Genomic DNA, 288358 nt, shown 5'->3' with positions numbered 1-288358 from the left:
AACTCATCTTGCACGTGTTCTTAAACCAAGGAACGTCATTTCCCCGTCATTTCCCCGTTATGTACAGGGAATTACAGCTTTTTGTTTGTTATACTGACTATCATACCATGTCAGAAGTGAACAGGATACCTGGGCATGCTGTATAAATGCAGCTTTCTTGTCGATGTGCAGCACTGCGGCTCTTGAACCTCTCTTTTTCTTTTTCTCTCCTTTACACACCCACCTTTATTGTGTTGCAGTTGCTTTTTTTTGGAATACGCAAGGTCAGTTCGGTTGAATGGTTTCTACATCAGGTGCTAAATTAGGATATAGTAGCTTTAATGTTCGAAGTTTAAGTTAATGCCATTGCATTGGTTGGTTTTCGTAAGCGAAAAAAAAAAAAAAAAACAGTACAGTTACTCTGTAACTATTTTGTTTGCTTTCTTGTAGGTTGACTTCAATGACGCATCTCATCGCCTGTGCAGCGACACGTGTGTGTCGAAATTTCGTTATGCAAAAAAAATAAAGATGGTCGTTTGTGAAAACTGCCACAAGTTGTACGACAATGCAGCCGACAAATGCAGTTCTCTCTACTATGACAACGTCTGCCTGCAGTTCTGCACCAAGGCCTGTGTGAACCTGTTTGTGCTGTCTCACCGGAAAATAGTGCCCTGTGCCTGGTGCAAGGTGTGTTTCAAGGCTTCCAAGGCCTCTGTGATTTCATAGCAAAAGCTGTTACAAGGATGTGATAGCAGCACTGTATTTGTTTGCCACTGCACTTGTGTCTGTAGCCTCTTCACGAGAAATAAGAAAACGTGAAGTGGGGCAAGACATTTGGGATTGGATGGCATTTGAACCGGGGTCCTCTGCATCTCAGTCTAGTATTATATAACAGAGCCACGTCGGTGCTTAAAACCCCTTCACAGAAAGAGACTAGCAGCGTAATGTCGGCCAAAGAATCGCGTTAACATACGGAATTTGGCAAGGTATAAAAGTAAAATAACAATTGGGTTGGATTGTGGACCGACTCAATGCCTCCAACCCACTACAAAGGGCTCTGCCGGAATTCTTCATTGTCATCAGCCACATGCAGCATCAACAATGTGCGCTTAATGCCTTGCAGATGGGTAGCGGGTATTTCGCTTATGTGTGGAAAGACCAAGAATGGCATAGTGGGTGCTTCTCTTGATTGATATGTGGGGTTTAACGTCCCAAAACCACCATATGATTATGAAAGAGACCGGGGTGCTTCTCTTATTTAACAAAAATTACGATTTATAGCGTAGTGGATACCTTGCATATGTACTTGTATTATTTGCTCCAAGACAGCCTCGTATGAGCTTTAGAGAGGCCACTCTTCCAGCTTTCGTTGCGACTGTGCTGCGCGTTCCAATCGGGCCTGGAGTTTTTCTCTGCTGGCGTGCTTACATGAAGGGTGATCATAGGAGTTTGGCCTAGTGACCACCAACACTTCCAGAGTGACTTGGGAAGCTGCCTAGTGCTGATTATTTTGGTGTAATAAAATGAGAGCTAACTACAAGACAGCCTACTGTGCAAGGTGCATCACCATGGAAAGATGTGCTTGAAACAAAAGCTGCACGACCCCAGTCCCACTTGACATTGCATTCACTAACAATGCTAGGAGCACAGTATAAACACACTGTCATTGATGTTTTAGCCAGTGTGCGTTGACGCTGCTGGCTGCAGTTACAATCAGTCGAGGTTGCCAACTTTCCCCAGGCCCATAGGAGGTCACAGAATAAAGATGTTTCCATTTTGATTTCTGATTATGCAGTGTAGTTTTGAAAGGTTTGTCATGTGTGATAGTTCCTGTTACATTGTTAAAGAATTGAATATTCAAAGCAGATGCAGGGATGCAACAGCTGCGCCGATTGCCCCAATTTTATACTATTCCACATTTTTGTGCCGAGCTGGGCCGAAACAATGAAATCTGCCGAAATTGCGTCATGCTGCGCCAAAATGCCCATACACTAAAGGCCACGTTGGCCCTTTGTTGTTTACATCCCCAATCGATCCAGTGATATAGGTGCCCTGACCTTTATCGTAAAATAAACTACGGCAGGACATTCGTGAAATGCGATAGACCAGATAAAGCAACAACGCCGCGTGGCTGTTGGTCCGCTGACCGCAGCAGATTAAAAGTAAAGTTAAAAGCGTATGCTGCTGTTACTACCCGCGAACAAATTTAAAGTGCTGTAAACGCCGGCGTTCCGGCATCTACATTTAATTTCCATAGCAACAGCGCATATAATAGATAAGCAGTGTCGTTGTAGGGCCAATAGGCCCGTGCCAGTGTTACTTTATCTAGTCAAACGTGCCTTGCAGGCGTGTTTGACTGCAAAGTGTTTTAAATTCTGCGCTAAACCTAACTACATCGTGAAACAAAAGGGGGGCGCATAATAAACGCAACCCCTACATTCATCCGCTGCAGTCCCGCTAACCGACATTTGGTGCCTCCTCACCTGCTGGATCTTTTCCCGTTTTTGATTACTTTGCCAACCCCCCTCAACCACCTCGGCTCGCTCCCTCCCCCCTTCGCCCATTGCCACGTGCCGTTCGTGCTGTATTGCTTTTCTTTTTATCTGTAATAAGCGCATTCCTTACATTCATCCCCTGCAGTCCCGCTAACCGACACCTGGTGCCTCTTCACCTGTAGGCCTTCTTCCGTTTTTTTATTACTTTGCCAACCTCCTCAACCACCACTCCCTCCCCCCTTCGGCCATTGCCGCATGCCTATTGCTTTTCTTTCTGTGCGCGGCACCTCCCGGTCTTATCTATGCGCCACCACAGAGGGGTTCAGGAGCAGTGGGTGTAGAGGTATCTGTAGAGAATATAGAGACATTTGTAGAGACATCGCAACTTATAAGCACACAGCCAATGAAGGTCACCAAACTGCCCGCTTCCTGCGAGCCTTCCCCCCCCCCCCTTCTTCTTTTTTAGCCTTCGTTTTTTCTTCACTCTGACTGTCCTTTCATTCCGCCTTCCACCGTGAGTGCACGCTTTTGGGCGTCCCTCGAGATCACAAGCAGATACCACTGTCGCGGTTAAACAATCGATTGGGAGAAAAGATAATGCAAAGCAGTTTTTTAGGGGGTGGGCAGGCAGCCGGCCCAGGAACAGCTATCAGAAGATAGCGCCATCAACCACCGAAGATGAGTAAACTGCTACAAAGAAGCTGTTTCCAAACAGTATACGCGTATAAAGTGCAACAAAGAAGCTGTTTCCAAGCAGCGTAAGCGTATGTAAATTGCGAAAGGCTAAGCGATCTTACTTTTTTTTTTTTGCATTACCGCATTTTTTTCTTCTCCCGAAAAAGTTTTCATAAAATTTACCCCGTGTAATAAATGCACCCCTTAAATTTGCTCCAATTTTCAGAGAAAAAAAATTGCCAGATTTCACGTACAGTGGAAATCAATGATATGCGAAGCATGAATGAGAAATGTTGATATGTCACTTTAAAATCAGCACAACGTTATGAGGTGGAGGTAAATGATGCAGTACATGCCTTCCGCATCATGATTATCATGTTTGGATGTGTCGTTTACCTTCGTCTACTATTTACGTCACGTGATACCAAATTTTGGATATGTGGTGCTAGCGAAACGGCCGCGAGCACGCTATGAGCGCGTTATGTTGTCATGTTCTTACCTGACACGCGTGTCATGTTCTGCTGAACAAATCTGTGTTTTTTAGGCATCTTGGTAAAGGGGGTTCTTGTATGTTGCTACTGAAATCTCTGCTGTGAAGAAAGCATTCACATACATAAAATTGTGTATTTTGAGATTGCTCTTTTCGACACTGGCTTGCTATGTTTTCTGTATAGTGAGTAAAAGTAAAAAAAAAAAAGGTTCATACACTCCCCCAGTCTCTCTTAGGTGTATGTATGCCAGCATCTGTTCTGTTCGCAAAACTGCGAGTCTGTAGATGGCATACAGGGATGCACAATGTCACAACAAACACTTAGTCTTGTGACTTTTCTAAAACACAAATAATCTGATAGCACATGTTGATTTGCCACTACCTGCTTGTGGTGCATTTAAGGTACTGTTTACTACTTAATATATCTCATTTTGAGTCATTTTCTTAGCATATGGCACCTGCTGAATGGGGTCATCATGTTTGCTGTACTGTTTTAAGAGTGTCTTTTTTTCGTCTCACAGGTGAAGAAATATAACTTTGACATGATCGAGCGCGTGGAATCAGCAGCGACCAGTCACCTTTTCTGCTCACTGAACTGTGTGAATCTGTTTCGTGTGAACCAGAATGCATCATCAGCACGGATCATTCGCTGTGACTTTTGCTTCAAGAGTATGCCTGCTCAGTACCACCTCACCATGAGTGATGCTTCCATACGCAACTTTTGCTCCTATAAGTGTGTAATCACATTCCAGAACCAGTTCAAAAACTTGCCTCTACTCACCACTTCATCTCCCACTGTTCCGCCTACAGCTGGTGAGTTGGTGTCTGCAGATGCATCAACCTGTCTGAACACGGTTCTGGGGCTAGTACACAATTGTCATTTGCTTGTATTTTCTCTCTTTAGTTTTTTCAAAGGGCCCCCGGCAGTGAAACTATTGTGTGAGACTTTTTTTTTACTGTAATTTGTAGCCTTGGGAATGTCTGGCAATGCTGAAATTGAATCATAAAGGCTCCAATATGTTGTATCAATGATGCTAACATCGTTAATTATGACCAAGTTTAGCATCGCTTCAAAAGGCCCATCTAAAATCATAAACTATTGCCCCATAGCAGGGTAGCGTCCGAAACCGCGTGTGCTCAAGCTTCGGTGATGCTGATTGCACATCTTTTAGATCAAAGGACCCACGTTATAAAGAATGAAGCTCTGTGGGTGCTATGAGCATGACCCCCTCAGGAAAAAGAAAGGCATTTATGGTGTAAGTAGCCAAAATCAGTTTGAAAGCAGCCCAACAATAAAGTGAGAGGGGCAATGAACAATAGCTCTCGCTGGGTGCCAGTCGCAATTTCGTGTACACCCTGTGGAGGTTTTGTGACATCGATAATACTCGCTTTTCTTTTGAAACTATACACACAGAGTCTCTGTTTACATCATACTAGTGGCAATGTCGGGATGTGCTGAAATTTAAGAATAGATGATCACCCATGCTTGCTTTAAAGCTTAATTAAGTTATCTTAAAGTGTTCAGTGTATCTCCAGTGAAGAGCAGTTTGACTGCATTAGAATAGACTAAAGCTTTTACAAGTGCCACGCAAAACTGAGAAAATCCCTCAATGAAAAAGATGGAGCTGCAGTACTCGGTGCTCCTTTTTTTTCTCTCAATGCTACTCTTCTTTATACCTGGCTGCTGACCAGGTGTTCACAGATCCATTCCCGTTCACAGCAGTTGCATTTCAATGCAGGCAAAATGCTGGAGGTTTCTCTGTTAGCTGCATGTAAACAAAAATCAGGTGGTTGAAATTTCCGCAGTCTATTACAGCATGCTTCGTAATCACATAGCAGTTTTGGGCACGTAGAACCATTGCAATTATAATTACTTTTTCTACAGCTTGTTTCACTTCTTCACCCATTAGTTTAAATTCTTGTCATACTTTTTATTTATTAAGACGGATTATTGAGCACTTTATTCCAAAATATTCTGCACATCTAGGTTTTTTTTGTCATCTGCCTTTTTTTTCAAGTACTATGTACAAAGCTGAAGTTCATTTGGCTTGTGGCAATCGTAGAGATGTACTTCAAAAAGCATGAACTTCACCCTATACAAGAAGTCCCGGAAAGGCTTACCTATATTTCCAACGTAGTTATTAATGTGATAGCATGAAATAGCTTGTTTTGCTGGAATTCTGGTGTAGGCGTGTTTAGTTGTGAGCGAAAAATCATCTTGTCCATGGCCAAAAAATCTAAGGTTCAAATAAAATAAATAATAAAAACTTTCGTATCCAAGTGAGGATCTAAGCCAGGCCATAAGCATATCAAGCAGATGTTTACTAAATTGTCACGCATCTGATTGAAAGACAGTGAAAATAACTTCCTCCGCTGGCAAATACAGCGAGAATAATTTTCATGCTTGACAAACACGCGAGTGCCTGTATGCAGGCTTCACAATACCACATGTAACATGGTAGTAAAATTGCGTGGCACAAACGTACATTTCCATCGGGCATCAGAACATCGGATTATCTTACCAATTTCATGGTTTAAAGCTGGCCACCCATTATAAAAGGCACACACATTACTGTGCTGACTATTGCCTTATGACCACGTAACGGGTGCATAGAAAGTTAGAAAACATTTTACCCGCATAATTGCTCGTGTTTCAGAGCGTGCTACCGAGTACACAGAATGCAGCCATATACGAGAACTTCACTGACGCAAGCCACTATTACCTTTATCAATTACATAGTATTAATTCACAATTTAAACTTCTTGAGTACCATCATGCAGTAAAAAGTATCCACTGAGGGTTCTAAGTAAGCACTGGGGAGAGGATATCGCTATCGCGTTAAACTCATAAGGGTGAAGCTGGAGGGTATTGAATTGAAAGCTTGAGGATATTGTGGTCGAACCCCGGACCAGGATAAATTTTTCAGCAACTAAGATGCTTTTCTGCCTGAGAAATCCTCGCGGATTTTTTTGTACATTCATGCTACAAATGGGTAACTGTCTCTTTCCCTTTCTGAAGCTTGAGGGTCCCTAAATTTTTGTTTTTGTAGCACATTGAAGCTAGCTGCACTGTTGTGGAGCCATTGCTGGTGTGCTGCATGGGATATACCGCCTTTAAAAAGCTTTGATAAAAAGTACCCAATTACCCTCGAGTTCTCGCCTCTGAGGCCCGTTCGAACTTGGTAGAGATATCCATGGCCTTACAATTTGTGTTGCATTTTCGCTGCCATCACGAACATTCGTTGCTGTGCTTTGTGTCTTTATCACATTGGTGGGCAGCAGTGTGAGACAGCTGTGTGTTTTCAGCCAAAGGCCAGGTCGCTGCGGAGGCGAGTGGCACGCCTGTGATCACCAACATACGCTCACTGGCCCCAACAACGGTTGTGCCCACATCCATGCAGTCGGCATCTGAAATGAGCACTTCGTCGCCCAATGTGGTGCGAACACCGCCCACCCTCACGGCCATGCCAAAGGTGGGACGCCTTTTGAGTGCATTCAGCTTGCACAGAGTTACATTGGAACTAATAGCTCCTCGGCAGGCACATGTCAGGTGGTACACTCACTCTTATGTGTCCATAGGAGAGCTTAGTACGTGGCGTTCATGATTTGGATTTGAAACGGAAGATCAAGACTTTGTAAGATAATAATAACTGTTACACACAGTACCTAAAGATGGCCACGTCATATCACATTGGCACTAAAGCTGGTGTTAGCTTGGATGTATGCAAATGTAGAAGCCAATCTTATGCTGACGTAATGCAAACGGTAAATGGTATTGTTATTACTGGTTACTATTACTATTACTAGTTATTACTTGTTATTGTTATTAATGGTAGAACTTCGATTATACATTCCCCAGTTTTACGACGACCCGCATTTTACGCCGAATCGATTTGGTCCCGTCAAAATCCCCAATAGAAGTAATGTGTTAATCATCTTGGTTATACGACGCAGTTTTACGTCGACCCTGCATCTTACGACGGCTTTCAGATTCCATCCGAAAGAAAAATCTACCTTTACCCGAATTGTAAGTTGTTCAAATATACACTAATGCAAAATATGAACTTGTGTTCTCTTAAGTTGACGATTAAAAAAGTAGAAACAAAATCTCTTTTTAGAATGGTAAATTTATTTTCCTGGAAGTTCATGTGCTTCTACATACACCTCGATCGCATGCGTACATATTGGGAATCGTCACCTAGTCAAGCTCTATCCACACAGAGTAGCTTCAGCCAGCTGATATTTTCATGTTTTTAGTTTGTGGAAACTTTTCCTGGTCGACATACAGCTGATCTCCTGCCTTTTGGGCTTTGTGTTTATCGGTAGAAAGATGCAGGTTGGATTCGATTTTCTTTTTTTTTTTTTTCAAGTTTAGAATAAAGGTTTGCTTGCACCTCCGACAATTAAGTAATGCTGTCATTAGCTACTATTGGCACGAACAATTTAATCTAGCTTTCTTGCAGAGGCACAAGGTCGTGCTGTGGGCATATTCAAGCGGCCTGTACCCGTTTTTTGGGCAAGGCTGAGTGTCACTGCTTATAATCTTACTTTTTCGATTATACGACACCTGGATTATACGACGGTATTGGATGGTCTCCTGAAAGTCATATGATCGGTGTTCCACTGTATTCACCATGCGGTGGGTAGTGCCGCCAGTGCTGATGAGCACGTACACTGGAAACTCTGCTCTTGTGTGTGTTTGCACTCCCTAAGAGCTCTGTAGGAGGATGCCAATATTGAAAATGGTTTATCTCTGGCGCCTCAGCAATGAGTCAGTGTAATAGCCAGACATGTCTTTACAAAGTGTTATAAACAAATTAAGGGAGGAGTAATTATTATCACGTGTTATGCCTCCCGTGCATACACAGTTAAGAATTTCTAGAAGCCAATTTTTGTTTGTTTGTTTAGTCCCATATGGTCTACCTCAGCCTCACTAGAGCACTTTAATTAAATAGATAGAAACTAGGCTTGTGCAAAAACTAAATTTCACATTCTAAGAAAATTTGAAGTGAATAGTTATTTGGTCAAATAATTTCAAATGGAATTCGACTAGTGTCTGTCGCATATTATGAAGAAAAGTGAGGATATTTGTCATGACCCAATTAACCTGCAGAATATACTATTTTAATTGAAACAAGGCATATGAAAATGTTTTGTTTGATAAAAAAAATGTGGAAGCAACTTTATTTATTAGCAGGATCTGACTTTTTGTACAATGCGAATGATTATCTGTGAAATGCGTAACATTTGAGAATTTATTATACTTATTATAGTCAGTATATAGAGCTTTTAAAATTAAATGAATCGATGTAAGAGTAATACAGTAAACTCCCATTAAGACAAACTCTGCTAAGATGAATTCTTGCTTAAGATGAGCAACATGGGAATATTTGTTTGGTTTTTCATAGATCCAGTTCAGAAAAAAAATCTGCTTAAGAAGAATCGCATAACAGGCCTCTTCTATTTAAGAAGAATCGCATAACAGGCCTCTTCTATTTGAGTGGCCGATGGCAGCAATCCTGTACTATGAACTTTGTAGACCAGGAATTCAGGTGAACGAAAGCTAGTAAAAATGAAAAAAAGAAATAACTTCCTGGTGCAGTAACGCAAAGCAAATTGCGATGTGGAGGGAGGAAGCGAGATAAGCATAAAAGAAAGGTCGGCACATAAAGCTTGTATTTCTCTCAGCCCTAGCCTGTAGATGGAGAAAGGGCTAGTTTTATCAGCAAAGCGAGCAAGAAAAAGTGCTCAAGAGTTTCGCAGAACATAAAAGCTTGTCGAGAGGGGAAAATTCGAGGGAAGGGAATGAAAGTGAAAACGGGGACAATTGTCTGTAATCGCATACGGAACCAAAACCACTTTTGTGGCTCTAGCAATTCCATCAGAGGGGTCAGATTCATTGTTGCAGCTATCACACAATGGTGTCCAAGCACATGTGGTCAGCTCGCGATGTTTCATATAGGTCCTGTGCGCATCGTATCTGTTCCCAGTGAAGTGCAAATTGTGATGTGCCATTTTGATTATGAAAGTGCACAGCAAAAGAAGTTCATTTTGCACAATAAATATAGCTGCATATCAATCTGAAAAAGTTAGTGCGGTCTCAAAATAAGAAAAAGTCTGAACCTTACACACCTTAGTATGCAACTCATGGAATATTGTATAATAAAGAACTGAGACAGTCAAAACTGTTCTCAGAGACCAGGTAGGAGCGTAGGCCTAGCTAGCGAAATCAGCGACAGTCCGGGCCGAGTGTCTCGTGCTTAGCACTGACAATGTGTTTGCCGAGATTTGCATGACCCACTACATTCATCATTACAATTGGCCTTGTCAAGGTGACAATGCAATGGAGGCATATGTATCCAAAAGTGATACTTTCAAAACTAGTAAAATGGGCTCACAGCAGTTGAACAGCTTGAAAAATCAATGTTCCTTTCTCTGAGGGAAAATTTGACTTGTCTTTGTTTCCAACTACCCCCCCCCCCCCTGTAATTGCCAAAATACTCTTTTGTTGTTAAAATGTGGTAGCAATTTATTCACGGGCACATTTATTATTGAAATTGAGTGCTCAATGGGTTTATGTAAAACTGCTTGAAGCCAAATAAATGTTTTTTCTTGTTTTTTTCCTCCCCGTTGTAAGTACATAGACCATTCACTGTTTTCAAGTGACATATTTGGGTGCACTTGGCATGTTAGCATTCATTTTTTGGAGGCACTTCTGATAAGTCGAACTCTTTAATTCAGAGACAAACAAATGACCATAGCTCCTTCAAGTTTTTTAAAATGGATGGATAGCGCAGATGGGTGTGCAATCACGGCCGCCTAGATCAGGTGCGCGTGGCAGTGTTTCTGAAGTCGTCCCATTCGGCGCGCGCCCCATTGAAAAAATGTAATTGGAGAAGTTTCGCTGCGCGCCACAACGCGCCGCTCTTCTTCCACTCCACGGCAGACGACGCCAATGACGCCGCGCCGTAGACATACTTGGAGAAATGCACATTGGACGTTGTTCACGTGGTTACTGGAATCAAGGAACGCTAACATGTATTCTTAATTGGGCTTGACACAGTGAGTGTTGTTCTCTGCAGCATGCTATGATCGAGACAGCCAAGCAGCATCAGGCAACTTCGTGTGTCGCAGCTTGTTTGCAAGTTTCGCCTCCATGACACATGTATTAAGCTGACTACGTGATCTGCCGCACTTTTTATTCTTTTGTAGCGATCGTTTCTCCCACTGCCGCCTGGATCAATGCGCGTCAATTTAGGCGGCCTTGATCTCTTAAGGGGGCAGACTGCTCTTTGGGACCAAAAAGTGACAAAAAAATCATTTTTTAAAATTGACATATTTGGTATCTGCTAGTATTTTGCTATCTCTGCAAATTTCTACACACCAGGAAATGGTAATTTTTTTGTAATGTCATTCTAACTGTCCAGATTCTTGGTGCTGTTAGCATGAAGAACCTGCAAAAAAATAGGGAACCAACTTCGAGGCCTCTTTATAATTTGCCGGCACCTGTGTTAGAAGGTCTGCTACGAATTTATGAGCACTTTTATGAGAATTGCAAAACATGCACACCATGATTGTTGCTTTTTGAAGAAGCTGTGTGTTTTCAGTTTTTCCCATTTTTCTCAAAAAAGTAAATTTACAACTGTTCAATTTTGAGGGCTCAATATCTCTGCAGCTAGGGCAGGTACTACAATAATTCTTTTTGCAATGGAAACCTGTATGTGTGTAGGATGCAAGTATGGGAGCAGAATTTAGAGAACAAGCCTTTTTAATTAATTACTCATCAAAATTTTAGCACAGCAGTTCCAACTGCTTTTGAAAATGGATAGTTCATTTTGCTGTAAAATAATAAGAAAGGCTTAAAAACAAAAAACTCTTGCATTATTTCAATCTACAGTCATTAGTCTATGTTAGGATATATTAAATATCACTTTTAATTAAGCACTTTTTTTTCTATGGTGGCCTTAAACAATAAGGGGTGAACTTTAGTAATCTCAGGAATAAGATGAGTTACAGAAAAACTAATTAAACATCTGAAATCAGCAGAAAAAAATGCATAATTCTGTGAAGTTTGATCAAGATCACTGAAGAAATAAACAAAAAATGTCTAAGAGCAGTCTGCCCCCTTATCGACCCTACATAGCTATGTTATGCAGTCCAGCTCTGTCTTCACAGCATCACATTGCTGGAAAACTAAACCGCAGTACTTGTAATGCTACAGTCATTTTCACCTGCACGATGATCGGGAAATTTTTTTGTGGGAACGACACTTAGCATTTTTAAGTTCCAGTGATGTGAAGGCGATATTTTCGTCTAAGTGCAGGCTGCATGTAGGCGAATATGAACGTGAAAATGATGGGAGACGCTAGTCGACTGCGAATTGTAGGGTGCCAGGGATTGGTCACCCCATGACCAATATACTTTCTTTCGCTTAGATGAAGCTTGTCATTTTATAGCGCGACATCGTTAAAGAGCTTGTTTCGCAGAAATTATGTCGTAGGCGTCTGTGTGTGAGCGGAAAAGCTGCATTGGCTGTGAGCAAGAATTCGAGGTAGATGCAGTGAACATGGTGTTTGCACTTCGGCCTTTATTACGGTCAAGTGTAGGTCTCCGCTGAGAAGTGAGGGCTTTGTGTTAGCATTTGGGGAGGCGATTGTGTGTATGTTGTGTCTGCGTGCGGGTGTTTGCATATGTGTATGTGTCTGTGTGTGCACCCACACTTTTGTGTGGGGTCTAGTGCGTACAGTTGTGTGTGCATTCCTTTCTGCATGTAATGTGCGTGTGTGGGCATGCACGTGCATTTGTATGCGAGTGTACTCGTCTGTGTGTGTGTGTGTGTGTTCGTTAATGCGTGTTTGTGTGGGTTCGTTGGGGTCACTCCATTTTTCCACTTGCAAAAGAAACCCGCTTTCTACTTGTACCTCAAATGCTAAGCGTCATCTGTGTGTGTATGCAAATTAATGCTGGTTGCGCTCAGTCATCACTTTCTACAAAGTTATGAGACGCATGCCAAACCAGACTACTTCGCCTTGGAGCACGTAGGAAGCTCCGCTCTTGTAGCTTTCCCATCATGGCCGAAAAAAGTTTTCTGCAAGTAAAGCAGGTAAGCTTGCGCTTTGAAGGCCTCAGTACTTCAAGGTATCTCCGCCAACCTCCACTATGCAGCTCAGCTATTCTTCGGATCATTTCTCACTTCTGGAAGCACTCAACAACAACAAACAAATTTAATAAATCTATCGGGTGAGTTCGATCTCCCGTGTACTTTCTGCTCATGTGCTGCACAGGAGGGCGCCAAAATTTTTTTTGAAAACTGGCTCATGGATTTGCTTACTTCGGTCACTATCATCACGACAGCAGCTGGGGCACGAAGAAAAAGAAAGAATATAGTGCCAGCTTCCATCAATGCTATTTGTTTTATTTGAGGTGGTTGGGGGGCGAGGAAAAAATAAGGTGCACAGCTAACCCGCGGTCTGCGGTTTCTGTCAAGTGACATCTTCAAGCTCCGCAAACCATCCTGCATAGACAACAAAGGATGGATATTAGGCGCGCGTCGCCAAGCGGTGAATGCAGCGGTGATGCTCCCTCTTGCAATTAAGCCTCCTCTGTCTAAATGAGACAACCGGAGGAACACTGCCGTGCATGCCCGATCCAGGTGGCCGTGGTGCAACTAATATTGCCCTTAGCTCTGTTAATTTTTTTAAGCGAACTTTACAAAGTTTAGCAAATTACATTACTACATGCTCCGTGATTTTGGCGAGAAAATACAAAACTGTTCTCAAAACAATAAAAATCATTTGACTTTTTATTTTTGAAGGAATATTTGTAAAAAAGATTTTGCATGTAAAAGGGGAAATCTCTACTGGTTATTACATATTTTCAGGGTATCCTACTGAACCAATGCAATAATTGTAGCCATGACCGTTTTTTAGTTAAAAATGTAGATGTTTTATGACTAGAATTTTAGGGCTGTTTTCTTTTTTAAAAAGTTTCATAAAAATACAATTCTGGTGGCAACAACATTCTTTTTCTTCAGAAAGGGCACATGGTATTCAGAAGAAAACATCAGAAAAGTTTGAATTTTATAACTTCAGTGATTACAGAGCAAAATGTTCTTTTTCTGACGAAAAGCAGTGTTTAGAGAAAATGCCGTTCAAAGGTCAAGTTGCTGCGTTGCAGTCACAGGATTAGGCACGTTTCGGGCCATTTTCAAATGCTTTCCACTGCGCAAACTTGCCACTTCCTGGACGCATTTGTCAGTAAGGCTAGAATGTTGTGCCATGAAAATTGAAAAAATCGCATTTTCAGTTGTCTTTGCCCTCCATCCCCGCATAGTTTACTGTGTGTTCATTTAACCTTGAAGTGAGGTTACAAGGCAGCGCTCTGGACATGTGTCCAGAGGAAAGCGCCGTAAAACACCATAGCCGAAAACACCGTAACCGATACGGTGCTTGAGGCAGCCATGCTTCGTTCACACAAAAGCGATGTTCAGGAAGTGACTGCCAGTCTTTCTGAACAAATTACTGTATCACCGAGATAACAGAAAGCGAGGGGTAGGTGTACTGGGGCTCATTCACCGCACGCTTCTATTTTGTTCACAAATATCAGAAGCCTAATTATAATTAGCAAGCGCACAGAAGTGTCGGCGGCTATTATTTTTTCATCTGCAGATATTATAGTCTTAACTTAAACATGGCTCCATAGGAATATACGCGACTGTGAAATCTTGGATTCTCATAACCAGTTCCATTTTTGCCGCTGTGATAGGGAGGCAAGGCAGGGAGGCGGTGTACTCGTGGCTGTGAAAAAACAACTCGAATCGTTTGCTTTCAACATACCGTCTGGCTTAGAAATCGTGTGGATATCTGCAAAGCTGTCACATCGTAGGATAATTTTGGGTGCTTGCTATCGTCCACCTAATTCGTTGGCTACATTCGTTGCTGACCTTCACAACGCGATGAACGCAGTTGTATCCCGATACCCGACATGTGTTATTTTTTTATTGGGGGATTTCAAGTACCCGGACATTGACTGGTCGGCCGCAGTACCTTTTTTTTCCAAGACCGTTTTCATCTAGTACCCAACAATTTATAGACTTTTGCTTAGCCTTTAACCTCACACAAGTAGTATCAGAATCTATAAGAGTTACGCAAACTACCGCAAATATATTAGATTCAGCTCTTACAAACTCCCCAGATCTCTGTTCGGAAATAACATATATGCCCAAATTAAGTGATCATGTCCTTTTGAATTTGATCGTTACAATGCCAGTGCAAAAATGTTCTAAAAAACGAAAAGCCATTCGAAATTATCACAATGCCAACTTCTCAGAAATTAATTGTGAACTGCATTTATTTCTTATTGATTACTTAGACGGATTCGATGAGCGATCACTGGAATGCAATTGGGCATTATTTAAGAACAAGATCATTGAATTGACAGAACGCTATATACCTACTCGGGAAATAACGTGTAATCCGACGGCTCCTTGATATAACTCCAACCTAAAACGACTATCTAACTGAAAAAAACGTCCATACCACCGCGCCAAAATATCTCGCAGTAGTTATAAATGGTCATTGTACCGTTCAGCAGTGAATCAATATGTTACTGCTGTCAAAACTGCAAAACAAAACTTCCTGACCAACACGATGCCTAGTTTTTTGCAAAATAATATGAGGAAATTTTGGCGCGTCGTTAACCCAGCTGACAGCTCTCGCATTACTCTAACTGACACAAACAGTGAACCTATACCTCATCAAGAATGTGCTAGTGTGCTAAACAAAATGTTTTGTGATGCACTCTGCAACAATCCCACTTCTTGTCTACCCAGTTTTAAAAGCCACGACTACATACCGATGTACCCTCTGCAGATTGACCCTAATGGAATAATTAAAATAATTGACTCCCTTAAAATTTCTTCCAGTTCCGGTGTAGATGGTATTAATTCCAAATTCCTGAAAAGTACTAAACAAAACTGTACTATTGTCCTAGCGAAGCTTTTTGAACAATCCTTAGAACAAAGTAAAATCCCTGTTGATTGGGAAGTAGGGAAAGTGGTACCAGTCTTGAAATCTGGAGACAGACAGTCCCCCTTTAATTACAGGCCAATATCTATCACTAGCATATCATGTAAAATTTTGGAACACATCATTTACTCTCATGTTGCCAACTTTCTCGAATCGAATTCATTTTTTGACCCTGCACAGCATGGATTCCGGAAGTCTTTTTCGTGTGAAAACCAGTTAATTTTGTTTACTCACAAACTTCAGTCTATTCTTGACAACCGTTCATTTGCTGATAGCATTTATTTCGATTTCGCTAAAGCATTCGAAAAAGTTCCACACGTGTTACTCCTATTCAAGCTAAGAAATATTGGTCTCGATACTAGCATATTAAAGTGGATTGAGTGTTTCCTAGTACATCGCCAGCAATTTGTCACAGTTAATGACACCAATTCATCTCTAACCCTGGTTATCTCAGGTGTACCCCAAGGCACCGTCCTTGGGTCGTTACTTTTTCTTATCTATATCAATGATCTGCCCAAATGTATCTCATCTTCAATACATTTATTTGCTGACGATTGTGTCATTTTTTGGGAAATTATTAATGATAGTGATATACACGCACTCCAATCTGACATTAATGCGATATCCCATTGGTGCAATACTTGGCAGATGGTTCTCAACACTACAAAATGCAAATCAATACGAGTTTCTCGCATCACTACTAACGCACACTCGTATTACCTTGATGGTAACATTCTTGAAGTGGTTACTTCTTTTAAATACTTGGGCATTCATATCACTACTGACTTATCTTGGAATCTTCACATTGAAAGTATCACCAACAAAGCCAACCGCATGCTTGGCTACATAAGACGAAATTTTCATTCCGCCCCTTCTTCGTCCTTTTCAAATCTCTTGTTCGTTCACAACTCGACTATGCATCACCGATATGAGATCCATGTACTGAAATTCTTAGTCATCAACTCGAAATGATTCAAAACAACCCTGCACGTTTCATTTTTTCTAACTATCAGCGAGCAACCTGCGTATCCGGAATGAAAATTAACTTCGGTCTAACATATCTGACGTCACGTCGCAAAATTGCACGGTTGTGCTTATTCTATAAAGTATTCTCACACAATATGCTTCGCCATGCTTTACTTACTCCACCTTCATACATATCTTCGCGTTTAGATCATATTCATAAAGTTGGCGTTCCCTCTTGCAACACTAAGGCCTTTTTCCATTCCTTCATTCCCCATAGCTCTAGCGACTGGAACCACCTTCCTTCTAACAATGCTACAATTTGCAACCCAGATGTGTTTCGTACCGCTGTGTCTAATATTATATTTTAGGCCATTTGATTCTGTATAACGTTGCATCTATATCTGTGAAATTCGTTTGTCCAATGTATGTATTCTTTTTTTAAATGAATGCTAAAAATTGTCACCTATGCTAACCTCAACCGCATTTTTCTCGTCGCAACAGGAATATTGCGACCTTTCTCAACCGTATTACTTGTTTTGTAGAGGTTATAGCTACTTCTGTTCTGCTGTTTGTACTGCAGTTTCCTGACTTGTTGTAATGTATTCACCCACTCCTCCCTTCAATGCAATTGCCTTAAGGGTGTTCAAAAAAAAATGTTTGTTCATTTGAACTTGAATCTCCCCAAACAGGTGTTGAATGCTACAGTGCTTACCCCATCAAACAGCACCATGGATGCTGCGCCCAAAGTCGTCACACGAGCACCAAGCATTGCTGTTTCAAGCACAGCAACTGCCGTGAGTTTGCCAGTTGGCACGACATCCAACACCCTTGCCTTGGCCGCTCCCTCAGCCAAGGATGCTACCACTGTGGCAGCCGGCAAGTCTGAAAGGGAGGTGATAATCCAGCTGCCCTTTCCCAAACTGCTTCGGAATAAAGCGGTGTTGTGTCGACCTCAGATGGTCACCAAGGCTGCATTCTGCCGACCTGTGCCCTGCCACAAGGAAACACAGTCGGGTAAGCTCACTGGGTCAATTGACGAGTGCTGTAGGCACAATTTATTTCAGAAGACCAACTTTCTTTTAAAAACTTGACAGATGATGAAAATTGGCACAAATATTCAGCATGTCTCCCAAATGCTTTATTTTTAAAAGATTTATAAAGATAGCTCAGGAACTTTTATTACATTAATTTTTTACTTTTTACAATTCTTAGCACTTGGCACATGCCTGGAAAGTTAAAAAAAAAAAAATGCACTGAAGGCTGGATAGAATATTTGCTACAAGGCTCGATGCATGCTGAGTATCATGACATGCCTGCTTTGTTTATTATTATTGTTTTGCTGCATAAAATTCTTGCATTTCATTTCTTCTTGCTATCTTCACATTAGGCTTTCTCCAGGGATAAACTACTAAAGACATCATTGACGTATGAAAGAAAGCTGCGACATACACAGTAGTCTAAGGAACACGACCAAAAAGAAAACACCAGAGTCTCAATATAGGCCAAGCAGTTACACAATAAAAATGGCTGTACAAACTCAGCAGGCGGGCAGAAAGTTCTTTTGTACGTCTAAAATCGCCAAGATCACAGTCCTCTGTGATGTGGTGCCTCTTGGGAATTTTATTCTTATTTTGGTGTGCATTTAGTGTCCTTTTTATTTCCGTATTTCAGTATTCAGAAAACTGCGTGTAAAGTTTAACCTTATATAAAAAACTCCTAAAAACTGTAATCTTAGGTTTTTTTGGTTAAGTTTGATTTCTTGATCGGTTACCAAATAAGCCATATACTGAAATAATTACACATTTTTCTTGCATTCATGCTTTTATTAGCATAATTAAGTCTTGCTTCATGATTACTAATAATTAATAACATTTATATATTGAGAGGTTTACTGTGGCAGAGAATGGCTCACAGTATCACTGCTTATGCCTTTTTTCAATGTGATGAACAGTTGATGGCCAAGACACTGGTGGCACAGGAATTTCTTAACAGTTTATTTATTGATGCAAGTCGGGGATATAAAAATTGGTCCTTCTGCTTCATACACATCCTTTGTTATTATAGCCTGTAAAATGCATAATCATATGGCCAGTCACTGAAACGCTAATTTACGAGGTTTTCATTGCTTCAGAACATTTGTACAGGCTTGCGACAATTTGAAGCACGGCTTCAAGCATGTCTAACTTGCATCACTAGTGCTTACTGACTGCACTCTATTTGACCACAAAGTGCTTGACTGTGGAGTCCTTGAAGCCGGTGCATGATGTGCTTGGCGACAGTGCTTGGTGACGATGCGCGAAAAGCGTAGCTACAATGACAAAAAATCGCCACGCAATATGCTTGGTCTAGCATTTTCAAGGACCAACGCGTGTGCTTGTTAGCTGCTGCTCCGAGCAGTCTGTGGTTGTGGCGTCCGACAAGCTCGACTGTTGTGGTGTGTACTGTTGTTGCGTGAAATACCCATTCGCGGAAACAATGAGCGATGTGCTTCGTTCTTTACAAAGAATCAGATCGTCGCGTGTGCTCTAGCCCTTTTGTTCTTGCCTGCAAAGTTTGACGTTTGTCACGTCGTCAGCGAAGTTTAAGCCAAATAATGACACGAAGCTTCGCACTTGGGTCTGCAAGTGTGGTGCTTCGTGCCTCGTGAAGAGTCCGATACAAGTCCAGCTTCAAAGCGCAGTAATGCTGCAGGGAATGAAGCGCCTAAGCAAATGCCAGTGTCGGTAGTGTTGTGAGTCACCACAGCCGCTCAACGCAACCAGTGTCGTTGCCACGTTGACGTATGCAGTAGAGCTTCCAGGCGTTGATGAAGTTTCTTTATGTGGCGTTGGCTCAACGCGCCAAACTCATAGATATACTCACGCACACGCACTGAGTGGCTCCCGCGCTGCCCGCACTACCCAGAGAACACGCTGCCGGCATGCACTCGTGCACATGAAAAGGCACAGTGGCGCCACGATAAATCATAGTGGCTGTCCGTGTTGTTTTGGGCCGCTGATGCAGAAGTCGTGGCCTGGTGGTCGTGCCACTAGGGTATATTCTAGTTCACTATACTACACACGCTCTATTCACTCGAGAGTTGCTTCAGCTGGCCGAAAATCTCATTCCTGTGATTCTGATATTGTCAGATGTTTGGTCTGTGTCAACTTTACGTGGTTGACGTACAGTGCCTTTGTTTCTGGTACTCGCAGTCACAGGCTTGAATGTGCAAAAAGGCTTGTCGCAGCTGTTTCCACTGTGCAAAGTAAGTGTCACTTGACCCCTTGTTCATTATAACAGCTGGAGGTGTCTAGCTGCACTTCACAATGCAATGAATTGCAACACACAGAGCTCAGTCGCGCTCAATGGTATTCCATGCTAACTCATGGTTCATCGCTATTATGTGATGGCTATGACACTTTGTCTAATTTTTCAGATGGAAGGCTGTTGGTGACGCGGTTTCGGTTTTGTTTCCATTCGCAGGAATTTCTCGGACTCAAGTATGATGGTACGGCATCCGTATTATGCGATGGTTTTATCGAGATAGCGTTAGACAGCTCGTGTCGCAGAAATTCCGCCGTCGGCGTCGGCCGAAAAGTCAAGTTACTGAGATCGCCGCGAGAGGCCGCTACTTGTCCACGCGTGCATGCACGATCACACTGAAAAAGCTGCGCGCTCAAAAAAAAAAGGTGCTCAAGGTCACGAGGCGCGGTAGTTTCTTTGCCCTGCCACCCCTCCCTGCTTAGCTTCCAGCGCTTTCGTCAGGACGAGACAAGAGATAATGCAATTGCAGCATGCGGCAAACCTTTGTAACTCCACTAGCACTGGACGAATTCTTAAAATTTTTATGGCGTTGAATTCGTAAGGCAATAAGCTCTTCTAGTGAATTCATTCTATGGTTACGTGAAAAAGTGTTTCAGGGCCCCTTGAACACATTTTGTTCGACAGGTGTCACGACGAAAATGAGCCCATTCGGCGATCATAGCATGCGCTGGTCCAATCTCGTGTGTGTGTGTGCGTGTTTGTGTGCATGCGTGTGTATATAACAAAACATATTAATAAGTATGCACTTAGCGATTGAAGGGTACACTAGGGGCCGGATTTCGCTATCGCGTTCAATTCTTATAGGCGAAGCTTAAGGGTCCCCCAATTTTCGCATGTCCCCTGAAAGTTGTATAATTGGAGTTTCACAGTCGGTATTTTGAAATGGATATATCGAACTCAAAGGGGATCGTGAATTAGTTGGACATATGAAAAATTCAATATAAAAAAGTCGGTGAATGGTATTCTGAAGGCGCTGCGTTAGAGTGCCTCGAGCGTTTAGCGGAGGCGAACAAGCGCACCTAGGCACGTTAGACACAAGTGCCATCTGGCAGTTATCTTCCAAAACAAAGGCGCGCGTGACCGCGGAGAAAGATGCGCGCTAGTCTCGGAGGTGATAAGGTGTAGAATGCAAAGCGACGGGCAGGTGCCATCACCGTGTCGTCGTAGCAAAGCGTTGGAAACATCTCCTTGAGCATCGCGTTGCACTGTCGGCGCAGCGCCATAACCGCTACAGTCCTTAGAGTTACTTGTGTGTGCCTCTTCTAGTACAAAGGCAGACATACTAAACGTGTTGTTATGGTGCCTCAGATATGCGCAATATATGCTTTTTTAAATTGACAATCGCACAACTATGAATGCTAAACCTTGAGCAATATTGGTGGGCGCTGCGGATGGGGTTGGTCGTTTGGTGCCATTTGAGATATCGTTAGGGTGGACAGACAAATGTACAGGCAGACGGACAGACCAAATTTTTTTCGTCGAAAGTCCCCAAGAAAGACTATCGTCTTGAAAAAATACAGCCCGCGAGAGTCTACCTGTAGGGGACCATCTCCTACAATAGCATACCTTCCAAGTCTCCCTGATTGGCCAGGAGACTCCCGGATTTTGACCATTTCTTTCGTTCCTACGGTGGCCATTAAAATTTCCCGGAAATCGAAATTTTTGTGCGTGATTCTGGCCACATTGACAAAAAAGCAGTTCAATACTTTGAACCTACCCCTTTTTTATTATAAATGAGTTTGAGAGGCATTAATAATTTACAATAGAATCTCAGTGATGCGAAACCGTGGCCATTTTATTATAAATGAGTTTAAGAGGCATTAATAATTTGTAATAGAATCTCAGTGATGCGAAACCGCGGCAGATACGAATTTGTGAAATTTCATAGGCAAATCGCACTATGTCTATCGAGCCTAAATTTGAACGTTCCAAACACATTTGCTAATCGCGACGAGTGATACGAACTTTAGGACGGAAACTGTCAAACGAAGGCCGAGAGCAGTGTACTCGAAGGTTCGGAGTATGCGTGCGACCGGCAAACGCACCGTCTTCTACAGTGCGTGTCAGCAATGTATGTGACAGCAACAATTTAGAATGTCACGCTGAGAACGGCAAGCAGATTGAAACGTGCAGCTTGCTGCTCATGCACAAATGATGCACGAAAACGATACACACATGATGAGAGCTAACTAACGTTTACCGCTCGACACGTAATGCGCTGTTCAAACAAAAACGATGCACGATACATAATCACAGGTACGGATGAGTACAGACCAACAAGTGTCGCAGTTATAACTCGCTGTGTACGAAAAACGGGCTCTTTTCGCAAACAGCGCCTGTGCAGATACCGAAGTGACCTTTGTGGGTCACTTTGTCGGCGCGTTGCGACGAGCTGGGCGTCGAGTGCGGGCGGCTTTTTTTCTTTTCTTAGTGTTCACATATATATAGCTACTTATACATACACGGTGAATGATGGCGGCGACGGCAATAAACCAGATTAGGCTGTCCATATAATTGCTATCGCAATGAAAAGGGGCCAGATGCGTTTTGGCGTTTCTGTCAAAAGAATCTAGTAGTGAGCAAAGCTTTGACTTGTGCATTTGCGGCAGCCAGCTGCACCGTCCCGTCACGTTCACGTGTGTCTCAGGAAGACATACGTGAGTTGTTCTGACGGAAATACTAGATTCTGCTAGTTTTGTCGATCCTTTGAGACTCTCACCTTAGTTGAAAACCCTACCCTCGTGTCGTGTGTTTGGCCAATCCAAGCCACTATAAGACTGCAACGCTGATGGTGGCGCTTGCAATTGAGACCTTACTCCCTGTTGTTTTTTTGCGTATTTTTTGTTTGTTTGTCCTTGGGTTGTTGTTTTTTTTTGTGCCGGAAAAAAAACTAAGAGCGAATAATTCGTGCCCCCCCCCCCCCCCTTCCCATGGCAGAAATATCCCGAATTCAGAATCCTTGAACTTGGCAAGTATGTAATAGACGCATTCAAGAATGATAAGTAATTCCGTACACACCGCAACAGCATGATTTATTTGCGTGAAAAAAATGGCTTATCTTGGCCTGCTTCTTTGTTTTTGAAATGAAGCTGTAAACGCTAGTCTCGATCTTATCAAGGCTGTCCAAGTGCGACAGCCCGATTTCTTTCATGTGGCCGATACAACGGCGAATGATGCCTGCTGCCACATCAGCGGCGAAGTACGCGCGTGTAGCCAGCTCCTGGTCTGGACGATCCTCCTCGTCACACGAGCTGTCGGCCTGGGCATCCTGGGTCCCTGCGACCGCAGCAACTATGTTCTTGTCAGTGAGGCTCGCAACGGCCTGGACATTGCAGTCCGCTTCTACGAAATCGTCCGCAGACACTTCGTGTGGAACTGCTGCTGGAAAGAGTGATGACAACTCGCAAAACCCATCGTCTATGTGCTCGTCATCGCCGTCTTCTCCTGTTTCCACAAGTTCCGCTGTCTCGAAGCCTGCCTTGCAGAAGCATTTGACCACTGTGTCCATCTTCACGTCACGCCCGGCGTTGAAGATCTCTGTGGGAGAAAACTTCGCGGAGATTTCCGGCCACTCCTCCGTCGTCTATTGCTAGATGTCCAGACTGCTTACAGCTTCGCGTTCGCCAAAAATGGTTGTGCCAACAATGTTGTAGTTCTGCTTAAATCAGTGAAGCCACCCGGTGTTGTCGGCAAAGTTGTTTCATCGAGTGCAGCGGCAAACAATTTGGCCTTGCCCATCAGCATTAGGCTATCCACCGGAATGTTCTTCGTGTGCACTTCTAGAAACCAGGCATAGACTGCCTTTTCTACATTCCCGTGGGCAGGAGCACACACACGTCAGGCTCCGGATGTTCGCTGCTCCGCCGCCTTTACCTTGATATCTGCTTTGTTCTTCAAGAAGGCACTCATAGTGCTCCGAGGTATCCCGAATTTGTCCGCAACGGTCGAACATTTCTTGCTCGCCTCAACAAGCTGAATAGCCTTCAACTTCGTCGCAAAGTCAAGGGTCTTGCGCTTCTTGACGCTGGCCATAGCCACACAAGAAGTTGACAATTCAAGGAGTCGGCAGCAGCTTTGCACACCACATATGTAAAAGAAGAATGCTGCACATGCAGGAGTATGTAGGCGACGCAGCAACAGAAGCAACAAAGCGTTCGTGAGGTGATGGTCACTTGTGAGGGCAACAGCAAAAGGCACGAGTTGTGGTTGGCTGATCAAAACTCGCAAAACAGCAACAGAAAATATAAGGTGAAAGGAGAAGGACGTCAGCTCCTTTGTTCCTGCTCTCCGAGCCGACGGGCACGTGGAGAAAGCATGAAGAAGAGAAAGAAAAGCGGAAGCCGTTCCGCAGAGATTGTGCAGTCCGAGCCTTCATGCCCTTATTTTTTTTTTATAGCGTTTCGGATTTTGGCGGAGCCTCACTGCCGCATAGATCCTGGTGTGCAGCGAGTGCTGAAACGCATCTTCCAGCTCGCCTGGCGCTCACTATATCCGAAGTCGGGCGAAAATGCCGTTCGATATAAATGTGCGAATTTATATACATTTACAAAGGAATTTTAAGGGAATAACTTCAAGTTGGATATACCCGAAAATTCGATATATGTGGGTTCCATATATACGTGTTCAACTGTAGAAAAAAAGGTGCAAGAAACTGAAAATTTAATTTTCAATACATCGTTTTTATTTTTCATTACTTGTGATTCAAAAGCCACGTGCCTCCTTAATAATATCTGCTTATAATAAGCTCTACATGGGATTGTCGTGTTCATTAGTCATCGGCTTTCTTCGATGTTTACTACTTGGCTTTTTTCACGCCTGGGGGGACACGGGTCTTTGGAGCCGAAAAATCGCCAAAAAAGCAATTTTTTGTAAACAGCATTTTCAGAAACTACAGGTATTTTTTTACAGGTGTACTGACTTTCATATCTCTCCGATCAATATTTTAGCTGTAATATTAAATTCCTAGCCCGTGCGCGTGCGGAATTCGCGCAGCTCCGGACACCAAAAACCAGCTTTTTATAAATTCGTAACTCCATGTCCACAGCTGCACTCGCGGCCATTTTGGTATCGTTTGAAAGAGCAGTTTTTCGCCTTCAAATTCCCGCCACTGTCGCTTCTGTGCGTTCATTGGTTGCGGAGAAAACAACCATCAAAAAAGAGTAAAAACGCATGCTACGATTGGTTGTTTAGTGCACGTGACCGTTTCTCAGAGCATGATTGGCTGAAGTCGGCTTGTGGCGTCTGCTCTGGCTGCGTTGTGCGCGCTTTGCTGGCCCCCGTCGGCGCCATTCCTGAATTCTGCGATCGACGATGGAGCGGTGTGCGTCGGCGTCTCGAGCGGGAAAGTTCCACTCAGTGCACAGATTCGGAAAGAAAAGAAAAAAAAGCCTCATCGCTAACACCACGAAGCGTCGGGCAGCACCAGCAGCGAGCGTCGAGGACGGCCGGTCATCAGCGCCAAGCATCGCCGCCGCCGAGCCAGCTGGTGTAGGCCTAACGGCTCCACCAGCGTGTGAAAGTGCGAGTGGAAGTGGCCGCGTTCGCATTGATACAAAAATCCTGCAGCCAGCAGAGTTGCACGAAAATGCGAGAAATGCCGAAGCCAAGCTACAAGAGCTGGCGTCAATTTCAGCAACGATGCGAAAACAAGATCGCCTGGCTGCTGCCAGTGACGGTGCCGCGGCCGACTCGGCTGACAACGTGAGCTTCGTCGTCATCAGCTTAGACTGTGTGAATGACTTGTTGAGGTGCGTGAAGTGTAAAACTTGCGGCGGTGATGTGAATATCAGCAAATGCGATCGGGAGTACGGTCTGGCTGTGAAGCTTTTGATTACGTGCGTCAACTGTGGTGACATTTCGTCAGCGTGGAGTTCGCCGCGTGTGGCCGGGGACCAAAACATAAACCCATTCAGCGTCAACATCCTCGCAGCGCGTGCAATGCAAAGCACCGGCAATCGTCAAACGGCGCTCAACGACATTTGTTCTGCCATGAATATATCGCACCGGGGTCTGCTCACGAAGACGTGGCAAAACTATGTGAAAAAAAAACTGACGCCTGCAGTGGCCTCTGCTTCCGAGGAGTTGATGACCGAGTGCGCGAGTTCCGTTCGAGAGCTCTATCGCGAGCTCGGTACAAACATACCTGGCAACATCGCCGTTTCCTACGATGGGTCTTGGATGACTCGCGGACATTCTTCCCACATCGCCGTCGGAACGGTGATTGAGCTTTTTACAGGGTTTGTATTGGACTATGTTGTCTTGAGCAATTTCTGTGCAGCCTGTGAGCAGAAGCCTAAGGAGAACGACCCTTCGTACCAAACGTGGGTGGAAAACCACCAATGTCAAAAAAACACCAGCAAGAAAGCTGGTGAAATGGAAGTTGAGGCCGCACTTATCCTTTTCCGAAGCTCTCTCTCCAAACACAACCTCCGCTACACAACCGTGTTGTCAGACGGAGACAGTCGGGCCTACCTCGCTTTGCAGGAAGAAAAGGTGTACGGCTACATGGACATCCTGAACGAGGACTGCGTTAGCCACGTCCAGAAGCGCATGGGGACAAACCTGCGAAAGCTGCTTTCCCAGCACAAGGGGCATGGCCTTGGGGGCAAGGGCAGACTCACTGGAGATTTGGTCAACAAGTTGACATCATATTATGGGTGGGCCTTGAAGTCCCACAAGGGGGATGTAGATGCAACGCACAGGGCTGTTATGGCAACCTACTTACATGTCACTTCACGTGATGATGCACCCAACCACAGCCTTTGTCCAACAGGCCCTGACTCGTGGTGCCGGCAAAATGCAGCCGAGGCCAAAGGACAGCCGCCGCCAAAGCACCGCTACAGCTTGCCCGCCCATGTGTGTGAAGCGTTGCTGCCTGTCTACGAGCGCTTATCGGATAGGAAGCTGCTGGAGCGGTGCCAGCGTGGCAAGACGCAAAATAACAATGAAAGCTTGCACGCCATGATCTGGGCGCTTGCACCAAAGGAGCGGCACGCTTCACTGTTTACTGTTGAGGCTGCTGTCGGTGAGGCCGTCATGAAGTTCAATGCTGGCTATACAAGAGCTGCAACAGGCATCCTCAAAAAGCTCAGCCTGACCCCTGGCCGGCAAAACTCAAAACGCCTGGCAGAGAAGGACAAGCGGAGGATGACCGCATCTGCTCGAAAGCATGTGTCGGCTGAAAATGTGAAGCAGGCCCTGGGAAAGCGCCACAGAGTTGACAAAGGTCAAAAGGACTATGTTCCTGGTGGATACTAGGCACTTGCTAGTGTAAGCATGTAAATATTTCCTGGTGTTTCCCATTAAATTTGACATTTTGTGTTTTTGCTCATTTTCTCAAAAGCTGAATTTCTGACTTCTTGCAAGCTTGCCGAAGCAATATCTCAGCACTGCGGGTAGATAGAGCTATAATTCTTTTTTTAGGACAAAGCCAATGGGGTGGTGTTTGCAATGTAGCAAACAGATTTTTGAAATTTCTTTCGAGCAAATTTTAAATTTGCTTTATTTCTGGGTGACTGGTGGCACTATTTCAAGTGCTCAAGTTCAGTTAGCTGTAAAATCTCTTACAAGCAATTAATAAAAAAACTGCTTGCTATGTTGCAATCACCAGTGTTTCTAGTATCTGACATATGCAGATTATAGTTTTTTGATAAATACTTTTTTTTTCTATTGTTACGGAAGAACATGGCGGATTACCTCTAATTATCTTGAGAACTAATTGGCTGATGGAAAAAATAATTGCATATTTCAAATCAGCAGAAAAAAAGCAACAAGACTGGCAAGTTTCGTTAAGTTTGCTTAAAAAGTAAGCGAAATTGTTTCAAGACCCATGTCCCCCCTTAAGTACTGTAATTGCACGGGGCTTTCTGCCTGCAGCGTGAGGCCCCGAGTCTGCTGCCACAGCCGCGTCTGTGTACAGCGTGCGAGCAAGCGGCTTTGCGCTGGGGTGCAACACCGAGCGTTGGTTGCGGGCTCTTCATGCGCGGCCTAATATGCTGACCTGCTTTGCATAAATGACAACATTGAAAAGCACACCTTTAACCAAAGATGCACGCTCCCGCAAGGCACTATTGGCATCTCCATTCGAAAAGACCGCGTTTTGACTGCTAATGAGTTGCCGACAGTGCTCTGAAGGAGCAAGCATCTTCGGTTAAGCAGTTGCACCTTTCAACGTTGCCACTCATGCAAAGCAGGTTAGCATGTCCATTTGGCCGTGCATCTTGGGCACACTACACCATGTATCGCACTGTAAAGCAAGGCCGTCTGCTTGCGTGCTATACACAGACGTAGATGCAGCTGTACATGCTTGATGTTTGTGTGTGACCGAGGAGTTGCACAAGTGCCAAAACGCAACATGTGGTGCCTCTTGTTTTTGCAGACATGCAAACAGGCTCGGAGGGCGGTCCAGTACGGCTCATACCAGTTCCTGTGCCAATCTATGTTCCAACACCCATGCACATGTTCTCCCATGCTGTACCGACTCCACTGCCCATTCCCATTCCAGTGCCTGTGCCTATTTTCCTGCCTACAACAAAGGACACCTCAGAACAGATCATGGAAACTCTAAAGGAGCTTAGGGTATGTTGTGCCTCTAGTGTTTACTTGTGCTACTGTCGTTGCACTTATCTTGCAGCTCTGAAAAACATTAGAGATACGTACCATAACATACTGTGGAAGGATCCATTATCATTTCCTCAAAAAATCGCATTAATCTCAATATGAGCATTTCTCTGGGCGAAGCAGTAAAAGCCAAAATGACAGCCAAAGAAGAAAGCCAGGGCTACAATGGTTACATCATTGAAAAAATTGTGTTTATTTTTCAAGTGGTAAATGATGGGGTACGCTAGCACCCATTCATTGTCACTGACCCAGTGAACAATCTTCCGAGTCGGTCCGGTATACAAATACAGTGAAATCTTGGTATGATGAACATCAGGGGGCCGCGGCAATTTGTTCGTTATTTTAAAAGGTTGTTATAGTGAAGGCCCAAAAATTAACCACAAATAATTATTTTCCATTGACCAAAATGATTTACCTTCACAACAGTGGGTCCTCCCTTCACAACAGTGGGTCCTTGAACTCGTTTTTTACGGCAAAAAACAAATGCTTACGGGAACACTAAAAAAATGCACGTTTACTTTTAAAAAGTCTACGAATTTTTTTTAACGCGTGCAGCAGAAACTTTGCAGCACGAAGGTCTACAGCTCATCCACATTCCTGTGGTGCAATTTGGTTCTTTGGTCACAACAGCCTGCTTTTTGACTTCCAGTTGGCAAAGAATATCTATTGTCCTGCTTTGCCAAAACTGCTTCCGTTTCTTCGTCGCAAGCAGAGAGGAACTCATTTGTAGTATCACCACAGCGCGAATGCCGACTTGATTTGCGGACGCAATAAGTAATCACCGAAAAGAGATGTACACGACTGAAAAAACAAGACCTCCAAAGAAAAAACTGAAGCGTCACGGCTGTCATCGCCTCTTTAGAAGAAAAAAAAAAAAGTGCCGAAAAAAAATTCCTCTCGTTTCGTTTTCCGCTCTCCTGCTGTCTCAGGTTTTCCGCACCCATGTTTCCTGCTCCGCAACTCCCACTCTGCCTCGCTGACTTTGCCCTCCCGTGTTGCCCTTGCCTCTGCGCTCGCTTGTAAACCTGCAGTGTCGGCGTTTCAACAAAAAGAAAGAAAAGAAAGTCGCCCTTTTGTTTTTGTTTTTCCTCCACACTGTCGCGCGTCTTCCGAAAAGCAAGACATCCATTCGCTTTGTCGTCTGCTTGCGTACTGCTCCGGTGGTCACGACGGATTTCAGAACATAATTTCGTAGTACTGAAGTGTTATTAATATAACGTGGAACTAAATTAACGCTCGTTTATTTGAAGGGCCTAGTAGTGAAATAATTTTACATTGAAACTATTGGCAGTCGGTACGGGATTTTTAAAAGTTAGTTCATCTGAAAAGTTCATTATTGTGAAATTCGTTCTACCGAGATTTTACTGTAAACCTGCTTATAACGAAACTTAATTTAACGAATTCCTCAATATAACGAAGTTTTTCTATTCCCCACCACTGCTCCATAGAGGCACATGTATTTGCGACCCATATGTAACAAAGTAACAACCTTGTAGGAACTCCGTTGATGCGTTTTTCAGCAGACCGGGTAGGAAAAACATAACAGCGAGAAAACGCAAGAGTGAGGAAAGCTTTGAAAATGAATGAGAGTACAGGCGCTTTGACTACAAACAATTTATTTCGGCAAAGTGAGCCTAGGACCTAAACTATTTGAAGATATTTGACTTCCACTTCTTATGCTCGCTGGTAAGCACCACTTGTTTCTCGATGATCTGGAAAGCCGCATTGCTTTCAGCGTCGCATGGGTGTGCAACGTACCTGCGAAGGTGGTCCAGGGCCGCGACGGCTTCACCACTTCACCAAAGTTGAGATCGGCCGACTCCACTGCCAATTCTTCAGAATCGTGTGACTCGTTCTTATAGCCGTTATCAATATCCTCATCTTCAGTTGCAATCCAGTTTGCAACGATCTCTGCGATTGTCTGGCACTCTGACGTCGCGGCGGCAGCATCCGCAGCGATTGTCGTACGTCATAACCGTGGCACCCAGCGCATTCATTGCCTCATTGAGCTCTTGCTCACTAGAGCCTGCTTCTGATTATTGAGCTTCGATGACAGGCTTCGCTTTGCTGTTCATACGGAACCCACACCTCATGAAGCAGTCCTTTGTAGTTGACGCAGACCACTGCTTTGCGAGGTGTGGGTTCGCCTTTCTATATATTTTTTGCTATCCCGTTTAACTCTTTCGTTACGGGGTAAAACTGGCCGATTTACAGTGCTTTCAGGAAAACATTTTTTTTTTCTCTAAAACAACTAAGCGCATTTAACATTACAATACAGTCGAGCCCACATATAACGGCCCCACTTAAAACGAGTTTTCACTTTGTGGGAATCTGAGGCGCGCCCGCGACCATTTCGCGGGCATTCCGTCACACGGCCACACCCTTTTGCTTTTTCTGCTCTGGCAACGGCGCGTGGCGATAGATGGCGCCACGTGCGGGCGCGGCACGTGCTATGTGCACGCCGAGGGAGCTCTCTCTCCTCCGTGGTCGGCGCCGGGTAAGCACGTGTTTCATTTGTCTGCGTCCCCTTTGGGAATCGCCAGACTGTAGCCTGCCAGGGGTGGCCTTTGGCACCTCGGCAGGCGTGTTTACTTGAGTGCTAGCTTCGGTGCCGTACGCTAAGCCCACAGTGGTGCCTAGTGCTTGAAGTGGTCGTACCACACCGAGCTGCACTTGCCGTAGGCCTACGGGTACAAGGTTTGCCCTAACACTCGCGACCAGGCCCAGTGGCCATCGTGAGAGTGCGCAGCGTAGCCGCAAGGGACCTTTTCCCGACCGGCGTGTCAAAGCTTGACATTGCCTGCTGCGACGTGCTCGCGGTTGCCCCTTATCGTGAACGTCCGCGTGCGGGAGCCTTTGCTCTCCACGTTCCGAGAGCAGACGTTGTACTGTTGTTTGGGGTGCTGCCAAAGGCAATAAAGTGTTGTGTATTTTTGTAACACTGTCTGTTTTGCCGCGCCGCGCTAATTGCCTTATTAGGTGAGCGCGCACGGAGCGGTACGCTACACGCGAGTAGGTGGCGGAGTCGCTGCCCTGTGGCTCGCTAAACGTGAACCCGCGGTGATCATCCGCTACAGTGAGTAGCGGGGTCACCATACTGGCGCCCAACGCGGTATCAAAGGCTCATTAAGCCTTTGATTAGTCTTAGCCGAGTCAGCCCGCCTTTGCGAATCAGGCTCCCCGTAATTACCTGCGTTATGTCTGCTCCGCGTGAGTTTTGTTCGCTGACGCTTTTAGCAGATATCGCATTGCTCGAGAACAGGGCCAGTTCCCCCCTTGAGCATCACAATCGCGCACTCTCAATTGTCACAAGCCCCAGTCGGGATGACACGAGGCGCTACGTAACAGCTCCCACCGGAGAGGTAGGCTGTTATGAGTCTGGGGCCATAGTCCAACCCGAACAGTGCACACGGGCGAATTGGACTACTACTGCTCCCTTTGGAATGCATGGCAGGCAGTTCCATGTCACAGCGCTCCGAAACGGCTCTCAGTGGAGCTTCTGGAGTGCAGATCGGCATTGCGGCCTCAGCCGTTGCCAAATTTTGCCTGTTGGCTACTACGCAATCTAGCAGCCAGGCTCATTTCGAGCATGCGCCTGTACTGCTAGCCGCAAGTGGCCTAGCCATTTCACGTGAAGCTGCCCCAAGAGGCAGCTGTGAACAACAGGCGCTTCCCAATGTCGCGACGGCTGGTATCCATTTTGAAACCGCGCCGCTTATCGAGCTCGGAGACACTTCCCCATCGCTCGCCCGCGCCGCTAATGCACCGACAGCTTCCTTTGAAGCGGGCGCACAGATGCTGCTGCGAAATGTCGTCCAAATGATGCAGGCACTCACAGGGGTAGTCCCCTGTGAGTAACTCTACAAACAAACTCTATACACAGCATAGACTCGCTCATGCCAAAGGTAATCTCACAACCTTGGCAACACCTTGAGATCGAGACAAGCCAATTTAGTAGCCATTCTCGCTTGTGGCTGTGGGAGCGAAGTTAGAGTGTACTAGAAGGGAAAGTGTGCAGTGCGCGGCGCGTTCCGATGGAGGCGAGGGGGCCCTTGCAGCGATGAAGCAGGCTGAGTACAGCCTGGGGGCGCTAGAGGACGCTGCGAGCCAGAGGAGCGCGTGTGTCAACAGATGTTGCACTGTCAGTTTGGCTAAGGTGGCATATTCTAGGGAATAGTTTGGCTGTCAACGCGTGACCAGTTCTTCGTTGCGGGTATTTTTCGCATTGAATAACTCTGCTCCCCACCAGATTGCTCTGTACATGAGTGAACAAATTACGGGGGTGTTTGCGCTTGTCTACTGGAATGAGAGAAAATGGCTGGGAGACAGCTGGACAAGTGAGACGGCTTTTGCTTTGCGCCAAATTGTAACAGCGGCTGCCGCTCGTGTAAAGCGGTGCACTCCTTATTTAGGGTGCTGTTGAAGCTGACCGCCGGGAATCATGGTCGCGGAACATCAAGAGAGGTGGTCGAGTCCTCGACAAGAGCAGCGCTGTTTGTGAGCGACACATCGAAGCAAGGTTCATACAGCGAGCTTTCAAGACGACTATTGACGCTAAGGTTATTGAGATCTCCAGACACTTACTACTCTTATTAAATGATGCCATTCCTGCAATTTTCCCTGATGCTTCCAAGTACCTTTCAAAATCGCAGCCGAAAAAACGGAAGGATCGCAACCTTAATTAGCGCTCAGATTTTCCTCAAACCGCAGCGAAGACGTTAGAGAGAGCAACGTTGTCAGAAGTTGAGTTCAACGATGGTGATCAAGGCAGTTCAGTCGATAATATTCCTGAACAGGAATGCCAAAGAATGTTGAATGATGTTGGCCGAGACGGTGCCACTGATAAAGCTCCTGACGAAGAATTTCAAGGGCTGTCTTTTTCAAGGCTCACCATTCTAAATGAGTGCACGGTCGGAAATTTTCCTGCCATGTTTTGGGGGCTCATTGCTTTATGCTGAGTTGGAAGCCGATGCTTTTGAACATAACAAGGTAGCATTTAAAAATCTCATTCAGATTAAGAAGCAAGCTGCTGAAAGTGCTGCACCCACCGATGTTCTTCTAAGAGTAAAGAAGTGGCGCCAAGAGGAACTCGTAGCACGAAAGAGGCAGAGTTGCTGATAAACAATGTGAGCAAATTGACTTTGTGTCCTGGCGTCGGAATGGAGCCTTTAGCTTGTAAATGCCCATCGTTTAATGAGGTGTTTTCCTTGAAAAACTGCACGCTTGTGGTAAATGACCTCAGTGCTTGTGTTCACTGCAAATATCAGAGAAAGCTGATACTCAACTAGCTTTTCAAGTGACAATGTCAGAAGATGTTTACGAAACAAAGTCCTCGCAATATATGACGTAGCCTTCGGAGAACGAAAGCCAAGCTTAGCAGCGCAAAATTCAGCTTGAGCCGAATGAAAGCAAAATATGAGCAGTTATCTGAAGAAGCAGTAGCTGAGAGAAATAGAAGCCTTCGATTGATGCTTCTCGACCGTTTAGTATGCGAAGCAATATAAAAGATATAGAACACACGGGACCCAAGACAGACACTTGTATGCAAAAAAAAAAATAAATGGATATTTAGGCGTTACTAGGTAATACGGTGAAATTCACCCTGTGGGAATTGAGGCTGGCCCGCTGCCTTTGCGCGGGCTTTCCCGCCTTTTCTGCCATTCTCATGTCCCGACATGTCTGCCCTCCTTTGCTGTCAGCCGCGCTGGGAAGGGCGGAGTGACGTTTAACTCCCTCACCCGGTAGCGGATGTTGACTGTGGCGCCGCACGCGGGGACCCCCGTGAGGTTTTCGCGCGCTGCGTCGTGAGCGGTAAGTACAGTCCGGGACTTCAAACGGTGAGCCACGCATTCTTTTCCGTCCGTCGAGTCCCGTCGCTCGGGGCTCGTCGGCGCCCGATGCGAACGCTCACCTTTTGTTGCCCCGCTGCGTACTCACGGCCGAAGGGCAGTACGGTGTCCTAGTGCGTGGCCTAGCTACGCCGACCCGTCTCCCTTCGAAGCCAACGCGAGCGCCTTTGCCCTCGCTCGAGCAACCGGGCCCTTTGTCCCGGTGTCTCCGTGGATCACCTTTACCGCGGAGACGTGCTCGTGGCACCCTGTGTAGTACTTTGTGCCCGTGGCGTGGATAAGCCTACTTGCTTTCCCGCCGCGCCTTTTTTGCAACGGGCTGTACTGCGTTTGGTGTTGCCACAATAAAGTGTTGCGACTTGAGCAGTATCGTGTTTCCCGCCACGGCGACGGTTAACGCGTGCCCTGCGGCTCGCTAAGACCGGACCCACGCTGGTGGCCGTACTCCTTCGGGATACGTGTACACCACACTGGCGCCCAACGTGGGGCTGAGCGGGATGTGGGAATTGAGGCTGGCCCGCTGCCTTTGCGCGGGCTTTCCCGCCTTTTTGCCATTCTCATGTCCCGACATGTCTGCCCTCCTTTGCTGTCTGCCGCGCTGGGAAGGGCGGAGTGACGTTTAACTCCCTCACCCGGTAGCGGATGTTGACTGTGGCGCCGCGCGCGGGGACTCGCAAGAGGTTTTCGCGCGCTGCGTCGGGAGCGGTGAGTACAGTCCGGGACTTCAAACGGTGAGCCACGCATTCTTTTCCGTCCGTCGAGTCCCGTCGCTCGGGGCTCGTCGGCGCCCGATGCGAACGCTCACCTTTTGTTGCCCCGCTGCGTACTCACGGCCGAAGGGCAGTACGGTGTCCTAGTGCGTGGCCTAGCTACGCCGACCCGTCTCCCTTCGAAGCCAACGCGAGCGCCTTTGCCCTCGCTCGAGCAACCGGGCCCTTTGTCCCGGTGTCTCCGTGGATCACCTTTACCGCGGAGACGTGCTCGTGGCACCCTGTGTAGTACTTTGTGCCCGTGGCGTGGATAAGCCTACTTGCTTTCCCGCCGCGCCTTTTTTGCAACGGGCTGTACTGCGTTTGGTGTTGCCACAATAAAGTGTTGCGACTTGAGCAGTATCGTGTTTCCCGCCACGGCGACGGTTAACGCGTGCCCTGCGGCTCGCTAAGACCGGACCCACGCTGGTGGCCGTACTCCTTCGGGATACGTGTACACCACACTGGCGCCCAACGCGGTATCAAAAGCTCTAGCTTTTGATTGCTCTTAGCGAGTCAGTTCGCCTGCGCGATTCGGGCTCGTCGCAACATGGCTGCTTCGCGGGACTTTTGTCCGCTGTCCCTTTTAGCGGATGCCGCGTTGCACACGGAGGCCATTGCCTCTGTTGACGGGAACCCTTCTGCACCCGTCCGTGTCGGCACCTCCTATTGCGGTGACGACACGAAGCGCCTAGCCGCTCCCTTTGGAGATGGCGCGTCGCTTTGCACAAAGAGGCAACCGCCTCTATCGACGGGCGCCCTTCGGCGCTCGCCCGTGTCGTCACCCCCTTTTTGTGGTGAATACACTCCTACGTGGTAGCTGACGCGCTATCTCGTGCCCCCTGTTGTCTGCCGAGAACCTGGATTTCGGTGCGACGGCCGCTCGCGGTGCCTTAGCACATGCAAGCGTCGGGGGCGAAACAGCGGCGGAAAGGGGGAGTCCCCATGAGGACGACCTTGGCTGCTATCCAGGTAAGCGGCGCACTGCGTAGCGGCCGAGCGGGGGAACTTTCCGAAGGCCACCATGCCGAGAGCGAACCCGCGACGCCGTGCACGCGGCGGTTGCTGCGGTCCTGAGTGGGCGCGATACCAGACTCCCCCATTTTGGGAGAATGGGAATGGCTTTCAGCAGCGAAGAGCTACTGAAGGCTCAGCAAAGTGATCCGTTTCGAGTCTCGAAGGGACGGAGCGCCGTATACGCTGCTTGCTTTGCGGCGGGCGCCGTTAAACCGTCTTGAGAGGCGCGCCGTTACGCTGCTTGTTCTGCGGCGGGCGCGATTAGGGGGCTGATACAGCGTGTGTCGCTGAGTCCCCGGCGGATTCATTTTTGCTGGACCATGACGGGCTCCTGCTGAACTATATAGCCACTGACGACGAGTCCAGCGACCCGTTTAAGGTGGTTATGCCCAAAAGTCTGAGAGCCGCACTGTTGCGATCCTCTCACGACGAATCCATGGCCGGTCACCTGAGTGGCTCGAAAGTTTTTGCAAACTGAGCAATGTTGTGACCTGGCCCGGCACGAAGCGTGGCTTTTATCGCTATTTCGTGCCTGCCACGTCTGACAAACGGTTGAGCCAAGGGTTGGAAAGCCGCCCGGTCTTATGAACCGATTGTCAGTGAGCGTCCGTGGCGCGTACTAGCTAAAAGATCCCCTTTGGGAAAACTCAGCCGTGCCCACATCGCAGACCTGAAGCCCTTTGTCACGGTCTGACGAGCTCGCGCCAGTGCCCTGCGGCACTTCGCGCAAGCAACGGGCACACCCGGAGCGACGGACCGCATTCGGACCCCGCGCCGGTATAATCTGAGGAAGCGGTCACCTTTGTGATTTCGCGCCGGACGGCGGACTTCTCCGCAACCGAAGGCCCTCAGTTTACTGTCTAGCCTCAGTATAGGTTAGCTTCTTTACGGCCTTTTCTCGTAAAGGAGTTGACCCCGCCCTGTCTGCTGCCAGTGTTTCTTTTTTTTTTGAAGTGTTCATGTGTATTTTATGTTTCTTTTGTCTAATATTAAGTGTTATTTGTGTTTTATGTTTTCTTTTGCCAGATCTTGAGTGTGATTTCGCTCTGTTTTTACTTTTTTTTCCCGTGTTCGTTTCGTCTACCGCGAAGGGAGCTGTGTGTGACCTTCAGTGTCGGTGCTTGCCGGGAGAGAAACGAAGGGCGCTTTGCGCCTACGCTCGCGCAGCTGTCGGCGGTGTGTGTGTGCGTGGGTGCGTGACGCTTCGGTGCGAGCCCGCGAAGAGTGCGTCGGCTTCCCCCCCATCGATGTGGACACTGGAGGTGCTGGGGGGGCATTGACCCATCGAAATCAGACCGTGTGGCTGTGCTCTGCTCTCGGCCGCCGTCGAAGAAGCCCTGCTGCCGTTCCCACCATGGCTCCTGCGCGAGGCCAGCTGAAAGCAGCTATATGCCGCCGGCCAACGCCAGGGCGCCTCGCAGCCAGTTGTGGTTCGGCCTCCCTGACCACTGGAGAGGCCCGGCTTCGCGCAACGTCCCAGCTGCATCATCGAGCCAGATATGCGGGGCCTCCGAACAACCGAAGCGGCTTTCATCGGACTCGCGGCTTATCAAGAGCAGCAACAAGCCATCAGTGAGCCGCCCCCCGTATCTTTGACCTCGCACTCGGGCATCGCACCCAGCGGACACTCACGCCCTTTTCCGCCCCTCCGCGCAGTGGACGCTATCCCACTTCGGCACCAACACGAACACTAGTGCCACGTTGCTGTGCTCCCTTCTGCAGTATCTTTATAGTGTCGTGTGTTTATTTTGTTATTTATGTTTTTGTTTCTCCTTTGTAATCATATTTTTTTTTAAAGTAGCAGGGCTGGACTGAGGTTAGCTACCGCTCATAGCAGTGTCATTTTAACTGCATGGGTGACGTCCGGCTGCCTTTTGCAGACCGGTAAAGGACAAGTTTAGGAGAGGGGGATGTGGGAATTGAGGCTGGCCCGCTGCCTTTGCGCGGGCTTTCCCGCCTTTTTGCCATTCTCATGTCCCGACATGTCTGCCCTCCTTTGCTGTCTGCCGCGCTGGGAAGGGCGGAGTGACGTTTAACTCCCTCACCCGGTAGCGGATGTTGACTGTGGCGCCGCGCGCGGGGACTCGCAAGAGGTTTTCGCGCGCTGCGTCGGGAGCGGTGAGTACAGTCCGGGACTTCAAACGGTGAGCCACGCATTCTTTTCCGTCCGTCGAGTCCCGTCGCTCGGGGCTCGTCGGCGCCCGATGCGAACGCTCACCTTTTGTTGCCCCGCTGCGTACTCACGGCCGAAGGGCAGTACGGTGTCCTAGTGCATGGCCTAGCTACGCCGACCCGTCTCCCTTCGAAGCCAACGCGAGCGCCTTTGCCCTCGCTCGAGCAACCGGGCCCTTTGTCCCGGTGTCTCCGTGGATCACCTTTACCGCGGAGACGTGCTCGTGGCACCCTGTGTAGTACTTTGTGCCCGTGGCGTGGATAAGCCTACTTGCTTTCCCGCCGCGCCTTTTTTGCAACGGGCTGTACTGCGTTTGGTGTTGCCACAATAAAGTGTTGCGACTTGAGCAGTATCGTGTTTCCCGCCACGGCGACGGTTAACGCGTGCCCTGCGGCTCGCTAAGACCGGACCCACGCTGGTGGCCGTACTCCTTCGGGATACGTGTACACCACACTGGCGCCCAACGTGGGGCTGAGCGGGATGTGGGAATTGAGGCTGGCCCGTTGCCTTTGCGCGGGCTTTCCCGCCTTTTTGCCATTCTCATGTCCCGACATGTCTGCCCTCCTTTGCTGTCTGCCGCGCTGGGAAGGGCGGAGTGACGTTTAACTCCCTCACCCGGTAGCGAATGTTGACTGTGGCGCCGCGCGCGGGGACTCGCAAGAGGTTTTCGCGCGCTGCGTCGGGAGCGGTGAGTACAGTCCGGGACTTCAAACGGTGAGCCACGCATTCTTTTCCGTCCGTCGAGTCCCGTCGCTCGGGGCTCGTCGGCGCCCGATGCGAACGCTCACCTTTTGTTGCCCCGCTGCGTACTCACGGCCAAAGGGCAGTACGGTGTCCTAGTGCGTGGCCTAGCTACGCCGACCCGTCTCCCTTCGAAGCCAACGCGAGTGCCTTTTCCCTCGCTCGAGCAACCGGGCCCTTTGTCCCGGTGTCTCCGTGGATCACCTTTATCGCGGAGACGTGCTCGTGGCACCCTGTGTAGTACTTTGTGCCCGTGGCGTGGATAAGCCTACTTGCTTTCCCGCCGCGCCTTTTTTGCAACGGGCTGTACTGCGTTTGGTGTTGCCACAATAAAGTGTTGCGACTTGAGCAGTATCGTGTTTCCCGCCACGGCGACGGTTAACGCGTGCCCTGCGGCTCGCTAAGACCGGACCCACGCTGGTGGCCGTACTCCTTCGGGATACGTGTACACCACAACTCATAGCATAAAACTGCTATTTATACATACTACCACTATACGTACATACATATCTACAATATAAATTTTAGTAACTTCAAAAAGAAACAAGTTCGGCTGGTGTGAACGACCTCCTCGAATCGTAGTAGAGTGTTTTTGTGTATGCTCAATATAGCGAGAGGACGGCTAGTGGCTATGCGGAAGGGCTGAATTTCACCATTAAGTGGCATTTATCGCATAAAAAGCCTCGACGACAACTCGGAACAATACACAAATCGGCCACGCAGCCCGCTCATAGAGCCATCACGGCAGCGAGCGTAGCGCTCCTTTAGCCAGCAGCGCCCTCTAGTGGCGCGTTGAGCGGTCATCGCTAGAAGGACCCTCTTTTCGGTGCTGCACGGCACACTTCCCTTCTAGTACACTGTAGCGAAGTCGACGAGTCAATTGTGAGTTAGGCCTATTTGTGCGGCGAGGTGCAGTGGACCACGGTGTTGCTTCAGCCTGATGGAAAAGAAGCGGCCGCACCATATACTCTCACTCGAAAAAAAACTGCAAATTCTTCCGGAGCTCGATCGAAGCGGCCTGCCCAAGATGGAGGTGGCAAAAAAATACATTCCGAAATTGACGCTGTCGTGGATCTGGCACTGTTAAGAACAGGACCTTTACATCTAAATGGATGCGGATGCGGATGATGCCTGTGATGTGTGGTGCACGTTCAAAGTGCGCGCCTTCGAAAAGTGCGCGTCACGGAAAAAAAAAAACAAAAGGAGAAATACCAGAGTGCACGTGCGGTGCTGCTTAAACAAGAATGACGACGTTAAAGAGCGTCAAGCACGAGGATGCGTGGCAGGACGTGAAGTAAACAAAAGGTAAAACATCCAATGGGCAGCGAACACGGAGATTTCAAGGCCCAATGGCTTGACACCACGAAACAGTAGTATCTCCAATGAGAACGAGACAAGTGGGCCAGAGCTGAAGCAGGAGCCTGGGGAGACCAGAGCAAGGGGAATTCGAGGCAGGCAGTGCAAGCGGAAGGTCGTCACCGGACCGGGCGCTGAAGATGGGCCGTTGGGTTCCGGACCCGAGCCTACAGGACTTCCACCGGCCGGGGCCTCCTGCTGTCGGGTTCCCGCTCCAAAGGACCGTGGCCATCCGGTCCTGAACTCCTTTCCAGGGCCTGCGGACTTTGGTTCCGGCAGGCGAGCTACAGCCGTCGGGCTCCGGGCCCGAGCTGTGCGCCCAGCTGCTTGACTAGGTCGACCCTAGTTCCCGGACGCGTCGCCACCAGCCTGCGTTCTCCCGTCTCCGACGTGTCCACGCTCCTCAAGCCGAAACCATCACGATTTGGTAGGGCTTTTCGACGTGTCGCCAGCAGCCAGCGTTCCCTCGTCCTCGTCCAGCCCACGCATTGACGCAGGAGTCACGGCGTTCCGGTTTCTCATCACCGCCGAAAACCAACTTGTGGGTGAGACTGCACCGATACTCTTGCGCTACTCCCATCACTCAGCCCCTTTCGAACGTTAGGTTTAGTTACTGACTTTGAACGTTCTTGTTGGGTGTTTACAGATGTGTTTCGTCATGTCCAGTCAACTGTTTATTAAGTGTTTTGTTTTGTGAGGAATCTTTGCCTTTTTTCTTTTCAATTAAACTTTTTGTGTGTTTCTTGGAAACCGAACGGCTTTGTCCTTATTAACAAAACTCTCTGAGGCTCAGCCCGGGAGAAAAACAAATCAGCAACAAGAACCCGCATCACAAATTGGCGTCCGCGACAGGACAAAGTCGTTTGTTTTTCCAGTAGATTTTTTTGACGCGGTTAACACGATGACGAACACGTGGGAGTTAATTGAGTTGGCGGATAAAATGGGACTGACGGGAGCGGAGTTTAGAGTATGGTACGAGGAGCGGATGGAGAGGGAGCGTGAGCAACGGGCTGCAGAACGAAAGGCGGCGAAGGAAAAGCTTGAATTGGTGCTTAGAGCTAAGAAGGAGGAGCTAGAGCGCGTAACGCGTGAAAATAAAGTGTTGCTAGAGCGTCAGACACGCATACTGAAGCAGCAGCTCCAATTAGAGAGGGTGGACTTCGAGCGGCGACTCGAGCTTGCGATGGCGAAAAGGGGGCAGCTGGCGATGCAGAAGGTCGAGCAAGCGGTGAATGTTTGCTCCGATAGCAGCGTTTGCTGGAGGGAAGTCGATTCCTGCAAGGTTGGCCTCGAACCTCGCGACAGCCTTACTTCGGAGCGAGAAGCTCAGATAGAGGAAGGCAGAGAGGTGGACAGCCAAGAAGGCAGGAGTCATGAGGAGTTTGTTGAAGCGACGGAAAGCTTCTCTGGCTGGGAACATATTACTTCCGTTAGCTGCTTGGGGACCTCTGAGAGGCCAAGCACCTATGAAGAAGAGCGCCTGGATATGGGCGACCTAGAAGCTGTGGAAAATGTTGTGGAGCAAAGCTTCGATAGCAGGGAACAAAGAAGTTCCATTCAGAATGAGGTGTGTATCAGAACGTCTCAAAGGCCGAGCACATTTCGGGAAGAGGTAGGGCTACCTCTCAATAGCTCCATGGAAGGAGCGCTAGAACGTCATTGGGAAGATGGCAGCGAATGCCATGAAGGCTCTGATATAGTGGCCACTGATTGTTTTGTACCGACAGAGGTAGCAGCAGGCACCACGTCAATGGTCCTAGACCATACGTATATCTCACTCAGAGAGAGAGGGGATTCTAGTTCACAGGATAGCGTAACTGCTATTTGTCCGAGAAAACACGATGGGAGGGCTGAAGCACTCTTCAAAATAAACAGTATCGAATCGGAGGTGGGCTCGATAGTAGGTATGGAGAATGCCAGACAGGGTCTTGAACCTGAGAACGTGATTGGTTTTGAACCTATAATTAAGTCCACTCAAGATGAGCTGTATAATGACCGAGCACAACGGCATCCCTTCTCAAGAATCCAGGAACCTCACACGCTTGTCGGAGCGTTTGGGCTTGCTGAGGGCACCCCGAGCTTGTGTTCATTAGATGGTGAATTAAAAGAAAGCATTTGTGTGAGAGATTGTGGCATTTGGACATTCGTGTCTCAGTGCGTTTCGTGTCGACGCCGACGGCTCGAGACCGCGCCCTGTTCCTCTGTGACCGGTAAGCGTTCATGTGGCCGGCGGGGGCGCAGACACGCGTTTCAGCGAAAGTGCATAAAAGCATGTTTGCCACAGTTACTTTCGAAACGTGCGAGAAGGGCAGTGCGTCTGGTTTGGGACGCGATAACCTGAGTGTAGGGTTAGAAAACCGGTAGCTCTTTCTGGACTTCGACTTTTAGATGCGGACGCAAGTAGCTTTGTCCATAGTCGATTTTGTAGTAAAAAGGTTTATTCCGGGTTTCAGAACTTTTAAATGCAATTGGGTGAATCTAAAGTTTAAGTGTGGACATTTGGACGATGTAGCGAACTGTAGCCCGGTGATGTGTTGAACTGCGTGGTGCAAATATGTGGTTTAATTGTGACGTAGTGCAGAACGCGCACTCATCGGCAGTTTTTTTTTCTAAAAAAAAAACTTGAATAAAAGGGGGGCGTATGTGATGTGTGGTGCACGTTCAAAGTGCGCGCCTTCGAAAAGTGCGCGTCACGGAAAAAAAAAAACAAAAGGAGAAATACCAGAGTGCACGTGCGGTGCTGCTTAAACAAGAATGACGACGTTAAAGAGCGTCAAGCACGAGGATGCGTGGCAGGACGTGAAGTAAACAAAAGGTAAAACATCCAATGGGCAGCGAACACGGAGATTTCAAGGCCCAATGGCTTGACACCACGAAACAGTAGTATCTCCAATGAGAACGAGACAAGTGGGCCAGAGCTGAAGCAGGAGCCTGGGGAGACCAGAGCAAGGGGAATTCGAGGCAGGCAGTGCAAGCGGAAGGTCGTCACCGGACCGGGCGCTGAAGATGGGCCGTTGGGTTCCGGACCCGAGCCTACAGGACTTCCACCGGCCGGGGCCTCCTGCTGTCGGGTTCCCGCTCCAAAGGACCGTGGCCATCCGGTCCTGAACTCCTTTCCAGGGCCTGCGGACTTTGGTTCCGGCAGGCGAGCTACAGCCGTCGGGCTCCGGGCCCGAGCTGTGCGCCCAGCTGCTTGACTAGGTCGACCCTAGTTCCCGGACGCGTCGCCACCAGCCTGCGTTCTCCCGTCTCCGACGTGTCCACGCTCCTCAAGCCGAAACCATCACGATTTGGTAGGGCTTTTCGACGTGTCGCCAGCAGCCAGCGTTCCCTCGTCCTCGTCCAGCCCACGCATTGACGCAGGAGTCACGGCGTTCCGGTTTCTCATCACCGCCGAAAACCAACTTGTGGGTGAGACTGCACCGATACTCTTGCGCTACTCCCATCACTCAGCCCCTTTCGAACGTTAGGTTTAGTTACTGACTTTGAACGTTCTTGTTGGGTGTTTACAGATGTGTTTCGTCATGTCCAGTCAACTGTTTATTAAGTGTTTTGTTTTGTGAGGAATCTTTGCCTTTTTTCTTTTCAATTAAACTTTTTGTGTGTTTCTTGGAAACCGAACGGCTTTGTCCTTATTAACAAAACTCTCTGAGGCTCAGCCCGGGAGAAAAACAAATCAGCAACAAGAACCCGCATCACAATGCCTTATGAACAACTAGAAAAGTTCTTTTTCTGTGGTTCAAGCGTGCACAGAGTTCCAATTTGCCCATAAGTGAACCAATTTTCGAGCAGAAAGCTCGAGAGATCGCCATGCAAATGGGTGTTAAGAACTTTGTCTTAAGAACTTTGTCTTAAGAGACGGATGGCTCAGCTGCTTGAAAACACACCATGGCCTAGTCTTCAAAGCAAACTCAGGTGAGAGTGGTGCAGTCAACAGGGAAATTTGCACCGACTGGCAATAGGGGCGGTTTAAGGAAGTTTTGATGAGCTTTGAGCCACGAGACGTCTTCGCCGTCGACGAGATGGGTCTTTTTTATAAGACGCTTCCATCAAGGACTCTCACCTTCAAAGGCGAAGCCTGTAGTGGAGGAAAATGCAGTAAAGATCGCATCACTGTGCTGGTGGGTGCAAACATAGAAGAAGATGAGAAATTGAAGCTGTTGGTAACAGGAAAATCAAGGCACCCACGTTGTTTCAAAAACGTTCGACACCTTCCCGTTGCATACCATGGGAACAGAAAGGCGTGAATGTCTATGGCCGTTTTCGAAAACTGGCTTCAGGAAGAAGACGCAAGATTTACAAGGCAAGGTAGGAAGGTTGTCTTCGTCGTGGATAATTGCCCAGCCCTTGGTCAGGTTCAAGTACTCCAAGCCATCACTCTAGAGTTCTTGCCAGATAATGCAATGGCAGTGATCTAGCCAATGGATCAAGGGGTTATTCAGAACATTAACGTTCATTACCGCAGACAATTGCTCCATCAAATGCTGCGTAGAGCAGGCAGCGGGAAATGCTACAGCATAGATGTATTGGCAGCCATCGACATTTTGGCTTGTGCCTGGGAGCAAGTGAAGGCAACAATACACAGATGCTTTCGCCATGCTGGCTTTCAAGAGCAAGAAAGCAGTACCTGATGTAGAAGAAAGCCCTGCTGATGCCGACATTGAGACAGTATTCAGTCAGGTCATACCCTCTGCCCCTTTTGCGCTGCAGGACTACAAATCAATTGATGAAAATGTTCGTACCTGTCGTGAAGAGACTGTCGAGGAAATCATTGCCAAAGGATCATTGCACGATGAGGATCAACCCTTCAGTGATGAATGTGATGACAATACTGAAGACTTGCATTTATTCGCAACTTGCAGGACATCCGTCATTGATTGAAGTAATCGGTGATGTGCGTCTGCACACCTTTGCCTTGCAGCGAGTCAATCAATTTCGCACGCAGCTTGCAGAGCATGTCTACTTCGGCTTCAGCATTCTCCTGGCAAGAGAAGTTGCATGCGGCAATGTTTAGCGCCGACACTCTCGAACGACGACAATAACTGCATCTCCCCTACTACCCCCTGTGCCAAAGCCGCAGCGACGCCAACACGTGTCGAGAAAGGAGGAGCGTCTCCACGTGGAGAGAAGCAGATCGGCATTAGAGAGAAAACCAACACTCCACGGCAGCTTTTTTCTTTTTTGCTCTCTTTGCATTTGCACGCATTGTTGAAAGGAGAAGGGTTACGTTGCAGGGACGGGAAAGGAGAAGCATGGCATCGGCGCGTGAGAGAGAGCCACTCTCCCCGACAGCTTTTTTTTTTCCTCTCTCTCTCTCTCGGCACCCGGCATTGGAAGTAGAAGGGTGTTTACGTAGCAGGGGTGAAAAAGGGAGAAGCGTGGCACAGGCACGTCGCTGATCGGCATTTGAGAGAGAACAAACATTTCACCACAGTCTTTTATTTCCTTTTCTTTTCTTTCGCACGCAGCGTTGAGATGTCGGAGGTACCGTCACGGCATTGGGTGGGGTGCTGAGAGCATTTTCGGAACGTAGTATGTTCGAATTAACCATCGCAAGGGCTTGTGCGTTCGAATTACCGGGCGTTTTCGCCCATTGGAATACACATAGCTTTGATTAGACCTCATCGTAAGTTCGAATTAATTGAAAGTTCGAATTAAGCGTGTTTATGAAATAATGAGATTCCACTGTAGCGATTTTGTGTTCTGAAAGCCAGTCGCTACATGGTTCAAGACTAACTCGTTATAGCCTAAGATGTCGCTTCGGTTGTCAACACAATATATTCTACACATACAAATCGGTTTGATGGGCATTTTTAACTGGATGTTTGTCTTGTTGCTCGTCCGTGATCCCAATTTTTGAGTCTGAAATGTAAAAAAGTGGGTATAAAGAGGCCCCTGTGAATAGCTGCCAGACTGGGTTGCCAACAGCCTGTTTTCGATGTATGGGGAGCTAAGTCAAGCTTTTGAAAAATATCCCGGCTAGTACCAGGGGCGGGCTCCGCCCATCATGAAGCGATCCAGAAGGGGGCTCAAGCCCCCCCTCCCCCCCCCCCCCCCTTTCAGTCTCTTCCTAAGATAGGAGGGTTTTGTGTGGTCCCCTTAAAGTCGTATAATCGAGACCCCACTGCACAAAACATAGCTGCACAGAATTACACAAATGACATGTGGATAAATAGCAGAAAGCACAAGACTTGGAACAGTGGAAAACAATTTTGTGATGGGTAATCATTTATTTTATCGTATTAAATTTCATTGTTTTGAACATGGCTGTGCAGTGGTCTTAAAAAAGACAAACCACGAAAGGCAGGGTGTACAAGAATGAGAATACTGTCTCATTGGGCAAGTGAAGATCGCTTTCTGTGGAGGGCTGCTGGCAGCTTGTTTGGTCGTGGCCCAACGTGTGGAACCATGTATGCACTTGTGGGCTGAGCCACTTTATCTCGTGATGTGCAGAGAGCCGAGTCGAAAAAATTTAATTAAAGAGGAATTTAGGACCTCCCTGGCCCCCTGGGTCCCTGTGCGGCCCCTGCAGAGAGCATGTTGTAGGAACTGCTTAAGGAACAGCCCTGTTACCATTGAAGTCAAATTGATGGAATCCACTAGTACTTCATGTAATTCTTGCGATGTCAGTGATGCCTTTACATTTCCAGGAGAACATGAAGAATGACAAGTTTGACGAAGTCCTGCTTGCTATTGCGCAGTCCATGGCAGAATCGTCAAGGAAAGCACCTCCTGAAACCAAAGGTAACTGTGCTTTTTGTGGCTTAGCGGTGTAGTGCAACCCATCAGCATGTATTCGATATATCCAGCCGTGCAGTATGTAGTTCCTTGAACCAACTACTCGCTTGCATTCTGACATGGCCAATAGTTTTCATACTGACTGCATTTTTGTCTATGTTGATAAGGCTGTCAACTGCATTGCCTGTTGCCAATTGTTTTCGAAGCTAAAGGCTTTTGTATTAGAGAGTGCGATGCTTCTAAATTTGCTTGTAGGACACGATTGGCCAAATAAAGTAGCTGCACGTGTCTATAGTTCCAGTGACAGCAGCGAATGTTTATTGACAGGACAACGCACCTTCAAGATAGAAAAAGTTTTATATTTCGCTGATGCAATAAAGAGATTTCTTTCTGGAACCGAACATTGTGACTCGTTTTAGATGACAGGTGAACATATTTTGTGCTAGAGGTTGCGGAGTAGCCGTGCTCTGACGGCACACAACGCTCATGTTTGTACTAGTTGTACTTTTATTTTATAGGGTATCGCGAGGCTGCCAATAGAGGTTGCACGGCATTATTAGCTCTAAAGTATCTCTTGAGAGATACAGTTAGTGAAGCATTGTTTAAAAATAAGAATTGCATATTGAAATTACCTCAAAATGGAGAGGGTGCTCTTTCTTTGTTGTCATAATTCGCGCTTTTGGTTTTGCTGACGCAAAGTAATTAGGTGATACTTCTGTGTTCCGCTTTTGCTAGATACAGGCACTATGTGTGATTTTTCAAGCAAAAGCTTTTGATTATACGCATGCAGATTTCAAAACACTGCTGAGTTGTAATATAGGCATCTCTTTTTTTTTTCTATTTTTTTTATCCGTTCCAATATACTGTCGCAATGAACACGAGGTTCAAGTTTACATTTTGGTTAGCCACTCAATTTCTTCTGTGTAAACACCAGCACAAATAAAAATCAACCTGTAGCTTCCAAATTCCGGCTATTCAGCTTACACTGATCACTTATACAAAACACTGCATTACTTTTTTTTTACCCTTTCTAGAATTTTTTTTATACACCTAAATATCTTTCATTCCAGCTCTAGCTTTTTTTGTACAAAATGTTTCTGCCTAACCAGAAGCAAATTTCTGTGCCACTAACCTGGCATTGGATAACATTTTCAATTTTGCACCACGCTATGCCTTGCAGGCAAGTATGTGCAAAATTCATAGCACATTAAATTTTTTTGCTGCATTTACTGACAGTTATCAAGAATCCCAAACTGTCGAGAGCACAGGCACATAAAGTTTATATAAATGTGCGTTTGATAAATTGTGGATGAAAAGTTAGGAGATGGAGTGAACACAGGGTTCGTACAGGTTCTTGAAATCCCTTGAATTTGAAAAATACATATTCGAAGACCTTGAAAGTCCTGGAATTTCTTGGCATCCTTGAAAATACTTGAATTTCCTGAGCAGTACACTCTCACGTTGACATCGCAATCTCATAAATGTGGTACATCGGTGTGTAAACCTGTCGAACTCATTTCTGAAGCATGAATGCAGCGTGGGTGCACATGTTCTCATTTTGCAAAGGTGCATGTGAAAAAAAAGTTGAGCTTCTGGTGAGGGTGAAGCAGTGAATGTGATAGCAAGAAATTTGAATGTCACACGAAGAAGGGCAAGCAATCCCATACGTGCAACGCACCGCTCAAGCATGAAGGATGCACGAAGAAAAAAAAGCTCACAGGATGAGTGCTAGTGAACGACTGCCACAGCTCGACACTGGAAGCGTGCGGCTGAAACAAACCAAGAAGGGTGCTAGAAAAGAACACACATGGATCCACAGGATGAGTGTAAATTAACCACTGTCACAGTTGTTACTTCTTGTTTGTTGAGCAACGTGCTGCGAGTATCAGCTGTGCACAAGCTGACACTCTTGATGGGGTGGGGCCATCAAATTTCAAGGCTATAGCAAGCACTGTGTGGGTTTAAGAACAAATCTTAAGTCACTTCTCAAGTGTACCTAAATGCTCGTTCTCCTAATCGAGGCCTATCGCGAGTGCGTCCAACACTGACGTAGCTCTATAGGAAGAGCAACGAAAGTTGTGTGACGTCACACCAGATCTGTAGTCAGGGAAGTGACCTCCGGACTTCCGCCCCGTACTTACCGGCAAAGCATTGCGGCTGCTGCAGATAGCGGCGAGTTTGTTGTCCAGGTGCTTGTGTGCCACATGTGTGCGAGAGCTGACCATACTCAGCATCACGCGTGCAAAGCTTTGTGATCACGTGACTAAGCCAGCTACACTTCTACGTGTCCAACTCGGTCCCCACAAATAGGAACTCAAAATTGTCCATATCAAAAAGGCGACAAATTATATAGTGAGAATCTTGATGCGTGTATCGTGGCTATTGGAGCTATAATTAGAGCTTGAAGCGAAGAGCGCGCAAGCCACAAATATTGTGGCGCAACCCCTTGAAGGCCTGACTAAACATCTGCTTTGAAGCCCATCAGCGCGCCACTTTCCGACATGGCATCGTGCCCTCTTCCTATGGAGAGTGTGCGAGAAGTTATTAAGACTATGCTGTTATTTTATACTTGTGATATCCATATATTTATTGTAAGTGCTAGAATTGGTCATTTTTGAAAATTTTAAAGTGAGAAATTTCAATTTAGCATGCCGCTTTGAGTCCTTGAAAACCCTGCAATAGGTCCTGGAAAGTCCTTGAATATCCTTGAAATTTTGATTTGGAAACCCGTATGAACCCTGGAACAAAATGCATAAAGGTCTTGAAAATTCTCTAAAACCCTTGAATTTAGGAAATGTGTATTCAAGGCCCTTGAAAGTCCTAAATTTTTTTTGGCCCTTAAAAATCTTTAAATTTTCTGAGCAGTGCACTCATATAGACATTGCAACCTGCTAAACATGGTGGTAGATCGGCATGTCTACCTGTAAAACTCCCCATTTCAAAAGCAGTAACGCGGTGCGGGTGCACATTGTTCTGTTTTGCAAATTTGCGCGAAAAAAAAAAAAGGGGGACTTTCGTCGCAAGAGTGAAGCAGTGAATGCGATAGCAAGAATGTTACACGAAGAACGGCAAGCACTTCGCTACAACAAGTGTGCCCCTTAAAGAGACCAACAAACATTTTTTATGGCTCCTATTTTTTTCGCATGAAGGAAATCTTACCTGTCAGTGAGCCTGATCCCGGAATGGTAAAGCGAGAAACTCCGCGAAACATTTGTAATCTGAGTTTTTCTATCAACAGTGAATATGAAGTCATATATGTTGCAAACAGTGAGCGTGCAGTGGCAGGGTGTTTACAGGTCCTTAAGAACCATTGAATTTGAAAAATGCATCTTCAAGGCCCTTGAAAGTCCTGGAATTTTTTCCCATCCTTAAAAATCCTTGAATTTTCTGAGCACTACCAATTGACATTGCGGCCTCCTATATCGTAGATCGGCATATCTGCTAAGTCTCCCAGATTTCGACCAGTTCTTACGTTTGTACGGTTGTCAGGAAAATCTTCCAAAAATTGAAATTTCTGTGCGTGATATGACCATGTTGACAAAAATGCAGCCCAAATCGATCCAGGCTTTTTGAGAACCCATCGCATTGTATTGTGAACGAATTTAGAAGGCGTTCATCTAAACATACAGTAGAATCTCACTGATGCGAAACCGGCATATATACGAATTCGTGAATATCCCCAGCCAAGTTCCACTTTGCCCATTGGGTCAAAATTCAGATTGTCAAGCTCTTTTCCTCATCGCAGGGTTCGTATGAACTTTAGTGTCGAAATTGTGGGGCAAAAGATGGGAGCAGGCAGCGTGCTCGAAGCTTCGGAAGGACACATGTAGCCAGCACGTGCACTGTCAGAACTGCAATTATCGTTTGCCACAACAGCTGTGGTCGAAACCGTGGTCGTTCTTGGCATGACCGTGTGTGGCGACGACATTACAGAACTCTGAAAGTGCACGCGTCTTCAATGCTAAAAAAGTTGAAGCAACGTTGTGTTCCACAAACGCGGCAGACAAAATCGCGGCAGATGTGATCATAGCAAAATACTACATAGTTTTGGAGGTACGTGCACAGCCAGTGCACATGGATTGAAAAGGAAACTACCGGTTTACACAGTGGCCGCATGCGAAACTGTGGTTGCAGACGCGGCTATGTGTACAGGCGATAAAGATGTAAAAAAATGCTAAAAGTGTTTTGGCGTTCTTTTCCAAAGAGTATGTAACATTGTTCCTGTCGATCTTTGTACTTTGGCTATACTTAGACAGGTTTTCAGCTGGCCTTAAAGGGGCCCTGCTGCACTTCTTGAGCATGGTCAGAAAGCGCTGCCAATTGGTAGTAGAGGCTCCCGACAACACGCGAGCCAAATAATATAGCGCAGCACGCAGCCTGGAATTCACAATAAATTGTCAAAGCCAACTAAAAATTGCTTTCTTTTCTCTCGACAAATCATGGAATAAGCCTAAAAAATTATTCGTAAGAAGCCTATCCATCAGCCATTGGCTGATTCGAACATGGCGCGCTCGATCGTTACAGAGCTCACCGCGGGAAGCCGTCACTTGTCCACGCGTGTGCGCACGATCGCATTAAAAAAGCCACGTATTTAAAGAAAAAAAAAGAGACAAAAAAGTGCTCGAGGTCACAAGGCGCGCGTGACGTTTTTTGTTTGCCCCTCCCATCCCTCTCTGCTTAGCTTCCAGCGCTTTCGTCGGGACGAGAGAAGAGAGAATGCGATTGCAGCGTGTGATATATTTTTGTTACTCCACTCATACTGGGTGGATTCTTAAAATCTTGCGGTGCTGAATTTGTGAGGCAATAATCCCTTCCAGTGAATTAAATTTCATGGTTACCCAAAAAAGTGTTTCAGGGCCCTTTTAAGCGAAGCTTCGACCTGTGCTTTCCCGGCAACCGGCTGCGTCCTGTATGTTCGTGCGTGTCCCAGGAAGACATACGAGAGTTCTTTTGACAGAAATAGATTTTGCTAGTTGTTTTGGTGTTGGAAATTTTGACAGATACAAGCTTGCTCCATTTTGAGATGCACTTTTTACTGTAGTTGGAAAGCCCTACCCTTGGGTGTTCAGCCACTCAAGTCTGTATAAGGCCGTGCAAAGGGAATGCTTACTGACTTTGAGTTGCGGAAATCTGCCTCAGCACGTTCGTTGGTTCGTTTGCTAGGACATAAATTCCGTACCCGCGATGGGCGGTGCCAGTGCTTCATGCGAGTCGCGCCACGGGCGGCAATCGCAAGTCGATGTATTATCGGGAGTTCTACATCGACGGTGATGGCCTACGATATTAAAAAATTAGAACTGGTCAACTTGTGCCATATTAATAACACGTGGTTGCTCGCGTGGAGAGGCGTTATGAGTCCCATTCACTTATCACTTAGTGCCATACGCATGTGCTTTACAAGATAGTTGGTGCGGCGAGGTTTATTGGCTTCTGTGCTGCATTCTTGAGAGGGGTCTCGCACGAGGTGGCCGCGAACGGCGGTGCAGCGCACTTTTGTTTGTTAAATGCTCTTGATGCTGTCATGTCAAGCTTTTATTGCGATAGCAATTATAAGGAGTCTTGGCTGTTTTTGCCGTCGCCCCCGCCGTCATTCACCGTATATAAGAAAACTCAGAAAGAAAGAAAAAAAGCCGCCTGTGCGCAGCACACAGCTTGTCACGATGCTCATCTCCCATGCGTACTTTGCTCCACGAATAGGGTGGGGGGTTAGATGCTTGTGCGAGCACGCTTATCCTTCGGTGGGGAGAATGGTGTGCCTTCGGCCTTCACCGGAACAGTTGCCTTATTTGGGCTCACAAAGGTCACTTTGCTCCTCTGCACAGGCCCCATTTGCGAAATGAGCGCGCTTTTCATGCACAGTGAAGTATAATAACTGGGACATTTGTTAGTTTGCACTCATCTGTACTTGTGATTACGTTTCGTGTCTCGTTTTTGTTTAAACAGTGCGTTAAGTGTCAAGCGGTAAACGTTGTTAGTTCACTCTCGTTTTGTGTATGTTGTTTTTGTGCGTCATTTGAACATGAGCAGCATGCTGCTCATTTCGATCTGCTTTCCGTTCTCGGCATTGCATTCCAAGTTGTTGCTATCGCGTTCATTGCTTCACACTTGCTGCGAAACTGTGACTTTTTTTTTTTTTGAGTGAAGGACCTCTGTTACGTAACGAAGATTCTTGTGCAATCACAATTTTTGAATTTCTTTTTCAGTATGATGGGTTCTTTTTCTTAAATGTTTCCAGGGAACCTAGTTTTCGACAAAACCTTTTTTTATATATTATTTCACATGTTTGTTATGAGAGCTAGATAGCTCATGTGGTATGTAAAAAAGTAGTGCAGCTCATACCTGGTGATAATCTGTTTAAAAACTTCTTTCAAAATCCGTTTCATTGTTATATGTATTATAAGCCAATTAATACATGCACTGGTGCCCGCACTTTGCTAAAAATTTGTATTTTTAAGCTCCCATGACAACATATTAAATGCCGCTCACTGCTCTGAAGCAAGGTTCTGCTGCTCCAAAATTGAAATTTTGCTGCTTCAAAAACTGCTCCCAATATTTAGTCTCAGCCGTCTCACCCCTCAGTAAGCACTATTGCCAATTTTCCACGTTTTATGTAGCAGTCTCTCTCAAAAAAAAGTGACGAGCAGTTGTATGACGTGCATTATTCACAGCTGAGAAACCCCCGCCTGGACCTCGTGCTGACGTGCTATGCAGTGAAAGCGAGGCAAAGGCAGGCTTCCTTTATATTGTGGCTGTTCCCATTGAAAGTTCCCCCCCCCTCTCCCCCATTTCAAACAAAAATTACTTTTCTGAAACTTTCTTCATGTCTTACTAACGAAGCACACTGTGCGATGTCAGGGCATGTTACAGAACACTACATGGTCGAAATTTCCTGAGCCCTCAACGGCATCTCTCATAATCATATCTTGCTTTTGGGTACGAAAACCCCACATATATTATATAATCATATATAAGCTGTATTTTTACTTGGACATCTACATTGCGAAAGTCAAGTCGTAATATGAGTCAAAATGCTATTTATCCCAACTTTCTCATAATTTTCTGGCAATATTCATGCTTCATTCGCTCCCAAAGTATTTTAATAATTTAATAAAGAAACCTATAAACCAGGAGATGTGATTCCATTACTCACGAAATAATTTTGGCTTTTTATAAAGTATGTTAAACATGCAGCGTATTGCAATTGGAAGGCAAAAAACGAAGTTAGAAAAAAAAATATAAACAATCATAGTCGTGAAAGAGTTGTTCACAGGCAAAAATGGTTCACACTGCCTTCACATTAGGAAAAAAAAATTATTTCATAGCAATCGCTCAATCCAGAGATATTATATAAATTATTTAGCGTAGCTCAGTTTCATTTGGGTGCCCAAAGTTTGAAGCACCCTTCAGGCAATGCAAAGATTTTTTGTGAAATATAACTCCTCGATCACTACTTCTCGCATTCACTTATACCTGCACAATTTTTTTAGCATGATTGGAGATGGTCGAAAATTGACCGGGTACTCTTGGCATGGTTTGGCCCAGTAACATTTATTCATTTTATAACAGAACTGAAAAATCGACAGTGCCACAGTATCGACTGTACAGGAGAAATATTTGGTTCAGGCAAGGATGAAAACTCAAAAGGTTGTGTAACTAGTAAAATTATTAATTGAAAGACAAATCGTAACTCAATTTTCTTACTCGTTAGCAAACAATGTGATCACATCCTTATTCAAATAAATGTGAATGTCGGCCAAACACGTCAAAGGAATCTTCTTATGTTGTAATTTCACCTTCTCAAGTTCCCATCTATTCAGTTTGAAAAGCAACAAGGAAGCAGAAAAGGGATTGTTCTGTTCATAGTGGGTTTGGAGGTTAGAAGAAATCGATTTTGTATCAAGGACTTTTGAGCAAGCCAGATTGCCAATATTTACGCATACTTTTACATCGAATATGAGATATAATGAACCAATGTATCGACTCAATGCTATTTGTTATAACACGGTTCGGCTGTATTGCAACAGAGTGTATATAAATTTCTTGTATATATTTATGTATGTAAAGATATGACAGGCCTTCGAATGTATATCTGTAAACATTAGGTGTATGATAAGGTGTAAAATGGTGCAAATATTGTGTGCCTGATGTATATTATACTGTGTGAATTGATGCAGATTTTATCATTAGTCAAAGCGTTAAGACCACATGAGACTTGCAAACAGGCAATGTTCAATTTATTCTGGGCTCTTGTGGAATCATAAGATCACCTTCATGGAACACAGATTCAAAAACCCTGAAGAAGTTTCTTAGTGGATGAGTTAGATCTTTTTGGCCATGCATACACTTGATTAAATACCTTTCTGCTGCCTTTCAACATGAAATTTGGTTTGCTTTGATAACACAAACTTTAGGTGTTGTACTGTAATGTTGGCTATGTGACAAGATGATTATGATGCAATTTTTTTCGCCTTGTATGTTCCTTCGGTTTGCGTAGTTGATGTATTTTACTTACATAGGGGGGAAAATTTTTTTTTGTTAGTCTACTCTTGGAGAAAAATGGGACTTGAGATAATTTTGTTTTTTCAGCTTCAGATGAACCCACTCGTACAAAGTGTGAGAAAAGGGCTGCATCCGAAGAAGCAGATGCCCATTTATCGAGCAAAAAGATACGGACATCGGAGGATCAGATGGAGACTCCTGAAGAAAGCCCAGCAACACAAGAGGCAGTGAGCACCCACGAATCATTGGATGTAATCATCTATAATATATCTTCTTATCACATAGTTGTCAGAATTTCGCATATACTGAAAATGAAAGAGTACAGAAATGTGTAGACTTGCTTATTCTATTTATCTTTTGCTGTATTGTGTTTGCTTTTTATTTGACTTTTGTTGCAGACCTTAACATCAGTGTCCACGGATTTTGATTGGAAGTGCTGATGCTATGTACCAGTGTGATTAGCACTAGATTCACAGTGGTGTGTATTTCAGCTTTATTCGAGGTGAAAGCTAGGTGTGGAATCCTTGACACATTCATATCTAGCAAGAGTTGTCATTAAAATCCCATGAGCATGTTCAACGTGCAAGCAGTGAAAATGTAGGCTGACAAACCTGGATTTAACGTATTGCTGCCACGACCAGTGTTCTGTCTTTCGAGAAACTGGCTTTTATTCAATTATATAGGCACGCTGGGTGCACTTTTGCCATCAGCATTGCTATTGAGTTCCACATAAAGACCAATGGGAATAACATCACCCCGTACAAATATATATGTTCTCTTTGTTAGTGAGAAAGTAGGGGCAGCCAACGATCATAGCTGAAATAGAGAAGAGATGCACAGGTTGTCTCGTACAAAAAAAGCTGGCAGGTCCTCATCAGCAGGAGAGTGTCCTGTATGGCTTTGGCAGGAATGGCATACTTTTGAGTGGCTGGGCGTGGCCACGTCTAACAACTAGAATTAAGAGATGGCTCATACTTGTGTACATGCTGTGTTCTAGCCACCAAGTGGGCATTGGGGCAATAGACAACTTGCTACAACGGCTGCTTTTTCTTCCAGCAGAGTAGATGCTAAACAAGTTGGCTGCTGGCCTTACTTTGTACTAGGTTCTGATTTGTTGCTATTGCATTTTCTTGCTTTGCCCTTGCTGCAAAGTTGACTTCCTGAAATTCCTTTAACGCGAGTGCGTTACGGATCTCGTATTGTTGAAATTCAAGTGTCGGCGTCTGTGCTGCTCACTTTGAGGAAAAATCCAGCAATTTCTGTACAGAAGTATTCAAGATACATGCAAAGAAAGAAAAAAAGTCGCAGCTTTTCTGCAGAGCCAGAGCAATGAACGTGATTGCAACAAATTTGAAGGTCACACGCATAATGGCAAGCAGATCTAAACATGCCCCGCGTTTCTCATGCTCAAAGGATGCACGAAACGTACTTACAGGTACAGATTAACGCGAATAAGCGTCTCAGTTCCTGCTTTGCTGTGTCTGAAAAGCGCCCCCATTTCACAAACGGTGGCTGTGCAACAATTGCAGTGACCTTTGCGCGCCCGGTAGCTACGACAGAATCGTTCCGACGAAACTAAAAAGGCTAGCCAAGATGTACGATTCTTTCCACTGCAAGATAAGGGCGCGCTCGAGCGAACACCCCCTTATTCTCTACGCGAGCCAAAGTACGCATGAGAGATGACAGCTGCCACGTCTTCACTGCTCTGTCTTGCTGATAATGCTTCAAACACGTTGGTTCCCCCCCCCCCCCCTGATATGCCCACCAACTGTGGTAACTGGTAGGTATGAATAGCTTGTCGTTTGAACGTTGAAGGAGGTACCTCTCGGTGGCTCAGTGGTTAATGCCTAGTATTCATGACGCGGAGGTCCTACGTTCGATTCCACGCGCCGGAAGTCCTTTTTCTGGGATTTTTTTCTTTATTGCGTTTTCATATATATAGATACGTATACATATACGATGCATGACTTCGACACCGACACCGGCAGCAAAATCTAGCCAGGAGTGCCCATATAACTGCCATCGCAATAATAATATCAAATCTTTGGCTCAACTGGGAAAAACACCCAGGATTTGTGTGTAGCATGCAGGTGTTCTACCATAGAGTTACACCAGTGCTTGAAGCTGTTTTTGGAAATAATCCTCTATGAACCTCGTTTAGTAGTAGTAGTACTTTTATTTACAGTAAGCCGGATACAGAGCTCATTGCAGTGCGAGGAGTCTTCTCAATGCACGCAGTATTGCGTAGCAGCAGTGTTTATTCACACCAGGTGTCAGTTGTGCAATGAGTGGTTGGTTTAAAAGCCTACCAATTACAAAGTGCACAGGAATAGTTAATTATCATCAGCATAAACATAGTGTACAGGTGCTTGTGAGAATACGTAGTGAGCACTTTGCAACTGCACTTGCAGTAGGCATTGCAGGACACTTTTAAATGACCAGTGTAACTCACACAGACATTCCTTTTCCTTTCAGCATAATTGAGGTGTCCATGAAGAACTGAGCGCGATTGAGTAGGCGATCTCAACGAAGCCCAATTATGCTATCTCGTTCTACTATCGAAAGCGAAAATCAAATGTCCACCAAGTTTACTTTCTTGGGGGAGACCAGCCAAAAATTTGCCTATTGAATTACTGCTGCTCATGTTTTTATTCTAGAAGCCTAGTGTGCGTGAACAATTGACACCATGGGTGATGAAGTAGGGCAAAGTTCGTGATTGCTCCCTTCTGACTGTGTGCAGCCAGCTGGGGCTGTGAATGCCTGGCAGGAGTGGGTGCAGACGAAAAATGCAGAGCTCGAGAAAAGTTCCCTCTCAGGCAAGCGGCAGCTGAAGCTGTTCAAGACAAACTTGATGAGCATGACTCCTGAAGAGCTTAATTACGCCCTCTGCCTTTTCATCAAGGAAGTGAGGCAGTGTGATGGCACGGCTCCCTCTCCATGTCGCATCTACCTCCTGTGCCTTGGTAAGCATAGTAGTTCCAGCCATGTGTTGGTTCTCTGTGGTATGATTATGTTTAGGGGTGTGCAGATATTCGAAGCTTGAAATATTCATCGAAAAATCAATCGTAATATGCATATTCGATTTGAAAACCACATATTTGAAAGTCGCATAAAACCACATATTTGAATATTTGAAGTAGCCGAAATATTCAGTCGCATGTGTAATTGTAAAGAACGCCGATCTTGCGCCTTTACAACAAATGCACCAACAATAGACCATGCAGTGATTACTGCGACTTCGGCACTAGTGCTATGATAGCTGCACGGAAATGCATGCTGTACGTATGGCTTTGCGTTTTTGTTTTGTGTACCGCTCGTGTAAGCGTACTGAAGTGCTCATCCACACAGCTGTCAAATGACCCATAGCTGCACCGCCTCGTGGAAAAAACGTAGAGAAGACGTGATGGAGCTGTGTACGAACAGACGAGAGCGGTTGAAACGGGTCGCGACGTCGACAGGAGCAGGTCTTTGTACGGTTTTCACCAAGCACTCTCATGTTCGGTTAAACATGGAGAAATAAAATAATTTTTCAGTAAACAAGTTAAATCAGCATTTATTGGTACAATGTTAATGTAAACAAGAAATAAATGTTAATAGTGCATTATGAACGCAATATGAAGGTTATTGTAAAGCAGGAAATGGAACAGCATTGATCACAGCTGGCAACACTGCTGTCGCGTGTCAGTGACCCCTTCCTCCATGCAGTGACCAAGTCGTTGTTTTGGCTCCCTGTTTTCTTCTGTTCATCAGACGTGCCGAGGGGCACTGGTACGATAAGGGGTGGGGCTCTGTCATCATGCTGGCGACGGGAATGTATAGAAACGCTCTACATCACCACCAACCCGTTTTCGAAAAGAAAACGGCTCAGACCTTCTCTGTCCTGACGAAAGCTGGGGCCGTGATAGTAACGGGATGGGTCGTGTGATGGCTGTGTGAATAAGTGTACCGAACACATGCCGTTCGCTGCTGCACACTTGTGCACAGTACTGCTTTAATAAGTGTGCATCGCCCAGGCAACTTGTTGTCGTTGCATCAGCCCGGCAAAATACTCATCACATTTTTGCACGGTCCTGAGCTGATTGAGCCCGAAGAAAGAAAAATGTCACTGCGCAAGGGCAAATGCACGTGTACGTTACAGCGGGCAGTGCTGATGGGGTGAGCTTAGTTGGTGAAGCACTGCATGCAACTAGCAAGGGTTGCTCAGTTTGATAGTACTCAGCAGGTAAGTCGTATCACATGTCGCTGTGCCGGTTTTGGCTAATGATCGCCACAGGAACTTAGGTGTATGCTTCAACAGAAGCCTGACGAGTCTTCCGTCTACTGGCGCTCTCTCATTATGTATTGCCTGCCTGTCATGGTTCCGAAATGATTAGATGGTAGTGCACGATCATGCGAATGAGCTGAGGTGTTTTTTTTTCACACTATGGCCAACAAAGAAAGGCCATGCAATTTTGTTAATGTTGCAGTGGCGTCCTCGCGTATATTTCCATGTTGCTAACAGTGGTACATGTTAGGTGACTGAAATTTGAGGTAGTTACTGCGTAGTTAGCTGTGCAGTCCCGACAGTGCCCTTGCGAATCTATTATATATGTGCATCACACTTGCGCAGCAGTGTCTTGTGCGATCAATCCTCCATAACCCCGTTACTGCGGTCTTGCTGTTTTGCCATCAGTTTACTGCCTTCAGCAGCCATTGTGCGGAAGGTGGTCGCAGTGCGGCAAAATAGAACCTTCACCACTGTAAAAAAAAAAATCATCTTTGGAGTGTCATTTTGTCACACAACAATAATAATAATAATAATAATAATATGATCTTGCATGCCTTTCATGCATTAACACCGTGCGCCCAGTACTCCTAGGGGGTATGACAGTGCTGTTGAAAGAAGACACCCCAAGTGCTCCTGTTTGCCTTATTGTGTCGATTGGTGAGAACGGGCAAAAATAAAAATAAAATAAAATGTGGTGCTGTACGTGCCATAACTCGAAGTTTGGCAAAGCAGATAAACTGACCCCCTAGAGTGCTTTAATAATCGCTTAGATTCAAGTACACAAGCGTTCACTGTTACAATTCACCAGATTGGAATGTGGCTGCCATAGCAGAAACTCTCCTTACTCTATTATCAGATAAGTGTTAGCTTCACACTCTGATAGGACAAAGGGACCAGTTGGGCGGCTGTGCTTCAACCATGGATCTGTCGCGCTTGCGGCATAGGATTTATGTGATCCCAACTCGTGGTGTAGTGCACATCGACACTCACTCGCCCCTCGCATGAAACACAGCTTGAGGCGCCTGCAGAAGGCGCCGGCGTACACTGAACATTCAGTGTATTATGGAAGAGGTGGGGTGCGGTACGTACCACAGACTGGAGGAGAGAACAAGAACACTAGCGCACAAGTGCGCCTTTCTTGTTGTTCTCTGCTAGAGTCCGTGCTATGTACCACACCCCTCTTCTTACACAATGAACCGTTACCAACTAGCCCAAATGGCTGTTTTGCTACAACAAATTCAATGTATGATCAACTCGCAGTTGATAACACACAACCACTATTCGGGCCTTTACCGACTGATCAATTAAATCTGACTAAATGTTTTTCCCAGCACTTGTACCTTGGGAATGGACCAAATATTAATTTTTCCAGTCTTAAAGTTGGCCCTTTCTGGTTAATTCCAACTTGACTGGTCATCTTGCCTGAGTGCGCTCGCAGGGCCAGTCTATCAATTAAGGGAAAGCAGCATCTAGTTGAATGGTGCTAAGAAAGCTACAAACTTGCAGTCCAGATCACTTACAACGTAACTGCTTATAATGCAGGACTGGCTACGAAGCAGTCTTTTTTCACTCCCGTTTACCCTCCCATTAAACCCCACGTATATGTATACCGCTTATTGTGCTGTCCCCCAAGATGAAATACCTATTATAATACGGTTGCTGGATAATGTTTCAGACAAACGAGTCAGCGAGTGTGCTTCTCAAAGGAGGTACGCTGAGTACGCCACTAGGGAGAGATCGACGAATTATTGTAAAGGAGGAGAGGTGCAAAGTGAACAAATGGAGAGGCGGAGACCACGATAGAGCTGTGCAGGCTCGCCAATTAAGGAAGGTGGCTGGTTGCCTACGCAATGGAGAAGCTTTAACACCGGTGCCGGCGTAGAAACGTTCGCGCACGCTATGGCACCTGCGAGCGCGTCCTCAAGTGTGCTTTGAGTTTTGTGGTGGGAAAAACATTGTTATCGTGTTTTCCTACTTCATTTGTGAATTGGGGTACAACAGCTGTGCTAATTGCAGCAATCTGATACAATTTTCTATTGTTGTTCTGAACTGCTCCAAAACTGAACTTGCGCAACGCTGCGCCAAAATGCCAAGCCAGCCTAAAAAATTTCTGAGGTGCGCTAATTTTGACGAGAAATGCAGGCCACATCAGCCACCTACAGTTTGTGTCATCCGTCAAAGCGTCCAAACCTCAGCTATAGTGCCTAGAGTGTACTTTAAATATGACCAGATAAAATAACAATGCTGCGCGCCCATCGGTCTGTTGGTTGCAGCAGGTACCTATCAACAGGACGACGGAACTTCCAGACAAAAATGCATTGCTGTAGCCACCAACGCTCGCGGGAAACGTAAATTTCCTAGCCTCAAAACGTGGCTATGGCTTGTTAGGAACTAAAGCTGGAAGCGTATGCCTCATTTTCCTCGTCTGAACAAGCTCGGCATGCTGCGAACGCCGCATTGCCAGGGACCACGTACGTTGCCTTAGAAGTGGCGCATGAAACTTTTTTTTTTAAATTTGTGTCGTCCCGGCCTTGGTCCTAGTGATAGATATGCAGTACCGTCGCTGGGCCAACGGGTGTGTGTCGTTGTTACTTTACCTGGTCGAACGCGCTCATAAAATTTCTTGCCTTTGGTTCTAACCTGTACAGATAATGCTGCTTAAGGCACCTCCGACGCAGTACACTGGTGCCCAGTGAAAAAGCGTATTGGAATTTGGAAAGGACTGTTAGCGTTACTCACGGGACACAGCAGATTTTGTGAGTCTGGCAATATATGGAGCAGTGTATGCCATTTATGCTAAAAAAAAAAAAAAACTAAATTGTGCACCAGCTTTTTTTTTTTTTTGCCATCCCTACTTCTTGGTTTTACGAATCTCCCAAATTTCAAGGTAGCGAGCGTGGCAGATCTATATTTAAATTCACAGAGTATGTCAATTGATTTGACAGGTGCAGCAATTACTAATGTGGAATTCATCACTGTTTGCTCAGTGGGGTGGTTCGAAATACTACTTTCATTGAAATAGCAGTGCTCATGTTCACACTGCACGATTTAAGTGATGTTGAATGGTTTATAGTTTTTTTTTTTTTTCAAAATATAAGTCGTCTTATTTACGCTGCTCCAAATTTGTTATTTCGTGATATAAAAAAAATGTATGATTTCATGCCCATAACCTGCTCCAAATTTGGATTTTAGTGCTTCAAAAGTAACATTTTGCTGCTCCAAAAATTGCTCCGAATTGTATTTTAGCTGTTGCACCCCTGGTAAATTCAAAACTTTATGGTATTATGACGCGAGCTTTCGCCTTTGCTGCCAGTGTGCTGACTTACACAAGCTTGACGAACTTTTGTCGTTTTTGATCTCTCAGCCAATAAATCAAACTTTGTATCACGCATGCTGCCGATGTGTCAATGCTTAAGTGCGATGTTTTCAACGTCCATTCTCCTTGTTGTCTTCGACAAACTTCCGTGACAAGATGCCATTAAGCGGGATAACCCTAATCAGCTTTAGTTGCCTTTTCGGTAGCGGTGATAGGGGGTCACAGTTGTGGTTTCTTGCTGAGTCAACGTAACTTTTGGCAGTGGGTGCACTTGAAGCACAAAGAATTGTTGTGCCGCTAGTTTCGGTTTCAGTGTGTAGTCTAGCAACATTGATGTGCTGTTGTTGTCCTATATATATGAGTGCCCCAAAATAAAGCGTCAGTCTTCATGTCGTGTTATGAAAACCTGTCCGCTCTCTTCGTGGCTTCAGGCCACGACACCACATTGGCGACAAGGATGGGATATGAACCCACGCGGGCAAGTTTGTTCCCTGCCTTGCTGAAGCTGTGGATCCAATGCCTGCTCTGCTCTACAAGAACCACGTCTTTACGTGGAGTGAAGCCATTGACGCCAGTTTCCGAAAGGTCAAGTTCTTGCTGTCATCCAGCAAAGTACTGCATATGTTTGATCCTGCTCTTACAATGGTCGTCTTCATGGATGCATCTGACCGCGGCCTTGGGGCGGTTCTTCAAAAAATGGATGGGCATCAGCTACTCACAGTTGAATTTGCATCTCGCACTCTATCCTCAGCAGAGAGGAAGTACGCAGTTTGTGAACGGGAAGCACTTGCCTGCGTCTGGGCTTGCGAGCGTTGGCACACATACTTTTGGGGACGGCGGTTCACACTTCCTACAGACCACTAAGCCTTGGTTTCCCTTCTGTCCTTTCAAGGGTCAGGAAGACGTCCTCTTCGTATTGCATGCTGCTGAGAATGTCCTATGTGCTGTAACTATATGGAGTAGTACCCCAAAGGCTCAGAAAATCAAGTTGCGGATGTCTTGTCCCGCCTTCCAGTGCCGGTTCTGCAGGAAGATGCCTCGGTCAATGAACCGAGGCATCTTCCTGTCTTCCTGGCAGAGTGGGCAATGAGGTGGCGTCTCTCATTGCCCACTCTGCCTCACCACAGAGCAGTTCCAGTAGTCGCTGCGTGAAGATGCTACCTTCCCAGGTGGTCGAAATTTCCGGAGCCCTTCACTACGGCGTCTCTCATAATCATACGGTGGTTTTGGGACGTTAAACCCCACAAATCAATCAATCAAGATGCTACCTTGAAACAAGTAAAGGCTTACGTCTCATTGTCTTGGCCACGGCTACCCCACAAGTCTGTCTCGAGTGAACTACAGCCATCTTTTACTGTGCTGAAGAACTGTCTTTGATCGACGATTTGCTTCTGCATGGAGAACGCCTCGTAGGCCCTCCATTCCTAACCCCACGGGTTATTTCCACTGCACACGAAGCATGCCCTGGGATTGTTCGGCACAACTCCGAGAGCGATTTTGTAGGCCTTGAATGGACAGACAAGTAGAGCTTGCTATCCACAATTGCATAGTATGCCAGAATGCAGACAAGTGCACCAAGACCGCAGTAACTTGCTGCACGCTGTTCTCATGCCAGAGTGGCCATAGCAGAAGGTTTCCACCGATATCGTAGATCCCATGGAAGGAGCGCCACAAGATTGCCAGTTATAGTTCTGCAATGAGGTGTCAAAGCACACAGTGTGAGCTTTCTGCTGTCAGCTGTTTTTTTTTTTTTTTTTAGAGGGCTACTCTGACAAGTTGTGTGTGACAATGGCCTTCAGTTTTGCTCTTGAGAATTCAACCAGTTTCTGAAGGATCATGGCATTCGCCTCTGTCACTCTCTGTTGTACTACCCCCAGGCAAATGGACTTGTATAACGCTTCAACCGTGTGTTCAAAAGCTTCGAACAGACAGCTTTTCTGGAACATCGGCCACTCCACCCAGAAGTCATATAGAGTACCTTGGAATCTACCGGTGCACAATGCACGCGACAATGGGGGTCGCCATTGCTCAGTTGCTGCATAAGAGGCTGCCGAGAACTCATCTGGACGTTGTCATCTTCTTTCTTCAAAGACCCAGCCATCGAGCTCAGTTTGCTGTGTCGCAGCGTGAAGCAAAAGCAAGACAGCAGCAAGAAGCAAGCAAACAGATCTTCTTTGAGCTGCAAAGGCGACGAACATCGCTATTGGAGACTTCATTCGGGTGAGGAAGCCCTTCGTCACCTTCAATGGAGACCTTTCGTTTGGCAGTCTCGGTAAAGTGGTCGAACAACGCAAACCTTCCTCTTTCCGCCTCGATGATGCAAGACATGGAGTGCATCTAAGCTTGCCAAAGTTCCTTCGGATTTCTATACCTTGCATTCACAGGAAACCTGGAACATGCCAGAGGCTAGCACACCTGTGTCGCCATCACTGGGAAATTCGGAGCTGCCAGCTTCTTGTGAGGCACCTCGAGTATGGCTGTAGCTGTGCCTGTTCCTGTGACCACCCATGCATCTCACGATCCCGGCACACCTGAACCACAAGTAGGTGCGCCTCTTTCTGCTGGGGTGGCCAACCAAGCTGCCTCAGACTCGTGCCTCCCTCGACCACAACTGTGTCCGACACGTGTTCAACCAGCAAGATTAAGACGTCCTCCGAAGTGTTACGAGTATGTGCGATTGGCAGTGGGCTCCCTTTTCTTCATTAGTAATTAGTGTTTCATATCAAGTATTTTCTTTGAAGTTGTTGCAGTTGTTTCTTTTCACACTAACAGCATCACACTAGCGTCCTGTCGCTAGTTTTCGTTTCAGTGTGTAGTCTAGCAACATTGGATGTGCTTTTTTTGTGTTATATATAAGTGTTCCAGGATAAAGCGTCAGTCTTTATGTTGTGTTATGGAAGCATGCCTGCTCTCTTCTTCGTGGCCCCAGGCCGCAACACCCCACGAATCACAGCCTTAATGAAAACGAGGGCATGGGTGGCATGTGCAATACTCCAGTGGTGGTTTGCGATTCGATTGCAATGTCTTGAAATCTACCGTGCGCCCATGAAATCAAACAGTTTGTACCATTCAGCACGTGAAATTTCGTTCAGGATTCAATGTAGTTCTTGTGCAATCTGCATAATCATGGTGGTCTGAAACGTGCTTAGCAAATTTTCGTGGTGGTACCTTACTCCTGTTTTAAGTGTTGTTTTAGGCTGCGCGTAACCTTAGTGAAAAAAGTGATCAATCCCGGTTCTTTGCTATTCAAGAAATTGAGACATGCAGAGCCACATTGCATGTTTGGAGTTATTACCCCGCCGCGGTGGTCTAGTGGCTAAGGTACTCGGCTGCTGACCCGCAGGTTGCGGGTTCGAATCTCGGCTGCGGCGGCTGTATTTCTGATGGAGGCGGAAATGTTGTAGGCCCGTGTGCTCAGAGTTGGGTGCACGCTAAAGAACCCCAGGTGGTAGAAATTTCTGGAGCCCTCCACTAAGGCCTCTTTCATAATCATATGGTGGTTTCGGGACGTCAAACCCCACACATATCAATGTTTGGAGTTATTGAATGTAATTATCTGCATGTTGCTGTCTACTTAAGTTTCAAGATGCCTCAGTTTGCCATAGCTCTTTGAGAAATTTGTCACAGTTTCATTGGCTGAGTTGCGTCGTTGTTATGTGTAAATACAATAAAAGGTGTGCAACAGCTGCGCAATTGCACCAGTATGATACAATTCCCCATTTTTGTGCCGAGCTGCACCAAGACGCCCCACCAGCTTCAAATCTTTCTCACTTGCACTAATTTCAGTGAGAAAGGGAGGCCACGTTGTCAATCTGCAGTTTGCGTCATCAATTAGTCCAAGCGTGCAGATCCTAACCCTAAAACGAGGTATAAGATTTATACTCCTTAGTTGAGGGCACTGACGAGATGCTATCGACCAGATAAAGCAACCATAGAGTTTCCTATAAATACACTAGAGGGAACTCTGGCGCTAGTGTCTACTCTTCCGATTTTTCCGTAAAATGTAAGAATTTTGGTCGCACTCACGATTTTGCGAATCTTGCCTGTAATTTTATGAAAAATACTTCATTTACGATTAAAAAAAATATAAAATTATTAAAATAGCGTGACCTCCGCGATTGGCTGTGACGCATTGCTGTCGCTAGACGCAGAGGCCATAAAAACAGCATTGTGCTATACTCCGACACCAGGAGAGAACAATATGTATTGTTGTTATCATCATCACCTACATGCCAAGTTTCCTGCATTGTCCAGGAGACTCCTGGATTTGCCCAGGGGACTCTCGGCGACAGGCCAGGTGTGTCTGACGAGGATCCTAAAAAATAGCGGCTAAGGGCATCTGCATCATAGTGTTTCTTGCCGGATCTCTAGATACCGTCGAAGTAGTATTGTTGAAGATGAAGTATCCAGCGACCGAGAAGTCCACAGAAATTCTTTAAAGTCGACAACCAGCACGAAGCGTTTTGGTCAGTGACAACGGTAAAGTAGCGGCCGTGAAGATAAGGTCGAAACTTCCGGATGGCCCAGACAACAGCGAGACACTCCTGCTCGGTGATGGTGTAGTTTTTCACAGCTGCTGTGAGTATTCGCCAGAATGCTCCGTTCGTTGCAAAAGTACAGCGCCGAGTTCATGTCCGCTGGCATCAGTATGAAGGAGAGTGGGTGCAGTGTTATCAGAATGACAAAACACTGCTCGGGTGTTAGAGCACGTTTCAATGTGTCAGAAGCAATGTGGCACTCGTCCAACCATACATATGCTGTTCCCGATAAAAGGAGTTGGTGAAGTGGTGCAGCAATTGTGGCGAAGTCTCGTATAAAGCGGCGGAAGTACGATGCAAGGTCAAAAAAGCTTCGGAGCTCTTTGGAGCAATGAGGCACCGGAAAGCAAATAACGACGGTAATCTTGTTGCTATCAAGCCAGATTCCATCTTTGCTGATGAGCTGTCCGAGTACTTCAATACTTTTGCTGGCAAAGTGGCACTTTCTGGTGTTTAGCTGAAGACCAGCAGGTGCGAGACACGTCAGAACTTCGTTTAGGCTTTGCAAGTGTTGTTTGAATGTTGAAGAAAATATGATGATGTCATCAAGTTAACATGAGCATGTTTTCCACTTGAGGCCTCACAATACAGCGTCCATCATTTGTTCAAATGTTGCTTGCCCATTGCAGAGACCGAAAGACATGACGTTTAATTTGTAAATCCTGTTGGGTGTGGCAAAGGCAGTTTTTTTCCTTGCCATCCTCGTGCATTCGAGCTTGCCAGTAACCGGAGCGCAGGTCAAAACTGCAAAAATATTCCGCTCTTTGTAAGGAATCTAAGGCATCATCAATGCGAAGCAAAGAATATGCGTCCTTTCTAGAGTTTTTGTTCAATGCGTTATAGTCGACACAGAATCGCACCAAGCCGTCTTTCTTGCACACGAGAACGGCAGGTGACGACCAGGGGCTCTCAGAGAGGTGGACGAATTTTCGCCTGAGCATATCAGCAACGTTCTTGTCGATGATCTTGCGTTCGCTGGAAGAGACACAGTATGGTTGGTAATGGACAATAGAAGTTCCGTTGGTGTGTATTCTATGAGCCACCGCAGAAGTCGGCCCTAGAGCGGTGGAATGTACGTTGAAAGAATATTTATGCTTCGACAACAACCCCAGTAATTTGTTTATTGCGGTGGAGTCAGATTCGTGCTGATGGCATTGACGAGAGTCGTAGTGGTTGGAGCATCTGTTGTTTTTGAGCATGGTTCTACCAGACTGTATTCGTAGCCACTACAGCGATAGCTGAGTATCCACACTGCAAACTACAACAGTGCCCTTGGTAAGCAGAATCAGCTCATTGGTTATATTCAGTACAGCGAGAAAGGCGGTGCTATTCGTAAAGCGTACGAGACTCGATACAACTGCAATCCTTCTGGATAGACAACGGGCTGATGGAGTCACTAGGGCATCACCATGGTCAACAAAGTCAGACATAATGGTGATAACATGCTCGTGTCCAGGTGGCACTAGAAAGTCGTCGACTGTTCGTGGCCGGTTACGTAAGGATTTCGGGAGATATCATCAGTCTCTCGCATATGTATAAGTCATTATCGACAAGAGATGGAAGCAGCAGCATCAGAAAGAAAGTCCTATCCTAAAATAAGCATATAAGCACGAGAAGACAGCACGGCGAACTGAACATGATGCCGGATCCCATAAATGAATACGGTGTACTGTGCTGATGGCCATATCTGCAAGTCATTTGCGCTACGTAAGAGAGTGCCAGTATAAGGTGTGGTAACTTTACGTACACAAGAATACAAATTCGCATGAATAACAGAAACAGCAGCGCCCATGTCCACCAATGTTTGAACTGGCACCCCTTCGCCACACACTAATAACAAATTGGCCGGGCCCTCTGGAGGTTGTGGTGTTTGAGCGATGCAGCTTTCCCTTCAAAAACTGCGCCAGCTAGTTTTCCGAGTGGTAGTCAGAGGAAAGGACAGCCGGCCTCAGAGGAGATGTTGAGCATCGCAGAGGAGAAAGGGACCGACGGCGTCCCTGATGGTAGGAGCGAGGTGCTTTAGGTGGAGAAGACGAAGAAGGAACGTGTTGTAGGACGGCGCTGGTACTGGTTCGAAGAGGGAATCGAATCTCTTTCATAAAAAGTGTAGCCACGGCATTCGTCCTGCTCTTGTTTGCAGCAAAATCGTGAAATGAAGCCCCGAATGCTGCAATAGTAACATATTGAAAGAGGCGAGCGCCAGGGGATGTAGAATGCTGGAGCTGAGCAGACGCTGGGACAGGCGAATGTGTTGCCAATGCTGCTATGTTGGCAAGTGCAGGAACAGGATGCAAGTGATGAACTAAGGCAGGTGGCTTTGCAGCCACTTGCACACACGTCATGGGCAGCGTTGGTGGGGTCGGAGGGGTGGATGGGAGAGTGGAAGCCATGGATGAGAGCTCCTCTTTGATCATGTTGCGCAGACCATAAGACGGGGAGTGAGGCTGAGGGGCTAGTGCACATGACAACCCTTGCGCTTGGAGCTCCTCGCGAATCAGTGCGAATTAGCGCGCAAAAACCCGCATCTGAGGAAGCCCGGTGTCTGGGTAGTCGGGGTGGAATTGGATGGATTGGAGTTCGTCAAGATGTTGACATGTGGTTACGACGTCCTCAACGGTGATGGGGTTTTGAACGACCATAGCGTTGAACGCGACATGACCTATCCCTTTGAGGACATGGCAAACACGAACAGCTTCTGTCATCGCCGAGTTCACGCGGTGGCAAAGGGCAAGGACGTCTGCAATGTAAGTGTACATCTCCCCGGAATGTTGGGCACGCGCTGAGCTTTCGTTTCGACACTTCGGAATGGATGTTCAGTTTCACAAAAGTCCTTTGTACTTCTTGAGCGAATGTAGGCCGATCGGGGAAGCTGCTCTCGTGGTACCACGTTTTTATGACAGTGGACAGATAGAAGGCAATAGGACAAAGTGACTGAGGCTGATCCCAGTAGTTGTTAACACTGGTTATGTTGTATTACCTCGAGGACGTCAATTGGAAAACCGGAGAAGATGGGTGGGTTGCGCTGCCTGTGCGTTGACGATCCAGGCAGGAATGGTTTGTTGGGCAGGAATGCTGGATGGCTCTGGCAGCGTTTTTTGGGCCATGACAGCGAACGGGTGGAGCAAGCAGCGACCCGAACGAAGCTCCAGGGGAGCGTGACGTCGGACCTGGGGATCGAAAGCAGCCTCCACCACTCTGCAAGACAGCAGCGTTGGGGTCGCGACGGCGATTATTAGGCAGAATTACGCGATCAATGCTTCGAATGAACAAGATGTTCCCCGTGATGATGATTATATACAGATGAAGAAGATGAAGGTCAAATGCTGTGAATATCGTGCTTAAAAATTTTTTTCTAAATGTAAAACTACTTTTTCATGCTGCTCCAAACTCACGCGATAAAAAATGAATGTCTTGTTCCTGTTCATGTTAATGCAGCGATGGCGTAGTGGTTAGAACATCCGCCTCGCATGCAAAAGATCTGTGGTTCAAATCCTAGTGCCGCGCAGTTCCCAACCGGATTAAAAAAAAATCCGCGTGGTGAAGGAACTGCATAAAGAGGCTTGGGGTGCTGCCTCACCGGTAACCATCGCCGGGAACGCACTCCCTCACCAGAGAAGGATTGGCCACCCTGGTGCAGTATCTGGCCACTACCTCCCACATGCATACGTGAAATAACTCACGGCCCTCAGTCCCCAGCAACTGCGAAGCAACTGACCACGGCGGCGGTCAGATCTGCAATGCAGCAGAGGGTGCTAAGAATCTCTGGATCCGGACAGGCCGCCATTGAAACCTGAACTTGGCAACGTTTAACGCTAGAACCTTATATAGTGAGGGAAGTCTAGCTGTAGAGTGCACACCCAGGAATCGTGCAGGATGTGGAAGTGGTTGGCAAGGTACGATGCAGTGACCATAGAATGGTACGGTCTCGAATTCGCCTAGACTTGAAGAAGGAACGTCAGAAACTGATACACATAAAGCCAATCAATAAGCTACCACTGACAGGGAAAGTACAGGAATTCAGAGTCTCGCTTCAGAACAGGTACTCAGCTCTTAGTGGGGAAACCAACCTTAGCGTAGATACAATGAATGATAATCTGACGAGTATCATTATGGAAAGTGCAGTGGAAGTTGGAGGCAGGGTAGTTAGACAGAACACTGGCAAGCTTTCCCAGGAAACGAAGAATCTCAATAAGAAGCGTCAAATCATGAAAGTCTCAAGTACAACAGACAAAATAGAACTGGCAGAGCTTTCAGAGTTGATTAATAGGCGTGGAGTATGCGATGTAAGAAGGTATAACATGGAGAGAATTGAACACGCTCTGAAAAACGGAGGAAGCGTCAAAGCAGTGAAGAGGAAACTTGGGATAGGCAAAAATCGAATGTATGCACTACGGGCAAAGAAGGCAAAATAACTACCAATATGGATAGGGTAGTTAAAATAGTGGAGGAGTTTTACAAAGATCTGTACAGTAGCCGGGACAACCACTATTTTAATACTATCAAAACTAGCAGTAACCCAGATGACACCCCACCAGTAATGATAGAAGCAGTCAGAAAAGCTTTGGAGAGCATGCAAAGAGGCAAAGCTGCTGGTGAGGATCAGGTAACATCAGATCTGCAGAAAGATGGAGGACAGATCGTGTTAGAAAAACTAGCCACCCTGTTTACGAGGTGTCTCCTGACGGGAAGAGTACCAGAGTCTTGGAAGAACGCTAACATCATCTTAATACATAAGAAAGGAGATGACAAGGACTTGAAGAATTACAGGCCGATCAGCTTGCTCTCTGTAGTATACAAGCTATTTACAAAGGTAATTGCAAACAGAGTAAAAAAACATTAGAATTCAATCAACTAAAGGAACAAGCAGGATTTCGAACAGGCTACTCAACAATTGACCACATTCATACTATCAATCAGGTAATAGAGAAATGCTCAGAGTATAACCAACCACTATACATAGCCTTCATAGATTACGAGAAGGCGTTTGATTCAGTAGAAATATCAACCGTCATGCAAACACTGCGGAATCAGGGCGTAGATGAAGTATATATAAACATTCTGGAAGAAATCTACAGGGAATCAACTGCTACCATAGTGCTTCATAAAGAAAGCAACAGAATACCAATCAAGAAGGGTGTAAGGCAGGGGGACACAATTTCCCCTATGCTATTTACCGCGTGCTTACAGGAGGTTTTCCGAAGCCTAGAATGGGAACAGTTAGGGATAAGAGTTAAGGTATGTCACCACCTTTGAAAATGCATTTTTTTTTTTACAACTCATTTTTAATTTTTATATTCCAAGAATCCTCAATCATTCAAAAATATTTTGCCGAAAGAATTATCTTTCTATCTTATTTAGTTCCGAAGTTATAGCCAATTTTCGAACATGTGGTGAACGGTTGCGAAACCGAAACTAGGGTTGTGTGCTAACAGAAACTGATAAGTTAGCGAACATCAGCGGCAAATGTTGTAATTTTTCTGTTATGTATTGGTTTGATAACTATAAACTTGTTTAAAGACAACTTAGAAGTCTTTGTTTTTTCATATGTTGCAATAAATATCCTTAAGGGGGACACGTGAAGCTACGAGAGTCTCTGTTGTTTACTTTGCGCGCGCTTCATGCTGCTGCTGTTAATTCTGCATAGTTTGTATTTTTTACACGTGATATCTTTAGTAGCAGTAGTACAAATATAGGCTGAACGTTTTTGTAAGCAGGTATGGCGAAGTTCAGGGTAAAAAGACGACTGAAACGAAAGTTCATTGGCAATCGACACACTGTGAATGCTCCGACCGTCGGCCATGTGGACGGGGATGTATCGGCGAGGGCTGCGAAGCTTGCGAACTTGGACGATAACTGTGAAGTGCCGATGCCAGACCCTTTACTGCAGGGTAATAGGATTATAGACATGGAGATTCTTTCATCTGTTTTTGCAATGCTCGCCTGCCCGGAATGCAAGAACACCTCGCTGAGCCTGGAGGAGTGCTCCCAGCATGGAATATCCTTCTCATATGCTGTTGTGTGTGGTGCATGCGCATATGTACACTCATTTGAATCATCAAAGAAGACAGGAAGTTCTATTGAGAACAACCTGCGTCTGGTATACGCAATGCGTCAGCTAGGCAAGGGGTATTCTGGAGCTGTGACACTGGCGAAAGTTATGAACATGCCGCCGCCTTGGCATTCTGCCTACCAAAAGATATCTGCAAAGCTTTGTAAAGCTGCAGAGAATGTTGCATCTAAATCAATGATGAATGCCGCTACTGAAGTGCGTTGTGTTGTGCGAAGTACTGAATGTGGTGTGTCAGGTGATGGTACGTGGCAAAGGCGAGGGCATTCCTCATTGAATGGCTGCGTGTCTTTGATATCGATTGATACTGGGAAAATTATTGATGTAGAAGGCATGTCAAGCAAATGCAGGGCATGTCATTCGAAAAGCAAGTTGTGCCCCACAAGTGCTGAATTTCTGGAGTGGAAGGCAAACCATGGAGGCAATAGGGCTCTACCGTATGTTTGAGCGTGCAGAAAGAAGTCGTGGTTTGAAATATGTAGACTTCTGTGGAGATGGCGACTCCAAGAGCCATGCGGCCATAAAGGACATATATGGGCCAAATAGTGTGCGCAAACTTGAGTGTATCGGGCACGTGCAGAAGCGTGTAGGATGCCGCCTACGAAAGCTTGGAGGGGAAGGAAAATTAACAGATGTTCTAATTGACAGTCTGCAGAACTATTATGGTATTGCCATCAGAACAAATGTGGGAGACTTGCAAGCAATGAAGCAAGCCACATTAGCGAGCCTGTTCCATTGCAGTTCCACAGATGAAACTCCAAGGCATGGTCTGTGCCCTCTTGGCCCTGAGAGTTGGTGCGGTTTTAACCGACGGAACGCACTGGGAAGTGGATACTACAAGCACAAGGGAGGCCTATCTAATGAGGTACTTAACAAAGTGAAGCCTGTGTACGCTGACCTTTGCACGGATGAGCTTTTGAAGAAGTGCCTGCACGGGAAAACCCAAAAAGCCAACGAGTGCTTCAACGGTATGATTTGGCAATGGGTTCCCAAAGACGTTCACGTGAGCCTGCCCATCCTACTTTTTGGTTTATACGATGCTGTGTGCCACTTCAATGATGGTAACAGAAGTGTACTGGCTATTTTGAAAGAAGCAGGCATCGAACCTGGCCACTACACTATCGTAGCATGCTACACTAGGGACCAGCACCGTGTAAGGAAGGCCCAGCGTCAGTCGACTGGCGAAGCAAAACAACATTGGAAGAAAAGACGGGCACCAACAAAAGCTAAAAAAGAGCTCATGGCATCTAAGGAGGGCCCTACTACCTATGTGCCTGGTGGATTTTAACTGTGTAGGGTGCCATCATCCTGTTGTACAAGCATTGAAAAACTTTAAACTCGTTTTGCTCAAAACTTGATTTTTCGCACTTTTTTGTTACGCCAGCAGTTGTAACTTCATGACCAATAAATCTTTTTCAATGAAACTTTGTATGTTTGTTCCTTTATTACTGAACTGTGCAACGAACTAGGATCAATGAAAGGATTGGTAAGTTTTTATGTAAAAATGCTTTAGTTGAAGCATTGCAGGGAAAAAGGACCTTTTTTTTTTGTTTTCCTTGGTATTTTTACTGTAACTTGATTCCCAATAATCACATGGCAAAGATCCTAGTTCATTGCACAGTACCATGAGTTGGCTACCTTTGTGCCAAAAACTTTATAATTCCGGCGCTCCGTTCTCAAGTTATGACTGTTCGCGTAAAGGCCAAGTTTGGGCAATGTTTTGTCAATAACAAATCCAATTCTGATTTTTTTCACCCTTTTCTGCATATGAACATCATTTAAAAAGGTCCTTTATAAGCCCATTTTAAAATAATATCGTAAAGGTCAAAATTTAAAAAAAATATACAAAAAGTTGGTGACATACCTTAATGGAGAGTACCTTAGTAACCTGCGCTTCGCCGATGACATTGCATTGCTGAGTAACTCAGGGGACGAATTGCAACTTATGATTACGGAGTTAGACAGGGAGAGCAGAAAGGTGGGTCTTGTTCCCCGTAACCTGCTCCAAAAGTAACATTTTGCTGGCCCCAGAATTGCTCCAAATTCTATTTTGGCTGTTGCAGCCCTGTTCTTCCATAGTGTTACTGTGATCACTTTGTCACCTGCCCACGCGGTTCCTTCAGCACGGTAAAAATATCAGTGAACTTGCGTGCAGAGTAAAGTCACAGAGAACTAGCTACAGCAAGTATTTCATAAACGTGCAGGTGGGATCACTTGCTTCACAGGGCGTACACAAAATCATTGTTCCCTGTCGGGTTTCTGAAGCATAGTTGTGACGGAAAACTGAAAAACTTTGTCCCAGGTGCATAGTCCTTACAGTTATTACCGCAGTTTATAACAGAGTAATTCATACGTGACATTGTGAAACACCGCTAACAACCTGACGTGGGTTTGCTCATAAGTGCGCTGCCGTAGCGAGCGTGCCACTTTCTTTCTCTCACTCCCGCATTGTGGCGCCACCGACTCAGTGCTCATTTCCCATAGTTCTCTCACAGCAGCCTCACACCTCCCCCCTGCACTTTTTCTGTAACACGTTTATAGCACTTATCGATAATAACAATGAAGTATTCGTGGCGCTTGAGTATTGTTAAAAGTGGGTTCGACTGTGCTTCTTTTGTTAAATTAGCAGTGCTCATGTTCACTCTGCAATATCGGTTATGTTGAATGGTTTGTATATGTTTTTTTTTTTCTAAATGTCAGCCTTTTTCATTATACTGCTTCAAATTGGTTCTTTTGTGATACAAAATGTTTTCTTTTTTTCGCCTAACCTGCTCCTAATTCGTGTCTTGCTGCTCCAAAAATTGCTCCAAATTTTACTTTGGCTGGCTGTTGCACACCTGAATATATTGAGCCCCGAAAGTTGAGTGCTACTTTTATATAAGTCCCTGAAATCCTCACCATTGTACTTTTTCTCTTTCACAGGAATTCAACAGTACCTACATGAGCAAGGGCGCCAGGATAACATCTTTGCTGATCCTCAGTATGAAATGTTCATTGGCTGCTTTCACAGCATTTTTAGCCAAGCTCATGACACCAGCAGCGAGTGTGAGTAGTCCTAAGGCCTTTTTGGATTAAATAACCCTAGTGCTTTACTTGGCACTTGTACAGTTAATGCTTATAACGAATCTCCATACAATAAATTCTTCGATATAACAAAGTTTTTCAATTCTCCGTTGTTGCTCCATAGAAGCACACCTATTTGTGACTTCTATATAACAAAAAAATAGCGGGAGACAACCTTGATATAATGAATTTTTTCCACAGACAATCAAGGAATTTTGCTCTGCATTTTGGTACTAGCATGTATCTTCTGTGGCTGTCTTGCCGTCAATGAAGCGCAAAGGGGTGGCGGCACGCACTGTGCATCAGGCGAGCGCTCGTTATTGCGCGCTGTTGAGAACGAGGCGGGCAGGCAGGCCTGCACCCCACAAGCCGGCGTCGCCATCGTTCTTGTCTCCGTGGGCGCATGCGCTGGTGTGTCCCGCCCCCCTCACTTCAAACAAAAAAAAAGTGGCAGCATATCCACGGAGTGAATGATGGAGAGTTGGGCGAAGCATTCATCCGTCTGTGTGACCGTCCATGCGTCAATCCGCCCATCCGTGCATGCATCTGTTTGTGCGTCCGTTCCTATGTTCGTCCATGCATTGGCCCCCGCGTCCGTTCATGCATCCATTCATGCATCTGTCTGTGTGTCCATTCGTCCATCTATTCAACACTCCAAGTACCGCCATCTCGCATCTTTTCATCATATATCCCCCATATAGAAGCACCGCCATCCAGCGGACATTCCAAGGACTAAACAAGAGGTGGCACACACACTTTCTTACGGCTTGCACTTCAGGTCTGCTTCCCACCTTCAACCACCTCGAGTTCATGGTATATACTAGTTCACTGTATTCATGGCACTGTGGCTCAACGCTCGCTAAACCTTTCTAAAACCAAGGAGGTTACACCCAGCGAGTATAACGTAGCAACCCTTTCTTGTCAGACAGTGCTCAATGTACATGCCAATGGCTGCTAATGGGGAATGAAAGACCAGAGCATTCGGCTTTTAGTTAATGCGCACGCCGCGAACTTTTTAATGTTCAACAAAGCACTGGAGAAATCTCCCACCGGCACCACCTTGCATGTCAAAATGTAACACTGGTTACACACTACGACTACGACTACGAGGGACGAACGGGTGCCGCTTTAAGAAGCTTCACCCCTAAAACTACTTTTGCGTGTTAGCAGTGCCACGCTTTTAGTTAGCGTCACATATGTGGGGCCGCACTGCATATAGAGAGTGCTTTACCCAGGGATAGGCCAAGACACTTCGAAACTGTATCGCGATACGATACAAGATACTCAGACAAAAAGTATTAGAAATACAGATACAAGATACTGCCACAAGAAATGTATCCGATACGGTACTCGTCAATTGTATCTTAAGATACTTCGATACATTCGCAGATCTGTAGTTATAGATCCCTCCCCCCCCCCCCCAACAATCTAGCAGCGAACCTGTAAACAATAATGATGGCTTGAAGATTTCTGAAATCTGCCTTATTCCATTTTAATTAGATGTTTGTCGGTATCTCAAACAGTTCTGTCCCAATGTAAATTAGTCTGCTTCTGAAGAACTTATTAGGGTTTGATGTAGATGCTTAACTGCGCAGCTCTGTTGACACTTCGCTGACAGTGGTACTTGTTTCCCATTTCTGTAATCGATTGAGGTGGCTGCTGAGCTTTCCAACTAGTCTATTTTCCCATTTCTGTAATCGATTGAGGTGGCTGCTGAGCTTTCCAACTAGTCTATTGGATTACTGTCTAATCACACTAGCTTGAACAAGAGGCCTTCGCATTGATGGTGCAAAATACCGGTGTGCAGTTTCACTTGTTCTTAAAATACCGTTTTGCAACACCGAATCACCGGTGGACAGCAGCAACAATGCCGCTAGTGACATTTTGTAGAACATTTTGTACCCAAGCCGGCCTACAGAGAGCACATCAAGTTGCTATTCCTTTTCTTACTCTTCGTACCCACTGGCGTAAACCGTTCGTTATTCATGTACTCACTAAAGTACAATTTTATTGAGAGAGAAGACATGTGCACCTCAAAAACACCTGAAACCTATTGTATTGTCACATGGTGGTGACTATGAAATAAGCCGCAGCCACTATGGTGTAAACGAAACTCACTAATGAGCTATCTTGTGCCCAGAAAACTGAGTAATTCAATGTACAAGCTAAGCACACTGTATTCTGATATCTACAATAAGTGTCATCGGCGTTCGGTAATCGAATCATAGGCAGAACGCGTCTTGTACTGATACAGCAGTGATCGCACCTTCCAGCAATATCACTGGTGCATGCTTAAGCTCGCAAATGAACAAGAGTATGTGTACTGTGCAATTATCTAAATTGTAATTGTTCAGATATGTTTTAAAACTACGATGTGGGTATGAGGGCCGCAGCAGTGCAGGGATCCAGAAATTTTGACCATGCAGTCTTCTTTAACGATGGAAATGAAAGTACAGACGTCTCAAGCATTTCACCTCTATCTACATTGTGTCCGCCGCACCAGGATTTGGGTCTAATTTTAGCTGTTCACTCTGAGACAATCTTGAAGTTTACAAAAAGTGTGTGGCTTGCGTCGAGAAGTCTTGCATTTTTTTTTTACTTAGGCCTAAAATCATGAAAAATGAATGAACAAATAAATAAATAAATAAAAGTGTCAGTATAGTTCCCAAAATCGTCTGGAGACGACGCGCTCTTCATGCAATAGTCGCCTAAAGCTACGATTACCAGGCAGTGAGTAATAAAAAAATTGGCAGGACTGTAAAAGAAACCAATTAGAATTAAATATAAAAGCCATTGTTCCAAGCAATTGTGGGGAATGAATTGTGATGCACCATACTTGTGGCACTCTTAATAGCTATGGCAATTAGGCATCACACATCGTAAGTTTACCTGTTGAGGTAAAACAATAAAAAAGATCAGTGCCCATAGAAAATGACCTGAAATAGCTCGTTGGGACGTTCAAAAAAAAAAAAAGACCATTTTATAATAATTTAATTGCCTTCTATTATCTTTAAGATGACTCTTAATTATTCCCTTTATTATGATGCAAACTTATTGCTAAATTTTTCAAGCAGTAAGCAGAATGTTAAGTGCTGTGTACTCAACGCCCACCCATACAATGACATATTTGTTTCCCAAATCATTTTGGCAGAAGACACAAATCAAGTGATTATAAATGTCTAAGTAGTGACAAAAATGAAGACAAAAAGGTAAGAATGAAACAGAGAAGTTATTTTGACTACACTATAAAAAAGGCATGTTGTATTCACCAAACTGAAAAACAGTTCAGAGTATTAGGTGATGTAAGAAATGCAAGAGAAGAACAACTGAGAGATCTTTTGCACACATATCACCATATGACAGCCACACGTGCTTAGCCAAATGCACTGAGAATTCGACAATGGTTCTTGGAAGTAGCACAGGATAGCCTTAATAAATTGCTGTCAAAACATTGGTCCATTGCTGTAAAACAAACACAAGCATCACTTTATAACTTAGGTGTCACACAGTATACGATGGCAATTTGATATATTCAAAACAGGGGGCTTCAGCTGCAAGGGGCACTGCTATTTTTTTCTTTTTGGTGATGCTGTCTGTTTGCTTTATAAGTTACGTATACAAAGTGACGAGAATAGTATGACATAGTTCTTTCCTTCAGTCGCCAAGGTGGTTTCGGACATCACTCTGCGTTCAGTTTTTTCTGCCCAGCATGATCGTTGGCTTGTCTGTGCTTAATTTTGATAAGCGGCTCCTCTCTACTGCCGCACATGATCAGGTCAAAGTGCTCTCAGCTTTCAGTATGCGACTGCACAAGTCTGGCTTTGAAGAGTCAATTCGCCACTGTTTACAGTCCCAAAGTTACGTGATAAAGAAGCAGCAGATCGGCGAAGTCTGCAATTAGTTGTAGCCACAGCCAGTTGAAGGTCCGTATACATCGTCCATACTTTTCTTCTTTGTCCCGTTTGTGTGTGTGCAGGTTGGGAACAGAAACACAAAACTATGAGTTTTTGAAGCGTATCAAGGTGGCAGCACTCACCTGCATTAATGATGAGAGAGCCTTCCTTTGGCTGCTTTTGCTAAATTACTTTTTCGGGCATATTGAGTTTTAAGCTAGCTCGCTTTGATATAGTGTGGATACGGCAAATATCACCTTGTGGCATTGGAGATGCCGAGTAAGACTGTTTTTTTTGTGTTGTTGCTTTTTTTAGTTCTCGTACGCCATGCCTTCCTTGGAACAAATCATGCAACACTGAGTTATCAAAGCTGACCGCTCTTTCTATTGCTGAAGAACTGGAAACCTTTCTGCGTAAATGTCATACGGGTAAACAGTGGCTACATTCCTTCATCAGTAGCCTAGTAACATTCTGCATTTGTCGTTGTCAAGAATTTTTTGAAGAAGTTAGTTTCATGGCAAGCGCGGCGCAATGAATGTGATTGCAATAACTTTGGATGTAATGTGAAGAAAGGCTACACTCTTGAAGAAAATGCGGCTGCTGCAATGAGTGTATTGAACTTCTATGGTTTGGACACGAAGTTAGCCATGAGAACACAACCCGTGAAAGGCTGTCTGCTGATCTTTTTTAGAGATGCGTGCAACCGCCAGCGATCACCCCTGGTCAGCATAGTACGCATTATCTTTTGAAGGCACCAGGGTGACTCGCTTTTTAGTCCGCTGTTCCTACGTGAAGATATGCTTGAAAAGCACTCTACAGGCCGAACTCGCACACTTTAACAAGCAACAGGCGCTCTGGACAGATAGAGATATGAGGTCATGACCACACGCAGCTGTAGTTCGATGTGAAGCTTGTTTCATGCTCATGGCAGCACATGAGAGGTGCTTGATTATGTCTTGGTGGCAGGCTACACAATGAAATTATAAATTACCAATAATAAATTACCAATTGAAATTGCCTACATGTCCACAGTGTTTAAAATAGCAGGTGTAAAGAATAAAGAAGGACTGACAGGAAGCAAAGGTTGTAGAAAGAGGAGCTAACATCAACATTGGGTTCTCTTGAAGGGCCCTTCACTAGGCCCCGTACCGAATTTTAGTTAGACCGGGGAATTTGTTGGTTGTCCGATGAAGAACATTTTGTCTCGAAATTTTTTTGAATTTGTGCATTACGAGCTGAGACAACTGTTTTTTAGAAGTGCCGCGAAACGAAAATGAGAGGATTCGAGCTCAGAACCCTTGCTGCTCCTCCCCGTAGCCTTCGCAAGCCAAGTCTCTTCCCTACCCTCTCCGGCATCTGAACGAGAGGTCACGTGTGCATGACGTCCCCGAACAAGCCCGACTCCCGTGCGCGCGAGCGGCGTTTTTTAGATGAGCACATTGAGGGTGCGAACGTGTAGAATCGGTCCACGGTTGTCACTTGTTCGATGCGCTGACCGCAGTCGCGGGGACACTAACGCATGTGAAACGCCGGCACATAAGCCTCGTATCGCGTTGCAATTAACGGGGGAAAACAAGAAAAAAAGAACGCTTGCATTCCCTTATTGCGTCTCGTTATTAAAAAGTCTTTCTCGGGGTCCTTCAACGCAAAAATTTTGGTCTGTCTGTCTGTCTGTCTGTGCATTTGTCTGTTTGTCCACTTTTAACGGCATTGGGTACTTGAAACGGCCGATTCCATCTACAGCGCCCACCTATGTTGCTCAAGGTTGAGCGTTCATGCTTGTGCAATTGTCAATTAAAAAGCAATTATTGCGCATGTCTGGGGCACCATAACAACATATATATATTCTGCATGTGCGTCTCTTACTAGAAAAGGCATACATAAGTAATTTCAAGGAACATAGCGCTTATCACGCTGCACTGACCATGCAATGCTTGCAGGGAAAGGCGAGTGTTTTCAACGTTTTGCTAAAACGAAGCGATGGTGGCACCTACCCGTCGCCTTGCATTCTACACCTTTCGGCATCCACTGGTTTTCTGACCAGTTGATGCCGAATTGAGACGACACACACTTGATGCCATTGTTTTTAAGACTTGATCAATTGCAGTGCAAGCCCCTGACTCGATTTTCAGTTGTGAATGAAATAACAAGACTTCTTCTTTAGAGATGGGCACGCACACCAGTCTCAGAGCCACGCGTTTTGTTTTCTAAGACAATTGCCAGATGGCGCTTATGTCTCACGTGTGATGTGACTTATGCGCTCGTTCACCTCCAGAACACCATTCACCGATTTTCTTGCGCAGAACATCAAATAAATGTCTTGTTCACTCTCTCCACACGCAAGACTATCATCTTTGGACGACATTTGCAGATTACATGCAGATACGGGGCCAATTTTTATTTAGAGATTTATTAATTTCTTCAAGCAACAAATAAATGAACTAGGCATGTTGTGTTAAATAATTTCCGCCATGTCACGTGCCACTGTTGGCAATGTCTGAGCATAGTTGTCTACCTAGAGGACCAACGTCACTCACTGCATTGCTGTGTACGTAGGGCCATTCATACGCGCACATCATGCCCTCATTCTCTGGGCGGGCGCCCGCAAAAGGAAGAAGGAGCAGCGTACATCTTGAAATTTCACCCATTTCCGCGGCTTGTGGCGTTGCAAATTTTGGTAGACGTGATCGTGAACGCTTCATCTACGCATTGCGCTTGTCAGCTGAAAATTGTCAAGCCTGGTGAGTGGCCCTTTATAGTGCAGTGTAAGGATTCTGTACTGTGGCGATCAAGATTTTGAAGACCACCGAAGCGCGTGGCGAACAACACCGCACGACCTACTCACGGCTACAGGAAAAGCTCAAGAGTGCCCACTGTGGAAGCGTATCCTTTTCTACCTATTAGCCTGCGCTTTCGCTGCCTTCAATTGCGCATACACCGGAATGCAAAAAAAATCGCGAGATGTCGCTTTTGCAGGCGCCGCAGAAGCACAGAGTGGTGATATCACGACAAAATATCTTAACTCGCAGTGGCAGTGAATGATGCGTGCCCCTTCTTCCCCTTGGCTCCAGATGTTCCATGGCGGCGAGAACATGCACATTACGTCAGTTCTTTTTTTAATCGACACAAGTGATAAGATTACCGTGCAGTACTGCCTCTTGATGACGCACTCCATATACGTATTTTCGCTGCCGTGAAACGATCGGAACAAAGGCCAGGAAGCAGTGCGCAGCGAGCACTTCCACTACACGTTAGATACGTATTTGTCGTGATATAGTTAAACCTGGATATAACGAAACTGATAAATTCCCGGTAAAATTCTTTATAAAGAGAATTTAGTTATATGCAGGTTTGGCACGAAAATTGGAAAAATAAACGCTCAAATTATAGACATAGAGGTTGAAAATACATGTGTGTCTATGGAGCAATGGTGGTGAATAGAAAAACTTCGTTATATTGAGAAATTCGTTATATGGAGGTTTGTTATGAGCAGGTTTAACTGTATCATCACTCGGTGCTTTCACAGTGGCAAGAAGTGACACCATGTGGTTTTGCTGGCATTCTGGTGTGTGCACAATTAAAGGCAGCGAGAGCACAGGCTGGCAGGTAGAAAAGGATGCGCTTGCATAGTGGGCACTCTCGAGCTCCTCCGGTAGCCGTCAGAAGGCGCCGCGATCCTGTTCGCCATGCGCTCCCATGGTCTCCAAAATTTTGAGCGCCACAGTACATCTCTCGAAGAAGAAATGAGTGTTTTCAAAGCATAATACACATGTGCTTGGAGAAAAGGTGTGGTTGAAATAAATATCCTTTGTGTTCTCCGCTTTTTTTTTTTCTTTTTTAATGTGATTCATGGCAACATTTAAAAAAATAGTGTCTATTGCATCGGTCAGGCAATTTTAGCTGTAATGGTCAGTGCTAACGTGGAAAAGTCAGGTCGTTGATTAATGCAATTTGCTAAACACTCGTGTTTATGAGTTGTAATTCTGTCTGGTGTGTGTTGAAAAAGCCTGTGTATTTGAATGTTGCGGTTTTGCCAGTTTGACAACACAGCATTTGATGTACTGAAACCTCATTGGTGCTGCTGCTAGTGGTTTCTCTTTGGTTTTACATTTCTGGCCACATGAGCTGGCCAGATCACTTTCACCCTTTCTGATTGGCAGCCTCTGGTGACAAACAGCTTTGATCCCATAGCTTTTTAAAAGTTTTCTGACCAGTGGATGCCGAATTGAGACAACACACTTGCTGCCATTGTTTTTAAGACTTGATTGATTGCAGTGCAAGCCCCTGACGCGATTTTCAGTTGTGAATGAAATAACAAGACTTCTTCTTCAGTCAAAACGTTTTCATGAATTTGGCATGTGCCTACTGCATCCACACAATGCAAAATAGAAGCGTGCAATGGTATTGTGGAGCTGAGAGATTTTTACTGCCTTTTGCAGAAGCTCAGGGATTCGGAGTCCCTGGATCGTGTGTGTGTGTTCCCTTGAGAAAGAGCCTGACTGTTTCTCTGCAGCCCAGGAGCACATTCGTGAGGAAGTTTTGTGGCAGGCCAGGCAGCTCGGAGACCACTCGCCAGCAGTGCTGCTCAACACACTTATGTACTTCAATGTCAAGTATTTCCAGCTGCACACGGTTGACCAGCACCTTCAGCTGACCCTGGCAGATGTCACTGAACTGGAGCAGGAGAGCGTTGAGGGAGGCCAGCCCATCAAAATACTCAGGTCCACAGCGGCATCTTGCCAAGGTGAGGCACCCACAGAGAAGGCTTTGTCTGCAATCCCAGTCTCATTTTCTATTTGTATGCATGTGCAACACAGAAAATGCATTTTATTTATTAGATCACCATAAAACCATTTCACATCAAATTTGTTGAAATAAAGAGGGGTCGATTTTGTCAACTGTAGGAAGCAAGTAATTAAGACAACAACCTCAATTTCTGAGCAAAGATCGTTGAAAATTAGCAAGTTTTGTCCGAAGCTTTTGAATACTTGTCTGAGTAATCATAATACACCAAACTTTGCAAACTGCATCTGTTTCGAATGTGTTATATGTCAAATTGTAACATCTGCAAGAGTCTTGTGGAAGTCCCATTTGTAGGCATGTGCAAATAGAAACTTATGTTCAGAGGAAATAGTTATTAGGTCAAATAACTTTGTATCAAACTCAAATAGTTGTAAACAGTTAAACCTGGATATGAAGAAATTGACAAAGTCTTGAAAAACTTAGTTATAAACAAATTTTTGGACATCAGCAGAATCAGTGCAAAAATTTGACAAAAAAACAGACAAACGAAAGGGCAACTAAACGCATAGCTCATCCAAAACATGTATTATTGTAATGGCAATTATGTGGACACACTTAGCGAGTTTTTGAATCATATTCTGTCGAATCGATGATATCCGCTCGCACATCATAAGCTGTACTCGCAGGTAAAAGCTCATGAGTGGGGGCAATGATTCTTTGCTGAAGCAGAGATGAATCAAGCCAGCCCATCTCCATCGCTTGGAAGGTGCATGTGATAATGCCCCCCTTGTTAGACCTGTCTTCGATGGGGAGGGGGTCGCTTGAGCAGCAAGTGAACTTTGATTGTAAGGGCGCAGTCGTGGTCGTTAGTGTGTGTTCTGTCTCGGCAAGCATCAGCACACAGCTCATATACCCTTCTACGCACTGCACTCTCAACGCAAAGAGACTGTACAGAAATAGTATTTCTCGCAGGAGCGGCTGCATTCTCTTGCACCAGCGTTTTGTTAAGTTACGCGACATTGGATCCAAAAGAGTCAGTTGCCCACATTACTTCGTTTGACATTACAATTTGTGCCCTTGTGGTGAAACCTCTCTCTCACCCTTTTCTTTTTTGCTGGTTTGTAAGACATCAATACAAAGCTGCTCCATCATGTTGTAGGCATGGCCTCAAGGATTGGCTCTAGCAACGTGCCGTCGCGTTGCCAGAGACTGCGCTAGGCTGGGACAGTGCATCCACGATCTAGCGAACCTGCGGTGGCATACAAGATGGCATAGTGTGTGACGAGTCAACTTTCGAAGATCCGTCGATGTCATCGGGGTCTCCCAGCGCTTAATCTGAAATCTTCTCGCTGGTGAAAACACGATTGCCCACATGTTCAAAAAAAAAAAAAAAAAGCTTGACGTCATCGGAGGCCACTCTATTCATATGCAGTGAAGCGACGAACCTGCTTGCACCTTCAGACACAAAAAGCGAACAATTGGATACCACAGAACACTGTTTGGAAAAGCACGAACTCGAACTTTTTTTTTTTTCTCTTTTTAGTGGGTTGCTACCTGGAGTCATTTTCACGAAGTGGAGTTGAGAGACTTTTGCAGCAACCTAAAGGCCAACTGCAATGAAGTTGGGCATGCCTCAAAAAGCCGATTTATAGGCAGTCTGGCTGGAGACAATGCTGCCTGCCAAACTGCACCTTCCATATGCAAGTGGCTATGTAAGAAAAAAAAAAAAAAAAAAAAAAAACCTCGCCAACAACGCAATTTTTTATACCGACACTAGAAAGAAACGACGCCATTACAGCTGACCGGAAGTGACGTACAGCAGCTCGACAGACCGACCAATGAAGGCGAATTGTCTGCTCTGCGCTACGAAGCATGTGTGTCGTTGCTGTGCCCCAGTTTTTTTTTTTTTTTTAATAGTAACGAAAAAGCAAACAATGTAGACATGCACCTTGAAGGATACAGGATCATGGAGGCCTCGTTAAAGCGCAAGCGTGCATTTAAATACTGGTCGCCCGCTTTGCGATAACCGTCTTGTCCTGCCGTCTTGGTGAGCACGGTGGTTAATGATAGATGATGCTGCTCACTTAAGCTTCGGATATCTTCGATTATTTGATAACTATGAATGATAATTAAGACTGTTGTTTTCAATACGGATGCTCGGTTTGGCACACTACCATGTCTAACCAAAGCGTCCCGCCCCGCCGCGGTGGTCTAGTGGCTAAGGTACTCGGCTGCTGACCCGCAGGTCGCGGGTTCGAATCCCGGCTGCGGCGGCTGCATTTCCGATGGAGGCGGAAATGTTGTAGGCCCGTGTGCTCAGATTTGGGTGCACGTTAAATAACCCCAGGTGGTCGAAATTTCCGGAGCCCTCCGCTACGGCGTCTCTCATAATCATATAGTGGTTTTGGGACGTTAAACCCCACATATCAATCAATCAACCAAAGCGTCCCGGCATACTTGTCTGAATATGCCCAAAACATTTACATTAAACCTAGCATAGCACGATTTCTTTCCTCATAGCACGTTTATGTGCTTAAATTGCTTTGAACGGAGCACAAAACATTCCTGTCAAACTTCGCTGCTTTGACTACTCTCAACTGAAAGTGAGCTGATCAGCTTTTGGAGCTTTGGTTACACAATCATAGATGGCGCCGCTAGTCGAGCACTTCGCGAAGCGTCGTCTTGCTGAATTGGTTTCTTGAATGCCGTTACGCTATAATTTAGTGAGCGAAACTCGCTAATGCAAGGAATTTATGCTATACTTTAGCTGTCTAATACAAATACACGTCGTCACCGGCGCTCCTCCATACTCCGGTCGGCTTAGGGTTTATGCCTGTCGAAGCTTCCCGCTGTTGTGTTTGCAGTGGTTGAATAATGAAGGCACTGCATCAGGATTAAAAATTCTTTACAGTTGCAATAGTATTTTGACGGAGAGACACCAGCCGTGTTTATATTCATCATTTTGAAGTGCGTTGTGTAAAGCACCATGCTCTTGGATACCTCCCATTCCTATCACCCCACTCCGATAACCCGGAGCTTGGAGCTTCACGTTTTTAAGAAAAGCATGAAAGCTGGTTTAAGCCGTAACATATGTTCTTGGAACCTGAACTTGGCAACGTTTAACGCTGGAACCTTATCTAGTGAGGGAAGTCTAGCTGTACTGTTCGAGGAGCTGGAGGTTGTTAAATGGGATATAATAGGGCTCAGTGAGGTTAGGAGGACAGATGAGGCTTATACGGTGCTACAGAATGGGCATGTCCTTTGCTATCGGGGCTTGGCTGACAGAAGAGAACTGGGAGTGGGGTTGGTTCTTAATTCACAGAAACATAGCTGGCAACATAGAGGAATACTATAGCATTAATGAAAGGGTGGTAGGTATCGTAATTAAACTGAATAAGAGATACAAGATGAAGGTGGTACAGGCTTACGCGCCTACATCCAGCCATGATGACGCTTCAGTTGAAAGCTTCTATGAAGACGTGGAATTGGCAATGAGTAAGGTAAAAACACAGTATACTATAGTGATGGGCGACTTTAATGCAAAGGTAGGGAAGAAGCAGGCTGGAGACCAGGCAGTAGGAGATTATGGCATCGGCACTAGAAACACCAGAGGAGAGCTACTAGTAGAATTCGCAGAACGCAATAATTTACGGATTTTGAATACCTTCTACCGAAAAATAGGAAACTGCAAGTGGACATGGAGGAGCCCTAATGGCGAAAATAAGAACAGAATAGACTTTATAGTGAGTGCACACCCAGGCATCGTGCAAGACGTGGAAGTGGTTGGCAAGGTACGATGCAGTGACCATAGAATGGTACGGTCTCGAATTCGCCTAGATTTGAGGAAGGAACGACAGAAACTGATACGCAAGAAGCCAATCAATGAGCTAGCACTGAGAGGGAAAGTACAGGAATTCAGAGTCTCGCTTCAGAACAGGTATTCAGCTCTTAGTGAGGAAACCAACCTTAGCATAGATACAATGAATGATAATCTGACGAGTATCATTACGGAGTGTGCAGTGGAAGTTGGAGGCAGGGTAGTTATACAGGACACTGGCAAGCTTTCCCTGGAAACGAAGAATCTCATTAAGAAGCGTCAAATCATGAAAGTCTCAAGTACAACAGACAAAATAGAACTGGCGGAGCTTTCGAAGCTGATTAATAGGCGTAAGGTATCCGATGTAAGAAGGTATAACATGGAGAGAATTGAACACGCTCTTAAAAACGGAGGAAGCGTCAAAGCAGTGAAGAGGAAACTTGGGATAGGCAAAAATCGGATGTATGCACTAAGAGACAAAGAAGGCAAAATAACTACCAGTATGGATAGGATAGTTAAAATAGCGGAGGAGTTTTACAGAGATCTGTACAGTAGCCGGGACAACCACTATTTTAATACTATAAGAACTAGCAGTAACCCAGATGACACCCCACCAGTAATGATAGAAGAAGTCAGAAAAGCTTTGGAGAGCAAGCAAAGAGGCAAAGCTGCTGGTGAGGATCAGGTAACATCAGATCTGCTGAAAGATGGAGGACAAATTGTGTTAGAAAAACTAGCCACCCTGTTTACGAGGTGTCTCCTGACGGGAAAGGTACCAGAGTCTTGGAAGAACGCTAACATCATCTTAATACATAAGAAAGGAGATGACAAGGACTTGAAAAATTACAGGCCGATTAGCTTGCTCTCTGTAGTATACAAGCTATTTACAAAGGTAATTGCTAACAGAGTACAGAAAACATTAAAATTCAATCAATCAAGGGAACAAGCAGGATTTCGAACAGGCTACTCAACAATCGACCACATTCATACTTTCAATCAGGTAATAGAGAAATGCTCAGAATATAACCAACCACTATACATAGCCTTCATAGATTACGAGAAGGCGTTTGATTCAGTAGAAATATCAGCCATCATGCAGACACTGCGGAATCAGGGCATCGATGAAGTATATGTAAACATCCTGGAAGAAATCTACAGGGGATTAACTGCTATCATAGTGCTTCATAAAGAAAGCAATAGAATACCAATCAGGAAGGGTGTAAGGCAGGGGGACACAATCTCCCCAATGCTATTTACCGTGTGCTTACAGCAGGTTTTCAGAAGCCTAGAATGGGAACAGTTAGGGATAAGAGTTAACGGAGAGTACCTTAGTAACCTGCGCTTCGCCGATGACATTGCATTGCTGAGTAACTCAGGGGACGAATTGCAACTCATGATTACGGAGTTAGACAAGGAGAGCAGAAAGGTGGGTCTTAAAATCAATCTGCAGAAAACGAAAGTAATGTGCAACAACCTCGGAAAAGAGCAGCGCTTCGAGATAGGTAATAGTGCACTTCAAGTTGTAAAAGACTATGTCTACTTAGGGCAGGTAATAACCGCGGAGCCGCACCACGAGATTGAAGTAACTAAAAGAATAAGAATGGGGTGGAGCACATTCGGCAAGCACTCTCAAATTATGACAGGTAGATTGCCACTATCCCTCAAGAGGAAGGTATATAACAGCTGTATCTTGCCGGTACTTAGCTACGGAGCAGAAACCTGGAGACTTACAAAGAGGGTTAGCTTAAATTGAGGACGACGCAGCGAGCAATGGAAAGAAAAATGGTAGGTGTAACCTTAAGAGACAAGAAGAGAGCAGAGTGGATTAGGGAACAAACGGGGGTTAAGGATATCACAGCTGAAATCAAGAGGAAGAAATGGACATGGGCCGGGCATGTAACGCATAGACAGGATAACTGCTGGTCGTTAAGGGTAACTAACTGGATCCCCAGAGAAGGCAAGCGGGTTAGGGGGAGACAGAAGGTTAGGTGGGCAGAAGAGATTAAGAAGTTTGCGGGTATAAATTGGCAGCAGCAAGCACAGGACCGGGTTAACTGGCGGAACATGGGAGAGGCCTTTGTCCTGCAATGGACGTAGTCAGGCTGATGATGATGATGATGATATGTTCTTGCAGCCTGCAGCGCCGTATTTCGTATTCGTCAGAGGAGTGAAAGAATTTACTCCTCTGAATTATCCGCTCGTAGAGGGGCGTCACGCAGAAAAGGAACTGATGCGGTTACAGGGAGTTCTGCTCATAAGCTGTGGTGAGCTGCAATTGCCGTCATTTCCATATGTGTCAGATTTCCCTGGGCACACTGCCAGAGCTCCGCGTCGTCTGCTATCTGACAAATAAAGTACTGATTACAAATGAAATACCCAATTGCAAGCTTTTGCACTGTAATTATTCTTGTTTACCTATCATATTATGCATTCAGAGTCAATTCTGCCCAAGTCAAATTTCATTGCAGTTGGCCTTTAAGAGTAGTGCTGTCAATGCAAAAGTTGTTTTATTTATTTATTTGGTTTGAAGGGAGGGGGAGGGCACATTGGCGTGCAAGGACAAGAACGATTGCAGCACAGGTGCAAGGAGTGCACGCCCACCTGGTGCATTAACCAGCACTTGCTCTCGCCTCGCAGTTGCCGAGGCTTCGAGCGCGTTGTGCACGATGTTGCCACTTCGCGCTTTGTAGACGGTGGGTTAATCGCTGAAGATGCATGCTCGTGCCAAAATGATGAAATCCGGGGCGAAATTTCAGGGTTGACGGTGGCTAATTTTTTTATATTAAGGGTGTCTCCCGCTGCCACTTTGCTACATAGAGGTCCAAATGCATGTGCTTCTATTGAGTAATGGTAGGGTGGCTAGAATGAGGAGGTGTAAAAAGTGGCAGCCAAAACCGGTCCCCAAAGCGTGCCTATGCCGCTTGGGGCACTGCACGCACAAATGCGAATACTCTTGCGCAGGCTACATACAAGTGAGTGCGCACAGCTCTCCGCAAAAAACGTTTCCACGCCATGTGGTGGTTACCCATTTTTGGTAAAATCTTTTTGATTCAGCAAGTGTAGGGCAGTGCATGGCACCCAAACCATTTAACGTATATAAAACCCTTCTTGAAAAGGCCTATGAGCGAGACTCGGCTTCAAATTTTGTGGTCCCAATGATATCGATGCTTTGCGGTGGAGCTTCAGGGACGTTAAATCACTGGAAAGCTTAACTTAAATTTGAAAATGCTAAATCCCTTTAGCGGAAACTTTGGTACGAGAGCCTCTTTTGTTGTTCCAAACACATAATCCTGTGCAAGCCACAGCTGGGATATTTCCTTAGCGTTCAATTATTGGCTTCCGAATGTAGCAGTTTTAGCGGCTTACAGTTACTCATTAATTTGTATGAGCGCAATAACCATGTTCCCGGAATTCGCACAAATTGAGGAATTTGCACAAATCAAGTGTTTACAAAAACACTTAAGTTCCATGCATTGCTGGTGTTCATGCGCTACAGCACACATTGCTTTACTCTACGTTCTTTTTTTTTACCTTATGTTTCATTCATGCGCCTCAAAAAATAAGTGAACCCGAGTGAGGCTATAATATCGCACTAAACTTTTGGTCAAAGTTGAAGCATGCTTTGGGCAGCCAATTAATTGCGTCTCGTATATCCCCTTCAGCATTTCTATGGCTGATTTAGCGTGAAGATATGACAACATTTTGGTCTCAAAAAACAGCGTAAGGCTCTATTTGACAAATAGAAAACTCTGTTGAGATGTCTGGGCCGGGAGAATTCTTGGCGCATATACTTTAGAAATGAGCAGTGTTGTACTGAAAAAATTTTTTTTAAATATATTACTTGTTATGCTAGCAAAAAAAAAATTAGATTATCACACTATATTATCTACAAAAAAAAAGGTAACGTGTTACCGATATTGAAAGAAAAGTAATGTTGATTACCTCTATTATCAGTACAAGATATGAAGTTTGAATCAGTGTGCCCTCGCTGCGGGAGCCATAACAAAAATTGAATACACCTTGTATTTATATTTCACATAAAGCCTCTGATGAAAACTTTATTTTGTGAATTACTGATACAACTAGGAAACTTTGCACAAGATGCGAGACTTATAATGCATGCAGTGGCATATGTTGACTGTAGAGTTTCATGTGACGATATATAACGTCATGGCACAGGTGAGATCCATTTCTAATAATCACAGTAAGCAGAAAAAAATCACGCCATATCTATGGAATGAATGATGATAAGTGGGCGAAGCTTGAGAAGGGGATATCATCGGTTAACTTCAACTCTCCCGCGAAAAGTTAGCCCATACATCATTATAAAGATGTAAGCATATGCTTATGTTATACAAATCAACTTTTAGTTTGTTCTTGTTCGTTCATTTCATTTCTTCATTTGTTCTTTTCATTTCTTTATTGTCATGGCGCCTGGATTGCGAGGTCCCTTCATTATGACGGCTTTATGGTCCGTGAAATGCAGCGAGAGAGGTTCTTACACTGGCTGCAGAGGGAAGTTTGCAAACATAAATTCTATGCACGTCCCTTAGATCGTGGTAGGTTGCATATGGATAAGTGCGTATTTGGAAAGCATGCGGCACGATGCAGTCATTGTCAATGAGGTCCACCCGTCCGTGCGTCCGTCCATGCTTCCATCTGTTTGTCACACTAGCACCACCTGCTGAGTGAGTCGTACAACTAGGTGGTTACGAAACGGTCACAGACATGCATGGACAGACCCGCGGCTTTAGGAGCTCTCCCCCTAAAAGATTTCATCAACCCTCTCCAAAAGGAAATCAGCACTGATCTCTCAACAAATTAACAGTAATTATTGCGGCGTGTATCGACTAGCAGACAAAACATAAGCACAGGTCTTGTTGAAGTAAAAAAACCCTAAATTATTTAGTCCATGTTAACAGATATTTGCAGCATAAATACTTTTTTTTTTCCATTCAACCTTGGTGCTGGAAAATAGCTACCGTTTATGTGGAGGCCTTTAAGGTGAGCCTTGCTTTCCCAAGAATTCAACCACAGTTGTGTGATCTGTAAGAAGCATAAGAAGTAAATTTTATTTTCAAGACAGGACTGATAAATAGCGCTGCCACATTGCAGAGACGACTTCCTGACAACTACAACTTGCAGGATTTAAACAACATCTCTATTTGTACATGGTTACGAGTACACTAGTTAAGTAACGTGCTATACCAATGATGGTGTTACTTGTAACGCATTGCTACAAGCACTAGAAACAAGGCAGGCATTCTCGCACCCATAACGATTATTACAAAGTACAGTAGACTCGGGATAATTCAATCTCTGATAATTCAAACTTTTGGTCAACTTAAACAAAATTTATTTTTTTGGTTGGCCCTCTATTCTTTCAATATATTTAAAAGCCTCCTAATTCAAACTTCATCATTTGGTTAATTCATACTTTTTGCAGTTCAATACCAGAAAATATCTGCTTTCCTACTACTGTTTAAAATTTCCAAGCTTATATTATCCTAACAGTCTAATAGAAATGAAAAATAAGCACCTCGGGCCTTCAAGGAAAAAGGCTTTCCTACTAAAGAAATGTTTGAAACAAAGCACACGTGTGGTAAACCGTGATGCTTCTCAACTGGTATAGAGAGCTTTGTGCTGAAGGCATATACTTATACCATAAAAGCAGTTAGCAATTCACAATTTCTTTAAAAGGTCAGATCAGTAGGAAATGGCCAATAAACTAGTGGACCTTACACCTCTGCTTTCTCTTCATTGTGTGCACTTCAGGCTTAAAAGCACTTGAAAAATTTTTAAATATCAATGCCTAATTATAGTGTGTGGTGTCACCTCGCCTAGAGTCATCTATCTGAGAATTTCTGATAATTCAAACAAAATTCAGAGGTTCCTTCGAGTTTGAATTAATGAGAGTCGACTGTACAAGCTTTCTCTCATCATAGCCTGCCACAGTAATACCTCGTTAATTTGAAGTCACTGGGGCCGCAAGAAATCTTGAAATTAAGCAAGTTTTCGAATTAACAGAACATACAAAAAGTGAGATGCAAGGAACTTAAAGTTACTGTCGACTCCTCTTAAATGGAAGTCGAAGGGGATCCAGAAAACCGTTCTATTTATCAGAAGTTTCATTTAAGCAAAGTATACTTATTTAGTGAACCAAAATCTGAAATCCAATGAACCAAATTTATTCTAATAGCACAAACCTCACTTTACTCATGTGGATGAGTAGTAGAAAAAAAAAAGAGTGAAGGGGTGGTTTGTTTGGCAAGCTTGAGTTGTTTCTTCACAAGGTACGCACCCATGCCTGACAAACTAGCTAGAAATTCTGGACATGCCTCATGCTCAAAATAGCGCTGCAAAAGTTCAACAGCCTCTTAGCTGATCGGTCTGGTGGCACCACTACACTGGCAATATTGTCATCACATTCATCGCTGGAAGGTTGGTCCTCATTTTGCACTTCCGCAATAATTTTTTTGACAGTCTCCTCATGACAGCTACAAACATATTCATCAATTGATTTGTAGTCTTGCAGCGTGAAAGGGCAGAGGGCACAACCTGACTGAATACTGCCTCAATGTCCGCATCAGCCGGGCTTTCTTCTTCATCGGGTACTGCTTCTTGCGTTTGAAAGCCAACATGATGAAAGCATCTGTGTACTGTTATTGCCTTCACTTGCTCTCATGCATGAACCAAAATGTGGATCACTGCCAATAAATCTATGCAGTAGCATTTGCCGCTGTCTATACAAAGCATTCTGAATAACCCCTTGATCCATCGGCTGGATCACTGCCCTTGCATTGGCTGGCAAAAACTCCAGAGTGATGGCTTGGAGTGTTTCAACCTCACCGTAGGCTGGGCAATCATCCACGATGAAGACAATCTTCCTGCCTTGCCTCGTAAATTTTGTGTCTTCCTCCTGTAGCCAGTTTTCGAAAATGGCCATGGTCGTCCACGCTCTTCCGTTCGCATGGTACGCAACAGGAATGTGTCGAACGCCTTTGAAACAGCATGGATGCCTTAATTTTCCTATTACGAACAACTTTAATTTCTCATCTCCCGCCATGTTTGCGCCCACCGGCACAGTGATGCGATCTTTACTGTGTTTTCCTCCACTACAGGCCTCCCCTTTGAAGGGGAGAGTCTTTGATGAAAGCGCCTTATAAAAAAGACCCATCTCGTCGGCGATGAATACGTCTCATGGCTCAAAGCTCATCAAAATTTCTTTAAGCCGCCCCTGTTGCCAGTCGGTGCAAATGTTTAAAAAGAACTTTTTCTAGTTGTTCATAAGGCGTCGCATCCGCATTGGAACTCCTTGCACGCTTGAACCACAGAAAAAGAACTTTTTCTAGTTGTTCATAAGGCGTCGTCCGCATCTGCATCCGTTTATATCTAAAGGTTCTGTTCTTTACAGCACTTTCAATCTTTTCTCTGTCTTTCCAGATCCGCGACAGCGTCGATTTCGGGATGTTGTATTTTTTCGCCACTTCCGTCTTGGGCAGGGCGCTTCGATCGAGCTCCTGAAGAACTTGGAGCTTCTTTTCAAGCGAGAGTGCATGGTGCGGCCTCTTCCTTTCCTTCGGGCTGCGATAACACTGTGATCCACCCCACTTCGCTGCACAAATAGGCCTAACACACAACTGATTTGCCGACTCGACTCCCGCACCCACCACAAGCGAGAATGGCTACTGGATTGGCTTGTCTCGAGGTGTTGCCATGGTCGTGAGACTACCTTTGGCATGAGCGAGTCTATGCTGTGTTTAGCGTCTGTACCGTTTAACCGTAGGTTACGAATAAGCACTGTTTCGATTAACCGATGAATTTTACTGCGCTAGACATAGAAATTCAGCCATATGATCACGTTTAGTTCCGTTAATGAGGCATTTTCGTTTAAGCGAGTTTTCTGTAGTGGGAGTCCACTGTATTCTAGGTAATCAGGGCTGATCGCTTGCTGTTCCAGCTAGTTTGTGGCTCCAAGGGTCATGTTTTCCCACAATACCTAGTCTTAATTTAGCCGCAAACGTAAAGGAGTGGCAAGCCTCACATGTCAGCGCTTCCACTGACAAAAAAAATGAAAACCTGCTGTGATCAACTGAAATGCGTGCCTGCGCAAAACAAAACATGCTTCACTGCAGCATAGCAGTGACATGCGGGCAGCATATCGTCTGCTCCTGGCTGTGTCAGCAGGTCATGATGCGATAATTTGCCTAGTCTTTCTGGTAAAATAAATAGTTCAATAATGGTCACTGTGATGAAATTGGCGATATGTTTTGGCTATAAAACGGTATCATTGAAGCTTTCGAACTTAGTTTTCGAAGTAGCCGTTGCAGGCAAGTACTCTGCCAGCAGTATAAGTGTACAAATTGCTGGAGCAACCGACAATCTGATATTCGCATATATCACGAATTTCGCCAAACTGTCCTTTAATAAGTTTCTTCCCAATTCTAGAAAGAATAAGTAAATCGTAACACGTTGACATAGTGACAGACATGCGATGTCATGCTGCCCGCGTGTCACTTCTGTGTTTCAGTAAAGCACATCTTGTTTTTCGCAGGCGCACGTTTTGGTTGACCACGAGAATATTGTTTCGTTGACCAAGACGAGACTGTTGATTACGAGACCGGCTATGTCACGTGTCCGGCAGTGCCTGTGCGCCGGCCGCTGGTATAGTACTTATGTATTTCTGGCACACAAAGTGTTCATGCCCCTAGCTTTCTTGTTCAGAAACTCAGCCTGTACAACATAGTGCTGCTGTTTACAACCTGCACTGTGCTGAATGGGGCTCATCATAGCAGTTGTGTTGAGATTGATTTATGCAGACGCACTACATATTAGTATATTGTAAATCGAGGTGATGGTATTTTTATCACACTGTGAAGAAAAAAAAAAAAGTGGGACTGCAAAATAATATCCCAGCATGAATGTTCAGGCACGTCTTGTTTTGTATGTACCCTCCTCTTCCCTCTTTTGGATGCAGTGCGTGCGTACATTTGGCAAAAATACGTGTACACAGATGTCAGTACGCAGCATTGAAACCAGGCACTCTACACGACAGTCGCATGCTTCTAACGCAGCTTATATACTGTTTGCATTTTAACATTCTCTGCAGTCATCACTGTCCTACTGGCCAGAATCTAGAAAAAGCGAAGGTATTGTCAACAGTGCAGCCAAACTATCCATCTGCAAGTTTGCTCGGCTGTTCCGAACACATGTCACCACAGCGGCAAAGTTCGGCACTCGTGCGGCCTTTTTTTTTGTCCTCGCGGTAGCCCACTGACTCATCGCATGCTTCTTGCCTGCTGCAAAGGGTGATACTGACTGCATCAACAATGTTGCACTATGACCAGCAAAATCTACGAACAGCTGATGTTTCTGCAAGACGCTCGCATGTAGTGTGGACTTTGCCAATATGCGGCTAAAAGCGAGTGCCAATGCTGCTATTCCTTATCAGATTTAATATCTACGGTTGAACATATCATTTGTATCAGTTTACTACAGTGAAATTAAACTCACAAGCATCTTATACGCACCAGTCTTATGTTTCTGGCGTGGGTGAAGGTGGCTAGTTGGGATTCACTTTCCTGTGCCGCAAAATCGGCAGTGCCATATTCTTCGGTCGTTGCTTTTACAGTGGTGACCGGCTCAAAAATGTACAGATGTACAGCAAACTCGTTAAGACTTCCATACCTGACCATAATAACAGCAACTACTCAATTTGAACAAATAAACTTGGCATTGCCGGCAGTGCAGTCAGCTGTCCTCACCGCCCCGCACGTGATGTCATGCAGATTCGATCAATCACAGGCGGCGGTGAGACTCACGATGGCGGACGCAGCTCCTGTTGCTTGTTTTCAGCAAACTAAAGTTGCTTGGTGTTGGTTAAAGCAAATTTTTTACTTGATTTTCAAGTTCGCTGCGTGAAATTACGGATCATAAAACCATAACCTCGTTTCTTTCTTTTTAAGTATTTAGGTGTCCCTTTAAGGGGAGATGCGAGTCGAAAAATCGCGTTTTTAGCGAAATTTCTCGTATTTCTGATTTTTATTGCATTGTAATCTTCAAACCTTCTTCTTTCATCTGTGAAAATTTCAAAACTAAATTCGAACCGCAAAATGCAAAAAAATGTGTATGAAGGCATCACGGTGGCTCAAAATTTCGTGAATTTGCGCCGATATTGGCCATCTTTGACTGCGCGCTGCTCCCCATCGCAGTGCTGCTCCCCATCGCAGTGCCGCCCGCCATCGCGATCGGTTGGGAAAGTTGCGTCCGGCCTTCTTCTTACACCTCCGACGACCGCCAGTTTTGTACGTGGGCAAACAAAAAATAAAAAACGAGGCCTTTTTATCACGTGGTTTGAGCGGTTTGAAACGCGCGGCACCCTAAGCCGCATCGCCATTGGCTACCAAGTCTTTGTCAGCTGTGTTGGTGGCGGCCATCGACATTTGGTCCGTCTGCTTTTCTGCGCGTCTACGCATATTTCCGCGATGACAAGCCCGAAAAAGTGCAACGTGAGACCGCAGAAGTTTCGAACGAAGCACAAGTTCAAGGGAAGGCGGCGTAAAGCGCCCCGAACGACGGCGACGAACGAGAACGCGCCTATGTGTGCTAGGCCTGACGGTGGCATCGACGAGTGCGCGAGCGACAGTGGCTGCGATGAAGGGATTGACGCTGCGCTTTCTTTCGTCAGTGCTTCGGAAAAGAAGCTCGGCTTCTTCAAAAAAGACGAAAGAAAGCGCGATGAGGTTTGTGCAACGACAGTTTTGTGCGACACCCTCTTGCTGACGGCACTTGTGGCAGGTGCGGCATGCCCTGCTTGCGGTATTCAAAAACTTGTAGTTCAGGAGCCGGCAGAAAAGCGCAAGGGACTTTCGTCGCTCCTCGAACTTCATTGCGAAAACAGCGAATGCTCAGCGACTGTTCTTTTGTGCTCCTATATGTCACTGCGTGTTACGGCGGACGGCAGCAGCCGAGTGAGCCAACGGTACGACAGTGGGAGCTCCCGAGATAGTTTCGCTGTAAATGTGAAGGCGGTGGTGGCTGCACGCGCTGTCGGCATTGGGCATGAGCAATTGTCGAGATTTTGCTCTATAATTGGACTCCCAAAGCCAATGCACCACTGAGGATTTTTTTCGATAGCAAAGAAGGTGCACACCGCTGCCATGTCAGCTGTGAGTGAAAACTTGCACCGATCCAGAGAGTTGACGAAAGAAGTAGCAGGCGAAACTGATGTGGCTGTTATGTTCGACGGCACTTGGCAGAAGAGGGGCCACAAAAGCCACAACGGGATTGGTGCAGTTATCTCCTTAGATACTGGCCTCTGCTTAGACTTCGAGGTCATATCAAATTACTGCCTGACATGCAGTAGGCACAAGGATATGGGCCCAGACGAGGAAGTGTGGCAGGCATTCCATGGCCCAGTCTGTGAAAAAAATGCAGACTGTTCCTCCCATGCCATGGAAACGGAGGCTGCAATGCGCATTTGGCAGAGAACATTGACTTATGACACCCCACTGCATTTCATGACATTCTTGAGTGACGGTGACAGCAAAGCATATAGTGCAGTTGCAGAGTCAAAAGTCTATGGTGCTGTCAATATAGAAAAAGAAGACTGCACTAATCATGTGGCCAAGAGACTTGGCACCGCGCTACGGAAGCTGCATGTGCCATTACCACGAGGGCAGAAAATGAAAGAGCCAGTCATTCAGAAGCTCCAAACATACTATCAGATTGCCATAACAAGCAACAGGGGGAGTGTGCGGGATATGTACACTGCAGTATGGGCTTCGTACTTCCACTCATGCTCTACTGACAATGCTGGCAGCCACAAGTTTTGCCCTGCAGGAACAGAGTCGTGGTGCAAACATCAACGCGCTGAAGCACTTGGTGAACCTGCACCACGCCACACACCTCTCCTAACAAAAGCACAGGGATTGGCTGTTTTGCCCATTTATAAGCGGCTAACGGATGAGAAGGTCTTTGCTCGATGCATCAAAGGGAAAACCCAGAACGCATCGGAATCCCTGAACAGCAAAATTTGGCTACTTTGCCCCAAGACTAAGTTTGTCTCCCGAACGGTTGTCGAGACTGCCGCAGCTATGGCAATCCTGTGGTTCAACAAGGGTCATGCTACTTTCGAGCACATCCTGGAAGAGCTCAACATACTGCCATCTAGAGATCTAGTTACTTTCGGTGATTCTCGTGATGCGAGGCGCATCAAGAGAATGTCCGAGCGTCTGACAGCAGAAGCAAGGGCCCACCGTCCTCGTGGAGCGAAAAGGGCACGGCTAGAAGAGGGTGCTCGCAAGGACCGTGAGGGCACAACCTATGCTGCAGGACAGTTCTAGTAACTTGCAGTGCTCTTCAAAGTTCTGTTGAACATTATGGCCAAAGATTATGCATTTCTAACAACTCTGTGATAAAAAAAAAGTTTCAAACTTTCAAATGCGTTTTTCTCCTTTTGCAGTTTTGTGTGATGTGTGCTTCTTATACACGCTAGTTCGTATACTTAGAATTGTCATACCTCTATGAAATTGCACATAGCATGATGAAGGCCCATAGAGTGCAAGTATCTATTCAGATTGTCAGTGCTGCTTGATTATTTTTTTCAAAAATTACATAACACTGAAAGCCCTTGGCAACTAGAGCCATAGTAAATTTTTCTATTTTATTATTGTATTTCACCTTTTTACACACAAAATTTATATAGTTTTTTGCACTCTACAGTTCCAAAGGATCATAGTCAGCTATATCTGCATGCTTTATCTCAAATTTTTGTAGGTCAGAATTGTTGCATAACAATGGCAATAATTTTGCAGTATCTGACCTGCAGAAAGAAAACCAAGCAATCTACATGAAAATAAATGACATATTTGAAAAGAGGAGAAAAAACTCTATTAGCATGCCAATTTGTGTTAAATTCAGACTCTTATTAAAGAAAATCGTTTTTCGAGTAGCATCTCCCCTTAAGACAGCAAGTGGCTGGATTGAATGGCTGAAATATTTGCAAAGAAAGCTGGCTATCATTTGGTTGGCCACATGAAGTCAGTAAAAGCATGGGAAAGTTTAATTGTGGTCGTGGTTTGAAGTGAAGAAGCAATAAAAAAGGGTAATCAAAATAAAAAGTATGATGGCAAAAAAAAACCGACATCTTGAACATTACATTTGTGATATTGCGCCAATTTTACCAGCACACACTTTCATTCCCTGCACTTTGTTTTGGGAGATTTCTCAGTGCTGATAAAACCTTACTTGTATAATTCTAAGTTCACGCATAAGACTCTTTTTTTTTTTTTTTTTCAGAACAAGGGAGCAAAAAGGTGTGTTGTGATCAACCACAGAATCTGGAGAATCCACTCAGATGTCCAGTAAAGCTGTATCAACTTTATCTCTCGAAATGGTGAGTAAACAGCTGTCCTCTGAATCTTTTAAAGTTTCATCTCTCGAAATGGTGAGTAAATTGATGGATGTGACTGAACAAAAAGGCTTGAACAGCAAATATTAGAATATATACCTGCATTCATGAAGCAAGACATTGCTGTAATTTCTTCATGGATGTGGCTTTCGTTTTAGTGAATGAAGCAATACAAATGAAACAAACATTTTATACAAAACATGCTAGTATTCACTACTGGTTTCTATTTCATTGCAGTCCAGACAATGTCAAGTCTCAGCAGGGGGCATACTACATGTTGCCAGACCGAATGTGCAACTATGAAGCTGCTGTCTGGTATTCCAGCAGCCCCCTGGGAAAGGATACCATATCACGTATGCTGACAAGGTTCAGTGTTGTTGAAGAAGTGAAAGACATCTCAAGCAAACTATTCTGTCCAGCCTGATAAGTTTCATCCGAGCAACATAGCTTTGGACATGGATTCATCTTTCTTTTTGTTTCAGTTTCTATATTCAAACTTTCCCCATCCCTGTGTCCTTCACTGTGTTTCTCATAGATTGTTGTCATGCTGTTCATATGGAAATTGCAGTCATCTCCGCAGTCATCTCTGTGGTGTCATAGGTGCAACAACATAGCACACCTGAACTATTACTAATGATGTGCAACACGAGACAGTAGTGTTGTACACAGTAGACATTTATTCATAAAAGTTTGTTCTGTTGCAACAATATCATCTGTTGCTTGCTGCATGTCTGCTGTGGTTCATTTTTGTGATCTGCTGCCAACCATAACCTCCTACTGTTGATTAAATTTCTCATTGAAAATGGCAACAATAGTATCTGGTTTTTGTTAACATCTTGATCAAGTGACAGCAGGCTTTGTAAATATTCTTTGTATGTTGGCTTCAAAACTGCAATGAAAAGCTCAAACTTAGGTGTGGCCCTTATTCTGATGACGTAGAATGTTATCGTCGAAATATTTCACGCTTCTATTGCTGCTTATATAAAAATATTGTAGATGCTGCTGCTCGCTCAGGCGTTTAGAGCACCTGGCTCCATTATATCAGTGTTACTTTACTTGAACTCCTTTATATAATGATGGCTAGTCGGCGCATTAACATTGCAACTACATAGAATGTAACCAGAAATGCTATTTTGGTGAGAATGTAAACTTTTACAACACAATTTTTCAATCTTATTTTACAATTAGATTGACCTAAAGCCTCTACATGAAATTTCTGCTGACCAGTGTCATTTGTGTTCTTTCTTGCGTTTGCTGTGCAGAATGGAAATGCTGAAATATTCTTCCATACATAGAGAAAGTGCTCTGGGCGTGGGTCGTTTTGCTTCTTGCTAATCTGCCCTGTTGGACTGGAGCAGAATTATTTCTATTTGTCAGTGCAATCTGATGACTTCTTGAAGAGTCATGTGTCAACTCAGTGTGCTGTGTTGATGAATTTCTATACCGAGTGTTTGCAACTGATTTTTTGTATGCTGGACTGCGACATGGCTGCGCTGCGCACTAGTGCTAGGGTGTCAGCATTGCCATGACTGTAGTTATGAAATCGGAAAATGCCCGGGCACGACAACCCTCTATCAGGCCTCGGCAGTCAATGTTGTCGATGCCACACCACATTCAGTTTACAAGTGTCAGTTAGCTGACACATGAAGAAAAATGCACAACAGAAGATATTGAAACCAAATTCTGGAATTGAAAGTACTCAGTCCATGATTAAGATGAAGAATAGAAGAAGGCTATTCTCCAGCTGGTTGCACTGTGTTGAAAAGCTGCATGAGCCGTGCCAGTTAGAGTTTCCTAGATCAGCGAGCCTAGAAAGACTCCAATTGGAAATTAACAGTGCAAGCCGATATAAACATAAAGGACAAAAAAAATGGGTCAGGTGTCAATTTTGTGTACACCTGCAGGAAGCGTGGAAAATTGCATAGCAGAAAGGAGAGCAAAACAACAATTAGAGAACAGGGCAAGGATACAGATGCATGGCAGAACCTGTGACACTGAAGTAGGCACAGATATAGAAAGTATCTTTTGTAATGCTGTAACAGACAGGATTGAAAAGAGCACTGACACAAAATTTCGAAGGCAAGATATTGAGCAATATAGCTTTATAGGGAAACACACACAACATTTACAATATATCAAGGGTAAATATGGCCTATAGCATAATTAGAGTTAATTTTAAAGTGCGTGCAACATTACTAAGCGAGATGCGGAACCTTTCCCGACCCCAAAATCAACGCTGCAGCAATGTAAACAAACCTACGTCACGAGTTGTTTTGGCTGATTGCTAGCACATGTCTAACGCTTGCGCTACTTGCAATTTTCTCCTCTGCTCTTGCGCGTGAGCTGTCAGTACAGCGCACGCTCTCGTGTGCGGCGCCCACGTCACAGTTTTGCGTGGTCACGTGGCTAGCTGTGTTTACTTTGCTACCGGAAGTGCTCCTACCTAGCTCGCTGCTTTTTGAAACCAAAATTGTGGCTGGGTGCCCTATATAAATGACCGTCACGCACTTGCGCGAACGAGGTTCCCAGCCGTGGTAAAAAGGTCATAAGCTACCTATTGCATAAAAAAATTATAACAAGTTGCAAAATGTTTGTGTCTATGCTCTTCAAAAAAGCACAGTGGTCAGTCGGTATGCTGTGAAAATTGGGCAGCAAAACCGTGGGCATGCGAGTGAATGCAATTAGCTGATCATGTGTTGTCACAATCCGATGCCAGACTTTAAATGTGTGTGCTTACACTTAATTGGCCGAAGCCAAATCACATGGTCTGCTGGCTCGCGCAGTGACGATTTTAGAGATTTCGCAGTGCCATAAAGCAGTTCTGGTAGCAAAGTAAACACAGCTGGCCACGTCACCACGCAAAGCTGTTACGTGTGCGCCGCACTGACAGCCAGCACACGCGAATTCGCAGGAGTGGAGGAAGAAATTGCAGATAGTACAAGCGCAAGGTGCGTGCTGGAACAACTTTCTGTGGCAATGAAGGGAGGAGTGGAGCTACGGCAGATGTACTCCTCTGCGAAGTAGTCCACGTGAACTAGCTTTTCGAATGACGGCCGTGTTTGAATAATACCACAGTATATAACGTATTACGTCTGCTTACACAGCCATTTGTGAGTGAAATTTGACATAAGCACCTTCGGCGAGTCGTCGGAATAGCTGGAGGGGGACATGCGCTCACCTAAACACGAAGGTGCCATTTTTACTACGAGGTGGACTTGAAACGTGCGACGTTTTCAGAGGTGCGAAATTACACTTCATAAAGCAAGACAAATAATTGTGATACCTTCGTTTGCTCAACATCTCTTTATAAACTGCACACTTTGAAAATAATTTTTTTTTTAATTTTCACGTGGAATACGTTAGATGCATTTGTTGGACTATATTTTTTAGTGGTGGCACACGCCCACTTTAGTTCCGTAGCCTTCCTTTCATTGCCACAGAAAGTCGTCCCCAAGTATAGCATCCAGCCTAATGGTGCCGTAGGTTTGTTTACATTTCTGCCGTTTTGTTGTCGGCGTTGTGAGGGGTTGCGCATCTCGCTCAGTCGCGTGTAATGCATTTGAAAATTCATTTTAATTATGCTCTAGGCCACATTTACCCTTGACATTTCGTAGATGTTGTGTGTGACGCCACATAAAGCTTTCTCGGTCCTTATCTCGCCTTCAAAATTTTGTGTCAGTGCTCCCTTAAACCCTGTTATGGGGTTACACAAGGTACTTTCTCCGCCTAGGCCCACTTCACTGTCGCAGGTTGCTGGCATACATCTGTATTCTTGCCCTGTTATCTAATTGTTGTCTTGCTCTTCTTTCTGCTGTGTAACTTTTCACACTTCTTGGAGGGGTACACAAAGTTGACACCTGATTCATTTTTTTTTTCATTTGTGGTTATATCTGCTCGCACTGTTGATTTCTAATTCGATTTATTAGGGTGGCTCGTTGGGCAAGTTATAACATAGTTCTGGTGAAAATACCAGCAGCACTAAATGAATAAGCTGAAGAAACTGAGACAAGAAACCAAAACTGTCCCTGTCTGTTGTCTCGGTTTCTTCAGTTTCATTTGGTGCTGCTGGTATTCCTTCCAATTCTAATTGGAGTCTTAGTAGGCTTGTCAGTCTAGAGAACTTTAAATGAAACGGCCAGTTGTACGCCGTTAAAACCATCAGGCAGCGAAACTGGGGGCACACGAGTCTGTGCAACTGTCCATCATTCATATGACTATAGCGCACCGTGACAAGTACACTGGCTATTGTACAATAACAGTAGATCTATAAAACCTAGAAAGCACCGTGTAAATATACAGCACTGCTCAGGCACGTGTCATCACTGGTTATGACAATCAGTTCCCGCCAACATCAAGCGATAATTCTAGATGCCTCACTTTTTTTTTAGCTGACAAGGCTAAGGCGGCCACGCTCGCACATTTTTCTTCCATTTTGTCAATTTCATAGGCTTCAATGATTTCGAGCGTAGTTCTGTCATGAGCCTGATTGAGAACAACGAAGTGCACAACCACATCTGTGACAGTGAATTCCGAAATGATCAGATACAGCTTTTCTTACGTTGTACTGGTGTTCCCTAAGTCTTCGGTTCACACACCTTTCAGTTTGGCCTAAGTACGCGCGTTCACAGGTAAAGAATACAATACACAACACTTTTATGATGAACCCCAACCAACTAGCCTGGCAACATGCCTTAGCAAATGTGATTGGCTGATCACGTATTGTCGCATATACAATGCCAGATTTCAAGTGTGTGCGCGCTTACACTTGATTGGCCGAAGCGAAATCACGTGACTTACCGGCTCGCGCTGTGGCGTTTCTAGAGATTTCGCGGTGTCATAAATCGGCCGCTAGATTCAAAATGTGCACAATAGGTGACCAGTAAAAGAGCGAGAGATTGTGGGATGCACCGACTGCTGCCGGCTTCCGATTCGAGAAGAGTAGACGACGGTGAACCGCCGTAAGCCTCAGATTATTCGGGATTCACGCGCGTGGTCACGCGTTTATCTTCGTCCTGATAAACCATGGTCGGTTGTTCAGCCGTTCGCCCCGCCGCGGTGGTCTAGTGGCTAAGGTACTCGGCTGCTGACCCGCAGGTCGCGGGTTCGAATCCCGGCTGCGGTGGCTGCATTTCCGATGGAGGCGGAAATGTTGTAGGCCCGTGTGCTCAGATTCGGGTGCACGTTAAAGAACCCCAGGTGGTCGAAATTTCCGGAGCCCTCCACTACGGCGTCTCTCATAATCATATGGTGGTTTTGGGACGTTAAACCCAACATATCTATCTATCTGTTCAGCCGTTGGCTGCTACAACTCGAGCGTGAAAGGCAAACGCAGGTATCAATTCCCATGGAATGAAGAAAAATTAGGTGGGCCGCGGCTCTGAAGAGATCTACTGCAACAGGTAGCCTTTGGGTACGGAACGTTGAACCAGAGTGTGCGAAAACCATTTTATCGCAGGTACGTGTGTATTCCACACCAGAAAAGCTTACGCATGAATTTGATGCGAAAATTATATCGAGAAATAAATTGTCGCGCAGGCGCGCCTAGCAAAGATATGGGAACGCGCGGGGAAAATCTACCTGCCGCACGAGATGAGCGCCGGCCATTGCACAAAAAACGGGAAAGCTTCACTCAATAGTTAGTTTACACGAAGCGCTGGACGAGTCCATTTGCGTTTATCATGGTCAAACTGCGCCAGGACGTCACCAAAGGGAAGAAGTGCGTTAAACAAGCGCAGGGTTTCGATTATTCGGCGCTGAATATATCTGACTGTATTGTTTATGTGCAGCGTGCAGCGTGCAGCGCAGCTTGATCAAGATCAGCGTTCAAATAAGCATATGGCTTTGACTAAGAAATGCATTATAGTGCACTTAAGGCTAGGAAAGAAAAAAACGAAGACATCTCAACGCGCTCAATAAGTGCTGCGCTTCATGCCGATCGACCGATGATGGCGGCTGAAGCAGTGATCTCGATATGAACTCTTAGCACACTGCTACTGTCATCACCATCCTCGGAGATCATTATAATGGTGATATTTTATCTGCAGTAACGTATCATACAATGAAAGCTGTTCTCTGTATCAACTGATCTGCTAGCCAAACTGACAGTACCCCCCGAACAGCATAAAAGCATTGCAGATCATTTTAGTGCGATAAAAAAGTTTCCTTACAGTTCATGGCTTTCGTAGCTTGTCGTCATCACAGTTAGCAAAAAAAAAAAAACATCTGCAGCACTGACATAGCACGTAGAGGTGCTTTTTTCAACGGAGAGATACGAAAATGCGCACGTGCCGCTGCTAACCCGCGTGGTGCGTCGAGCCGGAAGCCGTCGTATCCCACACTTCCCTGCGATTGCCTATATTACTGGTCACCTATTGGTCAAAGCGAGATGACATGACACGTGGGCTCAGGCAATGGCGAAGCTCCGCTTCACGTGCTAGGCCGCCGGCACAGAATCCAGTAGGTTTGTTTAGCTTTAAAAAAAAAAAAAAAAGCAGCCTTCTCTCTATGAAGTCGGTTTGGAGCTGAATGTGCGCCCCCTCCCCCTCTTTGGCAAATAGGCGGGGAGGGGGGCGTCCCTCGTGCGCATGCGTACAAGGCTAAACTGCTAAAGACGAAAACAAGAGGCTTGACATAGACGAGCGGGGGACTAGCAACTACATTTGTATAGCTAAAAACCCGTGACGCATCACGTGTGTGCCGTCGGCACAAAATTGTGTTGTTATAACTCGAGTAAGAAGACTCTCGTAGAAGAGAAATCGAATTTGAAACACATGCGTCCCCTAATCTATCGATCAACTCAATGATCTTGCGACCTATGTGCCTACTTCGGCTCGTGCCGCATGCAGAAGGAAAGTGGCCATGCCTTGCAGACAAGACGGTGAAGGCCATGGTTGCCGATGGGTCACAAGGAACGCTTATTGGTCGCATGCGCAAATGGCGGCGCGCAGAGCGAGTGCCTAGCTCGGTCACGCGCGGCCGCCGCCAACGGACAGTGATCGACGAACCTGCTAAACGAAAATATTGGGACGGTCAAGAACAAACGTGCTGTGATGTTTGCGGCCTGTGTGTCACTCGCAGCTCCGATAATTACCGCCCATATTGTGCTTCTCCAACAAACTTTCAGCTTTGCACTAGGTGTTCAATCAGCTGCACGCAAAAAAGCAACGGTGCAACTCTGCGGGATAATTGCCCTGGGCAGCTCGGTTTTTTCTGCAGAAATGGTAAGTTTGGGGTACACAATATAATGCAACTTGTTTTGCTACTCGGAAGATGTTCTCCGAATTGTCCTTTGCCCGTGTCTGTCATACGATCGCCCGAATGTGGTGCATGACACTCGAGTCATGCTACAGCATACTGGCATGCATAGCGATGCTCATTGAGCCGCTTGTTGGTGCATCTTCACGATTGCCCAATGTATTTCTTGCTACATGTCAGTGGGGTAGAGTATACGATGCCTACTTTACATTCAACGTATTTTTTAGCATGACGTGTTCGACATACGTCGCCCCGTGGTCTTTCACTTTCTGGCACATTCCTTTCGATTTGAGTGGAGCTGAGGACACAACATTCAGATCATGCCCGACTCCTATGTTCTACAATTTATGGGATGCTTTGTGAACGTAGGGGATCACTAGAATGCATGAAATGAAAGAAAAGCAGAGAACCCAACAAGCGTGGCAAAAAACCTGTAGCAATAGTCTGCGCTCGTGCTGTCTACTTTTCTGTCTCCTCCCCAACTTCGTTTTCGCAGCAATTGTAACGCAATTTTTTCCATTCTTGGGTAAAGGACGTCACATCTTGACGCTATGTGTTATTCGGTGAGCACATCTGGTCAACGCCGCTTCTCGCATTGAGAGCCGTTGGTGCTTTGTTCTCGTCTTGGAATGTTAGCCTTCCAGCGCTGAGGAACGACGCTGCAGTGCCAACCATTTTCGCGAAAGTAAATCCCGTACCGCCTCGGCGTTTTAGCTTTAGAAAGCAAAGCCCCGTGTGACGCACCGCGTGGCGAAGCAATAGTTGCGTGGGCGTCGTGCTATTTTTCGAAATTTCGGACTTTCTATGGCACAATTCACGTTCCTTTGTCGGAAACTAAAAAATTATCGTCTCTATTATAGAAACCTTGATGCACGTGGTGACTTGAGCATGAATTCAGCTTGTTGGCCTCAAACTCATCGTAATGAACTGCTGAATACTGCAACAAAATTCATTTTTACTTGCTTTCCCATTCCTAACAAAAGGGGCAGGGTCAGGCGCGCTACCTGTAGTGCAGCTTCAGTCTTGGAAGGAAACAAGTCCGTTTGTCAATATGTCGGCTCGAGCACACCCCGTGTTCACGAATCTTAGCCACTCCTGGCGGTCGTATATGCGCATTTCTTAAATCTTTCTAAGGATACTTCAGCGCAAAAATGTTGGTTGGTCGACGAGTCTGCGTCAACCTGGAGTCTGTGTCAATCTGGATCTGGTCTCTGCGTTCATACTTGTGTGCGTTGTCGATTTAGAAGCAAATATTGCGCATGTGTGAGGTACAGTATCAACTTGTCAATATTCTTTGGTGTATTTCTTTATGCTAGAGAATTAAGGCATACATGAGTAGTTCTGGAGACCGTAGCGTTTATTACGCTGCACTGACAATGCGACGCTATGCACGAAAAGGTGGGTGCTCCCTACGCTTTGCTACACCATGCTTTGCTAACACGATATGGTGCTGCCACCTACCCGTGGTCTTGCGTTCAACAAATTATGGCCTCCGAGATTCCTCGCGCACGTTGCACACTCACTTTATCGGCGGCCAACCTTTCGTTTTTTTAAGATTACTACAAGATGGCGCTCTTGTCTCACGCAGTGCTCCAGAATTCCATTAACCGATTTTATGGCGCAGAATAAATGGAATAAACGTTTTATTAACTCTCTCCAGACGAAATATGACATATGCAGTCAAATATGCAAGTACGGGGCCATTTCTTCCCCGCATTTTCCCACATTCAATTGATACTACACTCGTTCCATTTTCAAGCTCTACGAATACAGATGTCCGTCACTAGTCTCACACTAACCGCCAACTTTAGCCACCACCTCATGACACTCTTAGAAAAAAGGTGAGAGTGCTTGCTAACTTTGGGTAGTAATGGTTTGTCCAACCCTGGTAGCAAGCGCAGTTAGTAACGGCGAGGGTGGTAACAGTTACTACCTCTGCTGTTAATACCAGCATTTAGTAACTGTTACTACCCTAGCCGTTACCACCCATGGGTAGTAAATTTTAAAAGTTTCAAGAATGAAGTAGTGAAGAATACTTGTTTATTCATTTTGACACATTTTTCTACTGCTAATGTTGGTCAATCAATGTCTCATCACTAGACAACTTCGGGTAAGGAAGCGTATTGTGCCATTAATGCGAAGAATGCATAGAGCAAACAAGTTCATTGGTGATTTTTTTACGTATCCATGTAGTAAGAAGTAAGCGTGGGCTATATATAGCCCCTACTTTGCAGGGGCATGTCTGGCACAGGGGAGCACTTGTGTTTCAAGATGAATTATAACTAATTTAAACCTGTAACACTATATTATACTACCTGCTTACGTGTGTTGGTGACGTAGCAAAATATTTTTAATCACCATTACTTATAAAAAATTATATGTTATATTTATTTGTTATAAAAGTGCTGCAAAAGGCATTATCTACAATGGCCGAAACAAGGTACCGAACTCATTCTCAGTGCATTTGAATGCTTCACACGGCTAATATATCAGCGTTTAAAAGGTAATGATCGTTTTTGGGGTTTGACGCGCCAAAACAATAATAATATTTGGAGACACGCCGCAGTGGAATAACTGTGACTGTCCTCGGGGCTAATTGCGACCGTCTGGTTATTTTGATCTGCTGGTCTTGTTAATTTGAGCTGTAATTTACTAAGTTTGTTGTAATTGTCCATTAGAACGCGTGTAGCACTTGCTTATGGTTCGTTAAATTGTACTTCTGCGTTTCGACAATATCAGAATGACGTTTACATATCTCGGTTGCATAATTTAAAACAAAAAGTACTTTCTTGATCTATGGATACCTTCTGCGTCATTTTTCTGTTTAATGGTAATACGTCGAGATGATTCCTCTCATAAATTGTAAGAATCGCATTCACACTCTATTTTGAATTAGATAGTCAAAAGCCGGGTAGCAAAAAGGTAGTAACGGGGCAAGAAAGATAGCAATGGCTACAGCTACTACCTCTTTCATTTCAGTTACTGTTTGCTAACGTTGGTAGTAAACAGGTCGCAAAAAAGTTAGTAATGATTGCAGGTAGTAACTGTTTACTAACGTAGGTAGTAAAAGAGCAGTAACGATCGAATAAAGGTAGTAAGGGCTGCAGTTACTACCTATTTGCTTGCAGTTGCTACCTTTTTACTTTTTTTAAAGAGTGCACAATTAGCTTGACAAGTCTCATGTATCTGACCAAAGGCGTCTGCCCACTCATTTGAAGATCCTCGGGACCTGCACAGACTTAGGTCCCTGGATATTTTTAGCAAAGTACCGCGCACCCTCCTCTACTGCCTCTCGGGCCGCCACGAGCATCGTAAGTGTTATCAGCGTGACAGAACACTCTTGATATGACAGTAGCGCGAGTTATAGGGCCGCGCCCGCACGGTGACCGTTCGGGAGAGGATGTGGATGAGGTTTTAGACACTTGGGAGAGGATATAAAGGAGAGTGTCGATACTTTCTGTTATGTCTTCACAACTTGGGAGCCGACTAGCCAACACACACATGTTTATTTCAACGAGCAATACAACGGAAAAGAATCGCACCGCACACCCGCGGCGGTCTTATATCTAACAAAGAACTTAACAGTGACGTCAGAGAGCCAGACACTTCCATGTGCATCTTATCTTATATACGACACGCGCTCTATCTTGGGTAGTATTACACAACACTCCTTCCCCCCCCCCAAGTGTTTTTTTTTTTTTTTAGTACCGATCCGGCGGTCGTCTTTGCCGGGTGCTGCGTCGAAGTTCCGGAAGTTCCGGTGGGGAAGATTGAGTCTCGCCCCCGCCGCAGTCCCCACCAGCAGATGAAAGGCCCGGTAGGTTGACCGGTTCTTTGTTTGTATCTTCTGCCTGCTCCTCGACTTGATCGGGGTCGGCCGTCTCTCGTGCGCCCTCGATGGGTACAGGGGCACCTAAAGACCTGCGAGGCACAACGTCTTGGGTGCATGCGGGAAGTTCGTAGTTTGCAGACGGCACCTGAACCGAAGGCGGGAAACACTCCTGGAATGTTCGTGGTCTCATATGATCAACATGCACGTACCTCTCCTCGTTCCCTATCCCTATCACATAAGTGCTTAAACTCTCGCGTTTTTTTACCTTACCGCTCAACCACTCTCCTTCCCCGAGGCGCAGTCCTTTTTCACAAGGTAGGATCAGAAGAAAGGCCAATCGCTTTTGCCTCTAGAACGCTCACTAAAACAGAGCAGGCGTACGCCCATATCGAAAAAGAAGCACTGGCTGTCGTGTACGGGTTAAAGAAGTTTCACAAGTACCTTTTTGGGCGAAAATTTGTAATATACTCAGACCATCAGCCCTTGGCGGGATTATTGGGAGAGGATAGGCCGATTCCTGCGATGTCAGCGGCACGCGTGCAGCGATGGGCTCTGCAGATTGCTGCGTATGAGTACAAATGGGTTTATCGCAAATCACGCGATATAGGCAATGCAGACGCACTATCGCGCCTGCCGCTTCGGAACTCTGATGACGTGTCGGAGTACATCGGCTTTTCGATGCTAGACGAGCTCCCACTCTCCGCAGAACACATCAGAAGGGAAACGAGAACAGACAGCCTGTTGTCAAAAGTGTTGTTTTACACGCAGAGCGGTTGGCCTTCAAAAGTGTCTGACGATGCACTGGCGCCCTATTTTGTGCGACGCCACGAGCTTTCTGTTGACAGAGAATGTGTGACGTGGGGAAACCGGGTGATAGTACCATTGTCTCTCCGCGACAAAGTGCTATCACTGTTGCACGAGGGCCATCCTGGAATGGCACGTATGAAAATGCTGTCTAGAAGCCACGTATGGTGGCCTCGCCTTACGCCGGATGTTGAGCAAAAAGTTAAAGAATGTGTAACATGCCAGTTGACGCAAAATGCGGCGCCCAAGGTTCCGGTGATGTCATGGGGAGTGGCGGGGCGCCGGTGGGAGCGTGTGCACTTAGATTTTGCGCATCGAGACCAGCATTGGTTCCTAGTACTTATTGATTCGTACTCCAAGTGGGTTGAAGTGTTTCTGATGAGGTCAACTAATAGCGAAAAGACAATAGAGAAATTGCGCACCGTATTTGCCGCGTACGGATTACCGGAAGAAGTGGTAACAGACAATGGGCCCCAATTTACTTCGGAACTTTTCGAGACGTTCATGAGTCGTAATGGCATCCGGCACACTAAATCGCCGCCTTATCACCCGGCATCGAATGGCAGCGCAGAGCGTTGTGTACAGACGTTAAAGAAAAATCTTCTTAAGCAGGTCATGGACGAGCAGAAGAATGGGCGGATGAAGTCTCTCCAGCAGCGGATCGACCAATTCCTATTCAATTATAGGAACACGCCAACAGGTGTTACTGAAGAGACGCCGGCCCAGCTGTTCTTATCGTGGAAACCTAGAACCAGGTTGAGCTTTCTCCATCCAGATATCGAGCAAAGGATGAAAGAAAAGCTAGAGCGAACAAGGCAGGCAGCCAATCGGCGACGTGGAGCTTGGAGAGACTTCGAGGAAGGGGAAGACGTCCTCGTACAAGGACTGCGCCCCGGGGAAGGAGAGTGGTTGAGCGGTAAGGTAAAAAAACGCGAGAGTTTAAGCACTTATGTGATAGGGATAGGGAACGAGGAGAGGTACGTGCATGTTGATCATATGAGACCACGAACATTCCAGGAGTGTTTCCCGCCTTCGGTTCAGGTGCCGTCTGCATTGTACGTGTATATTGAAAAAGGCCTAGGTGGGTGTTGACAGTGACCAAGGGTTGCGACTCGGGGTGCAGCTGCAACTGTTGGTACGCTGTCGACAGGTCAAGGACAGTAAACCACTTGCATCCATGCAGCGCTACAAACGTATCTTCCATTGTTGGCAGAGGGTAATAATCAGTTCTCAGACAACGGTTTAGGGTCACTTTGTAGTCTCCGCATATTCGCACTTTGTTGTTTGCCTTGGGGACAACTACTAGAGGCGTTGCCCATTCACTGTGTTTTACTGGAACCAGTACTCCAGATTCCACTAGCGACTGCAACTCCGACGCTACCGCGTTCCGGAGTGCGAATGGCACAGGCCGATGTTTGCAGAAAACAGGCGTACAGCTGTCTTTTAGCACCAGTTTGACCGACGTGTCAGCTATCAGTCCTAGTGATTGATTAAACACTTCCGAAAATTTTTCGATGAGTGCGGCTGATCTATCATGTGTGTTTGCTTTATCAAAGTTGATATTACACACGCTTGCCCAATTCAGCTTCAAAGCCTCTAGCCAGTTGCGGCCCAACAACAAAGTGTCACAATTTTTTCCGTCCGGACTACAATCAACGGCAAGGTCTCGGTTTGCCCGTCGTGCTCTACATGCACCGTCAACTTTCCGGCAACTGCTAGTGTGGAACCGCCATACGTTTTTAACCGTAAACTACATCTTTCTAGGGGTACATTCGGCCAATACTGTCTGTACATTTTTTCTGGCACAATAGACACAGAGGCTCCGGTATCAACCTGCATCGTGACATTCCTGCCTGCGATCTTAACTTTCACAGCGTAGCCACCGTGACTACTCCGACATGAAAAAATATGACTAAGCAAGACCTCGTTCTCACCACTTTTATCGTCCCAGTCACCCGAGTCTTCTAAGCCAGTACCATCGATGAGAGAATGCACCGAACGTGGCGTTGTTCTGCAGACCCTTGCCAGGTGTCCCACCTTTTTGCAGGCACGACATCGATATTTGCGAAAAGGGCAGGTGGTGGCGTCATGCGCTGCTCCGCAACGCGAACAGTCCGTCGCCTCGGCATGCCGCTCCGCGTTACCGCTCACGCCCCTTTTCGTACCTGTGGACCGTTGGGGGTGGTGTGGCCGCACCAAGTTCACGTCACCGAGTTCTTTGGGGTGAATTTTTCTGGTTTCTGTGCGAGCGAGTTCCCCACTTTTCGCCAGGTCATAGGCAGCTTGAAACGTCAGGGTACTCTTCTTAAGCAGCTCTGCTTGTGCCGTTTCATCTCTCAGTCCGGCCACGAACCGATCCCGCAGGGCGTCATCCAAGAATTGGCCGAACTCGCACGATCCAGCCAGCCTTTTTAATTCTAACGCAAATGCGGCAACTGACTCATTTTCCCGCTGCGACCGACGGTTGAACCGGAATCTTTCCGCTATCACCAAAGGCTTCGGGGAATAGTGCCCTTTCAGTATTTGGAGCAGTTCGTCGTACGTTTTCTCTTCCGGCTTGGTCGGGGCCAATAAATTCTTCAACGTGCGGTAGGCCTGTTTTCCAATGGCGGTGACAAAGACTGACACCTTCAAGTCTTCACTGACCTGGGTCGCCCGGACGTAATGTTCAAAGCGTTCCGCATATGAGTCGAAGTCTTCGTCTCCCTCTTCCGTGAACGGCTCAAACCGGCCAAAGGAAGCCATGTCGTGGTAATCCACCAGGACGCTTTCCGCTCCTAGAATACTGGTGCCGTGACGTGAGCTACAGCCGAGGCCCGGCTAACGTGCCCGAGTATCATCCCATCCTCGTCGCCACTGTTATGTCTTCACAACTTGGGAGCCGACTAGCCAACACACACATGTTTATTTCAACGAGCAATACAACGGAAAAGAATCGCACCGCACACCCGCGGCGGTCTTATATCTAACAAAGAACTTAACAGTGACGTCAGAGAGCCAGACACTTCCATGTGCATCTTATCTTATATACGACACGCGCTCTATCTTGGGTAGTATTACACAACACTTTCTCTATATTAAGGGACTTTACACAGACTCTGTCCCTCGCTCCACCTATCGCCCGGCTTTCCGTGGTGCGGGCACGTCTGTCTGTCTGTCTGTCTGTCTGTCTGTCTGTCTGTCTGTCTGTCTGTCTGTCTGTCTGTCTGTACATTTGTCTGTTTGTCCACTTTTTACAGCATCGGGTATTTGAAATGGTCGACCCCATTCGCAGCGCCCACCTATGTTGCTCAAGATTCAGCGTTCATACTTGAGCAGTTGTCGAATAAAAAAGCAATTATTGCGCTTGTCTGGGGCACCATAACAACACGTATATATTATGCATGTGCGCCTTTTAGTAGAAAAAGCATACATAAATGATTTTATGGACCGTAGCGCTTATCACGCTGCGCTGACCATCCAACCAACGCTTGCACGGAAAGGCGAGTGTTTCCAACGCTTTGCTAAAACTACAGGGGCCTTACCTAAAACGAGACAATGGTGGCACCTACCCGTCGTCTTGCGTTTTACACCTTATCACCTATGAGGCGGGCGCGCACACCCGTCTCAAAGCCACGAGCTTTGTTCTTGAAAAAAAAAAAAAACTGCCAGATGGCGGTTATGTCTCGCGTGTGACATGACTTGATGCGCTCGTTTGCCTCCGCTGCACCCTCGATGTACTCTAACGCAGCGTCTCCAGAATACCATTCACCAATTTTCCTGAGCACAACATCATATATATGTTTTGTTCACTCTCTCCACACGCACGACTATCGTCCTTCAACGACATTTGCAGATTAAATGCTGATACCGGGCCAATTTTTTTTTAACTGCGAACGCGTTATTAGCCGTCATTAACCAGGACGAGAGAGCCTGCACCCCGAAACGACTGGCTGAGTGGCGGCGAGCCGCCCTTCTCAGCCCACATCCGGTGACCAACTCTGGGCTGTTCCGCGACCAACGCCGGGGACCTAACTCGGTGTTCTCCAGCGTCCTAGCCCGGGCCAGTAGTTTCTCGCTGGAAGTCCCGCCTTTTCCTGGCCAACTCCATGCGTCAGGGCATGGGATGGGCTTAGTTGATGACCTATGCTGCATGGTAGAAGCAAGGTTTCTCGTTGAATCCGCGTGAGTGTTGTGTGAATCGTACCAAAAAGGGTGCTGGTGGTTTCGGCTGGTCTTACCGCTTGCTGATACGAAAGTGCAAGAGAGTCTATCACACAAGCACCATACAAGTACAAACACGTGTTGCTTTATTGTTCTCACTGTTTGTGAACGAATAATGTGTACACACTTGATACACGAGGCCGTTTTCGCTGCGTCCGGCTGAGGCTTTATGACACCTTTGAATATGAATTGATTTATCGAGTTGATTGGTGGTGGACTAGTGTTTATATCAGCCGAACGATTTTTCCTCATATGCATGTCAAAGTTAAAACTACTCTCTATTATTTGCATAGAAGACCATGTTAAATCATAAAGAAAAGAAAATCTCCATCACAGTGAATACATCGTAAAACTTCATACAAGGCGGGATCACTGTCATGGTTCTGCATGAAGTACATTCTTTTTTTTTTTCAATTTATCATTCAGACAGAGCATCGTAAAAGTAAGATTCATAAAGTTGAACACAAGCACCTTGCAATGGAGATAACTCATTACAATGCATCTTTACAATTCTGTACAGTACTGCTCCATACACATGTTTGGAACAGCATATTTCATGTGTAAAGAGTTGCCAAAGCACACATTATCGTCATTTTTTGAACCACGTGCGTGAAGATACAACTTGTACAAAGTGTTATATACTTACGCCACGCCCTATGTCAAGAAATAGGAAAAGTTTATCCGCGTTGATTCGAGTGATTCCGCATGCTACCAAGTATGGTTGTACGAATGCTGAATGATTTGCGTTTGACTCAGCAATATTTACCGTTTAATTTATATTTTTCATATTTTTGTTCGCGTAACCTACCCGATGGTTTTCCCACTTCCTAGAACGTGTGCGCATAGAAGAATTACGGCGTGCTATTTAAATGGACAATGGCGAGCTTTCCTACCGTGTGCTTCGTGTGCAAAAGAAAAAAAATAACTTGAGTAAGTTCAACAAACATAATTGTAAACAGTACATATGTGCAGTTTTTTTTACAATGTTTAGAAATTGGGTAAAGAACACAACGGAGCAGTGTCAGTTCACACAAAACGTGGTTGTGTCCTTCCATTCAGTGCATACTTAACACTTCTCGGTACTTCGCCTTAACTGCCGAAGCTGCGAAGGCACCTGAAGGATTGTCAACGAACACTACAATCTCGGGAGATGTACAGCCGATCGCTTCAGTGGGTTTTACTTTCTGAAACACAAACAACGTATTGATAATGGTAAGTGATCTCTCCTTGCATTATCACACAAGCATCCACACACAGAATACTAACCAGGCTACGTAAAGATCGCCCATTTTTAACGGGACGCGTTTCCCACAGACGATAAATCTTTCGTTGCTACCATCATGTTATTTGTCGAAAATAGCACGCTTTACACAAGACGTGACCGTTGCACGAGCCTGTCTTGGATTTGGGATGGATATATTTGATGTTGCATTGCTTATTGTTCCGTAATAAATTACGTGTATTCAAAGTATTAGGAATCTATACTGTACATAATGTAGTTTTAGTTGGTAAGTTATTACGGTTTTTATCGCCCATACATAATGCCCGCAAAAAATTGCCTATGGGATGAATCAGCAATAATGATATGTCGGCACTATACCGACTCGACAGTGTCGAAATGGCTTGTTTCACGCAATTCCAACGACGCAAACGCAATAGTCGACGCTCAGGATGACCTCATTTCCTGGATTGTTTTATGCACGTATTTTATTTCGTGATACCACATAGTATATGTGATGGAACGTTGCAACGCCGTCAACTTGTCGCGGCCTTTGCGGTAATAGCGGGTAAAATAACAAAGGATGTCACATGAACGGTGATTGAGACAGGTACGTCTTTTTCCATGTTTCAACTCTCTGTTCAAACTCGGCCAACGTTCTTTCTTTCCAAGAATATTCACCCAACCGCGTCCCCTATTACGCTTGAAACTAGATATGACGAAACCCAGTTTTACAAAGTTTCCGCTCTAACGAATAACTTGCATTCTCCTTAAGACTTGACTGTTGTCATCAACTGGAACTAACGAAACTATAATTGCCCACCACATCCACTTTAATGAAGCTTGTGTGAAATATATTATATGAAATAAGGGATAAATTCTTGAAATTTTGACACAGTCTGGTTTTCCTTCGGGCGTGTAATGCAGCGATAAAAGCCTTGTTTTATTTCGACGAGGCCACGCCCACGCACAGAACAACGAGCTCAACATGTACCAGGTGGCGTCAGAAGCGGCTGAAGCTTATCGTCACAGGAACGCCACAGTGGTTGCCTTCGTTATTTCAAGTTTATTTCTCTTCTTACTCTTCGCTCCTACTGGTGACGCAATTACTGCAATCATTCTCTGTACACGTGTTGTCACAGCTTCACGTGACCTTGCCTGCGTCGCCCGGACGCTGGCCGCCCTTTCCGCTCGTGTGGGCGCTGGTTGACAGCAGATAAAATAATTTCGCGGTAGCTTTTGGGTGTCGTTATATATACGTCAAAATTTCAGGCTTTGGAGGACCAAATTTTTTTTTGAAATTTACTAACTTCCCGATTCAACGGAATACTTTGAGCATGATCATCACTTCGTTTAATCGAGTTTCGAGTGTACGCCTATTTCTGATATTCGATTTGAGTTTGTCTTCGGTGAGAGTTTACAGACCGCAGTGTATACATTGTGGCGTGCTGCAGTTTTAAACAGCGAGGACAACATTGGTTTCATTAAGCACGCCGTAACGCCCACCGGCTGGGCAACAACTACATCCGTACTTCCAACGGATAGTTAAATACGATCATAGGAACGTAGTTCTTTTCATTGCGCTGTATTCGAAGTAAGGAACGGGCAGAAGGAAACCACGTTTGGGGAATCCGGAGCCCTTATTTCAACCGAGCTGGCTTGTGTCGACAGCTTCTCCCCAAATGCTTCTCGTTCGCAACCACAAACTCTCTCTCGGGGCGACGCGAGATTTGGCCTCACACCGGGCTTGCACTGAGATCACTCTTTCTTTTCACGGGGGGCCTTCATACAGAAGATGAGAAATAGCGTGTACAAGATGAACGCTGTTGATATGGCTATCAGCGCGTACATGAACAGGCTCAGTTCAGGGTGCCTGTACCGATTTTTTTTCAGCCACTCCAGGACCTCTTCTTCTTTCATCAGGTCACCTGCGTACAGAAACAGGCTTCAGTGAGTGTCTCATACTTGCTCGCGGATGAATGAAAATCGCTTACGCGGCAGTCCGTGTTTTCGAAGCGTGTAATTTCGTGTCAAAAGTTTAATAGCAATCTTGGATTGACATGTTGAGATCAAGCGCGCTGCATGCACCACTGACGCGAGAATGACGCACAACAGAAGTAACCGCGGATCGGGACTGACGGGGCGTCCGTCATGTCTACACTCAAATGTTACACATCTGCACATTCGCTTTACTTCTGTCTTGGACAGTGGCATGACCATATGTGAGCCTGACTGCGTCCACTGCAGGCCTCTCCCATGTTTCATTCACCACTCAACTCGGTCCTGTACGTGCTGTTATACCCACAAACTTCCTGCTCGCTCACCTAACTTTGTCTCCCTTCACTTGGAATCCAGTCAGTTAATAACCAGTGGTTATCCTGCCTACGTGCTACGTGCCCGGCCCATGTGCATTTCTTCTTCTTGATTTCGACTATGATATCCTTAACCCCGGTTTGTTCCCTGATCCAGTCTGCAGGTAACCCTTAAAATTAATCTGCAGAAAACCATAGTTATGTACAACAACACGAGTACAGTGCTTCGACATATATGGAGCAGTTCACTTGAAGTTGTAAAAGAGTACGCATACTTAAGACAGGTAGTAACGGCAGAGCGAACCACGATATTGAAGTAACCAGAAGAATGAGAATGTGGAGGAGCATATTCGCCAAGCATTCTTAAATCATGACTAGTAGATTGCCACTATCCCTCAAGAGAAAAGTATATATGTAACAGCTGCGCCATCAAGCGCCAAACTCACTTATGAGCGCCATACTGCGCTGCAACACCCCACACTTTAGCTGCAAGGAGTTCCCGTGCATCGAGCAGCAGCTGTGAACTTTGATGGTCGGTGACGCGCGTGCTATCTCAGCTGTCTTGTACGTGCTGCGTTCTCAACGCGAAGAGAGAGCTAGGAAATGTAGAGTTACGCGATATCGGATATAAAAGACTTAGCTGTCTGTCTTACTTCGTATAACAAATTGTTGCTATCGCATTCATTGCTTAGCTCTTGCGGATAGAGTGATTTTTTATAACCCAATTGCAGCGTTCAGAAAAGGAAAAGATTGATTGATATGTGGGGTTTAACGTCCCGAAACCACCATATGGTTATGAAAGACACCGTAGGGGAGGGCTCCAGAAATTTAGACCACCTGGCGTTCTTTACCGTGCACCCAAATCTGAGCACACGGGTCTACAGCAATTTTGCTTCCATCGAAAATGCAGCCGCCACAGCCGGGATTTGACCCCGAGACCTGCGAAAGAAAAAGGAAAGGATGACGGTAACGGTGGAAGTGGGATGTTGTCAGACTCCCGGAACAGCCTGGTAAAGACAAGTGCACAAGACTGCTCGTTAAGCGCGCGCGCAAATTGTTCAATTCGCCGGTGTGCTGCGTTATACGGTTCTTATGGACTCGGTGGTTCAAGCTTGCTTTTTCAGGTTAAAAAAATGTGTGGCCGGCTGTACATAGTTAAAAAAGTTGCATTTGCACCGCAAGGTACCAACAACGAATGTGAGAGCAACAAATTGTATTGTTATATGAAGTAAGGCTGAAATCCAACTCTTTTGGATCCGATTTCACGTAACTCTAAAAGATGCTGGTGTAAAAGAATACGCCAGAAAGAGCAACAATTTTCGTTCAGTCGCTTTGCGATCGCACATCGAAGTGTATGAGAAACGGCAGCTGATGGCTGCCGAGATAGCGCGGGCACCAGCGATCGCGACAGCTGCTGCCCGAGCGGCACCACCCTCCCCCTCGCGTCTTTCCTGCTCGTTCAAGGCGGGGTGGTGGTGATAGTGGTTAGAAGAGGAGAAAGGAACCCAATTTCTGCATCCCGGTAGCGAGCACAGCGCAGTGCCGTGCTTATTGGACAGCAATGTTGCCCTTCCTCATACTTTGTTGACGATTACGAATAATGTGGCGTCGCTACCGATACTGAACTTCAGCTGGTGCGCTGAAGTTGTTCCAGATGGCATGACTCTAGCCAATGTTTCTTCCATCAGTGAACATTCTGTTTCTGCATTCATTGCAGATGCTCCTTTGCCTGCTACTGCATCCCCTTCACAGAGCTCCACTGATGCCGACTTTGAAAAGTTGATCGCGCCAGACCTCGTTCCAGCACAGGCAGCCGATATCCGGCGTATCTTGGCATCCTTCAGGGACATCTTCGACTTTGGTGACCGCCCTTTTGGTCAGACGTCACTTGTTACTCACAGGATCAACACTGGAGACGCCAGCCCATTCGACGACGTCCTTATCGCGTGTCACATGCAGAGCGGCAAGTCATTCAGCGTGAAGTTGATAAAATTTTCACAAAACACGTCATCGAACCATCTTGCAGTCCATGGGCCTCACCAGTCGTTCCAGTAAAAAAGAAGGATGGCCGCTGGCGCTTCTGCGTCGACTACCGTCACTTAAACAAGGTCACGCGTAAGGACGTCTACCCACTGCCACGGATTGACGATGCCCTCAACTACCTGCCAGGGTCTGCCTACTTCCCCTCTGTCGACCTGCGTTCAGGATGCTGGCAGATTTCCGTCGACAGATTAGACCGTGAAAAGACTGCACTTGTTACACCGGATGAACTTTTCCAGTTTAAAGTAATGCCTTTGGCTTATGCAATGCCCCCGCTAGATTTGAGAGAAGATGGACTCGCTGCTATGGGGTTACAAATGGTTAACGTGCCTCTGTTATCTCGATGACGTCATTGTATTCTGGCCGTCATTCGAAAGTCACCTTAGCCGTCTGTCAGCTGCTCTGGAAGTTTTTATAAGGGCAGGCCTTCAGCTCAACACATCCAAATGCCGTTTCGGCCGCCGAACGATCACTGTGCTAGGCCATCTTGTCAGCTCTTAAGGCGTGCAACCCGATCCCGACAGAATTGGCGCCGTCAAAGATTTTCCCACACCACGTTCCACGAAAGGTGTACGGGGATTTGTCGGCCTCTGTTCTTATTGCTGGCGTTTCGTACACAACTTCGCCGACATTGCCCATCCCTTGACACAGGAAGGATACGCTGTTTTCTTGGGGTCCCCAGCAAGCCAATTCGTTTCGCCGACTTACTGCGTTGCTCACTTCTCCACCCTTCTTGGGTCATTTCGATCCTTCAGAGCCATTGTGAAGTCCGCACCGACGCCAGCGGACACGGTATTGGCGCTGTCCTCGCCCAGTGGCAACAAGGCCAAAATCATGTAATCGCCTACGCAAAGTTGCCTCCTCTCTCCATCCGAGTGCAAGTTTCCCATCACTGAGCGCGAATGCCTCGCCCTTGTATGGGCAGTTGGAAAATTCCTAACGCACTTGTTGGGCCGCCACTTTTCTGTCATCACGGATCACCACGCCCTGTGCTGGTTTTCCTCCCTCAAAGATCCTTCTGGACATCTGGGTCGTTGGGCTTTAAAGCTCCAGGAATATAGCTTTGACGTGGCCTAGGTCTGGCCGAATGCGCCAGGTAGCCGACTGTCTATGTCGCCATCCCGTCGATCCGCCTGACCTGTCAGCGCACGATTCTGATGCCTGTGTCTTCGCCATATCTGATTACACGGACATACGTATTGAACAGCTCAGTGATGCCAATTTGCGGTCTATCATACGCTGTCTAGCTTCAGACACCTCGGATCCTTCCCTTCGCCTGTCCACGCTTCATGACAGAATTCTCTATCGACGCAACACAAGCACCGAACGCCCAAAACTTCTGGTAGTTGCTGCAACGCTCCGTTCCACTGTGCTCGAACAACTTCATGATTCCCCAACCGCTGGACATCTTGGAGCAGCCCGAACGTATCACAGCGTACGGCGTTGATTCTTCTGGCCCGGCCTTTACCGCTATGTGCGCCGATACGTTGCATCTTGTGAGTCCTGCCAACGCCGAAAGCATCCTTCCTTGGCACTACCTGGCCCACATTTCAACAGACCCATTCTGCTGCGTCGGCCTCGATCTCATTGGACCATTTCCAACGTCTATGAGTGGGAATAAGTGGGTAGTGGGGGCTACAAACCACGCGACATGGTTTGCCATCACGCGAGTGCTACCAACAAGCTGTGCTACTGACGTCGCAGACTTTCTCCTTCACGACGTTACTCTCCACCATGGAGCGCCGCGTCAACTGCTGACCGACCATGGTCGTTTGTTTCCATCCAAAGTCGTGGACGACATTTTTTGCTCGTGTTTTACACGTCATAAATTCACCACTGCCTACCATCCGCAAACAAATGGACTTACTGGGTGCCTCAACCGCACAAGGACGACAATGATATCCTTGTATGTTTCCGCAGATCATCGTGATTTGGATGCCACTTTGCCTTACGTGACGTTTGCCTACAACTCGTCACGCCACGACACCGCTGGCTTTTCTCCCTTCTATCTTTTGTACGGCCGTCACCCCACTTTGCCTTTGGACCCTCTTCTGCCGTTGCATACTAACACTCGTACAGAGTGCACTGGCGATGCAACTACTCGGGCTCGAGCGGCCCGCCAGATTGCCCGGGATCGCCTTTCTGCCTCGCAGCTCTCTCAAAAGGATCGCTGCGACAGCCGTCTCAGAGCTGTCTCTTACTCCTCAGGATCGTTGGTCTGGCTCTGGACTCCCTCCCGTCACGTTGGTTTGTCCTCGAAGTTCCCCGCTCGCTACAACGGGCCTTACAAAGTCTTGCGCCGACTGCCCGAGGTCACCTATGAGATCGCCCCCTTGGACACTCCATCCTCGTCTCTGCCATCCACGGATATTGTACACGTCTCTCGCCCTAAGCCGTACTTCTCTGCTCAGGATCGCACGCTTTCTTAAGCGCCGAGACGGCGCTTTCACCGGCGGTGGCTATATGATACAAGCCATGATTAACATGAAGCAATAGACCATAAAGGCGACGAAGATGACGACTGAACAAAAGCTCGTGTTGTTGTTGCCGCTCCGCCATCCTGGCTCAAGGACACTGTGTACTCCATGTACAATCTGTAAATGTATTTCTACCTTGTGCCTACTCTCACCCCGTGACAATATCATTTGTCTACAATTGAATCGCATTTTTGTTTTGTTGTATTTTCTTTGCTTTCGTAGTTTTTTATTGGCTTATTTATCAACTAGGTATGTTCTACATGTTACATTACTTTCAATTGCGACGTGTTTTTCTTCCCCACACCTTTTCTTTTTCTTTATTAGTCGCATCAATGTGTATCGCTATGTATAATTATTCATAAGAACGCAGATCCTTTCACGTTTTTTTTCTAGTACCCGCTATCTTTTGCCACTTCATGTAGTCTCGCTTCATGTAATAGTGCATTCAAGGGAGTTTAATTTCTAGCACAATCGTTGCTTGTACTTGGCTAATTTTTGCTGCTAGACTTTGTAGGGGGCTGCAGCTTTGTGAAGTCGCAGTACTGCGGATTTTTTCTCCCGTTGCCTTATATTCCTTCCTGCCTTCCTTTCCTCTGTGACTCTTTTCCATGAAGGAGCAGGCCGGTATTGATATAGACTATTTTACGGACGGGGTTCTGTGCCCCGATAATATAGGCCTTAATCTTTTACATCTTTATTGACAGAATGAACAGCGTTGCGGTAGACGGATACTCAAGAAAATGGTTGGGTTGGTGCATACGATGTTTCATGGCCTTGTTAATTCACGCTGAAATATACAGAAACGATAAAACACCCAAAAATGGCGGCACTCGTACGTTTCAGGTAAAATATAGTCTATAGGTGGGAAATGTAAGCCTGTTTCCCCCCTCTATTTCCTCTGTGTGTTCGTCTTTTCAATGTATACAAAACATAATAATAATAATAATAATAATAATAATAATAATAATAATAATAATAATAATAATAATAATAATAATAATAATAATAATAATAATAATAATAATAATAATAATAATAATAATAATCAGTGAACATTGCAAGTTGATTTATTGATCTTCACTAGGCACGTCAAGTGCCCCTGTCAAGCGTACAGCTTAGCTTTACGAATATATAGTTTGTTATGCCACTTGCTTTGATTGGAAGTAGTCGTCGATGAAGTTGATCTTTTTTTTTTTAATGAAGTTTCACAGTCGTTCAGTGAGTGTTCGCTGTCCTCACTATAGCGAACAAAAAAACTTGGATTCGCCATAATCAAGGAGTTGCAGAGTTGGTCTATTAAATGTGTTGCCTTCATTCCTGGTGCCATGCAAAACTGGGTTCCAGCTCATTCTACCTCGAGCAATATGATAATTTCATTGCCACTTACCCCTGAAGATAGATGGAAACTTCCTCCGGAAGTAAACGATGGCTGGGACCTGGGCGATGCCGTACTTCCTGGCGTACTTGACATCGTTAATTTTCACGAAGGTTACGTCGAGGTCGTCCACTTCATCATCAATGTTCTCCAGCTCGGCTAACACGCTGTCGCACTTTGGACAGTTGCTGTCAACTGCACACACACAAAAAAGAAAGGAAGGCATCGTTTTCGCCTTGTCCGCGCTCGATCGACGAACTGCGTGAGGCGCTTAGGAAGCTTATCGACGCAATCCAGACTAGACCCGTAGCCACGAATGTTTTTGGAAAGGTTTAGGGTCCATGCTGAAGACCTCGAATATTTTACAAAGACTGCTTCCTTTATTGCATATATCTTACAAAACAACTCCTCCATCAGAATTTAGGTGGGGACTGGAGCCCTATGACAGCGGCTTAAGCAGAAATTTTTTTCGCGCACGAGGGGGGGGGGGGGCATTACTTTGGTCTGAAGTGGGGGCTGGACCAGTGCGTATGGTCGAGTGTCATTTCGTGCTCTGTATGTGCTATGGCGCAAAAAAAGTGGGGGAGGGAGGGGGCGGAAGTGTGCCACCTTGGCTACGCCACTGCCAAAGCCGTCAAAAACACGTTGATAAAACTGGAGAAGCAGGACGTTCAGATTTGATACGACAGGTAGCACAATGAGCCAGATCTGACGCGTTTAAAAGATATACGTAATTGTTCTTCATGCTGTAAAAATTAATGATTCAATTTTGATTTATAAAATTCTTTAATAACCACTTTATATATATATATATATATATATATATATATATATATATATATATATATATATATATATATATATATATATATATATATATATATATATATATATATATATATATATATATATATATATTGCCACGTTCCATTTCACAAGTTTTTGTTATTATCGTTCCGAAACACCACACGATTCTCGGCGCAAACCGCGCCTGCAGGTTTCGAGAAGGTTCCGGACTGTAGTAGATCATTTCGATAAGATCACGCCCACTGTACGAACGGTACAGATTGTTCTGGAACCTACGCCACCGCCAGCGATAACGCTAGAACATTCGACGGCAAGGGTATAAATGCCGACGCGCTTCGCCGCTTGTCAGTTGTTGATCGAAGGCCGACGCTGCGTTCGCCGCTATCAGTTCGAGACTGCTATCTGTGCAAGACTGCTGCTGTAATTAGACTTTCCCTTTACTGGGCACAGGTTCGCCCAAATAAACAGTTAAATCCCAACACGAAGTTTCCTGTCTTTGGCCACGTCACGACCTCGTGACAATATATAAATATATATATATAATCAGGGGTTTCGGACAACTCGCCCGGGCACATGACAGGATAGATAACAAACAGTCTCACTCCGTGCTGGTGCCATTAACAAAACTATTGCGAAATGTATGGCGCTGGCGCAAGTTAGCAATAATTATACCTATGATATCACAGATAGGGGCGAATTAACAGTTAAGGTAATTAATTAAAGCTATTTGAATGAGTTATTGACAGAGCGAACAGTTTCCCTGTGACAGATTATAGTTACTATATATATAAAGTAACTCTAGAACAGCTGGTATTTGTCGCGACACCTGGCGGAGCTTATCTCAACTACGCGCTTGTTTCTGCAAGGCCTCGGAGATCCGCTTCGACAGCGCGAATAAATCAGTTTTTCTAATAAAGAATAGACCAGGGCGCGCGAGTGCCATTATATGCAAGGTATACGTGTCAAGAATTATAGGGTGTTGCACAACACTTCTAATTCAGCGTGGACTTACAGAAGAACACGGCGACGAAATCGTTTTCGTCGAGCAGCTTGTCGAGCATCTTTCTGTTCACCTCCTCAATTTCGTCCTTCAGCTCGATGTTCTCGTGACTGGTGAGCCAGGCCAGCACCTTCTCCTCGTTGAGCAGGTCACCTGCGCATATCGGTGGTTGCGGTCTGGGAGCGCTGTCTCTCTGTTGGGGCACACATATCTTTCTTTGCATCCTTACACGATATATATATATATATATATATATATATATATATATATATATATATATATATATATATATATATATATATATATATATATATATATATATATATATATATATATATATATATATATATATATATATCGAAGGCCGTGCCACGGCCGAAACGTTAGTAAATACAATTTCCTTTTCAAATGTGCTATCTGAAAGTTCATTCCATATAGAAAATACCCGGACCTGTCATGCCTGCTTTTCTATATATATATATATATATATATATATATATATATATATATATATATATATATATATATATATATATATATATATATATATATATATATATATATATATATATATATATATATATATATATAATATGATACGATGAACGAACACTGAAAGACCAGGTTATAAATCTTTTTTCAGTAATGCTTTCAGACGCGCAGATAGCTTGTTTATCGAAGAGCCTCAGTTTTTGACCAGCAAACGGTGGGTTCAATGAAATTCAACTTAATAAGGACCTTTACAACTTCGTCCGAAATATGTGCCTGAAAGACTATTTCTACGATAACTCTAGTGAGCATCAAAGCGGGCTGGTACTCCCTCAGCAGAAGCACTGGAGCACACCGCCACAACGCTATAGGTACTTAGATCTATATATTAGGGCTGTACAACGAGATGTCATAGATTCTTACGAAACTCGCGCTCCTCATCGACATAACCTATCAAAAGAAAAAACAAATTCACTAGAAGAGCTAGCAAATAACCTTGAAATCAAAGGTGGCGCTCCTAATGTATGTGACTGTATAAGTGAAGCTCTTGAATCGCAACTCCTGCAGACCCCTTTCTACCAATCCTACAAGGTCGAATTGCAGGAAGCACTCGCACTATTGGTGAAAAAAACGAAAAGATCGATAAAGCGACAGCCCGGACACTAGTTCCACTCAGCCCAGTGGCAGGTAGTTTTTATCTGCTGCTCAAGATACATAAAGTGAATAACACCGGACGGCCTATCATTTCTGGCATGAGAACCGTAACTGAAAACTTATACAGGTATGTCGATACAGGATTACGCCTACTTTCTTGACATTTATAGAGGACACCAATCACTTCTTGAAAGACATTTTAGATGTTCCCGACGGTAGTCTTCTGGTAACACTTGACGTCTCGTCCTAGTACAGAATCATATTGCATACAGCTATGACATTTTTGCTTTCATAACGGCTGACGAGTATAGGAGTTTTGACAAGCCAGTTGATGGTAAAATGATTTGTACTCTCATGATGCTCATCTCAGAACTAAACAACTTCGAATTCGATAACTCACACTATGCTCACACAAACAAGACATCTATGGGCCCTAGAGTAGGTCCTAACTATGCAAATATATTTATCGTCATTTTGGAAGCTATCTTCATTGAGAATTCGCCTTTCAAACCATCCTTTTACAAACGTTTCATTGATGACATTTCATGATTTACCCACATGGCGAGGAAAGTCTTTCAAGTTTCATCGAGAACTTCAACAATGCCCACCCCACCATTACTTTCTCTCGTAATTACTCGTCAACAACGATAAACTTTCTTGACGTTACCATCCCAGCTAGCGAGGGACGGCTCTCTGCAAAACTATTTGGCAAACCGATTGATAGGCATCAACTTCTCCATTTTCATAGCAGTCACGTCCAACATTATAAAACAGGGATGCCATACAGGTTCAAAGCCCACAGGTTCAAGATAATACGGTCCAACCACGACGATTTCCTTTCGAATTGCCAGGATCTGAAACATTCGCTTATTCAACCTAAATACCTACCGGGAATAGTCGATGGCGCCATTATAAACGCGCCGACAAACTAAGCTGCGTTGATCTACTTAATGCCAACCCAAAAGCTTCCAGTACATCCCAGGGTGATCTTGTGCTCACCCATTCTGTGCCAGCCCCAAACGTCACCGCCATTTTGAAGCGACACTATAACACATTAACTCAAAGCGAAAACCTAAAAAAAAAATGTACTTCCAGAACCGCCCAGGGTCGCGCACGGATATTCTTTCAACTTTCAAGCTCGCTGCCCGTAAGCGAAATGGCAGCGCTCCTTGTGGGAAGACGTGGTGCAAGGCTTATGCGCACATGGTAACTACGCAAACTGTGAAAATCTAATTGGATGAGGACGTCAACATACAAGTCAAAGATCACACACTAAATGACGCCAAACAGGCGAAATATATAGTGTTTCACACTCGCCGTAATGACAATACGTGGCGCTGACTGACGCTACCGCGTTTAAATTCACGCATATAAAATTATATATAATATTACTTTTGATACCATCCCCTATACTTACCCTGGCACTAGCCCTTAAATTTACAAAGTATAGGCATGTCTTCTCAGTTTTGCCAAGAGGCACTGCGGAGTTCTCGCGTTGTTTATTTGGTTGCACTGCATGCGAAAGGATAAACGTCAAAGCCCATCACTTCTGTTAGTGTGCGTGCCGCTTGGACGTCTCTGTTTTGACAAGCTTACCGTCGTAGACGACAGGGGTCTTTTTGCGAAAGTAGACCAACGTCGGGAATGTAGACACACCGAACTGCATCGCCGCTTCGAAGTCGTTTATCTTCACGAAGTCGATGCCGAACACGTCGGCTTCATCGTCAATGTTCTCGAGCTCCTTGAGAACCTTGTCGCAGTCCTCGCAGTCATCTTCATCTGAAGAAAAAAGAAGAGAAAATTGTGTGAGCACGAATCTTTTAGTTTGTTGAATGTACGAATAAGCCCTCATATCGTCGTGAATCTCTTTCCAAAGAAAAGCGAAATTGCGCGCCGATAGTAAATGTGTAGAACAGTTGTACTATAAAGTTGAGCCTCAATATGAGACTTGGCAGTGAGAACAAACGTGGGCATAAGGGCGTGACATGGAAAGATCATTTCCGAAACGATTGGAGGACACTTGAGCGTATTCGGGCCATGCGCGCACCATCTTCTGAACTGCATCCGTTCTCTATGCATGCCTCAAGCATGCTGCAAGAAAACCGACGGCTGTGCGCGTACCATTGAATGCCTATTGCAAGCACAGTTGCTTGCTTGCTTGTTCCTTTGTTGTGGATTGTACCCGCCACGAAACATTGACCATTAAACTGACCCTTAATGTAATGGGAAAAAGGAACTTGAAATTTTGATGAAGAAAAAATAGTTATTCGGGCATCTAAGGAATATAAGCTTGGTCAATCATAAGGTTACCCACGAATGAAGTAGGTAAGGAGCTATTGATAGAATTCAATAATTAAATGATAACTCCAAAGAACTAAAGTTTCATTAGTAAAAATTGGCAGATCCCACGTACAGTGGGAATCGATGATATGCCAAGCACGAATGAGGAAATTTGATATGTCACTTTAAAATCTGCACAATGTTACGAGGCGGACGGACGTAGTACACGATAAAGAGTAGTAGAGATGTTGATAAGATAAGATGCAAATATGTTGTTTATAGTCGGGTAACGATGGCACCACTAACTTTGCATGTCGTTATTCGCATGTTGGGACCTGTAATTCATGTTTGCAATACAGTGACGTCACTGGATGCCTACTGAGGTATATATCAAGCTAGCGACCCGGACGCAAGCGCACCATGAGCGTGGTATGTATATTATGTCGTATACGACTTCCATGTCATGATTATCATGTTTCCGCCTGGCATTTGTGTTCTTAGTTCATTCATATCACGTAATACAAAATTCGGTATATGTGAAGCTAGCGCCACGGCCGTGAGCGCATCATGAGCATGGCACGTAGTCATGTTTTACATGACTCGCATGTCATGATTATCATGACATACGATATTTTCAGAATTAATAGTAAAGCTTACGTTGCTAAATATAGTTTCTAACTGTTTCTTTTTATGGCTTGTGAAACGTCGGCAAGTAGGTAAAAAATGACTGATGTTTTCTGGCTCTTGACAGTAAAAGCAAAGCAGAGATGGTACCTGACCAGACCTGTGAAAATAAAAATTAAGAGATGGAGTCCGATATCAAAATTTTTTTGAAACACACTTCCCATTCGCGACAGAGGCTCCATTTATTATTTCAAGCAAAAGAAAGATGACCGTATAATTGAACGGGTAATCTAATTTTTATAGAACCTTGAAGTAAAGAATTTTTACAAAATCGGGATTCAGTGACAAAACGGCTATCAGGTAACATGGACATTACAGTACCATCCAGGGACCACCGCACGAGAGCGTCAGCTATTTTAATTATATATGCCTCGATGACCTGGCACCCACACCAACCGCACTGTACCCAAGTGCTTAGGGATTAAAGAATCGAAAGCATTCTAAGCGGAAGACCCGAAAGAAGAAGCTGACGATATGTATCTACATACGGAGAACGAATCAGTAGCAATAACTACTGCCGAATCATTTATTAAAGGTTTTATAAGGGCCAAAACAATTGCTAAAAGTTCTGCTTCAAACACAGGAGTGTAATCCGGGAGACGTACAGAGAATGACCAAGACAATGTCTCTGAGAAGATGCCTACCCCCGCTTTCTCTTCACACATGGATGCATCAGTAGCAAGGTTAATAATTTCCAATTGAAGTAGATAGTCTTCCACTAAACCTTTTTAGATATCTGTTAGATAGAAGTTTGGCATTAGAAGGGAATATATCAACAAATTCAAGTTTTATTTTTGCCAATGACTCATTTGAAACAATGCTACCTATGCTAACGTTTAAATGTTCAAGCTGCTCTTCAACCAAATATGAGACCTATGTACCCTAAACCAGGGCTTATGAAAAAAAATGTCCTTGGTTTAGAGATGAATCCGAACTGTAAACGTCTAAGTGAAGAAGCGTAAATTTTTAAATACGCGTTAATGATACGCACGCAGAATGTATAAGCTAGGGTGGGGATTCATTCTTGCTTCTTGATATAACACACTGTCAGCAGTAAATTTTGGAACACCAGAAGAAATCCGAAGGGCCTCTAGTTCTAAGATAACGAGGGGATTGATCTTATATGCTGGCCTCCCAGAATATAAAACACAACAAAATTCTAGGATCGGGCGAACATACATACAAGAAATTATAATTAGACTGTTCCTGTGTAGGCCAATAGGGTGCCGACCAAGTTTGCGAATTGTTGCAATAGCAAAAGTTGCCTTAGATTAATTATGTTCAAAGTAGTTTCACCAAGCCAGTTTTTCATCATAAAGCACCCCTAAATATTTATTACAGTAATTTCTAAAATAACCTCTTGGTAATACTGAAGGCAAATTCTAACTGTAGAATTCAAAGAAAAAACAGTTACTGAACTTTTGCTAACATTTAGTGTCATTTGAATATGTGAAAGCCATAAATTTAGTGTTCCTAAATATGATTGTAACGTAGTGTGCAAAAATGTATATCACATGCAGCAGCGACGAATGCAATGTCATCTGCATATGTTGAGATTTCACCATAGAAAGAGTGCTTTAAAACATAGATTGTGGCGTACTTATAATTGCTTCAATTAGTAAGGCACTGGTTAATAAGAAGTTTTTTTTTTTTATCGCAGCCTTCCTGTGCCTGTACTCTCGTTCACAATGCACCAGAAACTTACAGGAACCGAGTTTTTCGTAGAGTCAAGTGCCCACTACGCCACAATTACCCACTGCGCGTCTGTATAGGCGAACCTACGCAGCTGTTCACAGGTTCTGCTGCTGCTGATTATCAAATGTGTCTGAGCGCTTTGTAATGAGTGGGACTTTAAACCACCCACTCGTTGCTCAATTTCCACCTTTTGACGCCTGACGCGATTCTACGCTTCTGCGATGCAATATATGATGCGTTAAGAAGACAACATCCACTACATGACATTCATTTTTTTCTAAAGCATTTTCAACAATTTCATGTACAACGATTTCATCGGATTCTCGCAGATTTCATATGGTCTTCTGCTTTCGAGCGTGGTGACGACGTATTCAGTGACGATGGGTTGCGATTAGTACATCTTTGTCTAAGACAAACAATTTCTTGCTTTTCGTTTTACCGGGACTCTTTCCACCCCGTAATTCACTCAATCTTGCACGTTACATTTGTTGTTTGCATACCTGACTGGGTTAGTTTTTCAAATTTTTCCGAGCATCCGCGTTTGTGGGGATTCATGCAAGAGGTTTATTCCGAAGTTCAGTTCCTTAAAAATCGCTTTTCTATAGAATACCTGTACGTAATGTCGCGAAAAATACTATACAAGAATTAACAATGTTTGCTTATTCCTCCTCCTTTGTACCGTTAATTGAACTCCAACATTTCAGGCCACGATGTGCTGAAACGAGCTGGCAAAATATATGTTTCCGAATTCAAAAACATTCTATGAACTTCGTACGGAAACGCTGCCCGTAAAAAAACATGGTTGAAAAATCACGCCATATCCAAGGAATTATTCATCATATAAGTGAGCGAAGCTGGAGAGGGGAAAATCATCGGTAAACCGTACTGTCCCGTGAAAAGTTAGTCCATTACATTATTAGAAAGACGTGAGACTGTGCGTATATTATACAAAATAACTTTTATTTTGTTCTTGTTCCTTTGCATTTGGTCTGTAAAATGAAGCGAGGGTGGTTCTTGTATTGACTGCAGGGGCATGTTTGCAAACACAAAGTTTAGGCACGTCCCTCGGATCGTGGTAGGTTGTATATGGATACATTTGAGTGCGTATTTGGAAAGCATGGGCTGCATGATTCAGTCATTGGCAATGAGATCCATCCGTTCGTCCGTCCATGCGTCTGTCTGCATAACTGTCTGTATCTTTGTCGGTCACTCAAACTAGCGCCACCAGCGAAGTAAGTCTTACAACTAATATATGAACTTGTCACAAAATACATGCACGGACAGACCCGCGACTGATGGAGCTTCGCCCCTAAAACATGTTTTTTTTTTGTTAACTGCCACCTATGTGATGTGCCGGGGACAATTGAACACTGCTTTGCTAGTTGCAAATACGCTATCCTGTTCTGAGATGTCCTTTAGCGGGTTTTGAAGAAAAGGTTTCTAATTAATTCTGACACTGTACATTATCTTTCGCCAACATCACTTGAACTGCCATTCTAAATTTTTCCCGATGAATACGCACAGTGTATGGAAGACACGCATGGAAGACACGCATGGAAGACCGCAACACATAATCCATCATTTATTCGAGCACGCAATTTATTGGAATGGCTGGTCACCTAAAGGACATTTATGATGAAGGAGACTTGAAACCAGACTGGTACCCCATCTTGGTGAGATAGTCGGCCTCACCACATTTCCTGTGTAACGCGGTTTGAAGAAATCTCGCTGCTCTACCGCAATTTGTTAATCGTCAAAGGTTCCTAACGCTAGAGCACTTATTGTCGCTGTATGATTGCACTTGTGCTTCATTCTATTAGTGCCATTTTCTGTTCATATTCTAACGCATATTTAATAAATATCATGAAAGAAAGTGAAATCTCGCTGCTCTATGATAGAACACCAGCTTACGATGAAGACGGCCTGGGTTCGATGATCACGCAGACCCTCATTTTTAATTATTTATTTTCTTTTGCATCTTGCAGGATTTTCCGGTCACAAACAGGATGACGATTTTTCGCTCACAAACAACGACGCCCATGCCAACACCGACGGCGAAATTTCTGCGAAACGAGCTCTTACGCTATAACGTTATAATAATTCGAGCGGACACACACGGCACATTCACTCACGAACACACTAAGCACGTTTAGCGCTCACGTAAAATGCTAGAAACATTTTTCATTAAAGAAAAAAAGATGAGCGCTGCTGTGTAAGCGCCCCTTTGCTTTGTTTCCTGGTGAAATTCAGTTCAGCAATTCTAGGCTGTGAGAAGAAAGAATGAAAAGAAAAAGCAGACCTTGACAATATGTGTTGTTGGCTTCTGTGACGTTAATGCGCACATGTGCCACATGCTATATAATATTCATTATATTCGTGCGATGAATGAATAGTTGGAAGTGAGTGCTGAAGTTGCTTGGTGGCTGGGTGTGTGAATGTGCCCTGTGATAGCGCTTCCATTTTTTCTGAAGGATCTACAAACTGTAGCGCAGCAACAAGTACAACCATCACTTACAGAAGAGGACGGCAAGGAATGGCGAGTCCTCTACCAGCTTGTCAAGCATCCTCTTATTGACGGCTTCTATTTCGTCAGCCAGTTCCCGGTTGTCGTCATCAATGAGCCATTCCAGCACGGCCTCCTCATTTTTTATGTCACCTGGACCACAAAATACGGTTTTTTATTTGACTGACAATGCTAGTATAAAGGTAAGAGAAACATAAATCTGCTGCCATGTTCGGTTTGATTATAATAATCGGAAAAGGTACCCACCGTCATATATTAAAGGGTTTGCGTTACGGAAGTACACGAGAGCGGGAAACGTCTTGATGCCGTATCGCTTCGCCAACGACGGGTCCTGGATCTTGACCATGTGAATGCCGTACAGGTCGGCGTCGTCGTCAATGTTCTCCAGTTCGTGCAGGGCTTGGTCACAAGCCTTGCAATTGGGCTTGTCTGCAAAACAAAAAAAAAATGCAGCGATACACTGGAAGGTTATACGAAGTAAGGCTAACAGCTAATTGTTTTATCGTCAGACCTGTAGCAACTCAACAAAACACTCGCGTGGCCTACGTAGGGGTGACCGTCGAATGGGTTGTTTTGATATAATGTATATTTTGCTCAACGATGGGGTGGACGTTGACTGGTGTATGGGCAACCACTGGGTATATTACAATGCTCGTCCGTCTAAAAAGCAGCATACAAGCCACAACCTTTCGTGCCAAACTGACATTTACCCCACGGCACGCCGCTTGTGGTACATGAGCAGGAAAGACTAAAAGAAATAACTCTCTCGGATAGACAAAGGGATACATTGATACTAATTCGTTTGTTGACTGCAATGACTTTCGCCGCACGACTTGTTCTCAAAAACCCGTCACACGCCACGCACGGAGTTGCCCTAACATGCAAATACGGGTCTTTAAAAACTTTAATCAAACTAGTATAGTCTCTCTCTCACACGCAATCAGAGAGAACACGCCAAGAAAAAAACGTCATAGAAGGCATTTTCGGGTTAGAAGTATGGGTGGGCTCGGCCAACTCACAGAAAAAGACGGCCAAATACTGCGTCTCCTCAATGAGCCGGTCCATCATGTCACGGTTCACAGTTTCGATCGTGTCTTCCGATTTCTGCAAAACGAGCCACTGGAGCACTTCCTCTTCGGCGCCCAGGTCACCTGCAAATCGCCAACACAAAGGCCATGCACGAATAAGAGAGGAAAAATATTTTGTTTTTATGATTAGGATGTTCCTTCATCACGTACCCACTAAGGGGGATCGGCCAAGAGTCGGATGGATCATGCAGACTGGATTTATGATTAATATTTAAGAGCTATAATTGCTTCCACATTAGCCAACAGGGTCACGAAACGCGGGCTTCGTTGGGGGAAGCCAAGTTTCGCCGGGGACCAAAGACAGGCCGCCGTAAGAAGACTGCGTGATTCTCGTCTCGTCGCCTTCGGGACGGGGTGGTGCCCCCGCTCATCGGACAAGGAAGCCATGCTTACGCCTAGCCCTTTCCGTCTCTGTTCGCAGCCGCGGTCTCAGTGGGCACTTTTCCAAGGCCGCACGCAATAAAATTATTCGCTGTGCATGTGTATGCTGATGAGGGAGCTCCATGACAACTCCAGGAACTTCGATCCTTCATTTTATGAATTTATTAGCGAATACTTTATTCACCTAAAGAGGGGCCATATATTATATAAAGGATACCATCTCTCAACACGATATGTAGGTTGGTTGTGCAAATCGTTGGGAATAATTTGAATTTTGTTAAGATCGTTTCTAATTCATTATAAATACGAGGTTTTGCTAGGAGATTTATAACCGAAGACGACCTACCTTCGTACACGTTTGGTATTTGGTTCTCGAAATACACCAGCGCTGGCAGTTCCTTGACGCCGTACTCCTGGGTCATCGCAATGTCCGTTGTCTTGACAAACTGGATGCCGTGGCGATCGGTGTCATCGTCAATGTTCTCCAGTTCTTCCAGTATGGTCTTGCATTCCTCACATTCGGACCCTTCCGAATCTGCGAATACGGTAAGATATCTGTGGTGCTCCCTTGAAAACGAGTAACGTTACGTTAGCGTCGCTTGTGTCTAGCGTGTCAAAGATGCCTTCGATTTGTTACGCTTTGGTTGTAACATATGTCGTTAACTATTTAATGCGCTGAGAGAGAATAAAAAATAACGTGGTGGAACAAGTGGACTTCTTCCCCCGTTCAATGGCGGTTTTGTGGGGCAGCCGAATGTACTTAATATAGCTCAGTGCGGGCGTCGAGGCGCCACATGAGACATAGGCTGACTCTCCCCGTTCCTTCTATTTTCTCGAACAAGTGCTGTATCGGGCCTGCCTTCGTTCCATTTATTTTATTTTGCTTTTCACTGAAAATGTTTTACCGTTTTACGCATCGAAGCTGTCTCTGCGTGCATGTGTTTTGCTACTGCGTTTAGTCTTGTTAACACTAACCTTCGAACCTCTTCATATCATCCCGAACACCCAACGTAGATTCCTTCACACAGACGCCCTTCTAACTATAGCATGATGGACTGGTAAAGCACTCACAGAATAAAACGGCCAGGTACTTGGCCGCCTTGATAAGTTTTTTCAGGCCTTCGCCGTCCACTTCTTCGATGATCTCACTTCCGGGGTTCTTCTGCAGCAGAATCCACTCGAGGATATGCTCGCCGTTCTTGAAATCACCTTGAAGACAAAAGACACCATGACATGATCGCTTACCTTCCGAGCGATGCTCTCTTCGTTTGCAACGTGTCGCAACTAGGGACTGCAACCCTTGTTGGGAGGAATGCAATTCGGGTGCACATCATGCAATGCAGGCTCTGCGGTATTTCAAATATGTGTCTCGCAAAACTGGGACTTGCGTCAGAAGTTGTAAGTGAAGAGGGCAAGTCACAGATTTGGTTAGATTTCGTGCATGTTCGTAGGGCAAGACAAGTAGGACTCGACCAGGATATGGGGCTTGTCGCTCAAGGGTGACTATACTCTGCTTCATACATCAGGTGCAACGCTGTGGAAGCTATGCGAGAAGTTTGGCCAGCAAAACGTATAACTCTGCGTGTTTCGTGGTCACTCGCGGTAAATCTGATTAGTGCCGGTGCACCCTCGCGTTTCATTGTGCTCCCCTTTGGCGCGACTGGCGAACAGAAAAAAACGGGGTGAGCTCAAAATAACGCGCGTACCGAATGACCCTCTGATGTCCTATCCTGCACTGACACTGAAAGTCCAGGTGGCCGCCATCGTAACGTACCAGAGTAGAGAGCCTGTATGTGACGTCACGCGAAAACTAAGCTATACGGCCACATAATAACAGACGTTCAACGGCGTTTTGTTTGTAAGGCACATAATATTTTCAATGACTTGTCGCCCTAATAACAAACAAAAATTAAATATTTGGTGATAAGAACATCGAACTACTTTTTGTTGCGAACGCGTCGACTGCAAGAAGTCTCGATAGCTTCCACAACGTTTCACATGATGAGTGAAACAGAGTATAATACCCGCTCCGTGTATTTGCCTAACATCATGCTTTGCTGCGGGTACGCTGGTGGTACTCATAGTTTTAAGGCTTCCTTTCACCTCCTTTTGAGTACCATGTTTAGCCCTCACGTTTGGCCACGACATATGGAGGAAGCGAACAGAGGGAGAAAAGTAAAATGCCGGCAGACCGCACGCATTTCGGGAACTGATGCCGCATTGTGTGGTTTCGAGCCAAACATTATGTCTAATTGAGGTCTTTGTGTGTGCTAAACAGTAGCTTCTGGTACGATGTACCAATAGAACTCGCATGACAGCGCAGACGCCAGTTTTATCGAAAATAAAGGCGCGCTTGGGTGCGCTTACGCGCATATCGTATGTAAGCAGGTGTCGTAGTCGTGTTCGTCACCGTAGTATACATGTAATGTTTATTTCATTATTACAAAGGCAGATGGCGAACACTGCAACCCCGATTGATGATTGTCACCACAACTGCCGATGCAACGCATTTATTTACGCCCTCGTAAGCCTGGTTTGTCGCTGTGGCACGCCTGTCTGCGTTTGTCTGCTCCTGTGCCTTTCTCTTCAGCCCGCGCAAAGCCCCGGTGGTCGAATGGTTATGATGCCCGACTGCTGACCCGAAATTCGCGAGATGGAATCTGTCATGGCGGCCGCATTTAGATGGAAGTAAAATGCTCGAGGCCCGTGTGCTTAGGTATAGGTGCATGTTAAAGTACACCAGTTAGAGCCCTCGACTATACGGCGTCTCTCGAAACCATATTCTGGTTTTGGGGCGTAAAACCCCGAATTTATTAATTCACGCAAAGAGCATACTTATAAGCTTTACAATGACTATTTTGACTGTTCCCGGGTTGATACGGGCCGTAAAAGTTTATATCTCGCGTTGCGCATACCCGTATTCGCCGGTCTGTGTTACGCGGGGTTGTGCCACACGTAACAAGGGTAACGGGTTGTTTGACGTGCACCACGTCGTGGGCTCAACTTGGATAGATAGATAGATAGATAGATAGATAGATAGATAGATAGATAGATAGATAGATAGATAGATAGATAGATCTCTGAATTGTGAGTGCGAGGCGTTAACCACTGAGCCACGAAAGAGCGACCTCCTTGAACGTTCAAACGGCAAGCTATTTACATCTACCACTTACAGCTAGTGACGGGCATCTCGGAGAGAACTATCGTGTTTTCAGCGTTACCAGCAAGATGGCGCAATGAGCGCGCGTCGCCACATCGCCACCACGCGACATGGCAGCGCGCGCTCTAATGTCCCACGCGTACCTTGCCTCAGGGAGAGGGGGCGGAGTTGACCTCAAGCGTGCGCTTATCTCGCGGTGGGGACAATCGTACGCTGGCCGGGCTTTCACCGGAACGATTCTGTTGTAGTTACCGGGCGCACAAAGGTCACTGCAATCGGTGCACAGTCTCTGCCAAAAAGGACGCACTTTTCAGACACAGCGAGGTAACAGCTGAGACGTTTATTCTGTAGCTGCGAGGACGTTTCGTGCGTCATTTGTGCACGGGACACGTTTCCATCCACGCGTGACCTTCCAATTCGTTGCTATTGCGTTTATTGTTTCGCCTTTGCGGCAAAGCTGTGACTTTTTTTTACTGGCAGGTGCTGCCTGCGTTGGCCTTGCGAGGCGAGAGAGGGGAGCGACAGTTTTGCGGGTGTCTTCCTGGGCTGGCACAAGACGCGAGCTTGTGCAGGGGGTAAGGTCCCAAGCTTTATCTAGAGACCTTAGCAGGGGGGGGGGGGGGGTGTTGTCGGCACCACCGCCGACGCCGCAGCGCAAGATCGCGTGACTAAGAAATGTTGCGCCTTTAAAAACTTCCTGCCCATGCTGCACAACCGTCAACTAGCCACTCCGTTTATATAGGCATTGATCCTGACCTCCTAGGTAGTGCCGGTGATTTCTCCTGTGCTTTTCTAAACAATAAACATTCACAGTGTGCGCGTTAACTAAAAGCGGACTGCGCGTATCTGTGTGCAATCAGTCATCTGTCTATGATTGTCCATTAGCAGCGATTGGAATATTTCAGAGAAAAACACTGGTCCATCACTGCGTACTTCGTACCTCACCATGTTTCTTTTTTGTGGAACGCCGCGATCAGCGCCCGTGTCAACGTCGCCGCTAGTGTAAGCGCTATAGCTCCCGCTGCTTCGCATATGGTCATGATTCCTTTTATCGGACTAAAATTGTAACACCTTGGATATTAACAGTTGGTGTATTAGGTATGGTAGGGCCGCCATGGATTAATGTCAAATCTCCTCCGTGGAAAGAACGGGCCGGCGATTTACTTTTCTCCTCCTCTGCATGCAGCTACAGTATGCGTGCACACCGTCACCGGAGGAGAGCCACCGACCGGCGTAGATGACAGGCTCCTTGTCGTCACCGCGGAAGAACAGGATGGCCGGGATGGCGAACACGCCGTACTTCTTGGCCAGCGCCATGTCGTCTATCTTCACCATGTTGATGCCGTGCGCGTCCGCATCGTCGTCGATCTTCTCCAGCTCCTCGAGAACCTTCACGCACTGCTTGCAGCCCGTCTTGCTGTCTGCGAGTACACAGGTGTCCGTTATCTCACTTCGTGTCCCTTCCCGAACCACTGCCATAACTGTACCGTGCTCACAGCATTCACACGATTGTAGATGGATCCATTTTATTTAAATTAGAAACCCGAGGATAAGATGGTTGATTTGCAATCGATATAAACTAGCACCGCCAGTTGCGGTAGAAAAATGAGGAATTGGGGATGGTGCGGCGTCATTAGAATATCACGTTGGTGCTCTGGCTAAACCTGTAACATGTACCCTATTTTCTCCCATATAATACGCACTCTCAGCTAAGTGCAGGGTTTCCCTTCAGGGAGGACGAAGTTCTTTGCAGCGCCCCTCCCCATATTACGGTATACCAATGTATGGGGCTGACTTTGCGCTGTCGAGTCGCAGTGCCCCCCCCCCCCTTCCTATTACGTCAGGTAAAAATGCCGTCACGTGTACTCTATTGCTGAGGACGAGTGATCGGGTTCGTGGTTTTGCGTGGCTTTCAATGAAGCTCAGCTGGTCGAAACTATGGCGGAACGCCAAGTATACGTGCGTCTGTTGGCTGCAGTGCGAGACTAAGAGCGGCTTATAAACCACAACTGGCAGCCTGGAGGCCACCCACAACGATGTTTTTTAACGTTGTGAATATTTTTTTCACTCGAGGCCTTAGTACAAATTATGTTTTTTTCACCACCACGCTAAACGACATAAATCGATGAATATTCTGAGCGCGCAATCTTTTTAAAAGCAAATACGCGATCACGCGTGGCGAGTGTAAAAACGAAAACGTTTTGTCGTGAGGTTTTTTTTGTGTGTGTGTATGTGTGTGTGTGTGTGTGTGTGTGTGTGTGTGTGTGTGAGTTGGGGGAGGAGAAGCGGTCATATTGAGCTCGCAGATTATGGCGACCGATTCGGAAGCGCCGAATTCAAATGCTCTTGCACATAGCCCCAGTGTCAGAACGCAATCGTCGCGCTCTATATTGGGACTCTTCTCTATCTGAGATCATTACCATCGTTTTTCTACTTGAAGGCGTTTCCAAGGACCACTGGGGCCGAGGTTATTTCTTCCTTCGAGATATACGCGAAATGCAGAGATAGCGGTAGCCTAGCAAAGGAGCGAGAGTTAATGATTTGGCAGCCATCCCTTGTATCAACAACCCCAGCTACGACTTCGATCTACTGGCTGTCTGGAAGGCCCGTGAGAGGGCGGAGAAGCTCAACCTCCCCGTCCTGACACGGGGCTATAGCTGGCAATTGCATGTATGAACACCTCATTCTCTTCCTTACAGACCGAATAAACGTATTTTCTCTCTCTTCTTTCGTCCCGACAAGGGTGCTCGAAAATAAGCAGGGAATTGTAGCACGGGGCAACGAAGTTACGTCACTCGCATGGCATGACTGATTGAGAACTTCCATTGCCATAGCAATTATATGGACACTCTCGGGTGGATTTTGCCGCCGGCGTCGCCATCGCCGTCACCGTCACTCACCGTATATGTATACGTGTCTATACATACGAAAACGCAAGAAAAAAAATCCAGAAAAAGACTCCTCCTTCGAAGTTTAAACGGCAAGCTATTTATATCTACCAGTTACCGCTGTTGGCGGGCATTAAGGGTGGGAAATATTGTGTTTTCAGCTTTATGAGCAAGATGACGCAATGAGCGTGCGGCAGCTCTCAAATCTCACGCGTACTTTGGCCCGCAGAAAGGAGAGGAGTGGAGATCTCTCAGGCGCCCTTATCTCCAGGTGTGGGCGATCATACGTCTTGGCTGGCGTTGGGCTTGCACTAGAACGATTATGTTGGAGTTACGAGGCGCACAAAGGTCACTACAATCATTGCACAGCCTCCGTTTGCGAAAAAGGCGCTCTTTTCAGACACAGCGAAGTAACAACTGAGACGCTTATTCGCGTTCATCTGTACCTGTGAGTACGTTTCGTGCGTCATTTGTGCGTGAGAAACGCGGGGCACGTTTCGATCTGCTTGTCATTCTGCGTGTGACATACCAACTTGTTGCTATCGCGCTCGTTGCTTCACCTTTGCGGCAAAGCGGTGACTTTTTTTTTGTTTTCCTTATAACGAACGACTTACTTTCAGGGGGATCGCAAGCATGCATGAAAGCATGGGGCGGTCTCCCGCGGCGGCGTCGGTAAATACGCCGCTCACGACGCTCAAATTAGCCAATGCCGTGAATTAGGGTATAGCGCGGTTATTTGCGTATATGGCGTCATTTCTCAAAAAAAAAAAAACGGGGAACGATTTCTAGCTGACTGAAAATTGTAAGATCCAGCCCGCGCGCTGCGCTGCAATTTTAGGCTAGCGCGTTCTCAGAAGCCTTGACTACCGATCGGCGGTGTTTTCTGACAATGCTGGAAAGGAGTTGCAGGGCCCTCTTAATATGCTTACAAACTGCTAGATTTACCTTTGCTGAAATAAAAAAAGAACTCATTAAATTTGCACAACTCACGTCACGGTCAGGATTCGAATACTTGTATGTTTTTATCCGCCTTAGCGCGATGAATTTTAAGGCCCTCATACAGCCACTTATCATACTCATTTCTCACATCTCTAGTCCCATCATTTGGCACTCTTTGGACATTGAATAGCCCCGCGTTACAAAACACCAACCACCATCATCATCATCATCATCATCATCATCAACAACAACAACAAATTTGCACCTCTTTGTTATTATTTTACGAACTTTACTATTCGCATAGTCTAACAACAGATAAATGAAACCTTGAATATTTACGTCTCTGCTCCCACAAGTCAATATTAGCGCTTATCGTTATTTGTATAAGAAGTATTGTTTGATATAGTTTCTCAGAGAAAGAGACACGTTGTGTCGCGATCAGTTTCAATACACTGCGGAAAGCACCTTACAGAAGAACACAGTCAGGTACTCAGACTTCGCCAGGATCCTTTCGAACATTCGCTTGTTGACTCTCTCAATGGCGTCGTCCATTTCCATGTTTTCCGGATTAGTGAGCCACTCCAGAACTTCTTCTTCGTCGAAAAGATCACCTGTTGATTGAAAAACACACGCACGTGCACTGTTCAAAGAACGGGCAAGAGTGGCAGCTTCGCCGCAAGGGGGTAGCAGTGAATCTGGTAGCAACAAATTGTAATATTTTAGCATTTGATCTGGCGTAACCCAACAAAACTATGGCATAAATGAACGTGGCCACTGCATTGGGCGAAGCAATCTTCATGCTGTTCCAGCTGAAGGGGTTGTGAGGTAAAAGCTAATCAATGTCGGAGGGCGCGATTGCTGCTGCGCATCACCTCCTTTCCCGGCCTTTACGAAGATCTCCACTTGAGCCACGATCGTCAGCTGTTCAACGGCTGTTCTTGCTCGCGCATAAAGCGACATTATCATTTATGAGGAGCATCACGACAATGACATAAATGCACGTGGAGTATCCATTGCGTTGCAATAATACGGGCTGTGATTCTGTGAATGTTGCAGAATTACAAGGAACCCGACCTTGCTTTTACGACCCGTGTGTTTCAGAGTGATTTGTCGACAGGGCTTGCAGGTGCACCATACACTTTTACTGCAGTTTTTGACAGGAATCATCCGAATTAGTAAGATTCTTGCATTTCTTCAATCAATTATTTTCCGAAAAAAATCGGAAATGTCGCTTTTGTGAGTGAGATTATACAAATGATACCTACGCAAGGCTTTCAGTATTTCAGACTGTGTTTTTGTCATTGCACGACATTTTCATCACCATTTCTACTGTTCGTTCTAATTTGTTGTAGATCGTTATTATGTTGTAACACCTGAACTTTACAGAGGTATTGCTTCTCATTTGCTAGTCTAATGAATACATATCTGCGTACAATCTGCTTACAATATCTGCGTACATCATGAGTACAATCTCGTGTGACATTTCTGTCGATTTATAGCACTTATTTTTACTAGCGACATCCAATCCGAAGTGAAGTATCAGGGTGCTTGCGCTCAGCATGAGTTATAAACGGAGTTAAAAAAAAATAGCGAGGAAGTGATGCCATATCACTATAGAGGCATGCAGGATGAAACCTTAGCGTGCCTCACCGGTGAACTTGAGGTGTTTGCCGTGCCGGAAGTAGGCCAGTCCTGGCGGGTTACGTATGCCGTACTTTTTGGCCATCAAGTTGTCCTGCATTTTGACCAGGTGCACCTCGTAGTCGCTGCAGTCGTCGTCGATGTTTTCCAAGTGCAGCAGCATCTCCTGGCTCTCGTCATCGTCTTCCAGATCTTTGAACAGAAATGCATTCGCATATTTTTTTAGCCAGAACACGCCTTTCAGGTGGAATGCCACCAGAGAAGAACACATGCCGTCCGCGAGGCTTACGGGAATCGACGCAGACACGATGCATCGGACGTGACAGACGGAAAAACCTATGTCTTGGAAATCGGCTCGTGCAGCCAGAAGTATATAAACAGTACGCGCTGCGATTCAAGTGGATTTCAAAAATTCGTGAAACGCATGAGCAGCAGGCACCTAACAGTATGATCGATTGCGCGGCCTCTGATCATGTACGCTTAAAAATCAGCAGAAGCAAAAACAAGCTTTTAATTAGGCTGATGAGATGAACGTCTTTCAGCTGCGTCTTAATTTCTGGGTGACTTTATACGAGGAGGTGATGACTTTCATCTATAAGTCAGTAATTTCCTTTGTGTCAGCTTGTACAACTACGGTGGACCCTCCGTCACACACACACACACACACACACACACACACACACACACACACACACACACACACACACACACACACACACACACACACACACACACACACACACACACACACACACACACACACACACACACACACACACACACACACACACACACACACACACACACACACACACACACACACACACACACACACACACACACACACACACACACACACACACACACACACACACACACACACACACACACACACACACACACACACACACACACACACACACACACACACACACACACACACACACACACACACACACACACACACACACACACACACACACACACACACACACACACACACACACACACACACACACACACACACACACACACACACACACACACACACACACACACACACACACACACACACACAAAGAGAAAAAAAAATTGAAGCGAGCATTGCTTACAGAAGAACACAGCCAAATAGTCGGTGTCTGCGATCATCTTATTGAGCATGTCCCTGTTGATGTTCTCGATGGTGTCCTCGTTCTTCTGCTTGACCAGCCACTCCAGCACGTTCTCCTCCTTGGTCAGGTCACCTGGGCAGTTTTCAATGAGAATAAGTTTCACGTGCGGCAGAGCGGGCAACGAGCGTTTTTCACGCACCAACGTAGATGCTGGGTGCGCCGTGTTCGAAGTACACCAGCGACGGAAACTCGGTCACGCCCAGCTCCTTGGCGTACGTCTCGTCGTCGATCTTGACGAAGTAGATGCCGTGCTTGTCCGTGTCGTCGTCGATGTTCTCCAGTTCATCCAGCACCTTGTCGCACTCGGGACACTCGTCCGAGACTGGCGAAGACAAAGCGGCATTCGATGAAACCAGCGGAACGGTAACAGTAGCAACGTTTGACGGTGTCACAGCCCTGTTGCAAATGGAGTATCCGCAACGCTCAAAGGTGGACCCAGTGTAGGGGTCCGTATGCCCTTAGTAAACTTTGAAGGTATAAGCTGAGCGAAGAGGGTGACACCCCATACTCAGCCTTAGTTGTCAGACTTTTTTTAAACTCGAGGACGTGGGTTTATTCCTGGCCATGGCGGCCATATTTGAGTGGTGTGTAAACGCAAGGGTACTCGCGGTGCGCACAAACTAAAGCACAAAATAATTCTTTTTCTAACACGAAAGTGTTTGATGCCGACATCCACCAAGGATTCAGTGACATATTTCCGTCATGGTAGTGACTTAAAAAATACGCATGATCTGAAGAAAAGTACAGAAAGATCCGTAATCTGTATTCGAACACATAACCTCTTGGTCCGCGACAGAAGCTGTCGTGCATGCTGTTCACTACGTTATGGTCTTTTTTTTTTTACATAAAAATAACCTGCCGTGAGCAGGATTATTTTTTCACCTACTTTTCTTTCTTCTTATTTATATTACATTTGTTCCAATAACTTCCCCTATACATTCCAAGCATTATTGTCTGTTAGATCTCATTAATACTGTGTCAGAACACGGAAAAACGAGCCCTTAGGTAAACACTTATTTCCCTTATATATATATATATATATATATATATATATATATATATATATATATATATATATATATATATATATATATATATATATATATATATATATAATCGCGCCGCCCGCTGAAGGCTGCCGAGCTGTCACGCGTGCCATCGCCTTTAGAAGCAAAGTTCACATTTGCTGCCCGAGCGACATACCATCCCTTTGTTCAAGACGAGCGGGGTTCTACCTCTCTGCTCCGACGGCAAGAATACCGAGCGGGAGCACGTTATTGCATGCGCCCTCCGAGCGACGGAGATGGGTCGGCTCGTTGCCCCAGTGTGGTAGGGCCTGGTCAGGAGGTTTGGATCCTCCTTTGCCTTATGCTGCGGGCGAGCCATGTATACGTGTTATGTAAAAAAAGTATATATTGTTTTTTTGCATATATCTGCTTTCGCCGCGTTCGTCGGGCCCACTAGCGCACTTTGACCGGCGGGTGGAACGTACGATGGGCGGGGGCATGTTATTGATTCGGACTTTATACTCGACATGAAGGCGACAGCAAAAACCCGTCGAGAGTGTGCCCATTGCTATCGCATACTTTAAGCTTAGTTCGAAAAAGAGCAGCTCCAAAATGTCTTTCTGCGCGGTTCTCCAAGCCTGCTACAAAAGACACTTTTTACTGCTTTCGGGACTGCTCCCAAACCCACGTACCCAGTCCACCCCTGTGCTTAGATTACCAGTTCATCCTCGCACAGGGGTGCCCCGCCGCGGGGGTCTAGTGACTAAGGCACTCGGCTGCTGACCCGCAGGTCGCGGGTTTGGTTCCCGGCTGCGGCGGCTGCATTTCTGATGGAGGCGGAAATGTTGTAGGCCCGTGTGCTCAGATTTGGGTGCACGTTAAAGAACCCCAGGTGGTCGAAATTTCCGGAGCCCTCAACTACGGCGTCTCTCATAATCATATGGTAGTTTTGGGACGTTAAACCCCACATATGATCATCATCATCCTCGCAGAGGTATTAATTTTGATCACAGTTTCCCCAGTCAACTTAGCAGAAGTGCTTCGCTATATATAAGGAAATAGAGGAGATTCGATCTACCAGTTTAGCAAACTCGCCTGAAATATTTATGCAAGCGTGCCTTATCCCGCCAGGCTCGTGTAAGAAAAAAAATATTTGTCGGATTTACGTGTACTGACATTTTCACGCGCACAAATATGACATTGTGTTCCTGACGATTCAGAATCGTTTATGAAGAAATGCCACTGTTTTTTTTAAATCAGTGATTCTTGCGATACTGACAACACACTTCATTACTGCTTAGGCATTGATTGCGTTAGCGCTCATATAATCTGTCAGGATAGACATCGCACGCAAGAATGCTCTTCGAAGTTTCAAGTTGCACTCACAGAAGAAGACGGCGACGCTTTCCATGTCCTGTAAAAGCATTTCCAGCATCCTGCGATCCACGAGCTCGATCTCATCACCGGACCTCTCCTTCATTTCGGTCAGCCACTTGAGCACTTGGTCTTCGTCCTTGAGGTTCCCTGCACAAAACTAGACGCTATACCAGGCGACCACGCTTTCCGAGAGAGTCCAAAAAAACGGCAGAAGAAAAGATGGAAGCTTGCGATGGGAAAAACAGGCCCATGATGATTTCAGCATCTCACTCCCCATGTGCGACACAGTGATCTGTGTTTTGAATGACCCAATCCAATCCAATCCAGTGTTGGAGCCGACGTTTGGACAAGTGTGATTGTCAAGGCTATAGAACTGATCTTTCTTGTGCTAGACTTGTACTTTGAAGAAGACATTGTGAGTACGTCGACTCCAGCACACAACGCCTGTTTTCGTAAACAGTGTCCTTTGTGCATGGTAACATCAATAAACGAGCTTATTCTTCTGTTCTTTCGATGTTTTCTTTGTAGTCATTCATCAATACTCGGCCGCCGTAGCACTGATCCCTCAGTGGCAATACACATGTTTTAACTCTTGGATTTAAGCAAAAGACAGAACGTGCGATAGTATTCGTTACGTGATACCGACTTCGTCCGATTTCACCTGGCTTCGTCCGAAACGTGCCGCGACGGGTACCTTTTTTTTTGAGCTGTAAATATGTTCAGTTGGAAGTGGATGTGAACAAATGAGCAGCTCGCGTCATCTTTTGGAAGCGCACCTTTGAACTTTGTCATTCGTGCAAAGCAAGTCAGCGTGCCTATACTAGACCGCGCATGTTCCTGGGTACAAGACGTCAGAGCCCGGCGCAGAGCAAGGCCGCCTACGCATAGACGTGCCCGCGGCTGTAAGCATGCAGTGAGCGCAAACAAGCACTGTCTCTCACCATCGTAGTACTGAGGAAACTTCTTCTTAAAGAACACCAGGGCAGGCAGGGAAATAATCTCGTAAGCCTTGGCTATTTTCGGGTCGGTGACCTTGACGAAGTCGATGTCCAGCGCCTCTGCTTCGTCGTCAATGTTCTCAAGCTCGGCGAGAACTTTGTCGCACTCCACACATTTCGGCTTGGCTGCATCGAGTCAAAATAGTGACATTCGTAGAGTACATCTTGGGTGTTCTCGAGTTGGGTGGATTGTTATTAACCAGTCGCACATCACGAAAATCAACAATTTCACATACGTATACCCTTGACATGGTTAGGTAACGTCATCGCCTGCAGCACGGCGAATGAGAGAGCAGACAGGGGAAGAAAAAAAATTTTGCCACTTGTGTAAGTTTTTCGAAGAATGGCCGATTGCTGTTCTGTGCGTTTATTTACCGCCCTGTTCAATTTAAAAATGTGTCCCATGCACCGCATATTCCTCTGTATACGATCATAAGCACTTTTTTTATTGTCAAGATCATTGAACCTAGCTGGTAATCCATTTTAATTACTCCTCATTTGTGCGGAATCAAGGATGATGTCGTTTCGATATCGTAGCCGATGTATGCCGGTAAATACACTCACTGAAGAAGACCGCCACATAGTCACTGGTGCTCAGCATTTTCTCCAGCATCTTCTGGTTGACGCTCTCTATCTGGTCTGGAATGTCCAGCGTCTCCTCGCTTGTCATCCACCGCAGAATCTCGTCTTCGTCCATAAGGTCCCCTGCGCAAAACAACTCTCTATCAGCTCCCTAGCGAGGTCAATGAACGCACTAAGAGGTGGAAGCTAAGAACCGATTGGCACGAGGAGCTTCAGCAACAATGCATGCAGACACCACCCACGGAAGTTTGCAAAATCGAAGATATTTAGGCTTGTTCACAATAAATATGAATGAGAAAATGGTTTGATTATTTTTGCTTCAAGATGTGATGTAGGCAGCATGTGTACGCATGTGGAAAACTGCTGTTATTGCGATCAAGAGTTTTTTGCAGTGATCTGGATTGTCAGAGACTCAAGAAGTAGCCAAGAATTTCAGTTCCCTTTTTGAAAAGTTACAGCGGCACTCAGTTTAAATGCTTGTTTTCAGGAGATCGTGGCGTACATGGGCTAATAACTCTAATTTGTTAACTTACATCACGCCGGGGACCAGACACCTGTGTAGAAGACAGGACGAATGCAGACTATAATATAATTTATTAACCCTTTGATTTTTTTTTTGCAAATGCGTCCCAAGAGAAAGGCACGCGTTTTAAACATACATGCAATGACGTACATGTACGTCTTGACTGCCTTGTGGCTAATCTGAACGATGTACAGCCATCGGCAAGCTTTAACTCGAACACTCGGCAGCGTGTTCTGGAACTGTTTGATTGGTGATGGAGTTACGTAACTTTGCGGTTTGTTGCCTAGACGTTACCCTCGCATGCCTATATGCTATTCAAGCATACTGAGATATAATCTTTGCATTAGTGCCCAGCGCTTCACGGCTGACATCCGTCAAAGTAGTCTGGGTCATGTGTCGGAGCATTCGCGTTGAGCTTGCTCATGATTTCATTGACTGTATTTATACGTATTTGACCCTCAAAGGGCCAAACCTCAAAGGGTTAAAATCACACAAGCTTGCCTCCTAGAACAAACTGCGTACGCAATAGATGTCATGACCACGTGACGATGATACACTCCCCTTCCAAGGTCCCTATCGACCTAAAAAAACCATGCTTTTTCATAAAGGTACACAGATGGTTTGTTGACGCACCTATCCAGACAACGTGTCGTTATATTTCCGAATTCGAAGGTGTCACGTGCTCTTTGGTCCTTCGCTATTGCTGTCGGATTCCTTTTACCGTAACGCTGCAACTTATGAACTAAAATGGCATGGTTCACCGCATAAAAAGCTTCCTAATGCCACTGAAAAGACATGTAGTGCGAATCTGTTCTCTACGACCTTGAGCATATTTTCTTTAGCATTTAATAGCGCCCACTCCATGCACTTGCCCTTTTGAAACCCACGCTGAGCTTTATGAAAGCGCTGACCTCTGGTATGTAAGGTACCGTCGATAAGTTTTGAAGGGAATGGTAAAGTAGATATTGGAAGGTAGTCCGATAATACTTCTTTAGCTCCCACTTTATAAATTGGGCAAACACGGGGTACCTTTAGAATAGGTGGAAAAGCACCACTTCTTAACACACACGAAACAGTACATGTGCCCTTAGTACCTATTACTACATCGATATAGCTGCAGACCTCACAGATATTTGAACTTCGCAAGGAATTGTAGGATAAAAAAATAGTAGGCGCAGTAGAAGCATGCCGTCGGCAATGGGTAGGTAAATTCCCGCACAGGTTGAATATCTGTGGTCACCAGCGTCAACAAAATATTGATTTATGCCTGTGAGTGCTTCGTCATCTGATCTGCGAAAGAGGCGATAATGATTCTAGGAAAGGTGATAACATCGCCTTTTCGTCCAATTACACATCGGCTGTCCCTCGGGGACACCTGCTCGAGGTGAAAACAAGCCCACCTTTGTAATGAACAGGCTGTCCATTCCTGAACAAAACGATGGCTGGAAGGCGGGTCACTCCGGCCTGCTTTTTGGCCAACTTTGTGTCATCGGTAGTCACGATAATGATGCCGTGATCGTCGGATTCGTCGTCAATTTTTTCAAGCTCAGCCAGAATTTTCGGGCACTCCTTGCAGTTGTCGGGCGCTGCGATAAAAATTGAATATGAGTGGCGCTAAATGAGACGACGAAATATTCACAGCTCTGCAAGTCGCGACCCTTGGTTGGTGTCTTTTGCGCAAACAGAATCTTAAAAAAGCTCAGTGCATGCATGTTCAGAGTTAAGAGGCGTAGGTGCTTTCATGTATGCCACATCTGAGCAGAATTCGAAAGCATCTGTACGTGGTGCCATCTCCCGCCGGAATCAATGGCGTCGTGTCATAACTGAATGGGCAATAGGCGAAAAGAAATCATATCTCTTGAAAAAAGCGAGTTATCACAAAGTACTTCGGGTTCTATACAGCTAAGACGTACTGGAACATTTTGGTAAAACTGCAGCGTCGCACAACCAAGTTTGTGGCTTCCCCAGTCGACGGAACACCACCCCATCAGAAGCAGGTATAGGGCCCCATTGTAAAATATAAATACTCTGTGAAGCCATGCAGTTCGTTATGGACACTAATTTTAACCTAATCTTCAAATAAGTCTCCTGTATAGAACTAAGAGTCGTTTTTGATAACTAGCTTTTTCGTAAGATATGAGATTCCGCCGTTCCATTCAGTTACGACAGGACACCGCAGTAACATACAAGAGATTCCCCCAAATCCTGGTCATGGATCCGACGGTGTCCAAACTTATATGCCTTCGGCACGAGTCGCTCGCAAGGAATGGCGTCATTAGAAGAACAACGTTTAGACGGACATTAACAAATGCTTTATAATAATGGTCGTCGTCATAATAGAAGTACCTGGCGTACTGCATTGACACTTGATGAAAATATGACTCGAACACTTTATATTCAAGTACTTATGCAAGTTCAGTGTATATTATCACAATCTCAAAACGCTGTAGCGTGAAACGCACCGAAGAACACCATAACGTATTCTTTCTGACGTAGCAGCATCTCGAGGATTTCTTCGGTGACTTCCTCAATGGTATCCTCTGACTTTTGGTGTAGGACCCATTTTAGGACCTCCTCTTCATCTTTCAGGTTACCTGCAAGTAATCAATAGAGCCGAATTTATTTGACAGCACCTGCCAACAAAACGATGGTCGTCCATGAAAACCTCCTTCACTTAAATATCGCCAAAAGGAGACGCCAGAAGGATGCGCCACTTGGGGCGCTGTACAAGGCTACAGTAAGATCCGCTTGTGTCGCCACCGCAAATGTGATCACGCGTGTAAATATTGGCACCTTATCGACTCACGTTAGACTACATAAATATGCTAGATCAGTTGACACAGAACGCAGCCATTTTCTGAAAAGTACTTTCGTTGCTTTTGCAGTGCCAGTTGCGAGAATATTAAGGTAAAAATTTCAGTATCTGAATTTTGTACTGGAGCTCTGGTGATGGTACTTAGTGTCACAGCATGAATTTTTTACAATTTTTGGCTGCAAAGGTTACGTGGTAGTTATTAAAACTCGCCAAGTTCAGTCGGCTGGTCCGTTAAAGTACAATTCATAGTTACTAAGGAAGCACTGACCAAGGCGTCAGGGTACATGGCGTCACTGGTGCGAAAAAAAAAAACTTACAGGTGGCGTCGCCATTACTTTTTCGCTATGGCAGTCGCGCTGAATGCGCTTTTTTTTTTTTTGCTGTTGAGAAAAGTAATTGACGCTACAGATCAAAGTGTTTTTTTTTCTTCTAGTGTCTGAGCAGAAAGGAAGGGTCAGAAAAACGTTGCACGGAAAAAGAAGCGAAATAACATATAAAAACCAAACAGTGAATGTGGACGATTTTGCTATGCCACACTTTAGAAAATACGGATAAATTGGTTATCGAGTAAAGAACAACATTACTTCGCTTAGAAAACACTTTCATCATGAAGCCATGTAAGCCGCGAACAACTTGGTCGCAGGCTTTGAAGACGATTTGTGGGAAAACTTAGCTGCAAAACGTTTTCCGTGAAAAGAAGTAAACGGGTGGCATTACGAGAGGCGCCCTGCAAGTGATACTGAAGGCCTGTACGGTACACGCTGCACGTTCAAAATGTAAACGCGAGAAGCGGTGCCTTCTTAGAGGCCTCTGTAAGCTCGCTTAGGTCACTAACTGCGAGCACAGTTCCTAATACTGACTGGACCATGATTCATCATCATTTTACGAAGGAGCGAAGTGAGGCAATATGCAAGGCAATATGTGCAGCTATATACACAGCGGCAGGTGTTCATGATGCTGCGGCTGCTGCTGATGGTAAAATAAAGCTGAAGCCAGTTTTTGATGGGTCGGAGCATTTAGATACCAAATGTACATTGTGTCATGCCTTGTGCGGTTGTATACGCTTTTGCCACGCGATGTTAGCCCAGCAGCTAACGCACCCCTTCACCCGACGTTGTACGTGACATGGGGCCTTTTTGCGACGCACTGTCAAGCAGTGGCGTTGCTTTGCAGAAGAGATACCACAAATTTGCTCGTTTAAGATTGCAAAGCAAGCCTTACAATAACTGTGTGTACATCAAAACCCTGAAATTTATTATCTGTAATTGATTGATTGATATGTGGGGTTTAACGTCCCAAAACCACTATATGATTATGAGAGACGCCGTAGTGAAGGGCTCCGGAAATTTAGACCACCTGGGGTTCTTTAACGTGCACCCAAATCTGAGTTATTATCTGTAATTACAGTTAGCGCCACTAAAAGAGTGTTTACAACGGGTTCTTAAGAGGTCGTGCAGACTTGGATCTTTTATTAATATTATTATTATTATTATTATTATTATTATTATTATTATTATTATTATTCGCTTATTTATACACTGTTTTTGTTGGTTGAACAGTTCTCCCCGTGATATTCTACATGCTCGTCTGATTCGGCTACTTGCGCTTCCTTTTCAAAAAGAACTTGAAGGGCCCTAAGAACGCCCATTTTCTGTTCTGTTATTTAAAAAGCATTTTATTTCCAGTGGGTTGGAAACCAGAGAGAACTGACCTGGTACACAACGATATTTGTTCACCAAATAGTTTCTCTCGGATTTGAATGCTTGATTAAAAACCTTTAAGCTGAGAATAAAACAGACATGTGCCGCCCAATGGTTGGACTCCGGGACACCATTGGTATCATTTGCTAGCTTAACCCTCCGGACCGAAACAGGTTGGGCCTGGAGGTCTGAGCAACCGACCAGGGCCACCAGCAACTCTTCTTGGGTTGGGCTAGGGTTAAAGGCCAGAGCTGAGTAGAACTGGCAAGCCCAAACCTTGTGGTAGGCCCGCAGTGTTGCCACTTGCAAAACGAAGGAAGAGTCGACACGTGTCAAGATGGCCGCGTGCACTGAAGTGTTAATGAGCGTGCAGACGCACCTTCGTAGACGTTGGGTATCTTGTCCTCGAAGTACACGATGGCGGGCAGCTCGTCGAGGATACCGAAGTCCTTGGCCACGCTGTCGTCGTCGATCTTCACGAAAGGGATCTTGTGCTTGTCCAGGTCGTCATCGATGTTCTCCAGCTCGGCGAGCACCTCGGCACTACCCTTGTGGTCCTTGTCATCTGCGGAGATTTCATTCACGCCAGGTGGCTCATTCGGTCTAAATGTGCCTCGGTCCGTGGATAATAATGAGACCTAGCAGACAATGCTGCCAAGGAAAGTATAGGGGATACGATTGGAAGTAATTGCAATGTAATTGTGAAGAAAAAAAAGTGGAAGAAGAGATCACTTGCCGTCGGCAAGTACCGAACCTACGACCCTCTTTACCGTGTCCGATGCCGGTCAGGTCCCTGTTAACGGTTTCGGTCACTGCCCACGGCAAGTTATCTTTTCCTCCACTTTTATTTCTTTACGGTTACCTTACAGTTACGATTATTTCCTCTATACTCTCTTTGGAAGCATTGTCTGTTAGTTGTCATTATTAGAGGCGAAGCAGCTCTTGGACTAGCCTGTGTAACGCTGCCCGTCCTTGTCCCCGTGCCAACGCGCCGCACCGCGCTCCCCTCGCCGCTGGTGTTGGGGCGGTTCCAAGTAGGTCACGCCTTCCCTCTCAGTTCCTAATGTGCGGTGACGTCACCCTCTCCCTCGCCTGCTGAGTGCTCGCCCATTGCCACCTAGATAATCTTCTAGATGGCATTAGCTCGCCGCGTGTCGACTCTCTCGCTTTATCCTCTCCACCCCTCGCAACGTTCAAGCGCACATCGAGTGAACACTCTTTCGGTTCATTTATCTGCGATGGAGAGGACGCAAGAAAGCGAAGCTCCTTCGGCCGCCGAAACATGCACCGAAGCGATTTGGCCTAACCCGGTCGTCGCCAGCGTTGCGAGGGTTAGCAGAGCCGATTGCGTTCGCGAGTGTCGACGAGGCACTCGCGAACGCAATCGGCTCTGCTCACCACAAGTCGGGGGAAAAAACTCACCAAAAGTTGGGGGAAAAAACTTGTTGAATTACACGTTTCAAGGCCAGTACGGTTGTCTTGTTCAAAGTAGTTGTCTTGTTCATTGTTCACAGATAATTCCCTTTTGCAACTGACTCTAGCGAGTGCTCAGCCTTGCCCCTTTTTCACCGCTTGTGACACACGAAGGAAAGCTGAAGCGTCTAAACAAATTCACATTCAATAAAATCGAGACATATTTGTTTTAGTAACATTATGCACTGCACCGTGGACTACCTTATTGAATACAGGCACCACGTTCAATGCGGCCAAAGAGAGGTGTTTAACAGAAGTAAATAAAGGCTGATTTGGGTGACTACGCGTGAGTTGTAATAGTTACTCAGCGAAGGGAAGAAAGTATGATACTGTGAGGCTAACATAGAACAAGCGAATAGTTCATATCGCTAGTCATGCACGCTGTATACTTGTAGGACAAGGTTACGTTTATTCAGAAGCTATAGCTCTCCAAGTTGTAATTTAAAATTGCCATTTTAGATCTCCGAGTGTGAACAGCCCTTCGTGCCTAAAATGCATAAGGCGACTTGGAGGCTCTGCTCTATTCCGAACTCTGCTCTCTTAAAGCATTTTTTTCTAAAACAGCACGATTTCACGTGTGCTTTACTTGTGTGACACATAGAGTATAACGCTGTTCAGTGAATGAGCTGTAACGGCACTTCTATACGGCAGTTGGCTTCTCCCACTGCATTCACTAAACAAATCACTTTTTATACGTCGTGTTCACTTTTGCAATTGCACGTGTTCAGAGCAGCACTTGTGTAGTTGTGTAGTCTTAGATGTGCGTCTGATTCACGTGTTCTTGATAAGAGCAGAGCACACGCGAACTCACAGAACAGGACGACCAGGAAAGGATTTTCGTCGATAAGCTCGAACAGCATCTTCTCAGTGATCTCCTCAATTTCTTCCGATTCTTTCTGCTTAATAAACCAGGCCAGGACTTTGTCTTCATCCATCAGGTCGCCTGAAAAATGAAACATGCGTCATTTGCAGCATGTGCCAAGGTTTATGGGACATATACGCAAGCGAAAGATGCCTCTGCAAGAGATCACTGGCGAAATTCATAGTGAATGAAAAGCAACGCCATCTCTTTTTTTGCAGGAAAATGCATTTATAGTGAATGAAAGCGATAGCGAAACTGAATCGTGACCTTCAAGCAAGGAAAATTCTCATTCCAGAGAACGCGCCTAATTAGTCTCGAGTTTGTTTCATGCAGGAAAGAAATAAACATCTTTGAGTGTAGCGCGATTCACATAACGCGCGATTTCGCAGCATCCGAGGCCTGTACGAATTGGCTCTATGGTTCTCTGATCGGCAGCAGCAAACACAATTTACCAACTACATGATGGACATTGCATAGACACGCTTTTTGCGAACACCATAAATTGTTTATTTTAGGTGCCTTAAACTACCGCGTCTCTCAATATCATATCGTGTTTTTTTTTTTTGACGTTAAACCTCAGCAATCATTAAGTCTGCCTACCTGCCGCAAGGTATAGCCGATATCAAAAGGTATAATATGGAGGGAATTGAGCAGGCTGTAAAAAGCGGCAGAAGCCTATAAAAGCTACGAAGGCAAACTTGTGCATATAGGCAAAAATCGGATGTAGGCATTAAGGGACAAGGAAGGCAATGTCGTAACCAATATCAATAGGATAGTCGAGGTGGTGGAGTAGTCTCACATAGAGCTGTACAGGAGTTAAAACAGCCAGGATGGTATCGCAAGGAGCAATAATAGCACAGAGAAATTCGGCATCCTTCCAGTAACAACAGTCGAAGTAAGGAAAGCCCTAGAAGGAATGCAAAGCCACAGGCGAGTATAAGGTAACAACAGACCTGCTGAAAGAAAAAATGGCCACCTTATAATAAAACGTCTTTTGACGGCAAGGGTACCAGAATTTTGGGAGAACGCCTACATTATCTCAAAGTAGACGTCAAGGATTTGAAAAATTACTGGCTGATCAGCTTCTTTCAAGCCGGGAGAGGAAGACGCCGCATTCTTGCCGAAAAAAGGTGAACACACAATGACTACACCTTGAGGTGCGCAGTAGATTATAAAGGCACGAACAAAGGGGGTAGAAATGCATATCAAGGCACGTCAACAGATTATCGTCCGGAGCCAGTATTTGGCGCCGGCTGAGTGGTACGCAAATGCAACAACAGACTATTTACAAAAAATAATTGCTAATAAGGCAACATTAGAGTTCAATCAACCAAAGGACCAAGCAGGATTTCATACAGGCTACACCACAATAGACCATATCTATTCTATCGATCAGGTAATCGAGAAATGCGCGGAATACAACCAACCCCCAAACATAGCTTTCATGGATTACGAGAAGCGTTTGACTCAGTCGAGACATCAGCAGTAGTGCAGACACTGCGGAATCAGGGCATCAATGAACCCTACATCAACATACTGGAAGAAATCTACAGTGTATCCATAGTTCTCCATAAAGAAAACGATAGGATCCCGATAAAAAAAAAGGCTGTAAGGCAGGGAGACACAATCTTTCCAATGTTATTCACCGCGTGTTTACAGGGCCCTATAGATTGGGAAGAGTTAGGGATAAGAGTTAATGGAGAGTATTTTAGCAACCTGTAATTCGCTGACATTGCCTTGATGAGTAACTCAGGGAAGGAATCACAGCTCATGATTACTGAACAGGACACGGAAAGCAGAAGAGTAGGTCTGAAAATTAATATGCACAAAACTAAAGTAACGTGCAGCAGTCTCGGCAGAAAACAGCACTTTGCCATAAGTGGAGAGACGCTGGAAGTCGTAAAGGATTATGTCTACTTAGGACAGGTAGTAACCGCGCAGCCGAACCATGAGAGTGAAATAACAAAAAGAGTAAGGATGGGGTGGATCATATTCGGCAAGCATTCTCAAATCATGAATGGCAATCTGCCACTAGCCCCCTGTAGGGAAGTATACAGGGCGTCCCAATAATCACGCAGCGCTATTAAAAAAAAGAAAGGAAAGGCGTTACGCGAAAGAAAGCTAGTGCAAATCGTTACCAATATGTTATAGGATATACAACAGCAATTTTTTTGTTATTAACAACTAGCTAATTAGTCATATTCATGTTTGTAACTCAACAAGTACTCGCCTAATTATCAAAATGTCAATTAGGCTTATGTGTGCATGTTGAAACGACACCTGTCTCTGCTAATTTCAGCAACGCACTAATTTCGAGCTTGTTTTCCCCTGTCAGTAAAGAAAGCCCATGACATACAAAAAATAACACGCGAATAGACCGCTGCTCGCCTCAGAATGAAGCTCCCTCAAACAAGCTCCCTTTGAGACAGCCAGTAGCAATGAAGGAAATGTCCGAAAAAACGCGCCGCCTTCATTTTACAGTCAGGCTCTAATCAGAACAGTGATCCAGCCAAGAACAGTTGACAGTGAGATATACATGGTAGTAAAATCGAGAGGAAAGAATCCCTGCAAAATGCGGCACATGTAGTTGGCACCCTTTACAATGTGCAGAAGGATGCCTCTGGCAACGGAAAAAGGGTAAGCCGTTGCTTCCGGTAAGATTATTGGAGGGCGTTGTTTTCTTTTGAAGATGTGAGTGCAGTCACGTGTTATCTTTTTTTATATCTCGCGGGCTTTCTTTATTCACAGAGAAAAAATGAGCACGCAATTAATACAATGTTCGAAGTAGCACAGACAGATGTCAACATGTGCGCATCTGCCTCATTGGCATTTGATATATGAGCGTGTACTTCTTCGGTTACAAATAGACTAATTAGTTAATAGTCATTAACGAAAAATGAGTAGTGACTACTTTAGTATAATGGGAACGATATAGGTATGCTTCACGTAACACCAGTGCGTGATAATTGGGACGCCCAGTATAACAGCTGGATCTTGCCGGTACTTACCTATAGAGCAGAAATTTGGATGCTTACGAAGAGGGTTCAGCTTAAATTGAGGACGATGCAGGGAGTGAAGGAAAGCAAAATGATATACGTGTAACCTTACGAGGCAAAAAGAGAGCAGAGTGGGTCAGGGAACAAACAAGGATGGATTATATCATAGTTGAAATCAAGAAAAAGAAATGTACACGGGCCGGGCACGAAGCATGTAGGCAGAGTAACAGCTGGTAATTAAGTGTTACTGACTGGGTTCGCAGAGAAGGCGAACGCACGAACGAGAGAGAAAGTTAGGTGAGCCAATGAGATTAAAAAGTTCGCAGGTATAACGTGACAGCAGAAAGCACAAGACCGGGTCGATTGGCAGATCATGGGAGAGGCCTTTGCCCTGGAGTGGGCATAGTCAGGCTGACGACGACGACGATGATGATGATGATAACGATGATGATGAGGATGATGATGATGATGCAGCCATCATGTCAGGTTAACGTCAATCGTAGTTAACGCCATCGGCCGAAGTTGAATAACATAACAGTGTCCAGGGCTGCCATCCTTGCACCAGCGCTGCATATCAGCTTACTGCTTCTGGTGTTGCTAATATCCACTAGCTGTTGACATCGTTACGTAACTGTAAATAACTGACTATATAAAACGTATTCGGCTGTTTAATGTGCGTCTCTGCGTGCATTTTTACATATTTTTAGCGCCACTTCGCAACGTTTCGCTCAATAAAAGATTACAACACTGCAATGGCCTTCCATATCCATGCCTTGCATAACATTGATTTCCAAGGTACACGGGATCTGCCGAAATCATATTTATTTATTTATTTATTTATTTATTTATTTATTTATTTATTTATTTATTTATTTATTTATTCATATATGTGTTCAACTTCAATGAAGTCCTGCTGGACGCACCCTACTGCCATGAAGAAAGTTCCAGGCCCAGCTTGTCGGCCACTTCGCGGGCCTGATGGACTGCCCAAAGCTGGCCGGCCAGGAGCGGGCTGCGGATTACCGCTTCCCAACTGGCTATCCTCAAAAACGTGTGCTACTGTGGACCTCTCCTCGCATGCGAGGCACACGTCATCCGAATAGTTCACTCTACATCCAACGATTAGGCTAGTATTATTAATATTGACCGGATGCAGGTGCCTTCTTTCAATAAAGAGTCCTAACACTTGGTTAGTATAGCGCATGCGCACATACACAAGGGATTAGCGTGCATGGGCAGTGGCGCGAAGGTTTGCATGGGCGTGCGCTATTCCGCGTACGCCCATGCAAATGAGACGTTTCTTGCATGGGCCTCTCTAACACAGTGGCGGCTTCTCCAGAAGCAAAGCAGAGAAGATCGGCAACGACTTGCAGGCGTGTCCGACCGCAACTTTCTTACCGTCGTACAAATTGGGGATCTCGTTGTCGTAGAAGACGAGTTTCGGGAAGCTCTCGATTCCGTGCTTTTCGGCCGCCTCGGGGTCGTTTGTCTTCAGGAACACGATGTCGTGCTCGTCTGCCTCGTCATCGATGTTCTCCAGCTCGGCCAGGATCTTCTCGGACCTCTTGTCCTTCTCTTGGTCTGAAACAGTCATTGCGTGTGGACGAGTTGAGGATCTTATACTCGTCGAGAAACCGTGGCTGCCTTCATACATTATTACACAACGAAAGACACCATTTCGCAACTCAAAATTACCGAATATTTACGGTCTAATTTGCATCTCCTAAAGAATACTGTAAGGTTGCCGAAGGCGTTTATACGTAAAGTGTAGGCTTGTGCGAATACTACATTGCAGCTTCGAAGCGAATAGGGACTTGGTCGAATAATATCCAATCTAATTCGCATAGCGTTATTCGTCTCTAAAACAGCCAACCGAAAAATATTGCTTCACTTAGAGACCATGACGCTTTTTGCCTTCACTCGCTTTTTGCTCGCTTCACTCGCTTTTTGCCTTCACTTTGTTCGAACAAACATTTTTCTACACACTGCGCTTAATCTCCTTTGTATATATATATATATATATATATATATATATATATATATATATATATATATATATATATATATATATATATATATATATATATGTGTGTGTGTGTGTGTGTGTGTGTGTGTGTGTGTGTTTTCGACTTGTTAAAGCTTATGCAAGGTTGCTTGCTTATGAATAGCGTTGTCACAAGCTTTCGTTTTTATTACATAATATATTAGGACGCAATTGTTGTGCCTGTATTACATTATGTACTGTAACTATAATTTCTATTTACTCATGCGCAATATTTTCTGTTATGTCGGCAAACTTAGTTTTTTGTTTGCATTTACCTATCTGTTATTTGTCTTTTTTTCTCTATCTCTCGCTGTTATTTTTCTTCTGAAAGCTGCAATGTTCGTTAATTTGTTCGTTTTGTTTGCTCAGTAAGATACTAATACGTGCATTTCAGAGATTGTATTGCACTGTACGCCTCCTCCACCTTAAGCCTCTTCCAGGGTCTGTGAGGTATTAATAAATAAAAAATACGATTTGACAAATGAGCGTATTTTTTATGACTCAGCTTACGTGCCCAATATTAGAAAAAAACCGAAACAATACATCTGCTAATGCCATGATTTTTGGTTGGTAGGATGTGGAAGCGAGTTTGAATAGTTGCAAGATATGACTTTCGGTGAAATGCTAGTGATAACTTGTAAAATACGTTGTACTTTCTGAAGTTCGCTATACTTAGAGCTTATAGTCCCGTATACCAATCTTAAAAGTCTCAAAATTAGGAATCGATGTAGGGGCATTATGTTGATTTAAATTAAAATGGGGTGTTGAGGCAATGCGGGTTTTGCTTCGACAGTAGTATTCACGGCACTGCAATAACAGGAGCGTTACAGAGGTTGCATGTGCACTAATATGCATGCACTTATTAGCTCATTTCAAGTATACTTAGAAATTATTTAAATACAAATCGAAGCGAATGCGAACACTGTAATATTCGCTCGTTCATTCGAAGTCACAAGCCTAGCCAAGACGTAAAATGCTCACAGAAGAGCACGGCGACGTGCGGGTGCTTTTCGACGAGCGAGTCGAGGATCTTGTCGCTCACTTCCTCGATGGCGTCCGACTTCATCTGGTGCAGAAGCCACTCGATCACCTCCTCCTCCTTCGTCAGGTCACCTGTGTTTCACGAACGGAACCACCTCGTTACACTCTTTACGTCGCGTCGCGGATGCGTTATTTTCGAATTACGCTCACATGAGCTCTGCAAGGAAACTAGTCAAGACGCTGTCAGCATGACAACAATGTGTTTGGTTTTCCCGATCAATGACTATACGTACATGCTCCAGTAGACGGCGCCAAAACGCACGACATCATGGTGAGTTAATACGGCAACTTGAAGGGGACGACGCCTCCTGCGTTTTCTTTCTAAAGGGCTGGTTCAGGCTAGCGGCAAGCCTGCCGTCACGGTGCAGTGCCGGAGACCGGCGCCGCCCGCAAGAGGGCTGTTCGAATCGCACGGCAAGCTCCTCCGACAAACATGGCTGCCCTTCAGAATGCAGTTGTCGACCACTTCGAATCTATCAAGCGGCCGCCGTGCTCTCTGTAGCTCGTAAGCTCCGAACTTATGCTTCCATCAGCTTTAGACTCCTGTCCTTTAACTTCGACAACACAGCACTCGAGTCGTTTCGGCACCGCCTTTGAGAACCATGCTCAAATAATTGATGTTCTAGGCCTAATCAAGCCTTCCTGAATCTCGGGGACATACATTACACGTTTGTTTGTTGTTGCTAGCGCTGGATATCTGGCGTACTTGTCTAAATGCCTGCTTTAGGGACGTCATTTGAATTGCTGTGCACATTAAAAATACCGGGCAGCCGAAAGGGCTCTATTCACTGCTGGAACGTAGTCTGGGAACAACACGTACGACGTATCGTGAAAACCGCGGAGCAAGAAGCAAACATTTTGAAGTGCGCTGTGGCAGACGCAGACAATGCGGAGAGGCGAAAGCAGATGACGCAGCTCAGCCATGTCGCTCCTCCGTCGCTGATTTGCTAAACCACTATCCGGCAAACGGCATAAAAATGGGTCTCGCACCGATTTTTCGCACGGCGAAAAACGGCAGACGTGGGTGAAGCAAACAGCCACGGACGGCTGCCTGAGAACGCCAAACGTCTAACGGTGAGGCGCGCTTGCCGCTAGCGTGAACCGGCCCTAAGCAAGAGTCCCCGCTCTGTCTTTGGCGTAACAGTGAGACGACAACAGCGGTGCCGCATGCACGGTTGCAAGAATACGCGCTCGCCTTCGTAGATGTTCGGTATCTCCTTCTCGAAGTAGACAAGCAGCGGCAGCTCGTCGTCGATGCCGTAACTGCGCGCCGCCTCGTCGTCGTCGATCTTGATGAAGGGCAGGTCGTGCGCGTCCGCGTCATCGTCGATGTTCTCGAGCTCCTTGAGCACTTCTCGGCTCTTCGGGTCGTCCTTGTCGTCTGAAAAATGAAACGGCGCCTTCAGTGCTCTTCACCCGAGAGTGTTTTACGCCGGGATTCACCAAGATATCAGTGACGTAATTCCGTCACGGAAATGACGTAAAAATGTACACATTCAAATGACAGCGAAAAAAAAGTTTCGTCTATGGGAGTCGAACCCATGATCTACCAATCCGCGACAGCTTCTACAGCCACTACAGGGGCTTGATCATTTATTATGGTCAATGCAGCAGCGAGCCCGGCAACATGCTCAACAGTTATTTTACTGCATGCTACAGGTTAGCCGATATTTGCGAACTCGTGGTTGTCAGTCAGATAATGGGTTTTTGCTGCTGCTCTGTCCACTGTGTTTATCTTTTGCCTAGTATAATTGACCCAATAATCCGAGACCTGCGGATTCGTTGAGACGTTGAAGAAAATCCAGGTCTATTTGAGAAATAACTCTTGTGGGAACTGTTAAATGGGCAAAGTACAATTTTTTCAGTCATATACAGAACATACAGGTAACACACAATGTAATGCAAAAAAAACTATCAAAGTTAACTGAAACAACTGCTGAAATCAAGCGGCGATTAGTGACTTTAAATGTGCTTAACTCTAAAGTGGACAGCAGAAAATTAAAAATAATGAACTTCGAGAAACAACTCACTAAAATTACCGAAAAGGTTCATGACCTAGAGAATAGAAAAAAGAAGACCTATCAATTTGTGGCTTCTACATGAAACTAGAGCTGAATCGTCAGTAGGCGTACAACGAAAAGTAAAAAAAAACACGAAGTTTTTAGATTTTAAAACCTAGATAGACATTGACGTAATCAGCATTGAGAAGTGTCACAGGTTCGGAAGAAAAACCGAAAATAAAACCCGTCCGGTGACTCTAAAACTTCTTGACTACCGAAAAAGAGAGCCCTGTTAAGAGTCCCACATTAACTAAAAAGTAGTGAATTATCACTACCTGGAGACTTTTCTATACGAATACGTGACACGCGGAGGCTTCTGTGGAAGAATTCTAAGGAAATTAGGCAGAATAATATGAGACTAAAGCTCGGTTACTATAAGTTGAGTATCGATGGGACTTCGCTTCGTTTGGAGGCCAAAAAAAAGATCCTGATATATATGCTAGAGAAATCGGAAGCTCGAAATTGACAGAACAAACACAGGCGCAGCCTTTTAGAAATTCTCAATGTAAATTGTAAGAGCGTGATGAACAATCGTACAGAAATAGAGCAAATTCTTTTGTCTTACAACCCAGATATTGTTATCTTGACAGAGACATGGTTCAGTGGCGAAAATATACTATAGCGAGTTCATCTCACTTGGATATAGCGGATTCAGAAAACACAGAGATAGCAAGGGGGGCAGTGTAGGCATTATTTTGAAGGACAACATTAAGGTCGTAAAAATGCCTGATTTATAGGACGATGGAAGTATTTTTGCAAGGACTACCTTGAAAATGTTAGATACGTTATAGCTGATCTGTACAGGCCACGTAGTCTTGGTGTTAGTGATTTGGGTCTTTTGAAGCTATACATGAGCGAGCATGTAAGACCCTGTTTAACTTGGCAAGCATCGACTGGGTAACGTGGTCGCTTAAATGTGATAACGATAGCTTAGGAGAGGCCGTGATATACATTTCCTTTTCTTTCAATTTATCACATTTAGTTGATAGATATGCCACAATACACGGTAATTCTGCAACAATTTGAATATCTTTGTAAGTGAGAACATGCAACAGTCAATCTACGTGTGATGTATTTCCCGGTATGTTGGAACACGAGGCTGTGTTAATAACAATAAATACTCTGAATCGAAAAGACTATTATAACGCTGTCCACTTCTGCAACTTCTCCCTGTCTGATGATGTTTAAATTGAAGACATGCTTTCATTTAACTTAGAAGACTCATTTTCATAAAATGCCGTAGACGTGCACGAGCTGTGGGAAAGCTGTAAACATATTGTTAATGAGTGCATTGAAAAATATGAACAAACTATTGTTGAGAAACGAAAAAAAAAAGAACTCCTGAGTTTCTAATGACACGCTTACATTCAAAAGGCAGATAAAGATGTAAGACAAGAAAAGGAAAAAAGAAAACTAGGCGTTGCTCCACGAGATCAACGGGAGAAATTTCTCTGCATTTAATACAAAGTTCGCATCCAACCATCTACCGATAAACAACATTACTACGAAGAATCTTTGCCTAAATTTATCATGGCGTCTCCACAGACATTTTGAAGGGAGGTGTTGCCGAAACATTACCAATGCGATGTATTTGAAGTCGACAGCGTTTACTTGAACGATGAACAAAAAAATATAATTCATTTAATGAGCACTTGCACTTCGTTTTTACTTTTGATGATGTTTTAAAGAAAGAATGTTTTGTCCCCCATTCCTGATGAGCGAGCATGGTATATTCCACTCACTTTTGAAACTGGATAAGAAGAAAATTTCGGGCCCAGACTCCTGAAAATGGTCAGCCGAATGGGTTCCAAAATACTTGTACGCTTTGTTTGTTTTTACGTTCCTTAGAAGAAGGTATACTCCCGAATGACCGCCCGAGTGATACCACTGCATAAAAGTGGTGCCAAACAGTTTGTAAAGAACTATAAACTGACATCTAATAGATGTACACATTTTTCTCGAACCGACTGACGACACCGAGATTTGTCGTACTTTTTAAGCCTAAAAAACAGCAATGCTGTTGATGCAGATGGTGTTCAAATCTAACCAATAAAATTTGTAATTGATGTCATCGCAATCCGCCTTGCATTTGCGTTTAATCTTGTTCGAGAAACTGGCCATTTTTTAAGTGCTATGAAGAAATCCAGGGTGTCAGTGATTTTTAAAGGTGGCAATCGAAATGTCTTGGGGGAAGTGCAAGCCGATTTGTTTTCTGTCTTATTTTTCTTAAGGTTTAGAAAAGGTGATCTCTGCACGTATCAACAAATTTTTTTAAAAGAATGACATTCTTTCTGATTGCCAGCAGGGGTTCCGCCCAAACAGCTCGACAAAGACGGCGTTGTTATGGTAAAAGGAACTAATAATTAATAAGAAAGACGCGGGTAAACGGATGTTACGTATATTTATAGACTATAGCAAAGAATTCGATCGCTTAAATCATGAAACTTTAATAGAACGCTAGAAGACTATAGTATCCGTGGTGTTGCAAACTTGTTGTTTTGGTCGTACATTTCTGGGCGGACTGAGTGCGTTGATATTAAAAAGTTAGGCTCCTCATATCGTGAAGTTAAAGCGGGAGTACCACAGGGCAATCATCGTGTTGGGACCGACACTATTTATTGTCTATGTAAATGATATCGCTCAAATTGTTAGAGATGCATCCATTGTGCTATACGCTGACGATACAAGTTTGTTTGTCTCTGGTCATGAACCTGATAATGTGTTGCGGAAATCCCGCAGTGTTATGTCTAACCTGTCGGCATGGTCTCGTAATAACGCGCTAACTATGAACAGCTCAAAATCAAAGGTCATATTATTCAAGGCTAGAAGGAGACGACCTTGTTTCAGTGAATAACTATTTTTGAATGGTGCTCCTATCCTAATTCTGATGAAATACAAAGTATAAGGCGTTACGTTTTCAGAAGATATGAATTGGACTCATCACGTGGAACTACTTGCAATATACCTCATTGCACTGTACCTCATTTTTATTGCACTGCGCCACTTTTTTTAAAAGCATAAGATATTACGTGTGACAAGTCTCTGCGAATACCGACTTCTATATTCATCTTGTTTCGGCTCCGACAATACAAAATTCGTTTTAAAATATACGTCACGGCTTGAATACAAAACTAGTGACTCGCGCACTTGTATCCACGACATGTGGTTCGTACCATACAGGCGCACAAATTACGCTATGCAATCTTTGAGGCATAGCCTACCCTCAATACTAAATAAATTGAAAGGGAAGAATTTATTCCCAGTATTTTAACGCGCAAACAAATTCGATAATCCCTTTGCAAGTATGGATGAAGGGATAAAAAAACAGTTTTTCCACTTTCGCATTTATTTTCTCTTTTTAATGTTTTCTCCCTCAGTGTTTTGATAAACATTGTATTATACCATTGTGCATCACAGCCATGTTTTTACAAGTCATTTTCTTCATGTTTTAACTTCCACTGTTTTTATGTATAGCAAATCATTAAGACGTTTCCTCTTTCTAAATGCATTAGATTTGTATTTTTATGAATATCATGTTTGTAAGTGTTGTCTAATATGTTCCTTTTTTCAATTCCATTAAAATTGCGGATTTTTTCTGGTTATATACTTAAAACATGTATGAATGCGAATTTTGATGTTGCTGCTGCCATTTGAAGGCCTTCAGGCACATTCAAGCTGTATGATGCATCTTTTCGCTTGACGGACCCCCAACATTTTTGTTGAAAAAAAAGAACTTTCCTATTCTGATTCTGATATTTAACCTCAAACACCTGCAAATTATTAGAGCACAAAATGCATACAGATATCGTGGATTTTTTTCAGACCCACATCATCTCATAGCAACTAATGGATACAATTATTTTATGATATTTTTGAAGGCTTTTGACGAATTATCACATAATAAATTATTATTTGAAAACATAGTACGCTCCGACGTTTTCAACTTCTTAAATGTATTCCAGTGTACTTCATCAATTGCCATAATTTTGTTTTAGAGGTCATTAATCTAACCCGCTACTAATGCAATCAGGTGCACCGCAAGACTCCGTCCTAAAACCACTTTTTTTCTTGTTTACTTAAACGACACAGTAAAAGACATCTTCGTCAAATTAAAATTGTCCTCTACACGTAGGTTAATAAACAATCGGATCAAGCATCGTTAAACGATAATTTTCAGCGTGTCGCTTCATGATGCAAGTGATGGCAGATGTGAAGAAACTTCCATAAGACTATTTTGATGCAGATAACTTGAAATAAAAAGCTCTTAACCTTTTTGTATATTTTAACAGCGTCTGATGTATCTGAATGCAAATACCTTGAGTTATGGATATCAAACAGTCTCAGGTGGGATAAACATATCCGTCACGTTACATCTAAGGCTTACAAAAATTATTCTTTGTTCAAGGTAAACTCTGGCTATCCCAGCTGTAAGAAAATTAGCGTGCAAGCCCATTGTCTATCAGTCTTAGACTATGCTGCGATAATTTGTGACGCCTACACAAAAGCTAATGTTCTCACGCTAGGAAGTGTTCCGAAGAAAGCCAGACATTATATTTATAATGAATTTAGACACACCTTAGTCAGGGAGCTACATGCTCACGCAAAGCTAACTCCTTCATGCAAAGGAAACGGCTCATCACGTCTATAAACTGTTGGGGGGGGGGGGATACTATGACGTCGATATTATTGAATGGATTTAATTTTCTCCCAGTCATTTAACGCGCCAAAGGCATGCACTAACACTAGCATTATTTTGTTCTCATAATGATTGTTTCAGATATTTTTTTTTCCGTGAACTGTCCCAAACTGGAATAACCTCAAAAGCTCCATTGTTCAGTACGATTCTTTGTCAACATTTTTATTCCTTCTCAATGTCTGTTACATAATTGGTTATTTCCGTAGCGTCTGTGCGTATTATATCTATTTGTGTTGCTTGTTCTTGTTCTATTTGCGCATTTTCCTTTATTGAGTGAACCTAGGTTTCTATTTACGTGGTCTTTTTAACTGTAACTTTTGCTTGTATTTTGAGTGCCTTATGTTGTACTTTCTTTCATGTGCTGTGTCCCACCCTACTGAAACCCGGTAGGGGTTGCAGTACCAGTTAATAAAAATTGGCACATCCCACGCACAGTGGGAGCAATAATATGAGAAGCACGAATGATGAAGGTCCATATGTCACTTACAAATCAGCACAATTTTACGAGGTGGACGTGAATTATGCCGTACATCACTTCCACGTCCTTATTATCATGTTTGCGCCTGGCATTTGTGTTCGTCGTCCATTCAAGTCACGCAATGCCAAGTTTGGTATATGTGTAGCTAGCGAAATGACCGCTAGCACGCTATGAGTGTAGCATGTAGTCATGTCTTGGATGACACGCATGCCACGATTATGTTTTGACGCGTTATTTACCTTGGTCATCCATTCACGTGCCGTAATACCAAACTTGGTATATGTGAAGCTAGCGAAACTACCACGAGTGCACCATGAGCGTGGCGTGTAGTCATGACTTACATGAAATGCATGTCATAATTTCCATGTTAGGGTCTGTCACTTATGTTCGCCATGCAGTCATGTCATACCATACCAGTTTCTCAATATGTCACCTGAACGAAACCACCGCAAGAGCAGCAACACTATGAAATATAAATCGTGACATTTATGACAAGCATGCCATTATTTTCATGCTATGATTGTTTAGTTACGCTCGTCATACAGTCATGCTATTTCCTACCAAATTTGGTATAGATGCCACTATCGAAACGGCCAAGAGGGGTAGGTGGACGGACAGACAGACAGACGGACAGACAGACGGACAGACAGACAGAGAGAGCGAGAGACAGACATAGATGGATGGATGGATGGATGGATGGACGGACGGACGGACGGACGGACGGACGGACGGACGGATGGATGGATGGATGGATGGATGGATGGATGGATGGATGGATGGATGGATGGATGGATGGATGGATGGATGGATGGATGGATGGATGGATGGATGGATGCGGGCAATGTCACCGAAGTTCGCTGAGAAATGCTTCGCATTTAACGAAAGCATCAATTAGAAGCTGGCGAACTTCAGGGGGCACGACGGACACCTGATAAATTTGAGGTGCACGGCGACTGCTTTTGGCGGTGCAGTCATGCTTTCCAGACGCGCGCATATAGAGTTCACGCCTGGCATTCTGGTACCACTAAAGCAGCACTTACAGAAGAGCACCGCCAGGAAATTGGACTTCTTTATGAGCGTCTCGAGCACCTCGGGAGTGACGTCTTCGATCTCGTCGGTCTCCTTTTGCTTCACGAGCCACTCAAGAACCTGCTCCTCTTTTGTCAAGTCACCTGCACAAAGTAGGCAATGGCGAATGGACACAAATGGTAAAAAATTATATTGTAGCATTGAATAGAAGCGAACACTTCTCAAACGAAGCGGCGCGACAGACTGGCGGGATGGGCAGAACTGTGAAGAAGACGCTAGCGTTTCAGCTTGATAGCGACACATCTCGCTTCCTGGTAGGCATTATCGCTTATTTGTAGCGCATTGAGTATACAGACAGACATGTTGTTACTTGACGTTTTTCACACACACACAGATATATATATATATATATATATATATATATATATATATATATATATATATATATATATATATATATATATATATATATATATAAGGCTCCGAAAATTTTGACCCCCTGGAGTGTTTTTTAACGTGCACCCAAATTTGAGCACACGGGCCTACAGTATTTTCGCCTGATTCGAAAATGCAGCCGCCGCAGCCGGGATTTGATCCCGCGACCTGCGGATCAGCAGCCGAGTACTTTAGCCACTAGACCACCGCGGTGGGACTGTGAGAAACTCTATGAATAAAATGGGCGTAAGTGGGTAACGTAATGCGAATGACAGATGGCCCGTGAGAGTGATGGATTTTATCACACCTATAGACGGCAAATGCTGTGTAGGGGCGGTTATGAAATAAAAAAAAAACTCTAATGCATGCGTAAAACATGAGCCGCTTGCACAAAACATGATAAATAGGAGAACCCTGGAAGTGGCCTTAGGACGGACATAGAACAGGCTGATGATGTTTTTATGGGAGAAATAAACTGTGTATGCTACTTCAGGTAAAATAAAGGACAGATCCCTGTTTGTAGCTCATTTCGTATTGTTCAAGCTCCAACGTTGCTCAATTACGGTAAATACGGTTTTGTCACTGCTTGTGAATGTATACGATCCGCCAACCACTTATTTCAGATTACTACTTGACAGTGACGGTGCTACGTATTTGTAGTCAGTCGTGCAGAACTTATCTAGAACACAATCATGCACAAATTTTGTAGAATTCATATGTACACGGCATATGTGCTGGCCCCTTATGTGTTACCCATTTTATTGTGTAAAAAAAAGTGGAAATTTGAGAGCTTGGTTTGCTTTGTCAGACACGATATCACTGACTGCAGACTGCAGCGATTCCAAGAGGGGATGTTATTCCTAGAAGTTGTAACGTAAAAGGTAGGAAAGAAAAGTCCACGAAAAAATAACGTTCCGCTGGCAGGGACCGCACCTGTGAGCTTCGAATTCGAAGGGCACAGATTCAATCTCTGCCAGCGGAAAAACATCTTGTCGTACACTTTTGTTTCTTCACATTTACGTGACAATTACTTTCAATTACATTACCCCATGGCATCACTGCAGTCTGCTAGTTCTCATTGACACCCCCTGTGACTTAAGGTAAAAGAATGACTTGAATAATACAAACATGACCGGTATACAAGAAAAATATCTAACTGCAGTGGAAATTATAGCTTCCATAGCGTGCAAAGCAGCGCTGTTTGCAAGACCCACCGGAATAGAAGTTTGGTATCGAGTCCTCGAAGTACACCAGCTGCGGCACGCCGTCGATGCCGTACTCCTTGATGACGTCCTCGTCGTCGATCTTCACGAAGGGTATGTCGTGCGAGTCCAACTCGTCGTCGATGTTCTCCAGCTCCTTGAGCACCTTGTCGCACTTCGCGTCGCCTTTCTTGTCTGCGCACGCGCACCGAGGAAGAACAGGGGCAGAACAAGTGAACAGCTCTCGCGTCGCCGCATACAGCCATGCGTGACGTGATGTGGACAAGGCAGAACGACCCAATAGTGTGACTCAGCAGATTGCCGCTGAAGCCCACGCATAGAAAAAAATGGCAGCATATCCACGGAGTGAATGATGGGGAGTGGGGCGAAGCATTCGTCCGTCCATTCGTTCTTGCTTCCGTCCGTTCCTGCGTACGTCTGTGTAACCGTCCATGCGTCCATCCACCCGTCCGTGCGTGCGTCTGTTCGTGCGTCCATCCCTGCGTTCGTCCATGCATCCGCGCCTGCGTCCGTTCATGCGTTCATCCATGCATCTGTCTGTGTGTCCGTTCGTCCATCTATTCAACACTCCATGTTTCACCCTCTCGCATCTTTTTATTATATATTCCTCATATAGAAGCACCGCCATTCAGTGGACATTCCAAGGACTAAACGAGTGGTGGCACACGCACACTATCTTACGGCCTGCGCTTTGGGTCCACTTCCCACCTTTAACCACCTTGAGTTCATGGTATATACTAGTTCACTGTATTCATGGCACTGTGGCCCAATGCTCGCTAAACCTTTCTAAAACCAAGGAGGTTACGCCCAGCGAGTATAACGTAGCAACCTTTTCCTGTCAGATAGTGCTCAATGTACATGCCAGTGGCTGCTAATGTGAAATGAGAGACAGGAGGATTCAGCTTTTAATTTCTTACGGCTTGCGCTTCGTATCTGCTTCCCCCCTTTAACCACCTCGAATTCATTCATGGTATATACTATTTTATTGTATTCATGGCCCTGCGGCTCAACGCTTGCTAAACCTTTCTAAAACTAAGGAGGTTACGCCCAGCGAGTATAATGTAGCAACTCTTTCTTGTCCGATAGTGCTCAATGTACATGCCAATGGCTGCTAATGGGGATCGCAGCGTGCGCGTTGACTAAAAGCCGAATGCTCCTGTCTCTCATTCCCAATTAGCAGCCATTGACATGTACATTGAGCACTGTTTTTTATTGTTAAACAACGCACAGAAGAAATCTCTCACCGGCACCACCTTGGAGATCAAATGTTATACCTATTTCGGGTATGTGCCACTAGCGGTTACGTACTACGAGGGACGCACAAGCCACGCCATAAGGAGCTTCGCCCCTAAAAATTACACCATCTCTCGCTAAAGGAAACCATGTGTAGATTCGAAGCAACGGGCGCTAATGCTTACACTGGCGGCGTCTTTGACGCTGGCGGTCATCGCGGCGTTGCATCGGCGAGAAATCTGGAAAGGCGCAAAGCACGCAACGATGAACCGGTGTTTCCTACTGGAACATGCCAATCGCTGTTAATGGGTAATGAGAGACAGAAGACTCCGGTTGGTTTCAGGGACCCGCAGTCAGCATTTAGTTAAAGCGCGCGCTGCAAATTTTCGTTGTTCAACAACGCACAGGAGAAATCTAGCACCGGCAGTACCTTGGAGGTCTATATTCAGTGCCTCTTCATATGGGGTGGCCAGTGAACGGTTGTACACCGTGAACAATCGGTTTTTCAGTCAAGAAACTCGCTGGTAAACGCTATCTGCGTCGGCGTTGCGAGCCGAGAAAGAGAGTAGAGAGCGTAGGAAAATAAAATGAGGGGACGTGCATGTGCAATGAAGGTGTAAATGTGGCGGGGTTGAATCCCTAGAGGAAAGAGAGAGGGGAAGCTAGCGTATGTTAGCAGACGCTCCCTGCGTAGGCGTTGCGAGGTGAGAGAGGGGAGAGCGTTGGAGAGGAGAGAGGGGGAGTGGACGCGCACGCGCAGTAATAATGGTCACGCCGCACACCGGATTTAGCTCGACCCTAAGCTGCTTCGCTTCTAAAGAAAGTTCTCTTCACCAGGAGCTGTTTTTCTTTAGTTGCTGCTCCCCTGACCAGGACTGGGATTCCTACATATACATAACGTCCTGGTATTTACTTAAAGGCAACCATATCTTTCAAGCTGAATCACATAAGTTATAGAATTAACATGAAAAGTCTTGCGGAGGCTACCTTTTAAATATTCACTGACGAGATATCGTCAACTCATAATTTCAAGACGGTATGTGGCTCTCCTATACGTCTATCTTAGGAAAGGCACTGCCTAGTCTGGAGAAATCGTTATGGCTTCCACACACCAGATTTTGGCTTCATTTCTCAGCCGTCGTGACGTCATGACGCCGGTCACACAGGAGCAGGAGATCGCGACCCTTTCTCTTGGGCTCTAGGCGTCGGCAGGATTTTGTTTGGGGGGAGGGGGTGCAAACCCGCTTGTCATCGCTGCTATTGGAGTAGAGTAGCATTTGTGATGCTTGAGCGAGGGCAAGTACTGGTGTATAGTTTGAGACGGGAGGGGGGGGCGAAAGTTATTTTTGCGTCCCCCTGCCAACGCGAGGATTGCTGTGCCAGTGTACAAGACATTTGAGCAAGCAGAAGTCGTAACCCCCTACTGCCACGTATCTAGCGTTATGGCGTCACAACGCCTATCGGAAAAGAAAACTGTGATTGACAGCAGTAAAGCTCATTTAGTAATCTGCTTAGGGCGGCGTGTCACTGTTTATTCCGTTGGCTTCATATTGTCGCTTTCATTTCAAGAAGAAAATCAACAATCGAAAGCACTGTCAGTGCGCTTTTGAAATGCACCTTTTTGTATTAGTTTACTATCAGTTAGGAAAACCAATCGTGTCTCAGAATAACCGTACAGAACTTCCGCTGCGCTCGTGTTATCGGTTACGTTATTTCTTTGTTGCCGGTGACGAAAATCTCTCACGTGGTGCCTGCTTGGGACAGTTTGGAGTGGTATAGGGGAGTTAGATTTCGGATAGTGCACAGTACCTTTGCTTACTATCACACACCTTTCGAGCGTTCCTTTGCGAACCCGCTGGTTTCTGAACGCAAACTGTGGCTATTGAATTCTTACTCTTGTATCGTTTAAAAGTTTTCAGCTGGCCTAACACGTCCCCATGATTACCAGACCTTTTTTTCGCACTGAACCAGAACAGACCTGCGCGAGATTTTTTTAGGGACGAATCTCCTGTTAGTCTAACCTTGTCGCGCGTCACATGTAACCGTGCGAAGAAGAGACGAGAAAGAAAAGGGAAAAGAAATGGATGATCATTTCTCGTCTTATTTCTTAGATGGCGATACTCGGCCGCTACTCTCCAAAGTGCCGCTACTCTCCGAATGGCTGCTGCGCACGCTTTGCCTGAGTGCGCAGATAACGAGTGCCTTTCTCAGTCTCCTGGATAGTCGCCGTACGTGGTAGATCGTTGGTGGGGCAGAGAGAGAACACAACTTTATTGCATGGACGAAGCCGAGCGGCAGGTGCGTTGAAGACGCTTGCGCTCGGCTTCCTTGGCTCGCGTCTCGTCGGTGTCAGCGATTGAACGCCCGGACGCATGCACAAACGGATGAACACATGGACGGATGGACGCTTCACTCCAATCATCATAATTCACTCCGTCAATATGCTGTGATTTTTTTCGTGCTTCCCGTGGGCGTCTCAGAATAACTTAGCAGAACTGTGTGCGTAAGTATTCATCTTAGCTCTGATATTCATTGCGAGAAACCACCTACGTCCTAGCGAGCGTCCAAAGTGAACATTGAAGGCGCTCTCCTGCAGACGCCGTAAGCGACTGTACCGCCGGATACATGTCGTTCTTTCCGCCACGTCTTGGCTTGGTGTGTGCGAATACGAAACTTTCCAATTTCAACCACACTTGTTGCACTCCTCAAACCAGATCGGTCTCTGTTACAGAATCGTTATAATTTTCGAATGTGTTTCGAATACGTCCTTACACGGTGAACAGTAAAAACAGCTCAAACATCAACCAGTTTTGCTGGTCGGGGTTCCTTGCAATAAAACTCTCCATAGGCAGTGCAGTGCTAAAATTATTACCGGCATGAAGGTGGCTCATGAATGCGCTTAGAGACAAGCGCTGCACTGCTCTTTCGAAAGACTAAGTCAGAAACAAGAGGTCTAATTATTCCGAGTGAAAATCTCTTAAGCATATCAGTACCTTTCCTAGGGCTAAAGTCGCTATGCATAACAGGTGAATTAAAACACTCAGGTTACTGTCCTATTACTTATGATGCAAGAAGAAACTACCTGGTGGTTGAGCGAGGACACACGCAGCGGGTTTTCACAGTGCATTTTGTATTTGCACTAGCTTATGATTCAGAAATACTATAACAACGTGCCCGCTTTAGGGGAAGTAAAGCTGCGTTACGTTTGTATCTGTGTCGGCCGAATGCTTGGGGTGAAATTGATTTCGGCTAAAAAAACTTTTGTGAGGCGAGAGGTAAAAATGGCGATATTGCCCAACTCGTGCGAGGGCGTTACACGCGGTGTGGTATTAGACTGACTGAGAGTTAGAACCTACAAAAAAGTACCGCGAGATAGTCAGCCTTCTGGACGAGCTCGTCGAATACGTCCTCGGACACGTCCTCGATCTCGTCCTTCATCTTCTGCTCCACCAGCCAGCTCAGCACTTTCTCCTCGTTGGTCAAGTCCCCTGCACGGAAGGTGGCACACTCGTTTCAACTCAGGCTTATTACTGGTGGCTGGTCAATGCGTGTCTTCGGCTGTCCGCGATCACGGTTGGCTCCACTATCTGCAAGCTGCTTGCAGCGCTTTAAGAAGAATGTTCAAGCGGTGAATATTATTTTTACTGAAAGCAACATTGGTGGGCAAGTTGGTGGGGCCCATTACCTTAGCTATGTCTTTATTGTCTGTACTACACGCATACGCCCTCCATGCTGCTTCAACATGTTCTCACGGTGTCGTGACGTGGACGGAAGCAGTACAAGAATACAGTTTTATTTGGGCGAATCTATGCCCAGTAAACGGAAGAGTCAAACTAGAAGCGGTAATAGCGGCGAACAGAAATTGATCATCACGCGCCGTCTTTTATACATCACACATCGAGCTTCCCAGGCTTTGAACTGGTGGTTGCGCAAGCTCTGAAATAAGGTTGACTATTCAGAGCATCCTGCGCGCAGTCTGAACGACTACAATCGCGAAGTTTCTCGAACAGCGCAGCTAACAGTCCTTGTGGGTCTAACCCAAATATAAAATATGAAGCGGTGCTGCGTCACAATAAATTTAGTTGACATTTTGCTCTGGGTGCGTCTCCTCTTCTTTCGCCCGCGTCATTTTGTTGCGCAATAATTCTCCATTAGAATATTGATTATACCCGAAGGCGATACCAAACCAAGTCGCTTATTTCTTCGAGGCTTTCGGTTTCATGTTATGGGGCTGCTAACACCACCTGTAAGTCGTTTGCGCCTCGAGGCGCCCACGCGTTTCGCACATAGGCCGCATTTAGGGTTCACAGTTATCGAGCGGTAGATGGCGTTGTGTTCGCGAGCGTTTGTCTGGTTAGCGCGGTAGCGCCAGCAGGGAGGCTGGGTGGCGGCACATGAGAAATGAGCGGTCCTCTTTTGGCGTGGCGGCGTGTGCGAACGTTTTTGCCCGCGGTTGTCTATGCAAAGCGGCGGCACTGGGTGTCGTAACCCCGTGGCTCCTCGTGGTGAGTCGAGCGTTGGCGACGCCGCCTCCACGCTAACTTGTGTTTGTTCTTATGTGTTTGATTGAGTGTATTGGAGTACTGAATAAGTTCGTTCAGCGTGTTGATCACTAGTCATGCATTTGATTCGGCTGACGATATGGTCGTTGTGTAGGTAGTTAAATGTTTGGTCTGGTCCGGGTGTGTCAACTGCGTTTGTTCACTCCTAGAGCATGCCTCATTTCGAGACCCTTAGATAGTAGAGTATCAAGTACTCTAAATCGTTACCCATTTTTTCTACCCCCCCTTCTTCGATGTTAAGAACAAAAAAGGTCACAATAGGCGAGGGTTTACGCTTGCATGGCAGCGCAATAATCGACAGTTTAATCGTAATAATACTATATGCAGTTTTACGTCCCAAAAGCATGGTATGGTTATGAGAAACGCCGTAGTGGAGGGCTTCGAAAATTTTGACCATTTGGTGTTCTTTAGCGTGCGCTGACACTGCACAGAACGCGGGTTTCAATCATTTCACTTCGAGCGAAATGCCGGAATCGAAATCGTGACCTTCGGGTCAGCAGCAGCCACTGATTCACCGTAGCGGACGACACTTTTAGTTGGGCAGCCTGACGTTAGAAATGGTGGGCAGCTTCCGTCCGCAGGGCTGCTACGGCAGCGCATTTAAGACTCCTTATTATTATATTTTCCCTCGTCAAATTGAGTGTAAAAATCCTAAATGAAAAGAAACTACGAAATTTCATTACGCATCTGTGCTATAATTAGCTTATTGTTATCATTGCTTACCCTTTTCTCTGTTTCTTTAAGACAATTCACTTGTCCATTTGACGTGCTATTTGAAGGGCCCCTCACCTGCCTCTGAAGACGTAAGAATGAAGCGTTTTTTTCTCTCCTGGCATTTTTCGTCTTTCTGGTGCACTTCGGAACGTCTATATGGTGCAGCGGTGAGCTCTGTTAGGGTGAAAATGGCTCAGTGGGTCAGTGCTGCACTGCAGACAAGCAAGACCGGCGCTTTGCAACCACGGAATGGCACGGTCCAGCGATGTAGCCGACGACGAAAAGCAGCTCCCGTGTGTCCGTGTGCGCATGCGTTGCTACGCTTCGATGCGCGTTCGCGCAAGCACACTGGCGCTGCGCGGCCACGCGCTCGCGTGTTCACCCTAAGAGTGGTCACCGCTGTACATGCTTCCCACTGGACCATACACGTGAAATGTCAGACGTGAATTGTCTCCTGTACTGATTTGCCAAGCCCATCTGTCTTTCCTGGTCTCTCATCACTATCGTTCACGATCAACAAATTTCGCTTCGTGTGTTTGCGACTTCGCAAGCGTAGATAACAGTGAGCAGCCGAGAAGTGCGAAAAGGCTCCGAAGCTTAGTGCTGACTTTACGGCGTATGAAGTAAGTGGCGACGGAGAGATAACGCCTGTAGGAACGGTATGCATGGTAAAACTGCTGGGCCAAGGTATGTATGGCCTCACCTTTGAACACAGTGGGCACCTCGTTCTCGAAGAATATCAGGACGGGCAGCGTGTCCCAGCCGTACTTCTTGGCAAACTCCACGTCGTCCGTCTTGACGAACGGGATGCCGTGCTGGTCGGCATCGTCGTCGATCGCCTCCAACTCTTCCAGGATCTTCTTGCTCTTCGCATCGTTCGCGTCATCTGCAAGTGCGATTATATAGGGCGCCTTGTTTGTCGAGGCACTTCGGTGGCAAAATATTGGCGTAATTGACAAGAGCCTCGCCGTGTATCACTTCAGTAGCTCTGACCACAGTTCGGCAGCTGAATATCGCTATTTACTAATCTTCTTTTTCTAAGCGAATACACGAGCGTGAGAAACGATTAACCAACACACAAATACAAATGAGCGCTGACTTCTGAAGAGGCAGAGAATTTGTATAGCACTGACACATCACGACAAACAGACAACATGCGCATAAAACCTTCATGAAGCGTAGCTATATTGCCGCGAAGGCAATGTTTCGCGGAAAGCTCTTTTTTTTTTTTCGTTTTCAGCTACAGCTGGAGTTCGTTCTTTGCCAGATGCTCTTGTTAGAGGCGCTTTTTAACGACTTTTCTCGGCGAGGGAGCCTCGAGGAAGAATGAGAGTCCGAGGAGAAAAAGCTGCATCCGGTCGGTCACTGTGCGCCCAGTGCCCCAAACCAGGCACTGCGCCGTGCTCTCGACCGGGCTGCAGAAATTAAGTGCATTTCTCCTCTTCTAACCACTACCACCACCACCCCAAACGAGCGAGCCACCGCTTGCGTCCTCTGGGGCAATCGGGGACCGAAAATTGAACACTTGTTTGCGCGTCAAGGCTGTCTTAGAGAATGTGCCCGTTTCAAGAAGCTGCTACAGTTTTGTTGCGAGGCAGGATTCACGCGACCATGAAAACTCGTGTTGAGATTGGTTATCCTCGGCTTGTTTGATTGGTCCGTATAAGCCGTTTTCCAAATGGTGCAAAACAGTGGTCTTCCGCGTGGTCCGCGCATCCATGGATGCTGGAAAACCCAATTTAGGCAGCGACTCGGGCCCTTTTTGGTGTGAGCGGACTCGGGGTCAACAGCGCATCTCACCACCGGAGACCAGTCATGCAGGCCGAGCGGTATGCCATCAATTCTCGTGTTTTGTATTTGTGACTTTGTGCATTGTGTAAATTTAAGTTGTATTAGATAAATAAACTTCCAATGAGGTCTCCCCGAAATCATCATGTCGAATTGTCATCGCTTGCCTGTGCGGAATTGCTCCCACGCTTCTTCGTCCGGATGGTCTTCAGATGTGTCTAGCTTAAACAACCCCGAAGTTTCGCTACAATATTCCGAAGTGTCAATACTTAGGCTTATAAATCAAGTCCGCTTCTTTAATTTTACGCGTTATCTATTTTAGAGACGACACTCGGCTCGACATACAACCGAACGCACCCGCAAGGAGAACAATGATGTGCTATAGTAAACCTTGCTGATACTTCTCTATATTGTAAGTTGCGCTCTGCTAATATAGAATTGGGGCACCCGGCTGTCTCGCCTGCGTTCAAGTTTTCACCCGGTGATGGAGTGCCAGAAGCGACGGCCCAACTCACAAAGAGCGCTGACTTCCAACTGGTTCATTCATGAAACCAGTGCTTGTCCTGTGCACTCCACGTTCACCATACAGTGCCCACGACAAGCACCGGTTTACCGATTGAACCAGTTGGAAGTCAGCGCTCTTTTTGAGTTGGGCCGTCGCTTCTGGCACTCCATCACCGGGTGAAAACTTGAACGCTTCTGGCGCTATTACATTTTTTGATCATGAATAACTAACTAGCCCTATTTAACGTCATTTTTCTCGGGACGCTCTTGCATTTTCTGAGGAAGAGGTGAAGGGATTTTGAAACGCATGCTCAGAAATAAGGGATCATTGAAAAGGTGTAGGTGAAAGAAGAGGAAAGAGGGTAAGTGAACACAGTGTGCGTAATATTTTTTTAACACTACTGCACAAGTTCCCTCAGTGAATAAATAAGGCGCTAAGCAAGAGTTGAAACGATTATGCACTATGCTGAATAGTGCGAAGATGATGTTGCAGCCCCAAAGAAGGATTTATTGATTTGTGGGGTTTAACGTCCCAAAACCACGATATGATTATGAGAGACGCCGTAGTGGAGGGCTCCGGAAATTTCGACCACCTTGGGTTCTTTAACGTGACCCAAATCTGAGCACACGGGCCTACAGCATTTCCGCCTCCATCGGAAATGCAGCTGCCGCAGCCGGGATTCGATCTCGCAACATAGCCACAATGAGAATAATGAACAGGGAATCGAGCTTCGTGCAAATCATATCATATATGACTGATTCAAACGAGTTCGAGGGATGGCCTGAAGTGCTGAAATGATGTGAAACAAGAAATGTCGCGGTAGCAGGCGTATCTACAAGGGGACTTGTTATATAGACGTTCCAGGCGCACTTATGCCACCGTGAAGTTTTGTGTATATTCCAAACAGATGTCATCGCCCTGTTCGACGTTCGAATGCAAGTGCTGCTGATGATCGATGGGAAAGGAAACGTTCCGGCGGCGGTATGCCGTCGCTCGACAAACCCATAAAAAGTACCGCAGAACGGGTAGGGACGCCCGCAGCAACTGCGCACTTTGACCGCCAGGGAGCGGTCACGCGCGAGCTATGTTGTGGGGAATATGGACACACTAGGCGTGGAACATGTAGTCACTAATCTTTTAAAGGGTATCTATAAAGGTAACAAGGTAGTTATAAAGTGGGAAAAACAGGTATCCAAGCCTGCAGAGGTAAAACGGGAGCTTAGGCAGGGGTGCCCCCTGTCACCCTTATTATTCATGATGTACCTACAAGGATTAGAGGCCAAATTAGAGGGAAGTGGGCTGGGCTTCAACCTCTCTTTAGTCAAACAAGGAAAACTTATTAATCAGGCACTACCAGCATTAATGTACGCAGATGATATAGTGCTAATGGCCAACAACAAGGAAGATTTGCAGAGATTGATGGACATCTGCGGTAATGAGAGAGATAGGTTAGATTTTAGATTCAGTAAGAAAAAATCAGCAGTCATGATTTTCAATGACAACGAAGGTAGTGAGCTTAGAATACAGGAGGTCACGCTAGAGATAACAGATAAATACAAATATCTTGGCGTATAGATAAGCAATGGGACCGAGTACCTGAGGGAACACGAAATATACGTGACGACTAAAGGTAACAGGAACGCAGCAGTGATGAAAAATAGGGCACTGTGGAATTAGAATAGGTATGATGTTGTGAGAGGAATATAGAAATGGGTCATGGTTCCGGGGCTGACGTTCGGCAATGCGGTCTTGTGCATGATATCAGAAGTTTAAGCAAGATTAGAAATTAAGCAACGTGGAATAGGTAGGCTTGCTTTAGGAGCTCACGGGAATACACCAAATCAGGGAGTACAAGGTGATATGGGATGGACATCATTTGAGGGCAGGGAAGCTAGCAGCAAGATAAAATTTGAGAAACGATTGAGAGAAATGGGGGAAGAGCGCTGGGCTAGGAAGGTTTTCAGCTACTTGTACATGAAGAATGTCGATACAAAATGGAGGAAGCGAACCAGGAAGTTGACTGGTAAATACTTAGAAAACAGCAGGTGGCCAAACCAAAAATAACTATCGGTTAAAAAGAAAGTGAAGGAAACAGAGACTGACATGTGAAAAATGGCCATGATTAAGAAGTCCGCACTAGAGATCTATCGAACTTTTAAGCAGGAAATTGCCAAGGAAAGGATCTATGATAATACTCGGGGTAGTTCTCTACTGTTTGAGGCAGGGACGGGAGTATTGCGAACCAAGACATATCGGGCCAAATACGAAGGGGTAGACACAGTATGCAGTGCGTGTGGAGAGGAAGAAGAAACTGCCGAACACTTGATAATGTTCTGTAAAGAGCTTCACCCTATAGTTCAGGATGATGGCGCAGAGTTTTTCAAAGCACTGGGGTTTAGGGACCGGGAGGGCAAAATAGACTTTAAGCAAGTAGACTTAACTAGAAGGAGGTTATCTGATTGGTGGCTAAAGTCAAGGCACGAGTGAAAATTAAACTCTTCACTGCAAAGTACGAATCCTCAAACTCACTTTTTAAGGGAAAAAAAATAAATATAGTTTTGGGTTCATTAAGTATTATGGCTTGGTGGCGCTAGCCACCGCCCGATCTAAAGGGTACAGCCATATCCATCCATCCATCCATCCATGTTGATAGGGATCATCAGATGGCTTACACCTTTGTCCGGTATGTGCTCCCACCTCTGAGTTGAAGGGACACGCAACGCAGCTCGAATTTCGTGCACTCATTGCTTCGCCCTTGCGGCAAAAATTTTTTAGTCTGTTCACAAGATCCCTTGTTTAACGCTATCTTGTTCGACGACATGCAATGTGCCTCATAACATGCGACCGCGTTGCTACCGTTACTGACATTCAGGTGGGTCTTTCAATGAGCTGTGTCGTCAGAGACTCACAGACGAAGACGGCCAGTATGTCAGTCTTCTCGATGAGCGCATTCATGTCGTCCGCTGAAACCTCCTCGATGATGTCTGTGTCGTCACCGGTGTCCATGAACTGCTGCAACCATTTGAGCACGTCCTCTTCGTTCTTTAAGTCACCTGTGATGAATACGTGCATCCACTTATCGCAATGTTTTCTAAATACTGTCGATTAACGAACTGCAGTATACCAACCTATTCTACCGAAGGACAAAGGCTTCTTCCAACGGGCCCCAATATGCCTTGTCCTGCACCATCCTATTTCGTTCTATGCCTGCAAATCCTTTCTTCACACCATGTAACCGTCGTCGGCTATGTCTCCTAGTGCCTTAGTATCCATATCGGAGGCTAACATGGGGGCGACTAAGTCAATATGCAAACTCGAGCTAACACAACAACCACTCATTGTGCTCGACGCAAGTCACGCTATAGGAACACACTGTCGTTGTTTTAATAAAACAGTTTGTGGCATATTTTAAAAATGTTAAACAAAAAACTTGTACCGGCGTATTATAAAGCCACATTGAATTAAAAAAGGAAGAGGGGCGCCAGCTTACTGTGAGTGCTTCTTAATGCAACATGATTCAAAGCCGAGGCATGCCATTATACCACAACGGCTCAGTTCTGACATTCGCTCTACGCTGGGAGTGTAACTCACCGTCGTAGAGTAGCGGGATGGTCTTTCGGTAGTAGACCAGTGCTGGCAGTTGGTCTAGGCCGAATTCCTCGGCCACCTCGGCCTCGGAGATCTTGACGAAGCCGATTCCCAACGCGTCCGCCTCGTCGTCGATGTTCTCGAGTTCGGTGAGGACCGCCTCGGACTCCTTGTGCTTCTGTTTGTCTGCGCAGAGGCACACTCAGCTGAGAATAAACAGCGTGCACATATAAACGCGGATTAACTGATAGAATGAAAACTGAAGAAGCGGTGAAAGGCGGGCCAATTGGTACAAACCTCCAAACACGAAATAAAAAAAGACAGCGTGGTGACAGCACGAAAGAAGGCGACATGCGTAGTGCCGATAACTGTCCACTGATAGTTTTATTGAAGAAAGCAAGAATGCAAGAAAGAATAGGCTACAATTTTGGTCCCTTGCGTGACGTCATAGCTCTTTTTTTTTTCAGAGAGATCAAGCGACAAAACGGTTACACATCGATCGTCCAAGGTAGGCTCCTCATAGAAGCCCGTATACGTTCAGAAAATGGCGGCTGATCAGCTCCTCACGGGGTTTAGCGCCATCCCTGTGAGGAAGGAACACTTCCGGCGAAACAAAAAATGAAGCGGACATGTGACGCAACAGCTGGTAAACAAGTCACGTCAATTTGTGTGAACTTTCATGACATTTGATCTCAAATTAATTTTCATAGGCCGCCGTAGAGTTTGCCAAGGACTCGCGCTAAGGCGATCGCCGGCGAGTCCTCCACGTGAGCGCTTCAAGTCAACGCTAGCCAGTCAAATACCGACTGGTGACTAGATAATGATGTTTAAATGTACTATCGTTCACTTTGCCTCGGGTTTACAAGGAAACTTATTCTTTCTTTATTCAATACTGCAGACCTTGTACAGATCCAAGCAGGGTGGGGGAAGAATAAAACAACAACAAAACGGAGCAAACAAGTATAATTAGCAATGAGCAATGATCCCAATGCGCTTAAATGCTACAATGAATCATTCCAGTCTGTTACGGTGCGGGGAAAAAAAGAAAATTTGAATAAATCTGTTCTCGAAAAATAAGGTGTCAAAGAATTAGGATGATGGTGGCGAGTAAGTCTTGATGTAGAAGATGAAAGATATGGTGAGGGGTTAATCGCTAGTTTATGATTCCAAAGGAGGTAAAGAAATTCCAAACGTGCAGCTTTCCGTCTCAGTGCAAGGTATGGAATGTTGTTAGCCTGCATCAGTTCAGTGGGTGAGTCATACGGTGAAAATTTGGAATAAATAAACCTGACTGCTTTTCTTTGCACATTTTCTAGGTGATTAATGTTGGTTTTAGTAAAGGGGTCCCATACTACACATGCATATTCGAGTTTTGGCCTAATTAGTGTGTTATAAGCAAGTAATTTAACAGCTGGAGGAGACTGTTTGAGCTTATGTCTTAAAAAATATAACTTGCGGTATGCAGAAGAACAAATGCTATTTATATGTGTATTCCACGACAAAGTATTAGTAAGAGTTACACCTAAGTACTTGTATGCCGTTTCCTCATGCAATGGTAATGAGCCTAGCCTATATTCAAAGGAAAGTGGAGCTTTTCTGCGAGAGAAACGAAGATATACTGTCTTACCAATATTAAGTTTCATGTCCCATGTGTTACACCATTCGGAAATGTTAGCAAGAGCAGTGTTAAGGAGGTGCTGATCGTTAGGTGAAGTGATTTCATGGAACAACACGCAGTCATCTGCAAACAATCTAATTTCAATGCTAGGATCAATGACTGTAACGATATCATTAATGTATATCAAGAACAACAATGGCCCTAATACACTCCCTTGAGGAACCCCGGAACCAACCGGAAGATAGCCAGACCGCCGCCCATTAACTTCCACACACTGGGATCGATTAGTCAAATAACTCCTAATCCATGTAATTAAAATTTCCGGAAGTTTGATTTTTCTGAGTTTTAAGATCAGTTTGTCATGCGGAACCCTATCAAAGGCTTTGCTGAAATCTAGAAATATTGCATCGATTTGACCATTTTTATCAAAACATGAAGCGAGTGAATGAATAACGGTAACTAATTGTGTAACTGTCGAGTAGCCTTTTCTAAACCCATGTTGATGATTAGAGAGAACTGAATGTTCATCTAAGAATTCATTAATTTGATTGGCGATAATGTGCTCAAGAAGTTTACAACAGGATGATGTAAGTGATATCGGTCGATAATTTTCTAATAAAGATCGATCACCTTTCTTGTGTATGGGAACGACTCTGGCTACCCTCCAGTCATCCGGTAGTTTACCATGAAGTAAAGAATTACGGTAAATTATAACAAGAAACTTTGCAATAGACTCAGCATATCGCTTCAGAAACATGTTAGGAAGGTTGTCAGGACCACATGAAGATTTCGTTTTCAAGTTCAATAGCATAGAAACCACGCCAGGGTAAGAGATGAAACTGACATCAGAGGGATGAAATGTTGTGTGATTGGCTGGACAAACACCAGACTTACTAAAAACACTCTGGAAGTACTCATTCAAATGACATGCGATGTCACCAGGATCATTAACAATTGAGCCATTAATAGAAATTTGAGACACTGGCTTCTTTTTTTCGCTTATATAATTCCAAAACTTTTTAGGATCTTCTGAAATAAAGTTTGGTAGCACCGTCTTAAAATAGTGATCCTTCGAAGAGCTTACCGCACGTGCAAGGTTATCTTTTAGTTCTTTTAGATTGCCGATAGATATGCATTGTTTTTTTAATCTCTTTATTTTTCGCTTCAGGTGGATGATTTCACGCGTCATCCATGGTGTCTGCCTATTAACTAGTTTATGTTTGGTTGGTACAAACGTATCTGTACAGAAATTACATATATCTTTGAAACGGCACCAAAGTGAGATGACATCAGTGTCGGTGAAATCAGTTAGACATGTTTCCAAATGTTCTATTATGGATGCATCGTCTGCACGTGAGTAGTCTTTTTATTCTCCTAAGTATTACTCCGTGTTCGTCGCATCTTCTGCAGAATAATTAAAGCACAAAGCAACATCCGTCACATCTGTTACAGCAACTTGTCACATCTTCCACGTTGCTTATTTGCCTCACACTTACGCAGGTTCTTTAGCATGCACAATGCTTGTGTTCTTCAGCTTTAACAAAAAGAAACGAAGCCTAGTCACGCCAAAATTAGGACCTTTCAGTTTAATAATAACACAATAACTTGAATTTTTTAGACTGCATACAATGAAAATAATCACAAAAACGTCTGCGGACGCTACTTGCGTTATTTTTGTTTTAGATTATTCTCCGTTAAAATACCGCTACATATGCAAGTGCAGACATGGGAATTGTAGCATTAGAAATAACTTGGCAATCTGCTCACCGATAACGCGTATGCTCGTAGGCACTGCATGCTCGAAAACGAAACAGGGCTGCAGGAGTACTGACGGATGAACATCCTGCGAGCACTGTATTACCAACCATTGCTCTTGTTTCTCATCGAGAAAACATAGGTCACTACATGATTGATTGATTGATTTGAATGATATGTGGGATTTAACGTCCCAAATCACCATATGAATATGAGTGACGCCGTAGTGGAGGGCTTCGGAAATTTATACCACCCGGGGTTCTTAAACGTGTACCCAAATCTGGGCACACGGGCCTACAGCATTTTCGCCTCAATCGAAAATGCAGCCGCCGCAACCGGAATTTGATCCCGCGACCTGCGGGTCAGCAACCGAGTGCCTTAGCAGACTACCGCGGCGGGGCATGGGTCACCAGGCATAGTGCATCCTTGCACAGCACGTCGTTTACGCAGGTATCGACGACAGCATTCAGCGGTAAATGTAATCCGCATCGTTCCGCTGCCCGTTGGACACTTCACTCAAGACGTTAACGAGCGACAAAACGCAACTCACAATTTCGCGCACAGTGGAGAACAGACCGCGGCGAGGCTGCCTGAGCGAACGGCTGCTGCTCTTCTTGGCCACGTCAAGGGTCTGCGGAGTTTGCCTTCAGGTACCTGGTGGTTTGGTACGATCTGTCCGCGAGGCAGTGTGTCGCGCGGCGGTCATTTGTAGTTCTCGCTTGCGTGAAAGGCCTAGTTCGTGGTGTAGATTCGAGCATGTGCACCTAAGAGGTCTTGGAAATGTTTTCAGCTGCAGGGGCCATACCAGTGTACCATGCTCACGAGTCTCGGATAATAACACAGTCTCCACGGAGTCAGTATTGTATCATTTGGAGGTGTAAGTAGGTCAACAGTGATTAAGACATGGCCTTTACAGAGTTGAGGCTCTCGCTCCGTGCCCACTTCGATACATCCAGTGCTGGCGATATGGCCGTACCGTTAAGGGGTGCCGATCGTCTTCTTAATGCTTCATTGTGGAGAGAAGCATGGCCCGAAAACATGTTCCTCTCAAAACTAAAAATCCTGTATTTGCCAAGGTGCTCACCCTGCTGATCATTCAAACTGCCCAGCGAGAAATCAAGATATTAAGCATGGAAGCTTGGGCAAGTATTTGTTTTTTCAGCCCATTCAACAAGAGACAACAGTTTTGCTGACATTGTACCGCCGTAGTTGTTCCTGCACCCTTCTACGCGTGCCCATTTTTCTCATTTTTCGCCTATATATGTACACCACTCCGATATTAAATCTCTGTTGAAAGTCAGCGCTCTTTTCTCTCCTTGTTTTTTTCGCTTCCGTAGTTACGAAGTAACTACTTCTAGGTTGCGCCGTTCCTGCATTCAGAAATCAAGAGCTCCAAATTTTATAGATTATAGAAAGAAATCGATGCTCATGCCGTGAAGATTGATTGATTTGTGGGGTTTAACATCTCAAAACCACCATATGTTTATGAGAGACGCCGTAGTGGAGGGCTCCGGAAATTTTGACCACCTGGGGTTCTTTAACGTGCGCCCAAATCTGAGCACACGGGCCTACAACATTTCCGCCTCCATCGGAAATGCAGCCGCCGCAGCCGGGGTTCGAACCCGCATCCTGCGGGTCAGTAGCCGAGTACCTTAGCCACTAGACCACCGCTGCGGGGCATGCCGTGAAGATTAAGCCATAGTATTAGACAGATCATGCGGGTACGATGAAGCTGCTGCTCGACATTCTAAAGCTTTGGAAATATCTATAGGTCAAGTTGTGGCAGTTGCTGTAGAAAAGGCGATGTCGGAAGCCCTGAACGGTGTCTTCAACCCTGTCAAAGACAGTCACATGACCCAAATCTTACATAGTGCAGACAATCCTGCTCTTGATACAGGTATCGCGCTTACCCACGAAGGCGTAGATGAAACCACGCCAGAAACTGTGTCTGGTGCAGAAACTGCATTTGACTACATTGATTCTCTTACAGCTACTTGCGAACAGGATTATGGGAATGGTTCCAAGACCACAAATTGTTCAAATTATGGATTTCGACACTAGAGCCATTAAACGCCGGGCTACCCCGTACTTCCCGAAATCCACTCTTCTACATATATTAAAGAAAAAAAAAGTGCCAGGAGAGCAGTCCGCTGACGAAGGATGATTTCTTAAAGGACAACGTTATCCAGAAGCAGCTGAGGCCGCTGGTTTACGTTCAACATAGGGTCATTGAAAGTGCTTCAGTGTAATCGTCGGTCAATGCTCGCTGCAGCTACCAATCTTTTACCTCTTTGTACCGAATTTTCTGTTGAATCATTTATTAGCAAGAAGCATGATTATCTGCGAGAAAAAGTTTTGATCTTAGACACTAACTCTTCTTTCGTTTTGATCGACGTTCATGTAGAGGGGGTTTAGCGATTTTCATATCTACGAGATTTGCCCACAGGGAGAAGACAACATGTCAGTCCACATCGACAGAGAGTGAAATTTTAGCAGTAGATATATCTATCCCTGGTTGTACACCATTTCTAGTAGTCAATGCTCCTTTCTCCAAAGGTGTTGTGAATACTAGTTACCTCGATTCCGCAGTAGGAGCGTGTAAAAGAAATATAATAATCGCTAGAAACTTTATTTACACACATATCGTGGGGTTATTGATTTGATGACTGTGGCAAATGGTTATAACTCATTACAATGGGCATGTCTGAATGGCGCTCAGTTTGCGAATACCAGATCCCCCACTTATGTATCTGGGCTATCACGTTCTGTGATAGACCTGACTTTTTCTAACTCAGGTTGTATTATTTCATCCAGGTCCACCATGACATCAGCCACAAATAGTGGTAACCTTCCAGTACTTTTTGAGATATGTCCGCTTGCTTTGACAAAAAAATAAGTCCAAAATTATGTTAATTACGCCGAAATTACAGATACATTACGATTACACTTAAATGAACAGGTAGAACAAAGAGAGCAGGTAAAGGCCCTTAATTTATGTCGGCTACTAGGTGTCACTATGAATAAGCTAAGTTCAGTACTCAACTAGAAGTAGTACTTATTCACCATGATAAAAAACGAAAGGCAGATTAAAGGAGACTAATCTACAACCAGTGTCTACGTAATTGGAAAGACTGTGAATATGTTGCTGCTAAATTCAGACGAACGGTTGACAGAGCAAAAGAAGAGTACAAATCCAGACGTTAGTTGTATGTCGGATACAAAAAACAAAAGCCATATTTAGGTTTTTGCGGTACAGAAAGATTGTTCCATCACGAATAGATATAGAATCGATTTGTTTATCACAATTAGAATTGTCGCAGTCATTGGAAGCAATCGGGACAGGCTTAGAAGAATGCTTTACATAAGTGCTACCTCGCCCTTTGCCGATCACGGAAAAAGCTAATGAATATATGGCAACAACACTAGAAGAGATATCAGAGGTAGCACAATCACTGCCAGCTTCATCTCCCGGTCCTGATATAATAACTACAGCGATTATAAAAGTTATGTTTGATTTGTCTTCCAGCGATCTCGTTAACTTTATGATGTTTTATAGAAAATGTCTTAGAGCATTCTGACTGGAAAGCTGCCAAAGTGACACCACTACTTTAAAAAAAAAAGAAAAAAAGGAGGTGGTTATGCAATGGACAAAATTAGGCCTATTTCCCTTACCTCGATTTTCTAAAGCTAGTAGAGCGGGTTCTATATCGACATCTTGAAAAATGGATAGAGCAAAATCATATATTGAGCAAATATCAAATTGTATTTAGACCAGGGTGCTCTATAAGGTGTGCGCATGTCGGAACTGGAAGCTTGAATTGAACTTGCTCAGTGCAGAAAGCAATACGCCACTCTCGTGACCTTGGATTTTGCTAAGGCGTATGACAGTGTGGAGCACGCCATCTTGATTAGTAAACTTCGAAATGTTAACGTTCCCGAATATATAATTGCATGGATACAATTTTTTAGTGGGTGCGCATCTTACTGTTCGCAGAATGGGCTATCTTCGCAACAGACAAGGGGAGTTCCTCGGGGATCCGTTGTTTCACCCATTTTATTGAATATATTATTAATCTCTATCACTACTCATAATAAAGTGCAAGTGTATGTATACGTAGATGATATTGCATTCTTTTAGGCTTCCAATGACACACACTCGTTGTACAATATGTTAGACACATTTGAATGTTAGTTAAGTGTGGCTTAGTGACCTTCGCATGTCCCTAATGTTAATAAAAGTGCTGTTCTTGCATTTCTATTGATTTCTCATGCAAAAGCTGCATTGGTGTACGGCCACGACTTTTAGTCAACCTCATCCTATTTATGTCATTATTTACAATTAAAAAGGCTACGAAAACGTCCCCTCTACCTTACTTGTAGTTATTAAATTTTGTTTTTTAATAGACGAACCCTGATATTTGTTCCTTTTCGTTCATATTTACCAACGCACATATACGCTTCCATATTCAAGCCGTCTCACGCAAGGGCACAAGAGGAACTTGTAGTTTGCGAATTTTTCTCTTAGGGCAGCAAAAACTCACAAAAGAGAACGGCCAGGTATTGACTCTCCTTGATGAGGCTCTCTAGGATCTTTCCGTTGACCTCTTCTATCCGGTCCGGCAGCTCCATTGCCTCCAAGTTTGTTAGCCAGTCGAGCACTTTCTCTTCGTCCATCAGGTCATCTGCACATGAAACGCCCATCAGTGGTGTCAGGCAGTGCTTTGATCGACCTCCGTCCCAGGTCGCTACAAGCACCGCATCCTCGGAACAGTACGCTTAATAATCCACCGGAGGAATTAACCAAAATTGTGAAAGATGGTACAGAAATTCAAGGGCCTGATTTAGCTGATGCATTTAACGACTTCTTTTTGTCAGTTGGCGGCCCTACAACCAGTAGTACTTCTTTAAAATATATGAATATTCGAAATAACCAAACAATATTTCTAGAGCCAATTTCAGAGAGTGAATTAGTAGCGACATTTTTGACACTCAGTAATAGCAAAGCCACTGACGCGGACAATATTCAGATGAAACCTGTTAAGTATGTTATTGACATACTAGCACCCTGTCTTGCCTACATTTTTAACATATGTTTGTCCACAGGACATTTCCCGCGAAACATGCAGATAGCAAAAGTGACAGTTATCTATAAAAAGGGTCCCAGAAATGACATGTCCAACTACCGCCCTATATCGATTCTACCTGTATTCTCTAAGGGTCTGGAAAAAATAATTTTGAAACGTTTGAACTCTTTTACTGACAAGTTCAACTTGATTACTTCAGCGCAGTATGGCTTCCGGAAAAATAAATCTACTGAGCTCGCGCTACTGGCACAAAAAGAATACATTCTAGAGAATTTTGAATCCCGAAATATGGTACTCGGTCTTTTTCTTGATTTCTCAAAAGCCTTTGACCTCATTAATCATAAAATTCTCCTACAAAAGTTGGACCATTACGGTATAAGAGGCGTTGCACACAAATTAATCACTTCATACTTGCAACACCGAACTCAATTCGTCGTAATTCAAGGCAAACATTCCGCAACAAAATCCATTAAAACAGGCGTCCCGCAGGGAAGCATTTTGGGACCGTTTCTCTTTATACTTTACGTTAATGAGATAGTTCGTATTGATGAATCTGCCCATTACATTATATATGCTGACGACACAAGTTTGTTTTTTTCAAGCAGATGTAGCAGCGATCTAGGTAGCCGAGCGAATAACGCACTGTCTAAAATTAACACATGGGCCCAAGAAAACTCTCTAAAACTAAACATAAAAAAAACAAAAGCTGTTTTATTTCACCCCCGCCACACACAAGTTCAGTTTCCCATCATTTCGTTAAATAATTTAGAAATTGAAGTCGTCAAAAGTTTTAAATCATTAGGCGTGTATTTTTCACAAAACATGACATGGGATGATCACGTGAACCATATTATTACTAAACAATCTCGTATAATCGGCGTCATGCGCCGTCATTGCTACTATTTTCCTGTTTCTGTAAACATGCTCATATATAACTCGTTGTTTTCTTCATTATTGAATTATGCCTTTCTTGTATGGTCCACAACGACAACTGTAAACGTTTGCAAACTTACCATCTTGCAAAAGAAAGCTTTGCGTCTTGCCTCTAAATTACCACATCGCAGCCACACAGCAGAATTGTTTAAAAAACACTACATCATTCAGGTTGCATCAATATATGATTATAAACTAAGCCGTTTATATAAGTTCGGTTTATTGAAAAATAATGATACGATTGCTAGAATAGCCAGGTTAGAGAAAAATTTTCCTGCTTATAATGTACGTCAACCTGAAGTGTGGCACATATCAAAATGTAGAACGAAATACGGAAATCAAATGTTAAAGTTTCAACTGCCTACACTTCTAAACCGCATAATTAGGGAACATAACATTGATATATCTAGCATATCACCAAAAAAATTGCGATTAGTGTTTATATAATAATGTGATCTAGCGACTACCTCGGTGATCTTTCATTGTGATCTTTCATTGTTTCTTTTTTTAGTGCACATTGTGAAACACTTTTATTTTGGTTGTCCTTAGCCGCACGTCTTTCTGTGCTACCCTGTGTACTAGGGGGTCAGGGCTTCTCAAGCTGTTCTCACAGCTTTTACCTGCCCTCCTCGTAACATGTATTTTGTTGTTGCGGAATAAATTTCAATTTCAATCAATCAATTTCAGTGCGTGTCAAAGCGGGTATGAGCGTGCTTGGCAATTATCTATGCACTCCCGTATACGATGCAGCAGTCTTGTTGGACACAATTACTATTTCCGGAGGTCCGCCATGCTTAAGAACGAGCCAAATTCGTAGATTGCAAAACAGTACACATGCATAGTTTACGGTATAATTCTATAGCACTGCACGGTATTTGCGAAAAGTTTGGTGGCGTTCACTGGCTGGTAGGACTTGTTTGAACAGCAGAGAAGTGTTTAAAAGCAAAAAAAAAAATACACTGGACAATCGTTTGCCCTGGCCGATTGTTCCTTTATTCCTTCTTCGTTTCTAGGCTGGGAAACTTTTTGTAGCTAATTTTTCTTTTTTTATTCAGTTACACAAGGGGCTGCCACAGCAGGAAAAGCAGAAAGCTTAATTATCTTAATAAATCACGTTATTTTGAACTTTGCAAACAGTTCCGTCAACACGCTTGACAAGTGGATCTCTTTGAATGCAACCAACAGCGAGAAAAAAAAAACAGCATGTCCACGAGGTGAATGATGGCGAGTGGGGCGACGTAAACGGACGGACGGATGCACATGACACTCACAATAATGTGTGACACATGCGTGTGTGTTCATCACGTTCAGGCACTCACGCATTTTAATTGAATAAATAGCGGCTTATTTAATCATGTAGAGGCGGAGTCCAGCTAAATAAACAGAAACCACTCCAAGCCCGTTCGCTTGGAGCTGTTTACAAAAAAAGGGGGAGAGGATTAACAAACACTGTTTTCGTAACTCTATCCAGTGATATGGGACAGTAGGACGATGTCAGGCTAGAGATAAACAAAATACGCACTAGTGGTAAACACTCCAGGTGCATATTTAAACAGCGCTAAGCGACCATTTAGTCTGGACAAGGTCAAGTCAGTAAACTTGCACCAACGAGGTTTACGTATACGTACACAGCATGCTCCAGGTTTGCGCAGTAGAGTTCGTCCAAGAAAAAACGATATTATTCATTTTACTAAACAACTATTCCTGGTACTTTCTGTACATCGGTGTATATAAACTTTCAAACACTGTTTTAATGACGCATGATGGGAAAAGTAAGCGAGAAAGAAAGCTGATCGCACGAACCCCATCACATTCAGGAGTGTAGTGCTGCTGAAAGATATTTAGGAATAGTTCTGGAGCGTACGTGCTCAGTCGTCTGAGCAATTTAGTCGCTCAGTCTCGAGAGGCTCTACGAGGTGATGGGGAAAGGTTTTGTGCAAAAAATCTGAGGATAAGCCGCATTCCAATGGTAAATAGAAGTGACTGCATGTTGAGAGTGCTACATTATGGCAAAAACCTAGGATCTTAAACTTTAATTCTGAGTGCCCTTCAGCTGACCTTGTACGCGTAATTACGAGGAATAAATCTGGTTGCGTGATTGCAAACTCATTACCATGCGCTGATACCGTTTGCTTATCATGGACTTAATATGTCGCTTGGGTATGGCAGTTTATAGTTTCTTACATATGAGATCTAAGAAATCACAGCATATCCACGGAGTGAATGATGGTGAGAGGGGAGAAGCGTTTGTGTGTCTATCCGTTCATGTGTCCGTCCGTCTGTGCATGCGTCTATGCGTGCAATCACGTTCGAGAATACAGACGGCGCGGGGGTAACACCGACGAGACGCAAGCCAAGGAAGCCGAGCGCAAGCGTCTTCAACGCACCGGCCGCTCTGCTTCGTCCATGCTCCACCAACGATCCGCTACGTACGGCAACTATCTAGGAGACTGAGAGATGCCCTCGTTCTCCGCGTACCCAAGCACGACCCGCGCAGCAGCCAATCGGAGGCTAATTACAGTGCCATCTAGAATATCCTCTCTCAACTGCAGTTGGTATGTACTTCAATGAGACAGCGCTGTCTGTTGTACTGTACGGGAGATACTCTTTTCTTTTCTTTCTCGTCTCTTCTCCTCTCGGTTACGCGTGATGCATTACAAGGTTAGACTAAGAGGGAGTTTCGCCCCTAAAACGGCAGATAAGGGAAGACGGAAAATTGCGATGAAAGAATCTGTAAACCGGCGTTGTGTGGTCGAGCCGCCGTTTCGACAGGTGGGCCCGTATTTTCAAGGCTAGAACTGATTTCTTAAGCACTAGTGCGCATATGCTCCGTACCCTTTCCTCCGCCTTCTCTCCCCGGTTACCCTATCCTCTTTTCTTTGTTTGGGCTGGAGAAAGGCGTGCGAAGCATCCAGCGCTAAGGCGATCACTTGGAAGACGAGTCCACTTGTCGAAACGTCGGCTCGACCACACAATGCCTGTTTACGGTTTTTTTTTTTTCACAGAGCATACGAGAGGGATGAGTTTAATGGCACATTGCGTCCCGTTTACCCGGGATCCACTGACACTCAAACCTGCGGCAATCGATAGAATCGTGGGGTAGCAAACAGCATCGTACCTTCGTAGATGGTGGGCTCCTTGTTTCGGAAGTAGACAAGCGACGGGAACTTGGTGATGCCGAGTTTCTTCGCCGTCGGTCGATCGCTGTTCTTGACGAAAGCCACGCCGAACTTTTCCGCTTCGTCGTTGATGTGCTCCAACTCGGCCAGTATGGCATCGCAGTTTTTGCATATCTTCGTGTCTGCCGGTAGAAAAGGAACAATGTGAAACATAACCTCTAATGAACTTGATGTCGGGGTCCACATGTTCCCAAACTATATGATTGTACAGAAGAATACCATAAATTTAACTCGTTCGAACAACACGTTCTCGTACGCAGGAAAAAGGGTTCTCATTGTAATCTACAAATTCTCCATTCTGCGTGATAACCTATATAGCGACTTTTCTGCGCTCCTCAGTGTTACACAAGGTAGAGTAGCAGCAAGCTTAAGGGCTGCTTGGAAATGTTCGCCTTTAGTAGTGGCAACGTCTAAGCTACGAATGACAGTGCAAGGCGACCTTTTGCTACAAGCACAAAACTTGCAAACCTATACGATACATGAGGATGCTTTTTTTGTAGCCTCTTTTGCACAGTTCGTGACAGCATGCTCGGTATCAATTGATCTCAAATGGGGAGTGCACTTGCCAGTGTCAACAATGAAAAGACACAACGTTCTGAATGGAGTGAGTGTGGTGCCCGCACGATGGTTTAGACCTCATGGTGCGTGCTCTTGTGCGTGCGTGCATGTGCTGCTTACGCGTCGAGCTAAGGCTAAGGCCCTATAAGTGTCAAGATAAGGTGGCTTCAAACAAGAGTGACGCGTGAGATTGAAATGCTACGAAAATGCCACATGCACGGAACATCGCATACAAGAAAACACGGCTCTTCGGCATGCCACACCACCATCGGGAAGCGTGTGGTTTCCCGTAAAGGTATGCAACGACGCAGGAGGCCCGACACGTACAACAACAAATTCGAAAAACCAAACGCTTCTCTGAGTTGGGCGAATTAGTTTGGATTCCCCACTTGAATGTGGCCGTCTCGTGACATGCCATTTCAGTCTTTAATTAATCGCTTTTGCCATCGAATCATCTTAGCGATATTGTAAAAGACCCTCGGAATCTGTTGCCATATTTAAAGTATGGGTGCACGAATATGGGCATTTTTGAATGTTCAATTGATTTCGCGAGGCACATTTACAATGCGAGATATTCTGAACACCGTAATAGCGCAGAATAAATATTAAGATCAGCACGAAGAATTTCATAACTGGGCCGAATTGAGTTATATTTGATGCACAAATAGACAACTTAGTTTCAGGTGCCATATTAGCACAGAACAAGTTCGGACGTCTGCCTGCTTTATGCGTCAGTATATATATATATATATATATATATATATATATATATATATATATATATATATATATATATATATATATATATATATATATATATATATATATATATATATATATATATATATATATATATATATATATATATATATATATATATATATATATATATATATATATATATATATATAAGGAAAGAAGTGTATACCTAAGGGCTCGTTTATCCGTGTTTTTACACATTATTAATGAGATCTAACAGACAATAATGCCAAGGAAAGTATAAGGGAAGATATTACACCGAATTGTAATGTAAATATGAAAAAAAGTGGGTGAAAAGATCACTTGTCGTGGGCAGAATCAACACCTGTGACCTTCGAATGACGCGTTCGATGCTCTACCACTGAGCTACCACGACAGCTATCCCCCCAGCCACTTTATAGGGTTTATATGGGAATTAAACGTGGGTGTGTCAGTCAGCGCCACGAGTAGCCGTGGCGGCGAGTGTGGCACACTCTTTTGAGCCTGTTTGGCGTCACGTAGCACGTGAACTTGTTACGAGTGGGCAGCTGACAAATAGTCCCTCGTATACAACCCAAAGGCACTAAGTCTGCCAGTACGAGACTCTCGTTAATGAATAAGGAAAGATAACTGCCCACGGCAAGTTATCTTTTCACCCACTTTTCTTCATATTTACATTACAATTTGGTCTAATATTTGCCGCTATACTTTCCTTGGCATTATTGTCTGTTAGATCCTCGCATATATATATATATATATATATATATATATATATATATATATATATATATATATATATATATATATATATATATACACCCCGGTTCGGATGTTTCAGTATTGCACTATGACATCATAATTGCCATCTTTTAAGTCTGATTAGCCTATGGGGTTGCTCTGTTTACTCTTGGAATTTGACAATATGGCGGGAACGGATGGGTGTCGAAGATAGCACCTCGGATAACGGTGATTGCCGGAAATTATTGAATGAATCAGTCTGATACGTCTTAAAGTTCAGCAGGAATTAGAAGGGTGAACGACGTTTTATAAAATAGAGTAGCACGCGTATTCGGCTGGTAACCGAGAAGGCAACCACACAATATTACTAAAAATAATTCCATTCGGGCAAATGCTATCAAAAGAGAAATGAAAACGAATGAGTCGTTTCTACATCGGCGGTGTGCAAAAGAATGACAGCAAGAAAAAAAAAAGACACTTCAAACTTGATTTCCTCTGCCTTGAACACATAACCTTTCGTGTGCGTTGTTTTCGTGTGTGTTTAACTTCGCGATTTGCGGCGCCCTGAAAGGAAGGAGCGCCCACACACGCGCCCTTCTGACGGAGCCAGCGGTGCGCGCCTTTGTCGCCTCCAATCCACGCCTGGACGAGCCGTTTCGGGTGACTGCACCGCCTTTAATGAAAGAGCCTCACCGCTCCCACCAAGGTAGCTGACGGGGCGTTTTTTACAGGATGCAGTAAATAGAAAATGTTTTTAATGCTCTGTAAATTACGCGCAGTCATTTGATCGACGTCGCACTCGAAGTCTGGCGTTGGTCGCAGCGACACAGCGCACCTTGTTGATCGACAATTGAGAGATACGTGGTGGCGCTGATCACCTCGTCGTTTCTGCAGAGAGCTTTTCATGACTGGAATTCTGCGACATCAAAGGAGCGTTTGATAACGTGACTCATGAATCTATCCTACACGCCCTGAGGTCATTAGGTGTAGGAGATTGTATGTACCGCTGGATCTTGGACTACCTCAGAGACAGGACAGTCTACATGTCCACAAAAGAAGGTGACACAACTTCACACACAGTGCATCAAGGAGTTCCCCAGGGCGGCGTCCTCAGTCCAACCTTATTAAACATCTCTCTCATCGGACTATAGAAGTGCATCCCAGCATCGGCAGAAATCTCACTTTAAGCAGATGACATTTGTATATGGAGCAGCGGTCGCAACAGACGTGTTCTACAAGCAAGATTGCAGAAAGCTCTCAACTCCATCGAGAAATTCTTGCGCGAACGAGGTCTAATGATGTCACCAGAAAAGTATGCCGCCATTGTTTTTACGAGGCGTGATGTCTCACGCTACACATTAAAGGTAGCTCATTCGCCATTCGGTACATGACAAATCATAAGTTTCTGGGAGTGACAACCGACCGGCAAATGACTTGGACTCCCCACGTTCGGATATTAAAGGAAAAAGTTGCGTCATACGCGAGCATCTTTCGCTTACTAACAGGCAATGCTGGTGGCTGTACCGTTAATGCTGTGTTACAAATGTATACCGCTCTCTGCGAAGGTCTTCTACGTTACAGCATTCCTGCGATGCATGGACTTTCTCGAACGAACATACAGACACTGACTGGACTCTGACTAGAGTCCAGGCACAAGCCCTGAGTGTGTGCCTCGGCCTTCCAAAGAACACATCAAACATCGGAACCCTTGCTGAGAGTAGGCGCCTTTCAGCTCCTGTTCTTCTGCAGCAGGAGTTTCTTTGAGTCCACTTGCGTTATGCAACCAGAGCGCGGGATCATCCTCCTGCTTCAAACAGTTGCCCTGTGCGGAGCCTCCTCCCGCTACACTATCAGAAAGCATCAATTCATGCAGAACCATCGCGGAAAACTCCTTCGTGGACCAGTCACCGTTGTACCTGGGTTCAAGAGCAAAAGGCGCACACCCGAACCAGCATTCAGACACTTCACTCTAAAGCATTTGGAAAACTGCTACAGAGCTCACCGTCATATTTACGCCGACGGCTCTGTTACGTCTATATCATCTGCGATAGGTGTCTGGATTCCATTTACCAATGTCACCATCTCTGCCACTCTGACACTGCACCTCATCTACAGCCACTTAACAAACTGCACTGCGGGCTGTCATTAATTACATCATTGACCAGACAGCCGAGTCCTGGGTCATCTTCACTGACTCAAGAGCAGCGCTACAGTCGCTGAGATCTCCAAGCACACAGGACCAACTCGTCATGGACATCAAACGCCTATGCAAGAAAACCTGTGACCTCCATCATCGCATTGATCTGTAGTAGATACCTACCCACTGCGGAATACAAGGCAACGTCCGGGCTGATGACGCTGTCAAAGCTGGACATGACACTTCAACAGAAATCGTCGAGATTTTCGAGGCAAGATGCAGAAACGCTAGTGTCGGCACACGCCTGGCGCCTCCAGCGATCCCTCTGGACAGACCCTAGCCAACAGTGTGGGCCTCTGTACAAGATTGATCCATCGTGTGACTTCAGGATGCCGCGAAATCTCAACAGGCAATAAGAAACGTGTTTACACCACATCCGATTAAACATAGCGTATACGAACTACTTCAGGAACAAAATTCAACTGTCTGACTCAGCACTTTGTGCCCAATGTAACGTCGTTGAAGACATAAAAAATGTCCTCTGTGAGTGTACGAAATACGCATCAGAGAGACAGTCTCTGAAGATGGGCTTAAAAATGCAACAGGACACAAATTTGGAGTTAAAAAACATTCTAGGGCCATGGCAGAACACCTCCAGTGCGTTAGACTCTACAAAAGCGCTGCTGACGTTCTTACGGGCCACAGGCTTGAACGAAACGTTGTAAATTGTGCAGTGCGTGTGAGAGACTATGTGTTATGTGACTGTTATGCGTGTGTGTAATTGTGTGTGTTGTGTGTTTATCATTGTATATATCACTGTCATCAACCGGCAACTGGAGTAGCCTGTCAGGTGAAAAACCAGGCAAACCTCTCCAGCTTCCCATTAAAATAATTCTTGCTCTCTCTCTCTCTCTCTCTGGAATTTTTACTCAAATTGCTTGCTCCTGTCGCCGCTGTGTGATGCGGTAAAGCCAGCTTTGGGTACATCGGACTTGTTTCGAAGTACGTCTTAGCTGGCTTCATGCGTCTTGCCGTACAATGGCGATACGCTACATCGAAAGCGCACTTAGGGAAGTGTTGCACTGTTTGTGCATACGTGCACACCAGCCATCTTGATTGCGAAGGAGAGCCGTTGTATGCGACTTTGTTTTCCTTTACCTGTAATGGGAGCTCTTGATTCATCGGCCTTGTCATGATGTAGCAACCACAATTGAGTAGAGCGGCACGTTTTTGCTAGATGACAGTTTTTATTTATGGAACTATTTAGGCCAAGCTTCTATCCGTTCAACACTAACAACAAAAGACGCGGTTATTCCCACTTTTGAGAAATTAGTGTAACACGAAAGTGCGACGCATCTCCAGAAAGGTAGTTGAGCGTTTATTGTGCATTATTTCACCACAAGAATGAAGAAATGTATGCTACAGCAACAAATTACAAACTCACGTGAGGAAAAACAACCTGATCTAAACATGCTGCGCGTACCTCAAGCAGAAAGCAGGCACGAAATGAGCATACACAGGACAAACAGCTGTCGCAACACGACACTTAAAGCACGCTGTTCAACCAAAAAGAAAGACGAAACGAACGCAGAAGTGTACATAGGACAATCCAAACAACTGTCACTCATATTTCTTACTTCTTCGTGTGCGAGTAGCATGCTCCTTTTGTAGACGCGGCCGCGGCAGAGAGTGAACTAACCTTCGTGCTCTCCCGAACCACGAATGTGATAAAGCGTGCGGAGGAGATACCACGCTCCGTGGAGGCGGCGCTCATCGAAACGTGAGAGGTGCCATGCCCAATGCTGCCCAACGCACTAAAACCCCTACGTTCACCCTACGCGAGTTCATCGCACCATCTCGCTAGGGGTGACGAAAACGCGCTGAAGTTTCGGAGCTCCAATGTCAGTTATCGCTGTTTTCATGGGTAGACATTAGCTGCCAATCAACTGTCGCACATACACACATACCACATGGTTGGCGGGTATGTGTGTGGCGGAAAGGGTTAGACGATGTCCGCGACGGGATTGTCATGTACTTCATGTCATGATGAGCTGGTCGACCACCGAGACGTATATGGAGGCGGCTAGAATAGATAGATAGATAGATAGATAGATAGATAGATAGATAGATAGATAGATAGATAGATAGATAGATAGATAGATAGATAGATAGATAGATAGATAGATAGATAGATAGATAGATAGATAGATAGATAGATAGATAGATAGATAGATAGATAGATAGATGCTCAAAGGGCCTGCAACCAGTACGCAAAGAAATCAAAATTGGGGGACCATTAAGCCTCGCCTTTAAGAGTTGAACGCGATAGCGAAATCCGGCCCCTTGTGCACCCTTTGAACCGCTAAGTGCATACTTATTCATAAGTTTTGTTACATAGATACGCACGTCCACACACGCGCGCACAGTAGATTGTACCAGCGCGCGTGCGAAAATGGTACATACAGGTTTTTGATCTAAAACAAGAGTCGCATGGCCTCCAAGATATGCACCACGTGCTCGCCATCTCGGAGGTCATAAAGAGTCTCACAATGCCTCACAGATGGCAGCACATTATCTAGCGTTTGTTGTTTGCTTGAATCTGTTAGAACGAAAGTAAACCTTGGGTTTCGTAGGGCGAGAGCGATTATTGCTTCTTCCATACTAGTTGTGTCTGTGTCCTGGGCTGATATACAATCAACCTATTTTCCACAATGAATGACGCTTGCTGTATAATTGCCGTTCACTGGTGCAGCTGCATCGACAAAGAATGCACCCTCAGCATCTGAGTAGCTGTCGTGAAATTTTTGCAAAGGCTACATTGGCCTCATTGGGCATCGACTTCTAACACAACTCTCGTCCTCATGCTCAGAGGGCGAATGGAAACAGCTGATATGGATACGCAGCCACTGCGGAGTTAGAGGCAATGAGCTCGCCCATGCCTCGGCCCGAGAATTATTCTTGCGGACCTCCGACCCCGGCATATCGCACCCACCCTCGGCTATGCGTATGGACCCATTCCTAACATACACAGATATTCCAGAACATCAAAGACTCGAAAAACGGAAACTTCCGCCCCTAGGGCCAAAGCTGACTAAAGAATATCAGGTAGCATGGCGACGCCTGCAGACCTTGTCTTAACTCAATCCATACATACTGTCCAAGATAGATCCCGACACATACGCACCACAGTGCAGGTTCTGCGTCACTAAAACAGCCACCCTGTACCACATGGTATGGGAAGGCCCACACAATCTACCTCTACAACCAAGAGCACAGCACAACACTCTAGGGTGGGAGACAGCTCTTTCCAGCTCGGATCCGAAGACCCAAGAAGCCCTCGTGAGACGAACGAGGAACAGCGGCCCGTGTCAATGGGATCCTGTACTAAGGAGCCCACTCACCGACACTCCTTCCTCAGTCGCAAATAAATGTTTTATTCTCTCTCTCTTGTTTGCTTGATCAACGCCCCTGGAAATTCATGATATGTTTTCCACTAGATGGACATGGCTGTCTGTTTTCACAGCTGTTGGAAAGTTACTGTGTGTTTTAGCGGCGATGGCTGCACTATCCCGGCCTTTTTCGACATAATTTGAGGCCTCCCAAATGCGCTTACAAATCTTCGAATGGACTCGTTTTCGTCATGACAACAGCTAAACAAAATGCGTTAAAGGGGCCCTGAAACACTTTCTCAAGTAACCATTGAACGAATTCACTAGAAGAGCTTATTGCCTCACGAATTCAACGCCGCAAAAATTTTAAGAATCCGTCCAGTGCGAGTGGAGTTAAAAAGGTTTGTCGCATGCTCCAATTGCATTCTCTCTTTTCTCGTCCCGACGAAAGCGCTGGAAGCTAAACAGGGAGGGATGGCAAGGGCAAAGAAACCGCGTCACCCGCGCCTCGTGACCTTGAGCACTTGTTTCTTTTTTTTTCTTCGAATGCGTGGCTTTTTCAGTGTGATCGCATGCGCACGCGTAAACAAGTAGTGGCCTCTCGCGGCGATCTCTGTAACGAGCTTTTTCGCTCATGGACGATTTTTCACTCGCAACCAACAGGGCCAACGCTGACGGCGGAATTTCTGCGACACGACCTCTCTAACGCTATCGCGTTAAAACAACAACAGGACGAGGTCTTAGAACAACGCTCGAGCGGATTTCGGTCCCTGCAGAAGTGTTGTGATCAGAATGTAAACAGTTAGATAATGAATAAATCAATTTTCAGAAACCACGCGGTAATGTGATAAAGGCCGTTTCGCCACGTGGGCCCCTTCGCTGGCTGCCTGACTCGTTTTGAGCTCAGTGGACGACGGGTGTGCTATAAATAAGGCGACTCCCTCGCCTTTCCGCGGCAGAAAAAGCGAGCGAGGGCCCTCTTGTTTTACGTCCGACAACCGGGCCACCAGTGCGCGCCCCAGCCCAGACCCCTTGCCGTGTATATATATAGATGTATAGACTTGTTTCTTTTTCTCTTCTTTCTTTTCTTTCATTCTTTCTTTCTTTCCTTTTTTCTATTTAGCCCATTTTGCCGCTGTCGTCAAATGTTACGAGGTGGCTTATTCTTGCCAAGCGCAAGCACAGCGCGGCTATCACCGGAGACTCCCGTGGGAAGAATTGTGCTCGCATTCCACGAGCGTTCCTGCTTTGAATCTCTGGCGAACCTGATACGCATGATCGTTCTTTATATATATATATATATATATATATATATATATATATATATATATATATATATATATATATATATATATATATATATATATATATATATATATATATATATATATATATATATATATATATATATAATACGTTCTCAAGCGAAGCACGTGGGGGTCAGCGCGTGTGACGGAGGAAGCAAGCGAGGTTACAGGCTCATCATATCGTCAGACTATGCGTTCGCTCTATCCGTAACGGCAACGCCTCTCAGAGCAACAGCGAGCTCGGAGAAGTTTGGCTGGCGCCACCTGGCAGTACGCCTGGATGACGTCACGGCACGGACTCGTCGATCAACACTGATGCCCGCCGCGGCGCGCCTACATAATAATGATGCGCTCGCCCCGTGTACTGTTCTGCTGTTTGTGTTCGTTTTTACGGGCGAAGATCCTTATAGCATCACGTACCTGGTTGGTTGTTCTTGCATCCTACGTACCCAACGTTAGAGTGTACTTCTAGTACACTGTACCAGCGCATCCTGGGAGTGAATGATGATGACTAAGGCGAAGCGTCCATCCGTCCGATGCGTGCGCTACTGTGATGGGAGCGTGCGTACATACATACAGACAGACGGACAGACAGACAGATGAACGGGCTGACTGACTGACCGACTGACTGACCGACCGACCGACTGACTGACTGACTGACTGACTGACTGACTGACTGACTGACTGACTGACTGACTGACCGACTGACCGACCTGTGATAGGAGCGTGCGTACATACAGACAGACAGATAGATGGACGGGCGGATGGATCGACGGACGGACGGGCGGGCGGGTGGGCGGGCGGGCGGACAGACAGACAGACAGACGGACGGACGGACGGACGGACGGACGGACAGACGGACGGACAGACGGACAGATAGACAGACGCACGCGCGCACGCATGCACGCACGGACCAGGGCTGTGCCCAGGAATTTTTTTGAGGGTTGCTCTTGTGTAGAACAGCTAACTTTGGCAACTGGTGGTCGATGTGAAGGCGTGCAGATATATGAATATCGCCCTAAATGTTACAGTATTAAAAAATTTTGGGGGGTGTCAGAACCCCCTCAACCCCCTCTAGTTACGGCCTTGAGATAGACGGACGCTTCGCCCCACTCATCATCATTCACTCCGTGGATATGCTATGAGTTTTTGCTTGTCTCAAGCTGCAGATGAATGAAGAGAACAAAACCCGTAATGTTTGCGGTAAAACAATAAATGGCTAACTTTTGCACAATCGCGCACTCGATCGTAGGCAATAAGAGGTCTTTGTCGCGCTTGGGTGATGGATTCCATTCCATTCTTGGTCACGGCACTGCATTCCGAAGGGTGTTAAAACGAAAACATGCTTCTTATGCCCGTATGCATTCGCGCATAGTCGTGTCGTCATAATGAGACGCAATACACAATATTTACATTATTAGGTTGAGTTTAGTGGTGATTCCTTTCGGAGATATGAAGGTTTTTACTCATATAGGGTTATTTGTATCGGAAGAGTCCACATACCTATGGACAGTACTTTCACTGGTGTGCCAAGCTCCGTACTCACGTGCATTATCGAATCTCGGAAATATCTCGAATGTACTCGCCATATATATGATCCAAGTAAAGGGACATATCTCAACATTACCGAAAACATTGTTTGTGCGGCAATATTATGTTCTTTATTTTCGGAATATGTTAGGCGAGTGTGGCTAAGGTACCCGGCTGCTGACCCGCAGGTCGCGGGATCGAATCCCGGCTGTGGCGGCTGCATATCCGATGGAGGCGGAAATGTTGTAGGCCCACGTGCTCAGAATTAGGTGCACGGTAAAGAACACCAGGTGGTCGAAATTTCCGGAGCCCTCCGCTACGGCGTCTCTCATAATCACAGCGTGGTTTTGGGATGTTAAACCCCACAAATCAATCAATCAAATCAATATGTTAAGCGAGTACATGTGATGGTCAGATTCGTGTAATGTGTGTAGTTAGAGAAAGTGCAATTCTGTCAAATCATTTTAATTATACGCAGATTTAGGCGCAACTTGCACGGTAAAGCACAATGTAATGAGTGAATTGAAAACGAACTAATTTCATGTGTTATACTTGGGCACGCATATTTTCTAGTCACAGAATCTGTGCGTAGTTGCAACCACGTTAGCACCACTTAGTATATTTTCTTAGCATTCATTTCTTCATGTATACGTGACGAAAGCAACGAGCGTCCTGCACCACCGTTTTCACTGCTACTCTTCCGTTTGGATGGGAGATATCTAAAGCTAAGTTATATACCCTTTCTACAGCTTGAATAACTTTCACTGGTAGCGAAACTTTCAACCTTGTGTCTTGAGAGTTTTGCGTCACGAAACTGAGGAGTAGTCACCATCGTATCGCTAAAGAGCGGGTACACGGGGGACGCATAAAAAGGCGTCAAGCGGTGGCGGAGTACACAGGCGAGTCCTTGCCATGACGTGAAGAGCTAAGGAATCGAGAGATCGATTTCTTGGCTTTGCACAGAAGTTGGCGTCGGTGGAGCAATGGTTACGATGAGCCGAAGCTCGCGCGTTGGATGCCTGCCGCAGCATTTCGATAGAGGCACTATGGCTCATGTACTGTGCGATGTCAGTGCAAGAATACCAGGTGGAGCCCCTCTACACGGCGCCTCTCGTTATCATATCGCGGTTTTGGGACCCAAAACACTAGATAATGTTATCATTCACAGATAGTTGCAGCAATTGTTCAAGACGCAACGCAGCAAGCTAAATTTTTTGTACACACTGTAAATTACTTCTCACAGAGCGTGTGATCACGGATATCGTTGCAGCCAGCAGATAAAATCGATGGACGTAGCTAGTATTACCGCGGCACATATGAAAAAAAAAAAAAGAAGTAGGCGCTAAACTTCCAACACTGTTCTTAACCTTCCAAACTGTTTCAACGATAAACTTTCAACACTTTTTGAAGCTTAACGCCTACCTTTCCAGACGTGTCTGTGTGGTCTTCCACTCCTCCCCCCGTTTCTCCTTTTTTTCATATGTGCAGCGCTAATACTAGCTAAGTTCATGGATAACCAACTCGCCCGAGCCACAACGCTTCTGAGCCGTATCGATGGCTTGCACGTGACGTCATGGAGCCAGCTTCATAACCTACTGGAACTTACTGCTGATGTAATCAAATCTGTCATATACATTGCAGATTTGATGACGTCAAATACCTGCTGCGGTTAGCCTGTAGCAATGTGGCAATGATTCGGCCATAACGTTATTGACCTCTTTTCGTGAATAACGAGAGATGCCGGATGAGATATCCCGATAACATTGCGCTGACGTCACAAATTTAGCGCCCCACCATACTGGTTTACCCACCTATCAGAGTGGCCCCACGACGGTGGAGCCACAGACCACTACCACGGTGGTCTCGTGGCTAAGGTACTCGGCTACTGACCCGCAGGTTGCGGGATTGAATCCCTGCTGTGGCGGCTGCATTTTCGATGGTGGCGAAAATGCTGTAAGCTTGCGTGCTCAGATTTGGGTGCGTACCCGTTAAAAAAACCCCAAATCGTCGAAATTTCCGGAGTCCTCCACGACTGCGTCTCCCATAATCATATGGTGGTTTTGTACGTTCAACACCACATGTCAATCAAATCAACCAATATGAGTGATGGATCAGGCTGGCTCGTATTGCGTAGTTCCAAAAAGCGCGAAAAAGATGGACATGGACAAGCGCTTGCATCCAGCCGGGTTTAGTGCAAGAAGAATGGTGAAACTATATGCAGGTTTCAAGAAAAAACTTTCACGCGAAAGTATACATGAAAACCAGATAGCGCCTTATGTAGGATACATATTCACCACACCATGAAATGAAGATGGCCATCGGGATAATTATATCAACCCCTCCTCTATTTAATCGATACCAGCCAGATGCGCCCGATCCAGCTGTTCACCACCCTCTCTTCTAGCCCTTTCCCGCTCTCTCTCATCGCCTAGCTTTCGGGTGTGCTTTGTGGTCATGGAGTAGAGTAGCCCCTCATGCAGTGTATGCATGACGGAAATCCTATGAGGTAATTTTTTGTTCAGTTGTGTACATATTCATCTTGCATTCTTCGTGTTCACAATATTGGGAGTCACACTGGCTCTGTAAAAGATACGCTGTTTTGAGATAGCGTGTCGTCGTTCGTGGCACTATGTGGGCAACCAATGGAGAAGCGTTACTGCAACGCAACTGCATGCGCCGACTTTCAGAGCGCTGTGATGCGGCGGCGGCATTTACTCGAGCCAGAAAGATGCAGCATGAAGGAGCGAATCTGACAGACGTATGATATTGATGTGGGAAACACGTCTATCGCATCTTCGGGGGAAAGCGCTCGGACGCACGTGTGAAATCGCAATGTTCGTAGACTGTCGTGCCACCTATCGGAATTCGGGAGCGTCCTCTAAATGATGGCAGTAGACAGACGCCCACAATGCCCTCTTGTTCGGCGGTGCTAGCCGCAGCGTTAGCGCGTTAGTAAGAAACGAACGCAAACTACTTTGTATGTTTCGTGCATCAGTGAATACACCGGACCGTCCGTGAGACGATAAATCTGATTCGTTCTTGCAAGACGCGAAGATTTCGTGAAAATAAGTGGGAATTCGCGCTTTCAATTGTGGCCCGAAGAGTACATATATCAGCATTGCGAGATTTTTCTGCGGCCACATTGGATAGTTAAATGTTATCGTATGACCATTCGAGTTCAAACTTGCCTTGTTTTGCGTGCGTATAGCATTCTTCAGTGCTTTTGTAGTGCATGAATCCCATAACATTCGTTGTAAGAGGAAAGTAGCGCAGGCTAGCGATTTGCGTTTCTAAACCTTGGCCTACGCTGCGCCGCTTGTTTTTTACGTTCGTTGACAGATGGCAGCACAGTGCAAACGATTCTTTTCTTTCCTTGATTTGATTGATATGTGGGGTTTAACGTCCCAAAACCACCATATGATTATGAGAGACGCCGTAGTGGAGGGCTCCGGAAATTTAGACCACCTGGGGTTCTTTAACGTGCACCCAAATCTGAGCACCAGGGCCTACAACATTTCCGCCTCCATCGGAAATGCAGCCGCCGCAGCCGGGATGCGAACCCGCGACCTGCGGGTCAGCAGCCGAGTACCTTAGCCACTAGACCACCACGGCGGGGCTTCTTTTCTTTCCTGGCATCAGAGCGAAACCACAGAACACCTACCGAAACCATATGGCGAAATGATCTCCGCACCTTCAGGCAAACGTGGTGAGTGACGACGTGAGGGTGTCGTGCGTGGTGAATGACGCGATGTTGGTGCTATCGAAGTCGTTCGGTGGAGAGAATTTCTCGGATTACTTTCAGCAGTGATGTTCAAAGAAACCATCTTCCCGTCGAGGATTTTTCACTGAACGTAGATGGTTGTCGCGCTGAGAGTGACAGCGACGATGAACGATCAGCTGCTAGCTCACAAGCAGAGAGTTGCAATTCACGCCCCGTCGTGCCTTAATGTTTTCTCACTTTCGTAAGTCATTTTTATTGTATTTATTGTATATTATCATTCATCGAGTTCAAAATAAAAGCATACTTTTTCTTGTAGATTGAATGCATCCCAATTACAGTAGATATTACAAAGCGCCGCATGTCGCCAACATGATCGAGCTCGACCAGCGAAGCGAAACGGTTAGAGCAATGAAATATGCAGTTACGACTACAGTCCATGCTAACTTCTCCTGCACTTCACCAGTGCCGTCCAAACGACGTTGTTGTTGGACAAATTTTCGCAATTTCGACGTTGCGAAAAGCGTACTGGATCCTGCAACATCCGAGTGCAAGGAATTACGCACTGTTAGAGTCTGATAATGGCTGTGACATAAGCGTTACTTAGTGAGAAGTTAAATGCTTGTTGTTCCGTTGAAGAATCAGCTGCATAATGCTTACGGCGCAAGTAATGACGACGGCGAAACATGTTTGCAAACCATCGCTACGTTAAACAATCGGCCCTGTGCAGCCGTGACGGTGCGCTACTCGCAAGTGGCTCACTACTGCGGCAAATCCACTAGACGGGCTCGGCGCTAATGATTTCAGAGTGCCGTTCAGTTCATAAGTGAATTCTAGTTAGCGCAATTTTCTGTACCACGCACAGGATTACGCAAACCATGGTTGATACGCGGTCGATCAGCAGACACCACACACCTTTGCACTGCGGCAAGAAATGAGATAGCGAACATTCAGCAGTTTCTATTGGTTGGTAATACTCTGGTTCGATATACATTCATTTAACGATCAAGAGTTCATCCGGTGAAAGCGGCATGGGGAGTATGTGTGTGCGTGCTATCTTTTCTTATGCGAGTTCACGGGTTGATCATCCTTCAGCAGCCATTTCGGATTGCACGGCGCGCCACCTATAGGCCGTGGGCATTGCGAATAGCACCACATTCCCTGAATTAAGGCGGGCCGATGGCTCCCGTTGAGAAGCGCGCGTTTGCACTGGCATTGAAATAGAGAAGGCGTTGATTATATCAAGCTCAGACGCTGTGACACTGATAGCGGACTCCTTCCGAAAAGTTGAGTTCCCTACACATGCGCATTCTTCCGATTTTATTTGGGATTAAGGTTGTCTGTGTCCCTTTTTGTCACTCTCTTTTAACCGGTGTTCAACAACATGGCTGTTTCAGTAATGCCAATGGAACGCTGCTGTTTCGTCATATTCAACCGGTGAAAAAAAATTTCCCGCAGCTTCCCTCGGGGGAACACTGAGGAGGATGCGGAGCATATAATTGGTTAACGGGGTGTTAAAGTGCGACTTACTTGGCACACACGACGTAGTCGGCATAGTCGGTGCCCTTTCCAAACGTATCGCAAAGAACCGGCAACGCTTTGGAGTTGTTCTGAATGTTGCCGATCCGAGTTAAGTTGTTGGCTGTTTCAGTAATGCCAATGGAACGCTGCTGTTTCGTCATATTCAACCGGTGAAAAAAAGGAGCGATGCTTTATCTAGATACCGTATTTCTTCGAAGGGGTGGGGGGGAGTGCGGCCGCTTTCTCAACTACCGAAGGGGTCGTTGTGTCGTTGTAAGCCAATAATAATGATAATATCCGTGGTTTGACGTCCCGAAACCACCCCATTTATGAAAGACGCCGTAGTGGAATGCTCTGGAAATTCAGACCACCTGGGGTTCTCTATAGCATGTACCTGAGCACACGGGCCTACTGTATTTTCGCCGCCATCGGAAATGCAGCCGCCACAGCCGGGATTCAATCCCGCGACCTGCGGGTCAGCAGCGGAGTGCCTTATAGCCATTATACCATTATACCTATGACGGGGGGCCGTAGTAAGCCAAGCCACTGTAAGCAGCACGTCATCGCTTAATTTTTGGAATCGTGGCTAAGCTTGTTTTCTCATTCAACCAAGCGTGAGGCAGGTGCTTCAGTGAAGCTGAACCCTGCGCGCGTCTGCTGACGTCACATGAATATTATAGTTACGCCATCCTTTACGTCTCGCTTGAGCCCAACGTAGCGCGCTATAGATGATAATAATGTACTAAAGATGTTCAAACACACGCAGAAATCCGTCATTTTTGTTTCGAAATATTATTGGTGTGTCTTTCAGGTCGTGCCACGTAAAGTTGTGCAAATTAATTAATGTGAAACGCCGCGAAACTCTGTGTGCGCTCTTAGGCCACGTAATGTTAATATAGCTGCAGGGCTCTGCTGCCGCGCAACGGCGTCGTTGATTGCAGTGCGAGCAATTATCGTTAGACTCGCACAGCAGGTCTCGACGCCACTTCGATCGATGCTTCGCAGTCGCGTGCGGCGGCATTCTAATTCCACAGGCCACGCATGTGCAGTTTAACGCCATCTGTGCTGCGCGTGAAAGAATCGGGGGCGGCGTGTTTTGTGCTTCCACGATGTAAACAAGATCAGCGGTTGTCAACCTTGTCCCGCGTGAGCGTCAACGCAAACCAAAACGAAATAAAAAGTATGTACAGATCGAACAGCTGGATTGCATGTATACACAGGAAGCGAAGCTTTAGTTAAGAGGTTAATCGAACGGAGGTATGCAATCTCACCCTCTGTACCTCCGTCTAATGTTCTAGCCAGCAGGAGGATGATAACCTTATTTCCAGACCTACCCAGAAACGACAAGAGAGATTAGGGAGTTTTCGAAGAGGGGCCCCAAAGCCCTTTGTGTACGGACGCTTTGGGTCAAGCAGGAGTGTACGGATAGGGGCTATAGCTTTGGACGCTCCTCCGATTCTATGTCACTCTAGTCTTGGCCGAGAGCCGTCGCTTCAGGGGGTGTCGTCATGTTTGTCTGATCCAAAACTTGTGGGGCAGGTTTTGAGGCTCCCGCTAAATTCGAGAAATAGCGTCCCCAACCCAAAACCCGAGCGTGGTTTGGGTTTTGTGCATGCGCAGTAACCTTGACGCTATTTCTTTGGGGCCCCAAGCTTTTGGTTCCCCTATTTGAAAATCATACTCGCCGCAACTCTGTAGCTATAAAGCTACTTTCAAAATTACAATTCAAAAATGTATCTTTCTTTAGGTGACTGAGCGGTGGTATACTCTCCGACAACTTTTTTTGCCACTGAAGGGAAAGCTACGGAGCCGAATTGCGTGCATCCTAACGCCAGTGAATGTAGTTCCAAAGTAGCGTCCGTATTTTCAACGTGAAATATAAATGGCCCTCCTTTATTTTCTACGTGGAGCTATTTCAGACAGGACGCAGCTCACACCAGCTAGATATTCGTATTTAGTTTAGTTTATCTGTTGTGATTTGGCGTTATTGAACGCGTTATTGAACGCGCGAGAAAGTCCTGCCTATTTACGTGCACCTCAAACGCTAAGCGGTGTCTGCATCTACATGAAACACTGATGGTGCACCCCCATCGCTTTCAACAGCGTTACTAGACGCGTGCGAGAACGGACTGCTTCGCGCAGTGCTGCCCCGCCGCGGTGGCCTAGTGGCTAAGGTACTCGGCTGCTGACCCGCAGGGCGCGGGTTCAAATCCCGGCTGCGGCGGCTGCATTTCCGATGGAGGCGGAAATGTTGTAGGCCCGTGTGCTCAGATTTGGGTGCACGTTAAAGAACCACAGGCAGTCGAAATTTCCGGAGCCCTCCACTACGGCGTGTCTCATAATCATATAGTGGTTTTGGGACGTCAAACCCCACATATCAATCAATCAATTCGCGCAGTGCTACAAGTGCAGAAGCTCCGCCTCCGTAGCTTTCCCTTCTGTATAGCTCGAGTGTACTAGCAATGTTCACTTTAGTATAACCCCGAGAAGTTGGAGTGCTGCCTGCTGGTGGGCAGCCTGGGTGACGTCATGGCATGGACTCTCCGATGCCCACCACCGTGCACCTACATAATGATGCGATCGCTTCGTGCGTTCACTTTCTGCTCGTCTCAAGCTGCACATGAATGACGAAAACAGAATCGGTAATGCTCCTGGGAAAACAATATTTACTTTTGCTTCTGCAAAATCGCGCGCTCGCTTGCAGCCAATGCGGAAGGAATAAAAAGGTTTGTGTCGCGCTGGTAATGTTGATGATGAATTATATTCCTGGCCACAGCAGCCTCATCCCGACGGGTGTGAAGAGCAAAAACACACATCTGCTTGAATACAACACTCATTGGCGCATAATCATATGATCTTGAGATGTAAGACACAATATTTACATCATTAGGTTGAGGTGCTCATGGGTGATTCCTATAGATTATATGAGGGTTTACACTCATCTAAGGTTATTTCTATAGGAGGAATGCACCTATCTACGCGTACACTGCTTTTGCTGGTGTGCCAAGACTCACGCTCGCTTGCATTATTGAGTTTTGAAAACATATCGTATGACCAACGCCTGGATATCGAACTCTGAAAGCACAAGTAATGATGCCTATGTGACCCCGATAAGGAGCCATAATGAAAGCCAGCCGGTCGTGTAGCCAAAAAAGCTATACGGGACTTTTGTGTGTATTGTGGTGATTGCGATATACATGATGGGAAGTAATGTGTACGAAAGCACAGATTGCCGCCGACAGGGAGCAAACCTGCCACGTTCGGCTTACACGATTGAGCTACGGGGGTGGTTGTCACCCCGTTCACTTTATCGGTTGCGTGGAAACCTGGCAGTGTTAGTCAGTGCCGCACGTAGCTATCTGTGAAACTATCTTTTTCTTTTTTTCAGTTTCCGCGGCCCACGTAGTACGTGGTCGTTTAACAAGCGGACAGCTGAGCTTGCTTACTTTACCTGAAGGCATCAAGTCTTCCGGAACTATCGACCTCCGCTATGAATGAATGAATTTTGAGAGCTTCTTTCTTAGTTTGACACAACCTCAATAAAAACCAGCAGATGATGAAGCAAAAGAATGTATGTGGGGCATAAATTATACGATTTAAAGTGTATTGTAGTAATAAAATAGCAACTTGAGTAAAATGGCACATCATAACGCGTAAAGAACGACAAATTAAAGAGCTAACAGGACTAGCGCTGAATGTCAACTGAAGATTTTGTTGGAAAAAATATAAAAAACATCTATAATCATCACAACTGTATTAGCCGAAACAGACGCCGATATGGATTAGAGAAACTGCATTTTCGGCACATCACCTCTTGCAAATAAGATAAACATTGTCCGTCAAGGTGATCGATGGGCTCCCCTTTCTTCCTAACATGGAGGACAGTTTCTCTGGCGACTTAGTGTTGCAATCCTTGTGTCGTCAAAATGGGGGGGGGGGGGGGGCGCAGCCGCACACATGACAATGGCGCGCGTCTTCAGTGAGTGAATCTCATGTTGACATCGCGCAGTCCAATGTATCTTTTACCACAAGACAACGCTACTTGATACAAAATTTCTTCATCACATTTATCGAATTTAGACCCATGCTTCACCCGCCATCCTGCGCAGGACGTGCGCTAGTTTTTAGGCGTTTACTTGCTTTTGCGCGAAAATCACATAGCTTCCGGGTGAGGAGAATATGCGACATTCTTGATGCCATACGATATACCGATTGCAATTCACTTTGGTTTTACCGACTCTTTTACTCTCCTTTCTTGCATGTCCCTGCGAATTTCTTTTTCTTTTTGCAGGCCAGAACGATTACATGATCGGAGTATACGATTATTGTTGCAACCGCTTGACTTACTCCTGACAGCTTTGGGTCATTCCATGCTCGCATGAATTTTCCAAGGTCACTAGTGCGCGTATGCACTAGGCAATGCTTTCCTTAATGAGCCTTGTGTAATTGGAAGCGAAATACAGTAAAGGTATCAACGAGCAGGGTGTTACCTCCACCATACGTTACGAGGTGTTACTCCATCATACCTTACCTCCAACAGACTTTCATACCTCTTCCAATTCGTCTTCTCATTTTATGTAATTTGCATATGCGGCTCACATCTGTGTTTGTATTAAGTTTTTTATGTCTATGCTGTCATCGTCAATTGCGCATAAATAGTCTCTCATTATTTATTATGTGCTAATCAATATTACGCACTTTTTGCCAAATGACTTGATGTCGAAAAAAATTGCTAATGTTTGATGGTATTGTGTACATTAATTTCCGATGGAGGCGGAAATGTTGTAGGCCCGTGTGCTCAGATTTGGGTGCACGTTAAAGAATGGAGCGGCGATGGCGTAGTGGTTAGAGCATCCGCCTCGCATGCAAGAGGTCCGTGGTTCAAATCCCGGTACCGCGCAGTTCCCAACCGGATTAAAAAAAAAAAAAATCCGCGTGTTGGTGGAACTGCATTAAGAGGCCTAGGGTGCGGCCTCACCGGCAAACACCGCCGAGAACGCATTCCCTCACCAGAGATGAATTGGCCACCCTGGTGCAGTATCTGGCCACTACCTCCCACATGCTTACGTCAAATAACTCACGGCCCTCAGTCCCCAGCAGCTGCGAAGCAACTGACCACGGCGGCGGTCAGATCTGCAACGCAGCAGAGGGTGCTAAGAATCTCTGGATCCGGACAGGCCGCCATTGGAACCTGAATTTGGCAACGTTTAACGCTAGAACCTTATCTAGTGAGGCAAGTCTAGCTGTACTATTCGAGGAGCTAGAGGGTGTTAATTGGGATATAATAGGGCTCAGTGAGGTTAGGAGGACAGATGAGGCCTATACGGTGCTACAGAATGGGCACGTCCTTTGCTACAGGGGCTTGGCAGACAGAAGAGAACTGGGAGTGGGGTTCCTAATTCACAGAAACATAGCTGGCAACATAGAGGAATACTATAGCATTAATGAAAGGGTGGTAGGTATCGTAATTAAACTGAATAAGAGATACAAGATGAAGGTAGTACAGGCTTACGCGCCTACATCCAGCCATGATGACGCTTCAGTTGAAAGCTTCTATGAAGACGTGGAATCGGCAATGAGTAAGGTAAAAACACAGTATACTATAGTGATGGGCGACTTTAATGCAAAGGTAGGGAAGAAGCAGGCTGGAGACCAGGCAGTAGGAGATTATGGCATCGGTAATAGAAACGCCAGAGGAGAGCTACTAGTAGAATTCGCAGAACGCAATAATTTACGGATTCTGAATACCTTCTACCGAAAACGAGAAAACCGCAAGTGGACTTGGAGGAGCCCTAATGGCGAAAATAAGAACGAAATAGACTTTATAATGAGTGCACACCCTGGAATCGCGCAGGATGTGGAAGTGATTGGCAAGGTACGATGCAGTGATCATAGACTGGTACGGTCTCGAATTCGCCTAGACTTGAAGAAGGAACGACAGAAACTGATACGCAAGAAGCCAATCAATCACCTAGCACTGAGAGGGAAAGTACAGGAATTCAGAGTGTCCCTGCAGAACAGGTACTCTGCTCTTAGTGAGGAAACCAACCTTAGCGTAGATACAATGAATGATAATCTGACGAATATCATTACGGAGTGTGCAGTGGAAGTTGGAGGCAGGGTAGTTAGACAGGACACTGGCAAACTTTCCCAGGAAACGAAAAACCTAATTAATAAGCGTCAAATTATGAAAGTGTCAAGTACAACAGACAAAATAGAACTGGCAGAGCTTTCGAAGTTGATTAATAGACGTAAGGTATGCGATGTAAGAAGGTATAACATGGAGAGAATTGAACACGCTCTGAAAAACGGAGGAAGTGTGAAAGCATTGAAGAGGAAACTTGGGATAGGCAATAGTCGGATGTATGCACTAAGGGACAAAGAAGGCAAAATAACTACCAATATGGATAGGATAGTTAAAATAGCGGAAGAGTTCTACAGAGATCTGTACAGTAGCCGAGACAACCACGACCTTAATACTATAAGAACTAGCAGTAACCCAGATTACACCCCACCAGTAATGATAGAAGAAGTCAGAAAAGGTTTGGAGAGCATGCAAAGGGGCAAAGCTGCTGGTGAGGATCAGGTAACATCAGATCTGCTGAAAGATGGAGGGCAGATTGTGTTAGAAAAACTAGCCACCCTGTTTACGAGGTGTCTCTTGACGGGAAGAGTACCAGAGTCTTGGAAGAACGCTAACATCATCTTAATACATAAGAAAGGAGATGACAAGGACTTGAAGAATTACAGGCCGATCAGCTTGCTCTCTGTAGTATACAAGCTATTTACAAAGGTAATTGCTAACAGAGTAAAGAAAACATTAGAATTCAATCAACCAAAGGAACAAGCAGGATTTCGAACAGGCTACTCAACAATTGACCACATTCATACTATCAATCAGGTAATAGAGAAATGCTCAGAGTATAACCAACCACTATACATAGCCTTCATAGATTACGAGAAGGCGTTTGATTCAGTAGAAATATCAGCCGTCATGCAAACACTGCGGAATCAGGGCGTAGATGAAGTATATATAAACATTCTGGAAGAAATCTACAGGGGATCAACTGCTACCATAGTGCTTCATAAAGAAAGCAACAGGATACCAATCAAGAAGGGTGTAAGGCAGGGGGACACAATTTCCCCAATGCTATTTACCGCGTGCTTACAGGAGGTTTTCAGAAGCCTAGAATGGGAACAGTTAGGGATAAGAGTCAATGGAGAATACCTTAGTAACCTGCGCTTCGCCGATGACATTGCATTGCTGAGTAACTCGGGGGACGAATTGCAACTCATGATTACGGAGTTAGACAAGGAGAGCAGAAAGGTGGGTCTTAAAATTAATCTGCAGAAAACGAAAGTAATGTACAACAACCTCGGCAAGGAGCAGCGCTTCGAGATAGATATTAGTGCACTTGAAGTTGTGAAAGACTATGTCTACTTAGGGCAGGTAATAACCGCAGAGCCGAACCACGAGATTGAAGTAACTAGAAGAATAAGAATGGGGTGGAGCACATTCGGCAAGCACTCTCAAATTATGACAGGTAGTTTGCCACTATCCCTCAAGAGGAAGGTATATAACAGCTGTAACTTGCCGGTACTTAGCTACGGAGCAGAAACCTGGAGACTTACAAAGAGGGTTCAGCTTAAATTGAGGACGACGCAGCGAGCAATGGAAAGAAAAATGGTAGGTTTAACCTTAAGAGACAAGAAGAGAGCAGAGTGGATTAGAGAACAAACGGGGGTTAAGGATATCATAGCTGAAATCAAGAAGAAGAAATGGACATGGGCAGGGCATGTAGCGCGTAGACAGGATAACCGCTGGTCATTAAGGGTAACTGACTGGATTCCCAGAGAAGGGAAGCGGGTTAGGGGGAGACAGAAGGTTAGGTGGGCAGATGAGATTAAGAAGTTTGCGGGTATAAATTGGCAGCAGCAAGCACAGGACCGGGTTAACTGGCGGAACATGGGAGAGGCCTTTGTCCTGCAGTGGACGTAGTCAGGCTGATGATGATGATGATGAAAGAACCCCAGGTGGTCGAAATTTCCGGAGCCCTCCACTACGGCGTCTCTCATAATAATATGGTGGTTTTGGGACGTCAAACCCCACATATCCATCAATCAAGCACTTAAAAGCACGCCGAAAGTGCTCTCTTCAGAGCCAGCGTGTTTCAGTGGTCGAACAGGCGCAGGAGCACTGTGATCCATTGGTAGAGCGAGGGTGCTTTTGCTGTACCGAGAGCAACCAGGAGCAGCTTGTAGTGCTCTCGCCTGAAAAGCGGAGTACCACGAGTCACGTGACCCTTGAACGTCACAGTTTCCGATTTTTTTTTTCAGCAGGTGAGCGCGGTGGTAATGGTAGCAACCATGTGTAGTTTGACACCGCTGTTTTGTACGCGTAGCCACGATTACAGCTGAACGTCTTCCGAATGGGTCATTGCACAAACATGCTAGGTATTAGGACAATGAAGAACACGTGGCTGACCGATTTCACGCGTATTTTGCTGCTGCCCCACAAAGGATATGCCGGAGCTTAGAATGTTTCAGTCACATGGTCTCCCCACTCATCACCCCCTTCAACTACCCTCCGGGAGGCGTATTTGGAATTGCTGGTGCCACATCGCACGAAAGAGAGAAAAGAAAAAGTGCGAGGAGGACACCAGCGCCAGTGTTAGGATTGCTCGCGCGCTATTGGTTTGCCTCTGGAGGTGACGTACTGGTGACGCGCGCGCTGGTGACGCGAAGACACCGACGAAACTTGCACACCTGCATCTCATTTTCAGCCATACTCCCAACTCTGCCATTGTCCCTCTCCGGCTAAGCGGCGCAGCCCCGGCCATAATCCATGGTAACGATGGACGGGGTTGGTGATACACAATAGGGTAGCAAAGAAAAGACTTTGGTTGGGTGCTCGAGCTGCCTATTCAGAAGCCGCGGAGAGGGCATTGTTACTGTCGTCGTCACTGAGTCACGGAAACACAAAGAAGTGTTTACGGCTGTTCCATCGTGCGGAATCCTGACGCTGTCGCTGGCATCAGGATTGCTGGCGCGCTATTGGTTTGCCTCTGGAGGTGACGTGCTGGTGACGCGGAGACACCAACGAAACTTGCACACCTGCATCTCATTTTCAGCCATACTCCCAACTCTGCCATTGTCCCTCTCCGGCTAAGCGGCGCAGCCCCGGCCATAATCCATGGTAACGATGGACGGGGTTGGTGATACACAATAGGGTAGCAAAGAAAAGACTTTGGTTGGGTGCTCGAGCTGCCTATTCAGAAGCCGCGGAGAGGGCATTGTTACTGTCGTCGTCGCTGAGTCACGGAAACACAAAGAAGTGTTTACGGCTGTTCCATCGTGCGGAATCCTGACGCTGTCACTGGCATCAGGATTGCTGGCGCGCTATTGGTTTGCCTCTGGAGGTGACGTGCTGGTGACGCGGAGACACCAACGAAACTTGCACACCTGCATCTCATTTTCAGCCATACTCCCAGCTCTGCCATTGTCCCTCTCCGGCTAAGCAGCGCAGCCCCGGCCATAATCCATGGTAACGATGGATGGGGTCGGCGATACACAATAGGGTAGCAAAGAAAAGACTTTGGTTGAGTGCTCGAGCTGCCTATTCAGAAGCCGCGGAGAGGGCATTGTTACTGTCGTCGTCACTGAGTCACGGAAACACAAAGAAGTGTTTACGGCTGTTCCATCGTGCGGAATCCTGACGCTGTCGCTGGCATCAGGATTGCTGGCGCGCTATTGGTTTGCCTCTGGAGGTGACGTGCTGGTGACGCGGAGACACCAACGAAACTTGCACACCTGCATCTCATTTTCAGCCATACTCCCAACTCTGCCATTGTCCCTCTCCGGCTAAGCAGCGCAGCCCCGGCCATAATCCATGGTAACGATGGATGGGGTCGGCGATACACAATAGGGTAGCAAAGAAAAGACTTTGGTTGAGTGCTCGAGCTGCCTATTCAGAAGCCGCGGAGAGGGCATTGTTACTGTCGTCGTCACTGAGTCACGGAAACACAAAGAAGTGTTTACGGCTGTTCCATCGTGCGGAATCCTGACGCTGTCGCTGGCATCAGGATTGCTGGCGCGCTATTGGTTTGCCTCTGGAGGTGACGTGCTGGTGACGCGGAGACACCAACGAAACTTGCACACCTGCATCTCATTTTCAGCCATACTCCCAGCTCTGCCATTGTCCCTCTCCGGCTAAGCAGCGCAGCCCCGGCCATAATCCATGGTAACGATGGATGGGGTCGGCGATACACAATAGGGTAGCAAAGAAAAGACTTTGGTTGAGTGCTCGAGCTGCCTATTCAGAAGCCGCGGAGAGGGCATTGTTACTGTCGTCGTCACTGAGTCACGGAAACACAAAGAAGTGTTTACGGCTGTTCCATCGTGCGGAATCCTGACGCTGTCGCTGGCATCAGGATTGCTGGCGCGCTATTGGTTTGCCTCTGGAGGTGACGTGCTGGTGACGCGGAGACACCAACGAAACTTGCACACCTGCATCTCATTTTCAGCCATACTCCCAACTCTGCCATTGTCCCTCTCCGGCTAAGCAGCGCAGCCCCGGCCATAATCCATGGTAACGATGGATGGGGTCGGCGATACACAATAGGGTAGCAAAGAAAAGACTTTGGTTGAGTGCTCGAGCTGCCTATTCAGAAGCCGCGGAGAGGGCATTGTTACTGTCGTCGTCGCTGAGTCACGGAAACACAACGAAGTGTTTACGGCTGTTCCATCGTGCGGAATCCTGACGCTGTCGCTGGCATCAGGATTGCTGGCGCGCTATTGGTTTGCCTCTGGAGGTGACGTGCTGGTGACGCGGAGACACCAACGAAACTTGCACACCTGCATCTCATTTTCAGCCATACTCCCAGCTCTGCCATTGTCCCTCTCCGGCTAAGCAGCGCAGCCCCGGCCATAATCCATGGTAACGATGGATGGGGTCGGCGATACACAATAGGGTAGCAAAGAAAAGACTTTGGTTGAGTGCTCGAGCTGCCTATTCAGAAGCCGCGGAGAGGGCATTGTTACTGTCGTCGTCACTGAGTCACGGAAACACAAAGAAGTGTTTACGGCTGTTCCATCGTGCGGAATCCTGACGCTGTCGCTGGCATCAGGATTGCTGGCGCGCTATTGGTTTGCCTCTGGAGGTGACGTGCTGGTGACGCGAAGACACCGACGAAACTTGCACACCTGCATCTCATTTTCAGCCATACTCCCAACTCTGCCATTGTCCCTCTCCGGCTAAGCGGCGCAGCCCCGGCCATAATCCATGGTAACGATGGACGGGGTTGGTGATACACAATAGGGTAGCAAAGAAAAGACTTTGGTTGGGTGCTCGAGCTGCCTATTCAGAAGCCGCGGAGAGGGCATTGTTACTGTCGTCGTCGCTGAGTCACGGAAACACAAAGAAGTGTTTACGGCTGTTCCATCGTGCGGAATCCTGACGCTGTCGCTGGCATCAGGATTGCTGGCGCGCTATTGGTTTGCCTCTGGAGGTGACGTGCTGGTGACGCGGAGACACCAACGAAACTTGCACACCTGCATCTCATTTTCAGCCATACTCCCAGCTCTGCCATTGTCCCTCTCCGGCTAAGCAGCGCAGCCCCGGCCATAATCCATGGTAACGATGGATGGGGTCGGCGATACACAATAGGGTAGCAAAGAAAAGACTTTGGTTGAGTGCTCGAGCTGCCTATTCAGAAGCCGCGGAGAGGGCATTGTTACTGTCGTCGTCACTGAGTCACGGAAACACGGAGAAGTGTTTAGGCTGTTCCATCGTGCGGAAGCACCCTAACCCCTTCGTTGCCTTGGATGGATTGCTACCATGCGGCGAGAGCGCGAGTGAGGGGGTTTTGATAAGATGGCGATAGCACGGTGAGGGTTTCAATTATCGAAGAGGTTCCGATTGTCAACGTGAAGTGCCTCCGCGACGCCTTCAGCACAGACAGCAGCAAGCAACTAATAGAACGTGGATCGTCGTATTAGTTGGCTTGCTGTAGCTGGCGAGCCACTCGTGCGCATCCGTCCATGCAGAGGTCGATGATGAGGCACTTCACGTCAGATGGGCCGGCTGAACGGGCGTCTATTTCGCACGTAAATGTGGGCGTAGCTGCCATGTCGTTCGGAAGCGCGTCGTTGACCAAAACACGCTTCACGTTTGATGTGCTGCCGTCTAATTCAGACGTGAGTGTCTGCGCGTCTGCCGTGACAGCCGGAATAGCATTTCTGCAAGGGCAGTTGTAACTGGTACAGTGTTGGTTGGTATGTGGGGTTTAACGTCCCAAAACCACTATATGATTATGAGAGACGCCGTAGTGGAGGGCTCCGAAATTTAGACCACCTGGGGTTCTTTAACGTGCACCTAAATCTGAGCACACGGAACTGGTACAGTGTGTGACAGAAGCGCGATGCACGTGACCGAACGTTAGATGGTAAAGCAGTCACTCTTCTGCAACTCTTGCGGGTAGCACGGTTCAACTCAGCTCTTACAGGAAGAGGGAAAGAGTGACGCCGAAAGGCAGAAAGAAAAGGTAGAGAAAGAGTGGTGACAGGTTGTGGGTGCTTCCGTACGATGGAACAGCCGGAAAAACTCCGCACATTTCATCGCGGGCGCGCGCGGGCGTCACCTGTGTCACCAGCAGGCGTGCACGTCACCTACAGAGAGGAACCAATAGCGCGCTAGCAATCCTGACGCTGGCGCTAGTGTTCTCCTCGCACTCTTTCTTTTCCCTCTTTCGTGAGATGTGGGACCAGCAATTCCAAATACGCCTTCTTTCGTGTCCTTCTTGTCTCTGTGTCGTCGTTTTGTTCTCGCGCTATAACTATCGTCATGCCATACCAACTAGCCCAAGCTGCCACACTTCGAGAGCGCACCGCATTCCAGTGGTAGGTTGAGTGGTCCTGCTCTCAGTGCTCTGCCCCCCACTCCTCACTGCCCTGCCCCTCTGCTCCTGTTGGATTGGATTGGATTGGATAAACTTTTATTTGGTCCTCCAAAACACAGATCGCTGTGTTGCGGGCAGCTCCCACGTGGGGACTGAGATGTCAAGCTCCTCAGCTGCCTCGCGGGCTTTCTACTCCTGTTCTCTCAATGGAATTCGCCAAACAATCTTGCCAGTGTGTGTGTGTGTGTGTGTGTGTGTGTGTGTGTGTGTGTGTGTGTGTGTGTGTGTGTGTGTGTGTGTGTGTGTGCGTGTGTGTGTGTGTGTGTGTGTGTGCGCACTCGCTCGCGCACGCGCACGCGCGACGCTTGTCCAACGACCATCCACCAATACAAGTGAGCTAGTTCGCTAATTACTACCAAACGCAGCAGCTCTGCACAAAGGGCGTGGCGTGTACCGCTAAAGTGGCGCGTCATGCGCAGCTCAAATGTAGGCGCCGCCAGGCAGAGCGTGAAGGCTGCGGCGAGGTTCACTCAGCACAGACGAGTCACGCTCTGCTGGCGGGCTCTGAAAGTCTGTCGCGCCGTCTTCCATGCAGAGATCGTTGTCTGCAAACCAAGGACAGCAGTAATTAAATTTTGAACGAGAATAACTGGACAAAGAAAAACATAAGCATCCAGCCATTTATCGACTGCAATGAGATCCGTGCACTGCATCACAAGCTACTCTTCTAGAAATAATAATAACAATTGTCAAGTTTTCACGTCCCAAAATCACGATATGACTGCGAGGGACGCCTTAGTGGAGGGCTCCGGAAATCTCGACCATTCCTTTAACGTGCACCTGAATTTAGGCAAACTGAACTCCAGCATTTTTGCCTCCGTCGAAAATTCGGCCACCGCCACCGGGATTAGAAACCGCGACCTTCGGGTGAGCAGCCTGCACTATTTTATGGATGGGTTTTAGGGCCGCCATGTTGGGCCTTTGTGTTTCGCGTCCTTAACTAAACGGTGTTACGGGCATAAAAAACGGTTGGGTTGCGTGATGTTTCGTGGCCTCCTGTCGCAAGAGCAAGAAAACATCGACTTATCAGACCAATATGGCGGCGCCCACATGTTTCAGATAAAAGCGAGGCGGTTACCCTTGCAACAAGAATGCTCCGCATTGCGGGTTGCCACGCCATTGAGTGTCTTAGCAGCCTCAATGGAGAAAGTTAGTTTTTACGCAACACTCTACCTGTTTTTTGTTTTTATTATGGACCGGATGTCTGTAGTACAAAATTAGAAAGCAGCGCGCTTTATATATACATCATAAACGTAGCATTCAGACGAAAACATTAAGTAAATTGACGTTTATATACATAGCCTTCTCACAGCCACTTGACAGTTGATGGAAGAGCCAGGGCGTGATATATACAGCCAAGTTACTCAACGCCGAAGAACGATCACGAAATGCAACGAGCCAAACAGCTCAGTCTTTCACGCTTACTAGTCACAGCAACAAGCGCGGAAACTCGTCGTCTTCCTCACTATGCTATGTGTCGTTACACGTGCGACAGTCGATGTGATGACGATACAAATAGCGACTGGCGATCAGCCCTTGCGTCGAGAGAAACGGTGACGACGACATTTGGAAGCCTCCCAAGATGGCCAACCTTACACTGTTGCACCACTCAGAAAATGGAACAGCGTCGCGGAAAACGACTGAACGTACATAGTGCCGTATCTCCTGTCGTTCTTGAAGCATGCTCAACCAACAACTATCACCAGTTTCGGAAAGTAAGGTGTGGACAGACAGAAAACGCAAGAGCAATAACAAAGACTTGGACCATCTGCCTCTAAAGGGAACCATATATGCATATGCGAAGCAGTGGGCGATAACACTTACACTGGCGGCGACGTTGACGCTGGCGCTCATCAAGCGAAAGCTAAGTAAAGACGCATTTGACCTAACAGGGTGGCCAGTGAACGATTGTGTAGCGGGAGCAGTCGGTTTTTACTAGCAGACGCTGCCTGCGTTGGCCTTGCGAGGCGAGAGAGGGGAAGGGGATTGATTGATTGATTAAAACTTTATTTTCGTCTTGAGAAGACGCAGGGGAGACCCCGCGCCACCCGGCTAATCTCACGTTGGGACCGTCAAGCCGAGCTTGGCGGCCCGTTCACGGGCGCTCTGGACGGCCAGGGTTTGATAGGGGGAGGGGAGCGATAGTTTTGCTGGTGTCTTCCTGGGCCAGCACGAGACGCAAGCATGCGCAGTGGGGTGTGTACGGAAAGACACACAGGCTATAGTGAGCTGCTTCGGATCTGAAAAAAAAAATACACCATCTTCCATTAAAGGGAACAGCATGCGAAGCAGCGCATAGATTGACCTAAAGTTTCGTTCACCACGGGCACCTAACCCGATGTGGAAGCGTCCTCGCAAGGGGAGCACAGCATCAATTCACTGTGCAGTTTATTTTGCTCGTCCCATGCCACGCTGGTTCATCGCCACGCTACGCGGAAGCATGTGCGTTCATCGCGCGTCTGCAGAATCTCGTTCACCGACGCCATCACGTGATTGCTGAGAGTGTAAGGGGGAGAGACTACGGCGTCTTACCACGGCTAGAGTGGCTAGAATTCTAGCCACCCTACCACGGCCGCTGGATAACTATGTTTTTAGGGGTGAAGCTCCTTATGGCGTGGCTTGTGCGTCCCTCATAGTACGTAACCACCAGTGGCACATACTCAAAATAGCGGTCCTTACGATTTTGACCTTCAAGGTGGTTCCGGTGAGAGATTTCTTCTGTGCGTTGTTGAACGATAAAATATAGTGCTCAATGCACACGTTAATGGCTGCTAAGAGGGATGAGAGACAGGAGCATTCGGCCTTTAGGTAACGCGCACGCTGCGATCCCTATTAGCAGCTATTGGCATGTACATTGAGCACGATCTGACAAGAAAGGGTTGCTACGTTGTACTCGCTGGGTGTAACCTCCTTGGTTCTAGACAGGTTTAGCGAGCGTTGGGCCGCATAGCCATGAATACAGTGAACTTGTATATACCATGAACTCGAGGTGGCTAAAGGTGAGAAGTAAACCCGAAGTGGAAGCCGTAAGAAAGTGTGCATGTGCCACCTCCCGTTTAGTCCTTGAAATTTCCGCTGGATGGCGATGCTTCTATATGAAGAATATATGATGAAGAGATGCGAGATGATGGGACTTGGAGTGTTGAATAGATGGACTAACGGACACACAGACAGATGCATGGACGGAGGCACGGATCGCTGCACGAACAGATGGACGCATGGACGGACGCAGGAGCGGATGCATGGACGAAAGCAGAGACGGACGCACAGATTAACGTGCGGACGCACGAACAGACGCCCCACGGACGGGCGGATGGACGCACGGGTGGCCACACAGACGACACATGGATGGACGGAAGCAAGAACGAATGGACGGACGGATGCTTTGCCTCACTATCCATCATTCACTCCGTAAATATGCTGCCATTTTTTTTCAATGACTTTAATGCTGGTCACTCCGCGCACCACTGGACTGAACTCCACCATGTGAACTCGATCATACAACGTGCTTGCGTCAGGCAGTCTGAGCATCAGAGCTCGTACCATGTCGCCGGAAACGTGTTTTGCGCTGCCGACATCGGGGAGCTTGGCGGAAGTGGTACTGTCCACCCATCCCGAATCCGCCTTGCTTAAGTAGAGCTATGTTTGCAATAAAAAGATGGCTGATCCCCCTGTGTAGGAAGCGGTATAACACGAAAGTGAAACAAGTTTTAACAGAGGATGTTGAACGTTTATTCTGCATTGTTTTAGGAACAGCAACAAATTCCAAAGTCCCGTTAAGAACGGCAAACAGCTCGAAACTTGCAGCACACACCTCCAGCAGAAAGCACGCACGAAATACACAGGACGAGCGTGGACTACCAACTGTAACATATTTACACTTCAGACGTGCTGTTCAAACAGAAAAATAAAAGACGCACGAATCGAAAACACAAGCGTACACAGGTCAAGCATGAACAACTGTCACAATTCCTACTTCATCATCTGCCAGCAGTGCGGTCCTTTCGTGAACGTGGCCACGCAGCGTGCGAAGTGATTTTCGTCCTCTCCCGAATCGCGAGTCACGTAAGCGCGCGCGCACGAGAACCCACGCTCTGTGGAGGCGGTGCTTCGCGGACGCGACGATCTTTAGAGAGCACCCAACGTGAGCCCGTCGCGCCATCTCACCACTTATAGCAAAAACGCGCCACAGTTTTGAAGCTCTGAGGACTTCCAAACAGTGTATGGTGTGTGTAAATGGCTTGCCTTGTCTTTTTTTTTTTTTTTTCAGACAACGTGCGCTTCATGGCGTTGTGGTTAGCGCCGCGCGCTGAAAATAGAAACGCTGCTGGTTTGATTCCGCGCTATAAATGCCTGCCTTCTAGCTTTTTTTTTTCCTTTGCAATTTCTTACTATATTTTCCATGTCACTTCCGTGACGGAAGTACGTACGTCAGCGGAGCCGTTTTGAACCCTGGCATAAAACACTTTCGTGCTAAAGGAAAGAAGTGTACTATAAACACAAACAAATTTGCACGACAAAATAAGGTTTGCTCAGTTCATCATAGGTCATGTTGCCCACTATCTTCATCGCACTGCAACAGTGAGTGCAGAGTATTTTTAAACTGAGTAACTAACTAACAAGCATTTCGCTGCAAACTCATTTTGGGAGACACACTCACAAGCAATACTAAACGTTCCCATCTTTTGCGGCCTGTTCGAGGGCGCTGCCTTCCGATGTGTGCTGCAGTTCAGTCACGAATAACTTTTTTCATATTTCGCGTGCTTTTTTATCAGCCCAAACAAGAATAAGCGAGCAGTTGGTACATTGTTGAAAACTGCGCATTTAGATGTCATCTGAACATGCCTACAAATGCCTAATGGACATTTTACTGATAAGGTCAGTATTTGCCAAGTTGAAAACATAATTATGGCTAATTAACTAAACATAATTGACTACAAATTAGCAGTGGCTTTACTGGGAACAATATGCACTACAGGTGTGCGTCATGCAACAACACCCCTCATGTTTTAATTGTGGCGCTTGACATTTGGGCACCTTGTACATCACAATGACCATGTGACACACTTAACGCACCACAATTTACCTTTTTTATGACTTTCTCGGTGTCGTCCACCTCTGTGGACCTGTGGCTAGCGTGGCTGCTCACCCGAAGGGCTTGATTCCGGCCGCGGCGGTCGCATTTTAATGGAGGCGAAATGGTAGAAACCCGTGTAGCGTGCTATGTCAGTGCACGGTAAAACGTTAAAAAACACCAGGTGGCCCAAATCTCCAGGGTCCTCTACTGCGGCGTCTCTCATGATAATATCTTGGCTTGGGACCTAAAACGCCACATATTATTATTATTACTTCCTCGGTGGCATTATCTGCTGGTTTTTAAGAAATAGAACGTGCACATTAAATATTAAGCAGGCTTATGTATGATGTCGCAGATATAGGCTTGTAGTTGTGGAACGATGTTTTTGTGGTTGCGTATATGAGCTAAGTTTACGTAAATAAGAACCAGCACCACTGATAAAGCTGCATCCTGTACACTATTGATTCTACCGAAGAAAGCATCGCCCCCGTTATTCGTGCTACAATCGTTGCGCAGGTTGATTGCGTTAAGCGGATGCTTTCTTTAGGGGCGAAGTTCCTTAAGGCGTGGGCTGAGCGCGGGCTGGGCCACTTTTGTTAGTTCTTAAACCGGTCATAGAGGGCGGTACTTATAACGAAATGCATATACGCTCAAAAATGCAAATGGTACGATACTAGAGGGCGTTACTTCTAGTGTGATAAATAATAAAAGGTGAGTTTTATGAAAACAGGAATCGGGCCACACGTACGGAAGGTGAGAGACGAGCGCACGACGACGATCGCGTGTTCTTCGGCGCCACCATACGCCAGATGACGCTCCATAGCAAAATAAAAGCACCATTCTGGCGCGCGCGCGTTCAGAGGGTCGGCGGTTGGACAAGGCTGCTGAGCGGCGTGCGCACAGGCCGGCGGTAGCTCACGCTCGAAGAAGGAGCCCCGATGTGCGGGCGCGCGAGGCAGAAGCGTGCCGTGAAGCCGCGCGGCGGCGCCGGCCAAGTCCCGATCTACGAGCGTGGGAGGCCGATGCGGCGCCAGGCCGCACGAGAAGTTGTACCTGTCGCCTAATCTTCCAATCGAAGACGTCAAAAGGTTCATCGACAAGGGCATGCGCGTATACGACAGGTCGAGACCGTTCCTGCTCGCCGGCGACTTCAACGTCAACGTATCAAACCCGAACATGCATTGGTTGATGCAATACATGACGAGCAGGTATGGACTCAGGTGCACCTTCTTCCATTACCCTGGTCACAAGATGGCCACGTGAATGTTTGCAGACATTCCCGTACAACCAGTGCAAGAACCGCTTTCGGTGCATTTCAACGATCATAAGGCGGTCACAATGAAGGCGAAACGAAAACCGAAAGAAATAAACGACATTGTTTAATAAACATTGTTTAATGACATTTTACTCACGACTTTCATTTGAGGTGTGGGGCGAAGTATCTTCAATATCAAGAGCGTCGCCCCCCTCTTCATCATTCACTCCGTGGATATGCCGTCATTTTTTAGACAATACAGCTTTTTTATAAAAATGATATCATAATTATGCACCCGTCGTCTTCGCACGCAAACTCTACGTTGAGGCGAAGATACTTTGGCGCACCTAAAGTTGTACTGGAATGACCGATTAACAAAAAATATTATAATAATTAACTTAAGGGAAGTTGTTTTATATTCGGAAGTTGTAGAACGTTACAGTTTCTGACACCTTTTGTTTTTTTTTTGAAATCCTAGAAAAAAAAGACGCCTAATTTGAAATAATAGTCATGAAAACTTTAGACCCTGATCGGGGCATCGAAAGTGAACACAGTGGGTGCGTAAAAAAGATTACCACTGTTCTGTCCGACCACAAGAAACAAACTTTCAAGCAAGACGAGTCAATATGCTTAGAAAAAATGACAAGGCGCGCTAACACTGAAGTGGACGAACCTTTATCTGCATTTTGTGTTCATCTGTTCCTCTATATAAGTGTAGAGAAATATGCCGCTCAGAAAGCGCCACAGTGGCTGCCGCCTATAGACCCTTTCACTGTTTGCAAACAGAGACCCTTGATGACTTCCGGTTGCGTCCACAGATGTGCCAGAATAGCATAGGTGGGGAAGAAGAGTGCGAGAAAATAGCCCGCTGATTTTCTACACTTTCCTTCCATCATTTGGAAAAATATATTCAAATAAATGTTCTTTTGAGCTACATAAGAACTACAAGAGATTGCTTTGAACGTTATGCACGTTCCCTTTATCTGAAAAACTAATAAGAGACTTTTCTTAATCTTGAAAAAAAAAACCGTGAAAACGTCCTTTTAGTTTTGACGTTGTGAGCTGGTAAATGAGGTGATCGGAAGTTTTTTTTTTTTTTTGGGAGGGGGGGGGGGGGGCACAAAGCTTGCAATCTTGAAACCGTTTATACTATTGCGCTGGTCAATGAAAGTATTGCAAATTTAAGAATTGTGATTTTCCTAGATACAACGCAAAAAAAATCAGATGTACAGAAAACGCTACAAGCAATGCAGGCTTGGTCATCGACAGCGGTCAAACCGCCCACTGCTGCGCAGAGGTATCGCCAATCAACGCTGTCCTGCCTCGTTCTGCCCACGCTCTCTAATTTTCTGTGAATCTAGTCCATGGCGCTTAATTACGAGCGGCAATCATCTTGCCCATTTAACTAAATAAGAACAATGATTTGACCTAGATTGATAACTTTTAGAACTCTAACACCATATGTTTCACTATCATAAGTTCATTATAGCGGTGAAAGTCAAGGTTGAACTTTCATCTGTAAATTTTGAACCAAAACAGCCACGCATGGTCACGTAAGAAATTTCAAAATGTAATTTTGGTATTTTCGTGGAATTGGCTCGGTGAAATTTTCTTAAACATCGTATGGTACATTTGAGGTACACAATGCACTTCATTTTTGTCCATTAGAAGCTACGTAGGACAAGCCTACAATTTTTTTTTTTTTACGTCACGGTGCGGACATCGAGAGGTGGCGTCGCCACTCGCATTTTCTTTTCGCGGGTTTTCCCGCTTACTTGAAGTGGTGTTTTCAGGATTGTGAAATTGTGTTCTACTAACGCACGAAAAATAGTTTTGCTAGTTAGTGTTGAATACGACCCAGTGAGTCATGGAAAGAATAAAAAAAATGATAGTTGTAATCTTGAGGGACAAAAAGAGCAGAGTGGGTCAAGTAGCCGAATGGGTCGATGAACAAAAGGGTGTTAAAGATCATCATCATCAGCCTAGCTACACACACTGAATGGAAAAGACCTCACACATGATCCGTTAATCAACGCACTCTTGCGCTTTCTGCTGTTAAGTTATACCTGCTAACTTTCTGTCTCCCTTTCGTGCGTTTGCCTTCTCTGGGAATCCTGTCAGTGACCCTTACTGATCAGCGGTTATCCTGCCTCTACGTGCTACGTGCCCGGCCTATGTCCATTTCTTTATTTCAACTATGATACCCTTAACCCCCGCTTGTTCCCTGATGCACTGTGCTCTCTTCTTGTCTCTCAAGGGTATACACCTATCATTTTCTTTTTCCATGGCTCGCTATGTCGTCCTCTATTTAAGCTAAATCCTCTTTGTAAGCCTGCAGGTTTGTGCTCCGTAGGTAAGTACTGGCAAGTTGCAGCTCTTATATACCTTATTCTTGAGGGTTAGTGGCATATTACCATTGATGATTTGAGAATGCTTGCCGAATGTGATCCACCTCATCGTGATTCTTGTAGTTATTTCACTCTCATGGTTCGGCTCCGCGGTTTCTACCTGTGCTAAGTAGACATAATCCTTTACGACTTCCAGCGTCTACCCACCTATCGCGAAGTGCTGTTTTCTGCCGGGACTGTTTCACATTACTTTAGTTTTCTGCACATTAATTTTCAGACCTACTTTTCAGCTTTCTGTCTCCAGTTCAGTAATCATGAGCTGTAATTCCTCCCCTGGGTTACTTATCAAGACAATGTCATCAGTGAACTGCAGGTCTCCATTCACTCTCCATTGACCGTTATCCACAATTCTTCCCAATCCAGGGCCCTGAAAACTTCCAGTACGATGCGATGAATAGCATTGGAGGGATCGCGTCCCCCTGCCTTACACCCCTCTTCAATTGGATTATGTCGTTTTTTTATGGATAACTATGGGGTCTGTGGATCCACTGTGATATCTCAGTCGAAACCAAGAAGGAACGGGCACGAGTCGGGCGTTGAAGGCCACGAGAAGAGAGGGATGCGAGGAATAAAAAAAGGAAATCGTTCGTGAGGAGGCGTCTGAAGGGCCAGCAGCAGCCACGGCAGAGCCCCGACGGCGCACACGGTAACCAAAAACCGCGGGCTGGCGACGCGGTGCCCGCCGTGGCTGGCCCGCTTCCTAAACGGGTGCGCCAAGCAACTCCCGCGTCAGAGCAGTGCACTGCCGAGAGCGCGACGACGACCAAAATGCAGCGTCCTTTGAAAGGTGGCGTATGCGCTGAGGAAATCAAACATCTATATATTTATACCAGTACATCGAGTAAAGAAGTGGAATAATAATGACAGACCACGATGCAGACAGAGAAAGTATGTAATGTAAAGGAGGCAAAGACTACTTGCCGCTGGCGGGGACCTAACCTTCGAATGACGAGTTCGATGACACGGCATAGCAAAGGTTTCGTTTTAACTTCCTGTTGCACTTCTGCATGGTTGCCCTTTACGCCTATACAATAAGCGGACTTACTTTTTTTTTCGCTGAGTAGCTTGCCGCATTTTTTGTTCTATTTAAGGCTTATTTCCATATTTTCCTAGCAAATATAGTTAATTTTGTGATAATCATGTTCACCAACTGCGTGTTTGTCAATCACTTATAGCGTGCTTATTGATGACTTTCTCAAGTTTTGCGGTGGGGTCAAACGTACCTATCAACAACGGACGGTAATCATGAACTGCCAACCGCGCATTCAACCAAATGGAGACTGCCGGGGATGTATAGTTGCTGTAAATTATGTGTTTTAGTTCATATATGTGTGCATATTTTCGCTGTGAAAATTAATTAGAATGATTTTCTCAACTCCCGCTCGTATGTCAGTGACTTTTTTTAAAAAAAAGAGATGACACCGAACTTGAGCTCTGATGTGTCCCCTCCTGTCGGTGGCACTGATGATTTGCACTGATAGTCAGGTAACTCACTGAATTTTCGTTTAAACAGTAAAACGTAACAATCAAAATAAAGAGGCATGAAAACATTCAGTTGCTTCGGTACGGAAGCCGAGCTGTCTTTATATGTTTTCCAATATTTTTCACGACGGTCAACGTTGCTTCGGTTTTTCTATTTGTGTTGTGAAAATGCGATTGCCTTGCGTCGCGCTGTCTGATGTTATGGACAACACTTGTCATCAATCGGTGCAAGGTACGTGCGCAGCGTAGTTTCTCGCACAGTGAACATGTGAGGCTTTCGGGAGGTCGCCTTCATTCGGTTCCGTCCCGAGTGCATTCCCGAAGGAGCAGCAGTGTATATACAATGCTGACACGGTGTTTTGGCGCGCGTCGCAACAGTTCTCTCGACTGCGCCTCTTTTTGCGGCCATCCTCGTTGTGGTGCATAAATGAAAGCCTCGCTACACGCACCCACCCCAGAAACACTCGGCCGTGCCGCTTATCTTGCTCGTTGATGGTTCCACTCCTTTGCCGCGTGGAGAGGTGGGGCCACATGGGGCCAAAGGTGGCTACAGAGCTTGTGCTCTAATACGAGAGAAAACGTGCGCTCACGCCGTAGCAAATTAAGTGTTCCGAAAAGTATAGTGTATGTTGGAAAGGTCATTTCAAGCTGCCTAAAAAAGTAAAAAAAAAGACCTCTGCATTCACCTTTAAACCTTTCTTACGTACAAACGAGGTCCCATTAAAACAAACCGCCAAAGGCATTTATTCACGTATTAAAGCTCTGATTTAGGAACAAGCGAACAGTGTTTCACGGTTCTTGTTTTTGTTTTTTGTCTTTAGGGATTGTACGCTAAAATATCGTTAATTGAAGATCTCACGTTATTGAATGCGTTTGGTTTCATGGACTTTCGAATAGAACAGCAAGAAAGCGTAATTTCTGCAACGAGGAACTTGGGTTGCATTAATTATTGAAAGGCAACAAGAATACTAACTGAACTGAACTGGAATTGTGATATCGTCATCATCGCGTGCATGTGCAGCCGAGCAGCTTTTGTGAGATGTGTATGGGCCACGCTCTCTCGCTGCTGTGTCTAACTGCCCGCTTCCCTCTTGCTGCACTGACTCGCCTCGCATAAAATGCGTGACCCGTACACTAAGCACCCCCTGAACGTATTCGAAGGAAGGTTGTATACTTTACAACGTTTCCCCATTCTCCTATCATAGGCACGAAGACAAATTAGAATTTCGTCATCAACTTTAAAATGAATAAAAGAAATAAAAAAGAAGCATCTTCGGAGCCTGAAGGGAATCCGAAGCTTTTTCTGTCACTTTACTTTTTTTTTCATTGCGCGAGGTTTCGCCTGTGTTTCGCTGATCGTCTTTCTGCTGACGACGATCGAGGAAGAAGACGTGGCGCGCGCGACGCATGTTGCGCCAAGCGTGGTCCCCCTGTGGGTATGAGCCAAGATATCCTACAAGGCAAGACAAGACAAGCGTGGTCTTGCGGTCACGTCGGCCGTTCTGCCATCGTTTGGAGCCTTTGCGCTGGGGCACTGGGACAGGAATATTTTCAAAGCTGTCGAAAAGTTCATATGCGACTCGAATACAATTTGGTTGGTGTATCACTTCTTTATTCAGCCTTCCTACTCAAAAAGATCTTCAGTCTCCGGGAGATTACACAAAATAGTGTGACTTGAGATTACAATTATTTATAATTAAAGTTGCATAAAAATCATCTCAAAATTGCTTTAGCTCTTACTAAATAATAATCGTGAATTTATTATGTATGATCCGTCCGACTCATGGCCGATCCCCTAGAGTGAATAGGTGCCAATGATCCAAGGAGCATCATCATCATCATCATCATCATCGAAGGCACGGTCCCCTAAAGTGCTCTGAACTTTCGCTCCATCCCCGTATTCGACATTCATAAATAGTAGGCGCACCCAACGCCGCCACCAAAAGTCCCTGACCCCGTATTTTACTCGCACTGACCTATTTCAGTGTCCATATCTTCCGATAACCAGTAGTCAATGGAACTGCCCCATCACTGATGCATGTGACAACACTACAAATTCTTCACTATTTGATGTTGGTGTTGTTTCATTGCTGCTTCTTTTGTACATTGTATCTGCATTAACCCTCCTGAGTGCACCATGGGAGCGCAGATAAACTCTGGGCCACAGTGATCTGACCGGCACGGGCTTTCTCTCATCACCGCAGGCAAAACTGCAAACGGGATAATTAAATCCTGCAATCAACTGACTGCGATTCGACAACGCAGTCTGTTCCACGTGGTGTCTGTGTAAGTTGGCCAATTAAGTTTGTTTATAATTTTTCACTGGACACGTTAAATAAGGGAGCAGTCAGTTGCTTGACGAGGTGTGGCCAAACGAAGCGTCCGAAGAATCAGAGAGAGAGAGCGGCTCAGCGAAAAACAACACATGTCGTTTTCGGCAGAAACCACGCGGTCAGTGTTGGCACCGTTCCACAAAAGGCGCGCGTTCCCGATAACGATTAATTTGGATAGCGTGAGCGCACTCGTTGTATGTGCGCGTAATTTTATTCGCCGACATTTATCTAATGACATCGCTCCATCGCCGGTGCTGTGCGTTTGTTGCAGAAACGTCTGTTCCTTTCGTCATAAGTCGTCGTGCAACGCACCACATTTTACTGCTATACAGCGAGTTTCGTTCCAAAGAAAACGTTCGTCCTTTAGTCTATGCCAAGGCATTACACCTGATGTGACTCTTCGCATGTGTAACTAGCAATTTAGGCAAACAATGAATTGAGAACAGGTGGTATTCGAGGAACACAAAAAATGTGTTTTTCCACATGTACTCAGATACTTGACTGGGACGCCGCCCAAAATGACAAAATAAAAATTTTAACGCTTGACGCGCCAGGAATTTAAAGAGTCAAACATTCAACCACCTCCTCTGATGACGACAAAAGTTAAGATTACTGGTATTTCCATCTTTATATAAATGCACTAATTAGTATGATATATATGGAAATAAGCTTGCCCGCGTCACTAGCAAAAACAACTTATCAATCTAATCATCTTGTAATCCTTCGTCGTCGTCCTTTCTTCACTGAGCTCACTATTAGTTGTGTTCTTACAATGATCGTTTAAATATCGTAATATATATTTTTTCAAATGATCTAGCAAATAATTTCTCTATCATGTTCCTCTAGCACTGAAAATTGCATAAAATCACCGAGTTTTTCGGGCAGTGGGTGAATGCAATTATCTGAGTAGAAGCAGACGAACCAATGACAAGATGAATGTGAGAAAATCGTACTGTAACCTTAACTGCTGCATCAGTTATTCTCTCTCTTCTGCGCTGAAACTCAACTTTGTTGCCTGCTTCACCTGATTCGCCATTTCTGTAAAATGTGAACATTTTAGCGCTGGTCATTTCACACCCCATCTTGTCACACTTGCAGCATCTTCAAGCAACAACGGAACTTAAAGGCGGTGTTCATTCGGGCTACCTGATCGATTCGTAGCCGTTTACAAGAATATATAAATACGTTATGAACAATTGCAAGACAGTGTCTCTCATAATCATATGGTAATTTTGGGACATTAAACCCCACGTATCAATCAGTTGCAAGACATACATTTAAATAAATATGTCCCAGGAGATATTGATGCTTACGTGTGACTGTGGTCGCTCCTTTTCTCTTATCTGTCATCGCAATGTGGTCAGCAATCACGAACCTACAAACACGCAGACTAACAATCACACCCTCAGTCTCTGCAGTGTGCTGCGATAAAAAGTGGGCGACCCTTCGCGTTTAAGAGCTGAATGCGATAGCAATATTAGTGCTAACTTCAGTGTATGAAATCTTTTCGAACGTAGCCTTAAGGCTGTGTGTGTGCCTTTTGTACAGTGAGTGACCGACTTTAAACTGTGAAGTCACATGATAAGCATGGCGCCGGACGGCAATGTACGTTTGTACCAAGCATTGTTACGGCAATATTTCATGTTGTATTGCGAAGCATGTATGCAGGAGGCGTTATTTCCACAAGCAGAGGCGTCGTCGTGCCGGCCGGTTGAACGAGCCGGCTTCGATCCCCGCTATCACTCAGAATTTTTTTATTTTATTTTCATCTTTCTGAAGTTTTTGGTCATGCAAATATGATTATTTTTCGCTCACAACCAACGACACCGACGACGGAATATCTGCGAAACGAGCTCTTCAATGATATCGCGTCAAAAATGTTCGCACAGCGGGAAAGTCCACACAGTTCGCTTGAACGAAATATCCACACACGTAGACGAGAATGCCGGTTCATATAACAACAACGCGAGCGATGTACATGTTCCCGCATCTGATTCGATAACTTCGTGGTGTTTCGTATAAATTGTGCTGGTCCGCCACTCGGTGGTCGAGTGGTCATGGTGCCCAAAGCGAAGGTCGCTGGATGAAGCCGAAATCACTTCGATTAAGGTTAAAGAACACCAGTTAAAATTCACGGAGCCACGACGTGCCTCATAAACATATCGCGGCTTCGGGCCGTATATAATACCCAAATATAATATAATTCCGCTAATACGCTCTGAGCGATGTTTCACAAGTTACCATACTTGCCATGGGCCCAAAAATTTTGCTTATGGTCTATCCACACCACGTAGCTTTTTCCGACGGGGAGCGTCATAATATCTAGCATCACCCGTGCTGAGTTATGTCTTGTTCAGCACACGACCACAGTTAGCTTTTCTTCACGTCTAAAAACCAGGCTTATTATGAGGTACGCCGAGGACTCCTGGGAATTTCGAGCCACGCGGAGCAGCACACGGGTCTCCATCGAAACGCCGCGTCCGGTATCGAGCCCACGACCTTCCGGTCAGCGGCCGAGAACAGTGGCGGCCAAGAAAGAAAGCTCTCGGTGCAGGGGAACCTTCGCATAAGCGCCGTTCCAGACGACCACTGGGTGGCGTGGAATGCATCTGGCGACGACGAGCAGCGCGCCGCGAAACTTTATAAGGTGCGCTCGGGAAGCTTGACGAGCCGCCAGGAAGGACTCTGACACCGTCCTCCTCGGCCGTTAGGTTATTGGGCAACCGCGCGGGCGATCATCGCTGTCTGTAAAGCAAGGAGAGCAAGAAAAGGTGCTGCACTCGAGCTGCGCAGAGCGCAAAAGAAAAGCCAGTGTTTACCAGAGCCCATCGAGATTTTCGGACGGTCGTGTCTCCCTTATTTTTAGAGCGCTCCCTGCTCGACGGCACAGTTTCGCCGCCGTTGGGACCCCGCGTGTGCAGAGCCTGCAGGCATTCCTTTTAGAATGGCGCCTCGCTCTCGGACCACGTTTCGCTGCACTGGCTTTTGCGACGCCTCCTCATGGAAGGCACGGTGAAACTGTCGATGAAGCTCAAGGGCGCCGGTTCTATTGCCGGCAACCGCATTTGTGAAATGGGCCGAAGCACGACGAACGTTAAAGTACACTGCAGCTGGTCAAAATCAATACGGGGTCCGCACCATGAAGGCCTTCTGCATAATAACATCGTAATTTCGACCAGTAAAACGCCAGAAATCGGTGCTATTACCGCAAAACGTAGTGCGCTGGGTATGCGGCGAATTGATGCCGGCACGTCGCATTTTACTAAAGCAAATAGATAAAATAACTGGCTGCTAAGAAACTTGTGGAGGAGCTATAGTGTTGACTGCGTAAAGTGGCTCATCGTATCCGTATGTCGTTTAAAGTGCACTGTATCTAACTAACGGTTCACCATAAGCCGCTGTAGAAAAACAAAGTGTCTCTTTTTAGAACAAGAAAAATAGCTTGGTAGAAATTAAAGAAAGCTCAATCGCATTCGTCTGTTTTCAGTTTTTCGCTTCTTAGAGATTAGCCTGATATCCTTCAGGAGGCTCGACTTTATGAGAATCCTTTTGATGAAACGCAATTTACAGAAGCTTAACAGAACACGAGGTGCAAAACTTACGATAAAATTATGGGCACTTATAAAAAACTGCAATGCTATTATGCTCATCCCGTAATATTGGGCCTTCCAGTTTTATTTTGTTCGACCACAATAATAAATTACTGGCTACAATCAAGTTGTACGAGGAGCAATAAAATGCGTCACCGGCGTGCAAATTGTCAATTTGGTTGATTGGGTGAGTTGGTGATACATGACTGTTTCGAAGTAGTGCGCTCTTATTTCGAAACGGCGCGCAAAGTTGAACTCTCGTTCTTCTACAAATTTCCCTCCTTGCGGAAGAAGCGATTGGTCGCAATACGACGATTCGATATTGGCCTGCAGTGCACGAACAGATGTTGAGAACCAAAGACAAATATGCAATGTAGACTATAAGCAAACGGTTTGTAAGAATGAGTCTAATGCAGGCATGAATAAAATCCTGCGCAAGGTTCCGGCAAAGGGCAGCTTGTCGAAACAAACAAACAAACAGACAAGCTGGACCTCCTAGGAGTTGCAGGCGACAACGACACGTCTACGGATGGTTCTCGTGTTGGCGTTCAAGCGTGATGACCTTCTTCCAACGGTGGCTGCTCGGTAAATACCGCGTAAGTCTGTTCCAGTGATGGAGAACTAAGCGGCGCTAATTTCGACAACGTGGTGACGGCAACTGACTGAACCAAGATTCGCCGGAGCTGTGGACGGTGCAGGTGAGCCGTCCACGATGTAAGCGAGAAAAAAAAAAATGCCACTCACAGAAAAAGACGGCGAGGTATTCCTCGGTCTGCAGAAGGCTCTCGAGCTGTTTCCCGCTCACGTCTTCGATGACGTCGGAGTCTGCCTGCTCCGCTTTCTTGGCCCCGCTCGAGAGTTGCGGGAGGAGCAAGAGCGCCAGGCTCAGGAGCACGCGCCCAGCCATGTTCCCGCGCGCGACTGCCGAGCCGCGACGACTCAGCTCCCTCCTCCGCCACGCCGCCAGGTGCCGCCGAACCCCGGAGGAGCGACCGCCGTGCCAGCCCGCCGCTGTCCCGCGTTATTTTCCATAGGGTGCGACTAATCCGGAGCCCGCTCACTCATCAAGCACATTTTGCCCCTTTGAAATCGAAAATTTTATTTCAGAAAAAAGAAGTGCAATTTGTGAAAGGGACCGGCGAAAAAACATAAAGGCGTGACAAGGTGGCTGCCCCCTGTAAACCCAAAATTGCACCAGAACGACACATTGCTGAGTGTAAAATTAAACAGTCAACAAGAAAAAAAAAAGCACGAAGGAGAATTGCTACATGCAAGCCACATATGTAAAAAAAAATGTGACAGTAGATTACGCAATGACATCAATGAATACTTCTTATGACTATCAAATGAAACGAAGTAAAAAAAACATAACCACACGTGAACGTAATTTACATTTTTCTCGCACTAGTAAATTACAGTTTCACAACTTCCGCTGTTACTGCGAGAAGATGAACAGCAAGTCAGAAAAAGGAAATTCGCCTGGAGACGCCACCTTCAAATTATCGCTAAAAGTTACGTCGTAGATTTTTACGGAGTCTGCTAGATCAACAGTACTGTGTTTCAAGGAGCCTAAAGTTTTAAGATGGCAAGTTCCAAAAAATTCATCGAATCAGGTCGGTCAAATTACGCAAAAGGGCTTTGAAATTCATTGCGCCCCGAGCCTATCACAAGCCCTCGATCAAGTATACGGCGCGAAATTCAAAACTGAAACGTTTACCTTTAACCTATGGTGAACTTAGTGCCAATAAGGTCCTGAAAGACTAACCTATACTAATTTAATGTTTCACATTAAGGTTTACTACATGACAGCATTAAAGAAACCTTCGGCGTGCGTTCGCTCTTTTAGTGAGAGACGGAACAGCATTTCGTGAAAGAGCAAATAAGTAGTTTATGTTGACTGCTCAAATAGCAGTCCAGAAACCTCATAAGGCTATTTTTATGCCAAGGAAGTTCTTATTCTGAAATGAAATCACGTTTCAGTAATCCACATGGCGTTAGCGCACTTCAAATCACACGCCTTAAAGGGTACCTCCTGACGTTGCAGTTGCCCTGCCCAACGTCGCCCACCTATACTGAGCGGCTGCCGACACTATAACAGCAGTAGAGCGAAAGTAGCGAAAGACACAGCAGCAACAACGACCATTGAACATTTTACTGGTTGTTTGGTTTAACTGGGCCCGGCTAGGTGGAGACACTTGTTCAGCCTAACCTACGAAACGAAAACGGAACCTTTGATTCTCTCGCGTCATTCCCCCCTAATAACGCCAGGCGGTTCTTTTTTTATAATAATAAAAAATAAACGGACAAGCATGATTTTATTAGGTGTTATAATGCACGGAAGGTTATTTTTTTTTTACCGCACTGACGTCGGCGGTGTCGTCTACACCCCCGCTGCGAATGCTCGAATCTCGTGCCAACTGTCACTCCCCCCCCTCTCTCTCTCACCTCGCAAGGCTGACGCAGGCAGAGTCTGCTAGTAAAAACCATGGAGGAAGGAAAATACTTAGAAGAGGCCCTGATGTCACTCGTTGTGAAGCCGGAAGTCGGCCATATTGACTGGGCAAATTCTTCTCTCTTGTTTACATCTGAATGTAAAACGGAAGGCACGACTTTTTCTCCGGCTCGGAAAGCACGTGGGCTGCGCAGCGCGCGTGTCGTGACGATGCGAAACTAATGGAACTGGGCTCAACACTCTGGGCCAGCGCGACATCTTCGGCGAAATCATTTCGTCTGAGTATTAACAGCGTGTGACGGCTCGCCGCCAAAGAAGCAAGTACAAGATAACGTGCGCTAAATGCACAGACAACGGCAATTGTTTTCATGTCATTAATTCAGCAACTGTACAAACATACGATCAGTCGTGCGCTTTCTACGGTTGCATTCCGACACGAGGCCGACACAGCGCCCGGCCATTGTGTCCGAGTTGCGCGTGAAACTCACCGGCGTCAGCATTCTGCAACCGTGGTGACTTTGAGCACGGTGCAAGCTACACTTGAACGCGGTTACTCTAACGTTGAGATTACAATAATGGGGGCGAGTATAACAAGCGGAACAGAAAAGTTGTTTTATTACGCAAATGCAAGTTGTTACTGTACACGTGCCGACCACGAAACTACGTATGTGCACACGGTCCTCGCAGCGTCTTGCTGGACACAACAGTTTCATCCATTGCCACAAGCAAGAGCACTGCCCAACCGTCCCTGACCTGCAAGGCGTTCGTTGTCGTTCCGCTTCGTCATGGTGCCCAATGCAATTTTGCCGAACACTTCTAATTCTTCATCCGCGTCATCCGCCGCACGACACACGGATATGCGCTCATTCTACGCACTGTTCAGGTCCCGTGTTCGACGAAAGGTTTTGTAAACGTTGCTAAGAGTAAAGTTACTGCCAGAAGAACACTGCGTAACCAATAACGCGGCGCAGAGCACGGATATTGTCCGCCACGGCTCAGCATGAGACCTGCGGAGACACACATGCCGCCGCCAGCCGCGGTACAGTGTACACTTCTAGTACACTCTTGCCGCGGCCACTCACTGCTAGACCAGCTACACTGCGCAACACGTTACCAAAGCAACGCCGCCATTGTGTCCAGTCAATATGGCCGCCATGATGTCATTTCCTCCACACTTGTCTCGTAGCGCGTCGGCTGGGCATGGCCTCTCCTATCTTTTCTTCCTCCGTGGTAAAAACCGACTACTGCACAACCGTTCACTGGCCACCTCGTATATGTAGGCACTGAATCGAGCGTTTCGAATTTAGTCGAGGGCGTCTTTACTTGGCTTTCGCCTGACTTGACGCTTCGCTTGACTCGAGTAAATGCGATGGAAGCAACAGTACTTTCAACTAGTAGTGGGGCACAACCCAACGTCAGCTTCCCACCACTCGTTGAAGATAACACTTCCCCTCAATAATTCAATAATTAAGAATAATAAATACAAAATAACAGTTAAGCATTTTCAAACTATACCTAATTACGCAACACTCATGCGGTACCTCCACCACTCTGCGACGCATTTTCGAGTTCGACCGTGAGAAGATGTGAATGGCTTAATTTTTCTTTTGCATATCACGTTAGTTTAAGTCTTGTAGACTTTATCTAGAATATATATATATTCTTCATCAATATGGAAAATGGTCTCCGAATATGCCCTGTCCAACTTGTCGGAGCACACCAGCTCATTTCCGCTTGCGCCAAACAATTTGAAAATTGCGCTTCTCCTCTAAAGGATAATCATAGCGGTGAAGCTCACTTCTGAGGCAGTAGCGACGTAGCCTATAGTGCCGTGTATACAGGCTGTCCCAAATATCAAAAAGTTGTCGGTTGTTACAGAAGTTCCTTTCGGCACTGTGGAAGCTATACAGGCGCCTCAGCCAATATGAAAGGCGCTTAGCCCCTCCACGTGTATTCATTCGCACCGTGTCGTCTGCCCACCGTATTCACGGCGTCTGCTTAAAGAATTGTACTTATTGCGGCTAGTTTATTTACTTAAAAATGCAGTAAAAGCGTTAAGCGAGCAACTGCATCGGGAACGTGAATAAGAGGGAATTTTTCGCTCTGTTGAAGATCGGTAGACTCATGCAGGCGGATAACTTCACTTATAGGCTGTTTCTCTCCGACGCTGTTTGTGGCTCTCGTATCTGTTTCTCCGTTGACGCGTTCCTTCGCGTCTCCCGCTTCAATGTTCTTTTTCTCTCTTTTTTTTTTGTTTCCGCCGAAGGAGGACTACGTTTCGCTGAACAAGCGTTTGTCTCTGTTACACCCCGTAGCTTTGGTAGTGCTGAACCAAAGTGCTCCCACTATACTGCAGTAATCGACTAACCTTATCGTTAATGAGGTTAAGTGAATTAGTCCACATTATTATGCTAACTCGACAAGTACTCCTATAATTAGTAAAATGTCAATGAGGCATACTTAGACATTGTCAAATTATATCTAACTGTGCTATTTTCAGCAACGTCCTAATTCAGTGCTCACTTTATTCTGGCAGCTGATAAAGAAAGCACGTGAAATATGATGAATAACACGTGACTATGTTCCCACTCGCAAAAGGTGGTATCGTAGTCCTGACTTGCTAGTCCACAGTGTTCCTGTTTGAAGGCGCTGTTTTCGGATGCGGGGTGCAATCTGGACACATGTCATTTTTTTTTTTTTAGATTTCGCGGGCTTTCTTTATTAGCCATCCTTCCGTTCCTTCACACAGAAAAGACGAGCGCGCAATTAGTACGTTGTTGAATATAGCGCAGTTATACGTTTATTAAAGCAAAAGCTGTTATGAGATCACAACTCGGGCCTCGCGCAGTGCCGTAGTTGTCCGCCATCGCCGCCAGTGTCCGTAATCACTTCGCGCGAAATTAGAAAAAATGTGACCTAGCATTAATTCCTCAGTGGGGCTCGAACCCATTTCTGCTGGGTGCCGGCTCAGTATTCTACCATTGAGCTATGTGGTAGCTGGTGCCTTGTTTGCAAACTTGCCTTAGGCAGGCTCGATGTCGGAAAAGCAATCGCTTTACTACGACTTATAAAGCGTTTTAAAACAGCGAAAGAACAACCAGGCGTCACATAATGCGAATAGCGTAACGAGTGGGTCGTCCAACGCTCCAACCCAATATAGAAGCTTGTTCTTGTTCATCTATTAACTGTGGGGCCTACCCACTTCAGCCAAAATTCCCCATCGTCGTCAGTTACTGCATGAACAATTGGCACGAAATTCCTTGCCAGTGTCAGGCTTCTCAGAAGAATGACGAAAAATAGCATCGCGAATGCCGGCCTACAGCCCTATAATTTTTATTATTAATGCCGTAGTGGGTATCAAGCAAGTGTGCTTGCAGCATACCCAATGAGTGTTTCGCAAAGGCTTTGAAAGGCCGCTCTTCTAGCTTTCGCTGTGACTGTGCTACACCTTTCTGGCGTTTTTGGGCACGTGTGCCTCATTGACATTTTAATGATTAGGTGAGCTCTTGTCCAATTAGAAGTACAACTAGGATTAATTATCTAAACCTTGTTAACAAAAAATAGTCGTTGTTGTTAGCGTGCACTATATGCGCCAAGCCGTTAAGGTTCGATGTTCTTCTTGTACAGCGTGATAGAGTGAATAACCAGTATATAGGCGCACCGAAAAGCAGCATATATAAAGCTCTGTGACTGCTGCCCTGTTCTCCTATCTGCCGGTGAAGTGAAATATGATAGTTGACGCTGGAGATGCGCCTTGCATGTTGGTTGTTCGTGAGTGGGGCCACGCCTCGAGAGAGTGTCGCACTCAAGTTCAACTCATCAGATCAGCAAGAATTTGTGTAAATGTTAGAAAAAAAAGTTTTGCGTACTCGGCCAACCAGACGTTCCGTGCACGTCAGTGGTATGACGTTAATCACACAACTTGCATCAATACACATGTTGATGGTGGCCCTAACAGCGTGTCGGTTTCTATCATTAAATGAAATTTCGCTAATATATAAAAACTGATTACTATTTTGACTGTAGGTAAAAATGACTGTGCCTTTTCTTTTCCGCAACTAGTACTACACTATCCTGCACATATTGAAGCTTGTGAATATTTTATTCTGCGTTGCTGTAGCTTCAAGTCCAAAGAGCGTTTGACTTTTGCATAGTATTACCGCTAACATACGCGTCAGCTCGATTACTGACAATTTTCTCTTCCCTTCCGTTACCTCTCTCTCATATATATATATATATATATATATATATATATATATATATATATATATATATATATATATATATATATATATATATATATATATATATATATATATATATATATATATATATATATGTATATATATATTCTCCCCCACTGCAGGGTAGCAGATCAGTCTTGTGCCTGGTTAACCTCTCTTGTTGTTCTTCCTTCCTTTCTAGAGCGTTGTTTTTGTTATGTTATTAATGTTACGCCGCGGCAATGCAGCGGTTTCGGTGCTCGGCTGCTGAACCGGAACTCGCGGGTTCATTCACGTTCGCGGCGGTTCCATTTCGATGGAGACGAAGCGACATAGGTCCGTCTACTCCGCGCTGTCAGATGACCAACATTTCCGGATACCACGGCTTCCCTCGTAGAGGTTTTAGGACGTAAAGTCTTAGTGTGATTAACTTGTCAACTATAAGGGTTTTAAGGTAATACTTTATGGTATTAGAGGCGCAGTATATGAGCACTTCGTTACACTCGTAGTATTTACAACATTGCTTGGAGGGTTTTCCTGCAAGTTCATGTAAATGGGCTTATATAAACAATTTAAGTGCAAATTTTTCTATCAACCGATGTGGGTGATTACAACGTCAAACAACCCCGAATCGTTTCCCTCAGCATTAGTCGTCAGCTGTTTATGATTGGTCAAATCTTTCCACGAGTCGTGCACACAGCACCTGCTCGTAACGCGATGCATCGATTGAGTGAGGCGAAAATGATCAATCGTGCAAATAACAAAATAACAGTTATGCACGACTTCAAAAAAAAAAGAGAGAGAGAGAGAAAGAGAGAGAGAGAGATACAGTATTTTTAATGCCGCATAATTTTAGCCCTTGGTTCCTCGCCATTCGTGTAAGATTATTGGTGGGTCATTAAATCGCCCGCTTGTAACGCGACGTCAACAAATATCTTGCGGCGTTAAAATGATGCGTCCACAGTAAAGAGCGCAATGCTGACAAAGCTGAACTTTTAACTGCCAATAACTTTAGGAGCCCGGGCTGCAATGAGCAGCGCGGTGTAACGCTGGCGAAACCATGCGTAGCATAATGAGCGCGCCAAGGATAAGTCTTGTTCTTTGGGTGTCGAGTGCGAAGCACTTTTGGGGCTGTAGTCGCTCGGCATAAAACCACGTATGAAAGCAAGCGAGAAAGAAAGACAGAAAGGACATGAAAAGAGAGTTAAGTAAAGAAAACCGAAGAAGAAGCATGTCCAATTTTGGCACCCTATAGTGCGAAACTGCCCTCACTTTTTATTTTTGTTTTGGAATAGCCACACAGTGCATGTCTCATTTTGAACGTAATTCAAGAAATCCGCCCACCGATCGTGATTGGAAGCAGCTACCGTATAATAAGCAAAACGAAGCAGACAAACCTTTCTCCCAACCTGAGCTCTCATGCAGCACTTCTCCACACAGGGGCGTAGGCAGGATTTTTATCGGTGGTGGTGGGGGGGGGCACCACTTTTATCTTAAGAGACGGCCGGCCACGAAGATACATGTAGTCGAGTGTCATTTTGTGCTCTATACTTAACAAAGAAAAAAAATGGCAACATATCTACAGGGTGAATGATGGAGAGTGGGGCGAAACATCCGTCCGTCCATTCGTTCTTGCTTCCGCCCATCCATGCGTCCGTCTGTGTGACCGTCCATGCGTCCATCCGCCCGTCCGTGCGTGCTTCTGTTCATGCGTCCGCACGTCCATCCCAGCATTCGTCCATGCATCCACCCCTGCGTCCGTCCATGCGTCCATCCATCCGCACGTCCGTCCATGCATCTGTATGTGTGTCCGTTCGTTCATCTAGTCAACACTCCAAGTACCACCATATCGCATCTTTTCATCATATATTCCGCATTAGAGTTACTGTATATGCTACCTTTAGGTAGTTACCTAAAGGTAGCATATACAGTAACTCTATTCAACAACGATTTCTCACCACGTACCAGAATTTCCTTGACTTCTTTTACCTCCCTTTTCAGTGACCTCCCTTGCCTCCCTTTTCAGGGTTCATTTTGTGCCCACATGTTTCGACGGGATTTGAATGGCGTAGGCTACCCTTCCCAAGTGGCTCACCCCAGAACAAAGCCGAGTGTCAGGCAGGGGGAGTGCTTGTGCCCATTTTCCAGAAACCGGTGGGTATCCGGCGGCAGGGGGATGCCATATAGAAGCAATGCCATCCAGCGGACACTTCAAGGACTAAACGAGAGGTGGCACACTTTCTTACGGCTTGCGCTTCGGGTCTGCTTCCCACCTTTAACCACCTCAAGTTCATGGTATATACTAGTTCACTGTATTCATGGCACTGCGGCCCAACGCTCGCTAAACCTTTCTAAAATCAAGGAGGTTACGCCCTTAGAGTATAATGTAGCAACCCTTTCTTGTCAGATAGTGCTCAATGTACGTGCCAATGGCTGCTAATGCGGAATGAGAGACAAAAGAATTCAGCTTTTAGTTAACGCACACGCTGCGAATTTTTTATTGTTCAACAATGCACAGGAGAAATCTCCCACCAGCACCACCTTGCAGGTCAAAGCGTAAGACTGGTTACGCACTACTACGAGGGACGAACGGGTGCCGCTTTAAGGTGCTTCGCCACTAAAAAAAAAAATGTACATTAATTTCTTGCACCGTGAGTACACGTCGTAGTAATCTTACCGGCCTTAATTAATGGCAAGACGAGGACCATTTATTTAAACATTTATCAGCCAGCGAACGGTCGAGAGTGAAGCGAGCAATCAGAATAAAAGCATGAAAGAGTGCTCTAACATTAAGGAGCCCCTTGCGCAGTGGTAGCCTACAGTCTACCTCCACGTCGAGGCTGGAGCGGGACGCGCGAAATCTGCCCGCACCGCAGAGGTTGTGCATACAGTCAGGGTGCGCAAATGTGCACACAAGACAGCGCGAGGGCCGTCTTGACTTCTTTCTTGGATATGCGTCTGCACACCCGGTCCCTTTTAGAATGGATACCTGCCAACTAGCTCAGATCTTTCCTATTCCGAGCCCAAAGTGCGTGGTCGATCGTAAGACACAGAGAAGAAGCTTCACAGCAGAAGCGTACATGGACGTATACAGGAGGGTGCAAAAGGGGCACTTGCCCACCTCAAGCTGCACCAGCCCTATAGCTTGCCCCGTACCCAGGCTACACGAAAGCTCTTCCACTCCCCAGGTCACATTCAACATGGTTTTGCACCCACCAATACACAATCCTGCCAATTCCTATGGGAGGATAGGACAAATTTCATTACATAATTATAGCTAGCAACCACCTTTTTGCCCTCCCGGTAGGTATACGCCATTTCATGTGTTAATACCGTTTGGTTACCATACAGATGTCTTGCACGGCACTACAAAATGATGCAGTGAAACTACAAATCCTTCATAAAAATGCAACGAAGAAATACATGAGAACCCCGTACGTACCAAAAGCGGGATTCGATGCAAATTTGGTTTTGGATGTGGTAAGATTGTGCCGATAGCGTGCTTCAACGAAACAAAGATTTTTTTTGTTATACTGGAGAATTGACGAGAAATTGAAGTGCCTTACGGTAATCCAGCTTATCGAGACATTTCAAGACCTGGCAGCAGCGATCTATATAAATGGTCAAGTCAATGTTATATTATCAGATTTTGAGAAAGCTTTCGATCGTGTGAGTCACCAGAAATTACTACTTAAACTCAAACCAATACTTAAAAATGAGAAATTACTTCCGTAGATAGCTGCTCATTTTTCAATTGATGGTGCCAGCTCGAGTTCGGCCCTTGTGAAATTACGTGTGGTTAAGCTCAGGCAAAGAAAAATGAAACACATTCAGTTGGAAGTTTCTTTAGTTCCTTCAGGGGCTTTTTGGTGTTCGAGATCTGAAAGTACTTGTCACCTGAAACAGTTATGTTCTAGGAGACCAGGACACCTGACCAATCTGGTTCATCACAAGAGTGCAATCAATCACCTAGTCTTGTTCAGTACATACAGAAGATGCATAGCTTCTTCAACTTGTGTGGAAATGAATGGTCACAAAAAAAATCTTTATCACCATTTTTATTTCTCACAAAATCCGATCGTAAAAGACCAGCAAAATGACTAGAACAAAACTCAATGTCAGAACCATCACAGAGCAGACGATAGCCATTGTTGTTCAACAGTAAAATTTTTGGCGAGCAGATTTGGCTATATACTACTACATGTACTTGAATTATGTACTTGAATGTGTACCACAAGGGCAAAATTAAAAAAATCACAGAGAACATTTTCTTAGTTTTTTTTCTTTTACCACGTCTTCAACCTAGTAAGCATAACATCTTTCTCGACCAAGTATGGACATCAGGAATGTCACTCTTATTCAGAGGATGCTTTCCATTTGCGTGATCTTCTCAGTCTTTTCTTCGTTTCTCGCACAAGTGTCTGTTGACTGGTGTATACTGAAACAGGAAAGACATACTTTTATTCACTGCACATCTGTAAAGCATCAATGTGGCTAAAGTGTACATTCAGGTTAGATGTGCTCGACTGTGGTGCAAAACACACTTCATGAGAAAAGAAAGTGGCAAAAAGAAAAGAAGAAAATGAAGAAGCAACTACGAATTGTTTAGTGAAACTAACTTGAGGATCCCGCCGCCCGGTTCTTGGCCGATTCCCCTTTGTGGGCGAGTGCCAGTAAAGCAAAAGGCATCATCACTTCCGGAAAAGTAGAAATGTACAGAACAAAAAAAAAGACACTTTCTGCGCATGTGTGAAGAGCCAACACTTCACTTGGAATGATATTCATATGAGCTGCCACCTAGGAGACGAAGAAAATGAGGACGGGTTGTCTCCTGTTTGTGCCATCTTGGCTGCTGTTGCCCCGATCACTTTTATTGTGTAAATATTGTAAATACACCACAATTTGGTCGTCTTGCCGTAACAATATGGTCAAGATAACATGTTATCAAGAAAGGTCATTTCCAAGAAATACAAACTTATAGATGTGTCACGGACACAATCAGACTTTCTTTTTGACATAGCAGACTTCAAACAACTCTCTAGCAGTTTGTGTGTTACTTTAGCCGTGAGTCAATTTTTGTGCAAAGCATGTTACACAACTGCAGAAGTTGCAATGCGCGAAAAGATGCGCACATTCTTAATCACCTATGCTATAAGCATGCTCCCACAGTCTTCATTAATGCAAGGACCTGTTGCCCATATATAATTAATGTACTGGTTCTTACCTTCATTGTACTTGTAAGCATTCAAAGAACAGGTGATAGAGTTTGCTTGACTTGATGACGATAGTTGTCCCCGATAAGTCATTGAACCAGTCACACTCGGAAGGCGAATATCTAAATGTGAACCCTTCTCCGTAACAATCTGTGGTTAGAGAGATTGGATAAATATTATAGCATATGCAGCCTGCATGTGTTGAACAAATAACTGCATAGGCAAGCTAACAATGAAATGTTGAGCATACAGTAACAGCTGAGCTGTAGAAAAAGGGCGCCTTTTTGAGCATGTGTCTGGCAACTAGGCTTCTACGAATAGTGAATTTTATGTTCGATGTGAATTCGAAGCGAATAGTGATTTTGGTCAAATTCGAATGTAAAATATATGATGTATAAAGAAAAATGGGCTCATTTATCATGACCAAATTGACCAGTACAATATTATTTTTGAAGACGACCTCTATGCTGGAGCTTTCTTTATTTTTCTTCATTCAAGGAAAGTCGAAACAACTTTGAGAAGTAGTAGAATTTGACTGTCAGTAGGATGCAAGTGATAACCTGTAAAATATGTAACATTATTCTACAGTTAGAGTGTATAAGCTAGCAAAACAAGCTTTAAGGCTTTAAAAATGATCAATCGATTTGAGGATAATATGTTCATTTAAAGGGACCCTGCAACAGCTTTTCAAGTAGCCATGGAATGGATTCACTAAAGAAGCTTTTTGCCTTATGAATTAATCACCGCAAAGATTCCCAACATGCGCTGCAATTGCATTCTCTCTTTTCGACCCGACGAAAGCCCTTGAAGCAAAGCCGGGAGAGATGGCATAAGGAAATAAAATACGTCACGTGCATGTCGTTACCTTGAGCACTCTCTTTCTTTTTTTTTCTTTGAATACACGACTTTTCAGTGCAATTGCGTATGTACGCGTGGACATGTCCCGGCCACCCACAGCGACCCCAGTAACGACCGAGCGCCGCATGCTCAAATCAGCCAATGGCTGTGACGAGCGATTTTTGACATTGTGGCATCATCTGCCAAGAGAAGAGAGCAATTTTCATCAAACTTTGAGAATTTATTGTGAATTCCAGGTCGCATGCTGTGCTATATTATTTAGCTCGCGCGTTTTCGGTAGCCTCGACTACCGATTGGCAGCGTTTGGTGACCATGCAGGGCCCCTTCAAATTTGAATTAGAGCTTCGCGACAAAGCGAAATTCCCCTGGTTAGGTGCTTTCATGGCTTAACACCGCTATACTGCAGTGAAACCACCTTTATGGGCGGTTACATGCGGTTTAGTATACACTTACTCGTTCATGTCAAATACTTCGAAATATTCAATAATTTAAATTCGAATCGAAGTAAATTCGAATACTCTCTATTCGTTCGAATATTTGAAGCATTCGAATATTTGCACAAGCCTACTGGCAAAGGTGATTCTCACGACTAGATAAGGTTTTTCAAAAGGCAATAATGAAATTGACATTTCGCTTTTCAGAGCACAAGGAAATGATACTTAAAAGGAGCCATAAGCGTTTTAGAGCCGGAAAAAAATTCTCGTTCAAAACAGCAATTGGTTTTTAGGGGCAAAGCTCCTAAGGTCAAGGCTTGTCCAGTAGTGGTGTTGTGCCGAGGTTGAAGATTCAATGCGCGATGTTCAATTTGAATAGGCATGGTAATGAGAGTTGAAACGCATGGCGAATCTCTGCAACTCCACTATATGTGATGGGCTCTAACAAATTTTGTGGCAGTCAATTCATGAAACAATAAGCTTTTTTTCGCAATGCCATCCACTGATTACTTCAAAAAGTGTTGCACGGCCTCTTTAAATAATAGAGTAACACTAATTGATGCACATTCTTGGTTAACATTGGTTGATAGTAAATCTTAAAATGTGAACACATTATTCAAGTGGGTAAAGCCAAAGTATATATAGTCAAATCCTGCTACAACGAAATTGACGGAATGCATGAAAAAATTTGTTCCCGTGGAATTTCCTTGCAGTGAAATTTCATCTGTAGACCACAAAATTTGGTAAGATCTGATGACTGTGGCTCGTCCTTTGGTCTCAGTAAGCACACGCATTGAAATCTCACCAACTCAGCCGTACCTAGCCGAACGCTCAGTGAACATATTTTCTTCGTTATAATTCAATCAAAATACTATATAAAAAATTTGGAGCTTAAGCTGGGGTAAGAATTATACAAAACTTTTGATGCACAAGTTGGCTTCATCGCATCGCTTTATAGCAATGCAAAGAAGGTGGCCTTTCGTCAATACGCAAGTAGTTTTCTTTTACTCTCAGGGTCTGCAGTCACGGGGGCCAGTTCTATGCAAGAGTGGGTTATATGTTAGAAAATACTATATTCAGACTACCCTAGGGGCGTGCCGAGTGCACAACTCCGCACTACCAATGCCATCGGTGAACGACAGGAAAGACGTAACGCTTCATGTCGTTTTATGGCTTTATTCGCTTCAATTTATGGCTGTATTAGCTGCGCATTTTCCAATCATATTTGCTATCGATGAACAAGACGATAGCGACCCCCGTTTCCTGCGCGGCAGTTGCGGCAAACAGTAGTTTCATTAGCAATCTGTGTGCGCTGAGCTGGCTGTCTGCGTGACTTAAGAACTACATTGTTGCTACCTTTGTTTCCATCAATACGGCAAGAAATTTTCATTTAAACTGTGCACGTTGATTGCGTGCATACTTTTGTGGTCGGCCATGATTGTGTTCGACATGACCGTATTTGAGTCTGTAGCGGTTGCGACAGAATGCAGTTATGCTGGGACTAAGTGCGCGCTGCTCGTGTGTGCGCCTTCACGATGCGTTTTTGTCATTCACGATAGCAGAGCTAGTAACGATGAGCTGTCTTTTTGTATTGAGCTTTACATACAAAAAATATGGCGGGATTTCTTGAAGATCGACATTCTGCTGCAGCCCGCACATACATCAAATCCACCGGCAGCATCACGTGGTGGATGGGCGAGCTGTCGCCAAGCATATCAATGGCGATAAATTTAGCGGATTTTGCGTGTGGTGGCCGAAAGCATGTCACGGCTGTTGAGATACGGTCGTGCGCTCTGGATGTCACGAGCCGTCGAGAAATGGCCGAGTTTATAGCGTAATTTCGCGGCAATCTTAGGCAAGTTCCTTTTTCTTATGGGGTAGTACTCGTGAAAACTTCGTTAAGGCAGAAATATCTAGGAAAAGTATTCGCTGTGACGAGACATTTTTAACATTGTTTTTTATGGGTGGCTGACGGGAAATCGAAAATTATTCATTAAGATGGACATTGTGTTGTAGTGGACTTTGTTATAGTGGGAGTCTACTGATAATCGGGAGGGAACATATAATGATGCACCAAAGACTTGTCCTCTAAACAGCACTGCCACAATGGGTCAGTGGCTACAGCCTTTCAGTGTTAGGCTTGAGGTTCAATTTACAGCTACTATGACTGCATTTTGATGTAGAACTGATGCAAAGCTGCAGGTACTCAGATTTACGAACTAGAAGCAGCCAAATTTGAACCATGAGCTTTTTAAATGAGTGGAACCCCGATTATCGACTTTCAAGGGACCACACAGAAGCGTCGTATGATCCGGGTGTTGTATAATCAAAAAACTAAGATTATAGGTAGTTGCACTCAGCCTTGCCCCCCACCCACCCCCCAAGAAAAGGGTAAAGACAGCCTGAATAAGCCCACAGCATGACCTTGTGCCTCTGCAAGGAAGGTACATTAAATTATTCTTGCCAGCGGCAGCTAATGGCAGCAATACTTGGTTGAAAGAAGTGCAAGCGAGTATTTATTGTCAACCTTAAAAAAATCTAATCCAACGTGCATCTTTCAACCAATAAATAGAGCCCGAAAAATGCCTGCGCATGAGAACGAAACCGAACCCGCGTTGCCAACGGCCTCCCATCAGAAGAGTCAGACACAGTCATCACTATCACATAATAGCAATGAACCATGAATTTGCGTAGAATGCTCTCATGCGTTACTGAGCTGCGCACGTAATTCGTTGCCTTCTGAGGTGCAACTAGAGCTGTCCCGCTCTTATCATGAACGTTGACGTCAAGTGAAGGCTATTGTGCATGGTGAAAACAGCTGCGTCACGCCCTTATGCGTGCTCAAGCCTGTGACTGTGAGTGCGACAAAGGTGGGATATCATCTGTATGTCGACAAGTTTCCACAGATAGAAAATGTGAAAATCACAGCTTTTCGGCCGGCTGAAGCTGCTCTGTATGGATAGACTATGACTAGGTAACGAACCTGTATAAATAAGCACACTATCGAGGCATATATATAGAAGTGCATGAGCTTCCAGGAAAATAAATTTTCCATTCTAAAAAGACATCCTGTCTCACTCTCTACTTTTGCAATCATCAACCTAAAAGAGCGCAAGTTAACATTTTGCACTCATGAATATTTGGTCGACATTTGATTTTGACTCAAGGTGGTTCTTGCTTTTGGATGGAATCTGAAAGTCGCCGTGAGATGCGAATCGGCGTAAAACTGAGTCGTAAAACCACGGTTATTAATACGCTATTTCTAAGGGTAGTTTTTCGAGACCAAACTGATTTGTCGTAAAATGTGGGTCATCGCGATACCAGGGGACGTATAATTGAAGTTCCACTGTACAGCATTTCTACTTAATAGCCCAAGATTCGTTTTAGAAAATAAAATCGAATTAATCACTTGCTCAATTCTGTCACAACAAATACAAGTCAGCACCTGTAAAATGCCAATTTAAATCATGTTTAATCAAAGAGTATGAGGGTACATTACTCAAAGAGACATGCATAATGAAGTAGGCTGCCCAATGTACACAAATAACACCTGCCTTTTCATTCATAGCATACAGTTTGGAGGTGATGTCCCTAGCGATGAGCAGCGACACCACAGTAGCCAGCTGAGGTTCCTTGATGAGCAAGTACTCCAGGTTGGAACGTTGCCAGAACAGGTATCGGCAAGGAGTCACAGCCAGGATTGACACCTGCAGAGAAAAGGCAAGCTCCTTGGCACATTACAATGGCAAGTAGGACTTGGTGCATAATTTTGGCACCAAGCAGGGCAGAAAACACACGACAGAACACAAATTACTAGGCTTGTGCAAATAGTAAACTTTAGGTTCAACGCGAACAGTCATTTGGTTCGCATAGTTTCAAACCGAATTTGACTAGGATGCAGTATCACATATTCGAAAGAAAGATGAGCATATTTTATATATGTGTTTTTAATTGAAACAACGAATGTGCAAATGTCTTTTTTTTTTTTGTTCAAAGGAAGTAGAAGAAACTTTCAGTAGTAGCAGAATTTAACATTTGGAAGAATGCAAGTGATAACTTGTAAAAAATAATCTTGCACAGATAGTAAATTTCAGGTTTGAAGTGAATTCAAAGTGTATAGTGATTCGGTTCAAATAGTTTAGAATATAATTCAAATGGCATGTATATATCAGATAGTAATAAGAAAAAAGAGCATATTTGTCACGACTTAACTAACCTGCACCATATTTTCAAGAAAATGAAACAACGCCTGTGCAAATATTATTCTTTTTTATTCAAGAGAAGAGGAAACAACTTTGAATAGTACTACCAGGTTTCGAATTTCAGTAAAGTGCAAGTGATTACCAGTAACATACGCCAAGTTTTAAAGTTTACTATACTTGGAGCATGTAGGCTGTTATAACATGCTTTTAGACTGAAAATGAAAGAATCGATGTGAAGGTGATACGTTCACTTAATCTTGAATTGTGGCTTTGTGACAATGCAAATTTTTCCTAGAAAGGTGTATTCACAAAACAGCATCTATGTGCTGCAGTGAAACCACCTTTACGCTAAGTTACATGCGGATTAACATATAACTAATTGTTCATTTTTAATACTCCGAAATTTCCAATATATTCGATTTGAGCAGAAGTGAATTCAAATACTATAATAGTCATTGAAATATTTGAAGTGCTCGGATATTCGCACAACCCTACAAATTAAGAGCGCTGATTGACGCTCAGTGCCATCGTTTGTTTTCCATCTGTTGTGTATTTCTCGCGCTGCAGTGTGACAGAAATACTCCTCGCATCTCTAAAAAAGAAAAGATTGCCAGCACCAGAGTATCAAAATAAAACAAAAACTTAAAAAATATATATACTTTTATCTGAACGAAAATGTAACTGAAACATTATCAATTATTTAGTTGAGTAGTGAAACCAAATATTTTTCAATCATTTTACGGTTCACAGAAAAACTTGGCAGTCCAGAGCTACCGAGGTCATTCAACGTGAGCAACAATCCAAATATCAGAATACAAACACCTCGGGCACGAATCACAAAGGGAAGATGTGCTGAAATCATGCGACAAATGAAATCAGTAGCAACGAGAGATGTTTATATCAACACAAGTGGACTTTTGAGCGCCTTTTATCGTATCAGCACGTGTGCGCTTTCACATGCGCACACAGCACCTTCGTTGTTACCAGAGTACACGCCCCCTTTTGCCTTCTCCCTACAGCAGAAAATTAACCACTCCCAATAAACAACTTTGTTCACTCTTCTGTTGCTATCCCCCTGTGTCATTCCGGCAGCCCAGATGTTGACACGTGGTGTCAGAAGTGGGATAGATTACCACTAGGCCATAAGCTGCGCAGTGTCTTAAGGATAGACTACCTCAAGCCACTAGAACCACTGCAATTATCCGGAGAGAGTGAAGACACTGCAAGTCATTCATACAACGGTTTGAGCTGTTTGTTAAAGCAACCTGCCCTGACAATCTGAGGAAGCAAAGACAGCGATCCTGCTGAGCATAGCTGGAGAAGAAGCAATAGAGGTGTACAACAACTTCTTGTTTGCTGAAGAAATGCACAAGCACGATTGCAGGACAGTATTCACAAAGTTTAAGGCATACTGCGTCTAAAATGAAAATGAAATCCACGAAAGGTATGTGTTCATAATAGGTCTGCAAGCGGAGGCGGAACCTTCCGAACATTTTCTATGAGATATCATTGCAACTTCTGTTCCTTGACAGATGGCATGGTGCATAATCAAATCGTGTTTGGCACAAATTCGCCATGACTGTGGGAGAAAATGCTCAGAAATAAAGGACTGAACTTGTAAAAAGTCATAAGTATGTGCAGCATGGCAGAGACAGCAGCTCATCAGGACAACGTTAGGAAAAAAGAAAAAGAAAGCCATGAGGTCAACACAGTATCGTCGAGAAGTACCCCCACATAGATGCAGATATTATCAGACGAAGGGAAAAACCAAGCCTTGCAACGAGAGTAAGGAACAATCAGAAGTCAACGCAACGACAAGACGTGGTCTTACAATGTCGAACTATTACCAGTGTGGCCGACCTCACACTCCAAAGCAGTGCTCGGCGTATGGCAAGAAGTGTCACCAGTGCAAAAGCCCAAACACTTTTCCTCATGCTACAATCCTAGAGCTGACATCAAGAGGACAACACCAAGTGGACAATGAGTTTGAGGTCTTGGATGTACTCGTAAGCAGTGTCGGTCATGACCGCGACTGGCTGGTTAATACCAAAGTAAGGCGTCAGGATGTAACATGCAAAGTTGACACCGGAGCCCAAGCAAATTTGTCTCCGTATTGCAACTTAAGTGTTGAAGCTTTAACCCAGTGGGGCTATCCTGCATTCCTATGGAGAAAGCATTATCAAGCAATGCGGAACATTTTCAACACCAGTAGCAATAAAGAAAAAGCAGTGCTCGGTTCTATTCTTCGTCATCCGAAAGGGTCACCCAGCCATCCTCGGCTTGGAATCCTATGGCCGCTTTGGTCTAATCAAAACCACCATCGAAAGTGTAACCACGAGCCCTGCAAGTGATGTGACTAAGTTTCCAAAAGCTGTTTCGCTGAACCAGATGCCTTCAGCGGAACTACAATGTTGTGCTTCACGACGATACGCTGTCCATCGTTCAGTCGGCACGAAAAGTGCCCCTCTCCCTCAAACAGCCACTTCGCACCGAGCTGACCAGGATGGAACAAGAAAGCATAATCAAGAAAGTCAGCTGCCCCATAGATTAGGCGAGTCCTTTAGTCATTGTAGGAAAAAAGGACAGTCGGCTCAGAATTTGTCTTGATCCTCAAAAAATGAATGAGAGCAGAAAAAGAAAACATTATCAAATGCCGCGATACGAAGACAATGAAGCTGAACTGGCAGGCGCAAATTTTTTTTTCTCACCTTGACGCAACAGCAGGGTTCCATAAAATTCCTCTGAATGACGAATTTTCCCAAGTTCTGCACTTTTTCCACACTATTCGGCAGGTACCGTTTCCTTCGGCTGCCCTTCAGCATAGCATCAGCCATCGAGGTATTCCAGAAAGCATTGAAATAAATATTTGATGGCCTGCCTGGTGTTTGGGTATATGTGGATGATGCACTTATATAGAGAACCACAAAAAAAGAGCCTGATCAGCACCTAGAAGTCACGTTGAAAGTGGCTATGACTGCGGGACTACACTAAAACCTCGTTATAACGAAGATGAAGGGGAGCCAATATTGTTTCGTTATATCCATTATTTCGTTACATCGATTATAACTTTGTGGCAATGTATGCTCAGATGGGCGCACACCTATAAGCATGCAAAGAAGTAAACCGCCTCGCGGCCCGATGTACCACTACGCGACCACGCGTGCGACGGAAAATAAACACAGCCGAACCTCATTAATTCGAACACGCTTAGTTCGAACTTCCGGTTGATTCGAACTCACGCTGAGGTCTTGTCAAAGCTACCTGTATTCCAACGGGTGAAAACGCCTTGTAATTCAAAGGCACAAGCACTTGCGACAGTTCATTCGAACATACCACGCTCCGAAAATGCTCTCAGCACCATGCCCGATCCCGCAGCGGCACCTCTCAATGCTAGGCGCAAAGAGAGAAAAGAAGAAGAGGAAAGAAAAGACTGTGGCGGATTGTCTCTCCCTCAAATGACGATCTGCCATGCGCCTGTGCTACGCTTCTCCCTTTTCCGCCTCTGCACGAAGAGACCCTTCTTCTTTCAAGACCACGTGCGGAGAGAGAGAAAAAAAAGAACGCTGTCGCGGAGAGTCCTTTCTCGGTGCAGAGGGTAGCAGTGGAGATGCAGTCGTTGCCGTCGTCTTTAAGGCGTGGAGAGAGAAATCGCTTTGCACTGCGGAGCCGCTTCTCGGTCATGTGACCCGCTGAGCACTTCCTCAATCCTCTCAGCTGACTGTGTGAGAAGGACGGCTCTCGGCCGCGCGTGGCGTGGCTGTAAGGTCGGCGTGGTAGTTTCGAAATAGCCGCGCTAAACGAGTGTCAAACTCTGCAGGAAATGACATACTTAACAAACTATGTTTTTTTAATAGACTATTTTATAGACTACTTTAGTTCGTTATATTCATTTACTGGTCCATCTTACTTCGTATGCACCGGTATGCGCAGACAACGGCTCACAGTTTGCCAGCCAGGAATTCACCCAATTCGCGATACGGTACGACTTTGAGCACATGACGCCACGATATCCATCCTCAAACGGATTAGCTGAGAAAAGCATCCAAGTTGTAAAAAGGATCCACAAAAAGACCACGCAAGCAAACAAAGATTTTTGGCTAGGCCTACTAAATTAACGTGCAAGCACTTTGGAAGATGGACGGTCTCCTGGCGAGTGACTCCAAAGAACATGCTTGCGCACCCTGCTTCCTGACTTTGCTCATCATCTAGAGGTTCGAGAAAAAAACATCGCCAGCACAGCCGAAGCCATCGACCACTACCAGCCCTTGAATGAGACAATGTCGTGCGACTGAGAGGAAAATCATGGTCCCAGAAAGCCACAGTAGCAGCACCAGTGGTTCCACAGTTCTTCTTCATTATAATGGAGAACAGGACAGTGTTGCAGCTAAACACACACCCCCTTCTGGCAAGAAAAAAAAGCCCACGTCCAGAGGTACTGCCAAATGACACTGACGACGAGCACGATGATGAGCAAGTTGCCTTAACGATGTCATCAGAGGCTGCTCCCGCACATGGAGCCCTCGGAAGAAGCCTGCCGCCCCTTGAACTTCGTAGATCCCAAAGACAGTCAAGACCACCCAAGTGGCTAGCATATGATGCTAATTTTAAACAAATAAATACATGGTGATTCAGCTTCAAAAACCTTCTTTGAGGAAGGGAGATGTATTGTATTGGCACGTGTGTGCTTTCATAGGGTATGCGCACACAGCACCTTTGTTGTTGTCAAAGCACACACCCCCTTTTGCCCTTTCCCTACACCAGTATACAAACCGCTGTCAGTAAACAACTTTGTTCACTCTTCTGTTGTTGTCCCGCTGTGTCACTTCGGCAGCCCAGATTCCAATACACGCCTGTCACGTCGGCCGGTATAGATTCTCGGTGCTGAAGTTTGTTTTATCAGAATAGCGGTCTTGCATGTCAAAGAGTCGGCACGTCATCGCTCGATGACGTGCTGCTTCTGAGGTCATGCCTCCCTAGACACAAAGCAGTGAGCCTGCTCAAAAAATATTGCAATTCACTTTTGAGAAAATAGTACTGTGGATGACTTAGACGGGTACCGGTTCGTGCTAGTTGGTAGGAATTCTTGGTACAGTCACTTGCGCTCTTCTGAAGAATATGGAAAGAATGTGTATTGCCCCTGTCCCACGTTCTTAAAAGAAGCATTATTGTTACTTCAACTTCAAATCTTGCATACAAATAAAAACCGTTACAAACAGTTACGAAGCACTTATTTATATTTATTTTTTTGTTCTGGAACAGAATCAGAACGAAACTTTTTGCAATGAAACACTACAAAAACTGAAACAGGAAACATTTCGTTTCATTACCCTGAGCAGCACAAACATAGAACAAGGAAAATAAAACACGAGTGTGGGTGTGGTGTTCTCGTGTTTCATTTTGTTTATACCATGTTTGAGCTGTAAATTCCTTTTTTGAAACATCAGACACTTCAGGGTACACTTCACAAACCAGTATACATACAGCCAGTTATGGCCGAGTTCTACAAGTGGGTCAGAAACATGTCTCAGGATGATTACGTATGCCAGTGAAAAGTTCTTACTTTCTCTTAGAAAGAAATTGCATCAGCTAAAGGTACCGATATCTTTGCTTAACCCAATCAAATTACTCATTTGTATGAACGATGATGTAAAAGAAGATACTTGATATTTTAATCACAAATGAGTGATCAACTGAGAATCTCGATTAGCACTTGCTAACTCACTGGAATGCTATAAAAGACAAACAAACACAAAATACTAACCTCAAGCATAAACTAGGAATGAAAAGCCCATCATTATAAGAGCATTGAGGAAGAGCTAAACAATGTGATAGCATTACCTTAAATTTGTCATCAACGCCAGACCGGGTAGACTCAAATTCAGGTGAATCCAAGAACTCACGGGGATGTATATAGTGTAAAAAATGATGATCTGTCAGTACACTGACCCTGAAAAATATAAAAAATGCAATTTTTGCAAAAGAAAATGTTGTGTATGCACCACAATGACAACTGAATGTATAATGCTTTACATCTAAGACCGAGGTGCTATGCAGTACAAATAAATGTCTTAGCAAAGGGGCAAGCATAATAAGCAGGGACAGAATTTCAGGCAAATTCCTATTTTCTTCCTTGAGTTCCTATCGTGCCATTCTGGTACATGAGCATGAATTAGAGGTTAAGGAGGGCTTGTTTTATAGTGCCTATAAATGCCTATTTTTCAAATTGGTGCTTACATGAACTTCATTTAACCTCAAATTTTGCTTTCACCTGCATTTGAATATTATTATTCATGTCCCCAGGCAAAACAGAGCTTTCAAACTCCTTAAGATGTGACCTATACAACATATCAGAAGTTCCTTTCAGCACAGTCAATGCAAGGAACAAAAGGTGCTTCGGTGCAGCACACAGGAGGATAAAGAACCATGATACTGAGTTCATTGTATAATCACTTGAAAAAATGGTTTACAACCACATTAACAGGGCCCAGAAACACATTTTCACGAAATGCGAAACCCTCGAAGAATTACACATCGTAAAAATTCTTTGAAAAGGGCATATCACGAATGGAGATGTCAAGAATGCAATATTTACTTTTAGCTGACCATAGTGTGAAGTTGGGCATGTTGGTCATGAATAGCTCATAACTTAGCGCAAAAATTTGACACAGGACACATGAAGGGGCAAGAAAGCACTCGTATTTGTCCCTTCTCTTGTCCTCTGTCAAATTTTTGGGTCACATGATCGGTCACTTTTAACATTCTTATTCCGCCTTAGCTCATTACTCTTTCATTGGAAATGGCAATACCGTGCCCATCATGGCCTTATTTTACGTTCCCTTGATTTCTTTCTTTATTGATATTGCTGTGCAATCCTTCCTCTTTGGTGCCTGACAGGTACTCCTGTGAACCTTTGTCACAGCAAAGCAGAGGTGATAACAACTTCTGGAGTACGATTGTGAGGCACACCATAGTGGGAGACTTGTATCAAGAGAGAGGGAGACGCGAGACGACATCGTGATGGCAGCTGATAGGGCCATGCCAACCTCCCCACTTTATTCGTAGGCTGAAGCGGAGCGGTGGCGGCTGCCAGCGTTCGACGTGCCAGACGCGTGAACTAGTTCTGTTCTGACTACCACGTGGCTCGCGTATCACAAGCCATGTGGCGCTCTTCTTCTTTTGCATTGCTGCTAGCAAAAACAGGCGCAACTACGCAACGCTACATCAGCTTTGCACGATCGGAGACATATTTGCAAAAGAAAGAGATGAACAGATATTATGTTTATGAACGACAATCCGTAGGGTGTCCGTTGGAAAGTCTCGAGCCATTAATACGAAAGGGCACAGGGTCATGAGGATTGTTCCGGTGGTCGGCACTGGGAGAAACGAAGTGGCCGAGGAAGAAGGCACCGGGCGTGTTTATAGACAAGCAGGTCCCACGATGGCTTGGTAGGTGCTTTCGTGAGTGCTCCAGGTAGCACGAGCGGATGCGGGTGTGAAAGGTGTCCGTAGAAGTACCGACTTGGCCGCTAACATTGGCGGCGGATTGGTGGTGCTTGTGTGGAAGTCAATGGCGGTGCAATGACACCTTTTGCATTCTATTATGGCCGGCGTATCGACATGAGTATACGAGTTGACTGACATAGAAACGCGCTCGAAAAGACCATGCGAAGAATGGCACGTGATCGGTCAGCGCGTCGGGCCAAGGTGAACGAGGCTTGCAATGTGTCAAAGGGAATGTTTGTATTCGAGTTAAACACTTGCTTGTTCGCGTCCCTCGTCGAGAACACGGCAGGAGGCACGTAATGGAACAGAGAAAGCGTGCATTCTGGAAGAGAGTCAGTCGGCATCCCTGGACTCGTAGAAGCCCCTTCATTAGTCTGCGCACGAGGGCTCGTGCGCAGGTCGATGTGGCTGATGGCTGCCTCTGTGGAAGGTGTGAACTGAATGGTGTGCTCTGCCATAGGCAAGTCAGGCACGTCGTAAGCAGGTGCATCAGTCATGATTGCAACATCTCACACGTTTGGCCATGTCTGGTGAGGGGTATGAAGTTCTGCTGCAGGATACATCGAAGCCGATGATAGCGGCAGCTAGCAGGACACATAGAGCGCTGACATAGATAGAAAGTTGCCTTCAGACATTGTCGATGGTGATGCCTTCACGATTGGGGGGTGCATAGCGGGCGTGACGATGTCCGGGGTCATGTAAGACTCCAGGGCATGCGGCAATGTAGCCATTGTGGAGCCTGATACATCAGATGGGTCGTGGACTGTGGAGGTCAGGGAAAATGTGCGGGAGTGGCTGAACGACCATCGGCCGAGCACTTCGAAAAAATGAACTTCATGGCGGACTGGTTGTTGGCAGCAGCAACATCTTAAAGAATCTCGTCGGGTCTGTGACCGGGCGCAAGAATCGCTGCGCTAGTGGCCGGACGAAAGGTGGAAGGAGGCGCTGAGGTAGTTAGGCCACAGTCAGTAGAGAGCTGCAGGCCGGAGGGTACCGCACACTGCGACGCATAAAAAATCTGGAAGTCACAGGTCCCCGGAAGCGGGCGGTACGAGAGGTCATAGCAGGCAAGCACTGCAGAGCAAAGGGCATCGTACGGCTGAGGGCTAGAGCTTGAAGTGGCAGCGAGATGATGCAGCTGTACCGGGAGGCATCGAAAAGGAAGGAATACATCAGCGGCTGGTCCGTGATGCCATTCACAGTGAGAACAACAACGAGCAGCATAGACCACACTTTGGGGTAGATTGAATGGAACCGCGGCACCGGCAGGCAGAGTCGCGAAAGCATGGCAGCCGATGACTCGTTGAAGGGCACGTTCTACGGGTCACCACTTGTGGCGAGAGCGAGAGAAATGTGAGACGACATCCTTAAGGCGGCCGACGTGGTTGTGCCAATCTCGCCACTTCATTCGTTGGCTGAAGCGGAGAGGCAGTGGCTGCCAGCGTTTGACACGCCAGGCGCATGAACTAGTTTTGTTCTGACTATCACGTGGCTTGCGCATCACGAGCCACGCGACACTGTTCTTCTTTTGCACGGCTGCTGGCAAGGACTGGCGCGACTGCGCCTCGCTACCGAATAATTCAGACCACATGGTGTTCATCAAGAGCACTACAATCAACACCCACAGGTGTTCTCAGCATTTCACACCACTGAAATATGACTGGTGTAGCCAGGAGTGGAACATGTGCCTTGAAGCTTAAGCAGCGCAAAATTTATTTGCTAAGCTACTAGGGCAAGTAGCAGTGGCAGAATGAATAGAATGAACCTGATCTCTCCTGCTTAACAAAAGATGCATGCACGCTAACTACTGGCATCTATGGGCTGTGCCTGGAGCGATGTCACTTCTAACATCGCCTAAAAAAAAACCCAGCAAGAACAACATAGTACAGAAATAGCAACAAAACAAAATAAATTGCACCTAAAAAAAGGTACCTTTGAAGCACTTCAGGGTTCCTTTGGATGGTCTCCATGATACTTCTTGAGCACGGTGCGAAAACAAAGCCTCAACTTTCTGCTGAGGCTCTGGGGAACATGCGAGCCAAACATGCAGCATGCATCTGAAATTTATATTTAATTCTTAATGTCATCTAAAAATCACTGCTACAAATAATGCCATATATCCTCAGTGCAAGGCCATTGATCAATTTCAGCAGCAAGTCATGATGCACACTGAGAAAGGGATGCATCCCCCAGTGTAGCTTCCCGCACGTTTAGTGGTACGAAAGAAAGTGCTTTAAGTATGTGACAAATCTCTACAACTCTACACCTACTTCACAGATTGCAATAAACTTTGTGGCATGTGAAGCATTATATGCCAACGCAGACTATTCTATCATAAATCATAGAAAAGTTGCAAGGCCCCTTTAAGAACAAAGCAATGTAATAAATTGCATGTTGTAAATTTACATGCACTTGTTACAACACCAATAAGTGACATATTTTATTACTAATACAGTGAATACTCACTTTCCAGCAATCAAGAGTCCCAAGCGATCAGTCTTTGTCAAGTTTTGCATGGCATAAGCTTCGCCAGCATGAAGGTTACATATTTGGGCATACTCCAAGCTCACCAATTTTTTGAACAGCAGTCGTGGTACCTGATAAAAAAGTACACTACTTGTCAAGTTTGTCTTCATGTAATGCATAATCAATCTCTTCCTATGACAAAAGATGCAAGCGCTTCATCAGGTGCTAGCCACAGTGTGCAGTACGAAAACTCACGTGACCTATCACAGAACGAGAAGTAAAACCAGGTTTCAAGATGGCATTAAACGCAGGAAATCTGTGTGGCAGTGAACGATTCCACCACAGAGCCATGCCAATGCTAGAAAGAGCTTTGGGAAAGGACATAGTAGTTAATTTTTTGCTCCTCGATTAGCTTGTACACTAGCTAAGGTAAGAAGGTGTTTGAAGTTTGGAATGGGTGCCCCTCGATGACTCGAGTGCTCGGTGGCAGCGCGAAGGAAGATCTGTATTCCAGTGAAGAGACACTTTACTGCAGCATTCAGGCGTCTGCCCGGGTCCAAGCTCGAACCTTCACTCTCCGATTTCACATTCAAACACCCTCTTTTCAACCCTCGGTTGAACAAAGGGTCTCCGCACAAGCCAATGACACGTGTGGGCTACCATCACCACCATCAATCGCAGAAACACTTTCATAACAGGCAACGGATTGGTAAAAACCACTTTACCGAATACAACACAAGAAGGGATACGTTCTCAGCGTGTCACACTCTCCCATGTCAGGTCGTGTATTGGCTGACCTCTGCCGGTAGCCGGTTTCACGCTCCAGCTCCGTCAGCTCTCTCATTCAACGTCGCCTCGTAGAATTTTAAGAGCAGTGAGTAGACTGTGAGGCCCTGTGCACTGAGTTGCTGACCAGGTGTGCATGTGACAGCGAGGCACAACGCCATCCGAACAACACTCAGTAATGACATATAGCGGGGGAGGACAAGCTCATCTGCATGCCGCAACTATGTCTCGGTCAGCCCAGTGGTCATGTCTCAACGACACACGTGTATGCCAAAAAATGACTTAGGACCAGACGACCCCGCTTGGCCTGATTCATGCTTCCGGGTAAGCTGTCCCCTTTTTGTTCCAAACTGGGGGCAACCTTGACGGCTCTGCCCGTGAACCGTGTAAACCATGGAGTCGCCTTGTTCCCATGCCTGGGTCTTCCACGTTCGCCCTCGCGGAACCGGTCAGCGTTGTTAGTTGATGGGTCAAGAGCTCAAACCGCGCTCTGCATCAGCTGCATTAGTTGCGCTACACACAACATGCCGCTAATGAGTGCCTCATACTAACTCCTCCCCTCTCAAGAGTGTTACTGGACACACTATGTTCAATGACGCGATGCAACAACAACAAAAATCACTCAAAATAAGTAACCCATTCTCGTGAAGCGATTTTCACTTCAATCTCGAAGGAAGAATTTTTCATGACATACTTGCCTCCTACAAACTGACTTGATGCAATTGTCATGTTGGGTGGGGAGTCACGTGAACAGACTTAATACGGCATGGCAGAAGCGTGGGACTGCACCAAGCATCGCACCTCGTGAAGAGTGTAAATGAGCAGGTGGTTCAGAGCTTCCCATCCATTACAAAGTGTTCAACCATGATTCACTGACAACGTGTGCAGCAGTACAGGTGCACACATTGCTTTAAATAGACATAGCGCATACTTCGCTACTTTCCGAGTGATGATGAATTACGGTTGAACACTTCAGAAGGCTTTCACGTTCAAGTCATCATAAAAAATTCCCGAGTTTTTTCAGAAATTATGTGCACAAAGAAAGAAATAACATTTTCCCACTAAGGCGCAATGACATCAAATGAAACATTAAATAACTGTAACTACTGAAAAATGAGTAAACAAAACAGTTCATACAATCAGAAATAAAAGTGGCATTTCGTGCTTTGGAGCTGCAACAAAAAAAATACAGTTTAAAGCAGAAATGTGCTTTTCTATAGCAGGAAATTCTCCATTTGAGGCATGGAACAAAGCATGGTTTCAAGTGACAGCCTATGTCTCATGTGCATTGTGCATGCAACCTATGTGACAGAGATAAATAAGACTGGGTAGTCTAAAAACATTTACATTCTTATTCATAACATAAAGTACCATTTAATGTTACTGAGGGACACAGAACTAACATGTCTAAGTAGCCCTCCAGGTTTTTATAATGCTTCTTTTTCATTATTAAAATGTTGATGTCAAGACACTCGAGCAAAACATTTTGTTAGATATGCGCGCAATAGTGCCGTCGTTTCTTATTCCCCTGCAGTCTAACTGAAGGTTTTGTCTTTGGACTAAAGTTAGCGCCACCTTTGTTATGCATCCTGGATCTCTATGTCCAGAAAAAAACATTGTTCCATGTCTGCTCCCAAGTGGGCCAGTCTTGTGTGCAACATGCTCCAACAGCTACAAAACATAAAAAGTTCATCGTCACATAGCAAAAGTTTGATATGAAGCAAAAATAGAAGTGACATGAATGTGCTACTGTAGCATTGCAAATAGAAATTGCAAAACTGCAATAGTTGTGTGAAAAACATAGATTGAGATGACAAGCTCGGCTCGGTGAGGTTTAGTAGAGGATTCAGTACTACTCAATTACAAACTGTGACAGAATTAGATGGCACAGATTCTCTCGTCTACTACAAGAATGCTTATGTACCAACCGCTTGAAGCTGCTGTATGCGAACTGCCAAATCTCAGAAAGCAACCAAACAAGTGCAATATTAAGCAGATAACTGCTCAGATCACTAATTGAGATAAGTGCACGAACGGAAAGATTGTGTGCCGCATCGAAGAAAATGAACCGTGGTTTTTTTCATTAGATGTGGATCTGTATTTTTATTTATTCACTAAAATCACAAAAAATGAATTTTGACACCCAATGTGGTGAAAAAGAGCAGATGCAGTAGAGTTCAATCGTGTGACCTTTTACTGGTGTACATAGTTAATGAGCTCTGAACCACAATACACATTTCTTTATTCTTATTTTGTTCTAACTCAAAATATGCAAATATGCCTTCGTTTGTGGTCAGCAGAACTGCCACCGATTGACGTGTGATCATGAACGTTGTTAGTGTAGTGGTACCTGCCAACAAGTTGGAGATGTACCAGAAGTGCCTGATTCACAAGGCGGTATGTAGGGTACAAAAACAAGCATTTGAAAAGCTTGTTCTACGTGCTTTTTGTATTCAAACATAGTTGAAGACGTCAAAATGAAAATTTTTAAGCACTGCTGCACTCACTCCTGTGAAAGCTGAGCATTGAGCGTAACGGACAATCTGATTGATGTTGGAATAGATTTGAGCATAAATGGACAGCACACAAGAAGAGAGGACGACTGTACGACTGTGTTGTTCATTTTTGCTCAGGTCTATTCCAGATTGAACCAACGCACCTTACAAAGCATTTCATGAGGGATATCGACATCCCTATCACTTTCTCTGTGATGCACAGGCTTTTCAGGAGGCGTCTCAGATCCAAAAGCGCTGCTTACAAGCTATGCATGCACTTTAGAAATCAACTGCAGCAGGTTTAAACACTACCTAGGTGGAGATTTACATAGCATTGAAAAAAACTGGGTCCAGAAAGTCCCTTTCTGAAACAGAATTTCCGATTATGTGCCCAAGATAGAAAATGCAAAGCACATTCTTGCAGAATGTGCAAAGCACATTCTTCAATGCACATTCTTCAAAGCACATTCTTCAAAGCACATTCTTCAATGAAGAATGTGCAAAGCACATTCTTCATTGCACTGCAATGAAGGCTGAGCTAGGATGGGAGTGTCTTTCTGACTGCCGCGAGAAGCAGAGATTAAAATTTCTTTACTGCATTTACTACAATAAAACTGGAATTAATAGAGAAATATACCTACACAACCCTCATTAGACTTCAAAACGTTTTGATCATAGTTGCAAAATTCGGAAATACCCAGCTAAAACGAACATGTATGCCAATTCATTTTTTCCTAGAACGATTAAACAGTGGAACAGGCTAACTGAAATGCAAGTACATAGTGGGAACGAAGGTATATTTTATTCACTGCTGTAAACCCGTGTTGTAACCTGAACGAAGATGTATTGATGTGTGAACAAAATTCTACTATGTGTGTGAACGAAAATGTTATTTATGTGTGAACAAAGTTGTATTGTGTGTGTGAATGGAGATGTACGTCATTTATTGATGTAACCCCCCTGCTATAACGCCTTCGGGTGCTGTGGGGTATCTGATGAATAAAGAAGCAAATAATGCATAGTGAAACAACATCTGTAACTGATGCTTTCAATACTGTCAGCAGCCCATAATGAAGTGCACTCACTGAAAGCCTCCTTGGTAGCACACACAGTCATGATGCCCTTTATTCTTTTAATCCATGAAGTAGATTCCTGCAGGTTTCCATAATTTCTGGCACTGTAGTGAGCAATGTCTCATACAAATAACAAACACATTAGTGACAGTGACTACTGTGTCACTGCACTAGAGTTTCTGCCACCAAAAGTGCGAATCCAGAGCTGTAAGGAAGCTTGATTGGTCGAACCCTCTTACAATGCACAAGTGGCATATTAGGAACCTCAACAAAACAAGGTTAGTCAGGATGCTTGTCTGTGATAGTATGCAGATCTTGGGGTACCCTCACTGTTAGCCTCTAGTGCATTTACGCTTGGTGAGCAAGGGTGTCAGCGTTCCAATTTCCGCAAGTGCTGACGTGCAATGAAAGCCATTGAAAGTCTTGATGTTATACTGTGTAGTTTGGTTCTGAGTAAAGACCATTATATGGGCAAACATCACACTTGCAGTTCCAACATATCCAAGCCACTGCAGTACAAGACATGAGTTGTGACATACATACTTGCAGAGGCTGGAACATGAGGACATATATATCTTCCAATTCCCTTGGAAACTTGACCTGCCTCATGGTGTAGAGAAGGAACATGGTTTGTGCCATGTTGAGTATCATGAAACTGAAGCTCCAAGAGAACATGTCTGGAGCACATATAACGTTCCAAGCCCATGTGGAATTGAGCAGAAAGCCTGGGGAAATGAGAGTTTTGTCGTAAGCATCGCACCAGCCACTGAAATATTCTTTCGACATGGCCCTCGTAAGAATGATGATTCCTACAAGGCTCATGTTGACTACTATTGAGTAATATTCCGTCTCAAGTCTGGATATGACCGCACAAATTAAGCTCTTCTAAACTGAAAGATTCATGAATAGACCTCAATCACCCGCACAATGACATTGAGATTACAATTTAGTCACCTTCAGTGTCTAAGCAAACTGCGAACAGATAACAAACTGTTGCAAAATGAATGCTGGCCTTGTCCATCTTCCGACGTCAGCGGACGGTTGCTACATTTTACATCTCATAAAACTGAAAGGTCTCATACTAAAGGAAACTTGGTTCTGTAAAACGCTAAAAACAAGGTCTATTTACACTCTGCCTCAGCACAAAATTAACCATTGTGATACAAAAAACACTTTAAGTAAGATGGTTCTTTGAGGTGTCTGGTCTCTTCGTGAATAAATGCACTGATGTTGATGCTGTGAATGATGCAAACCTGACTTTGGCACATCTCAGCATTCCCATATATATATATATATATATAGCAATGCCAATTTTCCATCTGTGCAATGAATATTTTTCAAATCTATGCGATATGGGAATGTAAGAGAACAGATTTTTGGGCTAGTTGGTTAATTACGATCAATGAAGCCACAGTGCTGATAAGACAGGGACCACAGAAAGACCAAAACAGCGCACATTCTGTCCTCTTTCTGTGGTCGCTGTCTAATCAGTGCTACGGCTTCATAGGCTCTAGCGATGGCCAGCTGCAGAAGCCAGATGAAAGCAGCCCATAATGAAGTGCACTCACACAGTCATGAACCCTTTATGCTTTATTCCATTGAGAGCTGTAGAACCCTCATTAAATGCTTCCTGAAGGTTAAACAAAATGGCAGTCAACCGATCACCACGAAAGATGTATATTTTTTCTTGTATAATCTACTGGCTGTATAACATAGTTGTAGTTGATAATAGTTGCTTTCCAGTGTTTAATAATGTTCTAGTGTCTTGTCTATGTATTCTTCTCTTTATTGTTCGTCAGTGCCCGCTCCCCTCTGCAATGCTGTAAAGCCCTGAGGGTACAATAAATGAAATGAAATGAAAAAGGTGGGCAGAAAGCTAGAAAAACGTCCCTAGGAACGCAAGCTTGAAAGTTTACATTTCCGTGGACGTTTGCTGGTCGGCATACCCTCCAGCCAGACTTCGCTACTATGAAAAAAATGTGGTGCTGTGTGTCGCAAAACAGTAGAGTAACTGTGAGCAACAGTTGCACTTTTGTTTTTGTGTGCTGCTTCGTCACTGTTCATCAAGTGCAGCCACGCAGAAATCCAAACTGCTGCAGAGAAGCCAACTTGTCAATAGCTCATTTCTGAACTCGCTGTATGCGGGCCTTGCCAACCTGTGGGTTGATCACGTGCTGCTGATACGGCGCTGCAACTTCTCCAAGTGCACTGATAAAGCATGTTCTGGTCTAGGCGGCATTCAACTTGGCATTTTTCACTCTTTTGACACACTCTTGCGTTTATTAGCCATTTTTAGTTCGTCCAGTATATGAAATACCGGGTTTCCAGGTGCTGGTATCGACATGTGATGCTTTGCAACAAAAACAATTATAGGCAGGTTTGTTTGTTCTACCTATTGTCCTCAAGAAAAATGATGTTTGAAGAAGTAACTCATTTTGTAATTGACCGCTGCCAAAAATTTATAGCAGATAAGTAGAATGCACTAGATTTCTACAGTAACAATTCTATGTTTGCCTGGTTCATCTCAGCCCCGCCAGGCGGCATTACCTATCCGGCCTGTCACATTTGCATTTATGGTATTTGATGTGACGCTAATGCAAAGAAGTTATCATAAATGTTACAGTGGACATATAGTGGGTAACTTGCATGAGCTGTGCCGGACAATGGACAAGCCTAGACACTAAGGTGCTTCGCCTCTAAAAAAAGAAGAATCAGGAGGGTGCGTCGCTGCACAATCCCGAAGCCTATAGTCAGATGTAACTTGAGAAGTCCATGGCACTTCCTGCTCAAAGGCAGATGTATACAAGCCTGCAACAACGGCCGCACTCTTAAGATTAGCATCATGAGCAGGACTGCCGGTGACCTCGCCTTTGAAGAACATCGCCGAGCGAGACTATTGCTTTAGTCACAAGGCGATTGGCTGCTGTGCTTTGATCATCTGAGCAGGGCCTTTCCAGACTTTTTAAGCTCTATCTGATTATAGTCATAAAAAAACAAGGTTTATTCTTCTGTCATAACAATCGGCATAACATGAAAATACTAAAACATGCCCTTGCAGAGTAATTGCATGCTTACTGCACAATTATATAAGAAAGCTTTCACAGTGTCTATTGGTGTTTAGCAGCAATAGCAACGTTTAATGAAGATGCACTGATGTTGATGCTTGGTGGTACATCTCTATCCTGATTACCAATGTCCACGATCGATGCATAGACAAACCATTGTGGTAGCTGTAGATGTAAAAACCGAGAGTGAAATCAGAAAAAAAGGCATAACAGCCAGAAGAGTGTCACATATTGGATGCAGAACTTCGGCTAAGGTCATCTCGTGGTTTGTTGGAAAGTTGCTGAACACCCCAGCCGGTGTAAAGGGAAACGCTAAGGGCAGCGAACGTATGCAAAGAACGCGGTATTACAGCCAGGTGAGGTGATCGTGTCTTGCAGAGCTATTAGACAAATTTAGTTATGCATCCGCAGCAGCTCTATGAGTGCAGCCTGCCAGATATTTTCTTTTTAGGCTGCGTCTGCAAAAGCTGTTGTGGACGCTCAGCTAGTTCAAATAAACACTATACAAGTGAGGCTGACGCTTCTGCTAAGGTCATCACGAGGCGATGTATTAAGGCATTGACAAAATTCCATTTATAAGCGCGATAAATGGGACAGATGCGTAGCAACACACGTTGCAGGTGCTAATTGCAGAAGCCACACTAATGATGAATTATTTTACTGCACTGTTCTCAGACACCCACACCACCCCCTGACCATGAGCACTGTAAGAGGGAAGTGTGAGATATAAAAAGTACATATGTAAAGCTGCTAGAGTGCTTGGCCACGGTGCAATGAATGACGTGCTCGATATCTGTTGCTGTGGACTGAGAGGTCGCTGGCGCGATGCCATCTGACGGAACATTTTTTTTAAGGGCGAAGATTTTAAAGGCGTAGGTCGGTCGTCACCTGTATGTATGCATGTATGTTGAGACCACCTCACAGCACATCCACCGAGTGAATGATGATCAATGGGGCGAAGCCTCGGAGAGTTTTATCATTGGACCGTGCATCATCTGCTGGCCGCGTCCCGTTTATCCTCTGTCTATCTGTTTGATGCACAGACGGATGCACAAACAAACACAGAGACAGACGGAAACAAGCAAGAACGAATGGCCAAACAGAAGCACGGATGGACTGCCAGACGCTTCGTCCCACTCATCGTTCACTCCGTGAATATGCTGTGATTTTTTTTTACCTTCTGACTGTGCACATTTTTATGGTGTCATTTCCATGACAGAAATACGACAATGAATTTGTGGTGAACCGAGGCATAAATGTTAACAATTTACAAGAGGTGATAGGCAACCAATACTACTGGTTGGCTCGGGTTGATTGCCTTTACTGTGGGCACGCCTGCAGGGGCCTAATCCTACCAAGGAGGCAGTGCACATCGGTCTGGTGGGCCAGCATTAGAGGAACTTGCCTTGTTGAAACTAGTGGATTCACATGAGACTTTCTCCTGAATTCTTTTCCCTTCCTCCATGCTCCTAAAGGAGCCATGTACTGTAACACTAGGGAAAAAGGCCCATTGCAGAAAATTCTACCATGCACACACAGTACAAAGTAATGCAATGAGAAACTGTGTAGCATGCTTAGTAGTTGGCTCATACTGAAGATGAGAAAGTAACGTTCCGCACAAAATAAATGGTGCATGGCAGTGACAGTATGCAGTCCCCCCCCCTCCCACAGTGTTATTCATTATATTAAAAATTAAAAAGCACCATGAATAAGCTAATATATGATATATAGCAGATACAATCACAGGCTCTACTCGAAAGTCAAAAAAGAAAGGATTTTTTTTTTTCAGCAAGCTGTAATTCATGACTAAACACACACATCTAGAGAAATATATACATTTGCTCAGAGCACAGGTTGATCATGTACAGTATCTAAAAAAGTCACAGTTTCGCTAAAGGGGTGGAGCAATGAATGCAATAGCAACATATTCAAATGTTTTACGAAGCAAGGCTAGCAGTTTTAGAAGCAATATTAATTGTAGTAAACATGCACTTGCTGAATAACCAAGTTTCCTGTGGCGCGGTAGATGACCACAACAAGGCTGGTGCGAAGTGACGGCGTTGATGAGAAGAGCCTCCCGTGGGCAACGCATGCTGGTCGTGTGTCATGTGTCGCCGCTGGTGGCAGTTTGTTATATGTATAGAGCACATCTATATGTAGATGGCCGCTCAAGGAATGTTTTTGGAATCGTTTTTTCGTGTTGAGAGCGCAGCCCGTAGAAGCAATCATATGGGCCCCTCCCTCCTCCCTGTTCACTCACGAGATAAGTACACGCGCAGACGAGCCCGGCATATTCTATGCCACTCTAGCCCGGCCGGAAAGGTGATGTTCGCACCGCAGAAATATGAGGCTAGCGCATCCTTCTTCGTATAAACGTATACGTGGACGACGGCGGCGATGGCAAAAACCAGCCGAGACTGTCCATATCATTGCTATCGCAATAATTACACTAAACAAGAAAAAAAGATTGAGAGACTGTGAAAGGAACAATGATGGAGATAACACAAAATGATAAAAAAACAGAAGATTGTATCACACGCAGAAATCCTGTCGCATGCATTTAGCAACAAGATCTTGGGGTTTGATGCGCCAGAATCGCTGCAAATTATCAGGCGTATGTGCGTGAATAAATAAATACAAATAACACGCATAGAGGCAATTGGCGCAAGAAAGGTTGCTGCACTTTAAACCACGATTGGGCCCGACTATGGACGAAATGGATAATTTGCAAAATAGTGAGCGTTCCCTTGCACATCTTTTAAAAACGCCTGTTTTTTGCAGGAATGTTTTCCTACCAACCTCTTGTTCCCAGACTATTAGGAAGGTTTAGAATAACGTTCGCAAGCGTTGCGGGCATTGCTTTAGTTACAGGCACCATACGAGTTTTAGGGCTTTAGAATAGTGTTTGCACCACCTAAGGAAAAGTCTATGGACTTTTGCTCCGACCGCAAACCCAAATGCACGGAAGCTACACACAGCCCTTTACAAGCCTCGGGAGCCGCGATCGCTGCACGCTATTTCAGAATTTCTGTAGGCGGGCCGCAAGCAGAAATGGCAGCTCTTGTTATGACGCCTGCGCAGTGGAAGCAGGGAGGTTTAGAATAGCGCAGAGCAAGCGAGTGCGGCCTGCAAAGCGCTGCATGTCAGGTCCACTTGTTTCACCTGCACTTCGGCATTCGTTTCACGAGTTCAACATGGCGGCTGCGCACCGCAGTATTTGTTTCGAGAAAGTGCAGCTGTCGTGCAAAGCTAGTTCACGAATTCCCCGCACCTGCTCGTGAGGTAGTGCAGAGTCCGTGCAGTGGAGCACAAGATAGCTGCAGCAGACGACAAAGCCGATTGCGTTCGTGTCTGTTTTTGCGCTGTGCAACAAGTACGACAGTGAACATTTTCAGGTAGACACATGCCAAGCAATGTAAGCGGCGCCACCTTTTACGAATCACAGCCTCCACAGACCTCAAGACAACCGATGTGTAGCATAGGGCTTGCACATCTGCACTTTCGTATTCGTTTCCGCGTCTCTTTTCTGCTGCACTTGCTGAAACGTCACCTGCACGAAGACAACACCCAGACGGCACCATTGTGAACTAGTTCTGGAAGTGCAGGGTGAATCAAATGGACCTGTAGCTTCTGCATAGAGACCACGGAGGAAGGAAAGAGACTATGTTTCTATGAATTTGGGGTTGTGGTGGTGGGGGGGGGGGGGGGGCTAACGTTTATAGACTTTTCTCTAGGGGTAGCAAACGCAATTCTAAAACTCGTAAGACGCCCAAAACTGAAGCAATGTCCGCAGCGCCTGCCAACGGTGTTGCGGGCGTTTTTTTTTTTGTTTTTTTTTAGTCGCGGGCATTTTTTTAAATTGCGGGCGCTATATGAGTTTTAAAATAGCGTCTGCCATGCGTCTGCTCCCCAACGCTCCCCCCAGGGAAAAGTCTAGAGACTTTTGCCCCAACCGAAATGCACGGAAGCTACACACAGCACTTCGCGGGCCGCGATCGCCGCACGCTATTTTGGATTTTCTGCGGGCGGGCCGCGAACGGCGGCTCGCGTTAAACGCATGCGCAGTGACAGCGACTGCACCGCAAGGACTTGCGGTGCGCTATGCTAAAGCTCCCTAACGCGAAAAGAACGGGAAAAACAAAACAAAGGAAAGGCAGGAGTTAAGGGTGAATGGCAAAAATAGTTTACCTGCCAGCCTGTGGTCGAGGCTATCTGGTGAAAAATATGGAGCTCCTTTCAACTTTACTTTTTGCGGCTACTGTACAACTATCGGGCTGCCACCAAACGCGTATTTAGCATCCCGATAGTTATAGCGCGAGAACCAAAACGACGACACAGAGACAAGAAGGACACGAAAGACACGAGCGCTCGTATCTTTTGTGTCCTTCTTGTCTCTGTGTCGTCGTTTTGGTTCTCGCGCTATAACTATCGTCATGCAATACCAACTAGCCCAAGCTGCCACGCGTACTTAGCATTCATCTTTTGCTAAACGATTGTTGCTTAAAGTGAGTTTACATACTTTCGTGCCACATACTTGCCTAAAATGAGAAGGGCGTGTAAAAACAATATCCCGTAACGACCATTGGGCGCCAGATAGGACACGCAGAAGCAGGTGTTAGCCAGCTGAAACAACACGTGTTGCGGTTGTTTCCAAACATCACATGTTGTGTCTCCGAAAAATCCCGGGAGGGAAATGTTGCGCATGGTGTAGGTCTGGCTGGTTGCATTGGATATCATGACCGTCTTCGCCAACGATGAACGGGCGAACTGCATAGAAGCATAAGAACCGACGAAGCATTGGAACACCTATGAGAACTGAAATAACGTCCGCTTTCCGAAAGAATTAGCGCATTGACGCGATGTTGTCGCGAAGAAAAAATAAAGCTCAATCTCAAAAAGAATAAAAATTCTACACTGCTTTAAGAGCCACCAGTGAGGTTCGAACTCACGACCCCTGGTTTACGAGACCAGTGCTCTAACCACTGAGCTATGGTGGCGACCACAAGAACACAGCCTAAATATCTTTAAGTTGATTCATCAAATTTCGAGTGCGCATTGACATGCGTGCGCTTGAGTTTACATCTGACTTTGCCGTTCGAACACGTACTTTTCAACGCAAGCACCACACTCAGTTTGCATGCCGTCGTACCACCGACCACGCTACGCCCGCGACGTGAGAAACTAAGCGGTAGGTGGTTTACGAATAATGATGCTGTTCGTGCACTCAGAAACAGTAGTGTAGCTTTCAGCGCATTTTACTCTGTTGATAATGCGTCGCACAATATAAAAGTCTAAATTAACACGTCTGTTTCTCTTTTTGTTCGTTTTGCTCCTGCCCCTTTTAGCTTTTTTGCAATGTGCCTTACACAGCTTGTGCGCAACCCAGTAAGATAATTCTTTTTTTTTTTTGCTTGTTTTACGAAATCAAATAGATGAATAACTGTAAGTCAATATAACGCACAGTCGTCGCAGTAGGGTACCAGGAATGAAAGCAGGAGAAACACGGGAAAGGTTATTGCGAGAGCGAATTCGTTAAGGGAATCCCAAGGGGATATTTCAATGCAAGAATGAGCAACGAACCAACCTTATGAGCAGTAAATCCATTCATTCAGTTGCAATGCCAGGCACCTCATCCTTGCGAAGTACAGTTATTCGGGACAAGTAACAACCAAAACATATGTTCGCACATGGCGACCTTGCAAACACCGATGAGCTCATACACATCGATCTTCCCTGCATTACGTAGCCAGCTCGTAAAACTAAACTTTATATGATCACGAACCTTTACAGCTTGAGTCCTTATTTCAGTGCGCTATTTTAACAACACTTGATCTCTCTCTTTTTTAATTAAACAACTATTATCAATGCGGCGTAACACTAGCGCTACGTATATGCAGCGGTGAGAAACGTTAGTTGTTGAATAACACGCCTGAGATCGGCAACCAGCCCATATAAAGCTATGCCTAATGACGAATCGCCAAAACTGTGAGACAACACGCTTTCGCGCCCCAGCGTGAGGCGGCAGCACAATGCTTACTTTTGCTTCAGTAAAAAAAAAAAAGGCATTGTGGCAAGCATTCACAAATCACATTCGGTAGGCATTCACCAACCATGAACGCAAATCTGCCAATAACCCCAAGAGGAAGGCTGCACCTTGCCGGTAGTCACATCAAGTTACGTACGAAGCAGAAACCTGGAGGCTTACAAAGAGACAAGGACGACAAAGAAACAAGAAGGATTGATATGTGGGGTTTAACGTCCTAAAACCACGTGATTATGAGAGACGCTGTAGTGGAGGGCTCCGGAAATCTCGACCACTTGGAGTTCTTTAACGTGCACCCAAATCTGAGCACACGGGTCTACAACATTTTCGCCTCCATCGGAAATGCAGCCGCCGCAGCAGGGATTCGATCCCGCGTCCTGCGGGTCAGCAGCCGAGTACCTTAGCCACTAGACCACCGTGGTGGCACAAAAAACAAAGACACAAGCGCTCGTGTCCTTCTTGTCACTTGGTGGTCCTGTTCTCGCGCTATAACTATATCGTCATGTCATAACAACTAGCCCAAACTGCCACACTTCTAACTTACAAAGAGGGTTCAGCTTAAATTGAGGACAACACAGCGAGCCATGGAAAGGAAAATGATCGGTTAAAAGAAGAGAGCAGAGTGGGTCAGTGAACAAACCAGGGTGAAGAATATCCAAGCTGAAATCAAAAAGAAGAAATGGACATGGGCCGGGCCCGTGTCCAGAAAGCTAGGCGAGACCAGAAAGCTAGGTGGGCCGACGAGTTTAAAATGTTCGACAACGAAAACCACAAGACCGTGTTGATTGGCGGACCATGGGAG

General features: G+C 45.3%; 4 protein-coding genes and 1 non-coding gene across 9 annotated transcripts in view; 1 reads left to right on the top strand and 4 right to left on the bottom strand.

Moving 5' to 3' along the window:
* The window catches only part of woc (zinc finger protein without children), a 133936-nt gene extending 30234 nt beyond the window's left edge, over positions 1 to 103702 (top strand). For both annotated transcript variants that reach the window (XM_037426248.2, XM_037426249.2), the window contains exons 8-19: positions 430 to 666; positions 4161 to 4452; positions 6946 to 7112; positions 17321 to 17645; positions 28312 to 28511; positions 47089 to 47182; positions 55763 to 55926; positions 58416 to 58638; positions 76786 to 76908; positions 85333 to 85563; positions 102679 to 102775; positions 103028 to 103702. In XM_037426248.2, coding sequence (XP_037282145.2) covers positions 430 to 666; positions 4161 to 4452; positions 6946 to 7112; positions 17321 to 17645; positions 28312 to 28511; positions 47089 to 47182; positions 55763 to 55926; positions 58416 to 58638; positions 76786 to 76908; positions 85333 to 85563; positions 102679 to 102775; positions 103028 to 103214 — 2340 coding nt within the window. In that variant the 3' untranslated portion in view covers positions 103215 to 103702. The remainder of the gene's footprint in view (positions 1 to 429; positions 667 to 4160; positions 4453 to 6945; positions 7113 to 17320; positions 17646 to 28311; positions 28512 to 47088; positions 47183 to 55762; positions 55927 to 58415; positions 58639 to 76785; positions 76909 to 85332; positions 85564 to 102678; positions 102776 to 103027) is intronic.
* A 9829-nt stretch (positions 103703 to 113531) lies between these two features.
* hlk (hulk) lies at positions 113532 to 247676 on the bottom strand. Of its 4 annotated transcripts, none has more exons than XM_075894777.1 (34): positions 247488 to 247676; positions 201946 to 202128; positions 197352 to 197492; positions 189441 to 189623; positions 188759 to 188902; positions 184260 to 184442; positions 181637 to 181768; positions 177039 to 177221; positions 175401 to 175532; positions 168322 to 168507; positions 167067 to 167198; positions 165440 to 165622; positions 160995 to 161126; positions 159090 to 159275; positions 156658 to 156789; positions 155596 to 155781; positions 153655 to 153795; positions 153034 to 153216; positions 152102 to 152239; positions 149848 to 150030; positions 149649 to 149780; positions 148546 to 148728; positions 147366 to 147506; positions 144274 to 144489; positions 140980 to 141117; positions 140255 to 140443; positions 139459 to 139590; positions 138686 to 138868; positions 138431 to 138571; positions 132853 to 133035; positions 130126 to 130266; positions 128319 to 128501; positions 121982 to 122030; positions 113532 to 113965 (listed from the first exon to the last, which is right to left on the bottom strand). In XM_075894777.1, the coding sequence occupies exons 1-34, from the start codon at positions 247648 to 247650 to the stop codon at positions 113746 to 113748; spliced, it is 5457 nt and encodes a 1818-aa protein (XP_075750892.1). In that variant the 5' UTR covers positions 247651 to 247676; the 3' UTR covers positions 113532 to 113745. The 4 variants fall into 4 exon arrangements, with proteins under 4 accessions (XP_075750892.1, XP_075750893.1, XP_037282149.2 ...); XM_075894778.1 differs by having other exon boundaries at positions 144298 to 144489; positions 247488 to 247675; XM_037426252.2 differs by lacking the exon at positions 113532 to 113965 and adding an exon at positions 119833 to 120067 and having other exon boundaries at positions 247488 to 247675.
* LOC142817651 (uncharacterized) lies at positions 116137 to 117564 on the bottom strand. The gene has a single exon (XM_075894780.1). The coding sequence runs from the start codon at positions 117423 to 117425 to the stop codon at positions 116277 to 116279; it is 1149 nt and encodes a 382-aa protein (XP_075750895.1). The 5' UTR covers positions 117426 to 117564; the 3' UTR covers positions 116137 to 116276.
* Positions 247677 to 257457: 9781 nt separating the features above from the next.
* LOC119175060 (popeye domain-containing protein 3) lies at positions 257458 to 287352 on the bottom strand. The gene is made up of 8 exons (XM_037426254.2): positions 287098 to 287352; positions 286052 to 286280; positions 278992 to 279173; positions 274095 to 274225; positions 269964 to 270072; positions 263478 to 263630; positions 258643 to 258781; positions 257458 to 257856 (listed from the first exon to the last, which is right to left on the bottom strand). The coding sequence occupies exons 1-8, from the start codon at positions 287119 to 287121 to the stop codon at positions 257774 to 257776; spliced, it is 1050 nt and encodes a 349-aa protein (XP_037282151.1). The 5' UTR covers positions 287122 to 287352; the 3' UTR covers positions 257458 to 257773.
* TRNAT-CGU (transfer RNA threonine (anticodon CGU)) lies at positions 286438 to 286510 on the bottom strand. Its single transcript has one exon. It is a non-coding gene; the product is annotated as a tRNA-Thr (tRNA).
* Positions 287353 to 288358: the final 1006 nt, after the last annotated feature.

This window comes from Rhipicephalus microplus, chromosome 5 (assembly GCF_043290135.1).
Source record: "Rhipicephalus microplus isolate Deutch F79 chromosome 5, USDA_Rmic, whole genome shotgun sequence".
NCBI classification, from domain to species: Eukaryota; Metazoa; Arthropoda; class Arachnida; order Ixodida; family Ixodidae; genus Rhipicephalus; species Rhipicephalus microplus.
This window is presented reverse-complemented; position numbering and strand designations above follow the sequence as displayed.

Excerpts from the sequence above, each read along its gene's own strand:
- LOC142817651 (XM_075894780.1), bottom strand. The coding sequence starts at position 117,425 with ATGGCTTCCTTTGGCCGGTTTGAGCCGTTCACGGAAGAGGGAGACGAA.
- hlk (XM_075894777.1), bottom strand. The coding sequence starts at position 247,650 with ATGGCTGGGCGCGTGCTCCTGAGCCTGGCGCTCTTGCTCCTCCCGCAA. Across the intron at positions 161,127-165,439 it reads GATCCCCAATTTGTACGACG|GCGACCTGATGGATGAAGAC; the intron begins GTAAGAAAGTTG and ends TTCATTTTTCAG. Across the intron at positions 153,796-155,595 it reads ACAGCCTGTTCATTACAAAG|GGGACCTTATGGACGAAGAC; the intron begins GTGGGCTTGTTT and ends TGTTTTGCGCAG.
- LOC119175060 (XM_037426254.2), bottom strand. The coding sequence starts at position 287,121 with ATGAATGGATTTACTGCTCATAAG. Across the intron at positions 270,073-274,094 it reads GGACTCTTGATTGCTGGAAA|GGTCAGTGTACTGACAGATC; the intron begins GTGAGTATTCAC and ends TATATTTTTCAG. Across the intron at positions 257,857-258,642 it reads TGCTTACAAGTACAATGAAG|TATACACCAGTCAACAGACA; the intron begins GTAAGAACCAGT and ends TTCCTGTTTCAG.